The sequence below is a fragment of the Thalassophryne amazonica genome, chromosome 1, assembly GCF_902500255.1.
Source record: "Thalassophryne amazonica chromosome 1, fThaAma1.1, whole genome shotgun sequence".
NCBI lineage: Eukaryota > Metazoa > Chordata > Actinopteri > Batrachoidiformes > Batrachoididae > Thalassophryne > Thalassophryne amazonica.
Window position 1 is genome coordinate 151,339,545 of NC_047103.1, and position 288,358 is coordinate 151,627,902.

A 288,358-nucleotide genomic window follows, 5' to 3' on the forward strand; every position below is an offset into this window, starting at 1 on the left:
TGGTTATGACCTCGGTGTTAAATTGGCAATAAATCTTTGATATAGATGATTTGTGTAAGGTTGATTCCATGCATTGTCTTGAGCACCATTTCAATGAATTCAGTTTGTATACCTATGTGCAAGTTTACTGAACTTGCAATCATTCTAAGTGATGTGTGTGTGCATTGATACCACATTTTAGAGGAGCACGGGTGACTAAAACATATACCTTGGTATTTATAAAGCAATTTACTATATATTGTTCATTTCGCCGACATTTTGTGGTGCCCCTCCAACTTTTACCCCAGCTCCCCCTCAGCTCCCCCAACAAAAATTTTCTGGCGCCGCCACTACTGCACACAGATGCAGTATGTGTATGAGTATGATAGTCGTTTCAACATATAGGACTAGAGCTGATACCCAGACTGAAATAAGCCATCTAGGTGTACTGGTTAAAGCCATCCATTATTATTTTTTTAGACGATAGTGACGTCATTTCATGATGTTTCATTAATGTCATCATGATGTTGCTAATACCATGTAATGACAAATGATGACCTGATGGATATAATCATGGATATACATGTTTTCAATTTCGATTTATTTTCATTTATATAGTGTCAGTTCACAACAAAGCTGCCTCAAGGTGCTTCACACAAGTAAGGTCTAACCTTACCAACCTCCAGCGCAAGCACACAGGTGAGAGTTGTAAGGAAAAACTCCTTCTGATGATTTGAGGAAGAAACCTCAAGCAGACCAGACTCAAAGAGGTGATCCTCTGCTTGGGCCATACTACTGATACAATAGACAATCCAGGAAATTTGGGGAGATTTTGATCTGATTATAAGACTGTTGAGTCACCTCTTTATCCCTATTGGTTGTAGAAGTTTCCAGGAAATGTATTTTGTGATTATATTTTTGATGACCTTGACCTTAACCTTTGGCCAATCTGCTGTACTAGTCAATCATCTAGAGCCACTCAACCAAGGAATATTCCTATCAAGTTTGGTGAAAATCTGTTCACATATTTTCAAGTTATGGTGTACACAATTTCAGCTGATCAATTTCAACACCCTGCTACACTACTGGCATACAAGGTAACAAAAACGTCACATGCATGTTAAAAAAGCTGCCTGTGCAACAAAATGTACATATTTTGTCTGTGTTAACTGATTAAATTTACTCAACACATTGATGACTGTTGTAGCCTCTGCTCTCCTCTATGCTCTCGTCTGTTGGGCCCCGGGCAGCACAGAGCGGGAGAGAAAGAGACTGAATAAACTTGTCAGGAAGTCCAACTCTGTCCTGGGCTTTCCTCTGGACTCTCTGGAGGAGGTGGCTGAGAGGAGGGTGTTAGCCAAGTTCAAATCCATCATGGACAGCTCCTCTCACCCTCTGCACTGGACTGTAGTGGAGCTGAACAGCTTGTTCAGTGACAGACTGAGGCACCCTCAGTGCAAGAAGGAACGATACCGCAGGTCGTTCCTCCCTGCTGCTGTCAGATTGTACAATAACACTGTGAAATAACCATATGCAATATGTCCACAAATCATGTGCAATATTAATATGTCCACAAATCATGCGCAATATTAATATGTCCACAAATCATGTGCAATAACAACCTGTTTACAAATCCCTGCACTAATGTCACCTTATCACATCTAAATTCCACCTCACATATTGTAAATAAGATGCTCCTATCTCTTTTCAATCCCAATCATGTTTATACACTCAACAAAAATATAAACGCAACACTTTTGGTTTTGCTCCCATTTTGTATGAGATGAACTCAAAGATCTAAAACTTTTTCCACATACACAATATCACCATTTCCCTCAAATATTGTTCACAAACCAGTCTAAATCTGTGATAGTGAGCACTTCTCCTTTGCTGAGATAATCCATCCCACCTCACAGGTGTGCCATATCAAGATGCTGATTAGACACCATGATTAGTGCACAGGTGTGCCTTAGAGTGTCCACAATAAAAGGCCACTCTGAAAGGTGCAGTTTTATCACACAGCACAATGCCACAGATGTCGCAAGATTTGAGGGAGCGTGCAGTTGGCATGCTGACAGCAGGAATGTCAACCAGAGCTGTTGCTCGTGTATTGAATGTTCATTTCTCTACCATAAGCCGTCTCCAAAGGTGTTTCAGAGAATTTGGCAGTACATCCAACCAGCCTCACAACCGCAGACCACATGTAACCACACCAGCCCAGGACCTCCACATCCAGCATGTTCACCTCCAAGATCGTCTGAGACCAGCCACTCGGACAGCTGCTGAAACAATCGGTTTGCATAACCAAAGAATTTCTGCACAAACTGTCAGAAACGTCTCAGGGAAGCTCATCTGCATGCTCGTCATCCTCATCGGGGTCTCGACCTGACTCCAGTTCGTCGTCGTAACCGACTTGAGTGGGCAAATGCTCACATTTGCTGGCGTTTGGCACGTTGGAGAGGTGTTCCCTTCACGGATGAATCCCGGTTCACACTGTCCAGGGCAGATGGCAGACAGCGTGTGTGGCGTCGTGTGGGTGAGCGGTTTTCTGATGTCAATGTTGTGGATCGAGTGGCCCATGGTGGCGGTGGGGTTATGGTATGGGCAGCCGTCTGTTATGGACGAAGAACACAGGTGCATTTTATTGATGGCATTTTGAATTCACAGAGATACCGTGACGAGATCCTGAGGCCCATTGTTGTGTCATACATCCAAGAACATCACCTCATGTTGCAGCAGGATAATGCACGGCCCCATGTTGCAAGGATCTGTACACAATTCTTGGAAGCTGAAAATGTCCCAGTTCTTGCATGGCCGGCATACTCACTGGACATGTCACCCATTGAGCATGTTTGGGATGCTCTGGACCGGCGTATATGACAACGTGTACCAGTTCCTGCCAATATCCAGCAACTTCGCACAGCCATTGAAGAGGAGTGGACCAACATTCCACAGGCCACAATTGACAACCTGATCAACTCTATGCGAAGGAGATGTGTTGCACTGCATGAGGCAAATGGTGGTCACACCAGATACTGACTGGTATCCCCCCCCAATAAAACAAAACTGCACCTTTCAGAGTGGCCTTTTATTGTGGGCAGTCTAAGGCACACCTGTGCACTAATCATGGTGTCTAATCCGCATCTTGGTATGGCACACCTGTGAGGTGGGATGGATTATCTCAGCAAAGGAGAAGTGCTCACTATCACAGATTTCGACTGGTTTGTGAACAATATTTGAGGGAAATGGTGATATTGTGTATGTGGAAAAAGTTTTAGATCTTTGAGTTCATCTCATACAAAATGGGAGCAAAACCAAAAGTGTTGTGTTTATATTTTTGTTGAGTGTATATATACATATGTACATATATATATATATATATATATATATATATATATATATATATATATATATATATATATATATATATATACATATTCTATTTCTACCTCATTTTCTTATTTTATTGTACTGTTACAAGTATTACTATTATTGCTTATCCTTGCACACGCTGTTTGATGAACATTTTCCTCTACTTGCACCCATCTTGTGTGTTTTTAAGAGCTGACTAACATGTGAATTTCTCCTCTGTGAGATCAATAAAGTTTTATCTTATCTTATCTTATCCATTTTCACATTTGACCTTATTTGACCTCTAGAAATATATATTAACAAATTTAGCAGTTTAACAAATGCAAACTCCCTTTCAATTTGCCACTTAGATAAATGCATCAGTGTCTTACATCTAGCCTTTTTATGAGTTTCCATGGGTTACAATAAGTGCATGTGTATCCTGTGACCCTGCTAATGGATTGTAGCATTTATGACATCTGTTTATTAGTCTACAATTGCCTGCCTCAATGAATTAATGTGGTTTGAAGAGCATATCGACATGGATCCCCAAAGAATTGAAAATGTGAAGGGAAACATTGTTAGAGGTTATGGTATAATGCAATCTGGAACCTCACCACTAGATGACACTAAATCCAACATACTGTAGCTTTAAGATGCATGTATAAAAGTGGCTTTTCTTCCCATGAGTGGGCCACCAGTCCAGCGCAGGTTTAGTTGGACTGTTAGCTGTGTGGATTCGGATCGTGGTGATTACTGTGTCCTGTAATGAAACAGACCATAAAACATGGTAGAAGATCAACAAATACTTGGGAAAAAAGCTATTTAAGTGAAGTTAGACACATAATAAATGGTCTTAAAATCGATGTTAATGCACATTAAAAGCCTCTAAATTGCAACAACATGAGTGCTTTCACTGCGGCCCATTACCCGTTTCTTAATTGTGATCTCGCTCTTGTTCTTTCTCAGCTGATGGAATGTAAAATTTATGGCATAAGAAAGAATGGCAGAGGCGCCCAGTAATGCTTACATTCTCATGGCTATTTTTAGTTGTAACAACACACAGGTATACACACTTCTGTTCTTCTTGTAATGTTTGTCTTTCCTTTGTTCCGTTTACATCTCAGCCTGGTTTAAGTTGCTTTATGTTATTCCCCTGACACAGCAGAGGCCTCTTTGACCTCTCCTTTGATGACAAACACTGAAAACCTTTGGTTTTCTTCAAGTAAGATACCAGACACCAAGTGTTCAGAACACCATATGGACATACATTTACATACAGCTTGGTTAAAACCTTCCTAATTCCATTTTCCCTTATTTCATCAAACAGTATGTGTTAACGTCAGGTAGAATGTTGGCTTTTTTCCATATACATGTAAAGGTATTTAACAAGTAAGTAAGGTACGTGCTAGTGCCCTTACAGACCGCACAATGACTGTCGCCGAACTCCTTCATTTGTGTTTTCATGTTTCAACAGCAAATCAAATTGTTTCAAATCAGTTGGTGACATACCGAGGCTCCGTTCAGCACAGCTTGGGATGTCTTCTTTTTGATACGAACTTTGGAACATTGTTTGAAACAGATTTCTAAATATTGTGGAATATGTTTCAAGTTAACCATCACTAATTTGTACAGACAAACGGTTCTGGCACAATCTCCAACCATGCGTTCAGTACATTCTTTAATTCTGATATGACTTTCCCATTTGGTTGAATATTTTAACTCATATTTGCCCACATAGCGGGCATCATGTTTCTCCCAACGTTTGCTACAAACTCTAAAAACATGAACCACTGTCTCAATGAGAAAAAGTGATGTAATAATCTGCATAGATTTTTTTTAAAGTTATTTCAACTTAACTAAAGTTATTTCAGCTTAATTACAGAAGTCTTGCGGCATTAACTCAGTTGAAAGTTGAAATAACTAAGTTGAAATAACTTTTAAAAAAATCTATGTAAATTGTTACATAAATTTTTCTCATTGAAACAGCAGTTCCTTTTTTAGAGTGCAGGTGCTGTCATGTCTATGGGATTTTAAACTACCAAAACAAAGTTATTCTTTTGAGTAATCTGAGGCATCAAAGTTCATTGTGCCGCATTGTGATGAACCAATGAGGTTGTAAAATCTACACACAACCCTGCGGAAAGGATGTCGTATGAATTCATGACTTTATCAATTTGGTGTAACTACCACTGTGTCTGTGGTATTGCTAATTTGGCCAGGTCTCACTCGTAAGTGACATTTTACATTTCACTGTGATTTTAAACCTGGTTAAAAACAAAAGAAAGAAAAAAGTGAGGTGAATGTGGTCTCTGCACAGAAATGGACAAAATTAGAGCATTAGACCATTATTTTCTGATTAGTTTAGTGGTAACTTTCTAAAATTCACATGACAGGGTCACAAATATACACAACCCTGTGGCAAGGATTTTGTATTGTATGAATGTAGCTGAAGCAGGCGCAGGCGCTTCTTCCTCTTCTCTCTACAAGTCTCTCAATCTATCTACACGTTGTCCTTCAGATGTTGTTCCAGCTAAGGTGCTGGAGGAGGTTTTTAATACTGTTGGGGCGGGTCTCCTAACATTTATCAATGCTTGACTTAGATCAGGGTCTGTTCCAGCTACTTTTAAATATGCTGTGGTTCGACCTCTTCCTAAAAAAAAACCTCACCTGGACTCATCAGTTTTATCCCATTTTATACCTGTGTCTCATCTGCCATTTCTGTCTAAGGTTTTAGAAAAGGTTGTCTTTTTTACAGTTACAATCTTTAGAAGACAATCTCATTCTTGAAAAATTCCAATCTGGGTTTAGATTGCGACGCAGCACTGAGTCAGCACTTTTAAAAGTTCATAATGACATTACTTTGTCGGTGGATGCAGGGAATCCTGCTGTGCTGGTTCTGTTGGACCTCACAGCAGCCTTTGATACTGTGGATCACACAGTACTTGTTTCCCGGTTAGAACATTTTACTGGCATTCAGGGTACTGCACTTAAGTGGTTTAGATCATATTTGACTGAAAGGAGCTTCTCTGTCATGATTGGGGACCTCTCCTCATCAACTGCTCATCTGTCTTGTGGTGTGCCGCAGGGTTCTATCCTTGGGCCGATTCTATTTTCTTTGTACATTCTGCCATTGGGGTCAATTATAACCCAGCACAACCTGTCCTTTCATTGTTATGCAGATGATCTGTAAATCTATCTGCCTGTGAGGACTAATGGGAGTGATGCTTTGTCATCATTATTTAATTGTATTTACGATGTAAAGCAGTGGCTGTCCCAAAACATCCTTTACCTGAATGATGGTAAAACAGAGATCATGGTGTTTGAGCGCTCTGGCATGCCAAATGTGGTAACACCAAATTTTGGTGCTTTGGCTAACTATGTAAAACCAGCTGTCAAGAATTTGGGAGTGATATTTGATAACTGTTTGAGGTTTGAGCAACAGATAACTCTGTTGTCAAAGCTAGTTTTTTCCATCTTCGCCTTTTGGCTAAAATAAAGCACTTTCTCAGTAGTCGTGATCTTGAGACAGCCATTCATGCTTTCATCAGCTCCAGACTTGATTATTGTAATGCACTTTATTCGGGCATTAATCAGTCGTCTATTGCGCGTCTCCAATTGGTGCAGAATGCTGCTGCTCATCTTTTAACAAACACTTTTAGATGTGAGCATATTACGCCCGTCCTGTACTCACTCCACTGGCTTCCAGTTCGTTTTAGAATTGATTTAAAAATTTGAATGTTTGTTTTTAAAGCTATTTATGGCCTTGCACCTCCCTACTTGTCTGAAATTTTAACTTTGCGCACCTACAGTAGGACATTAAGGGCATCTGGCCAGCTTTACTTAGATGTTCCAAGGTTAGGATATAAGCGCTGGGGTGACCATGTGTAGCGGTTGCACTCTGCGTTGTGTTGTTATAACTCCGCCCATTCGCTCCCCTAGGGACGCGAACTCACGAGCTCCAGCATGGGAGTCGGACTGTCTAACCAGAAGGCTAAAACCCAGGGCTCTGGCCTTGTGACCAGAGAATCCTTTTGAGCTGTTGGGAGTGAGGTTTACTAACTACATCTGCACAGCGACACCTGCTGGCCTCCGTTACACATGCTTTCGCGGTAGCTGGCCCCAGACTGTGGAACAAACTACCTCTTGAGTTACGTACTATTCCTGACCTAGCACTTTTTAAATCTAAGTTAAAGACTTATTTAAACTGGCTTTTAACACTTAGTGAGGAGGTGACGTTCTGTTTTTTTATGTGCTGTTTTAAAATTTGACTCTATATGTGTTTTATTTTTGTGAATTTGTGTTTTTAATGTTAAGCACTTTGGACACCAGTCGGTACTGTAAAGCGCTTTATAAATAAATGTTGATTGATTGATTGATTGATTGATTGACTCTCTCTCTCTCTCTCTCTCTCTCTCTCTCTCTCTCTCTCTCTCTCTCTCTCTCTCTCTCTCTCTCTCTCTCTCTCTTTCGTTCAACATATGTATAGTTTTGAAGTTACATACAGCTTGAAATTAACTTGTTTGTTAGTTTCTTTCATTTGCAAAGCCAAGATCTGGTGGTCACCGAGGCCACCGCTGTGTGCCATCATGTCTTTTCCGCAAAATGTGACTCACAGCAAGACAATAATTATCTCTTTCCCACAAACAATGAACTTGTGGGCACACAAAAAAGGATTTGCCGTAATCTCCAGAATTCAGTAGTCCCAAGGTAGGAAGTAAAATAATTTAATATCAGATGTACACACACAATTTTTCTGGAGCCGCCACTGTTCCGACAGCCAGTAAAACCACTGATAACAATCTAGATTTTTGACATTTCTGATCGGCTATGTGCTGATGGTGACGTGGGATCACCTTATCTCAAGTAGTGCTCTTCACTGTCTGTCTGTCAGCCTTGATTAGGAGTAATTTAATTAGTGATTGCTCATAAACCTGGTCTGTTCTGCCAGTAAACAGCTTTAGTGATGACTAAGCATTTGTTACAGTACTGACAAGTGCTGAATTTATTGTTAAGGCCCCCGCAAAGCCCACAACACTCCCAGAAATACATTTACAATCTCATTGCTGACATCAAACCTTTCAGGCAAATAACATCATGTTTTGTGTTTGTGCTTCAGCCTAATGGTCCTTGTCTAAATCATTGATGAGTTTATTGATTCTGGTGAAAATCTGATGGCACATTTGGACCAAATGATGCTGTAATTACAAACTGGATTACTGAAAAACACTACACGGGAAAAGGAAACATGATCTGATTATAAAACTTTTGATGGCAATGCTCAAACTTTTCAGTTTTACAGCTTGTAAAATAGCATCCATTTCCTAGAAGTTGAATGCAATACTGCAAATGTAAACAGATTGCACTGGGAGTTTGGGAATTTAAACCTAAATTGGAATGCTAGGTGATAATGATTGAAATGTCACAAATTGTGCAGTCTGAGAAAGGAGAATTTGATCAGATATCTTTGCACATATCTACTGATAATTTGTTATCAATGCTAACCTGTAGGGCTGTGGAGTTAATTTACCTTTGCTGCCTCCTACAGGTTTTTCTTTGTAAGTGAAAACCCCAGCTGCAGCTGGACAAAACAGAAAATTTAGATACTGGAACGAAAAATTCATAATTCATTTTATTGTGTGTACAACCCCTGGCAAAAATTATGGAATCACCGTCCTCGGAGGATGTTCATTCAGTTGTTTAATTTTGTAGAAAAAAAGCAGATCACAGACATGACACAAAACTAAAGTCATTTCAAATGGCAACTTTCTGGCTTTAAGAAACACTATAAGAAATCAGGAAAAAAAATTGTGGCAGTCAGTAACGGTTACTTTTTAGACCAAGCAGAGGGAAAAAATATGGAATCACTCAATTCTGAGGAAAAAATTATGGAATCATGAAAAACAAAAGAACGCTCCAACACATCACTAGTATTTTGTTGCACCACCTCTGGCTTTTATAACAGCTTGCAGTCTCTGAGGCATGGACTTAATGAGTGACAAACAGTACTCTTCATCAATCAGGCTCCAACTTTCTCTGATTGCTGTTGCTAGATCAGCTTTGCAGGTTGGAGCCTTGTCATGGACCATTTTCTTCAACTTCCACCAAAGATTTTCAATTGGATTAAGATCCGGACTATTTGCAGGCCATGACATTGACCCTATGTGTCTTTTTGCAAGGAATGTTTTCACAGTTTTTGCTCTATGGCAAGATGCATTATCATCTTGAAAAATGATTTCATCATCCCCAAACATCCTTTCAGTTGATGGGATAAGAAAAGTGTCCAAAATATCAACGTAAACTTGTGCATTTATTGATGATGTAATGACAGCCATCTCCCCAGTGCCTTTACCTGACATGCAGCCCCATATCATCAATGACTGTGGAAATTTACATGTTCTCTTCAGGCAGTCATCTTTATAAATCTCATTGGAACGGCACCAAACAAAAGTTCCAGCATCATCACCTTGCCCAATGCAGATTCAAGATTCATCACTGAATATGACTTTCATCCAGTCATCCACAGTCCACGATTGCTTTTCTTTAGCCCATTGTAACCTTGTTTTTTTCTGTTTAGGTGTGAATGATGGCTTTCATTTAGCTTTTCTGTATGTAAATCCCATTTCCTTTAGGCGGTTTCTTACAGTTCGGTCACAGACATTGATTCCAGTTTCCTCCCATTCGTTCCTCATTTGTTTTGTTGTGCATTTTTGATTTTTGAGACATATTGCTTTAAGTTTTCTGTCTTGACGCTTTGATGTCTTCCTTGGTCTACCAGTATGTTTGCCTTTAACAACCTTCCCATGTTGTTTGTATTTGGTCCAGAGTTTAGACACAGCTGACTGTGAACAACCAACATCTTTTGCAACATTGCGTGATGATTTAAGAGTTTGATAATACTCTCCTTTGTTTCAATTGACATCTCTCGTGTTGGAGCCATGATTCATGTCAGTCCACTTGGTGCAACAGCTCTCCAAGGTGTGATCACTCCTTTTTAGATGCAGACTAATGAGCAGATCTGATTTGATGCAGGTGTTAGTTTTGGGGATGAAAATTTACAGGGTGATTCCATAATTTATTCCTCAGAACTGAGTGAGTCCATATTTTTTTCCCTCTGCTTGGTCTAAAAAAGTAACCGTTACTGACTGCCACAATTTTTTTTCTTGATTTCTTATAGTGTTTCTTAAAGCCAGAAAGTTGCCATTTGAAATGACTTTAGTTTTGTGTCATGTCTGTGATCTGCTTTTTTTCTACAAAATTAAACAACTGAATGAACATCCTCCGAGGACGGTGATTCCATAATTTTTGCCAGGGGTTGTATAAATAGGTATATACAAAGTATAATAAAAGCACACATCAGTACATTAAACTGATACAAAATTTAACACTTATAACAACATTAGATTAAAATCACATCAGTGACATTATTATGATTAAGAGATTAAATAGAAGCACACATCGAGCCTCAGTTAATCTTAGAATTGAAATAACATTCAAATCACATTTAAATTGAGGTGGTATAATACCTGTCATAATTGTTTTTGAAGGACTTTACATCAGGTGAGTGTACTGTGTGCTCAGGGAGGCTGTTCCACAAACATACAACTCTATTACTAAAACTAAAGTTCCTAATATTAAGACGTGATCTTTTCACCTCAACATTGAGTTCATGACCTCTAAAGTCATTGTACCTTCGTCTAGTAAATAAAGTATTGGGGTCGACTGCCTCAAAACCATGTAAAATTTTGTACATTTCTATTAGATCACACAGAACTCTTTTGTTCTCAAGAGTTGTTGAACCCAATTCCCTTAATCTCTCCTCATAACTCAAATTTTGCAAACCAGGTACTAATTTGGTTGCACGTCTTTGCACCTTTTCTAGGTATAAAATACTATGACTAGAATACTACTCCCAAACTCAAGGAAACTTACATTAGTTCCCCTTTTGGGATATTACACAAGCAAAACAAAGTTGTTCTTTGGAGTGATCTCGACCAAGTGATTAGTGAGAAGGTGACACATTTGTGTTGCATTGATCTTGTATGTGATCATATTGGATTTATAAAGAAACAGTGACATTGATATTAAATGATCAGTTCGGCTTTGATTTGAAGGCTTTATTGTGACAATGACTTGCAAAAACTGTCAGAACTCAAAGCTGCAGTGTGTATCATGTAGCGGCATCTAGTGATGAGACTGCCCCAGTCACCAAATTCTTGTTCCTTCACATTTTCGCTTCCTTGGCAACGGTGAGTCATTCTACCTTGCTTTCTCTTGTAATAAACAATATATACAATCCTCCATTTTTGAAAGGCAGGTTGGTCAAAAATGGTTGGACACAATTGCGAGGCTCAAACAAACAGCTCTGATTAATAAAAGGCTTTATTGGTGTGGATAACAGAGAAGTACACGAGAAGGCAGGCCAAAAAAACACAGCAGTACAAAAATCATCAGGCTAAGGTGTGGTTGTTAAAACAGGCAGGAGGTCAGATACACAACGAGGCAGGCAGGAGGACTATGGAACATGAAAAACACAGATGGAGAGAAGGCACAAGGCGCATCAATCTGGCGAGGAACTACTGCACCCAGTGAACCTTATATAACTCAGGTGATGAACAGCAAATCAAGAACAGGTGTGTGTGGAAAGCACCAGAACAAGGGCGTGGCCAGAGAGAGAGCGAGAGAGAGAGAGAGAGAGAGAGAGAGAGAGAGAGAGAGAGAGAGAGAGAGAGAGAGAGAGAGAGAGAGAGAGAGAGAGAGACGCCCACCACCAAGAACCTAGGGACAGGCAAGAGAGATAGAGACAGACAGACCCAAGCAGAAAAACCAAGCAAGAGAATGAACACACAGAAAAGCAATGAACCAAAAAGAAAGAACAAAACAGACCAAAAAAATTAAACAGAAAATCAGACAAAATTTCACACACTGTTTTACATACATGAGCCTCTTCAGACTTGTTAGCCTGCGCTAGCAACCTTTAGACAGTGCTTCAGGGAATAACCACTGATTCCTCTGCTTTTCTCTTCAGTCTTCCAGCCACGCTGCAAAATGTAAAATGGTTCGTAAATATGTCTCTTTTGGGCTCAACATGGCACTGCAACATGGTGGCCTGCATGAGTGGGGCCTCCTCCCATCTGGATATGAAGGGTCATTCTATGTTTATGACAACACATCATATTTTTGTTGCAGGTCCACTAATGCACAGATGGTAATGAATGTTATATTCTATTCATGTATGTCCTTTAAAGCAACAGGCAGCAAAACAGGTCAGTTTTAGAGACCCAGAAAAGTGTAAAAGGAAAATCAACTTCAGTGCATTAAAGGTATTTCTTGCTAAAATGTTGAAATATCTGATTTTAAGACATATAACGGCTTATATAACATTGATATGTGCATAATGTGCCCCCTTTACTTGACAAAGGGTGTTAAACTAGAGATAGACTCAAGTAACTGTATTTGATGCTGAACTGCAAATCTTTTGGAGGCAACAACTTAGTGAAAACTTCTTTCTTCTCCCTAAATCCAGTGTGCTGTATAGCTCTACAATATATGCTGTAATTTGTTGCTGCGCACACTAGGTGGCGCTGAAGGCCCAACCTTTGCAATCTGGTTTCAAGAGAAACATTAAAAACAGATGATGATCTAACATTAATATCTTCCTGATGTTCAAACTTAAAGTAAGATTAGACTTCTTATTTTTGCTATTTAGTCGTCACTTAACTGCAAACAGAGATAAAAGTCTTTATAAGTCTACATTATGTTACTTCACACAGCCTAAAGATTCCCTGTAGATACATTCATGAAGCTTTAAAGATTAATTGTTTGAGAATTATTTACATAAACACCACAAACAAAGGCCACAGGTCAGGCTGGAGCCCACAACCTTGTAGATATGCAGTGACTAACCTATTGTAGTGTCGCCAGCAAAACGTCCTTATGAAACCTTTTAACCATTTCTCACTCAACTGATAGTTTGGATTTCCTGCAATTTTTAGGTCAAGCATAGAATTAATGGAGTCAGTCAGTGAGTGGGTCTGTGCAATTTCCATAAATAACTTTGTGAAATCTACTGCATCAGCTCTGCAATTTTGGGTGCTGATAGACACAGGTGAGGACAAGTGAGTGAGCCATGTTGGCATCTTTTAAGATGTACAATTACCATAACATAAAAGAAAGACAGACAGACTCAGTTTGTGAAGCCTTGTTGCTAATTGAAGGGTGCTGGTGTTCACTGCTGTTTGTGATCACTCCTGAGAAACAGCTCTAAAACTGCAAGGTTAAAACATCGACCTGGTTAGAATAACACTTTAAGAGTTGAAATCGACTCATAGCAGCATGTTGGCCAAAGCAATATTTAAATTATGTTCATGGCAAAAAAGGAGGTCAAAATCCTAATATTTACAAACAAAAGATATTACAGTTTTTCCAGCATTTCATGTATATTCGTTTTGTGAATTGTTCTGTAATTTGTGTCTGTAGCATGGTCCGAGCAGAGGGTCACCCCTTTGAGTCTGGTCTGCTTGAGGTTTCTTCCTCAGACGGAGTTTTTCCTTACCACTGCTGCTCAGTTTTTGGCTTTTCATTTTTCTTTTTTTTTTTTAACTTATGTTGTTTTATTGTTGTAAAATGGTAAATGGACTGTATTTATATAGTGCTTTTCCATATGCATCAGATGCTCAAAGCACTTTTCAGATAATGCCTCACATTCACCCCGATGTCAGGGTGCTGCCACACAAGGCGCTCACGACACACTGGGAGCAACTCGGGGATTAAGGACCTTACCCAAGGGCTCTTAGTGATTTCCTGGTCAGGCTGGGATTTGAACCAAGGAGCCTCTGGTCTCAAGCCCAACGTGTAACCACTAGACCATCAACTCCCCTAACATTTAAAAGGGTCGTATTGTGCAGGTATCATTTTTATGTACCTTTTACAGTTGTATATGCCTGGGGTTTCATATTAATCAACCCCAAAGTATCAATCAATCAATTTTTTATTTATTTATATAGCGCCAAATCACAACAAACAGTTGCCCCAAGGCGCTTTATATTGTAAGGCAAGGTCATACAATAATTACGTAAAAACCCCAACAGTCAAAACGACCCCCCTGTGAGCAAGCACTTGGCGACAGCGGGAAGGAAAAACTCCCTTTTAACAGGAAGAAACCTCCAGCAGAACCAGGCTCAGGGAGGGGCAGTCTTCTGCTGGGACTGGTTGGGGCTGAGGGAGAGAACCAGGAAAAAGACATGCTGTGGAGGGGAGCAGAGATCAATCACTAATGATTAAATGCAGAGTGGTGCATACAGAGCAAAAAGAGAAAGAAACACTCAGTGCATCATGGGAACCCCCCAGCAGTCTAAGTCTATAGCAGCATAACTAAGGGATGGTTCAGGGTCACCTGATCCAGCCCTAACTATAAGCTTTAGCAAAAAGGAAAGTTTTAAGCCTAATCTTAAAAGTAGAGAGGGTGTCTGTCTCCCTGATCTGAATTGGGAGCTGGTTCCACACGAGAACAGCCTGAAAGCTGAAGGCTCTGCCTCCCATTCTACTCTTACAAACCCTAGGAACTACAAGTAAGCCTGCAGTCTGAGAGCGAAGAGCTCTATTGGGGTGATATGGTACTATGAGGTCCCTAAGATAAGATGGGACCTGATTATTCAAAACCTTATAAGTAAGAAGAAGAATTTTAAATTCTATTCTAGAATTAACAGGAAGCCAATGAAGAGAGGCCAATATGGGTGAGATAAGTATCACAATTCTATATCAGTACATCATCTCAGGGTCTATGTTTTTTTTCTGCAAACTTTAATAGCTGTTTTTAAGGCACCTGGTTACTTATGTTAGCTCACTGAAATGGTGGACAGTATGACCCCTTTAACTGGACAGGACCTGCTGCTTGAAATGCCCCCTGTGCGTTCAGAGAGCAATTGTCCTGCCATGTCTCTCCTGCAAAAAAGCTGGGCTTGACTGACATCAGTGTGCATCAGCTCTGTCAGCACATCCCACAGCACAAACAGGAGTTCACATATGGACTTCTGTGACATAGTGACATAGTCACAGAAGTTTAAAATGAGCCATTTGAAGCCAAAAAAATTGCTTAGAGCAGGATAGATGCATGGTAGATTCTACATGCTCAGGCAAGGAATGATGAAACTTTGAAAACCTACAACTGTGTAATATGTTGGTTACATAATGCAAAGATAATTTTGCTCATCCTTCTTCTTCTTCTGCCGTTCCGTCAATCCTCAGATGACAGTGGCTTTGACATGAGATTTTTCCACGTCGTCCTGTCCTGAGTTAGTTATACAGCTTCTTCCATGCTTATACCATGTATCTTATGGTCTTCCTGTATATTATTCATCCATGTCTTTGCCTGCTGAAAGACATGACAAATTTTGCTCAGTATGACCCCTTTAATTTAGACTCTTAATGCATTGAGATCCCAAACCATCTCGACCCTGTTTCTGACTTTCTAATAACCAAGGCAAATGCACAATTCACAACATCCTGACCATTTTCAGATTCATATAGTTTCTAAAAGTGCAGTTATATTCATGATAGTATAATTGTGTGCATGTCGGAGGAGGACTGTATGTGTAAAAAATAAAATAAAATACAAAAGCACAGAATGTCATTTTTGATTGTTGTAAAACACACTGAGTTACATTCAGATTTAAAAAAGAGCTGTATTTGTGTTTAATGTGAGCCAGATGTTACCTCCAGCTCCGGCCTTCTGTCACTCAAATCACCTCTGACCAATCAGACCAGGAATGACCTCCCCTTAACTCCTCCCGAACCTCCCTCCCTGGGTTCACAGAGGAGGAGTGCTGTGGATTTCCTTCTGCATCTGTACCTCTCTCCTTCTGGACTGTGTCACAGTGCAGAGCTGCTGCTTCTCCTCGGCTCCACGATGGACAGAGGGGACTTCTTGCTGACTGTGTGCCTGCTGTGCTGCTGCAGCTGCAGTCTGGTTAGAGCCATCAGCAGAGCTGAGATGTTTCCTTATGGCACAATAAGTGGAGATTTCATCCTGGCAGAGGGAGATGATGAAACATCCAGAGTGCTGTTCCTGCCTAAACCCTTCTACTTCTACAGCTCCCTCTTCCCTCAGCTATATGTAAGTTAAAAAAAATCAGCTGTTTGTGATCCTTTTGAGTGATGCTGAAGACTTTGTGTGATTGCCTGTTATAAGCAGTGGATGGTGTGATTGCATGCAGAGTGGTGTTTTACTAAACGGATCACCCAGGAGTGTGAAAGCATGACCTGAAGGATTTACAAGCTGCTTTTATTGGTGAACTGTGCAGCTGGGGCACAAGCTCCCCTGTGCACGGTGTCAAATGGAGCGATTTATTAACATGTTTTACAGGAGAAAATCAAATCAGGACACAGGCCGGACCGTGCGATCAGTTTGTTCTTGCATTTTTCTTTGTGAGGCCTAAATGTTGAATTTGTTCCTAATAAAATTGCCATTTTATTGGTAAAATCCAAGTGAAGTCAAACGTACACAGAAGCTGGCAGTGCAAAATAAAGCTTATATGTATTTTTATGCAAATGCACCAACTTAATGTAATACAACTGCATATACACTTGGGTCCATAGGTATTTGGACAGTGACATAATTTCTGTTGTTTTTCTTGTTTGCATCATCACAATTGAGTTCAAATAAAACAAGATGTGATTGTGGTGTAGAGGTCACAAGTAATAGGGCAAAAGGAATATAATTTTTACAGCCAGCTTTCTTTCGATAAAAGGTTGTAGGTATGTGAACATTTCCAAGTCACTATTTGGGCCAATCACCAAATAATACAAACAGTTTGATGTTGTATGGTAAATCTGACTGCCCGGAGTATGCAGTGCTCAAAAAACTCCAGTTCCTATGCACAAAGAAGAGTAGTGAGGGGAGCCACAAGACACACATGACAATTCTGAAGGAGTTATAGAGTTCTGTGGCTATAATTGGAGAATCTTTGCAAATTACAATTCTTGTCTGTTGCACCACCAGTCACAACTTCATAGTACAGTAAAAACAGAGGGAGTTTCTTAAAAAGAAGATGAAATTTCCACTACAGCTTGCCAGAAGGCGTAAACAAGACTTAAGTTGAAATTTGGTGTGTTGTGTGACTTTCTTTTACATCAGTCAATAAGAAGTACAAACAGTATAGTACTGTATGGTAAATGTGTCTGGAGAAAGTAATTCTGAAAAAAAATGATGGTTCTGTGCACAAAGAAGACAAGTGAGGGAAGCCACCAACACACCAACAACAACTCAGAAGGAGTTGTAGGCTTCTGTGGGTGCAACTGTGGAAACTTTGCACAGTGTAACTCTTGTCTGTTGGACCACCAGGTGCTACATGGTTGAGTGGAAGAGATAAGGATTTTCATCCAAGATAACAGATCAAATAGGCTTGAGCCTCCTGTGTGTCTTCTGACAAACTGCAGCTGAAATTAAATTCTCTTTTTAAGAAAACCTTTCTTGATGCTACAGTGCACATTTACTCCAAATACAGCTACAGAAGCCTACTTCAGAGCAGTCACTGGTGTCTTGGTGGCTCCCCTCACTGTTCTCCTTCTTGCACAATCAGTTTTAGAGAACTGCTTACTCCAGTCAAACTTATAGGGTGCCATGCTGTTTTACTTATACCCACTTACTCCCAATAAGGGTCTCGGGGTGGCTGGAGCCTATCCCAGCAGTCATGGGGCGTGAGGCGGGGTACACCCTGGACAGGATACCAGTCTATCGCAGGACCCGATTTTCTTAATAATTTATACAAACAAACTACAAATATATTTAAATCTGTGGTAGTGTGGAACCATAACAAGGGCTCCTAGAAGGAGTTCTAGATGTTCCACTAATTTATGTGGGACTTCCTGGAGGGGATATGCATTCTTGATGTTTCTTAGAGAATTTCGCAACAGAGTGGTTTTTTAAAAGTGTTTATTAAGGTGGATGACGTGTCTGGAGGGACAACAATAAACCTCTGTTACATTCATTGAATTCATAAATAATTGGTAACTGATTGACTGAAATATCACTTATCTTCCCTCTTCCCAACTTTAGGTGGCCACCAACGGTATTATATCAGCTCACGACTTGCCAATGGAAAAACAATACGTAGATGACGGCTTCCCTACAGATTTCCCCGTGGTCGCTCCCTTCCTGGCGGACATTGACACGAGCGGAGGGCGAGGACAGATTTACTACAGAGTGACCGAAACACCAAGCATTCTCAACAGAATAGCCAAGGTCTGTCTGTCTAAAATCATATTTGAAAATGGAAAAATAACCCCAAGTGGGCTTGTGATCAGATATCAATTTGCAATGAAATTATATGCTAAGATTCACTGGATTCTTCTTTTTTCACATCTTCATCCATTAGTTGATCCCATTCAACATTCTTTTTTTATTTTCTCTTGTCACTCATTGATTTATTTTGTCATTCATTCATTCACTCATCTACTCATCCAGGAAGTACATCAGGGATTCTCTGGTGCAACATTTACACCCACACATGCCGTAGTGGTGACCTGGGAGAATGTAGGTGCCTATGAAGAAAAATCTCGCACCAGTGGACCTGCAAACAAGGTAAGATAGATTGAACCATACGTAGCTATGATAGAGTCTATAAATGATGATATGTTGGATAAATGTTGTCAGATTTTGAAGTGGGTGAAAAAATATGTTTCTGTTATTGTCTTGTTATTTTTATCCCTTGCAAGCAGTAAGGTCAGAAGGGGACTATAGAAATGCACTCTGTTTGTGTATCCATCACACTTTCTTGTGCCTATTACAACCTGGTAAAAACATTTACTGGAATTGCAGCAAATCTGAGCTGGTTGCCAAATTGATTAATAAATATGAATTATTATCATTGTTATTATTATTATCATCATTATCATTATGATTATTAATGTATGTATCTCAGATGACTCAGAATTTCAGCATTATCAGATTTCACCAAGACCCTTGAAGGCCCACCCACTTTACTGAAGAGAGTATTGAATCTTGTGCCCATCATAACTTGGAAAATATTTATCATATTTTCATGAAATTTCAATCAGGCCCCCCAAATGAGTGTATCTTAGATGAGTTCAAATTTGAGAGTGACCAGGTTTCTCTAAGATCCCATAAGTACTGCGCACGTGACTAAATAGAGTATTGATTGTTGTGCACACGATAACTTGAAGAAAAATGATCAGATAGCCACCAAATTTGAACTAAACATCCTAAACAAGTGTATCTGAGACAAGCTGAAATTTGAGCATGATCATGTTTGTTTCAGTAAGATCCTCTAAGGACTGCTTATTTTACTGAACACAGTATTGACTCTTGTGTCTCTGCTGACTTTAAATAAAACTCATCAGATTTTCACCAGATTTGAACTGGACATCTGAAATGAGTGAATCTCAGATGAGTTTAAAGGAGATGTTGCACAGAATTCATAACAACTCAGATTTCAACTATTAGAGGTCATGATATAACTGCATTAATTTGTGCGCTTATATGAACAGTCTGTAAGCATATATGCCAGTCAAAACAAAGCTACAGAGACTGCCGAAAACAAAGTACTCATTAGTATTATTTTTTCCAAGTGTTTCCAGCAGTCACTCTGAGCAAATGTTCCAGCGTGCTGTTGAAAGGAATGTAGACAATTAGAAGCGTTTTGGGTGAAGTGTGTTATCTCCTCTGAACAGAGCATTGAATCGGGTGGCATGCGCAACGCTCGTGCACATCTGCCAGGTGGTAGAAGGTCCATTATCTGCTGAAAATAACATTTTTTCAATGTAAGAAATGTTGTTTCATTTTCAGGCAGCCTGTAAAAACAGTGTAATGGAGAACCTTCAGACACACATACACACAGCCGGGTTAAAGGAACGTTTTGGAGAGTTTTACAGTGACAGTTATAACGGGATTAAAACAGTGTTCTGCTGTGGTACAAAGCATAGACTGAAGCATACATCAGGATCCAAAATCAGACAGACTGTCTCAAAATTAAAAGAGTTGAGTGAATGTCTGTCTACTCTCTGTACGTAGCACTGAACTGGGCAGAGCGCATGGCGTTTGTGCACATCCGCGGGCTCGTACAAAGTCCTGAAGCTCCTGAAAATTGTATTCCTGACTTTTTCCACTGACACAGGTCCACTGATCTGATTGAATGCTGAGCCATCACTTTTGTGTGAATGGTCAGTAGTTTCATGATCTGATGTTGCAACATTTGTTTCACTCTGTCGATTCGCCATCGTGCTGTTTCTGCGTTTGCTTCGACTGACATCACCCATTGAGAAATGCAGAGTAAAACATTTTCTGGAAATGCACTTGGTGACTCGATGAGCAAGAGATTTAATTTGCAAAAAAGTATATAAGCAACTACTAATCATGACCATGTGCATGGATAAACTTACAGTCATGTATACTTTGATGTTGTGTTGTTGAACGGCACGCTAAATAACATGCAACATGTCCTTTATTTTCAGCATCATCAGGATTCTCAGCGTTCCTCTAAGCAATCTCCACCTTACTGAACAGAGTATTTATTATTATCATTTATTATCCCCATGTAGCTGCAGGCTTTTAAATTTTATTTATTATTTATTAATTTGGTCAGCATCACGTGGCTTATTTTCACATTCCTACCTTAACAAATAAGTCACAAAAAACCAAATCAATATTTGTAAAAAACAAAAAATGTATATATTAAAAGCCATGTGGCATCTGCGTTTGTGTGTGCGTGAATGTGTGTGTATAATTTCGATCACGGAGAAGCTGGGGAGAGCTGACATTTGCCATTTGGTATGCTTATATACTTTTCGTCACGGATAAACGTCGCCAAAACGAAACATTGGTCAGACTAATATTTTTGGAGAAACTAGGGATATTAGGTCAAAACAGTGAACAATGGCCATTGATCATTACATTCTGGAGTCACACGCCATTCAAGCAGGGGGCAGTAAATCATCTACATATATTAAAAGTGAAGTGGCCTCTGTGTACATGGATGCGTGCATGCATGTGTGCGTGTGTGTACCTTTGATCACGGAGAAACTGGGGAGAGCTGACATTTGTCGTTTGGTATGCTTATATATTTTGGGTCAAGGATGAATTACGGATATTACGTAACAACACTGAACAATGGACGTTGATAATTACATTGTGGATTCACACACCATTCCAAATCATTATAGAAACATGGCATATTTTATTACTACCCTTGAAAAATATCAGCTACCTATTTTATAAACATGACCCAATCTAGAGCCCATGGATCCCCACGGACCATGCGCTACTTAGTTTTCCATTTCACCCAAATCCCAATGTGGTAGCTTGGTTAGGTCAGCAGCATGTCCAAAAACAGCACGAGAACACAAAAGATATGCTTCAGTGAGTGTCCCCTTAAGTGATCAAGACAAGATGAACTCATTTGATTGCCAGCGGGCGATGCTCGGTCTGGATCCTTGTTTTGTATTTCTTTAAAAATCAGTAAAATTTAGCATGTTCTTATAACCTCATATAAAAGAACTCACATATCCTTAAATTTCCTTCTTTTTTTAGACACACCATCCCAAATTCCTGCAGGTTGTGCATCAGTTGTAATGTGCCTGGGGCAGGGAGGCTATTTGTAATCCCCCCCCCCCCCGCCTGCCTAATTTGCCTCTCAACCTTCTCATTGGGTCAGAAGTCATCTTTAGGGGTCATCAAAGTGTCCCCTGTCCCAGCTCGTTATCTCCGCCTCCCTTTCACACAGAAATAAGTCCTGTCCATTCATGCTGTCACGCTCTGTTGGACCTCACTTCCTCTGCTGGAGTCCATCACCAGTTTCTAACTGGGTTTACTAAAATGTCCACCAGCAGCAGCAGCAGCAGCACGGAGCAAATTGAGTTTGTGCACTGATGAGGATGCCCTGATGAAATTCATTTTGTGAAGATGTCTTTTTTTTTTTAATTTAAGGTCACATGACATGGCAGCATGGAGGATCTCGCTGTCCTCTGCACTTTAGGAGGCAGTTAAAATAAAAAACCTGCTGTGTATTTTGGTGCGACTGCAGCCGCAGATGCTGTTTGTTTAAGAAGAAAATTCCAAGTTGGATTTATTGATCAAACAGTGTTTTGTTGTTTTGAACTTGTAGTGGGTTTGGACGGAAGGATGGAGAGATGAAGGGAGGGCTATATTTAAAGAAACACTCGAGGGGACCTTCCTGTCTCTGTCCCTCAGTTATGTCCTTTTGTTTTTTTCTTGTCACCTGACTCCTTTGTTCCTTTGCTTTGCTTATTTACTTTCATTATTCCTTCTTGCTTTTCCATTTTTCTTCATTCTTTCTCTTGTCTTCCACCACTCTGTTTCATCTCGCCTTCCTACATTTTTTGGTTTATTGCATCCTTGTGTTCGTCCTTTTTGTTCTTTACTTTCTATATTGTTTCTTTCTTTTCTTTCTATCGTCCATTCACCTTTCTGGACTATCTGACATCATTCCTTTCTCCACATACTTTCTTTCTTTATTTGTGCTCTTCCTTCATTTCTTTCTTCCTTAAGTCTTTCATTTATTCTCTGTTTTTTATTCCAACAAGATTTCCTCTGTTTCTTTATTTTTAGCTCTCTTTACATTTCTCTTTCTCCTTTCTTTGTATCTTTTCTTCATCTTTCCATTCCATTATTCTTACATACCTTCCTTTTTCTTTCCCCTCGTTAATTCCACCCACTTCTTATCATTCCGATTTCATTCATTCTTACTGTTTTCCTTCTTTGCGTCTTTTTGTGTTCCTTTTTCTGCTGTTTTCTTCTGCTTTTTTCATTCCTCAGTCTTTCTTCAATCACTTTATTCTTTCCTTCCTCCCTTCCTTCCTTCCTTTCCTTCCTTCTTTCATTTCTTTCCATCTTCCTTTCATCCCTCCCTTCCTCCTTTCCTTTATTAATTCACTTCCTTCCTTCCTTCATTTCTTTCCATCTTCCCTTCCTTCTTTCCTTTATTCATTAATTTCCTTCCTTCCTTCCTTCCTTCCTTCCTTCCTTCCTTCCTTCCTTCCTTCCTTCCTTCCTTCCTTCCTTCATTCACTTCCTTCCTTCATTTCTTTCCATCTTCCCTTCATCCTTCCCTTCCTCCTTTCCTTTATTCATTCATTTCCTTCCTTCCTTCCTTTCTATCTTCCCTTCCTCCTTTCCTTTATTCATTCATTTCCTTCCTGCCTTCCTTCCTTCATTTCTTTCCATCTTCCCTTCATCCTTCCCTTACTCCTTTCCTTTGTTTATTAATTTCCTTCCTTCCTTCCTTCCTTCCTTCCTTCCTTCCTTCCTTCCTTCCTTCCTTTCTTTCCATCTTCTCTTCCTCCTTTCTTTTATTCATGCATTTCCTTCCTTCCTTCCTTCCTTTGCTTCTTTCCTTCCTTCCTCTGAGACTCATAAATGTGTATAACTATAGCATTTGAAATTCTAAATACAATATACTTTTTAATGCCTAATCAGTAATCAGTTTTATTAATTTGGTTAAATTTGACCACTTTTGGTCAAATGCACGACCTTTGATCCCATTTCCATTCCTTAATATTTGACCCATGTTAACGAAATGCTCTTCAGTGGTGGGTCCAGGCCTCGGGGTCATCTTCCATGTGCTAAATCGGCCCTGTTTTGTCATTTAAAGGCTGCGCTTGTCAGATCGGAGCTGTTGGTGTCTCGGCTGGGATTCGCTCCACTGGCTCTCTGATAGCATCTCCCTTTGAAGTGATTAGCCAGAGGAGCTGGGTGGGGCCGTGTGGGGGTGGAGCAAGATATGTGTGTGTGTGTGTGTGTGTGTGTGTGTGTGTGTGTGTGTGTGTGTGTGTGTGTGTGTGTGTGTGTGTGTGTGTGTGCGTGCGTGTGTGTGTGTGTGTGTGTGTGGGTGTGCATGCCTGTGTTGGTTGTTTATTAGGGATGAAGCTGGTGTCTGGGGGTCGGGGGGAGGCTGTGAGGTGTTTACAGTCGGATGTGGAGATAAAAAGACGACTTGAAGGAATAAATAAACAGGAAAATGAAGAAGAGTAAATTCGAGCAAATGAGTGAAGGTCAACATTCCAAATACCTTTTGACCAGTTGAAGCAGCTGTTGCCATAACTGGTAAGAAACCAGATCACTTCAAACCTACAAGAAACTCTCTGCCGTAATGACCGCGTGGAGTTGGCGTTAGGGACGTTCAGGCCAAATTACAGAGAATTTTTACTTCTGTGCAGCAACAAAGAGAAAACAAAAACAAAAGGAATTACTTAATTTGGTAACATTAAAATTAATTTTGTCTAAATTATATCAACAAGTTGGGATAAATATTCATTCATTCATTCATCTTCTACCGCTTAGTCCAATTAAGGGTCGCGGGGGGGCTGGAGCCTATCCCAGCAGTCATAGAGCGCGAGGCGGGGTACACCCAGGACAGGACACTAGTCTGTCGCAGGGGATAAATATTACTTAAATTAATTTTGGATTAACATTTTTGTGTTACCAAATGAAGCACTTGAGGGGGGATAATAAATTACAATAATCGGTGGTTTTTCCGAAGGTCTTGTTGAAACCCAGTCTTGCACAAATTCAAGCAGGTCTCAGACACACTCATGCAGGGTGTGCAGTTCATGTTTGGTGAAAATCTGATACATTGTTGAATTTACAATGGGCTCAAGGAAGCATGGATGCACACAGTAATGAAGCACATTTTTACATACTGTGTAACAAACTATATAATAGACACGATAGCCCTGTTTCCACCAAGCAGTATAGTCGAGTTGGGGTCAGGTTTGGGTATGCAAGTGTTTGTGTATCCATGATAAGAAGTTGTGACGCGTAACAAAACAAGCGTACCGACCTGTACTGGTTTTGGCATCCTTCTGTTGGTGTACCAAGTGCGTGGTACGGTATAGTAATTATGGAGCCACACCCACTGCCATCCGTTGATTGGTTGATAGAGAGCCGTCATCTCCACGTGCAGTCTTTCCTCTAAAGCCTGCCACATTCCAAGTAGGAAAAACACAACAAACTCCTCCATTGTCATTTATTGTGTCGTCTTCTTCTTGTGAATATCTTCCTGTGATGCTGTTTTCACGCTCTTAAATGATGGCTTGCAACAAACCTAGCTGACGCAGCAATCGCCACCCCGCCTATCAAGTATCAGCACCTTTAACAGTGGGTACACAGGACAAAAACTGTGCGTAACAAACCGTTACGTTCCAAACTGAACAGTACTGTACTGATGGGTGGAAACGGACTATATGTCTTAAGTGATCCTCAAAGGTCACTTATTTTTTTTTAAAGGAACTGTGGCTCAACAATTTGAAATCGATTTGCCTTGCATATAATCCTTACATGTGATTTTACATTTGAAGAAATGTAAGTTGTATTTTTTTATGTTCCAGTGGTTTCTCTTTGCTTGATGTCTTCAAAGCTCCAATCGAGCTTTATGAAGAGAAAGTGTTGTAATCTGAGCAGCGTATTCGAAGTCTGCTGTGATTTATTTTGCATGATCAGATGAGGCTGAATGGACGACGAAATGGGCCGCTGGGTTTGGCCCTCGCGTTTCATCTTGCTCTCTAGCCCTCTCCAGTTGTCTCCTCTAATCTGTTGTGCAATAGGATCTGTTGTTTCTCTTGGTGTTATTTATTGTTTCTGAAGGCGCCCCTTGCAATGAAACAGGGGGCATCTCTTGAAATATCTTATGTGAAAGCAGATCACTTGATTTCTTCTTTCATAATTACGTCATTATGTCATGTGGGAGATTATGTGTAACGCTGATGTAACATCAGTACTGCAAACAGAACCTCATGGATGTATGACTCAATAACAATAACCGCTTGTTAGAATTAGGGATGGCCAGTTGATTCCATTATTCAGTGCTGCTGGATGAGTGACATACACGATGTGCTCTCCCCCCATCCTGCCACACACACAGTGATTCCATTGTCCCTACTACAACATCAAAAATATTTGTTCGCTCCGGATATTTCCATGGAGATGAAGTTGAGCATTGATGAATATATATTTAACGAGTGTCAGCCAGACAATTCAAGAATTTAGGATAGGGCCAAGTCTTGATTTGGGCAAGGTACCCCTTGCCCAAATAGTACCCCTAGGCATGAAGACAGTAAAGTTCATGGTAATCTGATATTTCACCCCAGTGACCTTGATCTTGACCCATATTATTCACCTCTGGTTGACTTTGCTAGGGCAGCTCTGGAATTCATGCATTGGTGTACCACATTTGGCTCAAATTGGATTGAAAATCAAATTTCTTGGCCCTCATGTAATTCTTTAAGGGCAGTTTTGGGGTTAACCTTCACTGACCTGCCAGATTTGGTAGAAATAAACAAAAGGACTTGAGCAAACAAACGGACAGGCAGATCTGAACTTGACCCCAATGATTGACCTTTAGAAAATTTGACCTTGCTTGGTAATTCCAGAATTCACCTACAAATATGCCAGATTTATTATAAATCTGATTGAAAAACGTATTTGACCTTTGTCCCCAATTACCTTGAACCCAATGATTGACCTTTGGTATCTTTGAGCTTGTGCCTGCAGTTCCAGAGCCCACCTATATATGTATGCCAAGTTTGGTGGATATTGAAGTGAAAAAATTAAATTTTGTCTCTTAACCTCAAAGTTGTTGACCCCAGTGGTTGACCTTTATTAAATTTGGTCTCACCTGGGCAATTCCACAGCCCATCTACATGTGTACTATAAGAAATTGGAGTGAAAATCAATTATTTTGACATTTGACCTCAGTGAGCTTGACTTTTGCCAACATATCCACATACCAACTTTGATTGAAATCAGGCCAAACACCTGAGAGGAGTAGGTGAAAAGACAGACAGACAGACAGACGGACGTTTCCCAAGTTATAATATGATGTGAAACAGCTGAGATGCACCAGGGAGTCGCAGGTCAAGTGTGAGCTTAGGCCAAGGTGGTGAGTCCGAGCAAGCTCTGGTGGAGCGTCCACAGGGGAGGTACTATGCTGATTGTCAAAATCCAGTTTTCAGTCTCAGAACTAAAAAAGCTAATCCGAGCCATCAGGAAGAGTTTGTCAACTGGGACTTACGTGCACATGTGTTGTGGGTTACTGTGGGTGCATCAGGTGGTTGTGGGTTGGACTAAGACAGGGAGTCCAAGCAAGCTCCGATCCAGAAAAAGCTGTTTTTCAGACTTTTGCCGAATAGTGTGCCTGGTTGGGAAAGTCAGCTGAGGTGCATTGTTATGTAAATTAGTAAAACAATAAATTATTATTTAATTTATGACTAGACTTTTTAAAGACTAAAATAAAGTATGTGCAAAGTACAACAACCAATTTCATTGTCCATTGTGACATTATACTGTAGACATCGTGATATGCCACTTGAGTCAACATTGCCCAATGTTGCTTGTAACAGCCCAGTCTCATGCTTTTTCATGATGCTGTCACAAAATGCATCATATTTTTGTGACACAGTCAAGTTTAGTTCACTATTTTTAATCCTAGCCCATAACCCCTATGCCACCAACCCCCACTGCCCACTCACCCCAATTTTGTCATACCATCACAAAATAACTTTGTGATGCATATTTCTTTGATGGTATCACAAAGTAATAGATTAAATCACTTTTGGTAACGCCATCACGGACTGGTGTGAGATCGGGTTGCTTATGAAGATACTTCAGCTGTGGCAGAGATGTCCATGTTTCCAAACCTTTCAGATTCTAAGAAAAGCATCTATCTTGCAACACACGTGGTATTGATTTACAGCAGTCGCTTTTGATCACTCCATATGTACTCTACACAAATACAATGGAAAAACACAAGGACTGATGCACACATCTTCTGATGCTCACAGAACAATACTCAACAGCCTGTTGCTGGCCACAGATCTAATCCCTGCATGTGCACGTACCAGTTCCCACGCTGTATGCAGTTCCATTTGTAGCACAATGACAGTGAAGCTGGCAACTGGACTGCAGCTGCTGTTGGCCGACATGCTGAAAGACTGGCAACCAACAAGGCCGCACAGACTGAGAGCCAACTCCAGATAATTACAACATGATTCAGAACATTTGTTACATCAATGTTGACTCACTTATTTAAACCAAGAAGAGACAAGAAGTTTACTCAATGATCCTCTACAGCAGACTAAACTAGACTAAACCAAAATGAAGTGGATGAAATACAGATTAAACCAGACTAAATTATCATAAAATACATCAATACTACACTTTTTTAAAACAAACACATAATATAATGAACTGTTTAGAAATAAACTACTTATATAATCTTAAAATAATGTGAAAATATGGTACTTTAGGTTTCTGCTCTATATTTGGGATTGCTTGGATTTAAAGACATAACAGCTGAGTGGATCCTTGTTGATTGGTGCTTTGTATGTCACATGACATGGATTATTCATCCCATTTGTGTTGCATTGCATTTAGAGTGCAGTTTGGTTCCAATAAACTGCAAATTTGGTTCCATACTTTTGGCACTGTTGCACTCTGCACACACACACACAAACACCTACGCGCACGCCTGCACGCACACATACACGTACCCACACACATGCACATGCGCCCACACACATGCGCACACACACACACACACACACACAAAACGCGCGTGTGCACGCACACACAAAACAAATCCACTGCGCTGTCTGGAGGCTGTTAGCAGGGAGTTAGAATGAAAAGCTGGACTAATTTCTGGCGTGAGACAACGCAAAGTGAGACAAAGATTTGATTCAGCTAACTGACGGTGCTAATTCTTGTAACACACGCACACACACACACACACACACACAAAATCCACTCTGCTGTAAGCCGTCTGGATGCATGAAGAGCTGTTCAGATGAAAAGCTGAAAGCTGATGAACTGAGGAACTGCACATTCTTCTATGATTTAATTTACCTCATGAAGTATTCACACAATTGAACTCATCTACCGCGTGCTGGGTAATCGGGAGAGTCGGGAGTTTTCCCGGTGGGCTGGTCCAACCTGGGGCCATTGTGAGGGGGTGTTATATGACCACCACTAACTGTTAGGCTACACAACAAGACATTTGGGTTGTTGTATCTTAAAGAGAAGACATTAAGTGTTCTAAATGTTTTACAATCACGAAAATTCACAAGAAAATAACTTAAGACTACTTCTTTTGCAACGCTGTTATCTTTTCCAAAGCCTAAAGCAGGGACATACCATTACACATTTAACACCACTATGCATTCATTACAGTTAGTTCAGTCCAATCAAGCCCTGTGCACTCAGATGGGACTTGCACTACCTGTGAGTGAAAAGATGGACAGAAAAAAGCCAGGTGGAGCTGAAAAAGCTAGATTAAGAAAAAGAAAAGCTTTGGAGGAAGATGCTGCCAAGTGTGCAAAGCTCACAGTTATTTTTTCGAGAAGACAGAGTGAAGAGGGAAATGGTAAATAGGGCCGGGCATAAAAGGCTACATGCCTGTTGATGCCCGGATGTCAGCCGTATCAACATTTGGCGGTCCCTCGTTCATTGCAGGAGTTACGTTCTAAAAATAACCCGCGATAAGCGAAATCTGCGAAGTAGTCAGCGCTATTTTTTGCAATTATTATAGATGTTTTAAGGCTGTAAAACCCCTTACTACACACTTTATACACTTTTCTCAAACAGGCATTGACATTTTCTCACTTTTCTCTCCTGTGTAAACACTGTCTTTTTTTCTTCTGGGAGAGAAGATTATAATCGCTCACTGCCTCCGGGGAAACGGATGCGGGACCCGCAAAGAATCCAAGTCCTCTCTCGGTGGCCATGGAGCTCTGCGGCTGCGGTCAACATCCGCATCAAAACAGCAAGCGTAGTCTCTGGACCTGTTGCCAGATTTTGGCCGCAACTCTGCACAGCAAACAGGAGGGCGGTGTGAGTGGCCTGCTGCAGCGTTTACCGAGCCCGCAGACTCAGTAAGCGAATCAGATATTAGCTATCATATTTTGGCCATACGGTGCATTTTTCTGGGCATGATTGAGCACACAGGTGTTGAGGACCTTAGCAAGTGGAGAAGGCCAAAGGGGAACCCATGTTTCACCTGGCTGTGGCAGATAGATGGTTACTTTCAAGAGTTGAGGATGGACCTGATGGACCCGATGGACCTATACCTCCTTTTGATTGGAACTCAGAATTAATATCAACTGAGTTTTTTTGCTTCACAAAGACATCGTCCAGGATAACAGCAAACAGTTTCTGACAAAAGAACTTAAATTACCAACAGGAAAAAGATCATGTTTCAACATGTTCACCAGATTGTAGCCACAAAAATCACTGAATACTCATCCATCACCTGTTGTTGAAAAATTAGAACATTGTAAGGAGAAAGTGTTGGTCCAATGCTAGGCCAGAAAACCAACCAGCTTGGGACTGAATGACCAGTTTTCATGTGAGATACTGGACAGACACAGGAAGCTTTTCCTTATTGGGAAGTAGGATACTATCTCTTATGTCTCTTCTTCTAAAATGTGTAATTGACTTGAAATACACGTTAAAATATTCATAACTTTAAGGTATGTGTATCTGATGTTTGTGGATCCATCAAACCGTCACAGTACTGAGTCAAGACGAAACCAAAGACCAGCATTTGGTGCTGATGGAGTCACAGACATAATGCTGCCAATAATTTGTGTGTGTGTGTGTCTGCTCAGTGTGTGAGCACACTATAAAAAAGGTGCGACAAAACGCCTGCGGTGAGGTCGAGAGTTGACGAGGGTGTTAGAGTCCACACATACACACAGCTGACACACGGAATGAATCCTTTGATGTGTGTTGGCTGCAGCTTCCAGCTGTGTACCGTTGAAGCAATCCAGGAAAACACACACACACACACACACACACACACACACACACACACACACACACACACACACACACACACACACACACACACACACACACACACACACACACACACACACACACACACAGCAAAATGACCACACAGACAGGGAAGGAAAGCATCACTAATCCAGATGAATTCATACAAGGGTTCATCAAGTGAAAAGTCTCGTGTGCACACTGAACTGACGGTTTGCATCACGTGAACAAAACTTTTCCAAAACAGTCTCATGACATACAGTATCTCTTGTTTTTAGTTTTTATGTACTTAAAAAAAATGACTAAATTGATTTGGTTGCATTTTTTAATTGATCTTATCAGTTAAGTAACATCCCATTTCATCTACTCTGTCATTTGCTAAGTTACTGAAACAATGTCAAAGGGATTAGGATTAGCATTAGGTTTCCTGAATTAAAATTTAATCATCTGTTATTTGGCACTTAGAGTTTTATAATTTTCCTGCCATTGAGCCGGTCCACATGGGTGCACTATCCTTAAGTCTTATCTAAGTACTTGTTTACTCCTGATCTTGCAAAACTATTCAAAGCCTTCAGGGTGTGGCAGAAACGGCAAATCTCCTGGAAAACAGACAGCCCTTATTATTTTATGAGCTATCACTGACAAATAAATCTAAGCGTGCAGGCAGGTCGAGACATTCGGCCAGGATTCGACATGCTCGAACAATTCAAACAGCCCCTCAGACGCTCTCTGATTGGTGTACGAATATTATGACTGCAGTCAGATTCCAGTACGACTGCACCTTGACCGTCGTTCATTTGTTTTCCAACATGAACGCAACACAAGTATAGAGTGCACATGCTCTGGCCGCACGAATGTGCCAGAGTGTGGCTCAAATCCTCATTCGTACGGCATTCAGGCTCATTCGTGCTCCAGTGTGTCGGGGGTATAAACAGTCCTGTGTGACTGCTGATTGTGGGAGAGAAGGAGTTTGAATCCAGGTGTCCTGTCCTGGGGGGTGAACTCAGCCACTGAGGCACACACATAGTACATATGATTTCTACTGATTTCCCAGACATGGTAAATCCTCATCCAGGTCAGCAGGTCTGTGCAAAAGTAATCATATTAATTGAATTGTTAAAACCCTAATGTTGAAAATGAAAGAGAAAGGACATACTGTATGACTTGAACTTCTAGTGGATTTGAAAGTCTAAGATGAACGTTACACTAATATTTATCAGCATGCTCAGTATTAATGCTGGGCTAAAACATGTTAGACCAGGATGTTCTTGACATGGGGAAGGTTCTCGATGTGGCGAAGGATCTTGAAATGGTGAAGATGTGATTGAAGCCCCTTTCACACCGGGCCAATGTAGAGCTGTGTAATGCGGCGTATCTACGCTGATCTTATGCGGCCCAACATGGCAATACGCCAAGGGAGGCAAAGGGGTCCACAAAATCAATGCAAAAAATTAAATATGTTAAACATGTTTTGCAGACATTCGGTGTACGCAAGTCTATGTAGCACTCCGCTACTGTATGCAAGTCTACGTAACTTTGTGCTACTGTACACCAAGCCTCCACAATTGCTCGCTATCCTACGAGAGTCCAGCAAAAAATCCTTTTAGGTTTTACATACCTGCGTTGCTCAATTTTATTCATGCCGCTGGACTCTGCTGAACTTTGCTGGCAGTGAATCTTAAAAACCACAGAAGAAGAAGAAGACGTGGGCCTAAGCCACACCCTGACATCGGTGTGTATGTCTATGTGAATGGATGAATGTGAGGCATCATTGTAAAGCACTTTGAGCTTCTGATATAGATGGAAAAGCGCAATATCAATGTATGTGCGCAACATACACAGCCATTCCTGTGTAATAGATACGCAGCACAATGCAACTCTCTGCAGGCCCGGTGTGAAAGGGGCTTTAGGAGATGTTGCACTTTCATGTCTCATGGGCAGGTGGACAGCAGGAGAAGGACAGGCGTTGTGATTCCTATAACCCCAACCACCCAAATATTTGCCTGTGGGAGTACAACTGGCTAGGGCCTTTCTCACCAGTCCACAAATTTTGTTCATATCTCTCTCTCTCTCTTTCCTTATCATTTCTCCCAATGAGACAAAGAAAAAAAAATGACAATACAAGAGTAAAATACAGAAATATGTTCAGGGTTAATCAGCAAAGAAAAACCAGATTCTGTCTCGTAGCTCATACTTCATCTCTTTTTTCCCTCCAGACAGAAAGAGAAAAGAAAGAAAAGAGAAAAAAGACAGACCCCCTCCTCAGTAATTACACCAAGACCGTTGGCTATAAAGTGCTCCACGCCCACAAACAAGATAGTTTAAAGATGTTGATGTAAACATTCAGAAACACACACATGTACAGTTGGCGAGTTGCAATGAGCAAAGGTGAACGAACGCCTGTGCACGTACGTGTGTGCATGTTTGTTTTATTTTATAATCATATCTTGGTTCCTTGTTGTAACATCATCATGAAAAATGTCCAGAGACGTAGTCAAACAGGAAGACAGCTGTGATGGTCAACATCTGGTTTGGGGGTTCAGACCGAGGACTGTGCAGATAATCGGATTGTGTCTCAAAGGAAAACAACATGGAATCACTCAAAGTCTTCACTTCGTTCACCAAATCAATGTTTTTTCAACTGTGGTTTGCACGTAGGGGAATGGATTCCCCTACGGAACTGTCTCAAATCACTTTAGATCCACTCCAACAAAATAAAAAAGGAAAAAAAAGAAAAAGAGGAAATTCAGATTAAAAGAAATGTCTCCTGCTGATGGTCACTTCAAAAGATTACACTCAGGTCCATAGGTATTTGGAGAGTGATATAATTTTTTTCAGTTTTGATCTGTATGCCACCACAGTGGCATCAAGATGTGCTTGTAGTGTTGACTTTCAGCTAAATATCATATTAACCACTGAGGAATTACAACCAATTTTATACATCTGTAATGTGCTGTTGGAATTCCATTACTGTAGAATTGCCCGTAGTCCCTCTAAATTATCTTTTTTTTTTTTTTTGGTTATCTTTAGACAAGCCAGTGGATGGATGAATGAATATTTCCAAGTCTCTAAATATGTAAATGGCCTGCATTGATACAGCGCTTTTCCATCTGCAATAGATGCTCAAAGCGCTTTACAATAATGCCTCACATTCACCCCCATGTCAGGGTGCTGCCACACAAGGCGCTCACTAGACACCAGGAGCAACTGCACCGGGTAGGAGGATAAATAAAAAAGAAAAGAAAAGAAATATGTCTTGGATTTGTTTTGCATCAGTCACTTATATATACAAACAGTATAGTACTGTATGACACTGCAAGAAGGAGACTAGTGAGGGAAGCCATCGAGAAACACAAACAGCTCTGAAGCATTTGAAGGATTCTGTGACTGAAAATTGCAAATTTTAAAAATTGTGTCACTGTCCAGGGATTTATGGCTGTAGATCGTTTGTCTGCTGTTATTAATTCATGAAAATTATAAAAGCTTTTTATTTACTGTAATAATTGGTATCACCCATGAATATGTTTAGTAAATGTAGGAGGGAGCTGTTGCAAAGGAGGGAATGACAAAGGAAGGAGAAGAGAGAGGGATTAGAAAGGAGGTGTGAGGAGAGGTGTGAAGTTTAAATTTGATTTGTGTGACTTAAAATAACCTATTCACAGGTGGTGACTTTTATCTTGTTAAGTAACAGAGCTAAAAATGTTTATTTATCTCCAGGGAAGGGGAAAAAATGACATTTTACTTGAGAAGCCATCGTTTTAGTTTGTAAACTGACTTTACAATGTTCATTTTCTTTGAATTGAAATCATCATTTAAAAACTGAACATGTGGACCTTTGAGGACAAATATATCTTTATCCGTTACACACACTGAGCATTTGCAAAAAAAAAAACCATCAACTCATGTAAATGGCAGAGATTTGATATTCACACTTACATTTTTGCTTTGTAGAGGTTTTGTATCACTCTCTTCACACATATTATGGATTCGGGGCGTGATTTACTGAGATCCTATAAGAAGTGTTAAATTGTGTGGGCATTCTAAGGGCCCCTTCACACATAGTACGAATGTGGTCAAATTGTGCATGATTTGCACATAACCAGGAATCGTATGCAATATGTGTAAAATCGTAGCTGTCTCTAACACCTTGTGCACCTGTTGCTACAACTATTTGCTCACACCAGTGGCTGAAAGACAGATTGTGCACTGTGAGAGCCCATTTGATCCCTCTCGCGGCAGGTGTCGGCCAAATTCCAGGTGACACACACGAACATCTAACACCGCTTGCTTGGCACTTAGAAAATGTGTGGCCATTTGTGCTATTAGCACAAAAACAGTCAGCAGATGATCACTTTCGAGCTGGATGTGAAATTTGTCTAAGTGCCCCCACGAGTGTGGAGTTGCCGAGTACACGTGGCGTGCCAGAGTGTCGGCTCATCCACAACATGTGTGCATGTGTTTTGCGCGCTCTCCCCCCCTCCAACACGTGCGTGCATGTGGTTCACACGCTCCCCCGCAGGTGAGGCGCCTCTCATCTGATCACAGAGTGACACCTTGGTCTGTATGCTGAATGGACAGGGGGGGTGGCTGGCTGTTGACAACTGTGGTCCTGGATGTCACAGCTGCATATTACGTATCATGTTTTGATGGACACGTGCGTGTGTGTGTTTGTTGTCCTCACGTGAAATACATAAAAACATATATTGCTTTTGCGACGGGCTGGGGAGAGCGCACATTGACAGACTGTCCCAACTGAAATGGACCATCAGTTCATGTGGACACGCAGCAGGTGATCTGAATGTCACATCTGTCCTGCGAGCAGCGCGCTGCAGGACTATATGACAAGCCAACAGTGCGACAAATATGTCACTTTCAGTCACGTATCAGCAGAAATACTCCGTAACAAATGCCGTTTGGTCAGTTATCACTGCGTTTTTTTCTCTCTGTTTTAAAAATACGTTCATGTCCTTGTTGATTTCAGGCATTTTTCCGCACCTTTTACAAGACAACGATGGTAGCACAGTGGTAAAGTGTCTGGCTGCCAGTCAGAGCTTTTGTAAATTGCAGTTTTGAATCCCGTGGGTGGCATGTATTTTTTTTTTTTTCACAGCAGCTGCGTGATGTGGTTATACATGCTCCAGCTGCTCAATCTCAGTCTCAATTTATTTAATTTATATAGCACCAAATCACAACAAAGTTGCCTCAAGGCACTTCACACAATTAAGGTCTAACCTTACCAACCCCTCACACTGTGTTCCTGCTGCGACGGTGTTGTGCACGCTCGTGCGGTTCCCTCATATGAGCTGTTCCGCCGTGATTCGCCCTGATTTGTACTTATTCGTACTATGTGTGAAGGGGCCCTAAAAATTTGTGCACTGGATTGGTGAACATTTTGTGAGTAATTTACTTGTGATTTACATGTGGTAACATGACATGGACAGCAGTATTTAAATGAGGATTTCTGTGTTAATGACCACAAGCTCAAAATGAAATTCTATCAGCAAAAACCTTGATCAAAAAAAGGTGAAATACAACCCCAATTCCAATTAAGTTGGGACGTTGTGTGAAATGTAAATAAAAACAGAATGATTTGCAAATCCTCTTCAACCTATTTAATATATTCATATTTAATGTTCAAACTGATAGACTTTTTTGTTTTTGTGCAAATATTTGCTCATTTTGAAATGGGTGCCTGCAACACATTTCAAAAAACCTGGGACAGGGGCAACAAAAGACTGGGAAAGTTGATGAATGCTCAAAGAACACCTGTTTGGAACATTCCACAGGTGAACAGGTTCATTGGAAACAGGTGAGTTTCATGATTGGGTATAAAAGGAGCATCCCTAAAAGGCACAGCCGTTCACAAGCAAAGATGGGGTGAGGATCATCACTTTGTGAACAACTGCATGAAAAAAATAGTTCAACAGTTTAAGAACAATGTTTCTCAACATTCAGTTGCAATGAATTTAGGGATTCCATCATCTACAGTCCATAATATAATCAGAAGATTCAGAGAATCTGGCAAACTTTCTACACGTAAGCGGCAAGGCTGAAAACCATCATTGAATGCCCGTGACCTTCGATACTTCAGGTGGCACTGCATTAAAAACTGACATCATTGTGTAAAAGATCTTACCACGTGAGCTCAGGAACACTTCAGAAAACCATTGTCAGTTAAGACAGTTCATCGCTACATCTACAATTGCGAGTTAAAACTCTACCATGCAAAGCAAAAGCTATACATCAACAACATCCAGAAACACCACCGCCTTCTCTGGACCAGAGCTCATTTGAAATGGACAGACGCAAAGTAGAAAAGTGCTGTGGTCCGATGAGTCCACATTTCAAATTTTTTTTGGAAATCATGGACGTCGTGTCCTCCGGACAAAAGAGGAAAAAGACCATCCAGATTGTTACCAGCGCAAAGTTCAAAAGCCAGCATCTGTGATGGTATGGGGGGGGGGTGTTAGTGCCCATGGCATGGGCAACTTACACATCTGTGATGGCACCATCAATGCTGACAGGTCCATCCAGGTTTTGGAGCAACACATGCTGCCATCCAAGCAACGTCTTTTTCAGGGATGTCCCTGCTTATTTCAGCAAGACAATGCCAAGCCACATTCTGCAAGTGTTACAACAGCATGGCTTCGTAGTAAAAGAGTGCGGGTATTGGACAGGCCTGCCTGCAGTCCAGACCTGTCACCCATTGAAAATGTGTGGCGCATTATGAAGTTATTACGACAACGGAGACCCCGGACTGTTGAACAACTGAAGTCGTACATCAAGCAAGAATTGGAAAGAATTCCACCTACAAAGCCTCAACAATTAGTGTCCTCAGTTCCCAAATGCTTATTGAGTGTTGTTAGAAGGAAAGGTGATGTAACACAGTGGTAAACATACCACTGTCCCAACTTTTTTGAAACGTGTTGCAGGCATCCATTTCAAAATGAACAAATATTTGCGCAAAACAATAAAGTTTATCAGTTTGAACATTAAATATCTTGTCTTTGTGGTGTATTCAATTTAATATAGGTTGAAGAGGATTTGCAAATCATTGTATTCTGTTTTTATTTACATTTTACACAACGTCCCAACTTCATTGGAATTGGGGTTGTTGAAAGACATGATAAATGTCACATTTCATGTTCTGTAGGCTGTGAATGTGTATTTTTATTTTATTATAAATAGGCTCCTGTAAATAGAACATTATTGAATGGAAATAAAGAAATGCACACCCCAAACAGCTGACAAGAAATGACTTTGAATCAGATTTATGCATGTCTGCATGAGTCACAGTTAGCATTCTGCTTTCAAGTGTGCAATATACCTGGTCAATAAAAGGTCAATACATGTCCTATTTGAAAGATGCAGTCCTTAATGGCCACTGTTAATAGGTCAGGTTGCTCTTTTTTTTTTTTAGTAATATGAAGTTTGTACATCCTTTAATATGTGAAAACCTTGAGCAAATCAGGCCTGGCCCATTAGTGTCTACAAGCAGTAGTAGTCTAGGTGGCCACAAAGTGAAAAATAAGATCATTTCAAGCTACATGTAACTTCAACCACACCTAGTCTTAATGTGAGCCATGCATGTGATTGTGAGTATTCTCTGCAAAAGCCCAGCCGTGTCCAGCAGATTGTAGTGCTGAGCAGGTTGGAGACAGTGGCACACAGCAATCACGTAAAAATTTTATGAATCTCTCAAAAACAAGATACTTGTTTAAAACAGTGTTGCTTTTTTGTGAAATTATTCCATTCCGGTGTTTGCAATCAAAACACTTGCCTCTACTTCCACCTCTGCAGGAGCAATGTGTTGAGAACATGCTAGCTAGCAGTACCATTAGCAAATGTTTGGGCTGAGATGCCAAACTTGACAATATTGTCAGGTTTAACAGGAATTGAGAACCCAGAAGTGATGCGTGGCATTGACATGCAGCATCAGCTCATGTCCTGAGACCTAACCTAATCCTCTTTTGTATACTGGCTCCTTTCTATTTCCAACTTATTGATGACCCCCCCCCCCCCCCCCATTTTTCTTAAGCGCGCTAAGCACCTTGCAAATTACTGTAGTGAAGCCATGTTCAAGAGGGTTTTTAATTGTAGATTGACACACTCTCATTAATCTTTCTTTAGGTCAATACGTTCCAAGCAGTAATCGGTTATGATGAGACCGATTCGTACGTTCTGTTTTTATACCCTGAAGATGGCTTGAACTTTTTTGGGACACGACCAAAGGTAAAGACACATGGCCGTAAGTCAGTCTCAGACACTGTCAATCCAGACAGGAATAAATTCAGATTTACTGTCTTTACACTGGTTCTTCTAGGAGTCCTATAACGTTGAAATCGAGCTTCCTGCTAGAGTTGGTTTCAGCAGAGGAGAAATCACACATCTGAACTTTCTCCGAACCGAAGGACCTCACTACAGTGTTACCAGCAATGAACAGAGTGTTAAAAATCTCTATCAGTAAGTACAAAGGCTTGAATGTTGCACCTAAAATGTCTGGCAAAGTCCAGACCCGGCTGTGTGCAAAGAGCACTTGGCAAATATTAATAACTTGGCCAAAAAAAAAAAGGCAACACAACAGCATGTTGTAGTGATAATGGAAATCAATGTTCAAAGGGTGTACATTTGTTTCCAGTTTAAATTGGTCTCCCCCCCCCCCCCCCACACCCTTTTTTTTTCTGTCAAAGCCGTTATTTATTTCTCTTTAAAACACTACAGTGTTGGTTCAGGACAAAATGTTCACAAGCCGAACCTTGACTATGCTGAATGAAGGACACACACTATGTACATGTAATGATCTCCAGTCTGTGCATACGACTTGCAGCAAGGGGAAAGTTGAGGTTTTGTTTTTTAAACCTAGGCTTTATTTTTAGATGTTTTGGCATTAATCTTTTCACTGGGAGCAAAATTTAATTTAATCGGTGCAGTACTGATTTAGAATGCAAACATTCTCACGGCCTTCTTCTTCTTTTTCTTTTACCATGTCCTCTGTATCTTCCTCTGTCACACCAACCACCTGCATGTCCTCCCTCAGCACATCCATAAACCTCCTCTTTGGCTTCCCCTTCTCCTCCTGTCTGGTGACTCCATCCTCAGCATCCTTCTCCCTATTTAGCCTGGGTCCCTCCTCTGCACATGTCCAAACCATGTCAGTCTCACCTGTCTGACTTTGTCTCGAAACCATCCCTCCTGAGCTGTGCCTCTGATATGTTCATTCCTAATCCTGTCCATTCTCGTCACTCCCAAAGAGAATCGCAACATCTGCCCCCGTCTTCTTGTTAGTGCCACCGTCTCTAAGCCGTAGAACATAGCTCATCTCACTACTGTCTTATAAACCTTTCCCTTCATTCTTGCTGATATTCTTCAGTCACAAATCACTCCTGCCACCTTTCTCCACCACCATAAGTATTCAAACTCATCTACTTTCACTACTTCAACTCCTTGTAACTGCACTATTCCACTGGGCTCCCCATCATTCACACGTACTCATTCTTGCCCCTACTGACTTTCATTCCCCTTCTCTCCAGAGCATATCTCCTGGGTAGATTCAGCCTGCTCTCTACTCTCGCTACAGATCACAGTGTCTTCTGCAAACATCATAGTCCATGGAGACTCCTGTCTGATCTCATCTGTCAACCTGCCTACCACCATTGTGAACAAGAAAGGGCTCAGAGCTGATCCTTGGTGTAATCCCACCTCCACCTTGAATTAGTCTGTCTTTCCTACAGCGCATCTCACCGGTGTCACACTGTTCTTGTACATATCCTGTACTACCCTAACATTTCTGCCACTCCAGACTTCCTCATACAATGCCACAACTTTTCTCTTGGCACCCTGTCATAAGCGTTCTCTAAATCCACAAACACATAATGTAACTCCTTCTGGCCTTCTCTGTACTTCTCCATCAGCACTCTCAGAGCAAACATTGTATCTGTTGTGCTCTTTCTTGGCATGAAACCATATTGCTGCTCACAGAGCTTCACCTGTTGTCTAAGCCTAGCTTCTACTACTCTTTCCCATAACTTCATGCTGTGGCTGATCAACTTTATGCCTCTGTAGTTACTGCAGCAATGCACTCTCACAGGTTAACTGGCTAATTAATATTAATGTACAGTGAAATCTAAAAGCAAGTAAACTACTTCTTTTCATCACTGAACAGGTGAAAGTGTCATTAGAAGTGTCTGGTAGCCTGGAGAGGATCACCACAGAGGTAAAGGAGTGCATGTTTGCCTCAGTAAATGGAAAGAAACTTTCTAAAATAAGTGATTATACCATTAGCTACATACTTAGCCCCTCAACGGCAAGATGGCAGTGCCACCAGATGACTGTGAGGCTAAGGCAAGCTGCTATGTATATAATCGATCATTCTAAAAACTTTAAGTGAGTTAAACATGTGCACGTTTGCCTCCATGGAGATTCTCTCCAGCTACCAGACACTTCAGATGACATTTTTACCTGTTCAGTAGAATCAAGAAGAGATTTACTCTGAGTACTATTATGTAGTTTGCCACATCCAATAATACTAATTTTGCACTTAACCCATGATGCTGTTTGTGTTCTAAAATCAATACTGTACTGATTTTTTTTTTTTTTTTTTGGGAGGGGGGGGGGGCTGGCGGGGTTTCATAATGAAAACATCTCTATATTTGTTTCATATTAAAATTATTACTGTTGAGTTTATGACAAAGATTAGAATTCAGATTAACAGGGTGAAACTATTTACTAGCCCTTCTATAAACCATTTGGGTTTTATTTGGTTTTATTTTATGTGGATTTATTTCATATTAAAGCTGTCAAACACAATGTTGTGTTATTTTACACATCTCATAAACATACTTTATAAGACAGCACTTTATTACCCCATAAACCTTTTTATGATACTAAAACTGTACTTCCAATGTCTGGTTGCCATTTTCTATCCACAAGCGGAAGAGACAGAAAGTTTATGTCTATAAATACATGTAAATTACATAATAGTACTCATAAGCATGAAGACAATATGGGCTACAGCAATATGATATTTGACTCCAATGACCTTGATCTTCCCCAAATGACTGACCACTGTCGAACCTTGATCCGGTGCATCTGGAAAGTATTAACAGTGCCTCATTTTGTCCACATTTTGTTAAGTTGCAGCCTTATTCCAAAATGGATTAAATTCATTTTCCCCTCAAAAATTCGACTCACAAGATTAATTTTTTTTTTTAAATTTTTCAATCAATCAATCAACTTTTTTTTTATATAGCGCCAAATCACAACAAACAGTTGCCCCAAGGCGCTTTATATTGTAAGGCAAGGCCATACAATAATTATGAAAAACCCCAACGGTCAAAACGACCCCCTATGAGCAAGCACTTGGCTACAGTGGGAAGGAAAAACTCCCTTTTAACAGGAAGAAACCTCCAGCAGAACCAGGCTCAGGGAGGGGCAGTCTTCTGCTGAGACTGGTTGGGGCTGAGGGAGAGAACCAGGAAAAAGACATGCTTGTGGAGGGGGGCAGAGATCGATCACTAATGATTAAATGCAGAGTGATGCATACGGAGCAAAAAGAGAAAGAAACAGTGCATCATGGGAACCCCCCCACAGTCTACGTCTAAAGCAGCATAACCAAGGGATGGTCCAGGGTCACCTGATCCAGCCCTAACTATAAGCCTTAGCGAAAAGGAAAGTTTTAAGCCTAATCTTAAAAGTAGAGAGGGTATCTGTCTCCCTGATCTGAATTGGGAGCTGGTTCCACAGGAGAGGAGCCTGAAAGCTGAAGGCTCTGCCTCCCATTCTACTCTTACAAACCCTAGGAGCTACAAGTAAGCCTGCAGTCTGAGAGTGAAGCGCTCTAATGGGGTAATATGGTACTACGAGGTCCCTAAGATAAGATGGGACCTGATTATTCAAAACCTTATAAGTAAGAAGAAGAATTTTAAATTCTATTCTAGAATTAACAGGAAGCCAATGAAGAGAGGCCAACACGGGTGAGATATGCTCTCTCCTGCTAGTCCCCGTCAGTACTCTAGCTGCAGCATTCTGAACCAACTGAAGGCTTTTTAGGGAACTTTTAGGACAACCTGATAATAATGAATTACAATAGTCCAGCCTAGAGGAAATAAATGCATGAATTAGTTTTTCAGCATCACTCTGAGACAAGACCTTTCTGATTTTAGAGATATTGCGTAAATGCAAAAAGGCAGTCCTACATATTTGTTTAATATGCGCTTTGAATGACATATCCTGATCAAAAATGACTCCAAGATTTCTCACAGTATTACTAGAGGTCAGGGAAATGCCATCCAGAGTAAAGATCTGGTTAGACACCATGCTTCTAAGATTTGTGGGGCCAAGTACAATAACTTCAGTTTTATCTGAGTTTAAAAGCAGGAAATTAGAGGTCATCCATGTCTTTATGTCTGTAAGACAATCCTGCAGTTTAGCTAATTGGTGTGTATCCTCTGGCTTCATGGATAGATAAAGCTGGGTATCATCTGCGTAACAATGAAAATTTAAGCAATACCGTCTAATAATACTGCCTAAGGGAAGCATGTATAAAGTGAATAAAATTGGTCCTAGCACAGAACCTTGTGGAACTCCATAATTAACTTTAGTCTGTGAAGAAGATTCCCCATTTACATGAACAAACTGTAATCTATTAGACAAATATGATTCAAACCACCGCAGCGCAGTGCCTTTAATACCTATGACATGCTCTAATCTCTGTAATAAAATTTTATGGTCAACAGTATCAAAAGCAGCACTGAGGTCCAACAGAACAAGCACAGAGATAAGTCCACTGTCCGAAGCCATAAGAAGATCATTTGTAACCTTCACTAATGCTGTTTCTGTACTATGATGAATTCTAAAACCTGACTGAAACTCTTCAAATAGACCATTCCTCTGCAGGTGATCAGTTAGCTGTTTTACAACTACCCTCTCAAGAATCTTTGAGAGAAAAGGAAGGTTGGAGATTGGCCTATAATTAGCTAAGATAGCTGGGTCAAGTGATGGCTTTTTAAGTAATGGTTTAATTACTGCCACCTTAAAAGCCTGTGGTACATAGCCAACTAACAAAGATAGATTGATCATATTTAAGATTGAAGCATTAAATAATGGTAGGACTTCCTTGAGCAGCCTGGCAGGAATGGGGTCTAATAAACATGTTGATGGTTTGGATGAAGTAACTAATGAAAATAACTCAGACAGAACAATCGGAGAGAAAGAGTCTAACCAAATACCGGCATCACTGAAAGCAGCCAAAGATAACGATACATCTTTGGGATGGTTATGAGTAATTTTTTCTCTAATAGTCAAAATTTTGTTAGCAAAGAAAGTCATGAAGTCATTACTAGTTAAAGTTAATGGAATACTCAGCTCAATAGAGCTCTGACTCTTTGTCAGCCTGGCTACAGTGCTGAAAAGAAACCTGGGGTTGTTCTTATTTTCTTCAATTAGTGATGAGTAGAAAGATGTCCTAGCTTTACGGAGGGCTTTTTTATAGAGCAACAAACTCTTTTTCCAGGCTAAGTGAAGATCTTCTAAATTAGTGAGACGCCATTTCCTCTCCAACGTACGGGTTATCTGCTTTAAGCTACGAGTTTGTGAGTTATACCACGGAGTCAGACACTTCTGATTTAAAGCTCTCTTTTTCAGAGGAGCTACAGCATCCAAAGTTGTCTTCAATGAGGATGTAAAACTATTGATGAGATACTCTAACTCCCTTACAGAGTTTAGGTAGCTACTCTGCTCTGTGTTGGTATATGACATTAGAGAACATAAAGAAGGAATCATATCCTTAAACCTAGTTACAGCGCTTTCTGAAAGACTTCTAGTGTAATGAAACTTATTCCCCACTGCAGGGTAGTCCATCAGGGTAAATGTAAATGTTATTAAAAATGATCAGACAGAAGGGAGTTTTCAGGGAATACTGTTAAGTCTTCTATTTCCATACCATAAGTCAGAACAAGATCTAAGATATGATTAAAGTGGTGGGTGGACTCATTTACTTTTTGAGCAAAGCCAATAGAGTCTAATAATAGATTAAATGCAGTGTTGAGGCTGTCATTCTCAGCATCTGTGTGGATGTTAAAATCGCCCACTATAATTATCTTATCTGAGCTAAGCACTAAGTCAGACAAAAGGTCTGAAAATTCACAGAGAAACTCACAGTAACGACCAGGTGGACGATAGATAATAACAAATAAAACTGGTTTTTGGGACTTCCAATTTGGATGGACAAGACTAAGAGACAAGCTTTCAAATGAATTAAAGCTCTGTCTAGGTTTTTGATTAATTAATAAGCTGGAATGGAAGATTGCTGCTAATCCTCCGCCCCGGCCCGTGCTACGAGCATTCTGACAGTTAGTGTGACTCGGGGGTGTTGACTCATTTAAACTAACATATTCATCCTGCTGTAACCAGGTTTCTGTTAGGCAGAATAAATCAATACGTTGATCAATTATTATATCATTTACTAACAGGGACTTAGAAGAGAGAGACCTAATGTTTAATAGACCACATTTAACTGTTTTAGTCTGTGGTGCAGTTGAAGGTGCTATATTATTTTTTCTTTTTGAATTTTTATGCTTAAATAGATTTTTGCTGGTTATTGGTGGTCTGGGAGCAGGCACCGTCTCTACGGGGATGGGGTAATGAGGGGATGGCAGGGGGAGAGAAGCTGCAGAGAGGTGTATAAGACCACAGCTCTGCCTCCTGGTCCCAACGCTGGACAGTCACAGTTTGGAGGATCCAAGAAAATTGGCCAGATTTCTAGAAATGAGAGCTGCTCCATCCAAAGTGGGATGGATGCCGTCTCTCCTAACAAGACCAGGTTTTCCCCCGAAGCTTTGCCAATTATCTATGAAGCCCACCTCATTTTTTGGACACCACTCAGACAGCCAGCAATTCAAGGAGAACATGTGGCTAAACATGTCACTCCCGGTCTGATTGGGGAGGGGCCCAGAGAAAACAACAGAGTCCAACATTGTTTTTGCAAAGTTACACACCGATTTAATGTTAATTTTAGTGACCTCCGATTGGCGTAACCGAGTGTCATTACTGCCGACGTGAATTACAATCTTACCAAATTTACGCTTAGCCTTAGCCAGCAATTTCAAATGCCCTTCGATGTCGCCTGCTCTGGCCCCCGGAAGACAATTGACAATGGTTGCTGGTGTCGCTAACTTCACATTTCTCAAAACAGAGTCGCCAATAACCAGAGTTTGATCCTCGGCGAGTGTATCGTCGAGTGGGGAAAAACGGTTAGAGATGTGAATGGGTTGGCGGTGTACACGGGGCTTCTGTTTAGGGCTACGCTTCCTCCTCACAGTCACCCAGTCAGCCTGCTTTCCCGACTGCCCGGGATCTGCCAGGGGGGAACTAACGGCGGCTAAGCTACCTTGGTCCGCACCGACTACAGGGGCCTGGCTAGCTGTAGAATTTTCCACGGTGCGGAGCCGAGTCTCCAATTCGCCCAGCCTGGCCTCCAAAGCTACGAATAAGCTGCACTTATTACAAGTACCGTTACTGCTAAAGGAGGCCGAGGAATAACTAAACATTTCACACCCAGAGCAGAAAAGTACGGGAGAGACAGGAGAAGCCGCCATGCTAAATCGGCTAAGAGCTAGTAGCTACGCAACCTAGCGGATTCCTAAAAACACACAAAGTGAATAATGTGTAAATAATTTAGAGGTGATTCAGCAGAAGGAGTGCCTTAATTAAGGCACCAGACAGGCCATGAAGCAGCACAGGTAACGCACGACAACAGCGAATGCACGACAACGGCGCCAAAATAAAATAAAAATCGACTAAACACGCTGTGGAGCAGCACAGGCAACGCACGACAACAGTGCTAAAAAAAATAAAAGCGAAAGCGTTAGCAAGCTAGTTAGCTTGCCAACGCTGATGAAAGTTAGCTGATAAAAGTGCTCCGTCGCGATGTTTCGACCGTTAGAGGTCTTCCTTAGGCGTTGGAGCACAGTGAAAAAGTAAAAAAAAGTAATAAAGTAAAAAAGTAAAAAAGTCTTGAAAAAGACTGTTAGTTCAAAGTACAAAGCAGCAGGTAGCAGTCTCTGTGTAAACAGTCCCAACAGAGAGCCAAAATTCTGATGCAACGTCTTCCTCCTTCCTCCGCCTAGAACTCCTTCCTCCTTTTTTAATTTTTGCCAATTAAAAAACTAAAAAAAAGAAAAACAAATCACATGTACATACGTATTCACACCATTTGATTACTACTTTGTTGATGCACCTTTGGCAGCAATTGCAGCCTCAAGTCTTCTTGGATATGATGCCACAAGCTTGGTGCATTAATCTTTGGATAGGTTTTGCCCATTCCTCTTTGCAGAAAATCTCAAGCTTCATCAGGTTGGATGGGGAGCATCGATGCACAGCCATTTTCAGATCGCTGTGGCTGGGCCACTCAAGGACATTCATTTAGTTTTTAAATGGGCGGCCAGCTCGAGGAAGAGTCCTGGTGGATCCCAACTTCTTCCATTTATGGATAATGGAGGCCACTGTGCTCATTGGGACCTTCAAAGCAGCAGAAATGTTTCTGTACCCTTCCCCAGATTTGTGCCTTGAGACAATCCTGTCTCAGGGGTCTGCAGACAATTCCTTTGACTTCATACTTGGTTTGTGCTCTAACATGCACTGAACCATGTATGTACACAGGTGTGTCTTTCCTAATTGTGTCCAATCAACTGAATTAAACCCAGGTGGACTCCAATTAAGCTGTAGAAACATCTCAAGGATGGTCAGTGGAAACAGGATGCACCTGAGCTCAATTTTGAGCTTCTTGGCAAAGGCTGTGAATACTTATGTACATATGATTTCTTAGTTGGTGTTTTTTTAAAACAACCTTTCTTCACATTGACAGTATGGTGTTTTGTGTGTAGAATTTGGAGAAAACAATGAATTGCATCCATTTTGGAATAAAGCTGTAACATTAAAGCAATGTCTGAAAAGTGTAGCACTGTGAATACTTTCTGGGTGCATTGTTGGACTAATTTAAAATCCAACTAAGTGTGGGTCACCTTTGGTCTCAATAGTGTTGAAATTCAGATTTAAACTTCACCAAAATTAATTATTTCAGGGCAATCTCTGTGTCAACCTTTACTGATATTCCAGTTCGGTACAAATCACCAAATGATCTGGTAGGAGTGGGACAACAGACAGGCAGTTATGACCTTGACCCCAATATTAACCTTTGGCAAATTTGACTTTGCTGGAAGTTTGGTGAAAATCAGACTGAAATTTTTAACTTTTGACCTTCAATGACAGCCCTTTGGTAAATTTTACTTTCTGTGGACAATTCCAAGACCCTACATATCTGTGCCATGTCTTTTTCATACTACAAATCAACATTTTGAGTTTTGACTTGAATGACCTTGACCTTTGAGAAAGCTATCCCTTTAAGGGAACGTCTGGGGTTGACTGTAATCTATCAAGTTTCCATCAAGTTTGAAGGGAACTGACCAAAGGAAACAGGAGCAGATGGGAACAAACAAACGTTGCTCAAATTATAGTATGAGTTCAAAATATTCATTTTTAGCATGAATTGTTCCTTTCGACATTCACATTTATATCTCAGGTGCACTAATTTGGTTTAGAAAACTGAGGTCTGAAATTGTAGCAGTGATGCTCCTACATCAGGAACAAAGATGAAACTATACTATAATAAATATGCAATAACAGGACACAAACTGGGCAGCACAGTGGCTTGTTGGTTAGCACTGTTGCCTCACCGCAAGAAGGTCATGGGATTGATTCCCACCTGTGGCCTTTCTGTGTGGAGTTTGGGTGTTCTCCCTGTGTTTGTGTGGGTTCCATCCGGGTGCTCTGGCTTCCTCCCACATCTAAAGACATGCAGATTAAGTGGATTGGGAACTTTAAATTGTCCATATGTGTGTGTGTGGGTGTGAATGCGCTTGTTTGTCTGTCTGTGGCCCTGCAACAGATGAGTGTCCTGTCCAGGGTGTACCCCACCTCACACTCCATGACTGCTGGGATAGATGTAAGGTGAGTGAGTGAGTGAGTGAGTGAGTGAGTGAGTGAGTGAGTGAGTGAGTGAGTGAGTGAGTGAGTGAGTGAGTGAGTGAGTGAGTGAGTGAGTGAGTGAGTGAGTGAGTGAGTGAGTGAGTGAGTGAGTGAGTGAGTGAGGATGCAAGCTGACGATAAACACAACACTAACGCAGGACCTCTGATCTTGGGCATGCCACACATACATATATTTAAAGTTTAAATTCCTGGCTGTAACTAGGTTGTCATTCTCTAGGGTTGGTAATACAGGAGTTCCAGGCATTTGGCTTTTCCACACTGGGAATCATTACAGTTTTGATAACATTGTTCCTGCTTCCATTGGTGCCGTCCTGGCTACTGTGACCCCTGGAGAACTGGACATCCCCCTGGTAACTTTATTTTCCTCAAATTCAGCATTTATTTACAGGTTGAAGTAGTTGATGGCCATAAGATCACATTGTATTATCCTGCCTCTAGGATACAACCACTCCGGAGTACTCTGAGTTTGAGGAGTATTCTGATAATATCTTCAATGCCGAAAACAAAGAGGAAGATGATTACCCTCTTACAGGTGGCCACCCTGAGTTCTATCCACCTCCTGTTAACGAGGAACTCCCAGTGTCCCTTCAGCCAGGAAGCCCTGAACATTCCTCCTCTCATGTAGTGGATTCTGGTCATCCTGCAACATATGATAATGAAGATGTACCATTGACCTTGGAACCCAGATATAGTCTGGAGCCAGCAGAGAGACAGTCCCCTCCATTTAATCCTACAGAGACACTGAATCTACCAGTGGAAGGATCTCAGCAACCAGAGGTAACACTTACGTTGTACTTGTCTTATTGGTGAACTGGGATTTGTGTTGGGTGTGCATTTCAGTTTGATTATACGTGGCAGCTTCTATCAAATCTTGTGTTTCATTTGTTTTTAAACTTATTAGATGACTTAAATGTTGTCCTTGTTGACTGTTCCTTTAAACACCAGTTATGTCAATACTTTTGAGAACAGCTAACAATAGTGTAGCAACTCATTTTTTGGCTGTTTGAGTGAGCACATTAGCATTGCTAATGTTTTTCATAATTACACAAACACACATCTAATAACGTTTCTCAGAAAATACTGCAAATCATTTAAAAACAAAAGTAACAGGTGATATATATATATATATATATATATATATATATATATATATATATATATATATATATATATATACGAGGTCTGTTAGAAAAGTATCCAACCTTATTATTTCTTTTAAAAACCATATGGATTTGAATCACGTGTGATTGCGTCAGACAAGCGTGAACCCTCGTGCGCATGCGTGAGTTTTTTCATGCCTGTCGGTTGCGTCATTCGCCTGTGAGCAGGCTTTGACTGAGGTGTGGTCCACCCCTCTCGTCTATTTTTTATTGCAAATAAATGTCTGAATGATTTGGAGCTTTGCTGCATCAATTTTTTTCCAGAAACTGTGAGAGACCTCCAGGTGGACACCGTTCGAAAAATTAATATGGCTTTCAGGGACGATTTTATGGGGATTAAACAGATTACGGAGTGTTTCTGCCGCTTTAAGGACTGCCCACAACTGCTGAGAGCGCGGCACGCTCCCAGCCCCCATCGACAGGCTGACACCCCGCTGGAACAACCAGATCATTTCCAACGTGAAGGCTTTGTTGATCCGGGACCTCGTCTGACTTTCACAAAAAGGCAGAAGAAGTGGACATCAACACTTTTTCAGGCACATTCCACCGTTACAGAAGTGTTTTTCATGGAAAGAAAAGCAGAGGGACGCATCACGGCTCCGTTCATTACGCGGGACAAAACCACCTCAGTGTTGATCTCTCAGGACAGCTTTCAGGTGGATTTCAGACGGATTACAGTTGCTTTCCAGTTGTGTGAATATCCGATTGTGATTGTGCATGAGCTGGACATGCCAGAACATGTCCCGTGAGGCTTCATCACGGCGTTGCTTTGCGCCGAGCGGCTGCACCGCGACACGCAGTGGAGCAGCTTCTCTTTCCATGACAAAAACTCCTGTAACAGTGAAATGTGCCGTTCATTTTTAAACTGGATGCTGTCTTGATCCGGTATGTCATCTGACTAGCACAGGAATTGTGAAAAGACGTGGACATCAGCACTTTTCCCGCACATTAAGACAGACACGCGAAACTCCTCCGCACGTCTGTCTTAATGTGCTGATGAAGCCTCACGGGACATGTTCTGGCATGTCCAGCTCATGCACAATCACAATGGGATATTCACACGACTGGAAAGAAACCGGAATCCGTCTGAAAGCCACCTGAAAGCTGTCCTGAGAGACCAACACCGAGGTGGTTTTGTCCCGTGTAATGAATGGCTCCGTGGTGCGTCCCTCCGCTTTTCTTTCCATGAAAAAAACTCCTGTAATGGTGGAATGTGCCGGAAAAAGTGCTGATGTCCACATCTTCTGCCTTTTTGTGAAAGTCAGACGAGGTCCCGGATCAACAAAGCTTTCACGTTGGAAATGATCTGGTTGTTCCAGCGGGGTGTCAACCTGTCGATGGGGGCTGGGAGTGCGCCGCGCTCTCAGCAGTTGTGGGCCGTCCTTAAAGGGGCAGTAACACCCCGTAATCTGTTTAATCCCCATAAAATCGTCCCTGAAAGCCATATTAATTTTTCAAACGGTGTCCACCTGGAGGTCTCTCACAGTTTCTGGAAAAAAATTGATGCAGCAAAGCTCCAAATCATTCAGACATTTATTCGCAATAAAAAACAGACGAGAGGAGTGGACCACACCTCACTCAAAGCCTGCTCACAGGCGAATGACGCAACCGACAGGCATGAAAAAACTCACGCATGCGCATGAGGGTTCAAGCTTGTCTGACACAATCACACGTGATTCAAATCCATATGGTTTTTTAAAAGGTCGGATACTTTTCTAACAGACCTTGTATATATATATATATATATATATATATATATATATATATATATATATATATATATGTGTGTGTGTGTGTGTGTGTGTGTGTGTGTATGTATGTATGTATTAATTGCTGACTTAACTAACAGTTGTATTGAAAGTGGCATCACAGAATTTTACATTCGCAATTTCAAATTCAGGAAAATTACCGTCCTCTGGAAACTGCTGAATGTTTCAAGCAATCATTTTCACAAAGGGCATGTTTCCACAATGTAGTTTAATTTTTATATTATTACATTAACAATGCTTTTTTGGAGTCGTATAGTTTTACTAACACAATGTCGTAAAACAGTGGTATAGTATATGCAAATCAATGATCTGTGTTTTATAGCATCCAGAATCAAAGAGACATTAGACAGATCAATGTAAAAATAAGCACAAGTTCATATTAAATATAGACCATTTTTACATATTTTCCTGTAGGTTCCTCTGCAAATTGCTGATGTTTATCCCCCTCAGGAACATGAACAACCTCTTTCTCCGGGAGGTCATGTAGTCAGCGTGGATGAAGAAGAGGTTGATTTTGACACAGGAGGTAAATGACACACAAATCTGTACTTGTAGTTGGTCATCAAAGTTTGAAAAAGGACGGGTACCATGAAGAAGGAGTGTTACACTATAGAATGTGCAAAACTTCACCCAGTGCAGCAGAGCTGCTGAGCATCTGGCAGTACAATACTACCGTTGTACTATGCAGCTCACAGATGTATGTGTGTAGCACTCCTTCCCCTGGAAGTGCTCCCTTTGGCTTTTACTGTAAATAAGAATGTGTTCTCACTCAACGTTTCTGGTAACATAAGTGTCAAAAAGCATCTGCATACCCACGATACTAAATGTTAACCTTAAGGAAATGGTAAAATGTGAAAAGGTTACATGTAAAACATTGTTGCTGTTGTTGTGCTTCTCCTTTTTCTTCTTCTGTGTCATTGTCATTTTGTGTAATAAATAATTTCATTTTAGGATTATGATTGGGATTAGGATGATCAACCATCATTTGCACCTCCATTCGCCCTTTTATACAACCAGTATCCAGCAGCTAGCATATTCTAATCCAGTGTTGGCACAGTTACTTTGAAAAGTTACTTTATTACAACCCCAATTCCAATGAAGTTGGGACATTGGGTAAGATATAAATAAAAACAGAATACAATGATTTGCAAATCCTCTTCAACCTATATTCAATTGAATACACTACAAAGACAAGATGTTTAATGTTCAAACTGATAAACTTTATTGTTTTTGTGCAAATATTTGCTCATTTTGAAATGGATACCTGCAACACATTTCAAAAAAGTTGGGACAGTGGTATGTTTACCTCTGTGTTACATCACCTTTCCTTCTAACAACACTCAATAAGCATTTGGGAACTGAGGACACTAATTGTTGAAGCTTTGTAGGTGGAATTCTTTCCCATTCTTGCTTGATGTACAACTTCAGTTGTTCAACAGTCCGGGGTCTCCGTTGTCATATTTTGTGCTTCATAATGCACCACACATTTTCAATGGGTGACAGGTCTGGACTGCAGGCAGGCCAGTCTAGTACCCGCACTCTTTTACTACGAAGCCACGCTGTTGTAACACGTGCAGAATGTGGCTTGGCATTGTCTTGCTGAAATAAGCAGGGACGTCCCTGAAAAAGACGTTGCTTGGATGGCAGCATGTGTTGCTCCAAAACCTGGATGTACTTTTCAGCATTGATGGTGCCATCACAGATGTGTAAGTTGCCCATGCCATGGGCACTATCACACCCCCATACCATCACAGATACTGACTTTTGAACTTTGCACTGGTAACAATCTGGATGGTCTTTTTCCTCTTTTGTCCGGAAGACACGACGTCCATGATTTCCAAAAACAATTTGAAATGCGGACTCATCAGAGCACAGCACACTTTTCCACTTTGCGTCTGTCCATTTCAAATGAGCTCAGGCCCAGAGAAGTCAGCGGTGTTTCTGGATGTTGATGTATGGCTTTTGCTTTGCATGGTAGAGTTTTAACTTGCACTTGTAGATGTAGCGACGAACTGTGTTAACTGACAAAGGTTTTCTGAGGTGTTCCTAAGCCCACACGGTAAGATCCTTTACACAATGATGTCGGTTTTTAATGCATTGCCACCTGAGGGATTGAAGGTCACGGGCATTCAGTGATGGCTTTCGGCCTTGCCGCTTACATGTAAAAAGTTCTCCAGATTCTCTGAATTTTCTGATTATATTATGGACTGTAGATGATGGAATCCCTAATTTCTTTGCAATTGAACATTGAGAAACATTGTTCTTAAACTGTTGGACTATTTTTTCATGCAGTTGTTCACAAAGTGGTGATCCTTGCCCCATCTTTGCTTGTGAACGGCTGAGACTTTTGGGGATGCTCCTTTTATACCCAATCACGAGTGTCCTCAGTTCCCAAACACTTATTGAGTGTTGTTAGAAGGAAAGGTGATGTAACACAGTGGTAAACATACCACTGTCCCAGCTTTTTTTGAAACGTGTTGCAGAAAATCAGACCCCAGGGCTGTCAGTTCTCTCATATTTGTTTATGAAGCTTAGTATGGACATAAAACCTTCCTGTGATGCTGGTATATGGTTCTCTCCCTGCAGCAATAGCACATGTGCACTTGTGCTTATGTGAGTGTTTGTTGGTGCATACAAGTGCATAAATTTGTCTCCTGTGCATGTTCAGTGGCCCAGTAGAATCACACATTGCTGCACCTTAATTCCAAAGCAGCTGAAACAAAACAACAACAACAACAACAACAAGAAACAGTATAAGAAATCAGGAAAAAAAAAATTGTAGCAGTCAGTAACAGTTACTTTTTTAGACCAAGCAGAGGAAAAAAATATGGAATCACTCAATTCTGAGGAAAAAATTATGGAATTATGAAAAACAAAAGAACGCTCCAACACATCACTAGTATTTTGTTGCACCACCTCTGGCTTTTATAACAGCTTGCAGTCTCTGAGGCATGGACTTAATGAGTGACAAACAGTACTCTTCATCAATCAGGCTCCAACTTTCTCTGATTGCTGTTGCCAGATCAGCTTTGCAGGTTGGAGCCTTGTCATGGACCATTTTCTTCAACTTCCACCAAAGATTTTCAATTGGATTAAGATCCGGACTATTTGCAGGCCATGACATTGACCCTATGTGTCTTTTTGCAAGGACTTTTTCAGTTTTTGCTCTATGGCAAGATGCATTATCATCTTGAAAAATGATTTTATCATCCCCAAACATCCTTTCAATTGATGGGATAAGAAAAGTGTCCAAAATATCAACGTAAACTTGTGCATTTATTGATGATGTAATGACAGCCATCTCCCCAGTGCCTTTACCTGACATGCAGCCCCATATCATCAATGACTGTGGAAATGTTCTCTTCAGGCAGTCATCTTTATAAATCTCATTGGAACGGCACCAAACAAAAGTTCCAGCATCATCACCTTGCCCAATGCAGATTCGAGATTCATCACTGAATATGACTTTCATCCAGTCATCCACAGTCCACGATTGCTTTTCCTTAGCCCATTGTAACCTTGTTTTTTTCTGTTTAGGTGTTAATGATGGCTTTCGTTTAGCTTTTCTGTATGTAAATCCCATTTCCTTTAGACGGTTTCTTACAGTTTGGTCACAGACGTTGACTCCAGTTTCCTCCCATTCGTTCCTCATTTGTTTTGTTGTGCATTTTCGATTTTTGAGACATATTGCTTTAAGTTTTCTGTCTTGACGCTTTGATGTCTTCCTTGGTCTACCAGTATGTTTGCCTTTAACAACCTTCCCATGTTGTTTGTATTTGGTCCAGAGTTTAGACACAGCTGACTGTGAACAACCAACATCTTTTGCAACATTGCGTGATGATTTACCCTCTTTTAAGAGTTTGATAATCCTCTCCTTTGTTTCAATTGACATCTCTCGTGTTGGAGCCATGATTCATGTCAGTCCACTTGGTGCAACAGCTCTCCAAGGTGTGATCACTCCTTTTTAGATGCAGACTAACGAGCAGATCTGATTTGATGCAGGTGTTAGTTTTGGGGATGAAAATTTACACGGTGATTCCATAATTTTTTCCTCAGAATTGAGTGATTCCATATTTTTTTCCTCTGCTTGGTCTAAAAAAGTAACCGTTACTGACTGCCACAATCTTTTTTTCTTGATTTCTTATAGTGTTTCTTAAAGCCAGAAAGTTGCCATTTGAAATGACTTTAGTTTTGTGTCATGTCTGTGATCTGCTTTTTTTCTACAAAATTAAACAACTGAATGAACATCACTGGCCATCATTTTTGCCAGGGGTTGTGTATATATATATATATATATATATATATATATATATATATATATATATATATATATATATATATATTTTTTTTTTTTTTTTTTTTTCTCATTCTTCTTGTGTTCATTAGTGAATCTCTTTGTGAATTTTTCTGATTGTCCCAAACAAATCAGAAACAACACTCCTGTGACAAAGCAGTATTGTGGTTTTCTCCACCCACTTGGAAAATTTTTATTGTACGATGAAGATGCGAAACTTTTATTTGAAAATTAGTTCATTGTGAGCTCTGTTTTGCAATCTGGACCTCAGTATTGTGTCGAGTGTTGAAATATTTTTTCAAACCCGTGGGAGCTCATGAAGCTGCAGCCAATGTGTGTTTGTGTGGGAAGCAGCAGAGCAACAGCTGGTTTTTCTCCAAATGTCCTGACAAGCATCTTTAAGTGTGTGTGTGTGCGCGCGTGCGTGTGTGTGTCTGTGTGTGTGTGCGCGCGTGTGTGTGTGTGTGTGTGTATGTGTGTGTGTGTGTGCGCATGTGTGTGTGTGTTTACACCTTGATCTTTTCCACCTTTGTGTTATTTCTGTGTGTTCATCCTTTTATGGAAACTATCTCGATGCTCAGTCTACAATTATATTTATAGCTTTGTTTTATTGCTGGAAATAATGGAAAATAAAAAAAATTACATATTGGAAAAAATTTTAGAGTATATTGATATATACTCGTAATTTATTTAAAGTATTTTATTTAAATTTTTATTATTTTTAAATTAATTAATTCATTCATTCATTCATTTTTAAATTATTATTATTTTTAAAGTATTTTATTTAAATTTTATTTAAAGTATACTCATCTATTTAGCGACAGATTTATATGTGCAATCCAAATTACAAAATAGAGGATAATCCTGTGATATGAACATTGAAAATGATGCCATGAATGTGGATTATTCTTCCATTTATAATTTCATGATTAAATCTCTTGTTTCCCTCTGTTTCTCCCAGTGATTCAGTACACTACAGAGAACAAGGAGACATGTGCAAGGTATGTACTGACGAAACATAGTGAGGTGTGAACTGCATTTTTATCATGCTTTTCCATCTGAATCAGAAGCTCAAAACACTTTACATTTATGCTTAGTGGTTAAACGCTGGTGTCAAGCCCAATGCTTAACCACACTAGACCATCACCTCCCCAGGTACAGTTAGGGCCATATGTATTTGGACATTGACAAATCTTTGTTTGATATACCTAAACACACATACATACACACACACAACGGGTAAAACATGTATTGAACACGTCACCATTTTTCTCAGTAGATGTATTTCTAAAGGTGCGATTGATGTGAAATTTTTACCAGATTATCAATAATAACCCAAGTTATTATAATAACCCAATGGGGGCGCCGCCTGCTGCTGACCCTGCGCTCACTGTTTGTTTCACTGTTTGTCTGTTAGCGTTATTAAATTTGTTTTAACTTATTTTTTTTAAGCAGTTCATTGGTTTAATGTGGATGTGACCTGTCAGAACTTCACTGCACTTTGCACTTTGGACCTTATCGTCGCAATGAAAATCGCACTGCTGTGGATCATTTTCTGCCTATCAGCGTTTGCGCACGGGAGCTGCCTCACAAGCCAGCAAAGCTTCCTTACTTACACCAGAGAGCATCTTTTGTCACTTCGCTCACCTGGTGGGGTTCCTTCAGTTTGTCTACCTGCGGACTGTCAGTAAATCCGACGGCCTCTTAAATGTCTGGGGAAGAGGAAAAAGCGTGGCTCCAGGGGAGGCGTGAGGCACCGACTCTGGAGACGCCGCAGCAGATTCCCGCTGCCTGTCATCACTCTGTCTAACGTCCGCTCGGTAAGCAATAAACTCGATGAAGTTGTGCTGAGAGCTGAGCATGACAGTGAATTTAGACAGAGTAATCTTGTGTGTTTGACGGAAACATGGCTTAAAGATCATCACGATACACCGAGCCTGTCAGGCTACACCGCTGTCAGAGCGGACAGGGACGCGCGCACTGTGCACAAATCCATCGGAGGGGGTCTGTGTTTGTTTGTGGATAACAGCTGGGCCACTCAATACAGCATACGAGAGCAAGTATGCACACCTGACTATGAGATACTGACTGTATCTTTTAGACCCTTTTATCTTCCGCGGGAGTTCGGACAGATCAATGTCATTCTCGTATACGTGCCCGGTCCAGATGAGGACGCAGCAGGAGAGAGAATAGCAGAGAGCTATAATAATGCACTCACCCGCTCTGCTGACCAGCCCGTTTTCATTCTGGGTGACTTTAACTCCTGCAGTCTGTCTGACCACCTGCCCACTCTACAGCAATATGTAGACTGTCCTACACGTCTGCATCGGACGCTTGACCGTTGCTATGGCAACATCCCAGAGGCTTATAAAGCGGTATGCAGACCGCCTCTTGGAAAATCTGACCACAGTGTGATTCATCTTTTGCCTAAATACAAAGCTGTGGTCAAAAGAATTAAAACAGTTAATAAGCAGGTACAGGTGTGGTCCGAGGAAAGCAAAGAGCAACTCAGAGACTGTTTTGATGAAACAAACTGGGACATTTTCTTTGAATCCTTTCTGGATGGAGATGAACTCACTGACACCATCACATCTTATATTAAGTTCTGTGAGGATAACGTGTCAGAGACTAAAACTGTGAAAATATTCCCAAATAACAAACCCTGGGTGTCCAAACGACTGAAAATCTGTCTTAATGAAAAGAAGGCAGCCTTCTGCTCTGGTAATGTGCAATTAATGCAGGAAAAAAGGAGACAGCTGAGAGGGAACATATTTAAGGCAAAAATTGAGCACAAGAATAAAGTAGAAAGTAAATTTTTCAGTGGCAATATAAAACAAGCCTGGGAAGGTCTAAATACACTGATAGGCAAATCCAGTAAGAAATGTGATGCTCTTACAACCATTAATCAATGTTTTGTTGATGAGTTAAACCGTTTCTTCTGTAGATTTGATAAAGTGAATGATAAACAGGAATGTGATGAGATCTGTAAAAATCTTCCAGCAGGAGCTCCCACAGCCATCACTGAGGATGACGTGGCTAAAAGTCTTTCTAAACTGAAGCCAAAGAAGGCCACTGGCCCAGATGGCCTGAAAGCCCGTCTACTCAAAGACTGTGCTCCTCAATTAAAAGGAGTCTTTTCCAGATTGTTTAATTCCCTTCTTGTCACAGGAGTGCCCAAATGTTGGAAATTCTCCATAATAAGGCCTATACCAAAAAAGCCAGGGGCAAGCAAACCTGAAGATTTTCAGCCCATTGCCATAACCTCCATATTATGTAAAACTATGGAGAGAGTTTTAGTTGACGTCCTGACCACCACAGTGGTCAGTGAACTAGACCCTCTGCAGTTTGCCTATAAGAGGGACAGAGGTACTGATGATGCCGGATTGATCTTGCTGGACATGATCTCAAAGCAGCTTTCACTTGCTAAAGCATATGCTCGGGTTCTGTTTGTAGACTTCAGTGCAGCTTTTAATTCTATGAAATTACATATTCTTCTGAAAAGGCTGGCTGATTTAAATGTTGAAAAGGGCCTGATGCTCTGGATCAGAGACTTTCTGTCTTGTCGCCCTCAAAGAGTTTGTGCTAACAACATTCTGTCAGGAGAGCTCATCATAAGCACTGGCTGCCCACAGGGTAGCGTTCTTTCACCTCTTCTCTTCTCTCTTTTTACAAACGAATTTGCAGTTAATGACACAAACTTTAAACTGATTAAATACGCGGATGACATGGCCCTAGTCAGCCTGCTACAGAAGTGTGACTCCTCTGGCGAAGCCTCCTATCTCGCTCACATTAAGGCTCTTGAAGCTTGGTGTCTCGACAGCCAGCTGGAAATCAATGTGTCTAAGACAAAGGAGCTTGTTTTTCACACAAAGCAAGAACTGACCGTGCAGCCAGTTTCACTCGATGGCCAGCTTGTTGAAATGGTTGAAACTTTTAAATATCTTGGTACAGTTCTTGATAGTCACTTGAGCTTCTTTGAAAACACTGATTTTATCTTTAAGAAATGTTCACAGCGACTCAGTCTTCTCAGAAGATTGAGTTGTCTTGGTGTTAATCCGCAGATTTTAGAGCTTGTGTATTCTGCACATATTGAGAGTATTTTAACATTTCATCTTTGTGTTTGGTTTGGTCACTTGAGTTGTAAATGTAAGGACAAACTAAATAGAATTGTAAAAATGGCGGGGAAAATTGTGGGAAAACCCCAGAAGCCTCTGGCCCACATTTACACTGACAGGATGAGGAGGAAAGCTGAGAGAGTCCTGGCAGACAGCTCTCATCCTCTGCCCTGTCAGTTTGAGCTCTTGAAGTCTGGGAGGCACTACAGAGCTCCTCTGGCCAAAGGTTCTTTTAAAAAATCTTTTATACCAAATGCCGTCACCATAATGAACTCAAAAAAGTGACCACTCCACAAATTAAACCTGAACTGCTTTACTTCTGTTTTATTTGATTTTATTAGATCTTACTGTACGTTTTATTTATCTTACTAGGTCTTATTCTATTTCTTCTTTTACTTCCATGTATTTTATGTATCTTATTTTTGTTTTATTCATGTGTTTGTATGAATGTTTTATGACTGTTTTTTGTCTTTTTTGTGCTGGTGAGCCAAAGACAATTTTCCACATCAGTGGACAATAAAGAATTATTCTATTCTATTCTATAACAAGTACAGAATTTTATTTTCCCTTTCGTATGGCTAGCATACTGGCATGGTATGTTTCTACGCTTTTTACTCTTTTAATTCATTTCATTAGTAAATGGAGTGTGCCGCGGCCTCAGCTTTATCTATATTCTGGGTCTTTTAGTGAAGCTTAGGGCTAGTGGCCGGCGATCACCTTAGTATTTCGTTTGTTTTTCTTGTTGCTTAATGCTGACAAATTACACTGTATTTGTTGTCTTTCTGATGCTTGATTCTGCTATTTTCTTTTCTCTCTGTTTGAGGTGCGGCTCCATCCAGAGATGGGTGTGGTAGCTGTTCAGGAAACCATCCTGTGCACCGGCAACATTTCTTGTATATTCGTTTTGTGAATTGTTTTGTAATTTGTGTCTGTAGCATGGCCCAAGCAGAGGGTCACCCCTTTGAGTCTAGTCTGCTTGAGGTTTCTTCCTCAGAGGGAGTTTTTCCTTACCGCTGCTGCTGTGGGGGTTGGTAAGGTTAGACCGTACTTGAGTGAAGTGCCTTGAGGCAACCTTGTTGTGATTTGGTGCTATATCAATGAAAATAAAATTGAAAATTACAGAAATTAAGATATGTGTAACAAAACGGAATGCCACAGGGAAAAATTGTTAAACACACTGACTGAAATGTATTTAATACTTTGTACAAAGTCTTTGTTGGTAACGACAGCTTCAAGACACCTCCTGTATGGAGAAACTAGTCACATGTGTTGCTCTGGTGTGATTTTGGTCCATTCTTCCACACAAACTTTCTTGAAATCTTGAAGGTCCTGTGGATCTCCTCTCTGAACTCTGATCTTTAGTTCTTTCCATAGATTTTCTATTGGAGTCATCAGGTGATTGGGTGGGCCATTCTAGCAGCTCTATTTTCATATTTTCGTTCTCTGAAACCAATTGAGAGTTTCCTTGGCTGTGTGTTTGGGATCACCGTCTTGCTGAAATGTTCACCCTCGTTTCATCTTCATCATCCTGGTAGATGGCAGCAGATTTTTATCAAGAATGTCTCAGTACAGTTTTCCAGTCATCCTTCCTTCAGTTAATATGAAGTTTGCCAATGCTGGATGCTGAAAAACAGCCCCAAACAAGGATGTTCCCACCACCAAACTTCACTGTTGGTACGGTGGTTTTGGCGTGATGTGCAATGCCATTTGACCTCCAACTATGTTGTGTATTATGGCATCCGAAGAGTTCAGTTTTGGTCTCATCTGATCAAACTATATTCTCCCTGTATTTCACAGGCTTGTCTAAACGTTGTGCAGCAAATTTTAAATGCGCTTCAACATGCTTTTTCTTCAGCAATGGAGTCTTGTGTGGTGAGTGTGTATACAGGCCGTAGTGGTTGAGTGCATTACTTACTGTTTTCTTCAAAACAGTTGTATCTGCTAATTCCAGGGGCCTCATAGGCTGCATACATGGTGAACGTCCATCTCCACGCTAATGTTCAGATATATCAAAAGTGAAATCATCATGGAAATGTGCTTTGCACCACAGCAAATTCATGGCTAGCGTACGTACATTTCTACAGCTATTGGTCCACTGGCGACATGTAGCGGTGATGCTGGGAATCTATTAATAGTGTGAAAACAAGACGTCATCAGAGTGATGTGCACATCAGAGATACACCCATGAGCAATTAACACACTCATTTGTTATGTTTCGGACGTGGTCGGAGCACCGACCCAGCGTTTGAAAGGACCCAGCATAAAATAAGCAGAGCACGGTTCAAAAGATAACAGAATTTAATAAACATAACAGTGTAGTGATAAACAACCAAAAATGTCCGCGGTCTGGTGAGGTGAAAACACGGCGCGCTCTCAACAGCGCAAACGGTCCGGAGCCACAGCAGTTCGGACCCAGGGACCCCGCCGACACCCCCCAGGTGGCCGCGACAAACCGAGTCTGTGAAGAAAGAAAACATGAGGTGAGTCCAACTTCACACAGAGAGACACAACTCAAAGGTGCACGCAATCAGCAAACACTTCCTGGCTTAAATCTATACATCAGCTTCTTACCCTGCAGGCACGGAACAACTCAGTTCAAATCTCCACTGCAGCAGAAGCTGATTAGACAATTAGCATAACGAGACAGCTCACTAACACAAGGTGTGAGGGACACCAAATCCACTGTCATTACTTCACAAAAGTCACCAAAAAACGAATTACCTCAGGAAGTGTGCTGAAGAGCGTGAGACCTCACCCAATCCTCCTTCACAGACTGTGGCGTCAAACCTGGAGCGGTCTCTGCGTCCGTGATGGTGAGATTGTTCTCCTGACGTCGATCTCACACGTTTGCTCACAAGGTCGAGTCTCTGGCAATCACACACTGTGCATTCAAGGTTTAAATGCAGCAATCTCTGATTAAGACAAAATACACCACAGCTGTGAGTCCTGATGACCTGCATGTGAAAACAAGCCTCAGGTGTTCAGGGTGAGGTCCTAATGCTCAGCCACTCAGTCCTGAATGCATACCACCTGGTAGGAGAAACAGAAAACAAAAACCAAGCCAGCCAAACACCCCAGCCCACAACAGTACCCCACCCTCACGGGAAGCCTCCCGGCGACCACACGGACCTGGGCCAGAAAAAACAAAGCCCCCCTCCAGGGACCATGGCTGGAATGTTGGCCGGGAACAAAAAACACCTCCTGCAGCTTCAGTTTCGGCTCCTTGTGCTGACGATCCAGCTGGGAAAGGCCCGTCTCCAGGAGCTGTGCGTTACTGTGCTCTGACGACAGCTCCATCATCAGCTGCTCCACCTGCAATGTTAATTTCTTCATGCAGTCATTGATCATCTCAATGTTGAGCCTCTCCAGCTCTTCCCTCAGCTGGATAACGCACGCTTCCAGCCGCCTCTTCTCTGTCAACAGGGAACTCCGTGCCGAGACCATCACTCTCATCCTGGAGCTCATCCTTTCCCACCCTGAGCCTGTCTGCAGCAGACTGCTCCGCAGCTGACACTCCAGTGCAGAGATGTCCTTTGTTGACTTTAATGGTCTTGCCCTCTGTTTCATTTAGCAAACCTGTTAGAGTCTCCACCTCTGACTGCATCTTTGCGTTCATTCCTGTTGACTCTTACTTTAGTTGTTCACTTTGCATAATTTTGGCCAGGAGTTCTTGAACCTGTGCACTCAGCCTTCTTCCGACTGGGTGTTAAAGTGTGCTTAGTCATAAAACAAAAAAAAGACAAACACAAACAACCATACCAACCCCCCCTCCCCAGAGGACCGTCCCATCAAACCCCGGGAAGAGGAGAAAAGAAAAAACACAACCCAAACTCAAGCTTGCAAACAAAAAAAAACGCTAACACCCCCCCCCGGACGACATGTAGGGACCAACACCCCCCAGAGGACATCCCGCCAGCTCCAGGAGTAATAACCACAGCCGAGGTCCCTCTGGGATCCAAAGTCACCCACGGGGACTCCCAGCGCCTCCCAGAGGACCGTTCCATCAAACCCCAGGAGACGCCCCGCCTCATGACTAACAGACCCAGCCCCGGCCATCTACGGCTAGATGGACCCACCGCCCTTTCCCCCCCAGAGGACACCACAGTCACACCCTGAGGGCGGAAACTGGGGGAAAAAAAAAACATACAAACAAAACAACCCCAACCCCAAAGGATGGAAAACACGTTTTTCCATTCTTTGCACTTGACGACTATACCCCAAAAGTCAACCGGGAGGAGTGGAACAGCGGTAATGGCGTACGGCACAAGACGGCGCCACCCCTCCGACTTTTGAACCAGCCACCAGCTGCATACCACCTGGTGGGAGAAACAGAAAACAAAAATCAAGCCAGCCAAAGACCCCAGCCCACAACACATTTGTTGCAGTTATATGGGTAGATATAAAAGCATGCGCAAAGTGATGAGGAAAATGGCATTAACAATCACTGCTTTAGCATTGTTGGAGGACCTTGCAAATGATGCAATCCAGCGTGAATGTGTATTTAGGGAACATGAGGATTTACTTGCAAATGATGATAACTGGCTCAAAAGCATATTCCAATTACCACGGCCACTGTTACTGGGGTTGTACAGCCCAGTCTCATGTTTATTTTTTCGTCCTCTCATCACGAAATGAGTCAAATTTTCATGACAGGGTTTTTTTAAAAGTAACCTAATCCTACTTCTTCCCCCTTACCCTAACCATAACCAACCAACCATCACGACTTGCCATGAGACCAGGTTGGGTTGTGCACAGAACTGCGGCCAGCCCAGAGCACAATACAGCGAGGAGTCAGGGAGTTGTCTGTGTCCACACATGTGCTGACCATGCTGGGGTTCCTGGCAACAGGGACATTCCAGCAGGAGCTGGCTGATCGGTCAGGAGTGTGCCAGCCAACCTTGAGCCGAGCCATTCCAGCTGTGTGGAATGCAGTCATCCAAATGCCATCCACGTACATCACATTCCAACATTAAAGAGCAATTTGCAGCAAGAGCCAGTTTCGACGAATGTAATCTGAGTTATTGACTGCAAACATATTGCCATAAAGGCGCCATCACATGATGAATTTCTTTTTGTTAATAGGAAACATTTCCATTCCATCAATGGAAAAGCCATCATCAAAAAAACTATCCCTGCATGTCTCCACATCATTTATATCATCTGTAGCTCACACTCGGTATAATTTCTTTTCTCTGTTCATGTTGTCTGCTCCGACGGAGTGGGGAATCCCAGCTCCCAGGGCCTATTGACATGAAAATACATATTTAAATAGGTTTGTGGAAAGGGAGGAGTTTGGTATGTCTCCATGTGTGCTCAATTCCATGTTGATTGTGATGTACAAATGGAACATGCTTGGATCCATGCGTACGCACACTTTGATACATCTGGATAATTTTGTGTGTACGCCAGTTTCTGGGGTTTAGCGTATGCCTTGTTTCAATAGGAAATCTACTCAAGTCTTTGTACATGAGACCTCAGGTCTTTCTGAAGCTCTACACAAGTGGTCTTTGGCTCTTGGATAACTCTTCTGATGATTGTTTTCACTCCTCTGTCAGAAATCTTGTGAGGACCACCTGGTTGTGGATGGTTTATGGTGAAATGATCTTCTTTCCACTTCTGGATTATGGCCTCAACAGTGGGCACCGTAACATTCAGAAGTTTAGAAATCCTTCTGTAATCAATGCCATCAGTATGTTTGGCAACTAAAAAGTTGCAAAGATCTTGAGAAAGCTCTTTGCTTTTACCCATCATGAGATGTTTCTTGTGTGACTCCATTGTAATGAGACACTTTTTTATAGGCCATCATTTGGGACTGAACCAGCTGATATTAATTTGCACTGACAAGGGGCAGGACCATACTGCTAGAGCTAATTATATTTTTCAGTGCTGGCATCTGTATTAGTATTTACTTTTAATGGTTGTTTTCTTTCTCAATATTTCAGGTTCCAGCAGCAGTGCTCCCAGAATGCATTCTGCTCTGACTATGCCACAGGCTTCTGCTGCCACTGTCACTCTGGCTTCTATGGAAATGGCCGCCACTGCCTGCCAGAGGGTTTGTCCATGAGCTGACCCAATGGGGTCACTTAAAAAAGAGAAACGAGCATTGCTGACATTTTTGGACGCTGTAAAGAATTATGTTTGCGTGCAATGTTTCTCCAGGTGTTCCTCAGCGTATTAGTGGCAAGGTGAACGGCATGGTGACTGTGGGTTTAACCCCTGTGGTGCTGAACAACATTGATCTACACGCCTACATTGTGGTGGGAGATGGGAGGGCATACACCGCCATCAGTGAGGTAGGACACAACAAAAATTACAATACAGACACATTTCCTTTATCTTGTTTTTGATTTCTCTGATTTGCATATGTAATCTCGTTGGTGATTGGTCAGGTACCTGAGCCAGTGGGCTGGGCTTTGATGCCAGTTGCACCAATAGGAGAGCTGTTTGGATGGCTGTTTGCTCTGGAGCTGCCCAATAGCCAAGTGGGATTTAAAATAACTGGTGAGCTGTGTGTGTGTGTGTGTGTGTGTGTGTGTGTGTGTGTGTGTGTGTGTGTGTGTGTGTGTGTGTGTGTGTGTGTGTGTGTGTACACGCAGGCACTTGTGTTGCGTTGTACGTGTTGACTCTTGTGCAACACATCTGTGGAGCGATGAGGGAACTCCTCTGCAGTGAGGACATGTTTGTGCGTGATTGTCGTCCCTCAGCCAGCTGTATTGTCTCCGGGGATGTGATACGGTATCAGGCTTCCAACTCCTCCTCTAATAGGAAACAGCTGTGTGTGCCTATGTGTCAGTGCACATAGATATATCCACTGTAGATGTGCCACTTCTTACCTCTGATAAGGAGGTAATGTTCCTCCTCCATCTGTACATTGATTTGGGTGTGAACAGGACACCTCAAAAACTAATATTGACACATTTGTGAAACATCTGGAGTGACCTGGTGTGGAAACTGTCATTTTGTATTAGATGCACATTAAAATATGGGTGCAGGAATTTCTAAATTATTTTGGTCACACATATGGTAAATGGTAAATGGACTGCATTTATATAGCGCTTTTCCATCTGCATCGGACGCTCAAAGCGCTTTACGATTATGCCTCACATTCACCCCGATGTCAGGGTGCTGCCATACAAGGCGCTCACTACACACCAGGAGCAATAGGGGATTAAACGCCTTGCCCAAGGGCCCTTAGTGATTTTCCAGTCAGGCGGGGATTTGAACCCATGATCTTCTGGACTCAAGCCCAACACCTTAACCACTAGACCATCACCTCCCCTACATATGCTATGTACTGTTTTGAAGCTTGTATGAATTCAACAGTCCTTGAATGTGCTTCATTGTAAAAGCACTTCTTTGGTCCTTGTGGAGAGCAGGGTGAGCACTGGATAATGGAGTCAGTCAGTGAGTCAGTGAGATGTGGGTCCACAAAATTTATTTGTAAGAACTACTGCATGTTCAGCTTTGAAATACTAGGTTGTTATGTTATATGTCTGGGGGCAAATTTAACAATATCCTCTCTAAAAAGTTCTGAAAATATTTTTGCTGCATTTTTTCTTTACATTTTGTTACATTACACCAACTTAATATATGCATATGTGTCCATTCTGGTATTCACGTATTTAATGAGATAATTCACATTTTTGTGACATCCCTGTACCTGATGTCCGTAGAATCGTAAAACAACCAACCAACCAACAACAACAACAACATCAAAATCTGTGTTTTTGAGTCTAAAAATCCATTTATGACATCTTCATTTGTCTCTGAAGAAAATTACTATGTGTTTTTTTAAATACTAGACAATAGAAAATGTTTGCTTCACATGTAAATTTAATCTCAAAATTTGGCTCTTAATTTAATTAATATTACATGTTCTCTCACATTTTATTGCCAAATATAAAATGCCAACACTACCTCAACTATCTAGGTCAAATACATTTATATCTCATACGTAGTTCATCAATACAACATGCCATTAATCCACTCAACTTTACTTGAAAAATGCACAAAAGTCTGATTTACTTATATCAGTTCTATAATGTGGATGTAACCTTAAAAAGGTATTGTAACAACGTCATCAGAAAAAATATTTATCTAACCTGCATCACTTAATCATATGATAGTGATTGTATTTATGTGTGTATGTACATATATGTGTACCATAATTTCTGGACTATAGAGCACACCTGAATATTAGCCGCACCCACCAATTTTAAGAAGAAAAAAGACATTGTACATAAATAAGCCATACTTGTATATAAGCTGTGGATCTCCACGTTGTAACATGAGATATTTACACAGAAAGATGTTAGACAGGAAGATTTTTTAACTTTTAATTAAATATGTACCGTAAATCCTTTTTTTCCCTTAAGTGTTACACATAAATATTGACACGGACATCATTCAGCTTGCGCGTGCACGGTGTCTCTGCTCCACATGGAGAACTGAGTATTTTTAACTTTATCTTTTTCTAATTTTCATCGCGTGGAGCCAGGATCGGATGGAAACTGTGGTAAATGAGACATTAATGAGGCGCTGTGACTTTATCGACTTGTTGCGCCAAGACAAAGAACCGGTTTGAAAGGGTGGGGGGAGAAGGTGCCGCTCCGCTAACTGATCTAATGGCGTGACTCTGGCACAAAGTGCCAGAGAGGTAAGACCTTATATTTACACTGTGTGTGAATTTACACCGCATGAGGAGCGCAGCTTTCAGGAAATCAGTTGACAGCATCAACTGACGTATTTCGACTTATGAAAAAGCCTGTAAAGATCAATAAATTAGTCGCATCATTGTAAAACCGCAGTGTTCAAAGCGTGTGAAAAAAGTTGCGGCTTATAGTCGAGAAATTACGGTATGTATGTGGCATGTTTGTATTTATTGTTTGACTAATTGGATGACCAATTCTATTTCCCAGGTGCTGAGTTTACCCGGAATGCCGAGGTGATCTTTTACCCTGGCAACCAGCGTCTCTCCATCATCCAGACTGGCCACGGTCTGGATGACCACAACCACCTCACCATTGACACTACGCTCAGCGGCAGCGTACCGTTCCTTCCCCCCGGAGCCACGGTTACAATGGATCCCTTCAAGGAGACCTACCAGTACTACCCTTCTGGTAAGCATAACAACCACATGAATGTAATGTGCATATCTACCAAACAATGGCTTCCGTTGGCCTAAAAACTTTATCTCTTCCTCTAGTTGTCACCTCTACGTCCGTGCGGGAGTTTTCAATAGTTTCAGTAGACCGAGGCTCAGAGTCCTTCTCCTTCCAGCTGAAGCAGAACATCACCTACCGTCACTGCCGACATGACCACCATGTCATGCCGGAGACGCTGCAAATCACCGTGGAGAGGGTGCTTGTGATGTATGTCACAGAAGAGCGCATCCTGAGATACGCCATCACCAATAAGATCAGCCCAGTGGGAGGTGAGTCAAGTACACTTCAGATGCAATGGAAAAATTACTGAAGAACTACTTTGTAGTCTGCATATTTATTAATATAGTCCTGGTTATTCAGCCTATTTATAAAACTACACACCTAATTCCCCCATCAATAGTATTATTATTTGTAAATCCTCTGAAATATATTGTGTTTTGAAAGTGGTTTTTTTTCCCCTCTGAAGAGAGTAAATACAGTAGTGTTCAGAATAACAGTAGTGCTATGTGACTTAAAAGATTAATCCAGGTTTTGAGTATATTTCTTATTGTTACATGGGAAACAAGGTACCAGTAGATTCAGTAGATTCTCACAAATCCAACAAGACCAAGCATTCATGATATACACACTCTTAAGGCTATGAAATTGGGCTATTAGTAAAAAAAAGTAGAAAAGGGGGTGTTCACAATAATAGTAGCATCTGCTGTTGACGCTACAAACTCAAAACTATTATGTTCAAACTGCTTTTTTAGCAATCCTGTGAATCACTAAAGTAGTATTTAGTTGTATAACCACAGTTTTTCATGATTTCTTCACATCTGCAAGGCATTAATTTTGTTGGTGTAGAACGAAGATTTTGCATGTTTACTAGTGTGCTTGGGGTCATTGTCTTGTTGAAACACCCATTTCAAGGGCATGTCCTCTTCAGCATAAGGCAACATGACCTCTTCAAGTATTTTGACATATCCAAACTGATCCATGATACCTGGTATGTGATATATAGGCCCAACACCATAGTAGGAGAAACATGCCCATATCATGATGCTTGCACCACCATGCTTCACTGTATTCACTGTGAACTGTGGCTTGAATTCAGAGTTTGGGAGTCGTCTCACAAACTGTCTGCGGCCCTTGGACCCAAAAAGAACAATTTTAGTCTCATCAGTCCACAAAATATTCCTCCATTTCTCTTTCAGCCAGTTGATATGTTCTTTGGCAAATTGTAACCTCTTCTGCACATGTCTTTTATTTAACAGAGGGACTTTGCGGGGGATTCTTGCAAATAAATTAGCTTCACACAGGCGTTTTCTAACTGTCACAGCACTTACAGGTAACTCCAGACTGTCTTTGATCATCCTGGAGCTGATCATTGGGTGAGCCTTTGCCATTCTGGTTATTCTTCTATCCATTTTTATGGTTGCTTTCCATTTTCTTCCATGCGTCTCTGTTTTTTTTTGTGGCCATTTTAAAGCATTGGAGATCATTGTAGATGAACAGCCTATAATTTTTTAATTTTTAAAAGCATGTGCAACAGGTGCTGGCTTCATCCTTAAATAGGGGACACCTGATTCACACCTGTTTGTTCCACAAAATTGACGAACTCACTGACTGAATGCCACACTACTATTATTGTGAACACCCCCTTTTGTACTTTTTTTACTAATAGCCCAATTTCATAGCCTTAAGAGTGTGCATATCATGAATGCTTGGTCTTGCTGGATTTGTGAGAATCTACTGAATCTACTGGTACCTTGTTTTCCATGTAACAATAAGAAATATACTCAAAACCTGGATTAATCTTTTTAGTCACATAGCACTACTATTATTCTGAACACTACTGTATGTGAGGAAAGAAAGCGCAACAAACTTAATTGACTTTCAGACTAAATAAAAATTAGAGCCTGACTGATATAGTGGTTGGCTGATAATATCGGCCTGTATGAGCCTGTCACAAGTATATCTGGATCTGTTTTATTTTTGCAGATATGAAAACATTTATTTTACCCAATAAACAATGCAGAAAAACACCTTGATTGTTGGAAATGGAATCGTTTCATGGTGCAAGGCTGGGACGCCCATCAGTCCTTCGTCACATTAGCTACAGGAAACAGAGGCAAAGCGACGAGCTGCCATACATTTTCATTCAGACTGGGTATTTTATAACAACAGGAGAGGTGGTCGCTAGGTGGGGCCAAAATAGACAAGAAGTCTACTTTATGCAAATACTGAGCTATATGACTTCCAAGCCAAGTGAAGGCACTGTGATAGCAATGTGACCAAGATCGGTTGGTTGGTAGATATTTATAATAAAGTAAATTTAACCTGTAAAATATCAAGCCTCAGTTACATTTCTTTGTCATGTTATTGATAACAAAATGTTTAAAATCATTGCCATTTTTATGTGAGTATCTGCAGATATACTGGTATTGTAATTTTTTTTTACCCACTAATATCAGTGTTGTATTGGCCCTGAAAATATCCATATTGGTCAAGCTCTAATAAAAATATGTGGGTTTCAACTGCTAGAATGTAGAATTGTTTTAATTACTGTATGTTGTATAACACATGAAAACCACTTTGGAAAATACCGAAACATTGAACATTTCTCAAGTCAGCTATGTTCAAATAAAAAGTAAAAAACCCTAAACGTAACTGAGGAGCACTCAGCTTTTGCCAAGGCCCAGCAAACCGAGCAGAAGTGCAGCCAAGGGGGGCAGTATTTCATCACAGTGGAAAAAAGATGGAAATCAGAGGAAGATTTTAAAATTTAGATTTTGTTGTTGTTGTTTGGCTGATTCAGTTTTTGGTTGGGATTGTCACCACAAATCTGGTAAGCACTGCATGTTGATTTGGCAGCTTTACACTGGGTGCTCCTCTTGATGCAACATCAGATGTAAGCTAAGATACAGTAAGATAAGATAATCCTTTAATAGTCCCACGGTGGGGAAATTTATGTGTTTTGTACATAGAGAGTGGACATTAGGGACATTGAAGCACATATTGGAAACACACAATGTCTAGAAATGCCACCTGCCAGCCCCCTTGGCACCGCACCTCCACTCTCTGAGTCGTGGGATTCTGGGAAATAGCAAGCCCACCATCACCACCAAGACAGCACCCTATCCAGAGCCAAGGTTGGGTAGGATTACTTTCAAACAATACATGTGGAACATTTTGGATTGCTTGTAATATGAATACTTTTGAATTACATTTCAAAGTACTCCTACACAACTTTGTCAAGAGCAGATGCCCACACAGCAAGCCACAGCCCAGCAGTACTGGGGCACCCAAACACCATGCCCAGAGACCATCAAACATAAACCCATGGATCCTTGGTTAGTACCCCAATTACCTTGCCATAAGCAGAGCTGAGGCCCCCAACCTGCAAACGCAACCAGACACCACCCGTCATTCTACACTTGTGGTGTTAAATGTAGTTATGCTGAGTATTTTTGACTGTGGAAGCAGTGGAGCACCACTGGAGGAACAAGGAGCAGACCAGGCTTCAGCGAGCACACTTCCCCGCCCAAAGAGGTGGTGGGACTGCAATGTATGCCAAGGGTGGAAATGTTAAGTGTGACACCGTAGGGGCACAGACACCCCAATATAGGGAGGCAGAAGGCCAGGCAATTCTATCATCCTCTACTCTTCCACACATCTCAGCTCCACCTGCATCCGTAGCCTTTTGTGTTTAACAGACAAATAAAATGTAAGACAGCTGCAAGAGAGCAAGAGGGCATGGATGCCCCCAGGAAGCCCAGCCTACAAAATTCATACACCAGCCCTCTTACATGGTTGTGGAGAGGAGCTATAACTGGAGACTGTGGCTATATAATGTCAAGAACATTGTTATTTATTTTTATTCCTTCATTTATTCATCTCAGCCCTCCAAATAACCCTAGTGGTGTATACAAGCCACCAGATGCCCCTGCAAGGACTCAACCAACAGTGGCACCTTTGAGTGCCAGGTGATCCCACAGACAACAACCCAGCACTGCAGCTGAGGTCCCAAGAGACATGTTGGTCAATGGAACAACCACCACACATCACACATCACTCAGGGAGCAGGGGGATCTCAGCCAGGGATCCGAATGGAGAGGCAGCAAGACACGGCAGCCAGAAGCATCATCCAGCCATCCCACCCCCACACACTACACAGATCAGAAACCATCTCAGGCCCAAAACAGCAGTTAGCAACCCACACCTCATCTCCCAGGCCAGAGTCCCCCCCACAATACAGGGCCACCACAGATCCCCTCCACTACACACACACACACACACACACACACACACACACACACACACACACACACACACACACACACACACACACACACACACACACACACACACACACACACACCACTATAAGACCCATCCTCCAGCGTGTCATTTTCCACAGGGCCACCCACACTGACTCACCCCGCAGGTCCACAGACCGTGTCATGATTCCACAGCTCTGTGTTAGTTTATGACACAATTTGCAACTGTAATAAATTCACCACACGGTGTTTACTTTACCTAACATGACAACAAAGCAACAAATAAATAAAGAAGAATGATAATAATAACCACTGAACAGTGACCAAAGGCAAAGACAATGACAAGATTAAGAGTAAAGCAATACAATAAGTGGTGACCATATTATTTTTGTTTGTTTTTGTTGATGTTGTTTTTGTTTGTTTGTTTGTTTGTTTGTTTTGAGGCAGCAGATAAACTTTTCTAAGGATTTGTCATCAGCAAGGTATTTTTTTTCTAATGTGCATGAGGGTAGATGTCTTGGTGATACAGTAGAAGGAGGTTTCAGTTGTCTTGGTTTGGAGTGAGTGCAGATGCTGTATATCACACTACACAGAGCACGAGGACAGTGGGATTTGGCAACACAAGACATCAGAAAGACTTCCAATGATTTTTTTTCCAAAAAGAGTTTGATTAGATTACAGTTCCAGACACCTGGACACCTTGCAGTGTGAACAAATGCCAGTTTGTGACAGTCAAGCTGCAACCTCCGGTGCGGCAAAATGAAGCCAACATGGAAATACCATGCCACGCAGTACCTTAAATGACCACTTGAGACTGGCTCCCACACTGTTTACTCTGTCTGGACTCCCATGTTAAAATCTCCAACTTTACAGCAGAAATAAACAGGTTTACACCCTGGTACAATAATGTTTTTTTGTATTTATAGCTAGTTTCCCCATTCATGGCATTCATTTTTAACTCACTCATCAGTTTAAGCAATTTTATGCCATAAAGTTAAGAAAATTTAAGGACACTGTCACTTTGAGCGACAGCTGCATGCTAGCAAATTGAAATAAGGGCCCCTCTAACAGAGGGCAATGCTAGCGGTGGTGGCTAGCTGCTGTGGACTTGACCATTTGTGTTCTCTGAGCATTTTATGCTAAATATCTGACATAAAATGATTTGCTGTGCAGTTAATTGTATGAACAGACCATCTATGAAGTCTGTGCTCCAGTATTTCTGTTGAGTGAAATTTCAGTATTATTTAACCCTCTGGGGTCCGAGGGCATTTTTTGGACAGTTTGCTCGCCTGGCATAAATGTTTTATTATTGCTGTTAACAGCTCTCCCTGCATCCCACAATCAAGTTTTATGTGTCTTTTTTTTCAGGACAACCTGTGCATTCAGAATATATATGTTTTTGTTGTGTTTTATAAGTGCAATAAAGGTTTACAATCAAAATAGGCAAGGAAAACCTAAAGCGAAAAATAATTTTCCACACACATTTATTCAAAACACACAGCAAACTATAATAAACAACTGTTTTGACACTTTATAAAGGTAATTTGAGGTCTTGTGTGGAAGACTGTAAAACAAAAAGGTTCAAACAATAAACACAAATGCACATTTTCAACAGTATATACAAAATGGTCTATGCGTTTTGTTGTCCATTGATATGGTAAACAGTGCTTTACGCAGAGAAAGCAACAGAGTTATCCAGTAACATTCACATGCAAACTAGTGGAGCAATCCTGATAGTTACACACTCTTTGTTTGAGCACGTGAGATTGTCATCAGAGGCTCTCCATCTGCTTTCATTGATCACTGTGCGTAATGGCGCAGGGCACACTGGATGTACTCATTGGAGCACCCAGGGGGCTATTCAAACGGGCCAACTAGTAATATATCACTCCTGAGAACGATCTTTGGCTTTTCATGTGAGGTAAATCTGTGCTACGATTGGATTTTGAAAAACCATGTGATGGTGAACCAATTTTGATTGGACACTCACATTGCGCACGTCATCACACAGCTTCTATGAGGAGTACAAAGATGGCCGATGGCTGGCTCGGAAGTCCGTGGAGTTAACTTTTCAGCAAAAAAAAGTACGTTTTGATCTCATATCATTCAAAAGTTTTTTATAATTTAGTAAAGCTTGGTCTTAGCCGTTGTATACGACGGCGTCGGCCCCAGAGGATTAATTTGTATATTGGCACTGTTAGCATAAATTAGCAGGGATTGACAGCTTTGTGAAGTTATCTATATTGTTACTCCATGGTTACTGAGCAGTGATGCCGGTAACGCGTTACTCTAATGTGACCACTTTTTTTAGTAACGAGTAATCTAACGCGTTAATCTTTCCAAATCAGTAATCAGATTAAAGTTACTTCTCCATGTCACTGTGCGTTTCTATTATTTTTCATTGTGGGTCGACAGCAGCATTAAACTTGGTCTGTGGGCAGGAGGTCGGGGTTCGACTGAACTGCCCACTTTAAGTGAGCTGTGAGCTTTTCATCCACGGTTTTTTGCAGCTGCTCGACTCGTCCTCTCCTCTTAAAGTGCGGTGATCAGCACACCTGCACTGAGCTTTACAAAGACATTTTTATACTTTTTCCCCTCCTTTATTTAGAATTCTGAGCTGAGCCGCTCCGTATCGTCTTGTTAAAAACAGCTGATACTCCGCGATGCGTCAACAACTAACACTATTTTCCACTCAAATGCACCTAAACTCTCTTTCTGAGGACCACATGATGTGAAAACGCAATAAAACTTTCTTACCTGTAAATCTGGTCCTGTTTTCTGCATAAATAAATGTTATCCATTCTTTGTGCTCAAACGCCAAAGCAGGGGCGAATCCAGATGGAATGGGGGCATGGGGCAAGGATGTGCCCCCCTCACAACACCCCTAGATTAAAGGTCCAGTTCTGAAGGTTTTTTACTACAACTACTAATATTGCTTAAAATAATAATAATTTCAACAAGTAAAAGGTTTAGAGAGTTAGAATTTAATAGTTACATTTCTAAACAATGTAGGTTTGAAATTGCAAGTTTTACTGTTACAGTGCTGTCAACAGTTAAATATGAGGTCAAGAAAGAGGTCTTTATTTTACTTTTATAAAACAAGTATTTATTTTCATTGAAGTCAAGAAAGGGTGACTATAAAGTGAGTTGTTGTCGGCAGCTGTGGAAAGTAACTAAAAAAGTAACTAGTAATCTAACTTAGTTACTTTTACAATTGAGTAATCAGTAAAGTAACTAAGTTACTTTTTCAAGGAGTAATCAGTAATCAGTAATTGGATTACTTTTTCAAAGTAACTGTGGCAACACTGTTACTGAGGCAATATGCTGGACAACATTTTTATTACCAGTACCCCGAGATCCCAATCATTGACAAATTTTAATGGGGTCCTCCTCATGATTAGCTTTATCATTCCACCAGGCTTTACTGATGATGGCTGAAAATCTTTTGAACGGTTCTTCTGACAGACAATCACTGCTGAAATGTAACTAGTGGGAGGAATATCTGCCATGTGATCAATACTGGGTGATATCTGTGCATTTAAAAAAACATTAATACTAGGATAGAATAGTGCCAGCATAAATTCAATCCAGACCATCGGGGAATTATGACAATTTAAGTGGTCAAACACTCCAGATGTGTTGAAACCATGACAGTTTCTGTTCCAGAGGCCCCGCGAGCAACCAGACCACTTAATGACTGTTGCAATGATGCCACTGAAACTGAAGCCAAACCACAGTTCAGAGTTGGACAGAGCTCAGCTCCAAACACCCAGTCTACATTCTGAAGGCTAATTATGTGTTGAAATGGTAGAAAACTGTTTAATTTGCATAAAGCCATTTTTTGTTTAGCTTCATGTTCAGATTAAGAATGCAGAAACATACTATACCACTATAATGATTACTGAAGCCATGATTTACATCAAAAAGAACTTTGTGTACTTGGTGTATTTGGAGAAATCTGTGTGGGTTTGTTTGTTCGTGCAGATGAAGTATTTTTTAACCTTTGAGTGAGGTCAGTAAGTAAGTACAGGCTGATTATATTTCATTAGATTTTTATTTACTTGTGTGATCCTGTTGAGGACATTATGCTTGCTTTCAATCGAGAAGGTCCCCGGGTTGATGCTACCCATGTCTGTTCTCACTGTACACATTGAACTGCGCCAGGAAGAACATCTTGCATGAAACTTCTGCTAAATCATTGTACCAGTTTGACCCTATTCTGTTCAAACAAGCACTTCACAATTTCAAACTACAATCATTTAGTCCTTTAACAGCCTATAAGTGCCAGAATAGACACAAACCCTTGGGAAATACTGCTGTAGAAATGTTCTTGTGACCCACTCTAAGCTTAAACTTATGTTATTTTTAAGGAAATGCCAAATATCAGTACTAAAAAAGAAGTCAACAAATAAAAATAATAAGCACAATATGACTTGCCAACAAAACAAGCAATTTGGCAAAAATTTCTTGAATTCAGTCACATACACTAAATATGAGTAAGAACAAATACCTTAAATAAACTGATATGATATGATAAATGAATTGAATGACTATCATAAACTGAGCTTATCCTTGTGTTTATTTAAGATGGTTCATGCTACTGTGATTTAAGCTTGTTGCCATTGTCACAGTATTGTTTGTACATATGCTTTGAGGTATTTATATCTGTATCTGTCTATCTTTAGTTGTTGTTTGGCTGCTCTCAGTTGTTCAGGGTCACCCCAGTGAATCCAGTACAGATCTGCATTTGGATTGCACACATTTTGCACCGGATGCCCTTCCTGATGCAACTCCAGTAGCATATGGAGAAAGTCAAACAGCCCCTAGTGCTCTCCGAGCTGCAGTAGTATTCAAGACCAATTCTGCTTCACTTCTGAGATCTGAGACAGGATCAGGTGCACACAGAGCAAACTGGCTGTTACTACCACTTTAGTCCACCTTGTAACTGTAGAATTGAATATGTTGTCCAACATCAGCTGGATAAAGAGGCTTTGCCATTTTGTTAAAGACTTGAAAATTTAATATTATTTGATGTATCCTGTTTATTTTCTGACTTCCATCATTGTTCACTTGTCCTACTTTTTCTTTGTCAACTTTTAACTTCTACACGACAACGAAATTCAGAAAAGTTTTACAAATATGGAGATATGTGCAGAAATACATGATGATTGCATGTAAATTTTTGTTGTATAAACAAATGATTGTAAACAGACAATGATCGTGATGAAAACCAGATTTAATGAAAAAGGGGATATACTACACACACACACACACACACATATACACAAACATATATGTATTCTGAACCACCATGACATGGGCTACAACCTGGTACTATTTTCAAACAAAAACATTAAGACAACAATATTAACAATAATCTGATACATACAGTTGAACCCCCAAGTTAGATATTCTGAACCACCATAACATGGGCTACAACCTGGTACTATTTTCAAACAAAAACATTAAGACAACAATATTAACAATAATCTGATACATACAGTTGAACCCCCAAGTTAGATATTCTGAACCACCATGACATGGGCTACAACCTGGTACTATTTTCAAACAACAACAACAAAAAATAATATTAAGACAACAATATTAACAGTAATCTGATACATACAGTTGAACCATATGTACATCAGTGGCAGTTGTTAATAGCTGGCTGCTGGCCCTATGCATATATGCAGGAGCTCAGTAGCCTGCCTACTGCTATAAACAGAGCCCAGACTCCTGGGCTGTCTGTTGCTGGCTGGTGGCTAGCACACATAGCATGGGTGTGCATGCCAGCTTGGTTGTATAACCAAGCAGATTCAAATATCCCCCTTGATATGAATGCATCCTTTCTCTGCACATGCTGCACGTGGGTGCTACAAACCTGTTTGACTCTCCTTGAAAAGATTTGAACAACTCTACAAACTTTAGTGTTTTCAGACCTGTTTATAGCAAAAACAAATGTGAGTATTCTGTCATTTACTGACTAATCATATACTGAACATTTTGATTGTAAGAATATAAATACACAATTCAATACAAAGTAACTTTCTTCCATGTGCTTTGTTGTCCCCATACTCCCCTCTACCGATATTACACCCATGATATTTGACACCATGTGTGAATGAGTAGATATGCCATCCTACTTAAAAATAGTCCTTAAATCTGGTTTAATCATTATGGCAATATGCACCCTCATGAAAACATTATCTTTGATAATTATCTGTTATCGGATTATTGGAAGTGTGCCCGCCACTGTATATATATATATATATATATATATATATATATATATATATATATATATATATATATATATATATATATACACACACACACACACAGACTGGATTTTTCCAGGTTTTGAATTCAGACCAAGTTCCTGTCAGTTAAATGTCAACACATTGATTAAAAAGGTTATGATGACACGTTGAGCACGTGCACATGCACACACATTGGTGCACACAGCTGGAAGAGCTTTTAGGGATCATCGAGTTTTGTAAACATGGGTTAAATGGTGTGTGTGTGTGTGTGTGGGCGGGGTGGGGGGTGAGAGAGAGAGAGAGAGAAAATTGAGTGTGTGTCTGATTAAGAGTAGTATACTTTGTGGGAAATAATATCCTGGCCAATGACAGATTTTGTCACAGGGGGGTTGCTGGGCAGAATGGCTGCCCAATGATGTCATGAGAATCAAGAGAATGAGCATGATTGCAGAAGCAGATAATGAACTGATGTAGAGAAAAAGAGAGAGTGAAGGTTGGGCACCGATGAACAGGTGTCACGTCAGAGTGTTTATCAGTAATATAACTTTGAATGAATGAATGAATGATTTTTATTCAGCACGCATGCACAGACCAAATCTCTCATTTACAAAACAGTGAGGCTGAAATGGTGTGGGCAGAAGCAAAATCTTATAAACGCCCACCCCGTACATCAATTTCTGTGTACAAACAAAAAGTAAACACAAAAAACAATTACCAGTCAGCAATGTAACGCAGTGAAACATACAAAGTAATACAAGAGACAAACAAAAAAATAGCCACACAGTCAATTTACTTAACTACGCAAACTGCGAGGGCTGTCCATAAAGTATAGGTCCTTTTTATTTTTTTCAAAAACTATATGGATTTCATTCATATGTTTTTACGTCAGACATGCATGAACCCTCGTGCGCATGCGTGAGTTTTTCCACGCCTGTCGGTGACGTCATTCGCCTGTGAGCACTCCTTGTGGGAGGAGTCGTCCAGCCCCTCGTCGGAATTCCTTTGTCTGAGAAGTTGCTGAGAGACTGGTGCTTTGTTTGATCAAAATTTTTTCTAAACCTGTGAGACACGTCGAAGTGGACATGGTTCGAAAAATTAAGCTGGTTTTATTTTATCCGGATATTCCACTGTTAAAGGAGATTTTTTTAATGAAAGATGTGCGGACGGGTCCGCGCGTCGGGACGCAGCCGGCGCGGAGCGGCAGCACAGGAAAAACACCTCCGTGTTGATAACCATTTGTAAAATCCAGGCGGCTTTTGATGGCTTTCAGTGGAGTGAGTGTATGAGAAATTGTTTAACAGCTGGACATGTTCCAACTTGTCCTTAAGGCTTCCAACAGAGGTGTTTTTCCTGTGGCGGAGCGTCGCGGCGTCTGCGAGCCGACGCGCGGACCCGTCCGCACGTCTTTCATTAAAAAAATCTCCTTTAACAGTGGAATATCCGGATAAAATGCTGAAACTGACTTCTTCTGAAACTTCTCTGTTCTCTCACGACGTCCTGGATCAATAGAGCCTGAAATGTGGAGGTTTTCAGCTTGAAACAGGCTGATGACGCCGCCTGAGAGCGCTGAGCGACGTCTCGCACTGTGGGAAGTCCTTAAAGCGACAGAATCACCTCAAAATCTCTCATCAGCCGTTAAAATTTTCACTGAAAACCAGCTTAATTTTTCGAACCGTGTCCACTTCGATGTGTCTCACAGGTTTAGAAAAAAGTTTGATCAAACAAAGCGCCAGTCTCTCAGCAACTTCTCAGACAAAGGAATTCCGACGAGGGGCTGGACGACTCCTCCCTCAAGGAGTGCTCACAGGCGAATGACGTCACCGACAGGCGTGGAAAAACTCACGCATGCGCACGAGGGTTCAAGCATGTCTGACGTAAAAACATATGAATAAAATCCATATAGTTTTTGAAAAAAATAAAAAGGACCTATACTTTATGGACAGACCTCGTATAACAAGTTAATATATTATTTTTTATACATTCTTTTAAAACAAGCCAATATACTGGATACTTTAATACAATCCAAACAATCATTCCACACTCTAACACCCTTTACGGAAATGCAATGACTTTTAGCAGTAGTTCGAATCTTTCTTCTATCAAACACCAAAGTTCCACGCAAATTATAACTGGACTCTCTCATTTTAAACAGCTCCTGGACATGATGAGGCAAGAGTCCATTTTTAACTTTATACATTATCTGTATTGTAAAATAATCAACCAAGTCATAAAATTTCAAAAACTGAAGACGAACAAACAGTGAATTTGTTGGTTCACGATATGGTTTTTTACTTATCACTCTTATAGCTTTTTTTTGGTAACAGAAATATTGGATTAGTATTTGTTTTATATGTATTTCCCCAAACTTCAATGCAGTAAGTCATATAAGGGACAAGTAATGAGTGATACAATGAAACCAACAGATGTTGGGGGAGAAAGTATTGTACTTTTGTCTTGGGGGGAAAAATTGTGTAATGTGTCTTGGGACTGTTTGAGCTGTGAAGGGTGAACCTGTTGTATCCTTCATTTTTAGGGGAAGGAAAGCTGCATTTGCCTTTGAAATGAAGCAGCCCAGCCATGCCACTATGACATGCAGCTGACAAATACAGCCTTCGAAGGATGCAGCCCCTGAACTGAGACAAGCCTATATATTTTGTGCAAGTAAATTTTTCATGTTTGTGATGCCAGATGCTGCGATAACAGAAATCAAATTACTATTTCAATCATTTGTGCTTGCATGGTCAAGTGATTATTTGGAAAAAAAATTTGAATATCTCAAAAACTTGAAAGTTTATTTTAGAGCAGATATTTTGACTTTTAGTGACGTAAAGATTGTTGTGGCAAACTACTGTATGACATTCAAACCATGAGTTTGTTTTTCCTGGAACATTTAATTGAAACAAGCTACTAGCCACACTCATTTTTGCCAAACGATAACTTCTGGTGCTTGTTCCCACAGATGCCCATGTAAAAATCTCCAAATTTACAGCAGAACTAAGCATGTAAAACCTGGTTTGAAAGCATTGTTTTGGTCTCTATAGCTAGTTTTCCCATTCATTCCACCTGTACAAGGGTGACTTTTTATACAACTCGTTAGTTTAAGCTATTTTAAGACACTAAGTTATGAATAATAAGATCAGTCAGAGATTTCTGACATCCGCCAATCCGGATCCAGATCACCTCTATAATTCAGTGGAGTCTTCCATGCCCTAACATCTATCTGTGGTGCAGATTTGGTGAGAATCCGTGAAGAAGTTTTGAAGTAATCCTTCAAAGTCTATATAAAGGAGCAGCACGGTGGCTTAGTGGTTAGCACTGCTGCCTCACAGTGGGTTCAATTCCCACCTGTGGCCTTTCTGTGTGGAGTTTGCATGTTCTCCCCATGTTTGCCTGGGTTTCCTCCGGGTGCTCCGGCTTCCTCCCACATTTAAAGACATGCAGGTTAGGTGAATTGTAAACTTTCTAACTGTCCATGTCTCCCTTGCAAAAGAGGTCGAGATCACAATGGGACTAACCTGGTTAAGTAAAGGTTAAATTAAAATTAAAGGGAAATTTTTGATCCATAATCCAGATCCGGATTACCTCCAAAATTCAGTGAAGTCTTCCATGCCCTAATATCTATCTGCGGTGCAAATTTGGAGAGGATCCTTGAAGTAGTTTTGTGTAGGGGTGGTGGCCAAGCGGTTAATGCGCTTGGTTTCAGTTCAGAAGGTTCCAGGTTCAAATCCCACCCCTGCCACATTTCTCCATGTAATGTGGAGTTGCGTCAGGAAGGGCATCTGGCGTAAAACCTGTGCCAATACAACATGCAGATCCACCTTGGATTTGCTGTGGTGACCCCGAGTGCAAACAAGGGAGCAGCCGAAGGGACTTAATTACTATCCTTGAAGTAGTTTATTCGTAATCCTTCAAAGCCTATATAAAGTGAAATCTTGATACAGAATCTGGATTCAGATCCGGTGTCGCAGATCCCCCTAAAAATCAGTCCCCCTAAATATCGGTTCCCACTGATGACGCGGTTCATGGATTAACACCTCGTTTTTGCTTCAAACTGCACACCAGTCATCATCTATCTCAGCGACAGATATCTGAAGCTTTTGTGCAACAATCATTTCCACATAAATTCAGCATTATTTTATCATAAAAGGCGGCGGAAGCGGTCAGAGCGCCGCGGCTAAACGAGTTGCTAGCTGATGCGTTCACTGTGCATCGGACATTTCAAAGCGTCACGGAATTTACCTCGTTTCTGCTTAAAACGGCCTTGTTTCTGCTTAAAAGTGACTTTAGAATGATTTAAGAGGTTTTACCTTTAATCATCTGATGGTTAATAATCCCATTAATCCATTTGACTGCTTTGGGTGAAGAGACTCTGTCTCAAACATACTGCTGTGGTCCGAAATGACGCATGCGCATATGCAAAAGGTGGACTGATTTTTAGGGCGGACCGTTCGGTCTGCGACACTGGATCACCTCCAAAATTTAATGGAGTCTTTCATTGCCTAAAATGTATCCGTGGTGAAAATTTGGTGAGAATCCGTCAAGTAGTTTTAACGTAATCTGTCAAAGCCTATATAAAGTGTATTATATAGTGCCTATATGAAGAATATTGATCCAGAATCCAAATTCGGATCCGGATCCAGATCACTGCCAAAATTTAATGGGTTCTTCCATGGCCTAAAATGTATCTGTGGTGAAAATGTTGTCAAAATCTGTGCAGTAGTTTTGACGCAATCCTGTTAACAGACAGACAGACAGACAGACTGTCTGTTAAATAAATGCCAGTGACTTTATTTCGTCCTTCGTGGACGTAATTTTGAGTGTAGTTGCTTTGAGGAACAGCTAGTGTGCTAGGTTCAGCCGCTAGCAGAGGCAGCTAGCTGCTGTGGATCGAACTGTGTTTGTCTTTTCTGAACATTTTATTGTATATAATAATAGTATCTATGATAATGAAGATCCTCTATAGAGACCCACTACCAACAACATCCATTCACCAGCTTGGCTCACTGATTAACATCCGAGTCTCACAACTATACAGTGACACAGGGAGCACCAGTACCCATAACATTTGGACCTTCCTTCTTCTGCAAAGGTATTAGCATCCCCAAAAACATCTGTCCAGCAACCTCACTACATCCTAAGCTCTTGCCAGGCATCTCTTTTTCAAAGGCCAAGGACCCACAGACATGAATGTCACAAGCTGTAATTAACGAATCTCTCGACAGCTTTGCACTTTCGCTGCGTACAGATACACACGTCTGATGGCCGAGTCCAGGAAGTCATTGAAGCTTGGATCCTAATCTTGTTCCGGGACAATCACAAAGCCAGACGCCCTGACTCTTCGCTCAGCTTCTCAAGTGCAGCAGTTGTAATGATGATTGCACGTGATTCAGGTGTGGCATCAACTAACCAGTTTTGTTCACCATTGTGTGGAACCGAGCCATCAGACACAGGCTTTTTTTGTCCAAGTGAATAAATTACTTACCCGACCGTGTACCTGCGCTTTGGGAAGAATACGTTGGAAGATAAAATCCAGGAAAAAGGATTTCATTTTGCTTAAGATAGGAAAATGGGTGTGCTAAGATCCAGTTATGCACTGGTTAACTTCAGCTGTGGTCTTTCTTGAGAATGTTTACCCTGTTTTTCTTCAAAATACCTGCTGCTTTGATGAAAGCTTTTGCTATCTTTGTGTCTGCTGCTGTTTGTGGTGTACTCGTGTAGCCTAGGATTTGGTGACTGTTTTACAGTTGTGACTCACAAGGTTGGGTAGGATTACTTTGAAAGAATACATGTGGATTAGATGTATGTATGTACATACATTTGGATTACTTGTAATCTAATTACTTTTGGATTACATTTCAAAGTAATCCTACCCAAGCCTGGTGACTCAGTGGGCTATTTTTGTAGTTTTTAGCCAGTTATCTATAGCTGAAGGTATTTTATTATTATTGTAGTGCTTTGAGCGTCTGATGCAGATGGAAAAGCTCTATATATAAATGCAGTCCATTTATTTAATTTAAACTTGTCTGTCTGAGTGATACCTGTGCATTTTAATTATAACAAATATAAAAACAAGGGAATGCTAAAATACCCTCAGCCATATGAGCATTGTCTTCTTTATAGGTGATTATACATTTATTGTTATTTACATTAATTATTAAGATCCTATTGTCTTACATACAATTTGTACATGTTCACTAAAGCCCCTCTATCAATCAATCATAAACAATATTTTATTTACCTTTTAACGGTGTATGCAGGAGGGTGTGCGTGTGCGCATACATTGGCTTTTGACAAGCGCGGAAGTTAGCTTTGAGTTAGTGGAAGTGAGTGTACATGCTGACATCCGCGAAATGTCTTGTAAATCACTCCAGAGGTGTTATCAGGTTACAAAAACAGTGTTTCCAGTTTTAGAAGTGTTTATGTCTTGCTAGCCTTTACATAATATATGGCAAAGAGGTTATATTTACACACAAATGAAACAGAGTTTGCAGCTAGCTAGACCAGCCTGTGACATCACCAAGCTAACATCCACAAAATGTCTTGTAAATCACTTCAGAGGTGTTATAAGGTTCCAAAAACAGCATTTTCCATTTTAGAAGTGTTTATTTCTTGCTAGCTTTAACATTATATATATATATATATATATATATATATATATATATATATATATATATATATATATATATCAAATATATAAAGAGGTTATATTTACACACAAACAAAACAGAGTTTGGAGCTAGCTGGACCAGCCACTGACATCACAGTGCTGCTCTACTCTGATTGGCTGTCACCCCACCTGTTAAAAAAGGAACAATGAAACAGAATGTGACTTTTTACCCTCTTAACATATCTCTTAAAATAGATCAAGGTTGGCCATCTTTGAACTTGTCCAAGGTCTCTGTCCCAAGAATTCGAAGACCCTGCCAGTAATAGGACTGGACTTATGCTGAGCACAGACAGACAGATGGACGGACAAATGAAATTGGAGACTGGATCCTTGATTGGACATAAATAAAAATAAATAAAATCTATACATGGTCCTTGATCTCTAGACATAAATAAAAATAAATCAAATCTGTACATGGTCACTGGATCCTTGATCTCTGGACATAAATAAAAATAAATAAAATCGATACATGGTGACGAGATCCTTGATCTCTGGACATAAATAAAAATAAATCAAATATATATGTGATCACTGGATCCTTGATCTTTGGACATAAATAAAAATAAATAAAATCTATACATGGTCACTGGATCCTTGATCTTTGGACATAAATAAAAATAAATCAAATCTATACGTGGTCACTGGATCCTTGATCTTTGGACATAAATAAAAATAAATCAAATCTGTACATGGTCACTGAATCCTTGATCTCTGGATGTAAATAAAAATAAATCAAATCTGTACATGGTTACTGGACCCTTGATCTTTGGACATAAATAAAAATAAATTAAATCTGTACATGGTCACTGGATCCTTGATCTTTGGACATAAATAAAAATAAGTCAAATCTGTACATGGTCACTGGATCCTTGATCTTTGGACATAAATAAAAATAAATAAAATCTATATGTGATCACTGGATCCTTGATCTTTGGACATAAATAAAAATAAATAAAATCTATACATGGTCACTGGATCCTTGATCTTTGGACATAAATAAAAATAAATCAAATCTATACGTGGTCACTGGATCCTTGATCTTTGGACATAAATAAAAATAAATCAAATCTGTACATGGCCACTGGATCTTTGATCTTTGGACATAAATAAAAATAAATCAAATCTGTACATGGTCACTGAATCCTTGATCTCTGGATGTAAATAAAAATAAATCAAATCTGTACATGGTTACTGGATCCTTGATCTTTGGACATAAATAAAAATAAATTAAATCTGTACATGGTCACTGGATCCTTGATCTTTGGACATAAATAAAAATAAGTCAAATCTGTACATGGTCACTGGATCCTTGATCTTTGGACATAAATAAAAATAAATAAAATCTATACGTGGTCACTGGATCCTTGATCTTTGGACATAAATAAAAATAAATTAAATCTGTACATGGTCACTGGATCTTTGATCTTTGGACATAAATAAAAATAAATAAAATCTATACGTGGTCACTGGATCCTTGATCTTTGGACATAAATAAAAATAAATAAAATCTATACGTGGTCACTGGATCCTTGATCTTTGGACATAAATAAAAATAAATCAAATCTGTACATGGCCACTGGATCTTTGATCTTTGGACATAAATAAAAATAAATCAAATCTGTACATGGTCACTGAATCCTTGATCTCTGGATGTAAATAAAAATAAATCAAATCTGTTCATGGTCACTGGATCCTTGATCTTTGGACATAAATAAAAATAAATTAAATCTGTACATGGTCACTGGATCCTTGATCTTTGGACATAAATAAAAATAAGTCAAATCTGTACATGGTCACTGGATCCTTGATCTTTGGACATAAATAAAAATAAATTAAATCTGTACATGGTCACTGGATCCTTGATCTTTGGACATAAATAAAAATAAATTAAATCTGTACATGGTCACTGGATCCTTGATCTTTGGACATAAATAAAAATAAATCAAATCTGTACATGGTCACTGGATCCTTGATCTTTGGACATAAATAAAAATAAATTAAATCTGTACATGGTCACTGGATCCTTGATCTTTGGACATAAATAAAAATAAATTAAATCTGTACATGGTCACTGGATCCTTGATCTTTGGACATAAATAAAAATAAATTAAATCTGTACATGGTCACTGGATCCTTGATCTTTGGACATAAATAAAAATAAATCAAATCTGTACATGGTCACTGGATCCTTGATCTTTGGACATAAATAAAAATAAATTAAATCTGTACATGGTCACTGGATCCTTGATCTTTGGACATAAATACAAATAAATTAAATCTGTACATGGTCACTGGATCCTTGATCTTTGGACATAAATACAAATAAATTAAATCTGTACATGGTCACTGGATCCTTGATCTTTGGACATAAATAAAAATAAATTAAATCTGTACATGGTCACTGGATCCTTGATCTTTGGACATAAATAAAAATAAATTAAATCTGTACATGGTCACTGGATCCTTGATCTTTGGACATAAATAAAAATAAATTAAATCTGTACATGGTCACTGGATCCTTGATCTCTGGATGTAAATAGAAATAAACAAAATCTGTATTTTTTGTCAAAAGCATTTCCTTTCATATATAAATGAGACAAATTTAACTCCATTGTCCGTGAGCTGTGGTCTTGCAGCTGGCTGTGCTGCAAGTCAAGATCAATGTAATTCATAAAGAATGGAGGGTGTCTCATTTTGGGGTAAAAAAAAATGGTTTTGGTCTGTTGTAGTTAGTAAAGTTAGTACTGTTAACTCACACAGCTGTGTGAGTGGTGTCTTACCTGTCCAGCACATATCCAGCAAAACATTTCTCTTTTTTCCCCAAGGTGTTATCTCACATTTTTCCCACCATTTTCTCTGGAGACCAATGTGTATTAGCTTTGGCTGTCGTCTTTCTGTTTACATTCTACAGGATTATTTATTTTTATTTTTTTACACCGTCAGTCACAATTGAAAGTCAGCTGCGTTTCTTCATCTCCATGGTGCTTAAACTGGCATATCAGTGCTTGAAAAGTATGCTCTGATGACTTTTCACTGGATTTGAACCCATATGGGTCAAAATCCTATGTTTTTTTTCCAAGAAAATGTGAATTTTGAGCATTTTGGTGATATAAAATTAAAAGTAATTTTTTTTTTTAATACAAAGGACCAACATTATGGTCGCACAAAAGAAATCTTTTTAAGACTTAAAGGGTAAACAAAATGGGATTACACCTTTAAAAAATACAGCATTGGTTTTCTTTGGCATTTTCACAAAAGGATTTGTACTACACAATCATTTTGAATTGCACCTGTAATCTAGTGATGCATCAAGTTTCAGGAGTAGCCAGTGAGTGCACAGTGACCACCTTTATTTCATTACAGCACAGCTCATGCATGCACATGCTGTGTGTATGCTGGAGTGTGAAGAGATTTTGTCCAAAAAACAACAGGTGGGAAACTGTCATTGCTTTGATGGTGTGTAATGTGTGTGTTCTCCACCCCTCTGTTACTGCTCTCTCTCTCTTGCTCTCTCTCTCACTGTAATTATGCCTCGGTCTTTCGCCCATTACTGTATCTTGGCCTCCCATCAGGCCTTCTTCTCTGGCACGTTCAGTAATTTAAAGAGCCTCTCTACAGTGCATCCGGAAAGTATTCACAGCACTTCACGTTTTCCACATTTTGTTATGTTACAGCCTTGTTCCAAAATGGATGAAATTCATTTTTTTCCCTCAAAATTCTACACACAGTACCTCATAAGGACAGTGTGAAAAAGTGTTTTTTGTTTGTTTGTTTGTTTTTTTAGATTTTTGCAAATTCTGTATGTCCTATATGTTTTCATTTTTGGCTTGTTTTGTAAATGAGAGATTTTGTTCATGCGTGCTGAATAAACCATTCATTCATTCATTCATTCAGATTTATTAAAATTAAAATAAACTAAGAGATCACATGTATATAAGAATTCACAGCCTTTGCCATGAAACTCAAAATTGAGCTCAGGTGCATCCTGTTTCCACTGATCATCCTTGAGATGTTTCTACAGCTTAATTGGAGTCCACCTGCGGTAAATTCAGTTGATTGGAGGTGATTTGGAAAGACACACACCTGTCTACATATAAGGTCCCACAGTTGACAGTGCATGTCAGAGCAGAAATCAAACATGAAGTCAAAGGAATTGTCTGTAGACCTCTGAGACAGGATTGTCTTGAGACACAAATCTGGGGAAGGGTACAGAAACATTTCTGCTGCTTTGAAGGTCCCAATGAGCACAGTGGCCTCCATCATCCGTAAATGGAAGAAGTTCAGATCCACTGGGACTCTTCCTAGAGCTGGCCGCCCGATTAAAACTGAGCGGTCATGGGAGAAGGGCCTTAGTCAGGGAGGTGACCAAGAACCTGATGGTCACTCTGTCGGAGCCTCAGCATTCCTCTGTGGAGAGACAAGAACCTTCCAGAAGAATAACCATCTCTGCAGCAATCTACCCATCAGTAGAGTGGCCAGATGGAAGCCTCTCCTTAGTAAAAGGCACATGGCAGCCCGTCTGTAGTTTGCTCAAAGGCACCCGAAGGACTCTCAGACCATGAGAAACAAAATTCTCTGGTCTGATGAGACAAAGATTGACCTCTTTGGTGGGAATGCCAGGCATCATGTTTGGAATAAAGCAGGCTCCATCCCTACAGTGAAGCATGGTGGTTGTTGCTCCAGAGCACTCTTGACCTCAGGCTGGGGTGACACTTTCCACAGGACAATGACTCAAAGAGACAGACAAGATATCAAAGGAGTAGCTTCAGGACAACTCTGTGAATGTCCTCGAGTGGCCCAGCCAGAGCCCAGACAAGAATCTGATTGAACATCTCTGGAGACATCTGAAAATGGCTGTGCATCAACACTCCCCATCCAACCTGATAGAGCTTGAGAGGTGCAGCAAAGAGGAATGAGCAAAACTGCCCAAATATACGTAGGTGCACCAAGCTTGTGGCATCATACAAGTTCATTGTTTTCGAGAAGACTTGAGGCTGTAATGCTGCCAAAGATACAGCAACAACGTATTGAGTAGAGGGTGTGAATACTTACGTATCATTGATTTCTTAGTTTTTTTTATTTTTAATAAATTTGCAAAAATTTCAGTAAAATATTTTCCATGTTATCATTATGGGGTGTTGTAAGTAGAACTTTGAGGGAAAACATGAATTTACTCCATTTTGAAATGACTCCATTTTACTCCATTTTGGCATAACATAGCAAAATGTGGAAAAAGTGAAGCGCTGTGAATACTTTCCGGATGCACGGTATCTTTTTCTCTCTCTCTCTAACCTGATAATAAACCAAAATTGCTCTCTGGCGTCAGGAGACAGAATCAAGCTGTCAAACGGGTACATTTCCCTGTTTTACTGCCTACGAATATCAGATGTGTTGATTAGATTTTTATGCCTCAAAGTTAGCGTTCCTGTGACCAGTCTTGCAAGCGTTTGAACTGTTATGTGAATTTGAAGATGCAGAACTAGCAGTGTAATCATCTTTATTCATCCAATATGTCTGTCTGCACAGCCATATATTTTCGTAGGTACCATTATTCCCATTTTATCCATGCCCATTTCACTCTGCGTAATGTAGTTCAGTGGTTTTTAATTTTCCAATTGATTTTCATTTATGTAGCGCCAAATCACAACAGAGTTGCCTCAAGGCACTTCACACAAGTAAGGTCTAACCTTACCAACCCCCAGAGCAGCAGTGGTAAGGAAAAACTCCCTCTGAGGAAGAACCCTCAAGCAGACCAGACTCAAACGGGTGACCCTCTGCTTGGGTCATGCTACAGACACAAATTACAGAACAATTCACAAAACGAATATCCAAGAAATGCTGTTGGTGCACAGGACAGGAGGGTCTCCTTCACGAATACAACTCCTATCTCTGGATGGAGCTGCATCTTAAACAGAGAGGGAAAAAAAACAGAATCAGGCATCAGAAAGACAAGAAATACAGTATAATTTGCCAACATTAAACAACAAGAAAAACAGGATACTGAGGTGATCACCGGCCACTAGCCCTAAGCTTCACTAAAAGACCCAGAATTTAGGTAAAGTTGAGGCCACGGCCTGCTCCGTTTCCTAATAAAATGAATTAAAGAGTAAAAAGCATAGAAACATACTATGCCAGTATGCTAGCCATACGAAAGGGAAAATAAGTGTGTCTTAAGTCTTGACTTGAAAGTCTCCACAGAATCTGACTGTTTTATTGACACAGCGAGATCATTCCATAGAACAGGGGCACGATAAGAGAAAGCTCTGTGACCCGCAGACTTCTTATTCAGCCTAGGGACACAAAGTAGTCCTGCACCCTGAGAACGCAAAGCCCGGGCCGGCACGTAAGGTTTAATTAGGTCAGCTATGTAGGGAGGTGCCAGTCTGTGAACAATTTTATAGACTAGTAGCAGAACCTTAAAATCTGATCTCACTGGGACAGGAAGCCAGTGAAGGGATGCCAAAATGGGTGTAATGTGGTTGAAATTTCTGCTTTATGTCAAAAGTTTGGCAGCAGCATTTTGAACCAACTAGAGAGCCCTAATGCTGGACTGCGGTAAACCAGAAAATAGAACTTTGCAGTAGTCCAATCTAGAAGAGATAAACACATGAATCAGGGTCTCAGCATCAGCCATAGACAGGATGGGACGAATCTTCTCTATATTTCGCAGGTGGAAGAAAGCAGTCCTCGTAATATTTCTAATGTGGAGGTCAAAGGACAATGTAGGATCAAAAATTACCCCAAGGTTCCTCACTTTGTCTGTGTGATGTATGACACATGAGCCTAGGCTAAGCGTTAACTGTTCAAATTGATGTCTCACTGGACCAAGAACCACCATTTCAGTCTTATCAGAGTTTAAAAGTAGGAAGTTTCTAGACATCCAACTTCTCACTGATGCAAGGCAATCTTCTAAGGATTTTATGTGAATGAGATTACCAGCAGTCATCAGAATGGCAGTGAAAGGTAACCCCAAAGCGCAGCAATATGTGCCCAAGGGGTGCTATATAAAGAGAGAAAAGCAGGGGGCCTAAGACGGACCCCTGTGGAACCCAAAATTTCATGTTACTAAGGTTAGAGGTAGTGTTACTGTACAAAACACAGTGAGAACGACTGGTCAAGTATGATGTCAACTATGCAAGGGTATTCCCAGTAATCCCAAAATGATTTTCCATCTTATCAAGCCATAGATTTATGGTGAGCCATATGATCTAACCATACATTGTCATAGGTAATCTATGGTTAGATGGGATTCTAACCATACGCTTGAAAATAACTTGTTGATTACCTGTTGATGGGCTATAATCTAACAATAGGCTTGATTTAGCCTATTGATAACCTGTTGATGGACCTATAACCATAGTTTACCATAGGTAGACTACCATAGGTTACCGAGTGGGTATCAATGACATCAGTCTCATTTGTAACATTAAAATCAAAACACTAACCGGTTTACAATGTGATGAGATTGGTTTAGAGGTCTGTGTATTGATGTTGTTGAAGCTTTTAACTGACTGGACTTACTAAACATGTATCCTCTGATGCTTTGAATAAAATGATGCCTTATTCTGTAAACTGTGAACTAAAATAAGTTAAAGTTAACATTTTGAAGTCAAACAGCATTGTGACTTCTATTTTTTCATATTATTCATGTTTTACATCATTCACATTTTGTGTAAAGTTTCGCTTAAATGTTTCTCATTTCTGGTCTTGGGTCTGGGCTCAGGTTTTGTTTTTTTCTTTTCCTTTTTGAGTGTGTGCTGAAGGAAACCCCGAGCAGACATCCGCTCACTCACCCCCCCCCCCGTCTGTGTGTCATCCTCTTTCTCTCGCTCATGTGTACGTGTGTTTAACTTCATCCATATGGTGAATATTACAAACATGATGTGAGTCATTTCCTCAGAAAAACACCATCCTCAGGGGAAGTTGTCTGGATTAATTTAACATGTGTGTTAAATTAAGTTACACTCTAATCATTGCTCTAATCATCATATGAATAATCCTAATCTCAATTTATCTCACATAAAAGTAGACTGGGGGTCTGATTTTTTTTTTTATTTTTTTTTTTTTATTTTTTGTCAGATTTTTAAGCAGTGCTCCTTTATGGTGTTTTATATGTTAGTTCATTTTTCTTGTCAGTGAGTGCGAACAAATAACAAATTTTTGTGTTAGAAAAATAACTTCTGCACTGCGATACAAATAAACTTTGGAAATCATATAGTATTATATACACTATTAACATAGTAACAACTTGTAGAATGCATACAGTACATGATCACCCCAAACACACACACACACACACACACACACACACACACACACACACACATAAAGTACTATAGGTACAACAAATAATCTATATCAGTACAGTTAAATATGAATCAAACTGCAAATCAGTTATGTTAGTGTACTATTACCCAATCAATAGTTCATTTTTAATGTTATAAAAGGTCATGGGATTGCTTCCCACCTGGACGTTACATTACGTTAATGTTGTTTCATTACTACTTCCACACATTGATCTAAATAAAGTGATTCTGTGTCTTCAAACTCTTTTAGAGGTTCAGTTGTTGTTGCGAGGCTCTTGCGAAACCGATCATGGGAATGTTAACTTTGCAAAGTAAAACAAAACCTTACATTTGGTTCACAATTTGTTAATGCTGTCATGCCGGTTCAGACTGGGAAAGTTATGCCAACAACGCCTAGCTTCTTCTTCTGGGCTTCTTCCATGCTGCACTTTCTGCTCCTGTATGCAGCGCTTCCCCCAGTGCTGAAACAAAAGGTGAGCAGAGGCAACAAAAATGTGCTACACACGCATTAGTAAAAACCTGAATATGGTCTCTGGTTTTTCAAAAAATATGTATTTGAAGGGAAGCAATGCCAATTTTTACTTCCTTTAATTTGAATGTCTACTTTAAACAAAGAATTGTATCTGATTGCTTCAAATTGCACAGAGTCAAATCATTTCATAATAACAAGTGTTATTCGTGAATCAGCCCATGGATCTGAATATGTATCGTGTTGTTTTATTGCGTGCCTTGCATGGCAGCACCCTGATATCGGTATGTGCATAGGTAAATGTGGGGCATTTCAATTTCAATTTATTTTAATTTATTTTCATTTATATAGCGCCAAATCACAACGGAGTTGCCTCAAAATGCTTCACACAGGTAAGGTCTAACCTTACCAACCCCCAGAGCAACAGTGGTAAGGAAAAACTCCCTCTGAGGAAGAAACCTCAAGCAGACCAGACTCAAAGGGGTGACCCTCTGCTTGGGCCATGTTACAGACACAAATTATAGAACAATTCACAGAACAATTTACAGACGAATATACAAGAAATGCTGTTGGCGCACAGGACAGGAGGGTCGCCAACACAAATACTGCTCCCATCTCTGAATGGAGCTGCACCTTAAACAGAAAGAAAAAACAGAATCAGGCATCAGAAAGACAAAAAATACTGTATAATTTGCCAGCATTAAACAACAAGAAAAACAGAGAAATACTAAGTTGATCAACCGGTCACTAGCCCTAAACTTCACTAAAAGACCCAGAATTCATGTAAAGTTGAGGCCGCGGCCTGCTCCAATTACTAATAAATGAATTAAAAGAGTAAAAAGCGTAAAACAAAACTGTACCAGTATGCTAGCCATATGAAAGGGCGTCTTAAATCTGGACTTGAAAATCTCCACAGAATCTGACTGTTTTATTGACGCAGGGAGATCATTCCACAGAACAGGGGCACGATAAGAGAAAGCTCTGTGACCCACAGACTTCTTATTTACCTTAGGGACACAAAGTAGTCCTGCACCCTGAGAACGTAAAGCCCGAGCCGGTACGTAAGGTTTAATTAGGTCAGCTAGGTCGGGAGGTGCCAGTCCATGAAATTTTATAGGTTAGTAGCAGAAACTTAAAATCTGATCTCACTGGGACAGGAAGCCAGTGAGGGATGCCAAAATGGGTGTAATGTGGTTGTACTTTCTGCAACCACAGAAAGTACATCTATGTACATCTATGTAAAGCCCTTTAACCATAAAAGTGCTTTATAACTGTAGGCCATGTAACTGCAAATATTGCTTTTGTGAGATGGAGTTGCTCTTCTGATGAAAATATTTTCTTCCATCCAGAGCTGGTGAACCCCTGTTATGTTGGGATCCATGACTGTGATACCACAGCCCAGTGTATCCCACTGGAGGGCCAAGCTTTCCGGTGTCAGTGTGCTGCTGGTTACAGAGGGGATGGACACAACTGCTATGGTACCTATCTGACTGATCTTTGTGAATCATATGTGATAAAGTGTGAATATTGTGTAATTCTCAATTTACACTTCAAGCTCTGCATAGGAAATTTAGAGTGTCAAAAGCTTATACTAGATGGGTGCTGTGCCTTCTGACTACTAGTAAAAGCTCACTAGACTCATCAATCGAGGAGGAACTTGGAGCATCTGGAAGTTGATCCAGCTCATTTCACTGATTGTTTCCCAACCTATGATGAACATCAGGTCCATTTATATTTGTCAGCGACAACCAAACACTGCAGTGGAAACACGCACATTGAGTTACTCCAAAGAAGGCTAAGATTGCCCTCATGGACTACCATCCAATGGACCAAACCATAAACCGAGAAGACTATGCCAATTTGCTGAGGCAGTTATGCAAGTCTATCAAAATCAAACACTGACGAAAGTCAAAGGATGTCTTCGTTCATCAGGACAATGCCCCAGCTCATGAGTCAGTGGTTGCCATGAATGTCTTGAGTGACTGTGTCTCCCATCTGGTTGACCACACAACATACCATCCTTATTTGACACCATGTGGCTTCCATCTGGTTCCTAAGATGAAAATAACATTTGGCCATTAAAACTTGTTATTGGAATGATGGTATAATATCTGTCTTTGAAGGATTTTTCTGGTTGGAAGTTTCTATGCCAAAGGCATCTAGTAAATGCCACAGCACCATTGGAAGGAGAAGACCTTAAAGAAGACTATGTTGAAAAATAACCCAAATCTTGTCTCATCCTACAAGGGCAGGGTAGTTCATGAACTTTTCATCTGACCTTTGTGTGTGGGAATACACACATAATGTTATGGTCGTGACCCACAAGCTGGATTGGACTCCAAAGCAGGAGGCTGAATGAAACCAAATTTATTGTACAGAAATGAGTACAAGGTGAAATGCTGCAGAATTGTGAATGATGATAAGGAGGTCTGGAGAGAGGAGACCCAACCCGCGCTGTGGTGGAAACAGGAAGCCGCAGTCCGATGAGACCAGGTGTACAGATGGAGAACCAGGCCAGTGGCAGAGATGAGGTGGTGGTTGTCCAGCTGGCTCCCTGTGGAGCTGACGGAGAGAGGTGTCACTGCAGAGGAGGAGAGACAGTTTGAGTGCAGGTGTAGGAACACCTGGGCCACCACAGGTCACAGTTCGCTCAGTAACCAGTCAGAGAAATAGCCTGGTAGTTGCAAGGCTCAGAACCTTGTTTAAACTCTAATGCAGTGTTCTTTTGCTATTTGTATGATACAATATGATATGCTTTATATAGGTGCGTTCTTGATGCATGTACAGTCTAGACAACAAAAATTGAAAATGAAATAAAAGCAAACACTAATCGAAAAGCACTTCACCTTGGGGAGCTTTGGTGGCTGTTACAGTAAAAGATCTGCTTGTACACTTTGCTGTATTGTTTCGCAAACCTGTTTTCTTGTAAATAGCAATATGCCAGGGTCCACCACAACGTAAAACGTAATGACACATAACAGGCTAACTGGTTTAAACATCGTGGGGGAGCCCATGCAAACACGGGGAGAACATACAAACTCCACACAGAAAGGTCCAGGTGGGAAGCAATCCCATGACCTTCTTGCTGTGAGGCAACAGTGCTAACCACTAAGCAGTGCCACCCCTGTTTTGTCCCCTGGAGGTGGTATGTGAGCCACTATTGTTCATGTGCCTAATCACATGCGCCAAGGTGTGAAAGAAGGCGGGGGTCACCACCATCAGAGGCTTCAGGTGAAATCACTGTGGGGGCTTTGTCCCTTTGTAACAAAACAAAACCCCCACTGGGGTTTATATACCTGGGACTGTCCACCTTTTGGTTTTTAGAAGTGAAGAAGCCTTTTCGATGAGATGTAAAATATCTTGAAGAAACTTAAAGAAGACGAGGCGTCCTTTTTCAAGCTCCAGAGACAACTATGACCTGGATGACTGAGAACCTACAAACATACCCATGGTTAATTAACAGACAAAACACAACCCCTTATGCATGGTGTAAATAACAAAACAGAGTTGTAAACACTCTAAACACGTGTTATACTGTTTAAACCATCCGCTGTTTAGATATAACAAGTCAAGTCAACTCTGGGAGGCATCACGTGATCCACTACACCACAGTACAATTGCCCTAGGTCCTAGATGGAAACTACCGATCAATTCCCACCTCTCAAAAATGTCCATGTATCTACCTCAGCCAGGTGAAGTGTGGGCATTCCCTCGGCCTTCTCTAGTCACTGGGTCCTCAACAGTGAGGCACCAGCACACTGGATCATGTCCAGAGAAACCCGCCACATGTCCAAAATGTTGTTGTTGACACTCATGCACAAGTAACCACACGACTGACACAAAGTTATTCCAGCAGGACCCAAGGAACCCCCAAATAGGCCTAGTGTTGACATCCAGTCTTTGTTTTAAGTCACTGGTTAGATTCCAAATCTCACAACCATACCATACCCAGGAACGTAAAGACTTGGATCTTTGTTTTCCTCAAAAAGTGTCAGCATCGTTAACAACTCTGTCCAACAACTTCTTGACTCTATAACTTCTTTCCAGGCCTCTCTTTATTTTAGAGGCTGAGGACCCAGAGTCATGATGAATGTCCTCTACATAAAGATACACTTCTCATGGCGGAGTCCAGGATAGTCACTGAAAGCCTGGATCCATAAAGGGGGATGTAAGGAAAGGTTTTCCTTCTTGTGAAACAATATACAGGACTAATTTGGACTTCAGGGAGCTACAGGCCATCAGAGAACAAGTCATTTTGCAAGGGGCTATACTATTATAAACAGTGTTGTCGACCATTCAGAGTAGCCTGTCTGCGTTTCATCAACACATGTCCATCCAGTGTCGAGAACTAATCTTTACCCCATTTGTGTCATCCTGTTTAATTTCAAGTTCTTCTAGTTTGGAATCTGCTCTCTTCCCTCTAGATTTACTCGAAATATTACAACAGATCCTGTCTCTAATTTTCTCGCCTTTCCATTCTTATTCTCAGTCTTTCTCCTCTGGGTTAATTCTGGAGTTAACAGGGATGTTCAGGGTTTTTAGAAGGTACACGGCCTGTCATTAGCCCAGCAGCAGGTCTTTCTCTCCTGCTGACAGCACTCACAGGGCCCCAGGCTTGAATTAAGTTCTCATGAATTTGCCTCAATGAGGCTTCGTGGTCACATAATCGGTGTGTGGCTTTGTCCAGTATATTATACAGCACATGTATGTGTGCAATCAAGAATCCAGGTGTGGAAATGTAGACACTAACAAGCTGGCATGCACTCAACAACAGGCTGTTGTGTCAACGTATGTAGACTAAAGCCCCAGTAATGACTCTTGATTATAGCTTTTACGCTCATATACTGACACATGCAGCAGGCAAAAGGCTGTTAGAGAAGGGACTTTATTAGTTTATACAAAAACTGTCTCACTTCTCTCCCTCTCTGAACTCTCACGCAGATATCGATGAGTGCGCTGAGGGATTGGCGTCATGTGGAGATCACGCCCACTGTGTGAACATGCCCGGGAGTCATCAGTGCCACTGCCAGACGGGCTTTGAATTTGGTTACGATGGGCATATCTGTGTTGGTTAGTCCCCTGTAATCCATGAAACTGTTTAAAGACAATGAAGATGCAAATGTAATGAGTTTGACGTTGGAGAGCAATTCATTCATCTATAACCAAGAAAATGTTTAACAAGAAAGTATAACCATATTTATGGGTAAAAGTTAGATATAAAACAGATTTACACAGTATTACCCTTTTAAGTATTCCCTCTCAGACCATACTGTAAATGCTACACAGGAATTTACATTACAAAACATTAACTTTGATGACTAGATAATAGTTACTTTTCAACTGTAAGAATCAGGGAAAGCAGAATTCAGTGAGAAGCCATTTGCAGGAGTTTAAAGATTGATTTTCGGTTTACAAAGTCATGACTTGATATGAACTAAAACCAAGTGTGACTACAGAAAAAAACATTATATAAAACCTAGTTTTGATATAAAAAGGAGCAACCCCCTGTGACGGCACCCACAGGTTTTCTGAACTGCAGGTTTGAAGTTCAAATAGGTTAGAATTCAATGTCACTGAACTCTCACCCAAAATGAATGAATAATGACCCATAAATGTGCAAGACATAATGACTTCAGTATCTTGATGTTAACAGGCTAGGTCACCTGGGTTCAGATGATTGGTTAAAGGTATTTTTTGCAGGCTAGGTGGCTTGTGTTCAGATATTAAAAACTATTATCAGCATATAGCCTCAATGAATGTGGCGATATCAGTGTAGCTACCATTACCTAGTGATCAATACCTGCTAATTGGTGTTTGTAGTGCTACCATATTCAATTTGTATTCAATTTATTTGTACAGTGACAAATAACATAAGTCATCTCAATGCACCTCACAACTGAGCAAACACATTGTCAACAACTGTAATATAAGAAATTTTTGATTTTTCCTGCATTTTTTGAATGCAGGAATAAACTTCAAGCAGACCAGACTCAGTGGGGTGACCATCTGTTTTGGCCATACTCCAGATAACAAAGTAACAAAGCACAGCAAGGAACAAGAACAGGCAAGGACAGAAATGTTGCACCAAGGCAATGCATCCATTACATATAGTGCACCAGATAACTACACAGTAAATTTTACTGAGTAAAGTTTACTCTGCCAGGATAACATTTGGTCCCAGTCTAAGCAGAGTAAAATACACTTCATTATAGAGTGAACTCAGCTCTACCATTTTGTCATATCAAGTGTTTCTACTCCAGTAAAAATTGATTTTACACTGTGATAGACTTGATTTAGCACTGTGATAGAGTATATTTAACTCTATTTGGACTGGGACCAAATGTTATCCCCGCAAAGTAAATTTTACACTGCAAAATTTACTGTGTAACAATCCTTTAAATGTTGATGCAAGCACAAAATTTGACACAAATACTCCTTAGACATTACTCATTTCAAAACCTGACTGGCCACTTGAATTTTCAATAGGCTGCCGGGTAGGGGTCATATCTTTTTGGAATCTTTATGTTCAGACAAATAATGTGGTATAGTTTTCAATATGACTGTAGCATTTTTAAATTTGACCTCTGTATTATTCTTCAATTGACCCCTACCTGGCTGCCCTTTGAAAATTTAAGTGGACAGTCCATTTTTTTCAAAAGAGTAATGTCTAAGGAGTATTTGTGCCAAATTTTTTGCTTGCATCACCATTTGAAGGATTCCTCTGTAAATATTCTGTTATCTGCTGCACTCATATAGAGTCCAAAGGTTGTATCAACCTGATGGCTCAAAAAACATCCAAATGACAAAGAGCCATCACCAAACACAGGGGCTACAAATGGCAAGGCAATGTTCTATTCTGTTTCTCACGAAGTTTTAGTCTGACTTTCTCCAGTAAATATCTCGCTGACACATCCAAGCATCATCAACACACTCCAGTTTTCCAAGAGGCTTCTGAACTTCACATTGTCACTCAAGTTCCTCATGACTCAGCCCAGGAAGGACCCCATAATACTTGACATTTGTTCAACTAATGAGCTGAAGAATCCACAATGCCCATGAAGCCCTACTCTCCCAGCAGTCCAACTCCATCTTCACCTCCGCCTTAGACAGAGATAAGCAGAAATTAATTAGCTAAAACGAACCACTTACAGCAACAGCAGCTCTCAACAACAGACATAAATAACAGACAAAATGCGTGTTTGCCGGCAGCATGTTCTTCAGTTTCACTAACATTCACCAAAATTTATTCCCCATACAATTTAAATAATAGCAAACTTTCATTCAACATAAAGACTGAAGCACAGATTTCTTAGATGGTTTGTTAGTACAATTAACCACACAGCTGTGTTATTTTAGGTATTTGTAATAAAATGCTCAGAAAGGATGACATTGTCAGTTGCACAGTGAGGTCATGAGCAGTGGCTGCCTGGGCTCAGCACACACTAGCTGTCACTAAAAACGAACATGCCCCTAAATATTCAGAACTGTATGGCTTGAAATACCTTAAACTGATTAGTTATGTAGAAATATACCCCCTCATATTTGTCATGAACGAGGAAACTAGCTGCTGTTTTTTGTTGTTTTTTTAAACTAGGCTTTTAATATGTTTATTTCTACTGGAAATGTCTGACATTTTAGCATGGGGTTCTATGAGGCTTGAATTGCATTTAGAGCCAACCTCAAGTGGTCATTCATGGAACTGCAGATTTTGGAGGCTCTGCATTGGCTTCATTTTGCAGCGCTGGAGGTTCCTGCTTGGTTCATGCACACACACACACACACACACACACACACACACACACACACACACACACACACACACACACACACACACACACACAGAGAGAGAAAGAGAGAGAGAAAGAGAGAGAGAAAGAGAGAGAGAAAGAGAGAACAAGAGAGAGAGAGTATTCCAGCATGTCAGTTACAAAACAATGAAATAACTCGTCATGGAGTTTGTTTGGCACGTGATACTGCTCATAGTTTGCATTGTTTGGTTGGAACTGTATTTGCACATGTTAATGCATCTTGAGCTGCATTTTCCAAAATAACTTGAATCCTTGGAAGAGATCGGCATATTTTGTTGAACACAGGCACATTTATTTTTCACAGCTATAAAGCACAGCTGCAAGGGCTAGAAAACAGCGAGCGGGGAGGATGGCTAACAAATGTGAGAACAACAAGCAGAAAGAGAGAACTACGTGAGAACCAGAGGGTGAGATTAGACAGGGAGAGGGGCTGAAAGTGAAACATAAATGGAGGAATGGCACAGTGTGTGTTGTTTAGGAATGTGAGAGGGAGAGATGTCCTCCCTTTTCTCATCAGTGTGAACTTTTGATGAACCCACCCTATACCTCCCTCTTTGACAGCTATCGTATTTTAGCTGAGGCCTTGAGCTCATCCAAAGACACAAATCGGGTGGTAATATCACTAAAACCTTTCTTGTCAATAGCTGCCCAAAAGTGTTGAAGGAAAGACTTAACAAGTACCTCCTTACTACTAGACAGTGACTGATAAGATGAAGACATCTAAATTGCAGTTCCTGTACTGTGTACTGGCACTAACCTCCAGTCAGAGGAAGAAAACTGTGGCTTTCAGTGAGTAAAGGTTAATCATTGAAATCACCTGTTTTTGGTGCAAAGGTAGAAGTAGAATACATGGTCGGGCTCGGTGAAGAAAGAAGCCAATGTGGAAGTGTCAAATCTTGGAGTTCCTTGAATGGCCACTTGAGGTTCACTTCAGAACCGAGTCACTCCCTATAGAAGCCCATCTTAAAATCTCCAACTTTACAGCAAAAGTAAATATGTTTACAGCCTGGTCCAAAAGAAATTAACTAACAAATTAATAATAATAATAATAATAATAATAAAAGGTTTTGTATTTATAGGTAGTTTTTCATTCATTACAACTGTACATAACTCTTCACTTTAAGCTATTTTAAGTCATAAACATATGAATAATTAGTGGCATGGCTGCTTTCAGTTGCTGCTCGTATGTGCCAGCGGATCCAGGTAGGCACCAGCGAGATAGTAGCAGTGGCTGCTAGTTGCTCTGGATTCAGTTGTGTTTGTCCTTTCTGAGCATTTTATTCCAAATATCTGCGATAATATGGCTAACTGTGGGGTAAACTACATTAACACACCATCTAAAAAAAAAATCTGTGCTCCAGTACTTATGAGCAAAATTTTACTCTTAACACTGATTATAGGTATCGAGACCTTGCTGACATTAGTTCCACTGTTGTTTCATGGTTACTGAGACAAAATCCATCCATTTTCTATACCCGCTTACTCCAGTTAAGGGTCATTGGGGGGGGGACTGGAGCCTATCCCAGCAGTCATGGGACGTGAGGCAGTGTACAACCCTGGACAGGATGCCAGTCTATCACAGTGCTACTGCGTCAAAATGGCAGTCGTAATTGTTTGTATGCACACCCAAGCCACCCGTTATGAAAACCACCACGCAGCCCACAAAAATATCATATCACATATCACATTAATAATTCTGAGCAGGGGGTGTTCAGGTTTTGGTTATCCTGCCCTGGTCACAATGGTCTTGCCCACGTTAAACCTTTTTACACATTTATGGTTTTGCTGGGAGTTAGGTGGAGTCAGGCGCTGCCAAGATTGTCTCATTTCAAACCACCCAATTTCAGATTCAAACTGGGTTTTCAGAAAAACTATGAGAGACAAAGTGTTTGTCCATATATAGTACTGAGTAGATTTGGATGGTTGAAACAATTACGTTTGTAAAACCAGAAAATCCTCCTATATGTGTCCCAAAAAATATACAACATTTTATCAGCAAAGAAAATGGTCAAAGCATATGTCTAGGAAATAAATTTATGGCTGGATAGAAAGCTGAATTGTGAAGTTTTTCATACCAATGTCAATATTGGCCCTGCATTTTGTCAGTCTCTTAGACAACATGTTCAATGTAGGCCCCGCGTTGGCCAATTACGGCCTGCAAACGCTTTGAGGAAAGTGTCCTGAGGAATGTTTCGGATTTCTCAGCAGATGTTTTCCTTCATTGCATCGATGCTTGGCATCAACATAAACTTCAGGGTCTCTGCAAGTAAAAAAGAAACATAAGTGATTAAGTTTGTAGCATTTAAGGGTCAAACCGAGTGTTTTAAATGTTGTATAGTTTTTTGGGACACCCTATATATAGTAGTATACAGAATAATAGTAGTGCTATGTGACTAAAAAGATTAATCCAGGTTTTGAGTATATTTCTTATTGTTACATGAGAAACAAGGTACCAGTAGATTCAGTAGATTCTCACAAATCCAACAAGACCAAGCATTCATGATACACTCATGCACACTCTTAAGGCTATGAAATTGGGTTATTAGTAAAAAAAAAAGTAGAAAAGGGGGTGTTCACAATAATAGTAGTGTGGCATTCAGTCAGTGAGCTCGTCAATTTTGTGGAACAAACAGGTGTGAATCAGGTGTCCCCTATTTAAGGATGAAGCCAGCACCTGTTGAACATGCTTTTCTCTTTGAAAGCTGGAGGAAAATGGGATGTCCAGGAAGTTCAGAAGAACAGCGTAGTTTGATTAAAAAGTTGATTGGAGAGGAGAAAACTTATACGCAGGTGCAAAAAATTATAGGCTGTTCATCTACAATGATCTCCAATGCTTAAAATGGACAAAAAAAACAAACAAACAAAAAAAAAAAACAGACGCGTGGAAGAAAACGGAAAACAACCATCAAAATGGATAGAAGAATAACCAGCCTGGCAAAGGCTCACCCATTGATCAGCTCCAGGATGATCAAAGACAGTCTGGAGTTACCTGTAAGTGCTGTGACAGTTAGAAGACGCCTGTGTGAAGCTAATTTATTTGCAAGAATCCCCCACAAAGTCCCTCTGTTAAATAAAAGACATGTGCAGAAGAGGTTACAATTTGCCAAAGATCACATCAACTGGCCTAAAGAGAAATGGAGGACTATTTTGTGGACTAATGAGAGTAAAATTGTTCTTTTTGGGTCCAAGGGCCGCAGACAGTTTGTGAGACGACCCCCAAACTCTGAATTCAAGCCACAGTTCACAGTGAAGACAGTGAAGCATGGTGGTGCAAACATCATGATATGGGCATGTTTCTCCTACTATGGTGTTGGGCTTATATATCACATACCAGGTATCATGGATCAGTTTGGATATGTCAAAATACTTGAAGAGGTCATGTTGCCTTATGCTGAAGAGGACATGCCCTTGAAATGGGTGTTTCAACAAGACAATGACCCCAAGCACACAAGTAAACAAGCAAAATCTTGGTTCCAAACCAACAAAATTAATGCCTTGCAGATGCGAAGAAATCATGAAAAACTGTGGTTATACAACTAAATACTACTTTAGTGATTCACAGGATTGCTAAAAAAGCAGTTTGAACATAATAGTTTTGAGTTTGTAGCGTCAACAGCAGATGCTACTATTATTGTGAACACCCCCTTTTCTACTTTTTTTTTTTTTACTAATAGCCCAATTTCATAGCCTTAAGAGTGTACATGTCATGAATGCTTGGTCTTGTTGGATTTGTGAGAATCTACTGAATCTACTGGTACCTTGTTTCCCATGTAACAATAAGAAATATACTCAAAACCTGGATTAATCTTTTTAGTCACATAGCACTACTATTATTCTGAACACTACTGTATATATATATATATATATATATATAGAGAGAGAGAGAGAGAGAGAGAGAGAGAGAGAGAGAGAGAGAGAGAAAATATATACACACACACACAAGTATATATGCTGACTTTAATTTGAGGATTCCTATATGTATTTCTTTGTCTTTATGTAGATATAGATGAGTGCATCTCCTCTCCATGTTCCATCAATGGGAGATGTATTAATGACCTTGGTTCCTACCGGTGTCAGTGCCACCCTGGGTTTTATGGTGATGGTTACTACTGTTCCCAACAGGAAGGTGAGTGACAAACGTATCAAATCAATTTTATTTATATAGCGCCAAATCACAACAACAGTTGCCCCAAGGTGCTTTATATTGTAAGGAAAAGCCATACAATAATTACGGAAAAACCCCAATGGTCAAAACGACCCCCTGTGAGCAAGCACTTGGCGACAGTGGGAAGGAAAAACTCCCTTTTAACAGGAAGAAACCTCCAGCAGAACCAGGCTCAGGGAGGGGCAGTCTTCTGCTGGGACTGGTTGGGGCTCAGGGAGAGAACCAGGAAAAAGACATGCTGTGGAGGGGAGCAGAGATCAATCACTAATCATTAAATGCAGAGTGGTGCATACAGAGCAAAAAGAGAAAGAAACACTCAGTGCATCATGGGAACCCCCCAGCAGTCTAAGTCTATAGCAGCATAACTAAGGGATGGTTCAGGGTCACCTGATCCAGCCCTAACTATAAGCTTTAGCAAAAAGGAAAGTTTTAAGCCTAATCTTAAAAGTAGAGAGGGTGTCTGTCTCCCTGATCCGAATTGGGAGCTGGTTCCAGAGGAGAGGAGCCTGAAAGCTGAAGGCTCTGCCTCCCATTCTACTCTTACAAACCCTAGGAACTACAAGTAAGCCTGCAGTCTGAGAGCGAAGAGCTCTATTGGGGTGATATGGTACTATGAGGTCCCTAAGATAAGATGGGACCTGATTATTCAAAACCTTATTAGTAAGAAGAAGAATTTTCAATTCTGTTCTAGAATTAACAGGAAGCCAATGAAGAGAGGCCAATATGGGTGAGATATGCTCTCTCCTTCTAGTCCCTGTCAGTACTCTAGCTGCAGCATTTTGAATTAACTGAAGGCTTTTCAGGGAACTTTTAGGACAACCTGATAATAATGAATTACAGTAGTCCAGCTTAGAGGAAATAAATGCATGAATTAGTTTTTCAGCATCACTCTGAGACAAGACCTTTCTAATTTTAGAGATATTGCGCAAATGCAAAAAAGCAGTCCTACATATTTGTTTAATATGCGCATTGAATGACATATCCTGATCAAAAATGACTCCAAGATTTCTCACAGTATTACTAGAGGTCAGGGTAATGCCATCCAGAGTAAGGATCTGCTTAGACACCATGTTTCTAAGATTTGTGGGGCCAAGTACAATAACTTCAGTTTTATCTGAGTTTAAAAGCAGGAAATTAGAGGTCATCCCTGTCTTTATGTCTGTAAGACAATCCTGCAGTTTAGCTAATTGGTGTGTGTCCTCTGGCTTCATGGATAGATAAAGCTGGGTATCATCTGCGTAACAATGAAAATGTAAGCAATGCTGTCTAATAATACTGCCTAAGGGAAGCATGTATAAAGTGAATAAAATTGGTCCTAGCACAGAACCTTGTGGAACTCCATAATTAACCTTAGTCTGTGAAGAAGATTCCCCATTTACATGAACAAATTGTAATCTATTAGATAAATATGATTCAAACCACCGCAGCGCAGTGCCTTTAATACCTATGGCATGCTCTAATCTCTGTAATAAAATTTTATGGTCAACAGTATCAAAAGCAGCACTGAGGTCTAACAGAACAAGCACAGAGATGAGTCCACTGTCTGAGGCCATAAGAAGATCATTTGTAACCTTCAATAATGCTGTTTCTGTACTATGATGAATTCTAAAACCTGACTGAAACTCCTCAAATAGACCATTCCTCTGCAGATGATCAGTTAGCTGTTTTACAACTACCCTTTCAAGAATTTTTGAGAGTAAAGGAAGGTTGGAGATTGGCCTATAATTAGCTAAGATAGCTGGGTCAAGTGATGGCTTTTTAAGTAATGGTTTAATTACTGCCACCTTAAAAGCCTGTGGTACATAACCAACTAATAAAGATAGATTGATCATATTTAAGATCGAAGCATTAATTAATGGTAGGGCTTCCTTGAGCAGCCTGGTAGGAATGGGGTCTAATAGACATGTTAATGGTTTGGAGGAAGTAACTAATGAAAATAACTCAGACAGAACAATCGGAGAGAAAGAGTCTAACCAAATACCGGCATCACTGAACGCAGCCAAAGAGAACGATATGTCTTTGGGATGGTTATGAGTAATTTTTTCTCTAATAGTTAAAATTTTATTAACAAAGAAAGTCATGAAGTCATTACTAGTTAAAGTTAAAGGAATACTCAGCTCAATAGAGCTCTGACTCTTTGTCAGCCTGGCTACAGTGCTGAAAAGAAACCTGGGGTTGTTCTTATTTTCTTCAATTAGTGATGAGTAGTAAGATGTCCTAGCTTTACGGAGGGCTTTTTTATAGAGCAACAGACTGTTTTTCCAGGCTAAGTGAAGATCTTCTAAATTAGTGAGACACCATTTCCTCTCCAACTTACGTGTTATCTGCTTTAAGCTGCGAGTTTGTGAGTTATACCATGGAGTCAGGCACTTCTGATTTAAGGCTCTCTTTTTCAGAGGAGCTACAGCATCCAAAGTTGTCCTCAATGAGGATATAAAACTACTGACGAGATAATCTATCTCACTCACAGAGTTTAGGTAGCTACTCTGCCCTGTGTTGGTATATGGCATTGGAGAACATAAAGAGGGAATCATATCCTTAAACCTAGTTACAGCGCTTTCTGAAATACTTCTACTGTAATGAAACTTATTCCCCACTGCTGGGTAGTCCATCAGAGTAAATGTAAAGTGTAAAGTCAGAACAAGATCTAAGGTATTATTAAAGTGGTGGGTGGACTCCTTTACTGTTGGGAAAGTGTAGGAACACGGACCCACAACAGGGGGCGCAAATGAACGGACAATGGAGTAAGTCAAATAACAACGCTTTACTGTTGTGAATGTGCACAACGAATACAACCAATCACAGAAATGGACAACAGTCAATTCACAAAAGTGTTGTGTGGGCAGGCTCGAAGATAGGAGACGCCTCTCCAAGGTAAGACCGGTACCACACGGCTTCCTCCGCCACAGGACCCCGGGAATACTGGAGCCGCCAAGTCCCGAACTCCCAGGTGGCCACTGCCTCCGCGTGTCGGACCTGGTACTGCTGGCGAGGAAACAAAGTACAGTCAGATGGGGGCGCGTTTGCACCCAGGACTCCGAACAGCAGGAAAGTTACCTCCACCTCTCGTTGGAACAGTAATCCAAATAACTAGCTCAATCCAAAAGAATACACTCTGTTAGCGTCAATACGTTACCTCTCCGGTAAAAACGATATCTCGGCAATGAGGTGGAGATGCCGTCCTGCTGATATACCCCACTGATGATTGCCGTCAGCTGTCTCAGGTGATGGGTGACAGCTGTCACCGAGGCTGCTCCCGTGAGGCGGCGGCGCCCTCTGGTGCCTGGAGCCCGCACTTCAGGCAGGGCGCCCTCTGGTGGTGGTGGGCCAGCAGTACCTCCTCTTCAGCGGCCCACACAACAGGACCCCCCCCTCAACGGGCGCCTCCTGGCGCCCGACCGGGCTTGTCCGGGTGGCGACGGTAGAAGTCGGCCAGGAGGGCCGGGTCCAGGATGAAGCTCCTCTTCACCCAGGAGCGTTCTTCAGGGCCGTACCCCTCCCAGTCCACCAGATATTGAAAGCCCCGGCCCATCCGTCGGACGTCCAACAGCCGGCGCACTGTCCAAGCCGGCTCGCCATCGATGATCCGGGCAGGAGGTGGCGCCGGACCGGGTGTACAGAGGGGCGAGGTGTGATGGGGCTTGATTTTTGACACATGGAATACTGGATGGATCCGCAGTGAGGCTGGAAGCCGAAGCCTCACTGCGGCGGGATTGATGACCTTGAGAATCTTAAACGGACCTATGTACCTGTCTTGCAGTTTTGGGGAGGCCACTTGCAGTGGAATGTCCTTGGTGGACAACCACACTTCCTGCCCGGGGCGATACGTAGGGGCCGGGGGCCGCCGCCGGTCTGCATGGGTCTTTGCCCTCATCCGGGCCCTCAACAAAGCAGAACGGGTGGCACGCCACACCCGACGGCACTTCCGCAGGTGGGCCTGGACCGAGGGCACACCGACCTCTCCCTCAACCACCGGGAATAATGGGGGCTGATACCCCAAACACACCTCAAAGGGGGAGAGGCCGGTGGCTGATGACACTTGACTGTTGTGGGCGTACTCGATCCAGGCCAGATGAGTACTCCAGGCCGCCGGGTGCGCGGCTGTCACACAACGTAGCGTTTGCTCCATTTCTTGATTGGCCCGCTCTGCTTGCCCGTTGGTCTGGGGGTGATACCCGGATGAGAGACTGACCGTGGCCCCCAGTTCCCGGCAAAAGCTCCTCCAGACATGCGAGGAGAACTGGGGACCGCGATCGGAGACGATGTCTGATGGTATTCCATGCAGGCGGACAACGTGGTGGACCAGGAGGTCCGCTGTCTCCTGGGCCGTTGGGAGCTTCGGGAGGGCCACGAAGTGGGCCGCCTTGGAGAATCGGTCCACTATCGTGAGGATGACGGTGTTTCCCTGGGACGGCGGGAGGCCCGTGACAAAATCCAGGCCGATGTGGGACCAGGGGCGATGAGGCACGGGCAGTGGCTGTAGCAGTCCCGGAGCCTTGCGATGGTCGGCCTTGCCCCTGGCGCAGGTGGTACAGGCCTGGATATAGTCCCGGATGTCGGCCTCCAGGGACGCCCACCAGAAGCGCTGCCGGACAACTGCCACGGTTCTTCGCACCCCTGGATGACAGGAGAGCTTAGAGCCGTGACAGAAGTCCAGGACTGCAGCCCTTGCCTCTGGTGGGACGTAAAGTCTGTTCTTTGGTCCAGTCCCGGGGTCCGGGCTTCGTGCCAGGGCCTACCGGACGGTTCTCTCTACGTCCCAGGTGAGGGTGGCCACGATAGTGGACTCCGGGATGATGGGTTCCGGTGGATCCAACAACTCCGTTTTGACCTCGTCTTCGTGTACCCGGGACAAGGCATCCGATTTCTGGTTCTTGGTCCCGGGCCGGTAGGTGATGCGGAAGTCAAAACGGCCGAAGAACAGTGACCAGCGGGCTTGCCTGGGATTCAGCCGCTTGGCGGTCCTGATATATTCCAGGTTCCGGTGGTCAGTGAAAACCGTGAATGGCACAGACGTTCCCTCCAACAGATGTCTCCACTCTTCAAGAGCCTCTTTCACCGCAAGGAGTTCTCGATTGCCGACGTCATAGTTCCGTTCAGCCGGGGTCAACCTGCGGGAAAAATAGGCACACGGGTGAAGGACCTTATCGGTCTTCCCACTCTGGGACAGCACAGCTCCTATCCCTGAGTCCGAGGCGTCCACTTCAACCACTAACTGGCGACTAGGATCGGGCTGCACCAGAACGGGTGCAGACGAGAAGCGCCGTTTCAACTCCTTGAACGCGGCACCGCAACGATCCGACCAGGTGAAGGGGACTTTTGGTGAGGTCAGGGCTGTCAGGGGGCTAACAACCTGACTGTAGCCCTTAATGAACCTCCTGTAGAAATTCGCAAAGCCGAGGAACTGTTGCAGCTTCCTACGGCTTGTGGGTTGGGGCCAGTCTCTCACCGCTGCAACCTTGGTCAGATCAGGAGCGACGGAGTTGGGGGAGATGATGAACCCCAGGAAGGACAAAGAGGTGCGGTGGAACTCACACTTCTCGCCCTTAACAAACAGCCGGTTCTCCAATAACCGCTGCAGGACCTGACGTACATGTCGGACATGGGTCTCAGGATCCGGAGAAAAGATGAGTATGTCGTCTAAATACACGAAGACGAATCGGTGCAGGAAGTCCCGCAAGACATCATTAACCAACGCTTGGAACGTCGCGGGAGCATTTGTAAGACCGAACGGCATGACCAGGTACTCAAAATGACCTAACGGGGTGTTAAATGCCGTCTTCCACTCGTCTCCCTTCCGGATCCGAACCAGGTGATACGCATTCCTAAGATCAAGCTTGGTGAATATCTTGACTCCATGCAGGGGCGTGAACACCGAATCCAACAAGGGTAAGGGGTATCGGTTACGAACCGTGATTTCGTTCAGCCCCCTGTAATCGATGCATGGACGTAATCCGCCATCCTTTTTCCCCACAAAAAAGAAACCCGCACCCATCGGGGAGGTGGAATTCCGGATCAACCCGGCAGCCAAAGAGTCCCGGATGTAGGTCTCCATTGATTCGCGTTCAGGTCGTGAGAGGTTGTACAGCCTACTGGACGGGAACTCAACGCCTGGAACCAAATCAATGGCACAATCATACGGGCGGTGCGGGGGAAGGGTGAGTGCCAGATCCTTGCTGAACACCTCCGCAAGGTCATGGTACTGCACCGGCACCGTCCCTAGATTGGGCGGGGCTCTGACCTCCTCCCTGGCCTGGGAACCGGGAGGAACCGAGGAACCTAAACATACCCGATGGCAGGTCTCGCTCCACTGAACCACTACCCCGGACGGCCAATCGATCCGGGGATTGTGTTTCAACATCCAGGGAAAACCTAAAATCACACGGGAGGTGGCCGGAGTCACGAAAAACTCGATTTCCTCCCGGTGATTCCCCGACACCACCAGAGTTACTGGTGGTGTCTTGTGAGTGATTGGAGGGAGTAGGGAGCCATCTAGCGCCCGTACCTGCACAGGCGAGGTAAGCGCCACCAGAGGGAGCCCTATCTCCCTAGCCCATTTGCTATCTAGCAAATTCCCTTCTGAGCCCGTGTCCACCAGTGCTGGGGCCTTCAGGGTTAAATCCTCATAAAGGATTGTAACTGGGAGTCGTGTGGCGATGTGGGTGTGTCCCACGTGAACGTCTCGGCCCACCCCTAGCCCAGTTTCTAGGGGCGGGCGTTGGTGTTTAACCGCTCGGGGCAGTCCCTTACTTGATGCTCAATCGAGCCACAAACAAAACATGCCCCGCAGGCCAGCCTCCTTTGTGTGACCGGTGCCCTAAATGTTGCCCTACTCGTGTCCATAGCTTCGTCAGCAGGGGGGGCTGCAACCGCACGGAGCGCAGGGGCCATGGAGCGTGGGGAGGGCGGAACGCGGTCAGAACCGGAAGGGAGAGGGACGACGCGTGCCTGGCCACGCCCTTCGTCTTGTTCCCGACGGCGCTCATTTAACCGATTGTCTAAACGTATAACAAGATCGATAAGCCCATCTAAATCCCGCGGTTCGTCCTTAGCCACCAGGTGCTCCTTGAGGACCAATGACAGTCCGTTTATGAAGGCGGCGCGGAGGGCAGCGCTATTCCAGCCGGACCTCGCAGCCGCGATGCGGAAGTCGACTGCATAGGCAGCTGCGCTCCGGCGCCCCTGTCTCATTGACAGCAGCACGGCTGAAGCGGTCTCTCCTCTATTAGGGTGATCGAACACCGTTCTGAGCTCCCTCACAAACCCATCATATGTCAGAAGGAGCCATGAACTTTGCTCCCAGAGCGCTGTAGCCCAAGCGCGTGCCTCACCACGAAGCAGATTTATCACATAAGCTACTTTGCTAGCGTCAGTCGCGTACATGACGGGATGCTGTGCGAAGACGAGCGAACACTGCATAAGAAAATCCGCGCACGTCTCCACACAGCCTCCGTACGGCTCTGGGGGGCTTATGTATGCTTCAGGGGAAGGTGGGAGGGGTCGTTGGACAACCAGTGGAACGTCGTTGTTACGCACAGGTTCTACGGGAGGGAGAGCCGCAGCGGCGCCCGGAGGGCGTGCTTCCACCTGCGCGGCGAGAGCCTCCACCCTGCGGTTCAGGAGGATGTTCTGCTCGGTCATCAAATCTAACCGAGTCGTGAAAGCGGTGAGGATCCGCTGCAACTCACCGATTACCCCTCCTGCGGACGCCTGTGCGCCTTGTTCTTCCATTGGCCGTTCAACAGCCGGTTGACGCCCCTCGGGATCCATGACGCTGGCCGAGATATCCTGTTGGGAAAGTGTAGGAACACGGACCCACAACAGGGGGCGCAAATGAACGGACAATGGAGTAAGTCAAATAACAACGCTTTACTGTTGTGAATGTGCACAACGAATACAACCAATCACAGAAATGGACAACAGTCAATTCACAAAAGTGTCGTGTGGGCAGGCTCGAAGATAGGAGACGCCTCTCCAAGGTAAGACCGGTACCACACGGCTTCCTCCGCCACAGGACCCCGGGAATACTGGAGCCGCCAAGTCCCGAACTCCCAGGTGGCCACTGCCTCCGCGTGTCGGACCTGGTACTGCTGGCGAGGAAACAAAGTACAGTCAGATGGGGGCGCGTTTGCACCCAGGACTCCGAACAGCAGGAAAGTTACCTCCACCTCTCGTTGGAACAGTAATCCAAATAACTAGCTCAATCCAAAAGAATACACTCTGTTAGCGTCAATACGTTACCTCTCCGGTAAAAACGATATCTCGGCAATGAGGTGGAGATGCCGTCGTGCTGATATACCCCACTGATGATTGCCGTCAGCTGTCTCAGGTGATGGGTGACAGCTGTCACCGAGGCTGCTCCCGTGAGGCGGCGGCGCCCTCTGGTGCCTGGAGCCCGCACTCCAGGCAGGGCGCCCTCTGGTGGTGGTGAGCCAGCAGTACCTCCTCTTCAGCGGCCCACACAACACTTTACATTTTGAGCAAAGCCAATCGAGTCTAACAATAGATTAAATGCAGTGTTGAGGCTGTCATTCTCAGCATCTGTGTGGATGTTAAAATCGCCCACTATAATTATCTTATCTGAGCTAAGCACTAAGTCAGACAAAAGGTCTGAAAATTCACAGAGAAACTCACAGTAACGACCAGGTGGACGATAGATAACAACAAATAAAACTGGTTTTTGGGACTTCCAATTTGGATGGACAAGACTAAGAGTCAAGCTTTCAAATGAATTAAAGCTCTGTCTGAGTTTTTGATTAATTAATAAGCTGGAGTGGAAGATTGCTGCTAATCCTCCGCCTCGGCCCGTGCTACGAGTGTTCTGGCAGTTACTGTGACTCGGGGGTGTTGACTCATTTAAACTAACATATTCATCCTGCTGTAACCAGGTTTCTGTAAGGCAGAATAAATCAATATGTTGATCAATTATTATATCATTTACTAACAGGGACTTAGAAGAGAGAGATCTAATGTTTAATAGACCACATTTAACTGTTTTAGTCTGTGGTGCAGTTGAAGGTGCTATATTATTTTTTCTTTTTGAATTTTTATGCTTAAATAGATTTTTGCTGGTTATTGGTGGTCTGGGAGCAGGCACCGTCTCTACAGGGATGGGGTAATGAGGGGATGGCAGGGGGAGAGAAGCTGCAGAGAGGTGTGTAAGTCTACAACTCTGCTTCCTGGTCCCAACCCTGGATAGTCACGGTTTGGAGGATTTAAGAAAATTGGCCAGATTTCTAGAAATGAGAGCTGCTCCATCCAAAGTGGGATGATGCCGTCTCTCCTAACAATACCAGGTTTTCCCCAGAAGCTTTGCCAATTATCTATGAAGCCCACCTCATTTTTTGGACACCACTCAGACAGCCAGCAATTCAGGGAGAACATGCGGCTAAACATGTCACTCCCGGTCCAATTGGGGAGGGACCCAGAGAAAACTACAGAGTCCGACATTGTTTTTGCAAAGTTACACACCGATTCAATATTAATTTTAGTGACCTCCGATTGGCGTAACCGGGTGTCATTACTGCCGACGTGAATTACAATCTTACCAAATTTACGCTTAGCCTTAGCCAGCAGTTTCAAATTTCCTTCAGTGTCACCTGCTCTGGCCCCCGGAAGACAATTGACTATGGTTGCTGGTGTCGCTAACTTCACATTTCTCAAAACAGAGTCACCAATAACCAGAGTTTGTTCCTCGGCGGGTGTGTCGCCGAGTGGGGAAAAACGGTTAGAAATGTGAATGGGTTGGCGGTGTACATGGGGCTTCTGTTTAGGACTATGCTTCCTCCTCACAGTCACCCAGTCGGCCTGCTTTCCCAGCTGCTCAGGATCTGCTGGAGGGGAACTAACGGCAGCTAAGGTACCTTGGTCCGCACTGACTACAGGGGCCTGGCTAGCTGTAGGATTTTCCAAGGTGCAGAGCCGAGTCTCCAATTCGCCCAGCCTGGCCTCCAAAGCTACAAATAAGCTACACTTATTACAAGTACCATTACTGCTAAAGGAGGCTGAGGAATAACTATAACAAACAAGATGACATTAATATTCAGCCATATTCAAAGCTGTGTGAGGCTGGAAATTGAACCAATGCTGTTCATTACAAGATGAATCACACATTCTCACTCCCCTCCCTTTATCTCAGACAAAAGCGACATTATGTACTGTAACATACACAAAAAATGTGAATTCAAAACAACCAGTAAACCAAATAAAAGTAAGCACAAAAATAGGCAAAAAGCAAAAAGACCAACTTCATTTTACTGCTTCACTGCTTCACCTCAGGAAGCTTTGGAGTCCGCTGTCAACTGATCACTCTGACAAGTTGGCGCTGATCTATTATCTCAACAGAAATCCCATCACTTGCGTTTGCTTTTCAGATAGCACATATAGTACCTGTGCACTTGGTGCACAGTGGTTTAATGACAGGTCCCACTCTGATTGGTTGAAATTATGTTTGCACTTCACCACGCCCATGTTTATGAACACACTAAATCCAACACCTTTTCACGTAGTACTTGGCTTTGCGCTGATATTTCCCACTGCTTAAACAGCAATGTGCATGCGCAGACACACCCCAAATGGATTTGTGCCTTCTACCCCACGATTTTGTGCAAGCCATTAAGACAGAGCACCAAATTTGTTGAGCTTTGACTATGCAATAGTTAGTCCTTTTGTTAAATTATTAGTTATAGCTTATGGTAAACTGCCTACAGAGCAAACGAGCCGTCCAAAAACCCAATGTGAGCAGCAAAAAGAGAGTCTGCAGCGTGCAGTGGAGCATGGAGAGGAACCAAGCCTCGGACTCTTCATCCCCGAGTGCGACCCTGACGGACGCTACCGTCCTCTGCAGGTGAGCATGGACACTGCAGAGAAGTGCTGACTGAAGACTTTCTTTGTTTAAACACTGATTAACAAAATTAAAATCTGTAGTGCCACAGCTCTTCTGGACACTGCTGGTGTGTGGACAGCAGCGGGAAAGAAAGACCAAGGACTCAGACGCCACCTGGTTCACCACCTGTAGACTGTGACAGCCCAGGTGAGGAAAGCACCCACTGCCAAAAAATGCTATAAAGTTCATTCTTAACTATGAATGACATTCAGCAATATGATAGAAGGGTTTATATTTGGTTCATGTTTGCCTCCCATAACCCAGAGCGTCCAAAGACTCAGTGTGAGCATCACAGGGACAGTTTGCAGACGAGCAGTGCAGAGGGAGATTCAGTATCTGGAGCCTTTGTACCTCAGTGTGATGCTTATGGACAGTACAGACCTTTGCAGGTAAATGTTACATCATTAATTATTCCCTCTCACCAACTGCTCAACCTTGAGAAGCATCAACCCCAGATGAATATGGGAAAATATGTAGCGAAAGAAGGAGTTTGTGTTTCAAAACTTGACTTGGAAGGTGATAATGTGCATCTCTCCTGATCCTGTTCCTGATCCTGAGGCAGCAGAAGTCCGGTGCACTTTGTCATCCTTCTACCCAGACACAGTAGAAAAGTGTATGGATCCTACCTTCAAGAAGATGGTGGCACATCCTCTTCCTGTTTCACTACCAAGGTATCACCACTGGATCCTGCCTCATCAACATCTCAGTGGCATCCTCCAGATGGCCATCACCTGCTTCTGTCTTGGAGGTATCCTCCAGATGGCTAGTGTCTGTTCCTGTGTCTGGATACCTCAGCCCATTTTCAGCAGCCTTGCTAATCTCCAGATGCCTCAGCCCCACTTCAACTGCCCAGTGTTCTTGACATCTTTGCTTGTCCTACATTCCAGGCACGTACTCCAGGAGTACTTAAGGATCCTCTAAAGTGACCTTGTATCAAAGACTTCTTGTCATCATCTTACTGGTTTGTGTTCAAGACTCACTACCATACAGTAAGACAGAAAGCATCAGGACCCAAAAGACTCGGATTGTCATTCTCTTCAAAAGGTCTCAGCATCACCAAACACCTCTGTCCAGCAACCTTATGACTCCATAAGCTCCTCCCAGGCATCTCTCTTTCTCAAAAGCCAAGGTCTCACAGAGCCAGAAGATGTCAGCACAGAGATAAAGTAATGTCTCTACAAGTTTAACTCGTAGCATACAGATACCGTTATGTGGCCAAGTCCAGGAAGTGGTTGAAAAACTCATCTTAGTCTAGATCCAAGGCTATCGCAAATAGTGACACTCAGATTTCTCACTACCCACTGTTTCCACAAAATTCACAGTATTGTTTGTTCAGTCAAGGACAGTACCTTTCCTCTCCAAGAAGAGCACCTAAACTGAGAGTCCTCCGCCAACCAACCGTAGCCATATGGAACTGTAAAAAGACATAATTCTTTATTTGGCAAAATGTAGTTCAAAGTTAACACAATCCAGGTCCTTTTTTGTGTCATAGGGAAGGGGGCTGAGTATGATTGCTGTTTTATTTGATTTTATTTACTTATTGCCTTTATGAGGGTCTTCTTTAAGTCATCAGGGGTGGCATTTGGTTTAAGAGTTGGTATTGTTTGTGTTTGTAATCCTTTAAGTAATCCTCAGTGATTTTAAGGAACTATAGCTATAATGTAAAAATAATAAGTAACAGAAGCCAATATACATTTTTATTACTTTAGTGTAATGGCTCCACTGGACATTGTTGGTGTGTGGATAGTAGGGGGCAGGAGAGACCTGGAACAAGAACACCACCTGGAGCACTGCCCACAGACTGTGACCAGCCAGGTAATGAAAAATAAGTTATTCTGTTTCTCAGGATGTAACATTAATTTGGCTTTTGAAATTCAGTTTATTCTTTCAAGATTTTATTTCAAAGACAGTTACGGTCCAGTTCTATTAATTATGATTCAGCAAATAGCCCATTCCGGCTTCACTGGTTTTCTGGCACAAGCTGGTTTCACTTGCACAAACAACCAAGATACGTATAGTAAAAGCACTGAAAAAAAATTAAATATGTAATAATAATAATAATAAAGATTTCTTTTTTCAGCCCTAAAGCTAATATAAATTGTTGAATCACATACATTTAGGATCCATTTATATAATGTGTAGAAAAAAACATCTTTAAAACCCTGGCTTTGTTTTTTAATATTTTCTCAAGAGTACTAAGTATTTCATAACAGGAAAAATGTTCAAGCTGTTCTCAGACTGCCTAGGACTCCATTTTCTTTGGGAATATACTGTACATTATACTGTATACGAGGGCTGTCCATAAAGTATAGGTCCTTTTTATTTTTTTCAAAAACTATATGGATTTCATTCATATGTTTTTACGTCAGTCATGCTTGAACCCTCGTGCGCATGCGTGAGTTTTTCCACGCCTGTCGGTGACGTCATTCGCCTGTGAGCACTCCTTGTGGGAGGAGTCGTCCAGCCCCTCATCGGAATTCCTTTGTCTGAGAAGTTGCTGAGAGACTGGCGCTTTGTTTGATCAAATTTTTTTCTAAACCTGTGAGACACATCGAAGTGGACATGGTTCGAAAAATTAAGCTGGTTTTCAGTGAAAATTTTAACGGCTGATGAGAGATTTTGAGGTGATACTGTCGCTTTAAGGACTTCCCACGGTGCGAGACGTCGTGCAGCGCTCTCAGGCGCCGTCATCAGCCTGTTTCAAGCTGAAAACCTCCACATTTCAGGCTCTATTGATCCAGGACGTCGTGAGAGAACAGAGAAGTTTCAGAAGAAGTCGGTTTCAGCATTTTATCCGGATATTCCACTGTTAAAGGAGATTTTTTTAATGAAAGACGTGCGGACGGGTCCGCGCGTCGGGACGCAGCCGACGCGGTGCGGCGGCACAGGAAAAACACCTCCGTGTTGATAACCATTTGTAAAATCCAGGCGGCTTTGATGGCTTTCAGTGGAGTGAGTATATGAGAAATTGTTTAACAGCTGGAGATGTTCCAACTTGTCCTCAAGGCTTCCAACAGAGGTGTTTTTCCTGTGGCGGAGCGTCGCGGCGGCTGCGAGCCGACGCGCGGACCCGTCCGCACGGCTTTCATTAAAAAAATCTCCTTTAACAGTGGAATATCCGGATAAAATGCTGAAGCCGACTTCTTCTGAAACTTCTCTGTTCTCCCACGACGTCCTGGATCAATAGAGCCTGAAATGTGGAGGTTTTCAGCTTGAAACAGGCTGATGACGCCGCCTGAGAGCGCTGCACGACGTCTCGCACCGTGGGAAGTCCTTAAAGCGACAGTATCACCTCAAAATCTCTCATCAGCCGTTAAAATTTTCACTGAAAACCAGCTTAATTTTTCGAACCATGTCCACTTCGATGTGTCTCACAGGTTTAGAAAAAATTTTGATCAAACAAAGCGCCAGTCTCTCAGCAACTTCTCAGACAAAGGAATTCCGACGAGGGGCTGGACGACTCCTCCCACAAGGAGTGCTCACAGGCGAATGACGTCACCGACAGGCGTGGAAAAACTCACGCATGCGCACAAGGGTTCAAGCATATCTGACGTAAAAACATATGAATGAAATCCATATAGTTTTTGAAAAAAATAAAAAGGACCTATACTTTATGGACAGACCTCGTATGTTCCATTATATTACTCCTACACCAACAGTATACCAGATCTCTAAAGAAACCAGGACTATTGTGTGCATTACTTCACATCCTCCTTCAACAGATGAACCAGAGCGTCCAAAAAGTCAGTGTGAGCACCACAGAGACAGTGTACAGACCGGTCCAGATGGATATCCTCTTCCTGGAGCCTACACACCTCAGTGTGATGCCGATGGCCAGTACAGACCATTACAGGTCAGGATTGGTCAAATATGTATTCACTAATTATTTTCATACCTGACATCAATCTTTAATTTTAAATCCAGAAACCACAAAAGTTTGTTATTGTTACTACTCTTTCTATTTCAGTGCCACAGCGCTACTGGATATTGTTGGTGTGTGGATATTAGGGGGCAGGAGAGAGCAGGGACCAGAACATCACCTGGTACAACACCTACAGATTGTGACAAACCAGGTAAGAAATCTTTAATTGTGTGCTGAAGATTGGAATAAACTGTCTGTGTAGTTTAGTATTACTTGTAGATCATTTGTTTTTGGTTGCAGGTTCACAATTTACATTACAAATGTAAATATACTTGTACAGACCCAAATCAGAAAAAGTTGGACTGTATGGAAAATGCAAACTTTAAAAAAAAAATGCAGTGATCTAGTTCATTTCATTTACTGAAAACATCCATTCCTGTATTTAAGGTCTGTAACAAGTTGGGACACGAAAGCATTTACCAGTTTGTAATGTTGCCATTTCTTCACACAACATTGAAAAGATGTTTTGGCATTGAAGACACCAAGCAATAAAGCATGTCAGGTGTTATTTTGTCCCATTATTCCTGCAAACACCTCTTCATGTGTGCAATAGTACATGGTCATTGTTGCATTTTTGTTTGTTTGTTTATTTTAAAATTTGCCACACATTCTCTACTGCAGACAGGTCAGGACTGCAGATGGGCCATTCCAGTACCCATAACCTCTTCTTCTGCAGCAATGCCTTTGTAATGTGTGCAGAGTCTTTGTCTTGCAAAAGAAAAGATGTCTTTAACGCATCATATGTTGGTCTAAAATCTCAAGATACTTTTCTGTATTAATGCTGCCACCACAGAAACCCTTGACAGACTCTGGCTTTAGGTCTTATTGCTGAAAGCAGTCTGGATGACACCGGTCTGGAAACTTGCAACATAACGTCACTTGAAGAAAACCTCACACAGCGTCTGCATTGGAGCACTTTGATTTTAACTGTGGAAACCACTGGGCCAAGTCTCGAACACATTCTGTACACCATATCTTGAATAAGACTTCATGTATCAAGGTGAAACTTTGTACACAATACTGTGGCACTAAGGCCTCCAACAAGTTCTACATTGGGCACATTTTTATCTTAAGGTGCGTTTACACATAAGCAAGACGCCTTACGAATGTCATTTTTCTGTCATTCGTGACACATTCCTGACATTCTTAATGTGACTTAACCCATCTGAATAGGTTTCTTAATAGTGCGTGTTGATGCGTGATATTCTTGATATTAGTGGAGCATGTTTTTGCCTGTCAAAAAATCTTCCACGAACGTCACACACCACGCTCATTTCGTCTCACGTCGTGGAGGTCGCAACTGAGCGTATTGATCCGTCTTGATGAGTATTGATCCTTAACAGAACGTGACAATGTTCGTAGTGGTTCCTGTGATGGTTCTTGGAGCCCAAACTGTCACGCGTTATTACAAAGTGACATGGAAACTGTCAAGTTTTGACACGACTTGTAACGCGGCGTCACATTTCACTGCGCGCCATGACGAATCAGTTTTCTGTCACGTGCGCACAATTATACTCGGCTCCAAATGTTGGTCCACAGTTCCTGCTGAAGCTCCTCAGGACGCTCCTGCAGGTGTTCCACCTGCTGTTGTAACCGATGAGCGGGAGAACGAGTCTGAGCAAGAGGAACCAGAGGAGCGAGAGGAGACTCACGTGCAGCCAGACATCTCTGCACCTCCTCCAGTCCGGCGGAGAAAGAAGCGCGCGCACAATTAAACCCTGCTGCACCGCATTCAGTTTGATTGCTGACACCAAGTTGGCTAAAAGTCTAATTTCAGTGCTCTTCAACGCGCTCCTCCAGGTGTTCCACCTGCTACATGCGCCTGATGTTTGGGAAAATGCACGAGACGAGCCGCATGAAGCCACACATCTGGCTCTGTCCTCCTCCTCCTCTCTGCGCCACTCCATGGCACAGAGCCCAACTACGCATGCAGTCACAAAGTTCTTCTGAAAAACTGGAGCGATCTGAATTTGGTTGGATGAATATGGGTGTGTGTGTGTGGAGACAATTCACCTCGTTCACAACGTGACAGAACTTAACAATGCGCTGTTACGTGCAATAGCGCGCAACAACACGGTGCGTAATGGTTCCTGATAATTCTCCAGCAACAGGTGCCATTAATCGTAATGTGTGGTAACAGGTTGCAGCAGTTCCTGAGGACACCTGATGCCTCTGCCCCGAATCATCACATTCGTGATCAGCGGCCAAGAATGTGTACTTCGTGGCATTCGTGACTTGTCGTCGTTATGTGTAAACGCACTGTGGGCACCACAGGTCCAAGTCTTTGAAAGTTAGTGTATGTAATCGTGCCACAAAGACTTCATGATTGTGATGAATCTTGCTACTATAAATCATACATCTTGCTAAGATCTTTCACAAGTTTGAGGTTGCTCTCATTGATGCAGGTTAGGGGAAGTAGTGAAGGCAGATTTCAGAGCAATCTTCAACTCGTTTTGATTTTATTTAAATTCTTGTTCCTGGAAGCATATGGTGAATTGTACATTTAAAAAAAGAAAGAAAAAAGTAAATCAACAAGCCCTAATTGGATTGAACCAAAATAGACATTTTATATATATATATATATATATATATATATATATATATATATATATATATATATATATACACACTTTCTTTTGGCCCTATTGACCTATTACAAATGCATGTGGAAAATAATGTAAATTTTTCTATTCAGATGAACCTGAACACCCTAAAACTCAGTGTGAGCACCACAGAGACAGTGTACCTACGACCACTCCAGAAGGACATCCCATAGCTGGAGTTTATGTGCCTCATTGTGATGCTGACGGACAGTACAGCCCACTCCAGGTTAGTATCTGAGGATTGACTCGTGGTCAGAGGGATTTAGGTTTGCACTTGCAACAGTGAGTTTAGTAATCATTTAATAACCTCAATAGATACAAATTTGAACAAGAGTACATCACATAACTACATCACTTAGAGTTAAATTCATTCATTAATTTTCTATACCCGCTTACTCCAATTAAGGGTCACCCAGGGAGGGCTGGAGTCTATCTAGAGACTATTGTCTCTTTCTGTAAAATGGCAAACTTTACTATTAATTGGTGGGTCTTGTGGAAAATTTTTCTTACATTCCAATCTGGTAATTATGGCTCTTAGCTACATAAAGTGTAGTTGTTCTTTCTTTGTGTATGTTTGTTTATATTTTCGCACTCTATGACTGCTAGGATAGGCCCCAGCCCCCCGTGACCCTTGACTGGACTGAGTGTGTGTGAGTGTGTGTGTGTTTATATTTTTGAAAACAAATTTCTCAAACTTGACATTTTAATTTTACATGCAGTGCCATGGCTCCACTGGGCATTGTTGGTGTGTGGACAGTAGGGGGCAGGAGAGAGCAGGAACCAGGACTCCACCTGGTACACCACCCACAGTCTGCGATAAACCAGGTGAGAAACTAAAATGTACAACTAAATTAATTGTCACATCTCGCCGCCTATTTATCTTTGCTTCATCATACCAGTTGAGTTTTGTGGGAACAGCTGGGAGGCTTTCCAAAAGTTTCTTGCTGAACCCTGAGGTGTGATCTCTGCCATTCAGTTCATTGACAGGTCAAACACCACACGTATGCAAGCGTGTGTTTAATCATCTAAATGGTGCTTTATTGAGGTCTGTGGATCATTCCACTCGAAAAGCAGGCGGCATCATCATCACTCTGACAGGATGTTTGCAAGCATGCGTAATCCTGTGAGATGTACAAGCTGCAGTATTACAGACACAATGTTGCTGTTTAAACAACTGCATTTATGGTTTCATTTCAAAAATCTTTCAGTTCATTATTTGATTAATCAAATTATATTTCTTATCTAGTAGGTAATAGTTGTCAAATCAACATGTTTACATAAAATGTTCTGCAGTTATGTTATTGTTGCAGAATGGTGTAGTTTATACGTTTTCTCAGTCGATTTCTGTGATTTTGACCCAAACAAGTGCTAACGCTGCCTGTGCATGTTTTTACCTACAGTTATATTATATTCATCCAGATGTGATGCAGATGCAAATGTTTGCCAGAAATGTTTTTGCCAGTTTCATATTATAAAATGGCACAGCTTGTTTTTTTAAACTATGGATGCAAAAAAATAAATAAATAAAGTGTTTCACAGCAGGACAAACTGACAAAAGAGTAACAGAAAACCATTTACTGAAAACAGCATGGCGTGACAGTCTCACGCTCACAGACACAGAAGGAGAGACTGACAGAGAGTTAATCAAAAACCAAAATGGCTCTCTAAAAACAAAGAGCCAAAAAGAGCAGGTGGAACAATGGAAAGCAAGAAAGAATCAACAGAAATAAAAATGGAATAACATTAACACAGTCAATGACATGAGGGAAAGGGAATACAATATCATTATTGTATCCAGGAGGGGGAAATAAAAAAATTATTTTAACCCAATTACATTTGTTCCGCAAATCTGATTGGTTAATCATGTGAAATTTCAGACCATAAAATATCGCCTTGACGGTGGCAAAATATTCAACCATTTTACATTTGATGTATTACTCTGGACCCTGACCGCGTTGCTATGCAGGTGTCAATAATGGTGCTGTCAGCTGAGAGCGAGAGAAACTGGGGGAGCGACAGCGATGCTGAAATGCATGGATTTAACTGGATTGATTGATGGATTTACTATGGATTTAAGTCAGTGCAGCTGACGAGATGGAGAAATCTGTGGCTCTGCTCACAGAATTTCCAGTTTGGCATGAAGACGCTGTTGCTATGGTAAGCTTCGCCGACCCAATTACTTACAGAAAAATAAACCATGAAAACGCTGGAACTGGATTAGAATGTCCCATTCTAATCCAGCCCGCTTGTGTGTTATGATTTGCGGATGTTAATGCTGGATTACTAACTTGTCACCGTGGAGAGATTATATCTCCACACTGGCCTGGGAACGCCTCGGGATCCCCCAGTTAGAGGTGGTCAATGTGGCATGGGAAAGGGAAGTCTGGGGTTCCCTGCTGGAGCTGTTGCCCCTGCGACCAGAACCCGGAAAAGTGGTTGAAGAAGAGTGTTGAGTGAAATCCAGCATTAATGTCCGCAAATCATCAGACACAAGGGTTATTCCCTAATTTTGTCATCATTTTTGTTAAATTAATTGAGACTGTTTGGAATTCAAAAATTCTGACTTTAAAGAAGTAAAATAAAGGTGCATGTCATCAGCAAAGCAATGGTATGTTCTCTATGTGACATTTTAGAAGATGAAAGTATTTCAGAAAAGAATGAATTTTGCAAAAAATGATGGGCAGTACAGGTAGCTCAGTGGGAAAGTTTTATCGCACTACCTGTTTTGGAGAAGACATTTCATCTGCAATGTCCCCCTCATCTGAGTATTTCCAGCTGTAAATGGGTACCAGCCTTGGCTGGGGAAATAACCTGCAATGGAATGGTGTCCCCACCACAGGGGACTTATAGATTTCCTCTTCCAATTCACACTACAGAATCCAGAGATAAGCACTGGCACCACTGGGCCTCAGGGCATGTGCAGTTACTGAGTCCATATAAATGTATTGCTCTTTTACCCAGATAAACCGGAGCGTCCAAAAACTCACTGTGAGCACCACAGAGACAGCATACAAACTGCTGGTCCAGAGGGACATCCTCTACCTGGGGCATATATACCCCAGTGTGATGCAAATGGACAGTATCTGGCACTGCAGGTTAGCATTGTGAAGTCCTTTTTTTACTCATTTACTATCATACCTCTTTAATAGGTCTTAAAATCATCAGACTTCATACTTACTTTAGATTGTGAAACATTATCGTGCAGTGCCACGGCTCAACTGGACATTGCTGGTGTGTGGACAGTAGTGGGCAGGAGAGAGCAGGAACAAGAACACCACCCGGTACACCACATAAAGACTGCGATAAACCTGGTAAGAATTATAAATTAGCTTGTTTTCTACATATTTTCTTTGGAAGAATGTAATATCAGAATTTATGGAGTTATAGTGACATGGATGGATGAAGTTCCATTAAATCTTGACTTGACAATTGAGAATGAATTCTGATGACCTCAGGATGAAAATATGCACTGCAATTCAATTTCACATTGCACCATGACTGAAAATTTACATGTACAGTATATGCAATTGATGATTATATCACTACTTTTGACAATACACGATACATACTTACAAATATACAGCAGGTAAAATAAGTATTGAGCATGTCCCCATTTTTCTCAGTAAATGTATTTCTAAAGGTGCTATTGATGTGAAATTCCCACCAGATGTTGGTAATGACCCAAGTAATCTGTACATACAAAGAAACCAAAACAAATAAGTACAGAAATTAAGTTGTAACAGAAGTGTAATCATTAGTCATGTGTTATCATAGCTGACACTCACCATCTGAGTCTATTTAGGTTACCATTAGTGGTACCCAAAATATCCAAAGACATCTAGTTGCTGAATTAGGTCACTGCTTAGTGCCCAAGTATTGCAACCAGACAGGAAGCACCAGGAACCTAAAGGCTTTGTTTGTCTTCAAGCTTTGTTCTTCTGTAAAGATACTGGCATCACCAAACTCCTTTGTCCAGCAACCCAGGCATCTCCCAACCTCAAAGGCTGATGACCAAGTGACATGGAAGTATTGGTTTAATTTTAGGTGACATGCAGAAACATGTCTTCAGATAAATTCAGGATACATGTGGCATCATTCACCCTAACCTTGTTCAAAGACTATGTTTTCCTTTACAAGGGGCATTACATAAGGACTTGTTTGCATTCTGTAATATAAAGCAATGTAATAGTGTTATTTTGAAGAGTTAAAACATATTTTTTCATCTTCAGATAAACCAGTGCATCCTAAAACACATTGTGAGCAACACAGAGACAGTGTACAAACTACCAGTCCAGATGGATATCCTATACGAGAAGTGTTTGTACCTCAGTGTGATGCAGATGGACAGTACACACCTCAACAGGTATCTTTCTGCTTTAAATACTAATTTCATATTATTATGGCTATTATGACATATACTAACATGTATTTCAGTGCCACGGCTCCACTGGTTATTGCTGGTGTGTGGACAATTTGGGACAGGAGAGAGCAGGAACCAGGACACCACCTGGAACACCGTCTAAAGACTGTGATAAACCAGGTAAAACTGTTGCTTTTACTGTTGAAGACAGATTAATTGCACTTCATAGTACATTGTGCATCTGGCTGTTTCATCTCCAACCAAACACAGGAAGCTAGAGTATAGGCACTTCATAATAACATGATATCATGATAGTTTTGTGTGTTCTTATTCATCTTTCGTGGTTTAAAGAAACAGAACGGAATGCTTTAGGAGCCCAGCCAGCAGGGATTTGTTGCAGTTTATACAGGATATGAGCATAGTTTGAAGTAGCCACTGGGGAGGATCAGATGTTGGAGAGAAGCGACATACAGAAGGGGATCACGTTTTTGATATTTGACAGATGGCAGATTCCAGTCGGTGCAGGAGTCACTACATGCCATCAAATATGATGTTAAAATCCTTAAAACCAAGAAAGAAAGGCATCTGAGTTTTGAAGAGACCAAACATTTCCAGAAGAAAAAAAAAAGAAACATTAAAATCATGTGCATAGAAATACACAATGCCATAAAATGGAGTATTAAGGTCTGGAATTGCCAAGAAAGATGTCCATCAAGTGTTTTGTCAAGTAGTGATGAGAAAAAACCCTAAATAACTAAAGAAAATTGTCATTATTGTCTGCAAAGAAAAGCACAACACTATCAAATGTGGCATTAGGTACTGTAAGAGGCAGATTGTCAAGGGATGATGAAGAGAGCAAAAATTACAAAAGAAGGAAAACAAACATTAATATCTGTACAGATACACAATGGCATACAAATGCAGTTTTAAGATCTGTAAGAGACTGGGATTGCAAAGAAAGATGTACATCAGTTCTGGCAAGGGGTAATAAGACAAAAACATCTAAAGAATGAAAATAAATTATAATATTGTCTGTAAAGAAAAGCACAACACCAACAAATGTGATATTAAGGTCTGTTCTGAGCAGAGATTGCATCTGAGTTTTATTAAGAGGTGATAAAAAGAAGAAAAAACATCAGTATCATCTGCATATATAGACAATGCCGTAAAATACAATTTAAATACTTTAAGACACCAGGATTCAAAAGATGGGAAAAATATTGACTTTTTGTCTAGAAGTGATGATACCAATGGGGGAAAGGCGAAAGACCCATAAAAAAAAGAGTTTTTGCACAAGATGAAGAGTAGATCAAAGATTCGAAATGAAGGAAAATAAAAGTCAGTGTATTCCACATGGGAATGTACAATGCCAACAAATATGCTGTTTAAGGACTGGGAGAGCTTCAGATTACCAAGAAAGAAGAGCATTTGTGTTTTGTCAAGACTTTGTGGTGATGAAAAGACCAATTTTCCAAAATAAGAACAAACCATATAGAAATGCAAACAATATAGTGCTGGGAAGGTATGCAGTCTTAACTTGGTTCCTCTTGGGTCAATGTGATTGTCTTTTAAAGTTATTGACAGGTATAATCAATAAAGTATATTGATTTATGTATTCTTATTTGACAGAAACACTTGCTTCAAGTGGTTCCTTAATAGTGTACTGTGCAACTTTTTCAGATGAACCAGAGCATCCAAAAACTGACTGTGAGCAGCACAGAGACAGAGCACAGACTACCATTCGAGAGGGATATCCTTTGACCGGTGTCTTCGTACCCCAATGTGATTCAAATGGCCAATACCTACCTCAACAGGTTAGCATCTGGTGACATCTCTTTTTAGTAATCTTATTGTTAGAATATCATGGAGGAAATAGTAAATATATTTTAATTGATTTTTTTACTGCTCCAGTGCCAAGGGTCTACCGGATATTGTTGGTGCGTGGACAGTAGGGGCCAAGAGCGAGAAGGAACCAGAACACCACCTGGTACACCACCTACAAAATGTGATAAACCAGGTGAAGAGAAATTTTAATATATGTTCTTGTACTGTGCTGACAACATTTAGCATAGCTGTTATGATGTTTTTAAGAACATGTTTTGGATGTATTGGTCATTATGTCCAATAACAACATATACAAATTTACTTCAAGACGTCTCATCCAACATCAATGATCTGACATATTTGAGTTCTGCGATATGCAGCCATACCAGAGTACAGACTAGCAGGTTGCTCAGTAGAATGCACGCCTCTACCCAGGTGAAACAGGTCCTTCAACAGTATTAACTCCAGCCAACATACCAAGCATTTGACAATAATTAGGATTTATGTTTGCTGACATTCATCATTCAATTGGCTTTGTGGGTGTTCTTCCACAAATACAAATTGAAAATTGTTGAGGATTGTATTGGAGTCGCCATGACCTTGCATTGCAAGGGAACATCACCTTCAACATTTTCGCTTGTTTAGGTGGTGGCTATCCAGATCCCAACGTAGTTTCGTTAAATCATGGATGCAACTAAGGATGGCACCACTATGCAGGGGTTTGGTACGCAGGATTTTGGTGGAAAACCACCAAAACCCTGGCCCTGGTGGTTTTCCACCATGTTTTATATGTTGTATTACCTTCTGAGTAACACTGATAATCATCGGACCAACAGAGTCTGATTCCAGCAACAGTTTAATGGTCATATACAGTAGTGCACTGGAATAAAATCCCTTAATCATGGTGACAGGCTGTTTATGGAAAACAGGGACATGTATGATGTATGATTGTGCATTATTTGGCGTGGATGTTATTGTTTTGGTCATTGTTGTTTTTTGCCATTTTAATTTCAGTGTTGATGCTTACCAAGAACATCTATGATAAAAGATCCTAAATCAAACTTCCTCACCTCTTCCACTCCAGCACAAACACTGATAAAATATGAGCCAACGAAAATATAAACTGTTTTGCCCAAAAATAAATGTACAGCAGATAGCTCAGTGAGTTTGGCTACCAGTGTGTTGACGTGTGTTTAATTCCCCGCCATACTACCTGTATATGTCCTTGGACAAGGCATTACCTTGTCCCGGTCCACCCTTCTGTAAATGGGCACGACCTTGATTGGGAAAGTAACCTGCATCAAACTGATATTCCATCCAGGGGGACTTTGTTTATTAATTTCATGTTATGGAATCCAGAAACAAGCACTCGCTCCAACAGCCCTCGGAGCGGATATAGGACTTACTTCTAAAAATAAAACAGAACAGGATGAAAAAAAGGGAGGGTTGGGGATGGGAATGAATTCAATATGGAATTATGGGAATAGAAAGAGAGGACACACACATTTGACCCAGCCGTCATTTTTTTTAAACAAACTTGGAGGACTAGAGCAAACAAGGGGGACAAAAACAATGTTTGAATCAGAAGTCTAAACATTGAAGTATTATGGTTGATTTCCTTTTGGTGTTAATGCTCTGTAGTGAAAGTGTATTTGGTCATATTTCATTTTGTCATCTTAAACCAATTCACAAATCCTCAGATGAGCCAACACATCCTAAGACACATTGTGAGCTGCACAGAGACAGCATACAGACTACCAGTCCAGAGGGCTATCCCATACTAGGAGTTTTTGTACCTCAATGTGATGCAGACGGGCATTACACACCTCAACAGGTACCGCTCTGTGTTATCAAGTATGATATATGGTCTGTTCAGTATTTCAGCATTATCATAGTTATTATTTGGTACTGTCTGTTTCAGTGCCATGGTTCCACAGGACAGTGTTGGTGTGTGGACAGTAGTGGGCAGGAGAGGCCAGGAACCAGGACACTACCTGGTACTCCACCTGAAGACTGTGATAAACCAGGTGAGACTTCGGAATTCGGATATACATTGTGCTCAAATGCCATTTAACATACAGCCTTCAGACCTGCCCTTCCACGTGTTTAATGCACTCTTTTTAACACACAGCCTTCAATCCTATTGATTCATGTGTTCAGTGCATTCCTTTAACATACAACCTTCAAATCTACCCACCTACATGTTCAATGCACTCTTTATAACATTCAACCTTCAATCCTACCAATCCATGTGTTAAATACTCTTTTAAATGTGTTTTACTATAATAATTGGATTCACGCACAACAGCAGGAGCCAATTATCTCCTTGCACCAACCCCCCCAACCTCCTGATAATGCAATGTAAGATAAGGTTTGGAGAGTTGACTGTTTCAGTAACAGAGCTGCCAACCATTACGATTTCTTAATAGTCATTACAAATTCAATACACTGTAAAACTTTACGATATCTTGTGCAGTTGTTATGATACAACCATTTATTTAATATTTATTCGTGTTCACTGCCGCACAGATCAGTAGTGGTTACGAGGTTGGTAAAATTTCCCAAAGACAAAAGACATCAAAAGTTATATTAGCTTTAGAAGTGGTCATGCCCAAAGGGGAAACATACAGGTGGAATTCTGGATAATGGACTGCCAGAAAAAGCAACATGCAACGGTAACTTTTTTCGGCCTTTATGTAGCATCTCTGCACAAAAAACCCCAAAAACAAAGCCAAAACTAACATTAGAATGATTTTTAAGACAAAGTGCAGCTTTAAAATGATGAATTATCAATGATAATACAAGCAAAGCGCCGCCAGCAGCGAATGGAATTGAACACAGATGATTGACATGATTGAAGCTCAATAACCTTTTAATTTTGCTGTCTGAAAATACACATGCCACCGAGTGTTTCTCAGCTGTACTCAAAAGTATTGGAACACTTTGGCATTTCACACATTTTAATTTGTTTATCCCAGTTCCTTAAACTCAAACTCAAAGATATAAATTAATTAAAAAAATATAAAATCCAGCTTCCTGATGGAGTGGTGTAGAGGAGTATTTTCTTAAAAAAAAAAAGAAAGACAGGAACATTCAGCTACAATTTGCCAGAAGGTACTTTGAGATGAAAGCCGAGATTTGATGTTTTGGTGAAAGAAACGTTTGTATTTCTTCATAATTGATGTTAATAAAGTCCAAGATATATTCAGTGATTTGGAAATGTTCATGTTTCCATTCCCTAACTTGTCTGAAGAAAACTGGCAATAAAACAGATTATTATTTACAGATTTATCAAGTTTTAGAGATTTGCTTTCAGTTTGAGTTTGAGGAACAACATTTTAGAAATTTTTATAAGCTTATATTTTTTGTATTTCTTGTATTTGAAATGGCATAAACAAATACAAATGTGTGAAATACCAAGTGTTCCAATGCTTTTGGAGGGCACAGTATCCTAACCTTATGCTGAGTGCAAAATGAGTGTGGTATTATTACTGTTTTGTATAAGAATGTTTAATTTTCACTGTTGCTGCACTTTGTGTGAAATCATAGTCATATCTTCTATCATATTGATATGACAATATTGCGAGATGATCATTTGGTCATATTGTACAGCCCTACTGTCAACTAGCTGAAACTTTGAGTATTAATTTACATCTACATTAAAAAAAATGCTTAAAGTGGGAGGGGGTTAAGAGGGGCGTCTGTGGCATGGAGCTCCCCCAGAGTTTTAAAGGCAAAAAAATGCTTTAAAGGGTCTGGGGGGGAGGAGCCCCCACATTAGCTGAAAGGCAAAAAAAGAAAAATGTTTAAAAAGGCGGGGGGTATGGGGGGCAGAAGCTGAAAGGTTTTAGCCATGGCCATGCTCCCAAGAACTATTTTACTGAAAAAGTCTGAAGGACATAAATGACATGGTTAGATGGTGAGGAGCTTCCAGATATGTGAGAGGCAAATAAAGAAAAAATGCTTAAAAAGGTGGTGGATCTGAGGGGGGCAAAGCTCCCACAGAAGCTGCCAGGTTTTAGCCATGCTAATGCTCCCCTGAAGCATTTATTTAAAAAAAAAAGAAGTCTGAAGGACCTAAATGACATGGTGAGATGCTGAAGAGCTTCACTTGTTCATGCCCGTGACATATACATATGAATTTATTGAACACCCGTGGTTTCTGAGTGTTCAGAGTCAGACTGAGGTTTCTGACATGCTTCATCCAAACCCTAAGAAGATGGACTCTGCTCAGGTCTTGATCAGCATGTTTTAGAGTATGGATAGTACTTCCTGGACAATGCTGCTAAATCTTTATAAGGAGCCACTTTTAATTGACATCATGTCCAGTATGGATGGAAAGCTCTTCAACCTGAGTGGACCGAAATCCAAAAAGAAAATCACCACCACTTTACTTAAGAAAATTCTTGAAGCCTGTATTGAAGCCTACACTGAGCATGGTCTTCACATCAACCTGAAGAAGAAACAGATCCTATATCAGCATCCTCCTCCTACTGTGAGACTGCACGGACAGGTCCTGGAGAACGTGACCCACTTTCCATACCTGGGCAGCCATGTGTCTTCAAACATCAACACTGATGATGAGTTCCCAAACTGGCTCAAGTATGCAGGAACTGCCTTCAAACAGCTTCTCAGCTATGAGGAAAACCATTATCTACAAAGCCATTGTCATACCAAACCTGCTGTATAGATCTGAAGAGGGCGGAAGAAATGCTGCAAGGACCTTCTGAAGCCCAGCCTCAAGAACTCCTCCTGGAAGATCTGGGAAATATATGTGAGGGACAGAGCCAGGTGGCAAGATGAGCCACACTGGAGTAGAAAAATGTGTATGAACAACTCCGAGGAGAAGAGGGGAAAGAAATAGAAAAGAGAGTAAGATCCTGACCGGCAGAAGCTTCCCACAGCAATGTGTAATGTGTATCATATGTCAGACAGTGCGCATAAAGACTGGGCCTGTTCAGTCATCTATGGATCCACTGTACTTGTCCAGGTATCGACTAAGGGACCATCTCCTTCACCACAGAGGAATTGCCACAACTGCACTTGATACCTTTAAAGATAATTGAGGGATGTGGATGGATGATCAAAACAAAAACAGGCATCTTTAGGAAATGTGGACATGTTGACATGCAGACTCTTGCCTCAACCTGTAAATAAGTCAAAAAGTTGAATATCATCAGCATAGAGTTGGTAGCGCAATAAAAGGACTGACAGCAATGACAACAGTCTTTGTTGTAAACCATCAAGACATTCAAGATTGGACATGAATCACAATGACCAGTATATTAATTAACTATATATATTCACATAAATTGATGTGCCAGAAATATTTATTTCTTAACAAATCTTGTTAATCTCTTTTTAATGATCCAGACCGTCCTAAAACTCAATGTGAGCACCACAGAGATAGTGTGCAGACTACAAGCCCTGAAGGATACCCTATATTTGGTGCCTTTGTACCTGAATGTGATTCAGATGGACAGTACCTACCTCAACAGGTGATTTCTCTCCTTACAATTCATCTTCTTGCTCTACTGGACAAAAAACAGATTTATATGTATATTCACACACTCATTCTTTTTGTAATAATAATTTGGTGTTGCTTTAGTGCCACGGCTCTACTGGATATTGTTGGTGTGTGGACAGTAGGGGCCAAGAAAGAGCAGGAACCAAAACACCACCTGGTACACCACCCAAAGACTGTGATAAGCCAGGTGAGACTAGTATATTGGTGCTAAAAACGTCTTCGGCTAATTTTCATGAAATAGCACACTATTGTGACAGACGGTATTATTGAAAACTCAAACTGCAGGCAATGCTAACTGCAGAGGACACTAACCATAGTTGATGCTAAATGAAGATTATGTTAATTGTTATATTGAGGGTAATTCTGTTGACAGAACACCAATCAGAGTAAAATCTAACCATATTTTATCACACTTTTTTTTAGTCTGTGACTGTAAAATTGTCGTTGACCACAATTAGCATTTTCATTAATATAGCCTGTCATTAGCCAAACACACCATGTCAAAATAGCAGGACCTAATGGACATAGCACATTCCATACCCAGAAACCCAATGATTTGTACAAAAAAACTTTACCAAAGATAAAATGAAAGTGCAGGATGGTTACAGAACATTTCTGGTAATTTAATTGACATTCAGCAGCATTTAATAAAATATTGTACACTTGTGATCCTGTATTGCATCAAATATTGTTGTCAAAAATGATACCTAAACACCAGCTAAGATTATAGTAAGGGTAGGTTGTCCAAGAAAAACAGACAAGCATTATTTTGTCATGATAGCATTTTAGCTGAACACACTCCTGCCTTAACCTTTGTGCATGAATAACAAAAATATAGCTAAATATCATCAGCATAGAGTCGGGGTATAGTTTGATATCAAACGTATTTGCAGTCTATGTTTTGAATGAGAATAGTGTGTTGTCTCACAAAAGCATAATGACACATTAAAACAGTTGTATGCAAAAGTTTGGGCACCCCTGATAATTTTCATGATTTTCCTTTCTAAATCATTGGTTGTCTGGATCAGAAATTTCAGTTAAATATATCATATTACAGATGAACACACTGATATTTGAGCAGTGAAATGGAGTTTCTAGTATTTACAGAAAGTGTGCAATAATTATTTAAACAAAACTGGGCATGTGCATAAATGTAGGCACCCTTGTCATTGTATTGATTTCAATATATTTAGCACTAATTATTGGAACACAAAATTGGTTGGGTAAGCTCATTGACCCTTGACCTCCTTACACAGGTAAATCCAATCATGAGAAAGGGTATTTAAGGTGGCCATTTGCAAATGTTTCCCCTCTTTGCATCTCTCCTAATGAGTGGCAACATGGGAGCCTCTAAACAACTCTCAAATGACCTGAAAACAAAGATTGTTCAACATCATGGTTTAGGGGAAGGATACAAAAAGGTATCGCAGAGATTTTAGCTGTCAGTTTCCACTGTGAGGAAATGGAAGACCACAGGCACAGTACTAGTTAAGGCCTGAAGTGGCAGGCCAAGAAAAACCTGAGATAAGCTGAAGGAAAGGATAGTGAGAATAGTCATAGTCAACCCTCAGACTTGTTCCAAAGACCTACAACATGATCTTGCTGCAAATAGTGTCTCTGTGCATCGTTCAATTATACAGTGCACGTTGCACAAAGAGATGCTGTATGATGCTGTACTGCAGAGGAAGCCTTTTTTTGCGTACACGCCACAAACAGAGTCACTTGAGGTATAAAGCACATTTGGACAAGCCAGCTTCATTTTGGAATAAGGTGCTGTGGACTGATGAAAATAAAATTGAATTATTTGGACATAACAAGGGGCGGTATGCATGGCTGAAAAAGAACACAGCATTCCAATAAAAACACTTGCTACCTACAGTAAAATTTGGAGGTGATTCCATCATGCTATGGGGCTGTGTGGCCAGTGCAGGTACTGGGAATCTTGTTAAAGTTGAGGGTCACATGGTTTCCAGTCAATATCAGCAGATTCTTGAGAACAATGTTCAAGAATCAGTGACAAAGTTTAAGTTGTGCTCGGGCTGGATCTTTCAACAAGATAACGACCCTAAACACTGCTCAGAATCTACTAAGGCATTCATGCAGAGATACAAGTACAACATTCTGGAATGGCCATCTCAGTCCCCAGACCTGAATATTATTGAAAATCTGTGGTGTGATTTTAAGCGGGCTGTCCATGCTCGGAAACCAACAAACCTGACTGACCTGGAGATGTTTTGTAAAGAAGAATGGTCCAAAATACCTTCAGCCAGAATCCAGGCTCTCATTGGAAACTATAGGAAGCATTTAGAGGCTGTTATTTCTGCAATTTCTGTTGGGGTGCCCAAATTTATGCACCTGCCTAATTTTGTTTAAAGAATTATTGCACACTTTCTGTAAATCCTATAAACTTCATTTCACTTCTCAAATATCACTGTTTGTCTGCTATATGATATATATAACTGAAATTGCTGATCCAAACAACCAATGATTTAGAAAGGAAAATAATGGAAATCATCAGGGGTGCCCAAACATTTACATACAACTGTATGCTCATGCCAGAATTGACTGTACAAATGAATTTTTTTTCTAGATGAACCAGAGCGCCCCAAAACTCACTGTGAGCAGCACAGAGACAGAGCACAAGCGACTATTTCAGAAGGATATCCTGTTGTTGGGGCCTTTGTACCCCAGTGTGATTCAGATGGACAATACCTACCTCGACAGGTTAAACCTATTTTCTGGTTATTACTCTTTGTCATGGCAGTTACTTTAATTATTACTTGAACTAACTTTGAACATGATGAAATAACTACATCTGTAATTTGTTGCTGTTTCAGTGTCATGACTCTACTGGACATTGTTGGTGTGTGGACACTAGGGGCCAAGAAAGAACAGGAACCAGGACACCACCTGGTACACCACCAATAGATTGTGATAAACCAGGTGAGACTTTTTGTCACTGCTTGAGGTACATATACAAACTGATTCACCTGACTGATGGGGATTGGCAGTATTTCTTTGCAAGCTATCCCCCCAAAAGTGTTTGATTCATTTACAACCCCAATTCCAATGAAGTTGGGATGTTGTGTGAAATGTAAATAAAAACAGAATGCAATGATTTGCAAATCCTCTTCAACCTATATTCAATTGAATACACCACAAAGACAAGATACTTAATGTTCAAACTGATAGACTTTTTGTTTTAGTGCAAATATTTGCTCATTTAGAAATGGATGCCTACAAAACATCAGGTGAGTGTCATGATTGGGTATAAAAGGAGCATCCCCAAAAGGCTCAGCCATTACTTAAAAAGCCATCACTTGACCCAGCTATCTTAGCTAATTATAGGCCAATCTCCAACCTTCCTTTTCTCTCAAAAATTCTTGAAAGGGTAGTTGTAAAACAGCTAACTGATCATCTGCAGAGGAATGGCCTATTTGAAGAGTTTCAGTCAGGTTTTAGAATTCATCATAGTACAGAAACAGCATTAGTGAAGGTTACAAATGATCTTCTTATGGCCTCAGACAGTGGACTCATCTCTGTGCTTGTTCTGTTAGACCTCAGTGCTGCTTTTGATACTGTTGACCATAAAATTTTATTACAGAGATTAGAGCATGCCATAGGTATTAAAGGCACTGCGCTGCGGTGGTTTGAATCATATTTATCTAATAGATTACAATTTGTTCATGTAAATGGGGAATCTTCTTCACAGACTAAGGTTAATTATGGAGTTCCACAAGGTTCTGTGCTAGGACCAATTTTATTCACTTTATACATGCTTCCCTTAGGCAGTATTATTAGACGGCATTGCTTAAATTTTCATTGTTACGCAGATGATACCCAGCTTTATCTATCCATGAAGCCAGAGGACACACACCAATTAGCTAAACTGCGGGATTGTCTTACAGACATAAAGACTGGATGACCTCTAATTTCCTGCTTTTAAACTCAGATAAAACTGAAGTTATTGTACTTGGCCCCACAAATCTTAGAAACATGGTGTCTAACCAGATCCTTACTCTGGATGGCATTACCCTGACCTCTAGTAATACTGTGAGAAATCTTGGAGTCATTTTTGATCAGGATATGTCATTCAAAGCGCATATTAAACAAATATGTAGGACTGCTTTTTTGCATTTACGCAATATCTCTAAAATTAGAAAGGTCTTGTCTCAGAGTGATGCTGAAAAACTAATTCATGCATTTATTTCCTCTAGGCTGGACTATTGTAATTCATTATTATCAGGTTGTCCTAAAAGTTCCCTGAAAAGCCTTCAGTTAATTCAAAAAGCTGCAGCTAGAGTACTAACGGGGACTAGAAGGAGAGAGCATATCTCACCCATATTGGCCTCTCTTCATTGGCTTCCTGTTAATTCTAGAATAGAATTTAAAATTCTTCTTCTTACTTATAAGGTTTTGAATAATCAGGTCCCATCTTATCTTAGGGACCTCATACTACCATATCACCCCAATAGAGGGCTTTGCTCTCAGACTGCAGGCTTACTTGTAGTTCCTAGGGTTTGTAAGCGTAGAATGGGAGGCAGAGCCTTCAGCTTTCAGGCTCCTCTCCTGTGGAACCAGCTCCCAATTCAGATCAGAGAGACAGACACCCTCTCTACTTTTAAGATTAGGCTTAAAACTTTCCTTTTTGCTAAAGCTTATAGTTAGGGCTGGATCAGGTGACCCTGAACCATCCCTTAGTTATGCTGCTATAGACTTAGACTGCTGGGGGGTTCCCATGATGCACTGAGTGTTTCTTTCTCTTTTTGCTCTGTATGCACCACTCTGCATTTAATCATTAGTGATTGATCTCTGCTCCCCTCCACAGCATGTCTTTTTCCTGGTTCTCTCCCTCAGCCCCAACCAGTCCCAGCAGAAGACTGCCCCTCCCTGAGCCTGGTTCTGCTGGAGGTTTCTTTCCTGTTAAAAGGGAGTTTTTCCTTCCCACTGTCGCCAAGTGCTTGCTCACAGGGGGTCGTTTTGACCGTTGGGGTTTTTACGTAATTATTGTATGGCCTTGCCTTACAATATAAAGCGCCTTGGGGCAACTGTTTGTTGTGATTTGGCGCTATATAAATAAAATTGATTGATTGATTGATTGATTCACAAGCAAAGATGGGGCGAGGATCACCACTTTGTGAACAACTGCGTGAAAAAAATAGTCCAACAGTTTAAGAACAATGTTTCTCAACATTCAGTTGCAATGAATTTAGGGATTCCATCATCTACAGTCCATAATATAATCAGAAGATTCAGAGAATCTGCAGAACTTTCTACACATAAGCGGCAAGGCTGAAAACCAACACTGAATGCCCGTGACCTTCGATCCCTCAGGCGGCACTGCATTAAAAACCAACATCATTGTGTAAAGGATCTTACCGCGTGGGCTCAGGAACACTTCAGAAAACCATTGTCAGTTAACACAGTTCGTCGCTACATCTACAAGTGCAAGTTAAAACTCTACCATGCAAAGCGAAAGCCAAACATCAACAACATCCAGAAATGCCGCCGCCTTCTCTGGGCACAAGCTCATTTGAAATGGACAGACACAAAGTAGAAAAGTGCGCTGTGGTCTGATGACTCCACATTTCAAATTGTTTTTGGAAATCATGGACGTCATGTCCTCTGGACAAAAGAGGAAAAGACCATCCAGATTGTTACCAGCACAAAGTTCAAAAGCCTGTGATGGTATGGGGGTGTGTTAGTGCCCACGGCATGGGCAACTTACACATCAGTGATGGCACCATCAATGCTGAAAGGTACATCCAGGTTTTAGAACAACACATGCTGCCATCCAAGCAACATCTTTTTCAGGGACGTCCCTGCTTATTTCAGCAAGACAATGCCAAGCCACATTCTGCACGTGTTACAACAGCGTGGCTTCGTAGTAAAAGAGTGCGGGTACTAGACTGGCCTGCCTGCAGTCCAGACCTGTCGCCCATTGAAAATGTGTGGCGCATTATGAAGCGCAAAATACAACAACAGACATCCCGGACTGTTGAATAACTGAAGTTGTACATCAAGCAAGAATGGGAAAGAATTCCACCTACAAAGCTTCAACAATTAGTGTCCTCAGTTCCCAAATGCTTGAGTGTTGTTAGAATGAAAGGTGATATAAAGGCCCCCTGACACGAGTGTGTCTTTGATTCACACACAACCCCGACCTGTGTCGTGCTGGAGAGTAAACTCGTGTTTAAGTGGTGCAGACTGAACATGAGAGGGGCGTCAGTGCCGGTGCGTGCTATTGCGCACAGAGAATTTTGAAATGTTCAAAAATCTTTCACGCACAAATGTCGCACAGTCTACTCACCAACACGACAACCAACAGTTCGTCTGAACGATTAAAACAAGAAGTTAAATCTGTTATAAACATACTTTAACAGCTGCACACAAGACGTTAAGAACACACAACTGTTTTACCAAGCCATGACCAGTGATGCCGGTAACGCGTTACTAAGTAACGCGTTACTCTAATCTGACCTTTTTTTTTTTTAGTAACGAGTAATCTAACGCGTTAATCTTTCCAAATCAGTAATCAGATTAAAGTTACTTCTTCATGTCACTGTGCGTTACTACTATTTTTCATTGTGGGTCGATAGCAGCATTAAACTTGGTCTGTGGGCAGGGGGTCGGGGTTCGACTGAACTGCCCACTTTAAGTGAGCTGTGAGCTTTTCATCAGCGTTTTTTTGCAGCTGCTCGACTCGTCGTCACCTCTTAAAGCACGGTAATCAGCACACCTGCACTGAGCTTTACAAAGACATTTTTATACTTTTTTTCCTCCTTTATTTAGAATTCTGATCTGAGCCGCTCCGTATCTGCTGCTAAAAACAGCTGATCCTCCGCGACGCGTCAACAACTAACACTGTTTTCCACTCAAATACACCTAAACTGTCTTTCTGAGGACCACATGATGTGAAAACGCAATAAAACTTCTTACCTGTAAATCTGGTCCTGTTTTCTGCATAAATAAATGTTATCCATTCTTTGTGCTCAAACGCCAAAGCAGGGGCGAATCCAGATGGAATGGGTGCGTGGGGCAAGGATGTGCCCCCCCTCACAACACCCCTAGATTAAAGGTCCAGTTTTGTAGCCGTTTTTTACTACAACTACTAATACTGCTTAAAATAATAATTTCGACAAGTAAAATGTTGAGAGAATTTAAATGTTAGAAAATGTTAGAATTTAATAGTTACATTTATAAACAATGTAGGTTCGAAATTGCAAGTTTTACTGTTACAGTGCTGTCAACAGTTAAATATGAGGTCAAGAGAGAGGTCTTTATTTTACTTTTTATAAAACAAGTATTTATTTTCATTGAAATCAAGAAAGAGTGACTATAAAGTGAGTTTTGGCAAAACAGGTATCATTGTCATGTTGAGGTGGCAGAGGGTTGTTGTCGGCAGCTGGGAAAAGTAACTAAAAAAGTAACTAGTAATCTAACTTAGTTACTTTTACAATTGACTAATCAGTAAAGTAACTAAGTTACTTTTTCAAGGAGTAATCAGTAATCAGTAATTGGATACTTTTTCAAAGTAACTGTGGCAACACTGACCATGACAATGTAAACATGATAGATAATTACCTTTTTAGATGGCTCAAAATGCTTTATCCAGCTTGTTAGGCGCGTGTGCGTGTGAATGGCACCAGCTGAAGCCTCCTCTGTGATTACAGCCATTTTCACTGGCCAATTTGCAGAGAAAATGATTAATCTACCACAAAATACTTATTTTATATACACAGTGTCCAGCGCAGAGCACGTGGCAGGCGGGAGAACAAAGAACGGCATCCAGCTGTGAACACAGCGGGTGGGATCGTCACAGCGAAGGGCATGCTAGAGCGTGAATCAGAGTCATGCTCGTGTCACTGCACCTTAACACAGTGGTAAACATACCGCTCCCCCCAGCTTTTTTGAAATGTGTTTCTGGCATCCATTTCAAATGAGCAAATATTTTCACAAAAACAATATTTGTCAGTTTGAACATTAAATGTCTTGTTTTTGTGGTGTATTCAATTGAATATAGGTTGAAGAGGATTTGCAAATCATTGTATTCTGCTTTTATTTACATTTTACACAACGTCCCAACTTCATTGGAATTGGGGTTGTAATTGAGCTGCTCTCTGGGACATCCTGACATTGACAGGATCCCCAAGTTGCTGGATATCATCGGTGGCCAATACAGAGATACTGTGGGTGCAGTGAGGAGTGTGTGGGGGGGCAGCTCAACTTGCAAACAGGAGACAGTCTCAGTGTCGCAGACGTCAGCCAATCACTCTGACAGGTGACAGAGCTTCAGAGGGGAACAACAACGTGCACAGGTCAATAACACAGTTCAGTCCTACCACGCAAACTAATCCAATCCAGCAGAAAAACTCCAAGGTCACAAGTAGTAGTGAGGTCACACACAGAGAGAACACGAGAGATGAAGAGAACGTGAGAAAGCTGGGTGGAACTTAAATCAATCTGGTGAAGCGCATGACAACAAAACACTGTAGAGATATGGGGAGCGCATGGAGAGAGAGCAGAAGAGGTGTCTGGGCAAAGAGAGGAGTGGAAAATGAAATGTAAACAAAAGAACTTGGAAAGAGACACAGAGAAGAATAAACAGACAAGAGAGGAAAGAAACAAATGAGAGAAAAACTCAAACACACAGACGCGCACTGTGACAGACAGAAGCTGTGCTGGCAGCATGTCACTCCAACTTTATACTCAACTTAAAAAATATGCAATGAATGAGCCACTGAAAAACAAACTGATGTACAGTATATTAAAAATAGCATTCATACTCAAATCATTGAAAAAAATGTTATTTAAAATGCTGTCACATGAATCACACACAGACACACAGGAATCTCATCTGAGACAACTGTGGTTGCACCCCTGTTGACATCTAGTGTAGACTTTAGAGTGAAAAATATCACATTTTCAGTCTCCATATCCAACTCAGCACATTTAACATTACACACGTTTGGATGTTAGTTCGGTGGTTGCACAGGTTTTATATTTTTGTGGCCACAAACAGGCACATTGAGTCCTAGTTTATGAAACGGGAGTGAGGTTGCTAAGGAACGTTATTTTTGCTGAATCCAGCCTCACTGATACATCTTGCAAACATGGATTTATGTGTCGAGTACACAACTCTGCCATCACTGTAAATCAGCCTGAAGACTGAAGGGGGTTTCTGGAGACAGGCCCACAAATCTCTAAGTTTAATTAGTCATGTGATTGGAGAGTAACCAGACGTAAAACTAAGTGAGTCATGGGACAGGATGCAAGACGGTTCCAGTTCCCACTCCAGTAAATGTGGGTGGAAAAACATTTATGGGATGTGCTCAGTTCCAGTTCATCTTTGTTTCTCTCCTAAATCATCTCCTTGTCTATATTCCAAACTAAAACATCAGATTTTCTGCTTGTCTGTCCTAATTTGATAGTAAAAATAAGATGGAAAAAAAAAGAAAAAAAGATGCATTGGCAGCAAAAATAGGAGAGTGAGAAAGGAGGAGAGGGAGCAAGAACTGGAAAGAGTTCAGCATAAATATTTGGAAGCCCAAAGTGCTTTTGCATTTAGTTTTTATGCTCTGTTATAAAGAAAGTATTAAGGGGATTCTACAAGATAAACAGTTATGGCATGAGAGAGAGAGAGAGAGAAAGAGAGAGAGAGAGAGATGCAATATGCTGGAATTTCACAATCCTGTAGCGTGATATAAGAATTACAATGATAATAACTTAATTTATATCCATTTTTCAAAGCTGATTTGTAAAGTGTTTTGAATTCTGAGGACACAAAAGTACAAAATGAGAAAAAATATGTCGGGTATAATAGCCGGCAATCCACATCTGGAAATCCGATAATCCCTGGAAATCTTTTGTGTTTGCAAGGAAAGGCAAGATTTTGCTCCCTTCATCTCTTGCAGAGCAGGTAGCTTAGTGGGATCAGGAGGTGGAATACTAATATGTAGGCCTGGATTTGATTCTTGGTCACACGACCTGTGTCCTTGGGCAAAACACTTCATCTTCATTGTCCCAGTCCTATGATGGACGGGTGTCCTGTCCAGGGAAAGTTGTAGACTGATTTGTATATAACATGTAACTAGGTCTGTCATTTGATTGGTGGATTGTATGTCATGTGGCATTGATTATTGCCCCATTGTATAGACAAATAATCAATTTAATGATTTACATAGTTTTTCGTGCAATTTGGTTCCATTTCCTGTTAATTTTATTTCCATATGTTTTGCTCTATTGAACAACTCCCACTACCTTTTTGTAAAAATGTGTGTATGATAGGAGGAAAGCATGTGGACTTTGCCTTTACTATTTAGGTGTCATGTAAAACAAATAATGAATGTTTTACATTTGTGTAATGGAAAATATATTTTTAAAGATAGAACATTTCATCTTTCAGCTCATGAAAATATTCCTACATTGCAGTCATAAACATTCATGTTTTGTATACCATTTAATGCTGAGCATCAGGGCCTGTACTTGAAAGCTTGGGACTCCGACGAGGGCAGTCGCATCTCCTCCATTCTCCCTTATCTGTTCTCTGCGTTTAACCTTCAAGTCCCTACTTCACCAGACTGTGAATTCCTCAAATTATATTGGATTCTGGATCTATTGGACTACTATTGGATTAACCATGGAATTGATCAGCTGGTCTCTGAACGCTATTGACACCATTTTTTCTACAAGAAGGTCAGGACCGGGGGATCCTACCTGCCCAGATGGAACGTACCCTGCGGGCTATGTCCTCGACTCCTGGGGGTCTTGGCATGTTGCATGCTTGGCGCCTTTCTCCATTGAGAACGTCGCGGATTTATTCCTTTTTGGTCTCATGGTAGCAGGGCTAGTACTTTTTGGCTTATGTCCTGACCTACCGGAAAATTGGCAAGACGGCGGCATCAAGAACCACGGCCCCTCGCTTGTCCGTCATGATTAACGAGGTTGGTAAGGCAGTGCATTCTCAGACTGCGTTGACTCTTGAAATCAGACGCAAATTGGATGACATCTTGGAGCTGATGCGTACCTTGCAGTTGAAGCTGAAGGTTTCGGAGGCCGGTGAATATTCTTAATATCATAATTGGAATATTCTTAACTCATGGGATTTGGTTGTTCAAGTGGAACTGTTAAAAGTGTTTTTCACTGCTCAACCACAACACTCCAGGCTTATCTAGCCTCAAGGACAATTGCCCAATGTTTTCCTGCAGAGGAATGTCTTCAGGCTCTGGTAAGATTATTCGGCTCCTTCTTATCTCAACCCACAAAGACAATAATTGACAGACTTACACATGGACAGACTGAAGCATGCTCCATTTTTTCCCTTTACCTCTCTCTTGCTCCCCCCCATCACTTACCCCATCCCGGCCACCGCTCACGCCACCCTTTCCCCGTCCAGGGGCTGCGTGGTTTTTAAGCTGCGGCAGGTCCCCGTTCCCCCTAAGCTAGCAGCGGCGCGACTCCAGTTGCAGCGGCCTTCACCCACTTTACCTCAATTCGCATGACGACTGCTTCAAGTTTAGTACACATAAACAATGTCAAATGTATATTGTTGTCTTTAATTTGGATGTGTGCCATTATTACGGTAAACAAGTAATAATTGTGGATTAATTGCTGTATCTTGTCTGAGGTAATTGGAGTGTAAACGTAATTGCCCTTTTTTGGGATCAATAAAGTTGTCTGAAGTCTGTACTGGACACTCTCTCTCTCTCTCATATATATATATATATATATAATATATATATATAGATATATATATATATCTATATATAACTGACCTACCACCGGATCCCAATCCCACATGAAGCTTAAAAGTAGTCAGAAAGCTGCTGGATCAGTCCAGGCTACAGTTGTCTAAACGAACTTTTGGATTTAGGCCTAAGTACAGACAATTTGAAAGTATGGGTTACAATTTCAAGATTTATGCCTGACAGAAATGGACTAATTTTGGTCACTCATTTGGTGACGGTCAAGGTCATTGGAGCCAAATATGAGCTTGCCATAGCCAGGCTTCATTCCCACATTACTTTGTTATTTGAGTCATTTTCAGGATAAAATGCCAAATTGTGATTGGCTTTGAGTCACATACTGCAAACATCTGTACACATGCAGTAATCCACTCCACCTGTGTTATAAGGCTGTGTTTTTTTTTCTGCATCCTCATCAGTTCCTGTGTCACCAACTGAGCGCCCTGAGAGTGTATGTGAGCGATGGAGAGCCAGTCTGATTGAACACTATGGGGGAAAGCCAGAGCCACAGCACTACGTGCCTCAGTGTGAACCAGATGGACAGTTCAGGTACAGTCCCCTGGGTAAAGTACTTTTGTTTTTCCACAATAAAGCACCAAGTGAAATGCTGTTCAGGCTTCTTCCTCTGACTCTGTCATTGCCTCTCAGTGCAGTCCAGTGCTACGGGGAGAGCAGTTACTGTTGGTGTGTGGACCAGGATGGGCGGGAGGTTCCTGGGACTCGATCCTATGATGTTGTCAAACCTGCATGTATGCATCTGTCTGTAACTTGTTTATGTGGTTAGAATTACATTTTTTTTAGTAAATGTTAGAACTGGTTGGTTTTTATCTTTCAAATCCAGGTCTCCCTACTGTGGCTCCACCCACTGTCCATCCAATGCCCCGCCCAGATGTAACACCCCCACCCTCTGGCATCACATTGCTTTACGCGCAAGGACAGAAAATAGGCGCGCTACCTCTTAACGGGACACGACTCGATGCAGAACAATCCAAAACACTACTGGCGCTACATGTAAGATCAATATTTTATTGTTATTTTTAGATAATCACTTCTCATGAACAGTTTTAAATCATAATTTTCATGATTGGTCATGTCTTCATAATTTTTAGCTGTAAAACAGCACCCCCATGTGGTATTTTGGTTTTAGACACAAACAAGCATATATCATTTGAGGGTGGTGTTTTGCAAGTGAAATATTACAGTCCTTTACGTATTTATTATGAATCTTTGTTTGGAAAGATGTTTAAAGGATAAGATCACCTTTTTTTTTACAACCTTAGTCACATTGAAACATTGTTAGTGATGAAGCTGCTGAGTGGACTACTCATCTTTGGCAGTTACTACTTCTATGAGAGAAATCACGTTTTCAACAAACTGCAGAAATTGCATTTCATGACTACTTGCAACCAAGGCTTAGTAGATCTAGTATCAGTAAAACTCATGTAAATTATTAATCCTAATTCAAGTTATCCTTGGCCTATTAACAAAATGTAAAAAGTGGTGTGCAGGTTGAATTCCACACATTCAACATGCATTCAAAGAGACACTCAGAGTGGAGCGGACTGTGTGCTACATCTGCTTAATTAGGTTATGTGACTTTTGACGCAGAGGCATGTCAGTGAACTCCAGAGGGTTAAAGGATAAGAATACTTTTTTTTTACAACTTTAGTCACATTGAAGCATTGTTAGTAATCAAACTGATGAGTGGTCTACTCATCTGTGACAGTTACTACTTCTATGAGAGAAATCACTTTTTCAACAAACTGCAGAAATTGCATTTCATCACTACTTGAAACCAAGGCTTTGAACCAATCAAAACCAGCAACAATTAGCATGACACTCAGAACAAAAATGAAACCAAAAGCTTGATATTTGTTAATGTTCCAGAACAGAAACATTCATTTTAGATAATGGTAACGGCTAATAATGGAATGGTTGTGTGCCTGGTTGCCATCTAGGACCCGGGATGGTTCCGTGGTGTGGTGAATGAAGTGATGCGTGGGACTAGTGCGTGCTCCCAGACTTCATTTGATTTGTTGATAATGTTTGTTGTCTCTTATTACATACTAAAATGTTTTCTGTTTGCAAAAACCTGTTGGCGAGTTCATTTCCTTTTTTCCTCCAAATGTCCTGCGTCTGCAGTGAATCGCGGATATTTACCAGCAGCAGACGATTAAAGTAAATTGTGGTTTGTTCTTCCCATTTCACGCCAGTGGAGGCAAATATTGTGCTATGTACTTAACAATGTTTGATGGACACACAAATTTGTAAAGAGAAACACAGTTGGATATAGTTAGCTATGTGCAGTAAGGCTAAACGGTATGTCTGGCATAGCTTAGCTTAACTGCAGCATTAGCAATAGACTACAGAGTAAAATATACGTAGCCTATATCAGAAGACATTTTTATAACATCCTCAAAATTCACATTGTTATGTCACTGACCCTTGCAGAGAATTTTTAATAACCCACATTTCTTTTGGTTCTAACTGGCTGAGGAACAATATTTTCAAGGTGGAACCCAAAACCAGAAATATATTTGAGGATGTTCTTAAATTTAATTTTTATAGGGACTTTTTACCCACTAGTGGTACTTGCACTGCAAATCTCCACTGAGGATTCAACGCCTTTGTTGTTATTGTTCAACAAAGTTTGTTAGCTGAATCTGCTAAGAGTATATAAGTGTCACTTTCATTTTGGTGAACTTACGAGGCCAGACACGTATTTTATGTTTTATCTGTTTGACTAAAAAATTTACCTGAGCAGATTGTATTTCCTTAGACGCATTGCTAAAGTACCAATGATTACAACTTGGGCTGCTTGTGTTATTTTGTTGCTACACTCCGCAAATGGTGGACTTTTTAATTCCTGTAATGGCTGCTTCCTTTATTCATACATTCATTTCCAAACTAATATTGAAAAAATGATTTCTTGCAAATAAATTGTCCACGGTGAGTAAAAACAGTCATAGGCTTGTGGAATCAACAGTTTTAGTTAGCAGGAAAGTAATAGATATTGCCCTGATAACTGTGTGTGTGTCTGTGTGCAGGGCTCCATTGTTGTTGGCATAGCCTACGACTGCAAAGAAAATCAAGTGTACTGGACAGATTTGTCTGCACGGACGATCAGTAGAGCGTCCATATTGCCTGGAGCCGAGCCCGAGTTACTCATCAACACAAGTAATGCCCTCTCTGTGGTTCTTCATTACTATAATGAATGCTCTTTCTTCAGCTCGAGTGATTATACATTTTCTGTTTAACTCCATTGACACTGAAATTTTAATCCATTGGAGTGGCTCAACGGTTCCAGATATGTCCGTTTTCAAAATCTGCCATCAGTTTTGACCTTGAGTAAACATGGAGGTCAAAATCAAAGTCCAAATTTTGTCAATGTTCAAAGGCTTGGAACTTTGGAATCAGAGCTGTTCGACCCTTAGTTCCTATGTGACATGAATGCGAATTCACATGTTGGCTTTCAAAATATACCATTAGATGGGTCGACAGTGAACTTGAAGGTCAAAATCAAGTCACTCAATTTTTGATTGAACTTTTAGACCAATGCAAATAGACTGGTGAAAATTAAAAAAATTGAGCGGGGAAATTTTTTTAAAGGCTGTAACACAAGAAACAGAAGCAGTAGACCCGTGGTTACAGTTACAGACATGAATGCAAAGTCTAACGTCGCCTATCAAAATATACCATCACATTTCACCTTCAGTGACCTTGAACTTTCATCCCTTATGGCGGCTATATGGTACCAAGTACACCCAGTGACTACTACACATAAATATGAAGTCATATAATATAATATTCAAAATATGTCATTGCATTTGACCTTAAAGGCCACAATCAAGGTGTGCAAGCTTTGATCATTTCTAGTAACTAAATGTTGCCAGATAGGCCCATGGTTATTAGACACAGATGAAGCAGATTATACTTTTGTCACTGGTACAGTATCCCTATGGCAGTGGGCACTTGCTGCTGTTCTGTAATTGCTTTGTGTTTTCTCTGCTTTGTAGACCTGATAAGCCCGGAAGGTTTGGCGGTGGATGTCAAACGAAGGTTGATGTTCTGGGTCGACTCCGCCCCTGACGTCATCGAAGGCGCCAACCTGGATGGCAGTGGGAGGCGAACGCTCTTCGACACAGACTTGGTTAACCCTCGTGCCATCATAGTGGTACCATCCACTGGGTAAAACCCTTGCAACAATTAAGCCCATAAGTATTTGGGCAATGAATATGTCTCGGATTTCATTTACGAGGTTTATTAGAAAACTAACCGGCAGTTTTCTAAAAAAAAACTATATGGATTTGAATCACGTGTGATTACACCAGACATGCTTGAACCCTCGTGCGCATGTGTGAGTTTTTTCACGCGTGTCGGTGACGTCATCCGCCTGTGGGCAAGCTTTGAGTGAGCACTGGTCCAGCCCTCTCGGCTGAAATCCTTTGAGACGCTGCTGGAGACGGCGCGCATTGCTTTATCAAAATTTTTTCAGGGCCTGTGAGGGATATCCGAGTGGACATTATTCGAGAAATTCTGCTGGTTTTCGGTGAAAAGTTTAACGGCTGATGAGAGGTTGTGGAGTTTCTTTCGCTTTAAGGACAGCTCACAAAGCGGATCGGCGCGGCATGGTCGGAGGTGGTGTCCGTCTGGCTGTTTCGAGCTGAAAACGTCCTAATTTAAGGCTCTGTTCACCCAGGTCGTCGTCAGAGAACAGAGAAGTTTCAGAAGAAGTCGGCATGAGGAGTTTATGCGGACATTCCACTGTTAAAGGAGATTTTGTAATGAAAGAACGTGCAGGCAAATTCGCCGAGTTGGTTCCGTGACGATGCCGCAAATCCGTCTGCGCCGCGACATGAAAAACACCTCCGTGTTGAAAACCATTTGTAAAATTCAGGCGGCTTTTCATGGCTTTCAACAAGTGAGTAACTGAGAAATTGTTTAACAGCTGGGCATGTTCCAACTTGTCCGTTAAGGTTTCCAACGGAGGTGTTTTTCCTGTCGCGACCCCCGCGGTCGGGTCCGGCCTGAATCTGCCCGCACGTTCTTTCATTACAAAATCTCCTTTAACAGTGGAATGTCCGCATAAACTCCTCATGCCGACTTCTTCTGAAACTTCTCTGTTCTCTGACGACGACCTGGGTGAACAGAGCCTGAAATGTGGACGTTTTCAGCTTGAAACAGCGAGACGATGCCGCCTCGGAGCGCAGATCGCCGTCAGGCGCCGTGGGCCGTCCTTAAAGCGACACTTACACACCAAAATCTCTCATCAGCCGTTAAAATTTTTACCAAAAACCAGCTGAATTTATCGAATGGTGTCCACTCAGTTGTGCCTTACAGTTTTGAAAAAATTTTGATCAAACAAAGCAGCAGTCTCTGAGCCATTCCTAAACAATGAAAAAAATCGACGAGGGTGGGCCACTCCTCACTCAAAGACTGCCCACAGGCGAATGACGTAACCGACAGGCGTGAAAAAACTCTCGCATGCCCACGAGGGTTCAAGCATGTCTGATGTAATCACATGTGATTCAAATCCATATGGTTTTTGAAAAAAATAATAAGGTCTGATACTTTTCTAATAGACCTCGTACATCAATCATTAAAAGGAAACCCGACTATAAATACATGTTTATTCTATATGACTTGTTGTGACATTAGTAACATAACTATGGGACAAAATTTGCAAAAATAATGTCAAGTTTTATGATATTTTAAGAAACTTTATTTCTACGTAGGTCGCCATTGTTGTTTGTAACGCAATGCATTCTGGGTAGTGACGTCAAACAGGGGGCAGAGCTTCCCGTGTTTACATTACAACTAGAGGCGATTAGCAACGATGAGCTCCTCTGTTCACCCTTTTCAGTTCGAACCAGAGCGTGATCTGCAGTGTGAGGAAGAGAACTTCGAAAATACTGTCAGAAATGAAGATCAGCGCTCTGATCAAGCAAGAGTTGGCCATTGTAGGTGGTGTCTGTGTGGGGGCTGCTTGCCGATGCCGACAGAGAAAGAGAGCGTCTGCTGCTCTTTCGTGTGTTTTAGTCCTATTTTCACTAGTTACTCGTGGACGATTTTTCTTCTTGTGGGGAAATATGACGGGCACTGCATCTGGTTTAACACGTTTGTATCCAGAAACACCAACAAGCTCCCTCATTAGCTGAGGTCGATGAAAAGCCTCAAATGCATCCGCGTTGAAGTGACGTGAGCACAGCTGCGGGTCTTTCGGCAACTGCACTCTTCCACAAGCATCCTCCCACTTTTTCCTTAACTTTGTTTCTTTTGGAAAGCAATGAAGGCTTACCTCCCTTTCTTTGTTGCCCTTAGACTGAAAATTGCATCCAAAAGCCGAGCAATGTGGCATTTTATCTCGGTAGAAGAACTAGCTTTAATACTGTTTTCGCTTGCATGAAAGACTTCAGAAACCTTTCCACGTCATCACCCCAGAATGCATTGCACAGGCAAAAACATGGCGGGCGCGTTGTATTTAAATACGTGATAAATAAACGCTATTTTATATCATTCAAGACTTGTTTATGCACTTCTAACTATATATTATAATAGCAGACGTCAGTGTTTCAAATTTTTGACAAATTTGATGTTATAGTCGGGGTTCCTTTTAAGACAAACAGTTTTCTATAACTGCCTACTTAAGAAGATTTACCATATAGTACTATACTGAGTGACCAGGCATGAAGGAGACTAGTGAGGGAAGCCACCAAGACACCCAGCTGTGACTGGAGAAACTGTGCAGAGTACAATTATTGTCTGTTGCATCAACAGTTATACAAACAGTGTGGTACTTTATGGTAAATCTGTTTGAAGTAGGCAGTGATCAAAAATTGACTGGCCATGTCTGATGAAGATGAGTGAGGGAAACCAACAAGACACCCATAACAACTCTGAAAGAGTTATAGGCTTCTATCACTGTGTTTGAACTAATTGTGCACACTGCACAGTGCTACTTTTGTTTGATGCATCACCAGTGATTCAGGTTTATGAGGGAGTGGAAGAGAAGTATTTTCTTAAAAGAAGATGTGAAATTTCAGCTACAGTTTGCCAGAAGGCACATGTGAGACTGGAGCCTAGATTTGATCTTTTTCTTGTGTTAAAATCACTCTCTGTGTCTGGCACATGACTAAAGTATTTTAATGTTTTAGCTCAGCAAGGTTTTGAATAAAGAAAGTAATAATGAAACTTTACATGGAGGAAACCTTCTCCTTGGAAAAACCCCTTTATTTTGCATATTCTGGACTGGATCTGAATTCAGTCTGACTGAGGTTTTACAGATCAGGTCAGTGCAGATGTTTATTCAGTCCAATTCGGGTCAGACATTCAGGAAAATGAGCAGAATTTGAGTGGACACAAACCCTCTCCCTGTGGGTTTTTAAGAAAACTAAAGCGAGAAAACTGCTCTGGATTTACTGATGTTATTAACCTCGGCTGGTCACACACGCAGGCGCACACTCACCATGTGAGGTGCTCATTGGTCAGCGTTCCAGCAGCAACATCTGTTTTTCATCGCTGCGGCTGATCATGTAATCAGCAGGCACTGTGCATGTTTGTGTTGACGCAGCAGCGATAACGCAAATCATAAAAAGCGTGTTTCACGTGATCGGTTTGACACTTTGTGTGTCCTGACACAGAGCCAAGTCCTAAAGGTAATTACTGCTTCACACGTGTATGAATGCACCTTCTGTGATGTCTGGGCCTGCACACTGCACTGTGCACATGTGCCTGGCCATGTGTTAATCAGACTGACGAGCTGAGACACACACGGGCGCGTGTGAGAGTTGACTGCTCACATGTTGTTTATTAGCAGTCGTACTCGGCGGGCTGTCCACACGCTCGCTGTCATCTACAGGTGAACATCAGCGCAGCCTCAAAATCGGCCCACATATGGTCCACCGACAGCCGTGTTGATGGTGCTGCGGGAAATGGCGGCGGTACCTTTGCTGGCAGTGTTTCCATCAGTGCCACCACCTGGTAACTTATGGCCCGGTCAGACGGCCATGATTCTATTGACTGTGTCCCACAAAACTCTTGAGGCTTCAATCCTTCAAATGCAGTGAAAGCCAGAACAAACCATTCTGAAATGAGATGGTCTAACTTGGACTGAATTCCATGTTCCAACAGGACATTGAGCATGAAGTGAGAATATCACTAAAACAGAGAATAAGTTCTACACAGGCCCCAAGGCCCAACAGGAGAGTGCTTACTCCCCTAGATAAAAAGCTGTGACAAAGATATAATCACATACATTATTAGTACGAATTAGAGGGTTCCAAATTGTGTTCTTGATTGGCTGAACACACCTGCCTGAGTTAATTAGCTGTGGGTTGAGCAAGGACAGTTAGAAAACACGCAGAACAGGAGCGTCCAGGAGCAGTAGGGAAGTTCTGGCATAAATCATTCCAAAAGCCATAACCAAATAATGCTTAAAACAGGCTTTATATTAATGCACCCTGTAAAATGCAGTAATTGAAAGAGTAGATAGGGAGATAAATGAATTCCAGATTGTTAACATGAAAACTCTAAAACAATGAATGCCATCATCTTATTCATCTCCAAATTAAAAGAGCTTATAATGAAGATACACAGATTAAAATTTGGTGAAAGTATACTGTTGTCGAACTAAATTATTCCTATTTTATTACTTTAAAAAAAAACTTATGGATTAAAATAAGATTTGATTTAAGCCTTTACTATTTAAGTTTTTCCTTTATTGTAGCTCAAACCAGGCAGCTCAGTGTTGCCTCATTTGTAAAAATGACTTTTGAGTCGAATAATTTCACTTGCTGTTGTCTTACTCTGTCCCTTCCACGCAGCACTCTGTATTGGACGGATTGGAACCGAGAGGCTCCTAAGATTGAGAGTTCAACCATAGAAGGTCAGGACCGCAGAGTGGTGGTGTCTGACGGGATTGGATTACCAAACGCTCTAACGTACGACTCTTCTTCTGGACAGGTCTGCTGGGCTGATGCAGGTAAACGCAACTTGTTATACAATTAGTACTACTACTACTGCAATACAGTATGTTGCACAGTAACGTTAAAGCTGCTTTTGCTCCTAACGGAGAGAATTTGTGAGCCTTTGAGTGCAAGTGCAGTCAGTCAGCCAATATATCCAAACCACCCTTGTCAAGGGATCATGAACAGCTAATGAATGTTCTTCCTGGTTAGTGTGTTGCATTGCAAACATCACCTGCAAACGTCTCTGCACTCATGACAGGCCCGATCCAGACACAGCTTTGGTTTTCATGTCAACCTGTAGTCCGTAAATTATACGGATTTTTCCGAGTTTCAGAGTCATACGGACATACAAATAAAGTCGGATATTCAGGGTTTGGTCTGCAGCGGCTCTGTAATCAACCGTTTCTGCAGCGCGACTCCACTTTGAAGCCGTGAACCATCGAAGCAATGCTTCGATTCAATGGCTCGTGGCTCTTTGATTCGCTGCTCTTCAGAAGTGGTAAGTCCACTTCTTAACCCCTCTCAAAGCCATTAAAATATCATGAGTCACTTTTGTGTGTATTAAAGTCACCGACTGGGACTCTTGTTGTAGTCAAGAAACGAGAATCGTCTTTCATTCTGTTCACACAGCTCAAAATGATGCCGAGACAGAGTCCGGTCGGAATTAATAGCTTCAAAACAAATTGCCGCTTTAAATAAAATGACACATCTTACAAACGTTGTAATACAGACAAGAACCTACAATCGACTAAAACATTTTTTCCTTCCAAAATGAAACGTGCTGTATTTCTTTACAAATTACATCCTGAAGTGAAGCCAGGGATTTGTTGCAGTTTATACAGGATATGAGCATAGTTTGAAGTAGCCACTGGGGAGGATCAGATGTTGGAGAGAAGCGACATACAGAAGGGGATCACGTTTTTGATATTTGACAGATGGCAGATTCCAGTCGGTGCAGGAGTCACTACATGCCATCAAATATGATGTTAAAATCCTTAAAACCAAGAAAGAAAGGCATCTAAGTTTTGAAGAGACCAAACATTTCCAGAAGAAAAAAAAAGAAACATTAAAATCATGTGCATAGAAATACACAATGCCATAAAATGGAGTATTAAGGTCTGGAATTGCCAAGAAAGATGTCCATCAAGTGTTTGTCAAGTAGTGATGAGAAAAAACCCTAAATAACTAAAGAAAATTGTCATTATTGTCTGCAAAGAAAAGCACAACACTATCAAATGTGGCATTAGGTACTGTAAGAGGCAGATTGTCAAGGGATGATGAAGAGAGCAAAAATTACAAAAGAAGGAAAACAAACATTAATATCTGTACAGATACACAATGGCATACAAATGCAGTTTTAAGATCTGTAAGAGACTGGGATTGCAAAGAAAGATGTACATCAGTTCTGGCAAGGGGTAATAAGACAAAACATCTAAAGAATGAAATAAATTATAATATTGTCTGTAAAGAAAAGCACAACACCAACAAATGTGATATTAAGGTCTGTTCTGAGCAGAGATTGCATCTGAGTTTTATTAAGAGGTGATAAAAAGAAGAAAAAACATCAGTATCATCTGCATATATAGACAATGCCGTAAAATACAATTTAAATACTTTAAGACACCAGGATTCAAAAGATGGGAAAAATATTGACTTTTTGTCTAGAAGTGATGATACCAATGGGGGAAAGGCGAAAGACCCATAAAAAAAAGTTTTTGCACAAGATGAAGAGTAGATCAAAGATTCGAAATGAAGGAAAATAAAAGTCAGTGTATTCCACATGGGAATGTACAATGCCAACAAATATGCTGTTTAAGGACTGGGAGAGCTTCAGATTACCAAGAAAGAGCATTTGTGTTTGTCAAGACTTTGTGGATGAAAAGACCAATTTTCCAAAATAAGAACAAACCATATAGAAATGCAAACAATATAGTGCTGGGAAGGTATGCAGTCTTAACTTGGTTCCTCTTGGGTCAATGTGATTGTCTTTTAAGTTATTGACAGGTATAATCAATAAAGTATATTGATTTATGTATTCTTATTTACAGAAACACTTGCTTCAAGTGGTTCCTTAATATGTACTGTGCAACTTTTTCAGATGAACCAGAGCATCCAAAAACTGACTGTGAGCAGCACAGAGACAGAGCACAGACTACCATTCGAGAGGGATATCCTTTGACCGGTGTCTTCGTACCCAATGTGATTCAAATGGCCAATACCTACCTCAACAGGTTAGCATCTGGTGACATCTCTTTTTAGTAATCTTATTGTTAGAATATCATGGAGGAAATAGTAAATATTTTAATTGATTTTTTTCTGCTCCAGTGCCAAGGGTCTACCGATATTGTTGGTGCGTGGACAGTAGGGGCCAAGAGCGAGAAGGAACCAGAACACCACTGGTACACCACCTACAAAATGTGATAAACAGGTGAAGAGAAATTTTAATATATGTTCTTGTACCTGTGCTGGACAACATTTAGCATAGCTGTTATGATGTTTTAAGAACATGTTTTGGATGTATTGGTCATTATGTCCAATAACAACATATACAAATTTACTTCAAGACGTCTCATCCAACATCAATGATCTGACATATTTGAGTTCTGCGATATGCAGGCCATACCAGAGTTACAGACTAGCAGGTTGCTCAGTAGAATGCACGCCTCTACCCAGGTGAAACAGGTCCTTCAACAGTATTAACTCCAGCCAACATACCAGCATTTGACATAATTAGGATTTATGTTGCTGACATTCATCATTCAATTGGCTTTGTGGGTGTTCTTCACAAATACAAATTGAAAATTGTTGAGGATTGTATTGGAGTCGCCATGACCTTGCATTGCAAGGGAACATCACCTTCAACATTTTCGCTTGTTTATGTGGTGGCTATCCAGATCCCAACGTAGTTTCGTTAAATCATGGATGCAACTAAGGATGGCACCACTATGCAGGGGTTTGGTACGCAGGATTTTGGTGGAAAACCACCAAAACCCTGGCCCTGGTGGTTTTCCACCATGTTTTATATGTTGTATTACCTTCTGAGTAACACTGATATCATCGGACCAACAGAGTCTGATTCCAGCAACAGTTTTAATGGTCATATACAGTAGTGCACTGGAAATAAAATCCCTTAATCATGGTGACAGGCTGTTTATGGAAAACAGGGACATGTAGGATGTATGATTGTGCATTATTTGGCGTGGATGTTATTGTTTTGGTCATTGTTGTTTTTTGCCATTTTAATTTCAGTGTTGATGCTTACCAAGAACATCTATGATAAAAGATCCTAAATCAAACTTCCTCACCTCTTCCACTCCAGCACAAACACTGATAAAATATGAGCCAACGAAAATATAAACTGTTTTGCCCAAAAATAAATGTACAGCAGATAGCTCAGTGAGTTTGGCTACCAGTGTGTTGACGTGTGTTTAATTCCCCGCCATACTACCTGTATATGTCCTTGGACAAGGCATTACCTTGTCCCGGTCCACCCTTCTGTAAATGGGCACGACCTTGATTGGGAAAGTAACCTGCATCAAACTGATATTCCATCCAGGGGGACTTGTTTATTAATTTCATGTTATGGAATCCAGAAACAAGCACTCGCTCCAACAGCCCTCGGAGCGGATATAGGACTTACTTCTAAAAATAAAACAGAACAGGATGAAAAAAAGGGAGGGTTGGGGATGGGAATGAATTCAATATGGAATTATGGGAATAGAAAGAGAGGACACACACATTTGACCCAGCCGTCATTTTTTTAAACAAACTTGGAGGACTAGAGCAAACAAGGGGGACAAAAACAATGTTTGAATCAGAAGTCTAAACATTGAAGTATTATGGTTGATTCCTTTTGGTGTTAATGCTCTGTAGTGAAAGTGTATTTGGTCATATTTCATTTTGTCATCTTAAACCAATTCACAAATCCTCAGATGAGCCAACACATCCTAAGACACATTGTGAGCTGCACAGAGACAGCATACAGACTACCAGTCCAGAGGGCTATCCCATACTAGGAGTTTTTGTACCTCAATGTGATGCAGACGGGCATTACACACCTCAACAGGTACCGCTCTGTGTTATCAAGTATGATATATGGTCTGTTCAGTATTTCAGCATTATCATAGTTATTATTTGGTACTGTCTGTTTCAGTGCATGGTTCCACAGGACAGTGTTGGTGTGTGGACAGTAGTGGGCAGGAGAGGCCAGGAACCAGGACACTACCTGGTACTCCACCTGAAGACTGTGATAAACCAGGTGAGACTTCGGAATTCGGATATACATTGTGCTCAAATGCCATTTAACATACAGCCTTCAGACCTGCCCTTCCACGTGTTTAATGCACTCTTTTTAACACACAGCCTTCAATCCTATTGATTCATGTGTTCAGTGCATTCCTTTAACATACAACCTTCAAATCTACCCACCTACATGTTCAATGCACTCTTTATAACATTCAACCTTCAATCCTACCAATCCATGTGTTAAATACTCTTTTAAATGTGTTTTACTATAATAATTGGATTCACGCACAACAGCAGGAGCCAATTATCTCCTTGCACCAACCCCCCCAACCTCCTGATAATGCAATGTAAGATAAGGTTTGGAGAGTTGACTGTTTCAGTAACAGAGCTGCCAACCATTACGATTTCTTAATAGTCATTACAAATTCAATACACTGTAAAACTTTACGATATCTTGTGCAGTTGTTATGATACAACCATTTATTTAATATTTATTCGTGTTCACTGCCGCACAGATCAGTAGTGGTTACGAGGTTGGTAAAATTTCCCAAAGACAAAAGACATCAAAAGTTATATTAGCTTTAGAAGTGGTCATGCCCAAAGGGGAAACATACAGGTGGAATTCTGGATAATGGACTGCCAGAAAAAGCAACATGCAACGGTAACTTTTTTCGGCCTTTATGTAGCATCTCTGCACAAAAAACCCCAAAAACAAAGCCAAAACTAACATTAGAATGATTTTTAAGACAAAGTGCAGCTTTAAAATGATGAATTATCAATGATAATACAAGCAAAGCGCCGCCAGCAGCGAATGGAATTGAACACAGATGATTGACATGATTGAAGCTCAATAACCTTTTAATTTTGCTGTCTGAAAATACACATGCCACCGAGTGTTTCTCAGCTGTACTCAAAGTATTGGAACACTTTGGCATTTCACACATTTAATTTGTTTATCCCAGTTCCTTAAACTCAAACTCAAAGATATAAATTAATTAAAAAAATATAAAATCCAGCTTCCTGATGGAGTGGTGTAGAGGAGTATTTTCTTAAAAAAAAAAAGAAGACAGGAACATTCAGCTACAATTTGCCAGAAGGTACTTTGAGATGAAAGCCGAGATTTGATGTTTTGGTGAAAGAAACGTTGTATTTCTTCATAATTGATGTTAATAAAGTCCAAGATATATTCAGTGATTTGGAAATGTTCATGTTTCCATTCCCTAACTTGTCTGAAGAAAACTGGCAATAAAACAGATTATTATTTACAGATTTATCAAGTTTTAGAGATTTGCTTTCAGTTTGAGTTTGAGGAACAACATTTTAGAAATTTTTATAAGCTTATATTTTTTGTATTTCTTGTATTTGAAATGGCATAAACAAATACAAATGTGTGAAATACCAAGTGTTCCAATGCTTTTGGAGGGCACAGTATCCTAACCTTATGCTGAGTGCAAAATGAGTGTGGTATTATTACTGTTTTGTATAAGAATGTTTAATTTTCACTGTTGCTGCACTTTGTGTGAAATCATAGTCATATCTTCTATCATATTGATATGACAATATTGCGAGATGATCATTTGGTCATATTGTACAGCCCTACTGTCAACTAGCTGAAACTTTGAGTATTAATTTACATCTACATTAAAAAAAATGCTTAAAGTGGGAGGGGGTTAAGAGGGGCGTCTGTGGCATGGAGCTCCCCCAGAGTTTTAAAGGCAAAAAAATGCTTTAAAGGGTCTGGGGGGGAGGAGCCCCCACATTAGCTGAAAGGCAAAAAAAGAAAAATGTTTAAAAAGGCGGGGGGGTATGGGGGGCAGAAGCTGAAAGGTTTTAGCCATGGCCATGCTCCCAAGAACTATTTTACTGAAAAAGTCTGAAGGACATAAATGACATGGTTAGATGGTGAGGAGCTTCCAGATATGTGAGAGGCAAATAAAGAAAAAATGCTTAAAAAGGTGGTGGATCTGAGGGGGGCAAAGCTCCCACAGAAGCTGCCAGGTTTTAGCCATGCTAATGCTCCCCTGAAGCATTTATTTAAAAAAAAAAAGAAGTCTGAAGGACCTAAATGACATGGTGAGATGCTGAAGAGCTTCACTTGTTCATGCCCGTGACATATACATATGAATTTATTGAACACCCGTGGTTTCTGAGTGTTCAGAGTCAGACTGAGGTTTCTGACATGCTTCATCCAAACCCTAAGAAGATGGACTCTGCTCAGGTCTTGATCAGCATGTTTTAGAGTATGGATAGTACTTCCTGGACAATGCTGCTAAATCTTTATAAGGAGCCACTTTTAATTGACATCATGTCCAGTATGGATGGAAAGCTCTTCAACCTGAGTGGACCGAAATCCAAAAAGAAAATCACCACCACTTTACTTAAGAAAATTCTTGAAGCCTGTATTGAAGCCTACACTGAGCATGGTCTTCACATCAACCTGAAGAAGAAACAGATCCTATATCAGCATCCTCCTCCTACTGTGAGACTGCACGGACAGGTCCTGGAGAACGTGACCCACTTTCCATACCTGGGCAGCCATGTGTCTTCAAACATCAACACTGATGATGAGTTCCCAAACTGGCTCAAGTATGCAGGAACTGCCTTCAAACAGCTTCTCAGCTATGAGGAAAACCATTATCTACAAAGCCATTGTCATACCAAACCTGCTGTATAGATCTGAAGAGGGCGGAAGAAATGCTGCAAGGACCTTCTGAAGCCCAGCCTCAAGAACTCCTCCTGGAAGATCTGGGAAATATATGTGAGGGACAGAGCCAGGTGGCAAGATGAGCCACACTGGAGTAGAAAAATGTGTATGAACAACTCCGAGGAGAAGAGGGGAAAGAAATAGAAAAGAGAGTAAGATCCTGACCGGCAGAAGCTTCCCACAGCAATGTGTAATGTGTATCATATGTCAGACAGTGCGCATAAAGACTGGGCCTGTTCAGTCATCTATGGATCCACTGTACTTGTCCAGGTATCGACTAAGGGACCATCTCCTTCACCACAGAGGAATTGCCACAACTGCACTTGATACCTTTAAAGATAATTGAGGGATGTGGATGGATGATCAAAACAAAAACAGGCATCTTTAGGAAATGTGGACATGTTGACATGCAGACTCTTGCCTCAACCTGTAAATAAGTCAAAAAGTTGAATATCATCAGCATAGAGTTGGTAGCGCAATAAAAGGACTGACAGCAATGACAACAGTCTTTGTTGTAAACCATCAAGACATTCAAGATTGGACATGAATCACAATGACCAGTATATTAATTAACTATATATATTCACATAAATTGATGTGCCAGAAATATTTATTTCTTAACAAATCTTGTTAATCTCTTTTAATGATCCAGACCGTCCTAAAACTCAATGTGAGCACCACAGAGATAGTGTGCAGACTACAAGCCCTGAAGGATACCCTATATTTGGTGCCTTTGTACCTGAATGTGATTCAGATGGACAGTACCTACCTCAACAGGTGATTTCTCTCCTTACAATTCATCTTCTTGCTCTACTGGACAAAAAACAGATTTATATGTATATTCACACACTCATTCTTTTTGTAATAATAATTTGGTGTTGCTTTAGTGCCACGGCTCTACTGGATATTGTTGGTGTGTGGACAGTAGGGGCCAAGAAAGAGCAGGAACCAAAACACCACCTGGTACACCACCCAAAGACTGTGATAAGCCAGGTGAGACTAGTATATTGGTGCTAAAAACGTCTTCGGCTAATTTTCATGAAATAGCACACTATTGTGACAGACGGTATTATTGAAAACTCAAACTGCAGGCAATGCTAACTGCAGAGGACACTAACCATAGTTGATGCTAAATGAAGATTATGTTAATTGTTATATTGAGGGTAATTCTGTTGACAGAACACCAATCAGAGTAAAATCTAACCATATTTTATCACACTTTTTTTTAGTCTGTGACTGTAAAATTGTCGTTGACCACAATTAGCATTTTCATTAATATAGCCTGTCATTAGCCAAACACACCATGTCAAAATAGCAGGACCTAATGGACATAGCACATTCCATACCCAGAAACCCAATGATTTGTACAAAAAAACTTTACCAAAGATAAAATGAAAGTGCAGGATGGTTACAGAACATTTCTGGTAATTTAATTGACATTCAGCAGCATTTAATAAAATATTGTACACTTGTGATCCTGTATTGCATCAAATATTGTTGTCAAAAATGATACCTAAACACCAGCTAAGATTATAGTAAGGGTAGGTTGTCCAAGAAAAACAGACAAGCATTATTTTTGTCATGATAGCATTTTAGCTGAACACACTCCTGCCTTAACCTTTGTGCATGAATAACAAAAATATAGCTAAATATCATCAGCATAGAGTCGGGGTATAGTTTGATATCAAACGTATTTGCAGTCTATGTTTTGAATGAGAATAGTGTGTTGTCTCACAAAAGCATAATGACACATTAAAACAGTTGTATGCAAAAGTTTGGGCACCCCTGATAATTTTCATGATTTTCCTTTCTAAATCATTGGTTGTCTGGATCAGAAATTTCAGTTAAATATATCATATTACAGATGAACACACTGATATTTGAGCAGTGAAATGGAGTTTCTAGTATTTACAGAAAGTGTGCAATAATTATTTAAACAAAACTGGGCATGTGCATAAATGTAGGCACCCTTGTCATTGTATTGATTTCAATATATTTAGCACTAATTATTGGAACACAAAATTGGTTGGGTAAGCTCATTGACCCTTGACCTCCTTGACACAGGTAATCAATCATGAGAAAGGGTATTTAAGGTGGCCATTTGCAAATGTTTCCCCTCTTTGCATCTCTCCTAATGAGTGGCAACATGGGAGCCTCTAAACAACTCTCAAATGACCTGAAACAAAGATTGTTCAACATCATGGTTTAGGGGAAGGATACAAAACAGTATCGCAGAGATTTAGCTGTCAGTTTTCCACTGTGAGGAAATGGAAGACCCACAGGCACAGTACTAGTTAAGGCCTGAAGTGGCAGGCCAAGAAAAACCTGAGATAAGCTGAAGGGACAAGGATAGTGAGAATAGTCATAGTCAACCCTCAGACTTGTTCAAAGACCTACAACATGATCTTGCTGCAAATAGTGTCTCTGTGATCGTTCAATTATACAGTGCACGTTGCACAAGAGAGTGCTGTATGATGCGTACTGCAGAGGAAGCCTTTTTTTGCGTACACGCCACAAACAGAGTCACTGAGGTATAAAGCACATTTGGGACAAGCCAGCTTCATTTTGGAATAAGGTGCTGTGGACTGATGAAAATAAAATTGAATTATTTGGACATAAACAAGGGGGCGGTATGCATGGCTGAAAAAAGAACACAGCATTCCAATAAAAACACTGCTACCTACAGTAAAATTTGGAGGTGATTCCATATGCTATGGGCTGTGTGGCCAGTGCAGGTACTGGGAATCTTGTTAAAGTTGAGGGTCACATTGGTTTCCAGGCAATATCAGCAGATTCTTGAGAACAATGTTTCAAGAATCAGTGACAAAGTTTAAGTTGTGCTCGGGCTGGATCTTTCAACAAGATAACGACCTAAACACTGCTCAGAATTACTAAGGCATTCATGCAAGATACAAGTCCAACATTCTGGAATGGCCACTCAGTCCCCAGACTGAATATGATTGAAAATCTGTGGTGTGATTTAAGCGGGCTGTCCATGCTCGGAACCACAAACCTGGACTGACCTGGAGATTTTTGTAAAGAAGAATGGGTCCAAAATACCTTCAGCCAGAATCCAGGCTCTCATTGGAACTATAGGAAGCATTTAGAGGCTGTTATTTCTGCAATTTCTGTTGGGGTGCCCAAATTTATGCACCTGCCTAATTTTGTTTAAAGAATTATTGCACACTTTCTGTAAATCCTATAAACTTCATTTCACTTCTCAAATATCACTGTTTGTCTGCTATATGATATATATAACTGAAATTGCTGATCCAAACAACCAATGATTTAGAAAGGAAAATAATGGAAATCATCAGGGGTGGCCCAAACATTTACATACAAACTGTATGCTCATGCCAGAATGACTGTACAAATGAATTTTTTTTTCTAGATGAAACCAGAGCGCCCCAAAACTCACTGTGAGCAGCACAGAGACAGAGGCACAAGCGACTATTTCAGAAGGATATCCTGTTGTTGGGGCCTTTGTACCCCAGTGTGATTCAGATGGACAATACCTACCTCGACAGGTTAAACCTATTTTCTGGTTATTACTCTTTGTCATGGCAGTTACTTTAATTATTACTTGAACTAACTTTGAACATGATGAAATAACTACATCTGTAATTTGTTGCTGTTTCAGTGTCATGACTCTACTGGACATTGTTGGTGTGTGGACACTAGGGGCCAAGAAAGAACAGGAACCAGGACACCACCTGGTACACCACCAATAGATTGTGATAAACCAGGTGAGACTTTTTGTCACTGCTTGAGGTACATATACAAACTGATTCACCTGACTGATGGGGATTGGCAGTATTTCTTTGCAAGCTATCCCCCCAAAAGTGTTTGATTCATTTACAACCCCAATTCCAATGAAGTTGGGATGTTGTGTGAAATGTAAATAAAAACAGAATGCAATGATTTGCAAATCCTCTTCAACCTATATTCAATTGAATACACCACAAAGACAAGATACTTAATGTTCAAACTGATAGACTTTTTGTTTTAGTGCAAATATTTGCTCATTTAGAAATGGATGCCTACAAAACATCAGGTGAGTGTCATGATTGGGTATAAAAGGAGCATCCCCAAAAGGCTCAGCCATTACTTAAAAGCCATCACTTGACCCAGCTATCTTAGCTAATTATAGGGCCAATCTCCAACCTTCCTTTTCTCGTCAAAAATTCTTGAAAGGGTAGTTGTAAAACAGCTAACTGATCATCTGCAGAGGAATGGCCTATTTGAAGAGTTTCAGTCAGGTCTTTAGAATTCATCATAGTACAGAAACAGCATTAGTGAAGGTTACAAATGATCTTCTTATGGCCCTCAGACAGTGGACTCATCTCTGTGCTTGTTCTGTTAGACTCAGTGCTGCTTTTGATACTGTTGACCATAAAATTTTATTTACAGAGATTAGAGCATGCCATAGGTATTAAAGGCACTGCGCTGCGGTGGTTTGAATCATATTTATCTAATAGATTACAATTTGTTCATGTAAATGGGGAATCTTCTTCACAGACTAAGGTTAATTATGGAGTTCCACAAGGTTCTGTGCTAGGACCAATTTTATTCACTTTATACATGCTTCCCTTAGGCAGTATTATTTAGACGGCATGCTTAAATTTTCATTGTTACGCAGATGATACCCAGCTTTATCTATCCATGAAGCCAGAGGGACACACACCAATTAGCTAAACTGCGGGATTGTCTTACAGACATAAAGACATGGATGACCTCTAATTTCCTGCTTTTAAACTCAGATAAAACTGAAGTTATTGTACTTGGCCCCCAAATCTTAGAAACATGGTGTCTAACCAGATCCTTACTCTGGATGGCATTACCCTGACCTCTAGTAATACTGTGAGAAATCTTGGAGTCATTTTTGATCAGGATATGTCATTCAAAGCGCATATTAAACAAATATGTAGGACTGCTTTTTTGCATTTACGCAATATCTCTAAAATTAGAAAGGTCTTGTCTCAGAGTGATGCTGAAAAACTAATTCATGCATTTATTTCCTCTAGGCTGGACTATTGTAATTCATTATTATCAGGTTGTCCTAAAAGTTCCCTGAAAAGCCTTCAGTTAATTCAAAAAGCTGCAGCTAGAGTACTAACGGGGACTAGAAGGAGAGAGCATATCTCACCCATATTGGCCTCTCTTCATTGGCTTCCTGTTAATTCTAGAATAGAATTTAAAATTCTTCTTCTTACTTATAAGGTTTTGAATAATCAGGTCCCATCTTATCTTAGGGACCTCATACTACCATATCACCCCAATAGAGGGCTTTGCTCTCAGACTGCAGGCTTACTTGTAGTTCCTAGGGTTTGTAAGCGTAGAATGGGAGGCAGAGCCTTCAGCTTTCAGGCTCCTCTCCTGTGGAACCAGCTCCCAATTCAGATCAGAGAGACAGACACCCTCTCTACTTTTAAGATTAGGCTTAAAACTTTCCTTTTTGCTAAAGCTTATAGTTAGGGCTGGATCAGGTGACCCTGAACCATCCCTTAGTTATGCTGCTATAGACTTAGACTGCTGGGGGGTTCCCATGATGCACTGAGTGTTTCTTTCTCTTTTTGCTCTGTATGCACCACTCTGCATTTAATCATTAGTGATTGATCTCTGCTCCCCTCCACAGCATGTCTTTTTCCTGGTTCTCTCCCTCAGCCCCAACCAGTCCCAGCAGAAGACTGCCCCTCCCTGAGCCTGGTTCTGCTGGAGGTTTCTTCCTGTTAAAAGGGAGTTTTTCCTTCCCACTGTCGCCAAGTGCTTGCTCACAGGGGGTCGTTTTGACCGTTGGGGTTTTTACGTAATTATTGTATGGCCTTGCCTTACAATATAAAGCGCCTTGGGGCAACTGTTTGTTGTGATTTGGCGCTATATAAATAAAATTGATTGATTGATTGATTGATTCACAAGCAAAGATGGGGCGAGGATCACCACTTTGTGAACAACTGCGTGAAAAAAATAGTCCAACAGTTTAAGAACAATGTTTCTCAACATTCAGTTGCAATGAATTTAGGGATTCCATCATCTACAGTCCATAATATAATCAGAAGATTCAGAGAATCTGCAGAACTTTCTACACATAAGCGGCAAGGCTGAAAACCAACACTGAATGCCCGTGACCTTCGATCCCTCAGGCGGCACTGCATTAAAAACCAACATCATTGTGTAAAGGATCTTACCGCGTGGGCTCAGGAACACTTCAGAAAACCATTGTCAGTTAACACAGTTCGTCGCTACATCTACAAGTGCAAGTTAAAACTCTACCATGCAAAGCGAAAGCCAAACATCAACAACATCCAGAAATGCCGCCGCCTTCTCTGGGCACAAGCTCATTTGAAATGGACAGACACAAAGTAGAAAAGTGCGCTGTGGTCTGATGACTCCACATTTCAAATTGTTTTTGGAAATCATGGACGTCATGTCCTCTGGACAAAAGAGGAAAAAGACCATCCAGATTGTTACCAGCACAAAGTTCAAAAGCCTGTGATGGTATGGGGGTGTGTTAGTGCCCACGGCATGGGCAACTTACACATCAGTGATGGCACCATCAATGCTGAAAGGTACATCCAGGTTTTAGAACAACACATGCTGCCATCCAAGCAACATCTTTTTCAGGGACGTCCCTGCTTATTTCAGCAAGACAATGCCAAGCCACATTCTGCACGTGTTACAACAGCGTGGCTTCGTAGTAAAAGAGTGCGGGTACTAGACTGGCCTGCCTGCAGTCCAGACCTGTCGCCCATTGAAAATGTGTGGCGCATTATGAAGCGCAAAATACAACAACAGACATCCCGGACTGTTGAATAACTGAAGTTGTACATCAAGCAAGAATGGGAAAGAATTCCACCTACAAAGCTTCAACAATTAGTGTCCTCAGTTCCCAATGCTTGAGTGTTGTTAGAATGAAAGGTGATATAAAGGCCCCCTGACACGAGTGTGTCTTTGATTCACACACAACCCCGACCTGTGTCGTGCTGGAGAGTAAACTCGTGTTTAAGTGGTGCAGACTGAACATGAGAGGGGCGTCAGTGCCGGTGCGTGCTATTGCGCACAGAGAATTTTGAAATGTTCAAAAAATCTTTCACGCACAAATGTCGCACAGTCTACTCACCAACACGACAACCAACAGTTCGTCTGAACGATTAAAACAAGAAGTTAAATCTGTTATAAACATACTTTAACAGCTGCACACAAGACGTTAAGAACACACAACTGTTTTACCAAGCCATGACCAGTGATGCCGGTAACGCGTTACTTAGTAACGCGTTACTCTAATCTGACCTTTTTTTTTTTTTAGTAACGAGTAATCTAACGCGTTAATCTTTCCAAATCAGTAATCAGATTAAAGTTACTTCTTCATGTCACTGTGCGTTACTACTATTTTTCATTGTGGGTCGATAGCAGCATTAAACTTGGTCTGTGGGCAGGGGGTCGGGGTTCGACTGAACTGCCCACTTTAAGTGAGCTGTGAGCTTTTCATCAGCGTTTTTTTGCAGCTGCTCGACTCGTCGTCACCTCTTAAAGCACGGTAATCAGCACACCTGCACTGAGCTTTACAAAGACATTTTTATACTTTTTTTCCTCCTTTATTTAGAATTCTGATCTGAGCCGCTCCGTATCTGCTGCTAAAAACAGCTGATCCTCCGCGACGCGTCAACAACTAACACTGTTTTCCACTCAAATACACCTAAACTGTCTTTCTGAGGACCACATGATGTGAAAACGCAATAAAACTTTCTTACCTGTAAATCTGGTCCTGTTTTCTGCATAAATAAATGTTATCCATTCTTTGTGCTCAAACGCCAAAGCAGGGGCGAATCCAGATGGAATGGGTGCGTGGGGCAAGGATGTGCCCCCCCTCACAACACCCCTAGATTAAAGGTCCAGTTTTGTAGCCGTTTTTTACTACAACTACTAATACTGCTTAAAATAATAATTTCGACAAGTAAAATGTTGAGAGAATTTAAATGTTAGAAAAATGTTAGAATTTAATAGTTACATTTATAAACAATGTAGGTTCGAAATTGCAAGTTTTACTGTTACAGTGCTGTCAACAGTTAAATATGAGGTCAAGAGAGAGGTCTTTATTTTACTTTTTATAAAACAAGTATTTATTTTCATTGAAATCAAGAAAGAGTGACTATAAAGTGAGTTTTGGCAAAACAGGTATCATTGTCATGTTGAGGTGGCAGAGGGTTGTTGTCGGCAGCTGGGAAAAGTAACTAAAAAAGTAACTAGTAATCTAACTTAGTTACTTTTACAATTGACTAATCAGTAAAGTAACTAAGTTACTTTTTCAAGGAGTAATCAGTAATCAGTAATTGGATTACTTTTTCAAAGTAACTGTGGCAACACTGACCATGACAATGTAAACATGATAGATAATTACCTTTTTAGATGGCTCAAAATGCTTTATCCAGCTTGTTAGGCGCGTGTGCGTGTGAATGGCACCAGCTGAAGCCTCCTCTGTGATTACAGCCATTTTCACTGGCCAATTTGCAGAGAAAATGATTAATCTACCACAAAATACTTATTTTATATACACAGTGTCCAGCGCAGAGCACGTGGCAGGCGGGAGAACAAAGAACGGCATCCAGCTGTGAACACAGCGGGTGGGATCGTCACAGCGAAGGGCATGCTAGAGCGTGAATCAGAGTCATGCTCGTGTCACTGCACCTTAACACAGTGGTAAACATACCGCTCCCCCAGCTTTTTTGAAATGTGTTTCTGGCATCCATTTCAAAATGAGCAAATATTTTCACAAAAACAATATTTGTCAGTTTGAACATTAAATGTCTTGTTTTTGTGGTGTATTCAATTGAATATAGGTTGAAGAGGATTTGCAAATCATTGTATTCTGCTTTTATTTACATTTTACACAACGTCCCAACTTCATTGGAATTGGGGTTGTAATTGAGCTGCTCTCTGGGACATCCTGACATTTGACAGGATCCCCAAGTTGCTGGATATCATCGGTGGCCAATACAGAGATACTGTGGGTGCAGTGAGGAGTGTGTGGGGGGGCAGCTCAACTTGCAAACAGGAGACAGTCTCAGTGTCGCAGACGTCAGCCAATCACTCTGACAGGTGACAGAGCTTCAGAGGGGAACAACAACGTGCACAGGTCAATAACACAGTTCAGTCCTACCACGCAAACTAATCCAATCCAGCAGAAAAACTCCAAGGTCACAAGTAGTAGTGAGGTCACACACAGAGAGAACACGAGAGATGAAGAGAACGTGAGAAAGCTGGGTGGAACTTAAATCAATCTGGTGAAGAGCATGACAACAAACACTGTAGAGATATGGGGAGCGCATGGAGAGAGAGCAGAAGAGGTGTCTGGGCAAAGAGAGGAGTGGAAAATGAAATGTAAACAAAAGAACTTGGAAAGAGACACAGAGAAGAATAAACAGACAAGAGAGGAAAGAAACAAATGAGAGAAAAACTCAAACACACAGACGCGCACTGTGACAGACAGAAGCTGTGCTGGCAGCATGTCACTCCAACTTTATACTCAACTTAAAAAAATATGCAATGAATGAGCCACTGAAAAACAAACTGATGTACAGTATATTAAAAATAGCATTCATACTCAAATCATTGAAAAAAATGTTATTTAAAATGCTGTCACATGAATCACACACAGACACACAGGAATCTCATCTGAGACAACTGTGGTTGCACCCCTGTTGAACATCTAGTGTAAGACTTTAGAGTGAAAAATATCACATTTTCAGTCTCCATATCCAACTCAGCACATTTAACATTTACACACGTTTGGATGTTAGTTCGGTGGTTGCACAGGTTTTATATTTTTGTGGCCACAAACAGGCACATTGAGTCCTAGTTTATGAAACGGGAGTGAGGTTGCTAAGGAACGTTATTTTTGCTGAATCCAGCCTCACTGATACATCTTGCAAACATGGATTTATGTGTCGAGTACACAACTCTGCCATCACTGTAAATCAGCCTGAAGACTGAAGGGGGTTTCTGGAGACAGGCCCACAAATCTCTAAGTTTAATTAGTCATGTGATTGGAGAGTAAACAGACGTAAAACTAAGTGAGTCATGGGACAGGATGCAAGACGGTTTCCCAGTTCCCACTCCAGTAAATGTGGGTGGAAAAACATTTATGGGATGTGCTCAGTTCCAGTTCATCTTTGTTTCTCTCCTCAAATCATCTCCTTGTCTATATTCCAAACTAAAAACATCAGATTTTCTGCTTGTCTGTCCTAATTTGATAGTAAAAATAAGATGGAAAAAAAAGAAAAAAAGATGCATTGGCAGCAAAAATAGGAGAGTGAGAAAGGAGGAGAGGGAGCAAGAACTGGAAAGAGTTCAGCATAAATATTTGGAAGCCCAAAGTGCTTTTGCATTTAGTTTTTATGCTCTGTTATAAAGAAAGTTATTAAGGGGATTCTACAAGATAAACAGTTATGGCATGAGAGAGAGAGAGAGAGAAAGAGAGAGAGAGAGAGATGCAATATGCTGGAATTTCACAATCCTGTAGCGTGATATAAGAATTACAATGATAATAACTTAATTTATATCCATTTTTCAAAGCTGATTTGTAAAGTGTTTTGAATTCTGAGGACACAAAAGTACAAAATGAGAAAAAATATGTCGGGTATAATAGCCGGTGCAATCCACATCTGGAAATCCGATAATCCCTGGAAATCTTTTGTGTTTGCAAGGAAAGGCAAGATTTTGCTCCCTTCATCTCTTGCAGAGCAGGTAGCTTAGTGGGATCAGGAGGTGGAATACTAATATGTAGGCCTGGATTTGATTCTTGGTCACACGACCTGTGTCCTTGGGCAAAACACTTCATCTTCATTGTCCCAGTCCTATGATGGACGGGTGTCCTGTCCAGGGAAAGTTGTAGACTGATTTGTATATAACATGTAACTAGGTCTGTCATTTGATTGGTGGATTGTATGTCATGTGGCATTGATTATTTGCCCCATTGTATAGACAAATAATCAATTTAATGATTTACATAGTTTTTCGTGCAATTTGGTTCCATTTCCTGTTAATTTTATTTCCATATGTTTTGCTCTATTGAACAACTCCCACTACCTTTTTGTAAAAATGTGTGTATGATAGGAGGAAAGCATGTGGACTTTGCCTTTACTATTTAGGTGTCATGTAAAACAAATAATGAATGTTTTACATTTGTGTAATGGAAAATATATTTTTAAAGATAGAACATTTCATCTTTCAGCTCATGAAAATATTCCTACATTGCAGTCATAAACATTCATGTTTTGTATACCATTTAATGCTGAGCATCAGGGCCTGTACTTGAAAGCTTGGGACTCCGACGAGGGCAGTCGCATCTCCTCCATTCTCCCTTATCTGTTCTCTGCGTTTAACCTTCAAGTCCCTACTTCACCAGACTGTGAATTCCTCAAATTATATTGGATTCTGGATCTATTGGACTACTATTGGATTAACCATGGAATTGATCAGCTGGTCTCTGAACGCTATTGACACCATTTTTTCTACAAGAAGGTCAGGACCGGGGGATCCTACCTGCCCAGATGGAACGTACCCTGCGGGCTATGTCCTCGACTCCTGGGGGTCTTGGCATGTTGCATGCTTGGCGCCTTTCTCCATTGAGAACGTCGCGGATTTATTCCTTTTTGGTCTCATGGTAGCAGGGCTAGTACTTTTTGGCTTATGTCCTGACCTACCGGAAAATTGGCAAGACGGCGGCATCAAGAACCACGGCCCCTCGCTTGTCCGTCATGATTAACGAGGTTGGTAAGGCAGTGCATTCTCAGACTGCGTTGACTCTTGAAATCAGACGCAAATTGGATGACATCTTGGAGCTGATGCGTACCTTGCAGTTGAAGCTGAAGGTTTCGGAGGCCGGTGAATATTCTTAATTCATAATTGGGAATATTCTTAACTCATAATTGGGATTTGGTTGTTCAAGTGGAACTGTTAAAAGTGTTTTTCACTGCTCAACCACAACACTCCAGGCTTATCTAGCCTCAAGGACAATTGCCCAATGTTTTCCTGCAGAGGAATGTCTTCAGGCTCTGGTAAGATTATTCGGCTCCTTCTTATCTCAACCCACAAAGACAATAAATTGACAGACTTACACATGGACAAGACTGAAGCATGCTCCATTTTTCCCTTTACCTCTCTTCTTGCTCCCCCCATCACTTACCCCATCCCGGCCACCGCTCACGCCACCCTTTCCCCGTCCAGGGGCTGCGTGGTTTTTAAGCTGCGGCAGGTCCCCGTTCCCCCTAAGCTAGCAGCGGCGCGACTCCAGTTGCAGCGGCCTTCACCCACTTTACCTCAATTCGCATGACGGACTGCTTCAAGTTTAGTACACATAAACAATGTCAAATGTATATGTGTTGTCTTTAATTTGGATGTGTGCCATTATTACGGTAAACAAGTAATAATTGTGGATTAATTGCTGTATCTTGTCTGAGGTAATTGGAGTGTAAACGTAATTGCCCTTTTTTGGGATCAATAAAGTTGTCTGAAGTCTGTACTGGACACTCTCTCTCTCTCATATATATATATATATATATATATATATATATATATATATATATATATATATATATATATATATACTGACCTACCACCGGATCCCAAATCCCACATGAAGCTTAAAAGTAGTCAGAAAGCTGCTGGATCAGTCAGGCTACAGTTGTCTAAACGAACTTTTGGATTTAGGCCTAAGTACAGACAATTTGAAAGTATGGGTTACAATTTCAAGATTTATGCCTGACAGAAATGGACTAATTTTGGTCACTCATTTGGTGACGGTCAAGGTCATTGGAGCCAAATATGAGCTTGCCATAGCCAGGCTTCATTCCCACATTACTTTGTTATTTGAGTCATTTTCAGGATAAAATGCCAAATTGTGATTGGCTTTGAGTCACATACTGCAAACATCTGTACACATGCAGTAATCCACTCCACCTGTGTTATAAGGCTGTGTTTTTTTTTTCTGCATCCTCATCAGTTCCTGTGTCACCAACTGAGCGCCCTGAGAGTGTATGTGAGCGATGGAGAGCCAGTCTGATTGAACACTATGGGGGAAAGCCAGAGCCACAGCACTACGTGCCTCAGTGTGAACCAGATGGACAGTTCAGGTACAGTCCCCTGGGTAAAGTACTTTTGTTTTTCCACAATAAAGCACCAAGTGAAATGCTGTTCAGGCTTCTTCCTCTGACTCTGTCATTGCCTCTCAGTGCAGTCCAGTGCTACGGGGAGAGCAGTTACTGTTGGTGTGTGGACCAGGATGGGCGGGAGGTTCCTGGGACTCGATCCTATGATGTTGTCAAACCTGCATGTATGCATCTGTCTGTAACTTGTTTATGTGGTTAGAATTACATTTTTTTTAGTAAATGTTAGAACTGGTTGGTTTTTATCTTTCAAATCCAGGTCTCCCTACTGTGGCTCCACCCACTGTCCATCCAATGCCCCGCCCAGATGTAACACCCCCACCCTCTGGCATCACATTGCTTTACGCGCAAGGACAGAAAATAGGCGCGCTACCTCTTAACGGGACACGACTCGATGCAGAACAATCCAAAACACTACTGGCGCTACATGTAAGATCAATATATTTATTGTTATTTTTAGATAATCACTTCTCATGAACAGTTTTAAATCATAATTTTCATGATTGGTCATGTCTTCATAATTTTTAGCTGTAAAACAGCACCCCCATGTGGTATTTTGGTTTTAGACACAAACAAGCATATATCATTTGAGGGTGGTGTTTTGCAAGTGAAATATTACAGTCCTTTACGTATTTATTATGAATCTTTGTTTGGAAAGATGTTTAAAGGATAAGATCACCTTTTTTTTTTACAACCTTAGTCACATTGAAACATTGTTAGTGATGAAGCTGCTGAGTGGACTACTCATCTTTGGCAGTTACTACTTCTATGAGAGAAATCACGTTTTCAACAAACTGCAGAAATTGCATTTCATGACTACTTGCAACCAAGGCTTAGTAGATCTAATAGTATCAGTAAAACTCATGTAAATTATTAATCCTAATTCAAGTTATCCTTGGCCTATTAACAAAATGTAAAAAGTGGTGTGCAGGTTGAATTCCACACATTCAACATGCATTCAAAGAGACACTCAGAGTGGAGCGGACTGTGTGCTACATCTGCTTAATTAGGTTATGTGACTTTTGACGCAGAGGCATGTCAGTGAACTCCAGAGGGTTAAAGGATAAGAATACTTTTTTTTTACAACTTTAGTCACATTGAAGCATTGTTAGTAATCAAACTGATGAGTGGTCTACTCATCTGTGACAGTTACTACTTCTATGAGAGAAATCACTTTTTCAACAAACTGCAGAAATTGCATTTCATCACTACTTGAAACCAAGGCTTTGAACCAATCAAAACCAGCAACAATTAGCATGACACTCAGAACAAAAATGAAACCAAAAGCTTGATATTTGTTAATGTTCCAGAACAGAAACATTCATTTTAGATAATGGTAACGGCTAATAATGGAATGGTTGTGTGCCTGGTTGCCATCTAGGACCCGGGATGGTTCCGTGGTGTGGTGAATGAAGTGATGCGTGGGACTAGTGCGTGCTCCCAGACTTCATTTGATTTGTTGATAATGTTTGTTGTTCTCTTATTACATACTAAAATGTTTTCTGTTTGCAAAAACCTGTTGGCGAGTTCATTTCCTTTTTTCCTCCAAATGTCCTGCGTCTGCAGTGAATCGCGGATATTTACCAGCAGCAGACGATTAAAGTAAATTGTGGTTTGTTCTTCCCATTTCACGCCAGTGGAGGCAAATATTGTGCTATGTACTTAACAAATGTTTGATGGACACACAAATTTGTAAAGAGAAACACAGTTGGATATAGTTAGCTATGTGCAGTAAGGCTAAACGGTATGTCTGGCATAGCTTAGCTTAACTGCAGCATTAGCAATAGACTACAGAGTAAAATATACGTAGCCTATATCAGAAGACATTTTTATAACATCCTCAAAATTCACATTGTTATGTCACTGACCCTTGCAGAGAATTTTTAATAACCCACATTTCTTTTGGTTCTAACTGGCTGAGGAACAATATTTTCAAGGTGGAACCCAAAACCAGAAATATATTTGAGGATGTTCTTAAATTTAATTTTTATAGGGACTTTTTACCCACTAGTGGTACTTGCACTGCAAATCTCCACTGAGGATTCAACGCCTTTGTTGTTATTGTTCAACAAAGTTTGTTAGCTGAATCTGCTAAGAGTATATAAGTGTCACTTTCATTTTGGTGAACTTACGAGGCCAGACACGTATTTTATGTTTTATCTGTTTGACTAAAAAATTTACCTGAGCAGATTGTATTTCCTTAGACGCATTGCTAAAGTACCAATGATTACAACTTGGGCTGCTTGTGTTATTTTGTTGCTACACTCCGCAAATGGTGGACTTTTTAATTCCTGTAATGGCTGCTTCCTTTATTCATACATTCATTTCCAAACTAATATTGAAAAAATGATTTCTTGCAAATAAATTGTCCACGGTGAGTAAAAACAGTCATAGGCTTGTGGAATCAACAGTTTTAGTTAGCAGGAAAGTAATAGATATTGCCCTGATAACTGTGTGTGTGTCTGTGTGCAGGGCTCCATTGTTGTTGGCATAGCCTACGACTGCAAAGAAAATCAAGTGTACTGGACAGATTTGTCTGCACGGACGATCAGTAGAGCGTCCATATTGCCTGGAGCCGAGCCCGAGTTACTCATCAACACAAGTAATGCCCTCTCTGTGGTTCTTCATTACTATAATGAATGCTCTTTCTTCAGCTCGAGTGATTATACATTTTCTGTTTAACTCCATTGACACTGAAATTTTAATCCATTGGAGTGGCTCAACGGTTCCAGATATGTCCGTTTTCAAAATCTGCCATCAGTTTTGACCTTGAGTAAACATGGAGGTCAAAATCAAAGTCCAAATTTTGTCAATGTTCAAAGGCTTGGAACTTTGGAATCAGAGCTGTTCGACCCTTAGTTCCTATGTGACATGAATGCGAATTCACATGTTGGCTTTCAAAATATACCATTAGATGGGTCGACAGTGAACTTGAAGGTCAAAATCAAGTCACTCAATTTTTGATTGAACTTTTAGACCAATGCAAATAGACTGGGTGAAAATTAAAAAAATTGAGCGGGGAAATTTTTTTAAAGGCTGTAACACAAGAAACAGAAGCAGTAGACCCGTGGTTACAGTTACAGACATGAATGCAAAGTCTAACGTCGCCTATCAAAATATACCATCACATTTCACCTTCAGTGACCTTGAACTTTCATCCCTTATGGCGGCTATATGGTACCAAGTACACCCAGTGACTACTACACATAAATATGAAGTCATATAATATAAATATTCAAAATATGTCATTGCATTTGACCTTAAAGGCCACAATCAAGGTGTGCAAGCTTTGATCATTTCTAGTAACTAAATGTTGCCAGATAGGCCCATGGTTATTAGACACAGATGAAGCAGATTATACTTTTGTCACTGGTACAGTATCCCTATGGCAGTGGGCACTTGCTGCTGTTCTGTAATTGCTTTGTGTTTTCTCTGCTTTGTAGACCTGATAAGCCCGGAAGGTTTGGCGGTGGATGTCAAACGAAGGTTGATGTTCTGGGTCGACTCCGCCCCTGACGTCATCGAAGGCGCCAACCTGGATGGCAGTGGGAGGCGAACGCTCTTCGACACAGACTTGGTTAACCCTCGTGCCATCATAGTGGTACCATCCACTGGGTAAAACCCTTGCAACAATTAAGCCCATAAGTATTTGGGCAATGAATATGTCTCGGATTTCATTTACGAGGTTTATTAGAAAACTAACCGGCAGTTTTCTAAAAAAAAACTATATGGATTTGAATCACGTGTGATTACACCAGACATGCTTGAACCCTCGTGCGCATGTGTGAGTTTTTTCACGCGTGTCGGTGACGTCATCCGCCTGTGGGCAAGCTTTGAGTGAGCACTGGTCCAGCCCTCTCGGCTGAAATCCTTTGAGACGCTGCTGGAGACGGCGCGCATTGCTTTATCAAAATTTTTTCAGGGCCTGTGAGGGATATCCGAGTGGACATTATTCGAGAAATTCTGCTGGTTTTCGGTGAAAAGTTTAACGGCTGATGAGAGGTTGTGGAGTTTCTTTCGCTTTAAGGACAGCTCACAAAGCGGATCGGCGCGGCATGGTCGGAGGTGGTGTCCGTCTGGCTGTTTCGAGCTGAAAACGTCCTAATTTAAGGCTCTGTTCACCCAGGTCGTCGTCAGAGAACAGAGAAGTTTCAGAAGAAGTCGGCATGAGGAGTTTATGCGGACATTCCACTGTTAAAGGAGATTTTGTAATGAAAGAACGTGCAGGCAAATTCGCCGAGTTGGTTCCGTGACGATGCCGCAAATCCGTCTGCGCCGCGACATGAAAAACACCTCCGTGTTGAAAACCATTTGTAAAATTCAGGCGGCTTTTGATGGCTTTCAACAAGTGAGTAACTGAGAAATTGTTTAACAGCTGGGCATGTTCCAACTTGTCCGTTAAGGTTTCCAACGGAGGTGTTTTTCCTGTCGCGACCCCCGCGGTCGGGTCCGGCCTGAATCTGCCCGCACGTTCTTTCATTACAAAATCTCCTTTAACAGTGGAATGTCCGCATAAACTCCTCATGCCGACTTCTTCTGAAACTTCTCTGTTCTCTGACGACGACCTGGGTGAACAGAGCCTGAAATGTGGACGTTTTCAGCTTGAAACAGCGAGACGATGCCGCCTCGGAGCGCAGATCGCCGTCAGGCGCCGTGGGCCGTCCTTAAAGCGACACTTACACACCAAAATCTCTCATCAGCCGTTAAAATTTTTACCAAAAACCAGCTGAATTTATCGAATGGTGTCCACTCAGTTGTGCCTTACAGTTTTGAAAAAATTTTGATCAAACAAAGCAGCAGTCTCTGAGCCATTCCTAAACAATGAAAAAAATCGACGAGGGTGGGCCACTCCTCACTCAAAGACTGCCCACAGGCGAATGACGTAACCGACAGGCGTGAAAAAACTCTCGCATGCCCACGAGGGTTCAAGCATGTCTGATGTAATCACATGTGATTCAAATCCATATGGTTTTTGAAAAAAATAATAAGGTCTGATACTTTTCTAATAGACCTCGTACATCAATCATTAAAAGGAAACCCGACTATAAATACATGTTTATTCTATATGACTTGTTGTGACATTAGTAACATAACTATGGGACAAAATTTGCAAAAATAATGTCAAGTTTTATGATATTTTAAGAAACTTTATTTCTACGTAGGTCGCCATTGTTGTTTGTAACGCAATGCATTCTGGGTAGTGACGTCAAACAGGGGGCAGAGCTTCCCGTGTTTACATTACAACTAGAGGCGATTAGCAACGATGAGCTCCTCTGTTCACCCTTTTCAGTTCGAACCAGAGCGTGATCTGCAGTGTGAGGAAGAGAACTTCGAAAATACTGTCAGAAATGAAGATCAGCGCTCTGATCAAGCAAGAGTTGGCCATTGTAGGTGGTGTCTGTGTGGGGGCTGCTTGCCGATGCCGACAGAGAAAGAGAGCGTCTGCTGCTCTTTCGTGTGTTTTAGTCCTATTTTCACTAGTTACTCGTGGACGATTTTTCTTCTTGTGGGGAAATATGACGGGCACTGCATCTGGTTTAACACGTTTGTATCCAGAAACACCAACAAGCTCCCTCATTAGCTGAGGTCGATGAAAAGCCTCAAATGCATCCGCGTTGAAGTGACGTGAGCACAGCTGCGGGTCTTTCGGCAACTGCACTCTTCCACAAGCATCCTCCCACTTTTTCCTTAACTTTGTTTCTTTTGGAAAGCAATGAAGGCTTACCTCCCTTTCTTTGTTGCCCTTAGACTGAAAATTGCATCCAAAAGCCGAGCAATGTGGCATTTTATCTCGGTAGAAGAACTAGCTTTAATACTGTTTTCGCTTGCATGAAAGACTTCAGAAACCTTTCCACGTCATCACCCCAGAATGCATTGCACAGGCAAAAACATGGCGGGCGCGTTGTATTTAAATACGTGATAAATAAACGCTATTTTATATCATTCAAGACTTGTTTATGCACTTCTAACTATATATTATAATAGCAGACGTCAGTGTTTCAAATTTTTGACAAATTTGATGTTATAGTCGGGGTTCCTTTTAAGACAAACAGTTTTCTATAACTGCCTACTTAAGAAGATTTACCATATAGTACTATACTGAGTGACCAGGCATGAAGGAGACTAGTGAGGGAAGCCACCAAGACACCCAGCTGTGACTGGAGAAACTGTGCAGAGTACAATTATTGTCTGTTGCATCAACAGTTATACAAACAGTGTGGTACTTTATGGTAAATCTGTTTGAAGTAGGCAGTGATCAAAAATTGACTGGCCATGTCTGATGAAGATGAGTGAGGGAAACCAACAAGACACCCATAACAACTCTGAAAGAGTTATAGGCTTCTATCACTGTGTTTGAACTAATTGTGCACACTGCACAGTGCTACTTTTGTTTGATGCATCACCAGTGATTCAGGTTTATGAGGGAGTGGAAGAGAAGTATTTTCTTAAAAAGAAGATGTGAAATTTCAGCTACAGTTTGCCAGAAGGCACATGTGAGACTGGAGCCTAGATTTGATCTTTTTTCTTGTGTTAAAATCACTCTCTGTGTCTGGCACATGACTAAAGTATTTTAATGTTTTAGCTCAGCAAGGTTTTGAATAAAGAAAGTAATAATGAAACTTTACATGGAGGAAACCTTCTCCTTGGAAAAACCCCTTTATTTTGCATATTCTGGACTGGATCTGAATTCAGTCTGACTGAGGTTTTACAGATCAGGTCAGTGCAGATGTTTATTCAGTCCAATTCGGGTCAGACATTCAGGAAAATGAGCAGAATTTGAGTGGACACAAACCCTCTCCCTGTGGGTTTTTAAGAAAACTAAAGCGAGAAAACTGCTCTGGATTTACTGATGTTATTAACCTCGGCTGGTCACACACGCAGGCGCACACTCACCATGTGAGGTGCTCATTGGTCAGCGTTCCAGCAGCAACATCTGTTTTTCATCGCTGCGGCTGATCATGTAATCAGCAGGCACTGTGCATGTTTGTGTTGACGCAGCAGCGATAACGCAAATCATAAAAAGCGTGTTTCACGTGATCGGTTTGACACTTTGTGTGTCCTGACACAGAGCCAAGTCCTAAAGGTAATTACTGCTTCACACGTGTATGAATGCACCTTCTGTGATGTCTGGGCCTGCACACGCTGCACTGTGCACATGTGCCTGGCCATGTGTTAATCAGACTGACGAGCTGAGACACACACGGGCGCGTGTGAGAGTTGACTGCTCACATGTTGTTTATTAGCAGTCGTACTCGGCGGGCTGTCCACACGCTCGCTGTCATCTACAGGTGAACATCAGCGCAGCCTCAAAATCGGCCCACATATGGTCCACCGACAGCCGTGTTGATGGTGCTGCGGGAAATGGCGGCGGTACCTTTGCTGGCAGTGTTTCCATCAGTGCCACCACCTGGTAACTTATGGCCCGGTCAGACGGCCATGATTCTATTGACTGTGTCCCACAAAACTCTTGAGGCTTCAATCCTTCAAATGCAGTGAAAGCCAGAACAAACCATTCTGAAATGAGATGGTCTAACTTGGACTGAATTCCATGTTCCAACAGGACATTGAGCATGAAGTGAGAATATCACTAAAACAGAGAATAAGTTCTACACAGGCCCCAAGGCCCAACAGGAGAGTGCTTACTCCCCTAGATAAAAAGCTGTGACAAAGATATAATCACATACATTATTAGTACGAATTAGAGGGTTCCAAATTGTGTTCTTGATTGGCTGAACACACCTGCCTGAGTTAATTAGCTGTGGGTTGAGCAAGGACAGTTAGAAAACACGCAGAACAGGAGCGTCCAGGAGCAGTAGGGAAGTTCTGGCATAAATCATTCCAAAAGCCATAACCAAATAATGCTTAAAACAGGCTTTATATTAATGCACCCTGTAAAATGCAGTAATTGAAAGAGTAGATAGGGAGATAAATGAATTCCAGATTGTTAACATGAAAACTCTAAAACAATGAATGCCATCATCTTATTCATCTCCAAATTAAAAGAGCTTATAATGAAGATACACAGATTAAAATTTGGTGAAAGTATACTGTTGTCGAACTAAATTATTCCTATTTTATTACTTTAAAAAAAAACTTATGGATTAAAATAAGATTTGATTTAAGCCTTTACTATTTAAGTTTTTCCTTTATTGTAGCTCAAACCAGGCAGCTCAGTGTTGCCTCATTTGTAAAAATGACTTTTGAGTCGAATAATTTCACTTGCTGTTGTCTTACTCTGTCCCTTCCACGCAGCACTCTGTATTGGACGGATTGGAACCGAGAGGCTCCTAAGATTGAGAGTTCAACCATAGAAGGTCAGGACCGCAGAGTGGTGGTGTCTGACGGGATTGGATTACCAAACGCTCTAACGTACGACTCTTCTTCTGGACAGGTCTGCTGGGCTGATGCAGGTAAACGCAACTTGTTATACAATTAGTACTACTACTACTGCAATACAGTATGTTGCACAGTAACGTTAAAGCTGCTTTTGCTCCTAACGGAGAGAATTTGTGAGCCTTTGAGTGCAAGTGCAGTCAGTCAGCCAATATATCCAAACCACCCTTGTCAAGGGATCATGAACAGCTAATGAATGTTCTTCCTGGTTAGTGTGTTGCATTGCAAACATCACCTGCAAACGTCTCTGCACTCATGACAGGCCCCGATCCAGACACAGCTTTGGTTTTCATGTCAACCTGTAGTCCGTAAATTATACGGATTTTTCCGAGTTTCAGAGTCATACGGACATACAAATAAAGTCGGATATTCAGGGTTTGGTCTGCAGCGGCTCTGTAATCAACCGTTTCTGCAGCGCGACTCCACTTTGAAGCCGTGAACCATCGAAGCAATGCTTCGATTCAATGGCTCGTGGCTCTTTGATTCGCTGCTCTTCAGAAGTGGTAAGTCCACTTCTTAACCCCTCTCAAAGCCATTAAAATATCATGAGTCACTTTTGTGTGTATTAAAGTCACCGACTGGGACTCTTGTTGTAGTCAAGAAACGAGAATCGTCTTTCATTCTGTTCACACAGCTCAAAATGATGCCGAGACAGAGTCCGGTCGGAATTAATAGCTTCAAAACAAATTGCCGCTTTAAATAAAATGACACATCTTACAAACGTTGTAATACAGACAAGAACCTACAATCGACTAAAACATTTTTTCCTTCCAAAATGAAACGTGCTGTATTTCTTTACAAATTACATCCTGAAGTGAAGCACAGCTGTAAGAGCTCAGCTCAGATATATGGAAAGACATTCATGCCAATAATGTCTGAACGGAAATGTGTTTGAGAAAAACTACAGATTTTGTTTATTCCTATTTATGTCTAGAGATCAAGGATCCACCATGTAGAGTTTATTATGTCCAAAGTTTAAGGATCCAGTGACCAATTTCATATTTATTTACTTTAAGACTCAATAAAATAAATTTAAATTAAATTTCAATTTAATCAGCTTATAAAGTGCCAATTCACAACAAAATCTAAATATACTAAAACAAGTACATCACAATTATACACATATCACAGTTGTGATACAGTATGTGTACAGTTGTACACATATCACAGTTGTGATATGTGTACAATTGTGATGTATTTGTTTTAGTACATATATTTAGTCATGGACATGATGAATATTGTTACCTGCTGGACTGTTTCCAATTTTCATTGGTATCAATGGAAAATGTCTTCTGTGAACTGTCTGTATCTCAGTATATTATTATTATTAAGAATATATGCAGTCATATTTTTATCGATTTTATCAATTGAAAAAAAATCATATATCAAATCAAATCAATTTTATTTATATAGCGCCAAATTACAACAACAGTTGCCCCAAGGCGCTTTATATTGAAAGGCAAAAGCCATACCCCAATGGTCAAAATGACCCCCTATGAGCAAGCACTTGGTGACAGTGGGAAGGAAAAACTCCCTTTTAACAGGAAGAAACCTCCAGCAGAACCAGGCTCAGGGAGGGGCAGTCTTCTGCTGGGACTGGTTGGGGCTGAGGGGAGAGAATCAGGAAAAAGACATGCTGTGGAAGAGAGCAGAGATCAATCACTAATGATTAAATGCAGAGTGGTGCATACAGTGCAAAAAGAGAAAGAAACACTCAGTGCATCATGGGAACCCCCCAGCAGTCTAAGTCTATAGCAGCATAATTAAGGGATAGCTCAGGGTCACCTGAGCCAGCCCTAACTATAAGCTTTAGCAAAAAGGAACGTTTTAAGCCTAATCTTAAAAGTAGAGAGGGTGTCTGTCTCCCTGATCCGAATTGGGAGCTGGTTCCAGAGGAGAGGAGCCTGAAAGCTGAAGGCTCTGCCTCTCATTCTACTCTTACAAACCCTAGGAACTACAAGTAAGCCTGCAGTCTGAGAGCGAAGCGCTCTATTGAGGTGATATGGTACTAAGAGGTCCCTAAGATAAGATGGGACCTGATTATTCAAAACCTTATAAGTAAGAAGAAGAATTTTAAATTCTATTCTAGAATTAACAGGAAGCCAATGAAGAGAGGCCAATATGGGTGAGATATGCTCTCTCCTTCTAGTCCCCGTCAGTACTCTAGCTGCAGCATTTTGAATTAACTGAAGGCTTTTCAGGGAACTTTTAGGACAACCTGATAATGAATTACAATAGTCCAGCCTAGAGGAAATAAATGCATGAATTAGTTTTTCAGCATCACTCTGAGACAAGACCTTTCTAATTTTAGAGATATTGCGCAAATGTAAAAAGGCAGTCCTACACATTTGCTTAATATGCGCATTGAAGGACATATCCTGATCAAAAATGACTCCAAGATTTCTCACAGTATTACCAGAGGTCAGGGTAATGCCATCCAGAGTAAGGATCTGGTTAGACACCATGTTTCTAAGATTTGTGGGGCCAAGTACAATAACTTCAGTTTTATCTTAATTTAAAAGCAGGAAATTAGAGGTCATCCATGTCTTTATGTCTGTAAGACATTCCTGCAGTTTAACTAATTGGTGTGTGTCCTCTGGCTTCATGGATAGATAAAGCTGGGTATCATCTGCATAAAAATGAAAATTTAAGCAATGCTTTCTAATAATACTGCCTAAGGGAAGCATGTATAAAGTGAATAAAATTGGTCCTAGCACAGAACCTTGTGGAACTCCATAATTAACCTTAGTCTGTGAAGAAGACTCTATTAGATAAATATGATTCAAACCACCGCAGCGCAGTGCCTTTAATACCTATGGCATGCTCTAATCTCTGTAATAAAACTTTATGGTCAACAGTATCAAAAGCAGCACTGAGGTCTAACAGGACGAGCACAGAGATGAGTCCACTGTCTGAGGCCATAAGAAGATGATTTGTAACCTTCACTAATGCTGTTTCTGTACTATGATGAATTCTGAAACCTGACTGAAACTCTTCAAATAGACCATTCCTCTGCAGATGATCAGTTAGCTGTTTTACAACTACCGTTTCAAGAATTTTTGAGAGAAAAGGAAGGTTTGAGATTGGCCTATAATTAGCTAAGATAGCTGGGTCAAGTGATGGCTTTTTAAGTAATGGTTTAATTACTGCCACCTTAAAAGCCTGTGGTACATAGCCAACTAATAAAGATAGATTGATCATATTTAAGATCGAAGCATTAATTAATGGTAGGGCTTCCTTGAGCAGCCTGGTAGGAATGGGGTCTAATAGACATGTTGATGGTTTGGAGGAAGTGACTAATGAAAATAACTCAGACAGAACAATCAGAGAGAAAGAGTCTAACCAAATACCAGCATTACTGAAAGCAGCCAAAGATAACGATATGTCTTTGTGATGGTTATGAGTAATTTTTCTCTAATAGTTAAAATTTTATTAGCAAAGAAAGTCATGAAGTCATTACTAGTTAAAGTTAAAGGAATACTCGGCTCAATAGAGCTCTGACTCTTTGTCAGCCTGGCTACAGTGCTGAAAAGAAACCTTGGGTTGTTCTTATTTTCTTCAATTAGTGATGAGTAATAAGATGTCCTAGCTTTACGGAGGGCTTTTTTATTTTATTTTCTTTTTCCAGTCTAAGTGAAGATCTTCTAAATTAGTGAGACGCCATTTCCTCTCCAACTTACGGGTTATCTGCTTTAAGCTGCGAGTTTGTGAGTTATACCATAGAGTCAGGCACTTCTGATTTAAGGCTCTTTTTCAGAGGAGCTACAGCATCCAAAGTTGTGCTCAGTGAGGATGTAAAACTATTGACAAGATAATCTATCTCACTCACAGAGTTTAGGTAGCTACTCTGCACTGTGTTGGTATATGGCATTGGAGAACATAAAGAAGGAATCATATCCTTAAACCTAGTTACAGCGCTTTCCGAAAGACTTCTACTGTAATGAAACTTATTCCCCACTGCTGGGTAGTCCATTAAAGTAAACGTAAATGTTATTAAGAAATGATCAGACAGAAGGGGGTTTTCAGGGAATACTGTTAAGTCTTCAATTTCCATACCATAAGTCAAAACAAGATCTAAAGTATGATTAAAGTGGTGGGTGGACTCATTTACATTTTGACCAAAGCCAATTGAGTCTAATAATAGATTAAATGCAGTGTTGAGGCTGTCATTCTCAGCATCTATGTGGATGATAAATCGCCCACTATAATTACCTTATCTGAGCTAAGCACTAAGTCAAACAAAAGGTCTGAAAATTCACAGAGAAACTCACAGTAACGACCAGGTGGACGATAGATAACAACAAATAAAACTGTTTTTTGGGACTTCCAATGTGGATGGACCAGACTAAGAGTCAAGCTTTCAAATGAATTAAAGCTCTGTCTAGGTTTTTGATTAATTAATAAGCTGGAGTGGAAGATTGCTGCTAATCCTCCCCCTCGGCCCGTGCTACGAGCATTCTGACAGTTAGTGTGACTCGGGGGTGTTGACTCATTTAAACTAACATATTCATCCTGCTGTAACCAGGCTTCTGTAAGGCAGAATAAATCAACATGTTGATCAATTATTATATCATTTACTAACAGGGACTTAGAAGAGAGAGACCTAATGTTTAATAGACCACATTTAACTGTTTTAGTCTGTGGTGCAGTTGAAGGTGTTATATTATTTTTTCTTTTTGAAATTTTAAGCTTAAATAGATTTTTACTGGTTGTTGGTGGTTTGGGAGCAGGAACCGTCTCTATGGGGATGGGGTATTGGGGTGATGGCAGGGGGAGAGAAGCTGCAGAGAGGTGTGTAAGACTACAACTCTGCTTCCTGGTCCCAACCCTGGATAGTCACGATTTGGAGGGTTTAATAAAATTGGCCAGATTTCTAGAAATGAGAGCTGCTCCATCCAAAGTGGGATGGATGCCGTCTCTTCTAACAAGACCAGGTTTTCCCCAGAAGCTTTGCCAATTATCTATGAAGCCCACCTCATTTTTTGGACACCACTCAGACAGCCAGCAATTCAAGGAGAACATGCGGCTAAACATGTCACTCCCGGTCTGATTGGGGAGGGGCCCAAAGAAAACTACAGAGTCCGACATTGTTTTTGCAAAGTTACGCACCGATTCAATGTTAATTTTAGTGACCTCCGATTGGCGTAACCGGGTGTCATTACTGCCGACGTGAATTACAATCTTACCGAATTTACGCTTAGCCAGCAGTTTCAAGTTTCCTTCAATGTCGCCTGCTCTGGCCCCCGGAAGACAACTGACTATGGTTGCTGGTGTCACTAACTTCACATTTCTCAAAACAGAGTCGCCAATAACCAGAGTTTATTCCTCGGCGGGTGTGTCGCCGAGTGGGGAAAAACGGTTAGAGATGTGAATGGGTTGGTGGTGTACAGGGGGCTTGTGTTTAGGACTATGCTTCCTCCTCACAGTCAGCCAGCCGGCCTGCTTTCCCGGCTGCTCGGGATCTGCTGGGGTACAGCTAACGGCGGCTAAGCTACCTTGGTCCGCACCTACTACAGGGGCCTGGTGAGCTGTAGGATTTTCCAAGGTGCCGAGCCGAGTCTCCCATTTGCCCAGCCTGGCCTCCAAAGCTATGAATAAGCTACATTTATTACAAGTACCATTACTGCTAAAAGAGGCCGAGGAATAACATTTCACACCCAGAGCAGAGAAGTGCGGGAGAGACAGGAGAAGCTGCTATGCTAAACCGGCTAAGAGCTAGTAGCTGCACTAAGCTAGTGGATTCCTAAAAACACACAAAGTGAATAATGTGTAAATAATTTAGAGGTGATTCAGCAGAGGGAGTGCTTTAGTTAAGGCACGTGAAGATTACACTGTGACACAAATCATTATCTAGATCAATCTAACTATGCAGATTAAACAACTAACAGATACAGCAAAACACTGCTGTGCTCCGGAACAGGAAGTGATACAATACCACAGTGAGAGCCAACCACCAGTAGAGTTATTGAATATATAAAATCATATATACATTCAGGTATAATTGAAAGATTTTGGCAATAAATTTGATCCTGTTTACAGTCAATTTTTTGTTAAAGTGTTTTTTAGGACATCATATTTATACAAATAAGAAGTGTTCACTATGGTCCATGAAGTATAATAAATAAATTAAAAGAAGTGTGACAGCGTATGTTGCACACAAATAAAAGAATGAAGATTATTGAACAACAAGAAGCGTACGATTTTTATTTTATCATTGGGCAAAAATACATGTCAGATTTTCACTCTGGATCCAGCCCTGCATGATGTTGTTTTTTCCTGTTATCTGCCCCACCTCCACCCCACCCTCGTCGCTCCCTGCAGTATTCAAGTTGTAGAACTCAAGAATGGGGCATGCTGGGGTGTCAGAGCCATCATCTCCTACTCTTACATAAATAACCAGGAAAACAAAAAGTCCGATAGTGCACAACGTGATATTCCATAAAGTTTCCCCAAGCAGGGTTTTAGATTACTGTAAAGTGAAAAACAGATATTCAAAAGAGATTCTTTGCATTCTGATTGTTTGGCATGTTTATGCAGCTGTGCACTGTAATGGGTGCTGTGCCAGTTGTATTGCAGTTTGATCAGATTAATAAAGTTTTGCTGTTTTTTGTTGTTTCTTTTATCAGGTACAAAGCGATTAGAATGTATATTTCCAAATGGTTCTGGCCGCAGAATGATCCACGGCAACCTCAACTACCCGTTCAGCATGGTCTACTACAACAACCACTTCTACTACACGGACTGGAGGAGGTGTGTGTTCATCACAGATCACCGATCACTAATCAATCAGCTGATCAGCGTGTAGTCACGTCTCCTCTCTGTTGTCTCCTTTATAGGGATGGTGTGATTGCAGTGAGTAAAGACAGTAACCAGCTGACTGATGAATACCTACCTGACCAACGCTCTCATTTGTATGGTATCACCATAGCAACCACGCACTGTCTATGAGGTAAGAACGCATACGGCGGCAATAACGTCAGACGTCTAAAAGACACTGAACATTGTCCGCCTCTCAATGCAGACTTCAAATATTGCACATTGTGATGTCATTGGTTTGTGTGCAGTGGTGCTCATTCTGGCCACGCCCCCAACTGTAGATTCAGCCCAGGAGGAGTAAAAACTAAATATATTAGGTTAGATTTTAACAGAACTACTAAAACCAGTGAACTGATTATAAATATAATTTTTTAATATTATTTGTTTTATCTCCTTAACTTTTAGGATGCATTCACATAAAGAAGCAGTGTCAGATTTTATTTATTTATTATTCACACTTTTTTTTTTTTTTTTTTTTGCTAAACAGTATATTTTAATATATTCCTATTTTAATTTATTTTTAACCTTTATTTAACCAGGTTAGTCCCATTGAGATCTCTTTTGCAAGGGAGACCTGGACAGTTATAAAGTTTCCAATCCACCTAACCTGCATGTCTTTGAATGTGGGAGGAAGCCGGAGCACCCGGAGGAAACCCACAGAAACACGGGGAGAACACACAAACTCTACACAGAAAGGCCACAGGTGGGAATCAATCCCATGACTAACCACTAAGCCACCGTGCTTCTTGGTTCTAACGTGGATCAGAGTCCATAAGTGTTTGGTGCAGGGGCGGATTAATGCACAGCCTTTGCTGGGCTGAAGGTCGGGGCCCCAACACATATAACAACACTAACACATAGAAAACACACATAACCACTACTACAAGCAACTTACAACAGACACAAACAATTGCTAACAGAACACTGTCCCATTACAGGATATGATGGGAAGTGACACACCTCAGGAACGTTACAGTATTTACCTAAGATCAAATATTTTAAATCACTGTCAATGTTTTGGGACCCTGTAAAGAAAGTATTTCTTTAAAATGGATATTGTCACATCTTTGTGTATTTTTAAGTACTTATAATGGTATTAAGTGCTGTGTTTACTTAATCTAAAGGCTCGTACAGGTACTATAAGCGTGGAGTGAAAACAGTCTGTTAGCCTAGCCTAGCTTGTTATTTCTTCCTGGAGGATCCTACATTATAAAAAATAGCAATCACCTGGGTAAAATTAATCTGCATTGCTCAGCAGTTGATGACAAAATTGACCATGCTACATTATTCCAAGCAGTAAGCTTTGATGGCCTCAGATGAAGCCCACCCAGAAGAAGAAAAAGTTGCAGTTCCTTGACTGACAGCTTGAGGCTGGCTCCAAAACCGAGCAGGTTCCCATTCAAATCCATGTTAAAATGCCCAATGTTCAGGTGCGGGACTAATGAATGAATGCAGATTTTTTGCAGACTGGGTGGTGGTTTCATAATGGTTGGCTTGGATGTGGATAATAAAAACCACGACCAACATATTGCCTCAATAACTTTGGCACCATCAATGTAGCTAATGTCACCGAGCCATCAATAGCTGCTAATTACTGTAATGACACTAACACACATAATAAATAATATTAATGTTTCAGTTAGTCAATGGAAATACTGGAGCACAGACTTCTTACACATACTAAGCCATACTATCTCAGATATTTGCAGTAAAATACCAAGAAAGAACTTGAGTCCACTTGAGCTGGCAGCCTCTACTAGTGAACAACACATTAGATATCATTCAAAGAGACCACACCCCTAATCATTCATAACTTTGTGGCTTAAAATAGGTTAACTGGATGAGTTATATTACAACCCCAATTCCAATGAAGTTGGGACGTTGTGTAAAATGTAAATTAAAACAGAATACAATGATTTGCAAATCCTCTTCAACCTATATTCAATTGAATACACCACAACATATTTAATGATATTTAATGTTCAAACTGATACATTTTATTGTTTTTGTGCAAATATTTGCTCATTTTGAAATGGATGCCTGCAACACGTTTCAAAAAAGCTGGGACAGTGGTATGTTTACCACTGTGTTACATCACCTTTCCTTCTAACAACACTCAATAAGGTTTTGGGAACGAGGACACCAATTGTTGAAGCTTTGTAGTAGGAATTCTTTTACATTCTTGCTTGATGTATGACTTCAGTTGTTCAACAGTCCAGGGTCTCCGTTGTCGTATTTTGCGCTTCATAATGCGCCACACATTTTCAGTGAGCGACAGGTCTGGACTGCAGGCAGGCCAGTCTAGAACCTGCACTCTTGTACTATGAAGCCACGCTGTTGTAACATGTGCAGAATGTGGCTTGGCATTGTCTTGCTGAAATAAGCAGGGACGTCCCTGAAAAAGACGTTGCTTGGATGGCAGCATGTGTTGCTCCAAAACCTGGATGTAACTTTCAGCATTAATGGTGCCATCACAGATGTGTAAGTTGCCATGCCATGGGCACTAACACAACCCCGTATCATCACAGATGCTGGCTTGTGAACTTTGTGCTGGTAACAATCTGGATGTGTTTTTTTCTCTTTTTCCGGAGGACGCGATGTCCATGATTTCCAAAAACAATTTCAAATGTGGACTCATCAGACCACAGCACACTTTTCCACTTTGCGTCTGTCCATTTCAAATGAGCTCGGGCCCAGAGAAGGCGGCGGCGTTTCTGGATGTTGTTGATGGTTGGCTTTCACTTTGCATGGTAGAGTTTTAACTTGCACTTGTAGATGTATTGATGAACTGTGTTAACTGACAATGGTTTTCTGAAGTGTTCCTGAGCCCACACGGTAAGATCCTTTACACAGTGATGTCGGTTTTTAATGCAGTGCCGCCTGAGGGATTGAAGGTCACGAGTATTCATTGTTGGTTTTCGGCCTTGCTGCTTACGTGTAGAAAGATCTCCAGATTCTCTGAATCTTCTGATATTAATATTATGGACTGTAGATGATGGAATCCCTAAATTCCTTGCAACTGAATGTTGAGAAACATTGTTCTTAAACAGTTGAACTATTTTTTCACACAGTTGTTCACAAAGTGGTGATCTTCGCCGCATCTTTGCTTGTGAACAGCTGAGCCTTTTGGGGATGCTCCTTTTATACCCAATGATGACACTCACCTGTTTCCAATTAACCTGTTTACCTGTGGAATGTTCCAAACAGGTGTTCTTTGAGCATTCATCAGCTTTCCCGTCTTTTGTTGCCCCTGTCCCAGCTTTTTTGAAATGTGTTGCAGGCATCCATTTCAAAATGAGCACATACTTGCACAAAAACAAAGTTTATATCTTGTCTTTGTGGTGTATTTAATTGAATATAGGTTAAAGAGGATTTGTAAATCATTGTATTCTGTTCTTATTTAAATTTCACACAACGTCCCAACTTCAAAAAACCAAGTCGGACATGAACGTACTCCATAAATAAATAGCATCAAAGAAAACACACAGATTAAAATATAACCAACTACCGACTGGACCATCTGTTAGCAAGTTCATCATGGAGGTGAAGAAAGGAACTAAGTTAGATTACTAGTTACTTTTTTAGTTACTTTCAGCAGCTGCCAACGACACCCCCTGCCACCTCAACATGATAATGATGACTTGTTTTGAAAATAACCAGTTTTGCCAATGCTCACTTTATAGTCACCCTTTCTTGACTTCAATGAACATAAATACTAAAATAACGGCATCTTTCTTGACCTCATATTTAACTGTTGACAGCACTATAACAGTAAAACTTGCAACTTGCTGTCATCACTGTGCTTTGAGAGATGAGGACTATTTTTTAATCTCATAGTTGCTGCAGAAAACCGCGGATGAAAAGCTCGCAGCTCGCTGAAAGTGGGCAAAATGGCCAGTTCAGCCAAACCCGACCCCCCTGCCCACAGGCCACGTTTTATACTGCGATTGAGCCACAATACAAAAATGATAGTGCACAGTGACTTGGAGAAGTAACTTTAATCTGATTACTGATTTGGAAAGATTAACATGTTAGATTACTCGTTACTGAAAAAAGAGGTTAGATTAGAGTAACGGCACCGCTGCTGCTGAAACAGGCTTCAAAGATTCAAAGGCTAAAAAGATTAATCCAGGTTTTGAGTATATTTCTTATTGTTACATGGGAAACAAGGTACCAGTAGATTCAGTAGATTCTCACAGATCCAACAAGACCAAGCATTCATGATATGCACACTCTTAAGGCTATGAAATTGGGCTATTAGTAAAAAAAAAAGTAGAAAAGGGGGTGTTCACAATAAGAGTAGCATCTGCTGTTGACGCTACAAAAACTAACTATTATGTTCAAACTGCTTTTTTAGCAATCCTGTGAATCACTAAACTAGTATTTAGTTGTATAACCACAGTTTTTCATGATTTCGTCACATCTACGAGGCATTAATTTTGTTGGTTTGGAACCAAGATTTTGCTCATTTACTAGGGTGCTTGGGGTCATTGTCTTGTTGAAACACCCATTTCAAGGGCATGTCCTCTTCAGCATAAGGCAACATGACCTCTTCAAGTATTTTGACATATCCAAACTGATCCATGATACCTGGTATGTGATATATAGGCCCAACACCATAGTAGGAGAAACATGTGCATATCATGATACTTGCACCACCATGCTTCACTGTGAACTGTGGCTTGAATTCAGAGTTTGGGGGTCGTCTCACAAACTGTCTGCAGCCCTTGGACCCAAAAAGAACAATTTTACTCTCATCAGTCCACAAAATATTCCTCCATTTCTCTTTAGGCCAGTTGATGTGTTCTTTGGCAAATTGTAACCTCTTCTGCACAGGTCTTTTATTTAACAGAGGGACTTTGCAGGGGATTCTTGCAAATAAATTAGCTTCACACAAGCGTCTTCTAACTGTCACAGCACTTACAGGTAACTCCAGACTGTCTTTGATCATCCTGGAGCTGATCAATGAGTGAGCCTTTGCCATTCTGGTTATTCTTCTATCCATTTTGATGGTTGTTTTCCGTTTTCTTCCATGCGTCTCTGGTTTGTTTTTGTCCATTTTAAAGCAAAAGTTTTCCCCTCTCCAATCAACTTTTTAATTAAACTACGCTGTTCTTTTGAACAATGTCTTGAACGTCCCATTTTCCTCAGGCTTTCAAAGAGAAAAGCCTGTTCAACAGGTGCTGGCTTCATCCTTAAATAGGGGACACCTGATTCACACCTGTTTGTTCCACAAAATTGACAAACTCACTGACTGAATGCCACACTACTGTTATTGTGAACACCCCCTTTTCTACTTTTTTTTACTAAAGCCCAATTTCATAACCTAAAGAGTGTGCATATCATGAATGCTTGGTCTTGTTGGATTTGTGAGAATCTACTGGTAGCTTGTTTTCCATGTAACAATAAGAAATATACTCAAAACCTGGATTAATCTTTTTAGTCACATAGCACTACTATCATTCTGAACACTACTGTACGTGTTGTTTCAAACACCTTCACAACAAACACCTTATCTCAGACATCGCACAGAAAAAGCAAATCAATCTGATCAGATATCAAACCGTTATCACGTCCTGTTAACATTAACTGGCTTTTGTGATCTGGATGATGTCACATGACTGCTTTAAAATCAAAGTTTTTGCAGTTGATCCTAACAGGGTCTTTGTTGTTTGCAGAAACTCAACTTTGAGTTTCATCACCTAGAAAGCACTCATCACACAGCTGGACAGGACTCTTCCTGCACACCGCTTACCTGTGAGTGGTCGCACGGAGCCGTGATTACACAGCTGTCTGTGACCCTCTATTTGTGCCTTCGCGGGCGCACATGACACCAAAGAGCAGTGATTACACAGCTGTGGATGACCCTCGACTTGTGTTTTTGTGAGCGTGCGTCAAGGTTGATGTGTTGATGTCTACTGATGCAAAGCCCGGAATAAAATGACTTCAAAGTACAAAGTGGGAACTAAACACACAATAATCCCTAAAGTAGCACCTTGGAAGATGTCAAAGCTGCATCCTCAGTGAGGCTCAATCTGCTCTGAACATTACGAGTTTGGACAGTCGCCTGACAGTCCATTTTATAACTCTTGGTCTAAATGTTGGGTAAACGTCACAGCTGTGTGACCTCGTACCGCCTCAGACTAAATAGCCACCTGCTTGAAAGACATCAGCGTGCGCAGTGTAATTCAGCCCGTGATGACAGATCTAAATCGCTCTCCGTACAGGATCTGAGTGTCGTGACAGCTGTTATTGTGGAATGATTCTCTGCAGCCATGTGCTGTTAAGTGCAGCTTTGTTCAGGATGCAGCATGTGTTCTTTCATCAGGCTCGTCTCCAACACGGCAGCCATCAAGCTTTCATCCTGTCATCGAGTGTTCACATGGGAAGAGAACTTGACCTGCTTCTTTGAAACAAACCTGCTTACAGATTTCACTTTATTCAGAGAGCTACAAGGAGATTAAATGTGTTAAAACTGATAAATATCAGCTAGTTTCTCTGCTCATATAATGAGTTAAGGATTGCTATCCGTGAAAAGCTCCAAAGTCTCTGGAACATCTTGAGAATTTTTGGGATCCCCAAGCATTCAATTCATTTATGGGTGATTCTTTAACTACGGGCACTATTGGCCTTGTAAATGTAATTTCCACCACACCATTGCCTTACAATATAAAGCACCTTGGGGCAACTGTTTGTTGTGATTTGGTGCTATATACATGTGCTCTGATGTCACTGTTCATCTCCACAGAAACTACCCAAACAATCTTTCATACAAACTGTTTAAAGGGACATTACAGTGTTTTGCTGTAATTTCCACCACTAGTGTGGGACAACTACATTTTGTTTAAAAAAAAAAATCACAACAGTTGTATGACATTGAATACCCCAATTATGTTTTGATTATTTTACTGATATTTTAAAACATTAGAAAAAATGTTTACCATTCATTTTTATCATTGAAGATCAAAAGTCTGGGTGTGGGACAAGCACAAAACGGCAATATTTGCATATAAAGATGCTGAAAAAAGGTGAAAAAGTCATCATAGACTACTAGAACAAATTTCTTAACACTTTCATTGTAAAGATAACTATTAAAGTGTGAAATTTCCCCTTTTTTCTGTTTTTCATACAATATGATCAAAGGACATAAGTGCCGTAGTCTTAAGAATCACCCTTATATGGCACAGTGGTGAAGAATAACGCCTTGGGCATTTGTTTTAATTGTAACAAGAAACCTCAAGCAGACCACACACAGTGGGGACCATCTGCTTTGGCCATACAACCAATAACAAAAAGTTTAAAGAAATAAACCAACATCAGATAAACATTATATTAATATAGTAAGTCCCTTCGGCTGCTCCCTTGTTTGCACTTGGGGTCGCCACAGCAAATCCAAGGTGGATCTGCATGTTGAATTGGCACAAGTTTTACGCCGGATGCCCTTCCTGACAACTCCACATTACATGGAGAAATGTGGCAGGGGTGGGATTTGAACCCGGAACCTTTTGAACTGAATCCAAGCGCATTAACCACTTGGCCACCACCCCTGCATAAACATATTAATATATAACGTCAAAACACAGTTCTTCCAGAGTTTACATTTGTCACATTTCCAAAGCCACCAAACTGGCACGATCCCTTTTTTACTTCACTGATGCCATCATGTGACGTCACTCATGTCAGAGGTCTGTCAAAACTGTTAACCCAGAAGCGCATAAGTCAGTGCAGAAAATCATTTCAATATCTCATGTAATTCCTTAGTGTCATTTATGCATTTTCAACAATGGCCTCTGCTTTGACCTTGACATGGCCTATGTTGCCTGAGGTTGGCCCACTGACTTTAGCCACCAATTTAAATTGGATTTGTTCTTTGCATTTTGAAGATATCACCACAAGTAGACATGGTTAAGAAAGATACCTTTTTGTAAAAACAGCATTCAAATGTAAATAAAACTTTTTTGCCCATTTCAGGGACCTGCTGATGACAGACGGACAACTGCGGTGTCCACTGGTGCTAAAGTTCTAGGGTGAGTTCTGGACGGTGGGAAGAAGTGTGTAATCAAGTGTCCTCTCGGTACGCGTCAGGACACTCAGGAAACAAGATGGCCTCCCGTTGCCAGTAACAACCGCCCAAACTAATTTACAATCCCTCCAAACCCCCCACATCAATGTTTTGTAAATTTGTCTTATACCTCAGTTTGTTTTCTACTGTATTTTTGTACTTTTTTTCTATCAATTAAAACTATAGAATAATGAAATCTGATTCTAAAAATGTTTAAAGTGTGAGTTTGGTTTTTCGGAAGAAGAATGACATCAAGAGCTTTAAAACTTCAAACCAAAGGCTCATTGTAAACAGGATCACTCGCTTTTTGGTCAGCTGACCACAGATTCCAGATAACGGCTAATCCAACTCAAAAGTTAGCAGTTTGTCTGGTCTTCAGAAGCCGCATTATTTCTGATTACTAATTAGTTATCACATGATTACAAACTCAATTAACTTGTATTTAAAACACACAAACCTGTTTTTTTTTTTTTTATAAACTCTGTAAAATGTGTGGTCATGTGAAGTTGTTGCACCGCACGTCCTACAGCCATATTTCTGCGCACTACTAATCTCTTCTTCACACACAATGAAATGACTATGTTGCCAAATATTTTTTGCTACTACTTTTCAAATCTTTATCTTTTTATAAAATTTGATATTTATAACAATAAAATGTGATTTGGAAGTTAATTTTGGTGGATTAGTGTCTTTTCATCTGGAAGGTCAAAGCTACTGGGGCTCAAAGGTGAAAAATGTGATTCCCCCCCAAACCACACACACCCCACTTACTCACACTAGACTTGGTTTACATATGTAGATGGTTTTTCAAATTTTACAAAGGGTAACCATTGGGGTCAAGCTCATGTCTGCCTCTTTATTCCACTTTTTACCGGGTCCTGTGGCCAGCGTCAACCAGCATTGTTCATAGATTAAGTTTGAGCCATGTGTTTTGATAGGTTCCAGAATTGCCTTGTTGTGATCAAATTTGCCAAGGTTATTCATTGTGGTCAAGGTCATGTCTGCCTTTCCTTCCTGTTCACCGACTCACCCCAGGTCCTTTGATGGATTTCTATCAAACTTGTATGTGGCAGATTGACAATTATTGCACCTTAAAGGGTTAATATTGGCAAAAGTAAAGATGGTAAATGGAGTGTATTTATACAGCGCTTTTCCATTTGCATTAGAAGCTCAAACTTCTTTACAATTATGCCTCACATTCACACCAATGTTAGGGTGCTGCCATACAAGATGCTCACGCCAATCTGGGAGCACCTAGGGGATTAAGGACCTTGCCCAAGGACCCTCAGTGATTTTCCGGTCTGGAGCTTCTGGTCTGAAGTCCAGCGCTTAACCACTAGACCATCACCTCCCAAGATCATCGAGATTGAGTCAACAGAATTGGTTTTTGTACCAGATTTAGACCAAAACTGGCACACTTGCATGGATTTATTAAAGGACCCAAAGGTCAATAATTCATACCATGGTCAGATTGCCACCAGGCAAAGAATTGGGTTGTTTACCTGAAAATTAAATCTTAAACAAGGTGAGTACATCCTTATTGATGCTGTCCTTTCTCAACATATCTGCCGTGGCCATTAATGTCTTTATGTAGTAATACCTAGCAGGTAAGAAATCACTGAAACAGTCATATTCAGGAAGTGTGTATTCACATATTTTCTCACAGCAAAACTTTAACCCCTTCATACCGAGCTTTTCTTCAAATGGTAGAAAAGGTTCTCATGAACTCAAATGTCAGTAATAAGACCGTCAGTTCTCAAATTCCAGAAGCATCTATCATTTCTACAGAGAACATACGTAATGCATGCAGGAGTAGATGGGAGGGTCGAGGACATCGGCATTATTGAAATACAGCTTCAATGCTTCCACCTGGGATATTTTCATCTTCATCCTCAAATCGAAGAACTTAAGATCTTCAAGGGAACATTTTAATGACTAACAACCTGACATACTGCACAGTGAAAGACAATTACCCAATCCTTGGTTCAGATCTGCACAAAACGTCCAGTATGTCCACAACCTGATCTCATGAAAAATGAAGGAAAGAAAAATAAACAAACAAAATGCTTTCATGTCCATATCTGTGGTTCGATACCTCCCTCTTCATCCTCACTCTCATCTGCCGACCTTGCCCAGCCTGTGGTCTGTCTTCGGGTCGGCTATGATGGCCTGGACAGCTACGATGGCCTCGTTGATCTTGGTCTGCAACTCTCTGAGCTCCTCGACGTGCAGCAGTCGCAGGATCTGCGCCGCTTCATTCAGAGTCGCATCTGAGGTCAGACGAGAGCGGACAAGGAGGAAGATGAAATCTGGTTCATTTTACCCACAGACTGGATTCAATTTAGTGTATTTACACAAGTCAAGGCCCATCTGGAGGATCTCAATCGAAACACTCGACCTTACATGCACTTTTTTCTCTTTATATTGTGCAGGAACAGGGGTTTGGGGGGGGGGGGGGGGGTCAGTTCTTACCTCCAGTGTCGAAACCCAAGATGTGCTTGTCCAAAGCTACTGGAACACCCTGGAATGCAGAGACAGATGTTCACAGTGTCGGGATTCATGCATGTTTGGAGAGATGCTGCAACAACAAATACACTGAAGATTTCATTCCCTTTTTAAACAGCATGAAAAATTCCAGGAAAAGACAGAATTATTGCAAACTCTGAGCAATTAACTGGCAGAACTCAGGACTAATAAGGGAACCTTTCAGTGCATTTACAGTTCTAACCCCAGAACCAGTGGTTTACAGTGTATAATGGGGGGGGCACTTAAGCATTAAGCCAATGCTTCTGGAGCACAGTTTTGGATCTTCACAACACAAGTTGCTCAGAAGCCATCTCATAAAGATTTATGGCACCACAAGCACCTGTTATATACAAACATAAGCTTGGGACCACACAGACCTCAGACCATGAAGAAAGCAAGAAATTTATGAATTATCAATCTTAACTCAGGATCACAACTAAGAAACCGATTAAGGAGCTGGAAGCATCGCATAGAACTGTGACATCGTCTAGCTTTTAGAGAGCCTTCCATCACCTGAAAGGCTGTCAACCAAGGAGGCCATCAATCCAAAAACGGACATTACAAAGGTGATCAACTGTGAACATTTTAAGTTTTTTTTTTTATGTCACTTTTATGGACCTGGTACTTCCTGCCTTCATGTGGTTGTGAGACACTAAGCAGTGACCAAAGGTGATTAGTAGGTGTATTTGGTAGCAGATGTCTTTGGAGGATCCTTAAGTACTGCTGGAATGACTTTGTCAAATAAGTGATTATTCAGGGAGACGAACTAGGTGTACTACTGAGGTTAGCGCAGACATTTGGGCAATGTCACACAGTTCTCTGGGTATAATCCAGCATACAGATGCCTCACTGTTGAGGACCGCCAACAACTGGGGAAGACCAAAGGGACGCCCACGCTTCACCTGGTGAAATGGTTGCTTTCTGGAGATGAAGATGGTCCAACTGTCCTCCAATCAGGACCCAGAGTGGTTCTGCAATATTGTAGCTGTTGTGTCGCAGTATAAGTACATTCTCCCAGACCTGATCTTCCGAGACTCAAGCCATCCCTCACCATCAAAGCTGAGTGAAATTCACTCACGTCCCTTGGAGATATCCAGGTATCAGGTCTATAACAATAACAAGAAGCTGGACACAGAGTACATTAATCTGAATTTTACCTCTCTCTTCTGGCTGGCTTTACTGATGGCCTCTGGAGAAAGTCTCTCCTGGATCAGAATACGAATGGCCTGCAGTCACACAATCAGGCGGAACCCACAGTCAGTTTACTGCTTTGTACTTTGACCCACAACCCATGTAAAATATATTATTAGTGCACATTCTACTGGAATCAAAGTATAAAACTCACTTTGAGCATGATGAGATAATCATCATGTCGTTGTATCTTCAGGATGTTTGCCAGAGCTGTAACTCCTGCTTTGAAATCTGGGGAATTAGCTGGAAAGAAGGAAACAAAAAATAATTTTTTTGTTATTTTGGGGATTCTGTAAACTCCTGCATGTTACAGATTATTATTATTAGATTTATTGTTTATATATTTTGACAGAGTCACTAAAGCATAAAGCTAATTATCTGACAGGCACCAGTAGAATGGGGGTCAAACAAGGCACATGTGGACTTGGTGCTCTCCTCACATGATGCTGATTAGCAGCACGAGCTGATGAGAGAAAACACACGGCGCAGCGGTTCTGCTTCTACTTACTGTCGAGGTTGACAAGGGGATCAGCGCGTTTGTCTGCGTCACCCGCGGCTGCAAGCGGCTGACAGTTCTTGTACTTGTCAACTAGTGATACACGAACAAAACACACCCACAACAAAAGTTACACAATCATCAACTTAAGCAGTCACATTTCAAGATAAGTGGTGCAACAGCGCCCCCTAGCAAATGTGTGTGTGTGTGTGTGTGTGTGTGTGTGTGACTGTGATGCAAATCAAATATATGGAGAAACTGCTCCAACAAGAGAGGTGGTAACGTCATTTATAATGTCGCCATCTGCTGGAGGTGGTCAGTACTGCAGGCAGTGGTAGAAAATATAAATCCAGAAGTATTTGGACAGCGTTGGATTTGTGTGTTTTTGCTTCTAATCAACACAATGGAGTTGAAATTAAACAATCAAGATGCCAATGTAGTGCAGATGTTCAGATTTACACAAGGTTTAACAAAAATATTGCATTAACCATGTTTAGGGGATTATCCTTTCACATTAAGCCAAGATATCGCAATCAACGCTGAGATTAACTGTGACAGATAGAATTTACCATTGTCTCCATATTCGTATCGCACAGCCAGGCCCAGTAACCAGTCCCACAGCCTCCTGCCGCTCCTGATCTCCAAATGGACAGTTCAAATCTTGCAGATACTGTGGGCACAAAAATGAAGCTCAAACAACGTGTGTGACCGTGCTGACAGACTGATTTATGACAGCGTGCTGGTTTCACCTTCTGGTAGGCTTTCGGCCACTCGGAGCTGGGGATGTTCCTGAGGTTACCCCTGTCCTCGATCTTATAATGTCGAATCTTCTGGTCCTCCAGCCACACGATGCAGTTCCTGAACTGTGTCTCATCTGAGTGGAGAAGAACCATACACACATTTACAAGCCAACAATGTCACACCACCTGCCTGCATCAGGCGGCTCAACCCAACAAGCTTCCACACAGCTGAGAAAATCACAGCTTTACAGCCTGAAAACGAGCAACTAAGTGATTTTCCATCAGGGTTCCTGAAGCTGAATGGAACAGACTTAAGAAAGATGTCTTTAATGTTTTAAGATCAACATTACAATAACAAAAAATGAAGGGGGGGGGGGGCCGAGTTTCTGCTACAAAATCTTCTGTGAAGTACCATTTTTTATTAAATGTGCACATCCACAATCACACAAGTTACAGATGAGGACAAAATGATTAGCTCCATAGACAAACCGATGGATTGCCTCCTCCGGGTAGGGAATGAGGTCTTGCCCCAAGTGAAGGAGTTAAAGTACCTCGAGGTCTTGCTCATGAGTGAGAGGACAGCGAGGTGTGAGACTGCCCGGAGAATCGACGCAGCAGGGACGGCGTTGCATTCATGTTACCATACTGTTGTGACGAAAAGGGAGCCGAGCCAAAAGGCAAAACTCTCGATCTACCAGCCAATCTTCGTTCCGACTCTCACCTATGGTCATGAGGGTTGGGTCATGACCGAAAGAACTAGACTGCATGTATAAACGTTTGAAATATGCTTCCTCTGGAAGGTGGCTGGTGTCTCCCTTAGAGATTAGGTGAGAAGCTTGGTCATTTGTGAGGAGCTGAGTAGAGTCACCATTTCTTTGCATTGAAAAGAGCCAGCTGAGGTAGTTCGTCATCTGGGCGCCTCCCTATGGAGGTGTTCCAGGCACGTCCAACCGGGAGGAGACCCCGGGGACAACCCAGGAAAAGGTGGAGAGATTATATCTCCACACTGGCCTGGGAACGCCTCGGGATCCCACAGTCAGAGGTGGTTAATGTGGCCCGGGAAAGGAAGTTTGGGGTTGCCTGCTGGAGGTGTTGCCCCGCAACCCAGTTCCGGTTAAGTGGTTGAAGATGAGTGAGTGTTTTTTTTTTTTTTTCCCCTCAACAAAGCAAGAAATTTTCAATGCTTAAATTATTTTACTTTGTAATCAGAAAGACAATTATTTCACAAAAAACAAAAACTACCAGGGACTAAATTATTCACCCCAAGATGCTAAAACTGTTTATCTCTCAAGCTCCTCCAGATGGTCTTCTGGCATGGACCTTCATCTTCAGTTATACACCTCTCCACTCTTTCTCCAAACATAAGCAACGTCTCTATGGCCAAAGACCTCTGGTTTCATCTCATTGGACATGCTTTCCACTATGCATCATCTCTCTCCTGATTGTCCTCAGCATACTTCAGTCTGGGTTGAAGGTGTCTCTTCTGCAGAAGTGGAGTTTTTCCTGGTCTGCAACCTTGTATTCTTTAATTTTTGACTTGGCTAAGTCATTCACTTGTGTCTTGCAAGTTGTTCTGGGTTCTTTAGACACACCTCTCAGTACTTTTTCTTTCCAGAGTCTTTGAAATCTTTGGCTTCCTATCTCTGTCGGGCTTGTTCTGTCCTGTGTGGCTCTCTTTGAATTTATTGATGATATGCCTCACTCCAGTCCTTGACACTTAGAAACACTCCGATAACCGTTTACAACACTCCGATAACCGTTTACAACCTTCTCCTCCTTTGTGAGCATCAATAATTATTTTTCTCAAGTCTGATTTCTTTTGATGCTTTTGCAAGTGACAGATCAAACCCTTATTGAAGTTTTTATACTGTATGTACATTGGAAGAAAACCCTCAGTTTTAACTTGATTTTACAAGCTTTGAGCCTGAAGAAAAGTAATGCGTGGTTTTTATTTTCCTTAATTATTTGCCTTTGTATTTTTTTTAACTTGTTTATGACATTTATACTTATTAATTGTGAAAACAATTGGCAGATTCATCATTAATGACAGGCTTCCCACAGATCCTTAAAAACTCTTAAAATACATTAATCTAAAAATAAGGCCTTAATTAGTATTAAAATTTCTTAAAACAAGCCTTTCAAAAGTCTTAAAAATGCTCAGACATGGGAAGTGGGATTGTAGTCATGTTTTTATATTCATACAAAAATACAGAAATAAATTACAGTATCTATTTTTACTAAATTTTATGTTATATATACACAATTCATTTACAGTCTCTTGTCAAACTACCCGAAGGGTTATAGCAGAAATCCTGTTTGTTGCTCGAATGCTCAGAGCAGAGACACTTTCAACAAGCTGACATACAGGTGAGAACAAATTTATTAGCCCCACTATGAAATTTAACATTTTCTTTAAAATTTCCCCAAGTGCTTTGTTTAAGAGACACATCCTAGCTTTATTTTGGACACTTACATTATTGTACTTTGTGCACAGAAACAAAATTATTTCACAAAAAAACAAAAACTTCCAGGGTTAAAATAGCACAAACCACTGCTGTGCAAAAAGTCTTAATACTTAAACAGTTTAAATGGAACTTTAAAAAAAAAACACGTCATTCAGCAAATCTTGTCTCAAAGCACTTCCACAGCTTTAATCATGTCCAATTTTTACCCAAGCTGTTTAAAGGAGTCACATTTGTGCCAATTTTTAAAATCTACTCTGCAATTAAATATTGTCAGGTTTTATGATTTAAAAAATAAAACCCCATACCTCTGACAATGACAATAGGAACTACCTCCACACTACACAAAACCTAACCCTGAAAAGGCTTATGTTACATTTCAGTAACATGTCACAGAAATCATTATCTCTGCTCTGGTTCTCTGCCCACTAGATCTCCTGCCTGTGCAAAAAAATGGTGTTTTGTTCCCTTTTGAGCAGGCACAACATGTTTAAAGGGGTACTTTTCACATTTTTTATGCTATACAACCACATAATTATACATCTTATAGAACGTCAACATGAAAGGCAGAACATAATCAACTGTAAATGGGAAAATACGTACATACACACACACGTGTGTATGTACGTATGAATGAATGATCCTTGTAAACGGTCTAAACCAGGGGCTCTCAATCTGGTCCTCAAGGACCCCTGCACATTTTCCATCTCTCCCTGCTCTGCCACAAGCTGATTTGCTAATTCCGGAGCACCGCCAATAAGCTACAGACAGACACTGAATTGGAAATGTGCAGGTTCAGGGGTCCTTGAGGAATGGATTGAGAACCCCTGGTCTAGACTACAACAGCGCCATCACGTTCTAATTTTCAGCCCTATAACCACTTGTTTCGGTTTTCAAACGGTCAACCTGCAATTTTGAAGTTGACCAAAAACGGTGAGTGGAAGGATTTGTTGCTGACGGGTTAGCTTCACAATCTAGCCCGCACTGCGAATCTTCGTGTATAAAGCTATTATTTTAACGTGTCAAAGCTGGCAGGAGGAAAGAATCCTGGCGAGGCAATTAAAGGTCAAAGTTAAAATGAGCTCAAAGAATGGCTGCTTGGTTCACGCCGATTTGAAGTTTGATTTAGTATGGCAAAAATAAAACACTCAGCATCTTGTTTTGGCCCCAAAAATTGACGATACTCTTTTACAGCGGAGTTTCACATTTCGCTCCGACAGCACGTAGCGCTCATGTACGTCGACGAAAAGCTCCTTTTCTTACCTGTGCAATCGAAAGCATTTGGATTGTGGTAATCCAGAGCTGCCAGTTTTCGACGAAACATTTCTACGTTTATTTTTGTCGCGTAAAGCTGTGACTTATTTGTAATTATGAGTGGCAGGGTCTACGATTCACTCTCGCCACGTGGCACTACGCATGCGCAAAGCATGTCAGAACTTCCTGTTGCCGCTTTCAAAATAAAACTCCTTTATGTAACCTGTGTGGCGACTCAATTGGGGAGGGGGGGGGGGTGACATATACGTAATTACCTCAGTATACATACATGGAATTTTGTGTTTTGTTTTTTTAAATTGCATCATGCTTCATATTCCAAAAACCTTGCTGATCAACACCAAAAGCACAAGTGGCGCTTTCTGTTACAACCAATCACGCAGCCATCACCAAATCATCCAGCTTCATGTTCTCATTCAGCCACTTCACTCACTCATTTTCAACAGCTTACTCCAGTTAAGGATCACGGGGGGCTGGAGTCTATCCCAGCAGCCATAAGGCCTGAGGCAGGGTGCACCCTGGACAGGACGCCAGTCTGTCACATGGCCACATATAGACAAACACATTCACACCTGAATGCACACCTACAGACAATTTAAAGTTTCCAGTTCACCTAACCTGTATGTCTTTGGATGTGGGAGGAAGCCAGTGCGCCTGGAGGGAAACCACGTAAACAGGGGGAGAACACGCAAACTCCACACAGAGAGGCCACAGGTGGGAATTGATCTCATGACCTTGCTGTGAGGCAACAGTGCTAACTCCTAATCCACCGTGCTGCCATTAGTTTCTTCACATCAACTTTAACTTTTGAAGTTAGAATAACATGTATTTCTCAACGTTAGCCATATTTAATGCCATACTTCCAAATGTGAAAATGCTGGGCCCACATTGAAATCTGAAAATCCTCTGGGTCCACCCAAACCTTTTAGTTACAATTTTGACAGAAGATTTTGAGATGGCTTTAGGACGTTTTTAGGTCATTTTAAACTTCAAGACAAAAATTGAAAATCAAAGACATTTTGATATTTCTCTACCAATATGAGCAACAGGCTGGTCATTTTTTGATGGTGTCGCACTGCAACCTTCACTCAAGGTTCTTGAAATGGAGCAATGTTTCTGTCTGGCGACATTTGCCATTCATGCAGATACAAGAGTTTCACAGAGAGCTCGTTTTTAATCAATCCGTGGCCCAATTGCAAAACCTTCATAGTCCACCAGAGGGCAGTAACCCACACTGAGAAAAACGGATTTTCTTCTAGAACAACAGCTTACATCAAGCGTAAATGCAGCTATAATGCGACCACTGTACCTGCAGCCACACAGCTCCAGACTAGAAGCTTAAGCCTCATGAGCAGACACTCACCAGAAATTCTCTTCTATTTTTTTTTTTATATTATTAATGTGTCTATGACATTCTTGCAGGTATCTATATTATAATAGCCAAGTGGCCTCTGTGTGCGTATGGCTTCAATCACACAGAAACCCGGGAGAGCTGATATTTTCTGTTTGGCATGCTTTTATATTTTGGGTCAAGGATGAATGCTGCAAAACAGAAAGTTGAAAGGACAAATTAGCAATTTTAGCTAACCAGTAAACAATGAAAACTTTGCTGCAACGCACCATTGGAGTTCAGGGTTTTGGAGTTTTAAATGTTATTGTGGTTCATGTTAAACAGTGTTGTCAGCGTTACTGATTTATTGGGGTTTTTGTAATTCAATTGGTTTAGTCAGTTTAGTTCAGTGTCATGTTGTCATTTCCATGACTGTAAAGGGCTTTTGATGCTTCCCACCATCATCTCTGTTTGTGCTTGTGTAAAAATTAAAAGCAACTGCTTGCAGCAGAATACAGAAAAAACAAAGCTGTGTACGTGCAACTGGGGACAGCTGACATTTGCCATTTGGTATGCCTATATATTTTTTGAGTCAAGGATGAACGGCACCAAAACGTTACATTGATAGGACTAATATTTTTAAAGAAACTGATATTAGCTAACATTGCTAATTACATTCTGGACCAACACGCCATTCCAGCAGAGGGTGGTAAAAATCATCTTGGTATTAAAAGTGTTTGTGCATATGATTTTATTTAGTAAGTTCAGTGTTAGGCATAATAACACAGATGACACAAGAAAGTGAAAACACTTGTTTCCATTGTGGTCCATTTAAAAATCAAATGATAAAACAGAATAACAAAAATATAAAAATAATTGTGTGTATAGGGTGTCCCAAAAAAATATACATTTAAAACACTCAGTTTGACCCTTTAATGCTACAAACTTAATCACTTCTTTACTTGTAGAGACCCTGAAGTTTATGTTGATGCAAAGCAAGACTCAGGAAAATGCCAAGATTAGCCATACTACAGCGAACAAAAATTGAGTTTTGGCACCAGACCAAGAGTGTCAAACAGGTCCAGCGACTTTATGCTAGACTGACAACGCAGGGCCAATTTTCGGCTTTCTATCCAGCCATAAATTTATTTCCTAGACATATGCTTTGACCATTTTCTTTGCTGATAAAATACAACCTAACAACCTAAACATTTTATAAATACACTACAGCCATAAATTAACATAAAAAAAATTATATAATTAACAGGAAATAAAAGGGTTGAGTTCCTCTTCTAAAAATCGAGGTCCGAGGTTCTAAAACTTTCTGGACTCACACACTATTCCAACTCATTATAGAAACTTTGAATAATTTATTACCACCTACCTAATCTAGCGCCCGTGGATCCCCACAGGTAACATGCTACTCTATTTAGATAGGGTGACTTTGCAACTCTTTTGAAAGGGGGGTGGGGCTTAGTATCTAACTGATGAAGCACAATTCATTTTGAAAAACCTAAGTTACTTGCCCATACTCCTTAGTCACTCTGAGCCCCCCCCCCCCAAAAAAAGAACAAAAACTGCTGATAGTTCAATAGTTATGAAAAATTGACACCAGGCTCAGAATTTTGCTATGGAGTCCAACCACATACCATTATATCAAACTGGATCAAGCAGACCTCAAAATGAGAGGACAGTCATCACAAGGCGATGGGCTATGTTGCGCCAACTTCTGAGATTTATAATAATAATAAAAACACAGCCCCACACAATGTCAGAGCTCCTTCACATTTATTGGTGTTTTGCTTAAAAATGTACATTTTCTGTGTTGTATCCAGCACTGAACACACTGAGCCTTTGTTTTATTGCATTACTAACTTTGACCCATGACATCCCCCAAACCCCCCACCCCCCGAAAAAAAAGGTTTACAATACAAAATCTGTTTAATGTCCAGATAATGAACCAATTAAGATTAACAAAACATATCTATCACAGTAATCTGAGCTGTCTTCACAGAGGAGAGAAACACCGGAGGAAAAATAATGTTTTATTACAGCACATTTTATATGTGACAGTTGTTAAAAAAAAAAAAAAAAAAAAGACATGTTTGTATTTAGAAGGGCCTCATGCGTGTACTTAGGGGTGGGCCTCTGTTGGGCGGCGTGATAGCTATGTCCAGATAGTCTCCGATCTGAAAGCGCTGAGACTGCAGCGTCATGGAGTCATCCACCCCCTTCCTGCCAGACATCGTGCTGCCGATGTCTTTCAGCCTGAGGAGGGGGACAGAGGACATGTGCGGCTTCAATCCCTAGCAACAACACACTCCAGTAACGTGGCCATGATGGTGACACTGACCTGTACACTTTGGCCCTGTTGTCGGGAAAGACTATGGCGAAGCTGAAGTGAGTGCCCTTTTTCCTGGCTTCAGGATACACTTCCTTCACCAGACTGGTCAGCTCCTTCAGAGTGGCATCCATCCTGTCACACACAGTTCTACAGTCGCTCAGGAGGAAGATATGCTGGTTGGAATAATGAGCTCTCATAAGATAAAAGGGGCAACTGAGAAGTTTTGAGCCTGACCCAGAACAAGTAGAGTGTGGCTCTAAAGCATTTGCATTCTGAAAAATCAACATTTTTTAACATCACACCCAGTGTGTCAAAATTTCACACATTCTTGATATGCTGGATGCAAAAGATGGAGAACCATGCCCTACTTTTTCCGAGTCAGGCTCAAAACTTCTCAATCGCCCCTCATATTAGAAAAGCAGTCAGAACACAAACTTCCCAGCCTTAACAATCCTTACATTGTATATTAAGATCTGTATAACAGCTGAGTGGATCCTTGTCATTTGATTGATGCTTTGTATGTCACGTGACGTGGATTATTCATCCCATTTGTGTTGCGTTGCATTTAGTGTGCAAATGCTTCCATTTACCATGCAAATTTGGTTCCATACATTTAGTACCATTGCACGCTGTGAACCCCGCCCACACAAGTGGGGGCGTTGTTTAGCTAAACATGGCAGAATTTGTTTTGCTGACAGACGACTTGAACGAGGTAATTGATCATGCCAATTCTTCTAAAACACACACACACAAAAACAAATCCATCACACCATAAGCCATCTGGAGGCATAAAGAGCTGTTAGGATGAAAACCTGATTTTTCGATGAACTGAGTACACAAAGTCTTTTTTGGGGGGAAATATCACAGACTGTTTTTCCAAGTTGACTGAACACAATTTTGGACTGCTATTTAATGTTTGTGTTAGACTGTTGATGTCAAAGAACCAGTGATGAACACCAAAATGTAAGTCACTTTTCTGTTGTGTATAAACTGATAGAATATCAAATGACGAGGATCTATTTTAGCTGTTATGTAAGACAAAGAATGAATGTCATTTTTTTTCAATGGAACGAATATTTAATTTGGTGAAAGATGGAATGTTCGTTCCATCTTTCACCTCATGAAATATTCATACCATTGAACTCAAACATTCATTATTTGTATATTAATGAATGAATGAATGAATTCATTAGCAGCAGAGTGGCTTAGTGGTTAGCACTGTTGCCTCACAGCGAGAAGATCATGGATTCGATTCCCGCCAGTGGTCTTTCTGTGTGGACGACGATGCGTTTGTGTGGGTTTTCTCCGGGTGCTCCAGCTTCCTCCCACATCAAAAGACAAGCAGGTTAGATGGATTGGATACTTTATATTTTCCGTAGGTGTGCGTGCGGGTGTGAATGTTTGTTTGTCTATATGTGGCCCTGCGGCAGACTGGCGTCCTGTCCAGGATGTACCCCGCCTCACGGTCTATGACTCCTGGGATAAGCTCCAGCACCCCGCGACCCTTAACTGGAAAAAGCGGTTGAAGATGAGTGAGTGAGTGTGAATGAATTCATTGATTAATTAAAAAACAAAGCCTGCAGTCTGTGCTAGAGTGGTGACATTCAATGTCCCAGGGGGTCATTATTCCACTAAGACTCACTATTCCACTAAATGTCATCTGTATGTCAGCTGTAAAACTTCCGCAATTCTGTCAATATCAGTCAAACACAACTAAAAACATGCAGAGGTCAATATCATAATAGTAGAACCAAAATATTGTTGTATTCGTGAGACTGACTGTGTCATTGAAGCACAAAACAAACAGTTTGTTAGAAAATTGTAATAAATACTTCCATGGCCTACCCATGTTGATAACTTGAGAGTAATGCATCGATATACGGTTATTTTGAAGCTACAATCACGACTTTCATTGACTGACCTGTTCACTGACCAACAGAACAGGAGAGTAAAAGTTGAGCAGTCTCACCATGTGTAGATCTGCAGTTCACTGGAGGGAACATTGCCTCGGGAGAACTCCTCAACTCTGTGGTGCCGGCCGGTGTTGGTGGTGAAGACTCGCAGCAGCAGGGGGCAGGTCTGTAGCAGAAAGCAGCATTGAACACTGGTAAAGCCTGATATCTGACAGGTTGTTACCAATTAAAATTTGCATTTTTTTTTAACTGAAAGGTAATTACCAAATAGTCGGTTACATTAGATAAATCAGTTCCACTAAAGCTATTTAGTTTGCCAAACCATCAGTATTCTGAAATTGGACAAACACTAGATCATTTCACTTCCCTGGTTCCTACCTGCTCTAAATATGAGGAATATTATTTATTAAATTTCCAGTCAGCTTTGTGAACATTAAACACACTATTTTCTTTATTTGACAACATGGTGGCCAATGTTATGCACTGTGGTCAGGTGTGAGCAAATGTCATGTCCCTGGTTAAAGACTAGGGATTTCCCGATCTGATCACGTGGTTTCAGACTTGATCAAAATCGGACGTTGCATGCCGATCAGGAATCTGACACAGACTTTATCCTCATTATTTTGATCAGCGCTATTTCATGCTCATTATTGCAGATTAATGGGCCTTTCAGGCTTCAGAAGTGTCAGAGGTGTGAAACGCGTTGCTTTCAGAAGCATCGCTTTAGCTCGGCATTTGACGTGACGCTTCTGACGGGAGCGAGCATTGCTGCTTGTCGGCAGGCCGACTCGGTCAAAGTTCAACCCAATCTCTTTTTTTTTAATTGAACAAAAAACAAAAAACAAAACATAAGTTCGACCGGACATTCTCGCACACGCGTGCGGCTGAAACCGATTCCAGAGGAGAAAAGGGAACAAGAGTTGTGCAGTGAATTTGGGAAGAAGAGATGGAACTGTAACCCGGACAGAGGTGGGGGGAGTTAAGCGCGCAGTTTCTTTCGCAGAACTGCTGTTGGTGTGTTTACACGCTCAGCCTGATGCCTCGATGAAATGACAAGAGGATGATGGACACTTTCCCACCGAAACTCTGCTCAGTCATCCTTCCGTGCACAGCAGGACCCGGTGCTGACCAAGTCCTCAGGACAATGATTTAAAAAAAAAAAAAAAAAAAAAAAATTGTGCTGTGATCATTTGTCTGCAAAACGGAGCGAGAGATGGTGTGTGCACGTGAATGTGAATAAAGACGGAAGCTCTCATCACATTTAGGAGAGAGCTTCCGTCTTTATTCACATTCACTGCGCTGCTCTGAACTTGTTGAACACTGATAAAGCATCAGAGTTACACAGGAATATTAATTTCTTGAGATCAAAACAAGATCAGTAAGATAATAGGGTGAACTAGGACTGCAAGCAGTCATATACGGGCCCTCGTTCCGCGCAACCGCCTACCCAGGCCACTGGGTGCCCTTGTGACCACATGTGGGCATGTGCATGCAGGGGCAACCACTCATCACACAGTTAAAATTTTAAAAAAGTCACACAATGCATCAAGGAGTTATGACATGTTGATTGTTCATCCACTAGGGGGAGCTCAGTGTACAAACAGAGGGGCTGGGTGTGTTCAGGGGCCAACCGTCATCATACATGTGAAGTCAATCAGGCAAAGCATGAAGGAGTTATCATGATTTGATGTTCCATGGCAAAGGGTCAAAATGGCGGCACCATAGCGGCCACACCCTTCAACATAGAGAAAAGCTTTCGATAACTTTTGGTCAGTATCATCTTTGGATGCTGTCAAAGAAATTTGAAGTGCATTGGACAAAATCCGTAGGAGGGTTTGTTCAAATACAACGTGGAAATCACGCCAAAATGAGAAGGAAATTCAAAATGGCCGAGTCCCTGTTTGGAGTAGACCCATGGTGCAAGAGACTTTTTTGTACGTCTATGCAAGTCACACATGTGTACCAATTGTCATCTCCCTACTCCCAAAAAACCCCTATGTGGAGGGGTTTTTGAGAGTTTCAAGGGGGCGCTATTGAGGCATTTTGCCCCGCCCATGGGCGACGCCCCTATGAATTGTAAGAGGTTGTCGTGCTCGACCTGTGTGTCAATTTTCATGATGATGTGACAAAATTAAAGCCGTCAAAGGGAGGAACGTAATTTCATGGTGATTGGGCAATATTCGGCACGCCGCCACACGGACGCCGTTACTCGTAACTTCACGGCGTTCATCGCCTACGTTCACCAATTTGTTCTGCATGTTTTAGAAGTGGAATGAAGTTGATTGGGTTAAGTATGTGACATCAGGACCTCTTAAAGTAAAAATAGGACATTTCCCACCACTGCCGGGGGGTGCTATGGCGCAGGTGGGAAACTTAAGATATGCAGACGTTCAGGGCGGAGCCCTCATCATGTCCAGCAAGTTTGAAGGATCTATGATGAAGTATATGGGCGTGACAGCCGTTCGAAGTGAAATGGCGTGCTCCGAAAAGCTCGCCAAAGTTTGACGAGCCCTAGCAGCCACGCCTTTTGACTTAATTAGAATCTTTTGATAACTTTTGATCACCATTGTGTTGTGATGATTTTGACCAAATTTGAAGACGATCGGATAAAATCCCTAGGACGAGTTCGTTCAAATGTAAGTAGTGGAAATGGCCAAAAATGGCAAAAATTTGCTCAAAACCGAAACTTAAAATCAAAATGGCCGACTTCCTGTCGATATTTCACCATGACAGTAAGAGACTTTTTCGTGCGTCCTGGCATGGTAAATATGTGTACCGAATTTCGTAAGGCTACGACGAAAAAAGCCCAAAGCGGAGGGGTTTTTGAAAATTTCTAGGGGGCGCTATTTCGCGATTTTTCTGCGACCATGTGCGACGCCCCCAAAATATCGAATTTCGGATCCGGCCGGATGACTTTGGAAAGTTTGGTGAGTTTTTGAGCATGGGAAGAGGCCGAAATTTCGATTTCAAGAGTGATAATAATAATAAATAATAATAATAATAAACAGCGCAATTACAATAGGGTCCTCGTAGGACGTTGCCTACTCGGGCCCTAATAATAATAAACAGCGCAATTACAATAGGGTCCTCGTAGGATGTTGCCTACTCGGGCCCTAATAATAATAAATAATAATAATAATAATAATAATAAACAGCGCAATTACAATAGGGTCCTCGTAGGACTTTGCCTACTCTGGCCCTAATAAATTGATCACTACATGTGAGATCACTCCAGAGGGAAAGAGATTTTCCCTCTTTCTCTGCAGTTCAGCAGATACATTTCATCTGGAGGTTGAACATGAGAGCCTCGCAGTCAGTATTTTATTATTATTATTTTATTGAAGTTACAGTGTTTGTGAAGCGTTGTGTGTTGCCCAAAAAAAGCAAAAAGCGAAACACTCAGAGTCTGAGCAAAACACAGAAGAAAGAGTAGACTTTGCTGAGAGGATTTTTCAGAAACTGTCTGTCAGTGTGGCTGGGGACGGAGCTGTGACTCACCCGGTGTGAGCAGAGTGCTGAGAGGCCATCGGGGGCAAGTCACTCCCCATGTAGAGCAGACCGTGTGTTTTTTAATAATAGATAAACACACTGCTTCACTTTAAATGCAAAGTCAGTCTATTTCAGATGATCAGCGTGGACCCTCTTTCTCTTAAAAGGCGTTATTTTACTCTGTCGCGTTGGAAAGCGGCAGCTTTTGGATTAGCCTTTACATGGTTTATGGGCATGCTCTAGTCTTCTGTTTTTTTTCTGGGGACGTTACAGCACCACACGCAAGCCCACCATATGTATTACAACTTTAAATGACGCTTTGAGGCACAGAATTTGCCTCAAACATTTTTTTGTAATTAAATTATTCGAGTTACTCGACTAATCATTTCAGCCCTACCCTGGACTATTGATGATGTTTAAAAACGCAAAAGTACTTTTTTATCCAATTACTTGATTAATCGCCAGAATATTTGATAGAATACTACTAACTACTAAAGGGCCATCTACTAATATACTAAAATACGAGTAGTACTAATATTACTAAAATAATCAATAGCTGCAGCCCTAGTCTCTACCGAAAACCAATGGATGACGTCACACAGGCAGTATATACACAGCCTATGTTCTGCACATGTAAAGCCATATTCCTGACACCTGTTTCTACACCCATAAATCTATTAGGGCTGCAGCTATAGATTATTTTAGTAATCGAGTATTCTATCGATTCTATCAAAACAATTCTATCGATTGTTTCAGCCCTAAAATCTATACAAACTTGGTGAAGTAACTTTGTGGAACTGGAAGGAATGTCTTAAAGTGTATTTCTTGTTGTGTCTTCTGATCTAAAACAAACATTCACGTACAGCCGCTAAAGTTCTGACACCTGCAGTGTACCGCGCACCGAGCGCTGGGGGGGAAGTTCTCTTACAGCCGTTAAAATTCTCCTCGCATCAAGCCGCGTGCGCAGAATAGAATCAAATGACACCTCTTTCCACACATAACACAGACAACAGACTAAAACATTTTTTTCCTCCCAAAATGAGATGTTCTGCGTTCTTTATGAAAGACATTGATGTTGACTTTCAGCACAGCTGGCTGCAAGAGCTCGGCCCCGAGGTATGGAGTGACATTCAGGTCTAAAAGGAAATGTTTTTGACAAAAACTACAGATGTTTATTTTTATTTATGTCCAGAGATCAAGGATCCAGTGACCAATTTCATATTTATTTACTTTAAGACTCAATAAAATGTTACTGACACAGAAAACTGTAAAGCCTACTTTTAGTACACAAAAAATTCAAAGGAGGTATTGATAAGGAATCGATAAGGAATCGGATTGATAATGGCATTGATATTGATCAAATCTTAACACTCATCCCTTATTATTTATGTTAAAATGTGTAAGTTATGCCAAAGATGTTTAAAAACAGAGATGTTTAAATGTTTTAAGAAAACCAATGTAATATGACAAAAGATAAAAACAGAATACAAAAGTTCTTTAAAAACATGTTTAAAATGTTTACAAAGGCTGTAAAATGTGTAAATGCATAGACAGTTCCTTAAAAACGCACAAATACTTTTAAGATGTGTTTAAGATGTGTAAAAGAATAAAAAGAAACACACGAAGATGTTGAAATTGTGTGTATGTGTGTCGTGGGGGGGGGGGGGGGGCAGCTATACATTTGTTCACTAAGGGGGGTTACTCTCCCACAATTTGATAACCCCTGCTCTACTGTAAGGCTGTCTCTAATGATAGCAAGTGAAGTTACCCCACTGCAAACTTACCCCAGATGAAGCCACCCCACTTTTTCTGTAAGATCACCCTACTCCAGCTAGTAAATCCCTTCGGCTGCTCCCTTGTTTGCACTCGGGGTCGCCACAACAAATCAAAGGTGGATCTGCGGATGCCCTTCCTGACGCAACTCCACATTACATGGAGAAATGTGGCAGGGGTGGGATTTGAACCCGGAACCTTCTAAACTGAAACCAAGCGCATTAACCACTTGGCCACCACTCCACTCCAACTATCCATGCTTAAAAGTTAGGGACCTGCCAGTGTGATGTATAGAACGTACTAGAGGGATTTCATCTGGAATGGGTTGACTTCACTATGAACCATCTCTAACATATAAGAACTCAGAAAGTTTATTGCCAATGCCATATAAATATAACACCACCTCTAAAACCTTTAAAACCAGGAATATGTCCCTTGCTGACAGCGCAGACGCCGTAGTTTGTAAAAAAAAAAAAAAAAAAAAAAAAAACTTTACGGGATATGGGCTCTAAAACTGTAAACAGTATGGAGTACTATCGATTGGTGCTACGGTAGCAATTTTCGACAAAACACAAATCCTCACAATACAGGCTCCAGATTAAAAATGATTGCACTGAAAGTTATCAATTCTGGACTAGATTATCCCAGAGAGGATAATGATCACTTGGAACTATTTTTTTTCGGATTTGTGAAAGCTTTATTCACTTTGTGGTTCTCACACCGTTTAGCCAGCATGGTAGCGTTAAAACATCCTCTTTACCAGCGTTTTATCAAGCTATTAACTACGTGTCGCACGGTTTACGACATTAAAGCATGGATGCTAAAGCACATACTGTGTAAATCCCGTTTTCGAACAAGAAAAATATAAAAAATATCTAAACAACATTAGCATTTATTTAGCACCAGTGCATTGGGCTAACGCTGAGCTACAACCTACCTTTTCTCTATCGATCGGCTTCTCTGGCTCTTTTTTGATTTCCTCCTGTGTGACGCGTGATTCCAAAGCCATTTCTGTTTCAAATGATGCAGCAAAAAGACTGTTTTAACTGACCAAAACTGTCGTTTTCTTCGGTACCTACAGCAACGACAAGACGACGCGAGTGTGTAGTTTTCTTCTTCGTTTATGGCGGCTTTCTTCTTTTTCTGTTGGATTTGTTAGCAGATTGTAAACCTGTTGGTGCTCTACTGCCACCATTTGGACGGGGAGGATTCATTCATTCTTTTATTAGTGTGAAATATTTGTACACACACACACACACACATATATATATATATATATATATATATATATATATATATATATATATATATATATATATATATATATATATATATATATATATATTGTGGGTGCTAATACAATGGAATCAGGTGCACTGTTCCAGAGGCAGACAATCATATTACTGGAAAAAAAAAAAAAACTTTCTGAGGTTATAGTGGCATCTTTTAATTTTTAACATGCAACTATGGCCCCTGATATTTATACTCAACAAAAACATAAACGCAACACTTTTGGTTTTGCTCCCATTTTGTATGAGATGAACTCAAAGATCTAAACTTTTTCCACATACACAATATCACCATTTCCCTCAAATATTGTTCACAAACCAGTCTAAATCTGTGATAGTGAGCACTTCTCCTTTGCTGAGATAATCCATCCCACCTCACAGGTGTGCCATATCAAGATGCTGATTAGACACCATGATTAGTGCACAGGTGTGCCTTAGACTGCCCATAATAAAAGGCCACTCTGAAAGGTGCAGTTTTATCACACAGCACAATGCCACAGATGTCGCAAGATTTGAGGGAGCATGCAATTGGCATGCTGACAGCAGGAATGTCAACCAGAGCTGTTGCTCGTGTATTGAATGTTCATTTCTCTACCATAAGCCGTCTCCAAAGGCGTTTCAGAGAATTTGGCAGTACATCCAACCAGCATCACAACCGCAGACCACGTGTAACCACACCAGCCCAGGACCTCCACATCCAGCATGTTCACCTCCAAGATCGTCTGAGACCAGCCACTCGGACAGCTGCTGAAACAATCGGTTTGCATAACCAAAGAATTTCTGCACAAACTGTCAGAAACTGTCTCAGGGAAGCTCATCTGCATGCTCGTCATCCTCATCAGGGTCTCGACCTGACTCCAGTTCGTCGTCGTAACCGACTTGAGTGGGCAAATGCTCACATTCGCTGGCATTTGGCACGTTGGAGAGGTGTTCTCTTCACGGATGAATCCCGGTTCACACTGTTCAGGGCAGATGGCAGACAGCGTGTGTGGCGTCGTGTGGGTGAGCGGTTTTCTGATGTCAATGTTGTGGATCGAGTGGCCCATGGTGGCGGTGGAGTTATGGTATGGGCAGGCGTCTGTTATGGACGAAGAACACAGGTGCATTTTATTGATGGCATTTTGAATGCACAGAGATACTGTGACGAGATCCTGAGGCCCATTGTTGTGTCATACATCCAAGAACATCACCTCACGTTGCAGCAGGATAATGCACGGCCCCATGTTGCAAGGATCTGTACACAATTCTTGGAAACTGAAAATGTCCCAGTTCTTGCATGGCCGGCATACTCACTGGACATGTCACCCATTGAGCATGTTTGGGATGCTCTGGACCGGCGTATACGACAGCATGTACCAGTTCCTGCCAATATCCAGCAACTTTGCACAGCCATTGAAGACGAGTGGACCAACATTCCACGGGCCACAATTGACAACCTGATCAACTCTATGCGAAGGAGATGTGTTGCACTGCATGAGGCAAATGGTGGTCACAGGGGCGTAGGTTTGCATATGGACCATAGGGACAAGTCACAACCAATATTTTGGGATGGCAAAATAGTCCCTACCAATATTTAGAATTTTTTTTATATAACAAAATCATTCACTATTTTTTTGCGAACTCGATACTATAATTTTAGTCGTCACGTTTTGTGTTTTCGACGTGCCAGAATGACAGGGTTACCCATGTTGCAATTTCATTGGCTCACGTTCTTCTCACATGGTTGTAAACAAAGCGCATCTCGTGGCAGGCAGTGCTTAATTTGTAAAGTGGGAGGTCCCAGAGCGCAGAGGATGGGTGGCTCCGGTGCAGTGTTGCCAGATGTACGATAATTATCGTATTTGTACGATAGTTTTTCCCTCTGTACGATGTACGATCGATAAATGTACGATCAGTAAATGTACGATCGATAAATGTACGATCAATAATGGGAAAAAAATCCAATATGTACGATAATTTCAGTTGGTTGCCCAAACACGCATCTCTCTCTGACACCCAAGAATCATTTTGCAGGTGTTGCACTCAGGCGGCATCAAATGCTGGCTTTGGGCGACCGGGACAGTCATTTGAAAGCCCGCCCCCTCTCTATACAAAGTAATGAGTTCCCATCCAATCTTTACTGTGACAAGAAGATTCCCCAACCAACATCTTTTTTTTTTCGAAACTTTATTTCAACAAATGCAATAACAAACGAACAAAACACAAGAGCAAAGAGATATACAAGAAGAATAAAAAAAAGTTCAAGTTCCTTATGGAGGTGTCAACATTTTTTTCTGTGTTCAACAAAATCTGCACAAGTGGCATCGGATGACGACAGCGACCTCGAGGTTGAATTCGACTCTTTCTAGTCTGGTAATTAACACGTTTGTGTCCCTTCACAGAAAAATAAATCTTTCTAGTCTGGTAGTGCATTTGCTTGTGCATTTGCGTTCTATTTGTGCCATAGTGTCCCCATTACTATAATTACTGTTTAAAAATGTGACATAAAATTCTTTGTAAATTAAAAAAAAAAAACGCTAAAAATAGCTACGTTGTATGCGTTTTGTTTGTGTACGATAATTTCTCCCAAAATACGATAATTTTGAGGTTTTGGTACGATAGTTTCATATTTCATATCTGGCAACACTGCTCCGGTGCAGAAAAAAAAGAAGGGCGGGGGCTTGCGAACAATGCTGTGCGCCACACTTAAAATAAACTGCACACCCACACAAACACGCACGCACACCTTCACAAATGACACTAACACCCTGCCTTTTCCTCAAAAATTACTACATTTATGTTTGCTGTCTGTCTCTGTACTTTTCTGTCACTTTTGCGCTCTTTTTCATACTTTTCCCTCGTTTCAAAAGTCACCGAACGCACTTTACCGTAATATATGCAACATATAGCATACTGTTGGAAAGCACGGGTTCTTGGCTTGCTGTCAGTGTTGAAATTTTTCAGCGTGAGGGCTTACATGAGAACTTACGGTAATGAGAATCAGCGGCGCACTAGTGTGAAACTTCCGTGTTTTTCCTCTGCGTTATGACATCACAGGCTTACGTTTACCGTAATACACCATATATATCATTGGAAAGCCCTTTTTTTTTGGCAAATTAGGTTGCCAGATACCTACAACTGCATTATTGATGAAGAGAATAGATTATACATCTTGGTTGCAAAAACTTTTTTTTTTGTTAGCTCCACAAGTATTTTTGTTGTTGTCTTGTTCTCTCAGGTGTAGGCCTATAGAATAGATTTGTGATTTTGGGTTTGTTATTTAAGCTATTTGTTTGTCTGCCTACACACTTAATAATGTAAATAAAGTGTTAAATTATTCAGCATTATGTCGTCATATGTTATGTATTATGCTGTACTTGTGCGTCTAATGGTATGAGTGGGTTAGGGGGTGGTGGTGGTGGTGGGCAGGGGGGCGGGGGGGTGGTATTGTCGCTACCAAAGCTGAGACCAAACCTACGCCCTTGGGTGGTCACACCAGATACTGACTGGTATCCCCCCCCCAATAAAACAAAACTGCACCTTTCAGAGTGGCCTTTTATTGTGGGCAGTCTAAGGCACACCTGTGCACTAATCATGGTGTCTAATCAGCATCTTGATATGGCACACCTGTGAGGTGGGATGGATTATCTCAGCAAAGGAGAAGTGCTCACTATCACAGATTTAGACTGGTTTGTGAACAATATTTGAGGGAAATGGTGATATTGTGTATGTGGAAAAAGTTTAGATCTTTGAGTTCATCTCATACAGAATGGGAGCAAAACCAAAAGTGTTGCGTTTATATTTTTGTTGAGTGTATATTATTCCAGCTATCCATCCATTTTCAATACCTGCTGACTGCTAGACCCTATCTCAGCAGTCATAGGGCATGTAGCGGCATACACCCAGGACAGGATGCCAGTCTGTCGCAGGGCCATTTATATTATTCAATTTGATTAAACAACAACAACAATAATAATAAATCCAGCATCATCTGCTTCTTTTCCATTTACCATTTTATACACCTCTAATCAGTAGCATGTTATTCTACAGTTTTCCGGTGATGTCAATTTTAATTCATTCAATCTTCCTTTAGAAGTCAAATCATCTAATTCTGGTATGTTCTCACTCTTCTTTGGACATTTGTCCAACCCACCCATGTATATGCACCACACCAAAAAAATTCTCACCAGCTCTTCTTTAAGTAGTTTTATTTTTAAGAATGTTGTTTATAATACATTTGACTACAGAGGCATAGAGCTGATCAGCCACAACATGAAGTGATGGGAAAGAATACTGGAAGTTAGACTGAGAAAAGCAAGAAGTTGACATCAATTCATCCTTGACAGCTCTGAAGGAGTTACAGGGTCTTGTGGTTGTGGTTAAATAAGCTGTGCAAAGTGAAACTTTTGACTGTTGCATCACCAGTAATACAGAAGAAGATGGGCCTTTATTGCAATTGCACACACATGGATACAAATTTGCATCGAAATTTGTTCTCTGCATTTAACCCATCTGAGTAACAGTTAGATGCAATCTAACCACTAGGAGGCAGCCACAGTCTGGGGCCTCTGGACCATCTCCAGATGTGGAGACCCTGCCTTGGTCGGGGCAGAGAAAAGTCCCCAGATACCTACATCCAGCCATCGCCTGCTAACTAGTCTCCTGTCTGTCACTGCTCTGATGCTCTCTCTACTACTTCTGCCTGCCTTCGATTGTTCTTTCCTCTGCCTTTTTTTGTGGAACATTTGGGGTAATTTCTTGTGGGCTGGATACTGGGGTTACTGCCATGTCCCCACTTGTGCTGCTGTTATTTGTTGTTGGTTTGCCTGTTCCTCTGCCCCTCGTGCTTCCTTGTCTACTTGACTCAGTGCTGCAGCAGATAATGTTAAAGGTGATGATCTGCAGATGGACTGTGGAGGTCAAATCTACACCACAGGAAGCACTGGTGTAGTATGTGTTTGTCAGGAGTAAGTAAGCACAGATCCCTTCTCTCTGACTCAACCTTTGACCACTTGAGTCCACAAATACCATGGTGTGATGGGGATGTGAGTCCACAACTCCCCTGGATGGGTCACCAGGCCATCACAAGTTACGTCCCCATCCAAGGCCAGTACCCATGAACAGTTGGGTGGACTGGGACCATGCAGATGAAGCATCTTGTCCAAGGTCATAGCGAAGTAGCATGAAGCACTTAGCTCTGAAAATACAGCACAACCATACTAACTAGGCGGTATGATGTCGGCTTCGACGCCCCTATTGACACTCTACCTGTTCTTTTTGACCTATATGACTGTGCACAATGAATAGTGTTCACTCCGTAAAATCGCACTTGCACCCCAAGAGGAAGTGAAGACTAAGGAACACAAGTAGAAGGGGCTTTTCATATGTAGCCCCTTTAAAACACCAGAATACATCCGAATCTGTCACGGAACATTTCCAGTGTCACGAAAAACAAACAAACAAACAAACAATTGGGCAACTTAAGAAATGTTCACGACATGTCACAGCAGACTTACAATGTTCTCAATGTGGCTGATTTGGGATCAGTAAGCCAAGTCCACCTACAGACCTGAGACATGATTGGTGGTCACATGCCGCTCTCTCCCTGCTACATACAGTACAGTACGTGTTTGTGTAATTTTGGAGATAATGTGCGTACTGTACAGTGCATGTTGACACTGGTTTCCTCTGTGCTGCTTCATCAGAAGCTACAATCAGCCCTCTTTGACCTCTGGTGTGACCTCGGACCACCACCTCCGATCAGAATGGATGGCTCCAACCCACTTGAAACACCCGGCCAATTATTTGCTCAGTTTGTGTTTTCACCCCCACTACAAGACACAACAGAAAGTCTTTGAATCCGCCCTGACACTTATATCCATTCATCAAAATACATCAAGAAAAAGTGTCAATGTTATTCCCCAAGTGACTCCATTAGGATCTCTGACGCCTCTCTGTATCTTGCTTATCTTGAATTTTTTTCTACCCTCTGCAAGCATTTCACAAGAATGTGTGCTGTTTTGCAGATTTTTTAAGGAGAGTAAATTCTCATCCGTCATGATCAGGTCAGGTCAGGTCTGGACAACCACCCAGGTAGATAACTGGTTCATCCCCAGTTCTTGAAAGTAACCACATTATCTGCCACAGCAAGATGAAACGTGGATGTGTCCTTGACTTTTTCCAACCACTCGGGTCCTCGACACTGAGGCACCTGCGATTATATTTCCCAAATGGCTTGGGAACTTCTCAGATCCCCAGAAAGAGTTAGAGGACTTATCCAAGGATAAGGAAATGTAGGATGAGCTGGTTGGTCTGCTGCCACAGTGACCTGGACCCAGATACAGTGACAGAAAATGAATGAATGAATTAATGAATGAGTCACTTCCTCCGTCTGTTAATGGTACAGCCTATGGAGGTTTCTTGATCTTCCATCCTCCTCTGCCTGTTCCTTATTACCATCGGTCTTCAGCTGTCTGAGGAATTCTTGTAGCACCAGATCTCAGGAGGATCTTCCTGATGTATTCATGGATGCTCCTCATCTCATTCTGGATGGTGGCTCTGACACTCACCAATCACTCATAGAGGCTCATGGTGCTGACCTTTGACCTCCGTGCGTTGTGAAGAGTTTTCGTGTCTAGTTATCAGTGGGGTTTATCTCCTCCTTCAGCCAGCTTATTATTCCAGCTTGGTATCTGATGACCGGTAGTGCGTATGTGTTGAAGGATCAAATATTATTTCTACCACTGAGCTGGCTTCTCACCACCTGTCTTACCCTCAGAAGGTCTTTGGCTGTGGCTGCCCTTCTTGAATCTTCATCACAGTTCGGTTCCCCTTCCTGTCTGTGGAATTCCCACGTACTTGTAGCTGTCCTGTACGCTCACTATCCTGGCTTATGGCAACTCCATATCTTCATTACAGATCACCTTCCCTTTCAGCCACACTTATCCAGTCCAAATGACATCCAGATATTTTCATTGTAGATCCCGGTGAGGTGGAACAGTAACTCAATGCCTCACTCGCTCCTAGTGTACAGCATGATGTCAGTGTCATCCATGTGCAGGAGGAGGCTGATGGGGTGTTGTCCCTGTGTTTGCATGGGTTCCCTCCGGGTGTTCCAGCTTCCTTCCATTTCTAAAGAAATGCCAGTTAGATGATGCGATGACTCTAAATTGACTGTAGGTGTGAGTGAGTTTATCTGTCTGCAGTTAAGTCCACATGTACACGGATGTTTTTGAAAACTGGAATTTTTCAGGCTTTGGTATAAAAAGAAATCCTGTCCACACAAGCACTGTTTTAAAAAATATCTCTGTCCACATGAACGTGCAAAATACATTGAAAAGTGCTGTCAAGAGCATGCCAAAGCAACAGGTGGCGATATAACCCCAACTGTATAGCCACGTTGGCCAATCAGAATGTTGGAAAAGGCGCGTAAACACTGAAATGGAGTTTTTGAAAATCTTCACCTTGGAAAGAGTTTTGCAAAAGCTCCATTTTGAGTCTTAAAACGCAGTTTGTGTGTGAGCGAAAGGCCTAAATGTGTAGAAGAAACTGTATTTTTTGCTAAATAACCATGTATACATGTGGAGAAGGGTTTTTACGTCTCAGCCCTCACTAGATTGGCGGCCTGTCCAGGCTTGGCTCAACCTCTCGCCCCAATGACCGTTGGCATAAGCTCCACAGGAGAAATGCAATTTTTGAGGAAGTGAAATTTTTCTCCCATCTTTCTTCAAACTGTGAAAAGTTCACAACAGTCACAATAACAGTTTTTGTCAGAGCCACAGTCAAGTCACAGAGCCCCACTGTCCTTCTGTCTGACTGTTGCCAAGCGACGTTTCAGCTCTGAAAAGTCACTTTGAATCCACCTGAGTCCAGTTACACTGGAACACAGATCACTGAATCAATTCAACATTGTTCTTTCAACGTGCCACACAGCCGGGAGTAGTGCGCTCTGGGAGTTGGAACAGGGAGCACTGGACAGGTTTTTTGATATACAGATCATGGGAGAGTCTGTTTCATGTCACTGCACTGCTCAAGGAGTCCTTTACTTAGTGATCCACAGTGATTACACTGAAATAAATTATGAAATGAATAAATAAATTAAGACCCCAAAGAGCTTAAAATTATTAATTAAAATTCATGTTAGTGAGAAATTCACCTTTACCAAGTCAAGTAAATTGCCCATAAGGGCAAGGGACACAACTGTAAGATGATTTTTTTTTTTTTTTTTTTTTTTGGCAGTCAGCCCATCTTATATTCACTAAAATTTTAACTTCTCAAATGAAAAAAAAACAATCAAGACCTTTCCACACATTTGAACAGCTTTTGTCGCCATCTAGCGGCTGATGTAAGCATTTCAGGGCTTCTACAATGGTATACATTTCCTACTTGAAATACAAAATTCAGTAAAAATGGCATTTAAAAATGCCAGAAATGCATGATTTTTTTTGGCAGGCAGAGCTTTGACCCCCCCACTGTTAACGTATACAAAATTCAGTTATGAATGCAGTAATGTACAGAGACATCCTGGATGAAAACCTCCTCCAGAGCGCTCTTGACCTCAGACTGGGGAGACAGTTTATCTTTCAGCAGGACAATGACCCTAAGCACACAAATGAGATATCAAAGGAATGGCTTCAGGATAACTGTGAATGTCCTTGAGTGGTCCAGACCTGAATCCAATTGAACATTTCTGGAGCGATCTGAAAATGGCTGTGCACCGACGCTCCCCATCCAACCTGATGGAGCTTGAGAGGTTCTGCAAAGAGGCATGGAGAAAAACTGTCCAAAAAAGGTGGGCCACACTTGTGGCATCATATTCCAGAAATCTTGATGCTGCAATTGCTGCCAAAGGTGCATCAACAACATGATGAGCAAATGGTGTGAATACTTATATACATGTGATTTCTTAGTTTATTTTTAATAAAATTTGCCAAAAAAAATTTCATGTGTCATTATGGGGTGTTGTGAGTAGAAGTTTGACAGGAAAAAAATGAATTTACTCCATTTTGGAAAAAGGCTGTAACATAACATATAACAAAATGTGGAAAAAGTGACGCGCTGTGAATACTTTCAGGGTGCACTGTAGAAAACGTAGCAGTTATCAGTCACTTCAGCTCAGTGTGGTAGCAGTTTATTATTTTAGTGTTAACACAGCTAACTTTTCACTTAGCAGATTAGCAGTTATCAAAGCTAACGTTTAGCTTAGCTGTGCCAATCACTGGCCTTGGCTGGTAAAGTAACCTGCTATGGACTGGCACCCCTTCGGACACGCTCACATGCTTCATGCTATGTAATCCTAGGGAACTCACACATGGCCCCTGAGGCACCTCACAGCGGAAGAACCAACAGCAACACTTCCCACAGCATTGGTACTTTTTCTTTCTTTCAAAATTCACTTGCAAAATTCTAGTCACCTGGAAAGTAATTACAGCTTTCCACATGATCAGATTTGTTGGAACTTTCCTCTTGATGTAGTGGTTTTCCTCATAAGAAGAGCAGAGCGCTCGCAAGGCTATTGTGAATGTATTAATTTTACCCTTAGCAACCATCTGTGTAGAACCAGCTGAGCAGTTGGCAACGGACTGTGACGTCATTACTTGGGTACAGTTGCATCTGCCGCTGCGGGATTTTATTTTGAAACTACTCAGAGGAACTCGTATTTTGTTCCAGCTGTCTTGGTGGTGTTTGAGTTGATGCAAAAGAAGCAGCAGCTCCAGGTTTCTGTTGTGCTGAGATCCAGACTCCATCCATCATGGCAGGAATGTGACAGAATCTCTTTGATTCATCAAAAGGTGAGAAGGGAACGTTGGCTTTTTAAGTGACTTTAATTATGCCATAGTTTTTGTCAAGACATGAAGAAAAAAATCATTTTAATTGTCATCATTTTGAACTTTCAGTGTTGGATTCTCTGAAATAATTCTAAATCTGAGCAAAATATTTTTAGGATTCCATATTGTATATTCTGTATCGACACCAAATTATCCAGTCAAAAAAAAAAAAGAATAAATCAATATTCAGTGATCATTATTGATCATTATGAATGGTGAGGGTCTGCAGTCGTCTATTTTTGCTCAGTTCTTTGCAGCCCACAGTGGGTAGAAAAGGTTCATCAGTTCACATGAATGTTGGCTCCGAGCTTTTGTCCTCCTCTGCTCCATCACATTCCTTTTCTTCCTTTCACTCTTTCAAATTTCTCTTTCATCTGGCCTTTCATCTTTTGCAGCTGTATATGTCCATTTTCAGATCACTTTTCCTTATATCCAAATTGTTTGCAATCAAAAGGACACTTCTGTGTTTAAATTATTGGACAAACTGTGAGATGTATCACTTGTTATGGACATGCATTCTTCTGCATTACACTTGATACAGTTTATTGCTAATCCAGAGCTTCTTAAAACAAGTGCTGCAGTCCAGAGCAATGATTGGTTAATGGACTGCTTTTCTGTCAGACTTTTCAACCTCACATTCATGCACTGATGTCAGGGTGCTGCCATGCAAGACATCAGCTGCAAATCAATTTGGAGATTAAGGCCTTTGCTCATGGGCACCTTAGTGATTGTCCTGTTGCATCAGGAAATTGAGCCGATGATCCTCTGCTTACAATTCCACTTCTTTTACCCACCAGTTCTATGTCTGGTGGGTGTATATACACTGCTGGAACCTTCTGATCTGTTCCATGCACCATGCACAGAGTAGGTGGCCCTATGGGATAGGAGTTTGGCCACTAAAATGTAGACAGAGGTTCGATTCCTGTCTGTCCTGTTGGACAGTTGACATACTTCGTCTGCATTGCCCCAGCACACCCAGCTCAAAACGAGTCCTGGCCTTAGGTGGGGAAATTACCTGCAATGGACTGGCTTACAGTCTAAGTGGAGTCATGAACGTCTGCTTCATGTTACAGTACCTGAGGATAAGGATAAGCACTTCTGTTCCTCTTGGTGGGAACGTGTGTAGCAGCTTGCTCTGCGTTGTGTTTGTTATTGACTCCTCCCACCCACTCGCCCCAGGATGCAAACTCATGATTTCCAGCGTGGGAGGCAGATGCTCTGACCAGCCAGCTAAAACCCGGACTCTGGCCGGAGTGTCCTTTGGCTGTCAGGGGACTGGGGTCTATTTACTACCACATGCACAGTCTCCTCCTAGCCTCCATCATATGTGCTGTATTGTTGTGCTAAGCGGTTTGATGATCCAGCAGCAGGTGAATGGTACAACAACATTATCATATCTTATTTAAGCTGTCTTTGATTAAATTCAATTGTGTTACACTATCAAATTCAATTTATTTAGTTTATATAGCACCAAATCACAACAAAGCTGTCTCAAGGCACTTTACACAAATAAGGTCTAACCTTAACAACCCCTAGAGCAAGCACACAGGTGACAGCAGTAAAGAAAAACTCCCTTTGATGATGTTGAGGAAGAAACCTCAAGCAGACCAGACTCGAAGGGGTGACCCACTGCTTAGGCCATTCTACCAAAAAGGTTTACAATACAAAACACAACACAACAATTGATAAGAGTCCATGCAGGCGTCCAGTCCACCAATGGGTGGGGGGTGTGGGGTCATCGAGCCACTCATTGGATCTGTTCCTACAGGAGAGTCTGTCCTGCATCCACCACAGAAATCACCCAATCCAGCACGTGGATCCAGCCACATCTCAGACAGAGAGAAAAAGAAAACAGAATCAGCCAGAAAAAAATACACTTAAGGTATAATTCGTCAGCACTAAGCAACAGGAAAGCAGAAAACATACTAAGGTGATTGCCGGCCACTAGCCCTAAGCTTCACTAACAGACCCAGACTTTAGATCAAATTGAGGCAGCGACCTGCTCTGTTTACTAACAAAATTAATTTAAAAGTGTTGGAAGCACAGTAACATACTATGCCAGTATGCAAGTCATATGAAAGTGAGAATAAATGTGTCTTACTGTCCGTAGTGAAAACCTGCTTAAATCAAATGCAATCACTGTGGGAACATCTGTTTCAGTGTCTGGAGCAATCAAGAACCCATTGGAATTAGACCCCATTAACGATTTCATAACAAGCAGCGGTTGTGAATTTTTATTAATTATTGTTATTTTAATTAAAACTGTAAAATGCAGTGAGAAAACAAACAGATAAATGAACAAGTGCATTCCCTTGAGTTTGTTAACTCAAAATCAATAAACATTATCATCTGGTAAGTCTCCAAATCAAAAGGGCATATAATGATAAACTGATTTAAATCTGTTGATCTGTGATGCGCAAGATCAATTGATAAAGCAACTTTATTTCGCTTATACACAGTAATTTCCCATAGACTTGACTGGAACTACCTTAACACTGCCACTTGCTGTATGGTTTGTAGGTTGTCTTTTGTTTGTTTGTTTTGCATGCTTGCATGGATGATGGAAATTAGGAGCAGTTGTGGTTATCAGTGACAGAGACCATTTCTGCACAGAAATTTACTAAATTAGAGAAGTAAACTGTTTTTGATTGTTTGGCAATGGTTACATTGTAAAATTCAAATAACACAGTCACAGCTCCACACAACCACATGGAAAGCATTCTGTCTAAATTTATCCATGAAGGTAAAAGCAAAGGAGTTGGTTGAGTGAGTCATACAAGGAATGAGTCAGTGAGAGGGAGAGAAAGAGAGAGAATTTCTGTACAAATCATAGAAATGAACTATTTTTCTGATTGATTCACAGGGGTTACTGTTGTGTGCTGGGGTGTTTGGCTGGCTTTGTTTTTGTTTTCTGTTTCTCCCACCAGGTGGTATGCATTCAGGACTGAGTGGCTGAGCATTAGGACCTCACCCTGATCACCTGAGGCTTGTTTTCACGTGCAGGTCATCAGGACTCACAGCTGTGGTGTATTCTGTCTTGATCAGAGATTGCTGCATTTAAACCTTGAATGCACAGTGTGTGATTGCCAGAGACTCGACCTTGTGAGCAGACGTGTGAGATCGACGTCAGGAGAACAATCTCACCATTACGGATGCAGAGACCGCTCCAGGTTTGACGCCACAGTCTGTGAAGGAGGATTGGGTGAGGTCTCATGCTCTTCAGGACACTTCCTGAGGTAATTTGGTTTTGGTGACTTTTATGAAGTAATGACAGTGGATTTGGTGTCTCTCACACCTTGTGTTATTGAGCTGTCATGTTATGCTAATTGTCTAATCAGCTTCTGCTGCAGTGGAGATTTGAACTGAGTTGTTCCGTGCCTGCAGGGTGAGAAGCTGATATATATTTAAGCCAGGAAGTGTTTGCTGATTGTGTGCACCTTTTGAGCTGTGTCTCTCTGGGTGGAGAGTGTTGGACTCACCTCATGTTTTCTTTCTTCACAGACTCGGTTTGTCGCGGCCACCTGGGGGGTGTCGGCGGGGTCCCTGGGTCCGAACTGCTGTGGCTCCGGACAGTTTGCACTGCTGAGAGCGCGCCGTGTTTTCACCTCACCAGACCGCGGACATTTTTGGTTGTTTATCACTGCACTCATTCTGATTATTAAATTCTGTTATCTTTTGAACCGTGCTCTGCTTATTTCATGCTGGGTCCTGTCAAACGCTGGGTCAGTGCTCCGACCGCGTCCGACACATAACAGTTACTTTCAAAATTTAAATTAAATGATCAGAAATCCACACAACCCTGTGGAAAGGATTTTGTATTAGTTTAGAGACACTTTTTCCTTCTCTGTCTGTCTCTCTCAACATGTGTTTGAATTTACATATGTTATAATATATGTTTTTTCAGTTTCTTTTATTTCCAAAGCCTAGATCTGGCAGCCACCAAGGCCACTGCTGTTTATAATGAAAAGTGTTTTAAAAATATAGTATAAATGAAGATCCCTTACAAGAGCTGAATAGGATGAAATACGCAACAGAATAGCAAATCAAAACCATAATTAAAGAATAGGTACAAATGTTTGGCCGGGGATTATAACAAAACTTTTTGTCTGTAGTGCAAATTAGTGATGGCAAACCAGAAACACTGTTCAAAATATTTCAGAACCCCAGTTTTTCAAAATATTGTTCCACAGGACACATCAAAAGGATGACATCATGTGTTGCATTAAATGTTTTGAAGTGTTCCAGTTGACTTGCGCCCTCTGTTATTGAAAAATAATACACCATGAGTGAATAATTTCGGGTAGCATTGCTTTGATGCACAAAAATACTTCAGTAACAATGAAAAGATAAGTAAAAGTTGCTTTATTTACCAAGAGGCTACAGTCAGGGCCGGGCGATGTACATGCACTAGCACATTTGGTCTTTTATCATGAGCCATAACGCAACGTATCGCTATGCAACAGTTAATGCATGAAAAATCATTGTGAGAGTTCTGGTTAGGCACTGTTCTCTATACTCCAAGTTATTTGAGTTCTTTGCTTGAGTATTCAAACAGAAATCCACTGAACTAAAATTAGTGAAAGTTGCAATTTGTCGTGCTGACAGTCCCCGAAGCTTTGTCGATCTTAGGATAGCCATATTCCTGCAAGATCCAAAATATTAGTGTCGGAAATGTGAATCCGCATCCAGAGAAACACCAACCGGAACTTTCCCAATGATTTGCTGTGTAGCGATGCGTTGAATTATGTATGATGACTAAACACTACGTAGCTCGTGCTGTTTTTAAGTGCTTCCATAAAATCACGGATTACTTTTTTTAAAAAATACTCCAAAATTCAAGTGGTTGAACATTGTTGCTTTTCCATTCTGTTGTCTTCTTTGCATGTTTCCTCAGGATGTCTTGGCCTGCTCTGTACGCTCAGTTATTAGGAGCAAATCACCACTCCACCAGTCTCGGGAAGGTCTGGCTCTCAGTCTTGTTTATTTTCCGGGTCATGGTTCTGGTTGTTGCTGCTGAGAGAGTGTGGGGCGATGAGCAGTCGGACTTCACATGTAACACTCTCCAGGTAAATCACTCAGTCTGTCAAAACCTTCGGTTCCCTTGTCAAATGTGCGATCCCGATGCTCGGTCACTGTGGGACATGTTTCAGAGAACGTGCACGTATTTTGATGTGTGTCTGTCTCATTATTGTTTTCCAGCCAGGCTGTGAGAATGTCTGCTATGATCACTACTTCCCTCTCTCTCACATCCGTCTCTGGTGTCTTCAGCTCGTGTTTGTCTCTACACCAACCTTTCTGGTTGCCATGTATGTGGCCTATCAGAACCATAGAGATAAGAAAAGGCTCCTGCAGGTATGTGCACGGCTTCAACGTACACACACACACACACACACACACACACACACACACACACACACACACACACACACACACACACATACATCTTACTGCATCAAATACTGTCCTACTGTGTGACAGGGCTCTGCCAGAGCTGGATTCCACAGCACCAAGGCCCAGGAGGCAGAACTGGGGAGTTTGAAAAGACGGAGACTCCCGCTTGCTGGCGCCCTCTGGTGGACGTATGCCTGCAGCCTGGTGTTGAAGCTGGTGTTTGAAGGAGGCTTCATGTGAGCTCTTCTTGCTTTATCCACTGTATCTTCTTGTTGAAGCACTCTTTTCACGTTGTGTCTCTGCACGTCCCTCTTAACCCCCAGGTATGCCCTCTACGTGGTGTACGATGGCTTCAGGATGCCGCGGGTGGTGCAATGTGACCAGTGGCCATGTCCTAACTTGGTGGATTGCTTTATCTCACGCCCCACAGAGAAAACCATCTTTACTGTCTTCATGGCAATAACCTCTTCCATCTGCATGGTCCTCAACATGGCTGAACTTGCTTACCTTATTGCCAAGAATGTCACGAGGTAGAGATTCTAGGTAGACTGATTGAAAGAATAAGGCAATAATACGAGGGCTGTCAATAAAGTAACGGTCCTTTTTATTTTTTTCAAAAACTATATGGATTTCATTCATATGTTTTTACGTCAGACATGCTTGAACCCTCGTGCGCATGCGTGAGTTTTTCCACGCCTGTCGGTGACGTCATTCGCCTGTGAGCACTCCTTGTGGGAGGAGTCGTCCAGCCCCTCGTCAGAATTTCTTTGTCTGAGAAGTTGCTGAGAGACTGGCGCTTTGTTTGATCAAAATTTTTTCTAACCCTGTGAGACACATCGAAGTGGACACGGTTCGAAAAATTAAGCTGGTTTTCAGTGAAAATTTTAACGGCTGATGAGAGATTTTGAGGTGATTCTGTCGCTTTAAGGACTTCCCACGGTGCGAGACGTCGTGCAGCGCTCTCAGGCGGCGTCATCAGCCTGTTCAAGCTGAAAACCTCCACATTTCAGGCTCTATTGATCCAGGACGTCGTGAGAGAACAGAGAAGTTTCAGAAGAAGTCGGTTTCAGCATTTTATCCGGATATTCCACTGTTAAAGGAGATTTTTTTAATGAAAGACGTACGGACGGATCCGCGCGTCGGGACGCAGCCGACGCGGTGCGGCGGCACAGGAAAAACACCTCCGTGTTGATAACCATTTGTAAAATCCAGGCGGCTTTTAATGGCTTTCAGTGGAGTGAGTATATGAGAAATTGTTTAACAGGCAGGACATGTTCCAACTTGTCCTTAAGGCTTTCAACAGAGGTGTTTTTCCTGTGGCGGAGCGTCGCAGCGGCTGCGTCCCGACGCGCGGACCCGTCCGCACGTCTTTCATTAAAAAAATCTCCTTTAACAGTGGAATATCCGGATAAAATGCTGAAACCGACTTCTTCTGAAACATCTCTGTTCTCTCACGACGTCCTGGATCAATAGAGCCTGAAATGTGGAGGTTTTCAGCTTGAACAGGCTGACGACGCCGCCTGAGAGCGCTGCGCAACGTCTCGCACCGTGAAAAGTCCTTAAAGCGACAGAATCACCTCAAAATCTCTCATCAGCCGTTAAAATTTTCATTGAAAACCAGCTTAATTTTTCGAACCGTGTCCACTTCGATGTGTCTCACAGGTTTAGAAAAAATTTTGATCAAACAACGCGCCAGTCTCTCAGCAACTTCTCAGACAAAGGAATTCCGACGAGGGGCTGGACGACTCCTCCCACAAGGAGTGCTCACAGGCGAATGACGTCACCGACAGGCGTGGAAAAACTCACACATGCGCACGAGGGTTCAAGCATGTCTGACGTAAAAACATATGAATGAAATCCATATAGTTTTTGAAAAAAATAAAAAGGACCGTAACTTTATTGACAGCCCTCGTATAGCCAACATTTCTGCCATGGGACAGTTTCCTTAAAAGTTAGGAATCAAAGTCACAAACTTCATTTGAGATCTGGGAATGACTGAGAAACCTGGCAGGTTTCATGTAATTCTGTAGCTTGCAATAAACAATCCAAATGTACTGGTAGACAGACGTGCAACTGGAACTCAGTCCAATATCCCCTGTTCCCTCTTTTAAGTGGGATGCCACATAGTTTTACTGTAATTGTGGAGAAATTTATGTGCACAACGTTTCAGTCCAAGACAAATTTCTCACTGGGGACAATAAGGTACATTGTATTATATCATCCTGTAAGCCAAAGCCAGCCTGTGAGTACTTGGCCGGGCAGAGGCACAATCCCTGATTTTTGTTTTTCACAGGGAATTCTTCATGGATGTGTTCAGATTCCGACAATGTTTGCATGGACGAGGTGTCGGGTTGTGGAGAGTCAAAGCCTGGATGCTTTCGTTAGAGAGGAACGGTTTCCTGACCTTGACTTCACGTATGATGCTGTGGTCTTTGCAGAATCAGTGGATACCCTGACTGCAGCATTTGAGATGCTGAGTGAGGATTTGGAGTGTCTGGGTTTGAAATTGACCTGGATCCAGAGTAAGATCCAGGCTTTCACTGATATCCTGCGTTTGTCCATCAGAAGTGTTTCTGTGTGCGGTGAAAGTGTTGAACTTGTAGAGACATTCACTGATCTCGGCATGTATCTGAGTCCTGAGGTACAGAGGTGTTTGTTGATGCAGGAGAATGAAGGTCCAAGTCTTTAGTGTCCTGATGCTTCCTGTATGGTTGTGAGACTTTGACTCTAACCAGTGATCTCAGGCAATGATTGAATGTGTTTGGTACTCAATCTCTCTGAATGATCCTTGTGTGCCGCTGTGCTGCCTTTCTGTCAAACAGATGGTTGCTTAGCGAGATTCAGGTGAGGTGTGTCACTTGCATTGTGAAACAACATCAGCTGGATAGGGTTGTTTTTTTCTCTGAATGTAAACCTCACAAATTGGATTTAAGGCAGAGTTGAGCAGAATTTGAGCGAGATCCACTGAGGTCTGAATATAAATGTGGCTAGAATCCAGCCAGCTCAGGGATCAAGACGACAAACTTTCCTCACTATGTCCGTGCACCTACAGAATCCTCGCCACTGTGGAGACAAGAATCCAGAAGGTGTCGACATCCATATCCGCACACACACCTGCACTCTGATATCCATATCCACACACGCACACACCCGTGCACTAACTGTCCAGATACACACGCACACCTCTGCACTCTGACATCCAGATCTACAGATACACACACACACAGCTTGAATTTGACTTGAGTTTGGACATGTGTTCAGGATGAAGATTATGAAACAGGTACAAATGCAATTCATCTAGAAAACAATCTGGACGGAATCTGTCTCAAGACAGATTGAGAACTCCAGTCTGAATGGGGTCTTTGATGATGTGGCACAGTTCTCTCACCATAATCCAGCATCCAAGGCTACGCCCATGTGTCACCTGGCTACTGGCCGCTTTTGAAAGGTGGAGATGGACCAGTTAGTTATTGACAGTGTTTTCATATGTTTTAGGGCCTTTTCTTAATAGACAGGCCAAAGTCAATCAGTCCGTGTGTCAACAATGTCCATGAGGGCTAAGTACAGACAGTGTCCAGAGACAGACAAAAAGAGAGCTCACAGGTCAGGCACTCAGTCCAGGCAAACCAAATCTGGAGGAAGAAAGCAAGAAGGACCAGGTCAAACAGGAAAGAACAGTGGTCAGCAACAAGGAATCACTGAGACTATAATAATGCTGGTAGTCACAGTGGAAGGTCCAACATTATATGAGAGGTCGGTTTAAATACATCCGGCAAACAATCACTACAATAACAAGCAGGTGTGCTCTAACAGGAAGTGAAGCAGACAAAAAGACAAGGGAAGGTGATGTCAAGATAAAACACAAAACAAAATTAAGTCAAACAGAACATGATACTACACCCTGTTTTTAGGCCAGTACATCCATGTGCACAACAGAGTGTGGCATTTTGAGATTCTCATATAAAACGTGGAGAAAACATCAAATCAAAATGAGAATGAAGAGATGAAGTGTTAAAGATTAATGGATTAAGTGCATTGCCTGAAATTTTATAATCCATGTACATAATGCATAACCATGCATTTTTCATTTTTTTTATTTTGGAGGAAAACCTGCAGCAAATCGAGCAGAGAACATAATGCTGAATAAGACGGACCAGAAGCTGCTCGTCTCCACCTGATGGTGATCAGAAGAATGGACGGGTTGAAGAACAACAATCAAATCTTTAAAGCATTTCATGCAAACCCAGTAAATTTCTAAAAACAACTTTAAAATTTGAAATTTTATGTAACATCTGATTTATTTAAATGTAACATTTAAGAGGCCAATATTAATTTCAGCAGATCACTGTTTGATTGTAATTTTATGTTGCTTCAGATTATATTGCTATGCAAATGCCTCATGCACCCGTTTATTTCTGTGTAAGTTTTAGTGGGTTTCCTTTATTATGTTAGGAAAAATTAAATTTTATAAAATTATGTTTATTTTATCAAAGAAAGTAAGACTGTAGCAGACCTTAAAACTTAATTCCTGTGTAGGCTTACAGTCAGGTGTGTGATTCCACAAATCAGCAGGTGCTAATAATCAGTGAATTTGTCGTTTAAAAAAAAAAGTTATCATTGAGTTATAACACATTTTTTAAATTAGTCTTTAACACACTGCCTTATTTATTGAAAATGATGTGACTGTTAGAAACTGTGCTCTAATAGAGCATCTTTGCTTTGCAAAAAAAAAAAAAGTTATTTTTTTAATCATTGTTGGAATCTTTGTAAAACTATTTTTAACATATTGATAGCATGTTTATACAAGTTCATATGTGATGCCGAATAAAAAACATATCCTAAAATTTTGTTCATAAATCAATTTAATTTAAATCCCCTCACCCTTTTTGTTTCCTCAGATAAAGTTGAATTTATTTATTTATTTTATCTATCTATTTCCATCACACACACACAGACAGACAGACACACACACACATATATATATATATATATATATATATATATATATATATATATATATATATATATGTATATATATATATGTATATATATATATATATATACACGAGGGTAGGCTGAAAAGTTCTAAGGCTCCCCATGAAGGAGTAATGCATTAACTGCATTATAGTGAGCCTTAGAACTTTTCAGCCTACCCTCATATATACATACATACATATACACACACACACACACACACATATATATATATATATACGAGGTCTGTTAGAAAACTATCCGACCTTTTTATTTTAAAAAAAAACTATATGGATTTGAATCATATGCGCTTGCATCAGCCAAGCTTGAACCTTCGTGTGCATGCGTGAGTTTTTTCACGCCTGTAGGTTGCGTCATTCGCCTGTGGGCAGGCTTTGAATGAGCACTGGTCTACTCCCCTCGTCGGATTTTCATGGTCAGGAAAATGGCTGAGCGATTGGAGCAGCGCTGAATCAAATTTTTCCAGAAACTGTGAGAGACAGCCAGATGGAAACCATTCGGAAGATTCAGACGGCTTTCGGTGAAGATACTCTGGGTGTCACACAGATTAAGGATCATTACAATCGGATTAAAGACGGCTCACAGCGGCACAGGTCGCGCCGCGCTCCGAGCGGCCATCAACAGGCTAAAACGACCAGATCATTTCCAAAGTGAAGGCTGTGTTGATCCGGGACATCGTCTGACTACCAGAGAAATTGTGGAAGAAGTGTACATCCGCACTTTTGCGGCACATTCCACTGTTACAGGAGATTTTGTAATGAAAGACGTGTGGAGGAATTCGCGTGTCGGGACGGAGCTGCTCATGGCGCACAACAAAAAGCACGTCCGTGTTGGAAGTCTCACAGGACAAGTTGTGACATGCCCAGCTGTTGCACAATTTCTCGGATACTCACTCGACTGAAAAGCCACCGAAAGCCGTCTGAATCTTCCGAATGATTTCCAATTTGATTCAGCGCTGCTCCAATCGCTCAGCCATTTCCCTGACAATGAAAATCCGACGAGGGAGGTAGACCAGTGCTCACTCAAAGCCTGCCCACAGGCGAATGACGCAACCGACAGGCGTGAAAAAACTCACGTATGTGCATGAAGGTTCAAGCTTGGCTGATGCAAGCGCATATGATTCAAATCCATATAGTTTTTTAAAATAATAAAAAGGTCGGATAGTTTTCTAACAGACCTCGTATATATAAAAACAAAAATATAAATGCAACAGTTTTATTTTTGCTTCCATTTTTTATGAGCTGAACTCAAAGATCTGAAACATTTTCTATCTACACAAAAGACCTATTTCTCTCAAATATTGTTCACAAATATGTCTAAATCTGTGTTAGTGAGCACTTCTCCTTTGCTGAGATAATCCATCCCACCTCACAGGTGTGGCATATCAAGATGCTGATTAGACAGCATGGTTATTGCACAGGTGTGCCATAGGCTGGCCACAATAAATGGCCACTCTGAAATGTTCAGTTTTATCACACAGCACAATGCCACAGATGTTGCAAGTTTTGCAATTGGCATGCTGACTGCAGGAATGTCCACCAGAGATGTTTCCCGTGAATTGAATGTTCATTTCTCCACCATATAGTCCATGGGCCGAGCAGATTTTCGGTACCACTTAAGGTGATGAAACGACACTTAGAATCCAGCCTCAGTTGGCCTACACAAAAGTGTAGTGCAGCCATCCAAGGGCAGCAGCTGTAGCCAGGTAGGGGCCAATGAAGAATTACACAGAGGTAAAAATGTGAAAATGCTCCAATCATGTTGAAAATATATACCACATTATTTGTCTGATCATAATGATTCCAATAAGGTATAGTTTGGACTATCTATGACTGAATTCTATGGAGTTATGGGGTAAAAAGCTCCCTTTTCATCACAACAGTATGGTAGATCGAAAGCAATATACCGCTCCCGCTGCGCCAATTCTCCGGCTAATGTCACGCTACTTGAACTCCTTCACTTGGGGCAAGATCGCATTTCCTAATTGGAGTAGGCAATCCATCGGTTTCCTGCTGAGAACCATGGCCTCAGGTTTAGAGGTGCTGATCCCCATCCCAGCCACTTCACACTTGGCTGCAAACCGATCCAGTTAGTGTTGGAGGTGACAGGCTGATGAAGCCATCAGGACCACATCATCTGCAAAAAGCAGTGATGAGACCCTGCGCCCACCAAACTGGAAACCCTCCTCCCCCCGACTATGCCTCGATATCCTGTCCACGAATATCACAAAAAGTATTTGTGACAAAGCGCAGCCCTGGTGGAGGCCAACCCCCACTGGAAACGAGTCCGACTTACTGTCAAGCACCCAAACACAGCTCTTGCTTTGTGAGTACAGAGACTTGATGGCCCTGAGAAGGGACCCCCTCACTCCATAATCACGTAGCACCTCCCACAGTATCTCCTGGGGTACCCGATCATACCCCTTCTCCAAGGCCACAAAACACATGTAGACTGGGTGGGCATACTCCCAGGCACCCTCCAGGATCCCTGTGAGAGTAAAGAGCTGGTCAGTTGTTCCATGACCAGGACGGAACCTGCATTGTTCCTCTTCAATCAGAGGTTTGACTATCAGCCAAACCCTCCTTTCCAGCACCCTGGAGTAGACTTTACCAGGGAGGCTGAGTAGTGTGATGCCCCTGTAATTTGCACACACTATCTGGTCCCCTTTTTTAAATATGGGGGACCACCACCCTGGTTTGCCACTCCTTAGGCACTGTCCCAGATCTCAACGCAATGTTGAAGAGATGTCTTTCAGCATTTCTGGACAGATCTCATCAACCCTCGGAGCCTTCCCACTGTGGAGTTGTTTGACTACCTCAGTGACTTCCACCAGGGAAATTGATGATAATCCTCCAGCAGCTTCCAGCTCTGCCCCTACTATAGAGGGCACACCGGTCTGATGCAGGAGTTCCTCAAAGTGTTCCTTCCAGCGACGGATTACATCCTCATTTGAGGTCAGCAGAGTCCCATCCTTACTGTAGACAGCTTGGATGGTTCCCCGTTTTCACCTCCTGAGGTGATTCACTGTCTGCCAGAAGCACCTTGGTGCCCACCGAAAGTCTTTCTCCATGGTTGCTCTGAACTCTTCTCACACCCTCTGCTTTGCCTCCCCCACAGCAGAGACTGCCGCCCTTCAGGCCTGTTGGTATCTTGCACCTGCCTCTGGAGTTCTCCGAGATAACATATCCCAGAAGGACTCCTTCTTCAGTCGGATGGCTTCCCTGACCAACAGTGTCCACCACGGTGCTCGAAGGTTGCCGCCTCTTGAGGCACCTAAGACCGTCAGGCCACAGCTCCCTGCTGCAGCTTCAGCAATGGAAGCTTTGAACATTGCCCATTCTGGTTCAATGCCCCAACCTCGTCAGGGATGGTAGAAAAGCTCCACCGGAGGTGTGAGTTGAAGATCTGTTGGCAGTGGGCTCATCCAGACATTCCCAGTTCACCCACACTATCCGTTTGGGCCTACCAGTTCTGTCCAAAGCCTCCCACCCCACCCTCTGATCCAACTCACCGCCAGATGGTGATCAGTTGACAGCTCTGCCCCTCTCTTCACCCGAGTGTCCAAAACATGCGGCCTCAGATCAAATGATACAATCACAAATTCAATCATCATTCTTCAGCCTAGGGTGCTCTGGTAACATGTACACTTATGAGCATCCTTATGTTTGAACATGGTGTTTGTTATGGACAGTCCATGACTAGCAGAGAAGTCCAATAAAAAAACAAGTGTTTAGATCGGAGAGGCCGTCCCTCCCAATCACGCCTCTCCACGTCTCTCTGTCATTGCCCACGTGTGCATTGAAGTCCCCCAGCAGAACAATGGAGCCCCCCCAATACAGGACTCCATGAATGCTGAATACTCCAAACTGCTGTTCAGTGCATACGCACAAACAACAGTTAGAGTTTTCCCCCCACCACCTGAAGGCGCAGGGAGGCGACCCTCTCATCTACCGGGGTTAACTCCAACGTAGCGGCACTCAGCCAGGGACTCGTGAATATCCCCACAACTGCCCGGCGCCTCACCCCCTGGGCAACTCCAGAGAAGACTAAGGTGCAACCCCAATCAAAGAGAGTGGTTCTGGATCCAAGGCTATGCATGGAGGCGAGGCCTACCGGATGTAATTGGTATCGCTCCACCTCCCGCACAAGCTCTGGCTCCTTCCCCCACAGCAAGGTGACGTTCCACATCCCCAGAGCCAGCCCCTGCCACCTGGGTCTGGTCCGCCGAAGATCTCGACTTTCACTGCCACCCATGGGACAGTACACCCAACACCAGCGGTTCCCCCTAGAGGTAGTGAGACCACAGGGTGGAGATGGAAGGTCCACATTGCCTTTTTGGGCTGTGTCCGACAAGGCTCCATAACAAGCCCAGCCACCACGCTCGCTGACGGGCCCTACATCCAGGCCTGCCTCCAGATGGGGGCGCCGGGCTTCCTCTGGGCCGGGTCAACATTTCCTATGCCTCATTCTGTCATGGTGTCATGTGAACCATTCTTAGTGTGGCCCCTTGCTTGAGACCAATTTGCCATGGGAGACCCTACAAGGAGCACAAAGGCTCCAGACAACACAGCTCTCAGGTTCATAGGGGCACACAAACCTCTCCACCATGATAAGGTGATGGTTCCCAGAGAGGAGTTTCAGTTAGTACAGGGGTCAAAAGTTAAAGTTGCTCAAATTTCAGTTAAAAAAAAAAAAAGCAAATTATTGTTTAATAGGGTTTTTAAAAAAGGAATAGTTTGCATCATCTGTCATGCTTAGTTATGTTACAGGGTAACATATGTCACATGTCATAGAATCCAGTGGACGTCGACCTTGCTTGGTCTCTACTTTGGAGGTCAAACATTCAACACAGTCAAAACTATTCTATTTATTAATCCAATTAATTCAACCAATAAGGCTGGATTCTAAGTGTTGTTTCATCACTAAACTCACTCACTAAACTCACTAGAACTCCCAAGGACCTGCCAAATGGCAGTTATACCTTTAAATCCCAAGGCGCTGCCAAATGGCAGCTGCACTCCCTGGATTTACATCTCAACGACCCCCTTTTCATGAGCTAACACACAGTAGCACCTTATTCAGCTTGTGCATTTGTCCTCTTTGTGTCAGCAAAATAAAAAATAGTTTCAGTTGCATTTGTAAGAAGTAACTCTAAAGACAGAACCCAAGTACATATGAAAAAACAGATGTTTAGTTATAAAGAATAAAATAAACTTTTCAACTTTATCAGATTCTTTGACCATAAAGACATACCTATAGCTTTAGGAATGATATTTGTACCACTATTACTTCAATAGTTATTATGCTAATGTTTTGTTATTTCTATATTCTTATTATTTCTATTGTTACCAGGTGACATTTGACCTAGTTTGTCTGAACGCACCTGGCACTGCCACATCTCCTTTCTGTGAACGTGTTACAAAAAACACAACACTTAGTAGAAGAAATTTAGATTCAAGATTCAAAGCTTTATTGTCATATGCACAGTACTTTGCTGCCCACACTGGATGTCCAAAATATCTTATATGCTCTGTGCTATAAAGCTTAGCCATCTCTGCGTCTCTCAGTCAACAGAGTGAGTATGTGTTGTGAGCTGGCTTTCCAGCACTTGCACATTCTGATCTAATGGCCCCCATGTACATAACAAAATGTGGCCTAATGAGATGTAAAGTACCCCAGTGCTGCCATTTGGCAGCGCTTGGTAGATAGAGGAGTAGTGTAAAAATGCTGGTAATCCCAGTGTTAAATGGTACCGATTAGGTCAAAATTGATTACTGGCTCATGGACTAATAAGCTGTCTCCAAAGGCGTTTCATATATACGTATATGCAGTGAGGAAAATAAGTATTTGGACACGCTGCAGTTTTTCAAGTTCTCCCACTTAGAAATCGTGGAGGGGTCTGACATTTTCATCTTAGGTACATGTCCACTGTGAGAGACATAATCTAAAAAAAAAAAAGAAAATCCGGAAATCACTATGTATGAGGTCTGTCCAAAAAGTATCGGACCTTTTTATTTGTTGCAAAAACCACATGGATTTGAATCACGTGTGATTGCATCAGCCAGGCTTGACCCTTCGTGCGCATGCGCGAGTTTTTTCACGCCTGTCGGTTGCGTCGTTCGCCTGTGAGCAGGCTTTGTGTGAGCAGTGGTCCACCCCTCTCGTCGGACTTTTATTGCGAATAAATGTCTGAACGATTTGGAGCTTTGCTGCATCAATTTTTTACAGAAACTGTGAGAGACCTCCAGCTGGACACCATTCGGAAAATTTAGATGGCTTTCAGCGACGATTTTATAGGGATTACACAGATTAAGGAGTGCTCCAGCCGGTTTAAAGACCACCCACAGTGTCTGAGAGCGTGGCACGCTCCGAGCGCCGATCGACAAGCTCAAACCCCGCTCAAACAACCAGATCATTTCCAACGTGAAGGCTTTGTTGATCCGGGACGTCATCTAACTTTCACAAAAAAGGCAGAAGGCATGGACATCAGCACATTCTACTGTTACAGGAGTTTTTTTCATGGAAAGAGAAGCGGAGGATTGCGCCACCATGCCGCTCATGGCGCGGGACAAAACCACCTCCGTGTTGGTCTCACAGGATGGCTTTCAGGTGGCTTTCAGACGGCTTCCAGTTGCTTTTCAGTCGTGTGAGTATCCGAGAAATTGTGCATGAGCTGGACATGCCCCAACATGTCCTGTGAGGCTTCATCACGGCGGTGGTTTGCACCATGCGGCTCCAAAAAATGTGCCGAAAAAGTGCTGATGTCCACGTCTTCCGCAATTCCTGTGCTAGTCAGACAACATACCGGATCAAGACAGCGTCCAGTTTAGAAATGAACGGCACATTCCACTGTTACAGGAGTTTTTGTCATGGAAAGAGGAGCGGAGGAACTCCGTGCGTCGCGGCGGAGCCACATGGCGCAAAGCAACGCCGTGATGAAGCCTCACAGGACATGTTGGGGCATGTCCAGCTCATGCACAATTTCTCGGATACTCACACGACTGAAAAGCAACCAGAAGCTGTCTGAGCCACCTGAAAGCCGTCCTGTGAGACCAACACGGAGGTGGTTTTGTCCCGCGCCATGAGCGGCATGGTGGCGCAATCCTCCGCTTCTCTTTCCATGAAAAAAACTCCTGTAACAGTAGAATGTGCCGAAAAAGTGCTGATGTCCACGCCTTCTGCCTATTTTTGTGAAAGTTAGACGACGTCCCGGATCAACAAAGCCTTCACGTTGGAAATGATCTGGTTGTTTGAGTGGGGATTGAGTCTGTCGATCGATGCTCGGAGCACGCCGCGCTCTCAGACGCTGTGGGCGGTCTTTAAACCGGCTGGAGCACTCCTTAATCTGTGTAATCCCCATAAAATTGTTGCTGAAAGCCATCTAAATTTTCCGAATGGTTACCACCTGGAGGTCTCTCACAGTTTCTGGAAAAATTTGATGCAGCAAAGCTCCAAATCGTTCAGACATTTAGTCGCAATAAAAATCCGACGAGAGGGGTGGACCACTGCTCACACAAAGCCTGTTCACGGGCAAATGACGCAACCGACAGGCGTGAAAAAACTCACGCATGCGCACGAAGGTTCAAGCTTGGCTGATAAAATCACATGTGATTCAAATCCATATGGTTTTTGCAAAAAATAAAAAAGGTACGATACTTTTTGGACAGGCCTCGTATGTTTTTAAAAATAATTTATTTGTATGTTACTGCTGCAAATAAGTATTTGAACACCTACCAACCAGCAAGAATTCTGGCTCTCACAGACCTGTTAATTTTTCTTTAACAAGCCCTCTTATTACCTGTATTAACTGCACCTGTTTGAACTTGTTACCTGTATAAAAGACACCTGTTCACACACTCAATCAATCACACTCCAACCTGTCCACCATAGCCAAGACCGAAGAGCTGTCTAAGGACACCAGGGACAAAACTGTAGACTTGCACAAGGCAGGGATGGACTACAGGACAACAGGCAAGCAGCTTGGTAGAAGACAACAACTGTTATGATTATTTATTAGAAAGTGGAAGAAACACAAGATGACTGTCAATCTCCCTTGGTCTGGGATTCCATGCAAGATCTCACTTTGTGGGGTAAGGATGATTCTGAGAAAGCTCAGAACTACACAGGAGGACCTGGTCAATGACCTGAAGAGACCTGGGACCACAGTCACAAATATTACATTAGTAACACATGATGCTGTCATGGTTTAAAATCCTGCAGGGCAGCAAGGTCCCCCCGCTCAAGCCAGCACATGTCCAGGCCCATTTAAAGTTCACCAGTAACCATCTGGATGATCCAGAGGAGGCATGGGAGAAGGTCATGTGGTCAGATGAGACCAGAATAGAGCTTTTTGGAATCAACTCCACTTACCATGTTTTGAGGATGAGAACAACCCCAAGAAAACCATCCCAACCGTGAAGCATGAGGGTGGAAACATCATACTCTGGGGGTGCTCTTCTGCAAAGGGGACAGGACGACTGCACCGTATTGAAGGGAGGAAGGATGGGGTCATGTATTGCGAGACTTTGGCAAACAACCTCCTCCCCTCAGTAAGAGTATTGAAGATGGGTCATGGCTGGGTCTTCCAGCATGACAATGACCCCAAACATACAGCCAGCACAACTAAGGAGGGGCTCCGTGAGAAGCTTTTCAAGGTCCTGGAGTGGCCTGGCCAGTCTCCAGACCTGAACTCAATAGAAAATCTTTGGAGGGAGCTGAAACTCCAAACCTGAAAGATTTGGAGAAGAGCTGTATGGAGGAGTGGACCAAAATCCCTGCTGCAGTGTGTGCAAACCTGGTGAAAAACTACAGGAAACGTTTGACCTCTGTAATTACAAACAAAGGCTCCTGTACAAAATATTAATATTGATTTTCACAGGTGTTCAAATACTTATTTGCAGCAGTAACATACAAATAAATTATTTAAAAAATCATACATTGGGATTTCCGGGATTTTTTTTTTTTTTTTTTAGATTATGTCTCTCACAGTGGAAATGCACCTCAAATGAAAATTTCAGACCCCTCCATGATTTCTAAGTGAGAGACCTTGCAAAATCGCAGGGTGTTCAAATACTTATTTTCCTCACCATATATATATATATATATATATATATATATATATATATATATATATATATATATATATATATATAATCAGTTATTCTATGTGTTGTTCTTGAGATGGTAATATGAATCTGCACCTTATGTTGATTTATATGTGGATTATTTTACTTTTTTGTATTCCAGCTATTGCAAAGCACCCAATGCACACACATGAATTGGTTTATTCTCTATATGTACATATTAGAAGATGAAATGGACAACAACTGTATTTTTTATGGACAAGGTGTCCCCAAAAAAGTGCCACAAAATCATTTGTCTCTAATTTTGCAACATTTCATCTGAATTGTGTGTGTTTTTTTATTTTAGACATCAAGATATAAGTGAGGAATTTCTTCTGATGTAGTGTGAGACTGATCCAACGAGGATGCTGCTTACAATCGAGCAAAAAGGAAAACTGGTGGAATTCTACTTTGAGACCAAATCAATTGTACAAATTTTGCAGTGAGGAAAGCTCCAGACAGAAAGACAATGTGGAGGATTGGTAAGAAGTTTCAAACTGATAGAACTGTTCACAAAGTTAACAAAGGGAGATTTGACCAAATCAGAGGAGCGGTGCACATATTGAACACATCGTGTGAATGCTAAAACTCTTACAAACTGAGGTGAAATTAGAAATGAATACTAGAGATAAAATTCTCTTGAGATATGCTTCAAGATGACATATGACAGATATCGGTATCCAACAATGTATAGATTTTCTACAGCTTTAGTTTGGTGGCATTTTTGGGGGCGGACTCCCTGTATTATGGATGCATGAGGCAATCTACGAGCTTCTGATGACCTCTGCTGGCAGTAAAGCATTGTCTGTCTACACTGTTGGATTTCAGCCACATTTACATTTTGAGATACGTACCTGTTAGGTGCAAAACAAATGTCAAAGGTTATGTGAGTGAATGCAACAAAAACAAAAACTTCAAACACTCAAAACAATCAACATTTATGATCAAAGGTCCAATTCAGGATCAAAGATAAGTGATTAGAATAAAAATTCAGTAATCAAGATCTAAGTAACGCTTTCAGGATCAAGCTTCTTGATTAGGATCAAGGATCATGATCAAAGATGAATGACCACAATCAAAGCTAAACATCAACATTCAGCAGTCAGGACCAATGATGATTAATCCTCTTTAGTGATCAGGATCAAAGGTCATCTTTCAGGTCAAAGATGAGTGATCTGAATTAAATAGCAAAGGTTAACAACCAGGCTCAATGATGAGTAATAAAGGTAAAATCAGGATCCAAACTTGTTGATCAGGATTCAAGGACAACACTCATAATCAAAGATCAGTGAACCAGGATTCCAGTTCAGGATCAAAGACAAATGATCATGATCAAAGTTCAGTCATCAATATCTAAGTAAAGCAATCAGGACCAAAGTTGTGCTCTCACACTCAACCATCATGAATCAGGATCAAAGCTTCATGGATCATCATTCAGGAAATATCATCAGAGTTCAAATGGACTGCATTTATATAGTACTTTTCCATCTGTTTAAAATAATGCCTCACATTCACCCCGATGTCAGGGTGCTGCCATACAAGGTGCTCACTAAAACACCGGGAACAATGGGGGATTAAAGACTTTGCCCAAGGGCCTTTAATGATTTTCCAGTCAGGCTGGGATTTGAACTGAGGATCTTCTGGTCTCAAGGCCAACGCCTTAACCACTAGACCATCACCTCCCCCAAATTAGTTCAGCAATCAAAATCTACATTCAACTTTAAAGAAGAAAGGACATCAACATCGAAGCTGTCATTATCAAGGAAGAGTGATCTGGATCAAAGGTCATTTGTTCGGGATTCAAGATGAGTGATCAGAATTAAAGATTAACATCAAAGCTCAGCAATCACCATTAGGGATGAGTAATCAGGATCGAAGATCAGGATTAAGATTATAGGACAACAGTCAGAAAAAAAGGTAAGCAATAACGTGAGTACTTGGGATCTATACCTATGTCCATCTGTAGATGAGCTTTGGTCCAGATAGTGATCTGATCTGGTGGACAAAATGTATTTTTGGATAGGAATTTGGAATTTGGGCCCCTAGTTATATTTTTGATGTGATGATGTGGAGGTTCTGCCCTCTGGCTCTTCACATACTTACACACAAACGTATGCAGCCACACAAACACATTCCACTCCTCCCACCACGCCCCGTGCACACCTCATGCACGAGGGCACCGATGTGTGAGAGTGACGGGCGGCCTTGCTCAGGCGGGACAGGACAAATTCACCACGCATCCCATGTAGTCTGTATTTTATTTTGTTTTTTTGTTTTTTAGTCTAGGCTAGCCTTCTTTGTGCTTTTCATGTTATTCCTTCTGTGTCACCTCACTTGTTCACCTCAACCTCTTACTGGTGGAAGTGAGAGGAAGGAGGAAGGAGGCGAAGGAGGTGGAGGAGGAGGTAAGAAGTGAGAGAAAGAGGGGAGAGGATTAAACAGGTGGGTGATGTGAGGTGAAGTGGGAGGGCAGAGGAGGGATTATCATCCATCCACCTGCTGGATTATCCAACACCTCTGGTGCTGCGTTCACACTCTGTGGGAAAGATGGAACAGGTCACCTTCTGTGACCTGGTGGGATGACTGATACAAAACCTTGGGTTCTGTCGACATTTGGCTGGTGTTTTCCCCATTTTTCCCCTCTGTGTGAGAAAAAGACCAGGAGGAAATGTAAACCTTTTGGTGTGCAAAGTAGAGAAAATGAGATTTCACGTTTAAAATGTTATCTCTTTTAAGTATGTCCTGCAATGTCAGATAATCTACCTGAAAATGCTTTAAATAATAGGTTGTTAATGTTGTTGTACATTCATTCTATCCCGCTACACATCAGCCGGTGGGGCAACATTTTGGTGCCAAAAAAAGGTCCCAGTTTATTGACGTGCCATTATACAATTTACCAATGTGGGAACCCTATCAGTTTAAATTTCAGGTGTTATTGATTGACAGGTTGGAAACACAATTAATTAAATTAAATATAAATAAAACAATCAATTTTGCAGAATTCTGCAGGGAACACATATGGTTCCATCCCAAAGAGTGTGAAATCAAATGTATCATAGTGTTAAATCAGGTTGATCAATAGAGCTCATTTATACTACGATGGAGTTGATTTAACACTATATCGAGTGGGACCATATGCAATAACTACAGAGTTAATTTTGCTCTGCAAAACTTTGCTACAATACAGTACATCAGTTATTTCTATAAACATAAACATTGCAGCATTAATGTAATCAGAAAACACAGCAGATTCAAATATAATAGAAAATATCAACATATTTGCATAGTAATAGGAATTAAGTGATTTTGTTGTTGTTATTCTTGTTGTGAACATGATAAGACAGTAACAATACATGTCAGACATGTCATACTGTTAAGAAACATGCAGTGCATCCGGAAAGTATTCAGAGTGCTTCAGTTTTTCCACATTTTATGTTACAGCCTTATTCCAAAATGGATGAAATTATTTTTTCCCCTCAAAATTCTACTCAGAACACCCCATAATTTTTTTAATTTTTGCAAATTTATTTAAAAAAGAAATCACGTATGCATAAGTATTCACACCCTTTTCTCAATACTTTGTTGATGCACCTTTGGCATCAATTGCAGCCTCAAGTCTTCTTGAATACGAGGTCTATTAAAAAAGTATCCTACCTTATTATTTTTTTCAAAAACCATATGGATTTGATTCATACTCGTATGTTTTTACGTCAGACAAGCTTGAACCTTTGTGCGCATGCGTGAGTTTTTCCACGCCTGTCGGTTGCGTCATTCGCCTGTGAGCACGCCTTGTGGGAGGAGTGGTCCAGCCCCCTCGTCGGATTTTCATTGTCAGGAAATGGCGGAATGATTTGGGCTTTTTTTCCATCAGAATTTTTTCAGAAACTGTTAGAGACAAGCAGCTGGAAACCATTTGAAAAATTTATCTGGCGTTCGTTAAAATTTTGCGGGCTTCACAGAGAATAAGGACTGTTACTACAGTTTTAAGGATGCCCCACAATGGCGCACGGCGCGCCGCGCTCCGAGCCGCCATCGAGAGGCAGAAAACACCACATCATTTCTAAACGGATGGCTGTGTGGAGCCGGGACTGTCGTGAGCAATTTCTCTGGTTATCACAAGAGCTGGACATCAGCCATTTTCTGACAGATTTCACTTTTAACAAGAGATTTTGTCATGGAAAGCCGCGCGGAGGCTTCGCGCGTCAGGACCGATTCTTTGATCGAGCGAGACAAAAGCTGCTTGTCTCTAACAGTTTCTGAAAAAATTCTGATGGAAAAAAAGCCCAAATCATTCCGCCATTTCCTGACAATGAAAATCCAATGAGGGGGCTGGACCACTCCTCCCACAAGGCGTGCTCACAGACGAATGACGCAACTGACAGGCGTGGAAAAACTCACGCATGCGCACAAAGGTTCAAGCTTGGCTGACGTAAAAACATATAAATCAAATCCATATGGTTTTTGAAAAAAATACTAAGGTCAGATACTTTTCTAATAGACCTCGTATGATGGCACAAGCTTGGTGCACCTACGTATCTTTGGGCAGTTTTTTCCCATTCCCTCTCAAGTTCCATCTGGTTGGATGGGGATCGTCAGTGCACAGCTATTTTCAGATCTCTCCAGAGATGTTCAGTCAGATTCAGGTCTGGACTCTGGCTGGGCCACTCAAGGACATTCACAGAGTTGTCCTGAAGTCACTCCTTTGATATCTTGGCTGTGTGTTTAGGGTCATTGTCCTGCTGAAAGATGAACCGTCGTCTCAGTCTGAGGTCCAGAGCACTCTGAAGCAGGTTTTCATCTTGGATGTCTCTTTACATTTTTGCATTTATCTTTCCCTCAATCCTGACTAGTCTCCCAGTTCCTGCTGCTGAAAAACATCCCCACAGCATGATGCTGCCACCACCATGCTTCACTGTAGGTGGCTGGTTTCCTCCAAACAGCATTCACACCAAAGACTTCAATCTTTGTCTCATCAGAACAGAGAATTTTGTTTCTCATGGTCTGAGAGTCCTTCAGGTGCCTTTTGACAAACTCCAGGTGGGTTGCCATGTGCTTTTTACTAATGAGTTGCTTCTGTCCGGCCACTCTACCATACAGGCCTGATTGGTGGATTGCTGTAGAGATGATTGTCCTTCTAGAAGGTTCTCCTCTCTCCACAGAGAAATCCTGGAGCTCTGACAGAGTGACCATCAGGTTCTTGGTCACTGACTAAGGCCCTTCTGCCCTGATTGCTCAGTTTAGATGGGTGGCCACCTCGAGGAAAAGTCCTGGTGGATCTGAACTTCTTCCATTTAAGGATGATGGAGGCTACTGTACTCACTGGGACTGTCAAAGCAGCAGAAATGTTTCTGTACCCTTCCCCAGATTTGTGCCTCGAGACAATCCTGTCTCAGAGGTCTACAGACAATTCCTTTGACTTCATGCTTGGTTTGTGCTCTGACATGCACTGTCAACTGTGGGACCTTATATGTAAACAGGTGTGTATCTTTCCAAATCATGTCCAATCAGCTGATTTTACCCCAGGTGGACTCCAATTAAGCTGTAGAAACATCTCAAAGATAATCAGTGGAAACAGGATGCATCTGAGCTCAAGTTTCAGCTTCATGGCAAAGTCTGTGAATACATATGTACATGTGATTTCTTAGTTTTTGCTTTTAATAAATTTTTAAAAATCTAAAAAAAAAAAAAACTTTTTTCACATTGTCATTGTGGGGTATTGTGTGCAGAATTTTAGGGAAAAAAAAGAATTTACTCCATTTTGGAATAAGGCTGTAACATAAAATGTGGAAAACGTGAAGCGCTGTGAATACTTTCCAGATGCACGGTAGTTGCTGGTGAGTAGATGGGGTGTTTACATTTTAGGGTAAATTGGTGTGTACATATTTTTATTTTAATGAGAATGCAGTGGGCTTTTTTGTTACCGTTGTTGTGAACATAGTATTTCTCTATTTGACACGGCAACTTTCCCCATGCTGTACTGATAGAGGAGCATTTTATAAGATAAGATATTCCTCTACTATCCATGGCAGACACTTTATGTTTTTAATAAAAAGTACGCCCTAGGGAGTAGATGTGCTCATTAAATGTTTGGCTAATTCTGGGTCCATGTTTGCATTTTAATGACTTTTCTTGGAACCATGACAACTCATCAATACATTGTAGATTCTTACAATATAACGACTCCCTTGGAGCAGGTGACCTGGTTGCATTTTAGGGTTGCTCAATGAAGGAATTTGCATATTTATGAAGATTAAGTCATAAAAAACTCAGAAAACAGGGACAGTGGCAGGCTAACAGTTAACTGTTTGGGCTGTTTTAGCACAAAGACCTCTGATCCATGAAAAGCACATACCAGCCAGAACAATGTTCATCTGGCAGCTTCTCTATTGTCCGTCATGACATATGGTATTTCATCAGGTCAACACTTCATGTACGTCTACACATGCCAATGCAAGATTGGTCTGTCAGTAAAAAGTCAAATGTTGCCTTCATTTATGAACCCAACAATACTTTAGTGAAATGGTAGATTTTTTTAAATTGATAAATGCATCATTTTTGTTTGTGCATGAAAGCTTTGCTTCATCGTGCAGATTTGCAGTGTACTAACAGGGCAATAGAAAAACATATTTTTTTAATCAAACTATATTCTCAACCTGGGAAATTAAAGCCACATACGTTCTTCATGATCTATGGTGCAAAGGTACAAAACATATCCTGCAGGTGCATTTATGGTATTTCTAACTCCTTTTTGCTATTTCCAGGGCATGTAACTGGAGGGCAGAATAGGGTGCCAGTTAAAAAAGGGTTGTATTTAATCAGTTAATTATTGTGTGTTTTGGACAAAATATGAAATAAACCAATTACACTGTCATCAAATCAAATCAAAATCAATTTTATTTATATAGCGCAAAATCACAACAAACAGTTGCCCCAAGGCGCTTTATATTGTAAGGCAAAGCCATACAATAATTACGGAAAAACCCCAACGGTCAAAACGACCCCCTGTGAGCAAGCACTTGGTGACAGTGGGAAGGAAAAACTCCCTTTTAACAGGAAGAAACCTCCAGCAGAACCAGGCTCAGGGAGGGGCAGTCTTCTGCTGGGACTTGTTGGGGCTGAGGGGAGAGAATCAGGAAAAAGACATGCTGTGGAAGACAGCAGAGATCAATCACTAATGATTAAATGCAGAGTGGTGCATACAGAGCAAAAAGAGAAAGAAACACTCAGTGCATCATGGGAACCCCCCAGCAGTCTAAGTCTATATCAGCAGAACTAAGGGATGGTTCAGGGTCACCTGATCCAGCCCTAACTATAAGCTTTAGCAAAAAGGAAAGTTTTAAGCCTAATCTTAAAAGTAGAGAGGGTGTCTGTCTCCCTGATCCGAATTGGGAGCTGGTTCCAGAGGAGAGGAGCCTGAAAGCTGAAGGCTCTGCCTCCCATTCTACTCTTACAAACCCTAGGAACTACAAGTAAGCCTGCAGTCTGACAGCGAAGCGCTCTATTGGGGTGATATGGTACAATGATGTCCCTAAGATAAGATGGGACCTGATTATTCAAAACCTTATAAGTAAGAAGAAGAATTTTAAATTCTATTCTAGAATTAACAGGAAGCCAATGAAGAGAGGCCAATATGGGTGAAATATGCTCTCTCCTTCGTCAGTACTCTAGCTGCAGCATTTTGAATTAACTGAAGGCTTTTCAGGGAACTTTTAGGACATCCTGATAATAATGAATTACAATAGTCCAGCCTAGAGGAAATAAATGCATGAATTAGTTTTTCAGCATCACTCTGAGACAAGACCTTTCTAATTTTAGAGATATTGCGCAAATGCAAAAAAGCAGTCCTACATATTTGTTTAATATCCGCATTGAATGACATATCCTGATCAAAAATGACTCCAAGATTTCTCACAGTATTACTAGAGGTCAGGGTAATGCCATCCAGAGTAAGGATCTGGTTAGACACCATGTTTCTAAGATTTGTGGGGCCAAGTACAATAACTTCAGTTTTATCTGAGTTTAAAAGCAGGAAATTAGAGGTCATCCATGTCTTTATGTCTGTAAGACAATCCTGCAGTTTAGCTGATTGGTGTGTGTCCTCTGGCTTCATGGATAGATAAAGCTGGGTATCATCTGCATAACAATGAAAATTTAAGCAATGCTGTCTAATAATACTGCCTAAGGGAAGCATGTATAAAGTGAATAAAATTGGTCCTAGCACAGAACCTTGTGGAACTCCATAATTAACCTTAGTCTGTGAAGAAGATTCCCCATTTACATGAACAAATTGTAATCTATTAGATAAATATGATTCAAACCACCTTTAATACCTATGGCATGCTCTAATGTCTGTAATAAAATTTTATGGTTTAACAGTATCAAAAGCAGCACTGAGGTCTAACAGAACAAGCACAGAGATGAGTCCACTGTCTGAGGCCATAAGAAGATCATTTGTAACCTTCACTAATGCTGTTTCTGTACTATGATGAATTCTAAACCCTGACTGAAACTCTTCAAATAGACCATTCCTCTGCAGATGATCAGTTAGCTGTTTTACAACTACCCTTTCAAGAATTTTTGAGAGAAAAGGAAGGTTGGAGATTGGCCTGTAATTAGCTAAGATAGCTGGGTCAAGTGATGGCTTTTTAAGTAATGGTTTAATTACTGCCACCTTAAAAGCCTGTGGTACATAGCCAACTAATAAAGATAGATTGATCATATTTAAGATCGAAGCATTAATTAATGGTAGGGCTTCCTTGAGCAGCCTGGTAGGAATGGGGTCTAATAGACATGTTGATGGTTTGGAGGAAGTAACTAATGAAAATAACTCAGACAGAACAATCGGAGAGAAAGAGTCTAACCAAATACCGAACGCAGCCAAAGAGAACGATATGTCTTTGGGATGGTTATGAGTAATTTTTCGTCTAATAGTTAAAATTTTATTAGCAAAGAAAGTCATGAAGTCATTACTAGTTAAAGTTAAAGGAATACTCGGCTCAATAGAGCTCTGACTCTTTGTCAGCCTGGCTACAGTGCTGAAAAGAAACCTGGGGTTGTTCTTATTTTCTTCAATTAGTGATGAGTAGTAAGATGTCCTAGCTTTACAGAGGGCTTTTTTATAGAGCAACAGACTCTTTTTCCAGGCTAAGTGAAGATCTTCTAAATTAGTGAGACGCCATTACCTCTCCATCTTATGGGTTATCTGCTTTAAGCTGCAAGTTTGTGAGTTATACCACGGAGTCAGGCACTTCTGATTTAAGGCTCTCTTTTTCAGAGGAGCTACAGCATCCAAAGTTGTCCTCAATGAGGATATAAAACTATTGACGAGATAATCTATCTCAGTCACAGAGTTTAGATAGCTACTCTGCCCTGTGTTGGTATATGGCATTGGAGAACATAAAGAAGGAATCATATCCTTAAACCTAGTTACAGCACTTTCTGAAAGACTTCTACTGTAATGAAACTTATTCCCCACTGCTGGGTAGTCCATCAGAGTAAATGTAAATGTTATTAAGAAATGATCAGACAGAAGGGAGTTTTCAGGGAATACTATTAAGTCTTCAATTTCCATACCATAAGTCAGAACAAGATCTAAGGTATGATTAAAGTGGTGGGTGGACTCATTTACATTTTGAGCAAAGCCAATTGAGTCTAATAATAGATTAAATGCAGTGTTGAGGCTGTCATTCTCAGCATCTGTGTGGATGTTAAAATCGCCCACTATAATTCTCTTATCTGAGCTAAGCACTAAGTCAGACAAAAGGTCCGAAAATTCACAGAGAAACTCACAGTAACGACCAGGTGGACGATAGATAACAACAAATAAAACTGGTTTTTGGGACTTCCAATTTGGATGGACCAGACTAAGAGTCAAGCTTTCAAATGAATTAAAGCTCTGTCTGGGTTTTTGATTAATTAATAAGCTGGAGTGTAAGACTGCTGCTAATCCTCCGCCTCGGCCCGTGCTACGAGTGTTCTGGCAGTTAGTGTGACTCGGGGGTGTTGACTCATTTAAACTAACATATTCATCCTGCTGTAACCAGGTTTCTGTAAGGCAGAATAAATCAATATGTTGATCAATTATTATATCATTTACTAACAGGGACTTAGAAGAGAGAGAGATCTAATGTTTAATAGACCACATTTAACTGTTTTAGTCTGTGGTGCAGTTGAAGGTACTATATTATTTTTTCTTTTTGAATTTTTATGCTTAAATAGATTTTTGCTGGTTATTGGTGGTCTGGGAGCAGGCACCGTCTCTACGGGGATGGGGTAATGAGGGGATGGCAGGGGGAGAGAAGCTGCAGAGAGGTGTGTAAGACTACAACTCTGCTTCCTGGTCCCAACCCTAGATAGTCACGGTTTGGAGGATTTAAGAAAATTGGCCAGATTTCTAGAAATGAGAGCTGCTCCATCCAAAGTTGGATGGACGCCGTCTCTCCTAACAAGACCAGGTTTTCCCCAGAAGCTTTGCCAATTATCTATGAAGCCCACCTCATTTTTTGGACACCACTCAGACAGCCAGCAATTCAAGGAGAACATGCGGCTAAACATGTCACTCCCGGTCCAATTTGGGAGGGGCCCAGAGAAAACTACAGAGCCCGACATTGTTTTTGCAAAGTTACACACCGATTCAGTGTTAATTTTAGTGACCTCCGATTGGCGTAACCGGGCGTCATTACTGCCGACGTGAATTACAATCTTACCAAATTTACGCTTAGCCTTAGCCAGCAGTTTCAAATTTCCTTTAAATTCATCCCCTTTAATGGCCAGGGTATGCTGAAGTCTGCAGCACTATGAAGTAGACTGTGGACTTTGTGGATTTGCTTGTGATGCATTAAAATGACCAAACAGACTTCATGGCTCCCTGAGGTGAAACAGTACCTGCTAGCAGACTTAGACTTGTTTTTGTCATTCAGTAAAAAAACATCACAGATGCTGTCACAGAACTAAATATCGATTCACTGCTTGAATAGATTAAAAACACAGAATAAAGCACAGAATAAAAGTCCAAGTTGTGTGAAAGTGAAAAATAGCCTTTTAAAAACCTATTAACAGGTGACTCTGTATCTGTGTATACACAAGATCCAGATAAATAAATAAATAAATAAATAAAGGACATGGGATATTGCACATATGAAGATGCTACAAAGATAAACTTGCTACCAGATGCTACAGTGTATTCTATATCCTACATTCTATATTGCACGGTTCTTTCTATAGATTTGTATTTAACTGTCTTATAGGGGTTGGGTAAAAGCTGTCCCTGAATCTGCGTGTTTTGCAACTTAGGCTACGTACTGTCTACCTGAGGGCAGGAGGGAAAACAGTTTGTTAAAGGGATGTGAAGTGCTCTGATTATCCTTCTTGCCCTGGACAAGCAGTGCTGTTCTGCCATTTTACCAGTGGTTGGCAGCCTGGCCCTAATAATCTTCTCTGCTCCCCTCGTGACCCTCCCCAGTGCCTTCCTGTCTACATGACTGCTACTTTCATGCCACAGAGATAATACTGGTTAGTACACTCTCTATTGTTCATCTATAAAAAGTGAGGTGAGGACAGCCGGGCTCAGATGAGCACTCTTTAACCTGCAGAGAAAGCGCAGACACTGGTTGGCCTTTTTACCAGAGAGGATATGTGCATAGTCCAGGTCAGGTTGTCAGAGACATGAACCCCCAGGAATTTTGATTGCTGCACAATCGCCACACCAGAGTCCTTGATGTAAATGGGTGAATGGAGGAGAGTGCATCTTCTCTAGAAGTTGATCACCAACTCCTTGGTTTTCTCCACATTCAGGATCAGATTGTTGTTGTTGCACCAATCAGTGAAGAGTCTCACCTCCTCCCTGCAGTGTGTGTCATCCTTGTTCTGGATGAGCCCCACTACTGTTGTTGTGTCATCAGCATATTTGATGATGTGATTTTTGGTGAACTTTGCATGGCAGTCATGGGGCATGAGGGTGAAGAGGAGGGAACTCAGCACACACCCTTCTAGAGAGACTGTGCTTAAGGTGATGGTATTCAACCTGCTGCTGTTGCCTCCACATACAAATTGAGGCCTGTTTGTTAAAAAGTCCAGTATCCAATTCGGCGGGGGGGGGGGGGGGGGGGGTGTTCATTCCCAATGGGACCAGTTTGTCAATCGGATGCTGTGGGATTATGGTGCTAAACGCAGAACTAAAATCAACCAGCAGCATCTGGACCCATATGCATTTTTACTCTCCAGGTGTTCCATGGACAGGTGGAGAGTAGTGGATAAGGCGTCCTCAGCAGAGCGGTTTGGTTGGGAGGCTCGAATGTGAGAGGTAAAATGTAAGGTGATGTGCTCTTCTTTTAGTCTTTCAAAGCACTTAATGATTATGGAAGTGAGGGCTACAGGGCAGTAATCATTAAGAGTGGTAATGGAGGGTCTTTTGGGCACTGGGATGATGGCTGACATTTTGAAGCATAAAGGCACAACTGCTTGACCCAGGGAGATGTTAAAAATGTCTGTCAGGACCTGTACCAATTCTTCTGCACACCTCTTTAGCCTGCAGCCATGTATGTATGTAGTGTGTCTAACTGCAAGCAGGCCTGTAGTTTTACATTAGTATTTGCTGGGGGGGGGGGGTGCTCATCACAGAACTCATGGTTCAGATGGATTCAGGGTTTTTAGTTGTGGATTGGATAATGTTTCTCGATTGACTAAAAAAATAAATAAATAAAACGGGAGCCTAATATAACTTGGCTTTCTGAGTGGCACATCACTTGGCAAATATCTGTTATGACCCTGGATTCTGTGAGTAAAAGTTGTTTGTTCCATCCACCCACTAAACCAGCTAAATCTAATTAGTTCAATGCTTCAGACAGTTAGATGGGTTAGTCAGTGAAATCACCTGTTATAGGTGCACAGGTATAAACATTACACAGTAAGTCCCTTTGGCTGCTGCCTTGTTTGCACTCTGGGTCACCACAGCAGGTCCAAGCAACTCAGTTTAAATTTAATTATTGTGCCAAATATTAAGATAAGCAGCCAGAAGGCGCTATGCACAATAAAGTCTAAAACTTACACACACCCTTAGCAAACACACTGGTGACAGTGGTAAGGAATAACTCCCTCTGGTGTTTCTATTATGATTACATCAAGGATGTAATAAAATCATCTGTGTTTATTTACTTGTCTGTCTGTTAGCAGGATTAGTTCAAAACTACTGCATGGATTTTGATGAAATTTTCACCACCAATAGATATTAGGGCATGGAAGATGTCAGTATTCATGGTGTAGAACGGACAGAATGCTGGACACAATATGCACTCACAGATTTAGGTGGTGAGGTAATAAAGAAAACTTTATCTTGAATTAATAGGCAAAGATATGGTACACAGGTAATCAGACAGCATAGCAAAGGTAACCAACAGACATGAGGCTGAGATGTGGCCAAAAAACAAGCAGGGTTCAAAAACACAGTGAGTCCAAATTCAAAGGCTGTGGCAAAAAGCAAGGTTAAAAACAAAGCAAGGTCATACATGGTAGATTGGATGATTATGGACAAAACAAGAGCAAAACAAGGCTGGAACACAGACAATAAGGTCAAACAAACTAGCAAAGAACAGAGAAACATGCAAGGCTTATATAACAGGATGTGATTAAGAAAAGTGAATACAGGTGTGTGAGAAAGTTCAGGTATGAGACAAAGATGGGGCAAGCAGGAGCAAGAGAGTGGAGTAAAATAAACACTAAGCAGACAGAAATAGAGGTGTGGAAGAAAGAGACAAAGATGAAGCAAACGGATGCAAGAGAGTGCAGTAAAGTAAACACTAAGCAGACAGAACTAAACTGGAAGGTGAGTCACAAACATAATGCAAAAAAATTTACACATAGGAGCAACAAAACCAGGAAAACAAAGGTGAGAACTGAAAAGATTCAAGAGAATTAAAGACTGGGGCTGAAACTAGAACACAACTAACATGTGACAAAAGTATAACAAACAGAACTTACAAGTAATGACGATAGTGGTAAAAACCAGTGTCCGAAGTAATCCTAAACTGAAAATCAAAGATAGGGGATCGAAGATAGGGGACATGGACACAGTTTGGAAGTGATCTGGATTCTCGGTCAAGATTTCACTTTATATAGGCTTTGAAATATTACGTCAAAACTACTTCATGGATTCTCACCAAATTTGCACCACAGATACATATTATGGCATGGAAGACTCCCTTACATTTTGGAGGTGATCTGGACCCAGATCCTGGATCAAGATTTCACTTTATATAGGCTTTGAAGCATTACTGTTGGGAAGGTGTCGTAGCACGGACCCACAACAGGGGGCGCAAATGAACGGACAATGAATAAGCCAAAAAGGTAACAATTTAATGTTGTGATAATACACAACGTACTGTAATCTGCACAGTCAATTTAACACCAGGTGACGTGTGGGCAGGCTCGAAGATAGAAGACCCCCGACGAGAGAGAAGCCGCGTCCCACACGGCTTCCACCACCAACGGTCTGAAGAACATCGGAGCCGCCAAGTCCCGAGTCCCCAGGTGGCCTCTGTCTTCGGCTGTCGACCCTGGTACTGCTGGCAGAAAGCAGAAATATGATGAGTGAGTGTGAGTCCGCACACTCAATAAATCCACAGTCAGAGAGGGAGGAAGCACCTCCACCTCCAATCACACACTCGTGCAGCTCCTGTTTGAGCACTTATCTGGGTGGGAGGTGTTGCGAAGCCGTCGCTGAACACCTCAAACGCCACCTCCACAGACGAGTCTCACCGACAGGAAAACGGCTGCAAAGAAGAGTTTAGTCAGATACACAGTCTTAAGTTCACAGAGAAATTACCTTGGTAATGGTAGTCGATTTCTCGGCGGGGAGGTGGAGTTGCAGTCCGGCTTTTATGGTGGTGATGATGAACGAGTGACAGCTGGTGCAGAGGATGAGTGACAGCTGTCACTTCTTCTGGGTCTGGCGCCCTCTCGTGCTTGGAGCCCGCACTCCAAGCAGGGCGCCCTCTGGTGGTGGTGGGCCAGCAGTACCTCCTCTTCAGCAGCCCACACAACAATTACGTCAAATTTCACCAAATTTGCACCACAGATAGATGTATAGGGCATGGAAGACTCCAGTGAATTTTGGAGATGATTCGGTGTTGCCGACCAGAGTCCCCTCTAAAAACTGGTCTGCCCTGCCTTCACTGCACATGTCTCTGAGACTGACTCTGAGTCTGACTCTCTACACCCAAAGTGATAAAAGGGAATAATGTGATTATTAGCCATCAGATAACAAAGTAAAACCTTCTAAAGTAAATCATTCTAAAGTCCATTTTAAGCAGGAACAAGGTTGTTTTAAGCATAAATGAGGCAATAATCGGTGAATCACTACTGACGCTCTGAAATGATGTAGGCGCAGCAGCAGTACGTCCAACTCAGACGTAGTACTGTGGCACTCTGATTAGTTCCCCATCTTTTATTATGAAGTAATACTGAATTTATGTGGAAATGATTGATGACTGGAGTGCAGTTTTAAGCAGAAACGAGGATATCATCGGTGAATCACCGCTGATGCTCTGAAATGACGCATGCACATTGAAGGCAAGTTGGATTGATTTTTAGGGGGGACCATTCGGTTGGCGACACCGGATCTGGATCTGGCTCAGGATTTCACTTTATATTTACCTTTTTTCTGAATTGCAGACTACTTCTGACTGTGAAGGTAAATCATTCGGCTTTTCTACTTTTACATTTCATAGGCAAATCACGTACAAGTAACGTATGTTGCTGTGGATTCCAGTGTGTGTTTGGGTTGTGGTGTGTCCATAACAGTCCATCCCAAACATTCGCTCTCCTCAGCATTCTTGGGTTGTGATGAGCCCAGCATTCAACAGGGACAACCTGTTATCCACTCATTCATTTCCCACAGATGGCATGTCATTGTCCTGCAGCACATGCGTACTGTGGATGCACATATAGACATGGTTGATAGGGAAGTGTAGGATGAGCACTTCGATGTGCTTGAGCTTCTGATGCAGATGAAAAGCGCTATATAAATGCAGTCCAATTACCATTTATCATTTATGAGCTGCTTAGTCTACTGCCACGGTGATTTGGACCTGGATAAACATCAGAAAATGAAAGATACAGCTATAGATACTTTATTGTCATTGTAACAAGTACAACAAAAAGTAAGGTGCAAGCATTTCAGTGCAAATATAAACCTGATTAAACCACATGCAGACTTAAAACTTAAAAGTCTGGGGAAGTCGGACTCATTTCTGGTAGGGGTTGGGCTTCCACCAGGGCTGTGCCTTGTCACCGATCCTGTTTGTGATATTCATGGACAGGATATTGAGGTGTAGTCAGGGGAGGAGGGTTTCCAGTTTCGTGGTTTCAGGGTCTCATCACTGCTTTTTGCAGATGATGTGGTCCTGTTGGCTTCTTTGGCCTGTGACCTCCAACACTCACAGGAGCGGTTCGCAGCTGAGTGCGAAGCGGCTCTGATGAGGACCAGCACCTCTAAATCTGAGGCCATGGTTCTCAGCAAGAAGTGAAGGAGCTCACGTACCTCGGGGTCTTGTTTACAAGTGAGGTGACAATGGAGCGTGAGAATGGCTGGAGAATTGCATTCACTCGACTGTACTGTTGTGACAAAAAGGAACTGAGCTAAAAGGCAGAGCTCTCAATCTACTGGTCAATCTTCCTTCCTACTCTCACCTATGGTCATGAGGGTCATGGCTGAAAGAACTAGATCGGGGGTACAAGCAGCTGAAATGGGCTTCCTCAGGATGGTGGCTGGTGTCTCCCTTAGAGATAGGGTGAGAAATTTGATCACTTGTGGGGAGCTCGGAGTAGCGCTGCTGCTCCTCAGATCTGTTTCCTTGCAAGAAAACCTCTCACTTCAAGATGGTACACATTTATACTCAGCAATGAAAATATAAATGCAACACTTTCATTTTTGCTCCCATTTTTCATGTAGCAGAAGGTCTAAGACATGGGTCCTCAACTCTATCTTAGACCTCTAACTCTCCCTGTTACACTGCCAGACAATTAACTTAGTCAGGTGTTCTCAGCCATCAAGAGCTGGAAACCACCAATTAAAAAAAAAAAAAAAACAGGTGTGAGGTGAGTAGGTAGATGTGAAAAACATGCAGGACAGGTGGACAGGAACAAGGTTGGTGACCCTTGGTGTAATACTTTCTCTACACACAGAAAAAGGTTTATTTTCCTCTAATTTTTTTCACAAATTTGTTGAAATCCATGTTTGAGAGCACTTCACCTTTGTCAAGATAATTCATTCACATCAAGATACAGATTACACACCATGATTACTGCACAGATGTGCCATGAACATGTCACACTAAAAGGCCTTACTAAAATTTGCAGTTGCTCTTGTAAAAAGATCTTTATTTGGTGAAGAATCTGCATATGGCAGTCATTGGCTTGCGTGGTTACACGTGTTCTGCAGTTTTGCGGTTTAGTTCATCCTGCAGTCAACATGCCAATGATACACTCCACCAAAACGTGACATCTATGGCATTGCAAAATGCAGTAAAATTGCATGTTTTAATGTGGCTTTTATTATGACAAGTCCAAAGCATATCTGCGCTACTTTTCAGTGTCATTGTACATATGAGTTGGCACCTCACCCCAGGGGACCCCACACTACAGTTTGAGAACCACCGCTCTCATCACGTTTTTAGTTTCTTGCTCTGTGACAAAGTCTTATTTGTTGTCATGTTAAAATTCTCAAAGCGCGTATCCACCAACCTTACAAAAATTTTCTATTTTGCCTCATTTTCAACACGGGGAAGGTTTTCAAAGAAAGGACGGCCAAATTTTCTTTTGGTTTGCTTGTGGCAAACGATCATGTGAATCCATCTGGTTCTCAAACAATGGCTGGCTTGTTTTCAAAGAGTTGAGAAGATGTCATTAATGCATTAATGCACAGTTGTAAAGAACATTAACTTTCTCCCCTTTTCCAGACATTGTTTTTCTTCTGAATGACATTCAATGGATTTATTGCTGATACTACCACAGTATTTTAGTAAGTCTCCAGTCATTTGATTGTTTCTTTGCTGAGATTGTACATGTTTATGGAGAAACACAATGAAAGCTTGTCTGACATTGTTCAGAAACAAACAGTACTTTCATGATCTGGATATTAATCATGTTTCTCTCCACAGGGTAAAAAACACTTTGAAGCATGGGTGACTGGAGCTTTCTAGGGCGACTTCTGGAGAATGCTCAAGAGCACTCCACTGTGATTGGAAAGGTGATTCATTGATTATGTTTTTTATGTTATTATTTCAACTGTGAATTTTGTTCATGTTCATTTTCATTCAATATCACATTTGCATATCTATCTATCTATCTGTGTGTGTGTGTGTGTGTGTGTATATATATATATATATCCATCCACTTGATCTATTCAGCCATCTGTTTGTCTATCTGTACATCATCCATCCATCTATCATTATACTTGGTAGTTTCAATTAACTGCTGTGGGATCAGAACAAACAGGACAGCCTCGATGTTGTACATCTCTTCCTTGGGGTGCCAGATGCGCATCACAGCATTGTGTGATATGTAGTCTTATAGCATTTCCTGTATAAAAAATAAGTTCCTTCAGCTGTTGCCTTGTTTGTACTCGGGGTGCCACAGAAGAGCCAAGCTGGATCTGCATGTTGAATTGGCACAAGTTTAACGCCGGATATCCTTCCTCACACAACTCCACATTACATAGAGAAACGTGGCAGGAGTGGGGTTTGAACCGGGGATCTTCTGCACTGAAAGTAAGCGCACGAACCACTTGGCCACCAACCCTGCTTTTCCTCTATGAATGGAGGCAAATTCAGAAGGCACTGAAGCTAACTTAGTTTTATGCTTCCATGGTCAGTTGTAAGACCTTTGATCTGAGGTTTTGATTTTCATTTTCATTTGCTTTTGAGGTTCTTAAAGTATCTGAGGTTCTTATCTCGCTGGTCTTTTTTTTTATCTCCTCAGGTTTGGCTCACCGTCCTTTTCATCTTCCGGATCTTGGTGCTGGGTGCAGCGGCCGAAGAGGTTTGGGGTGATGAACAGTCAGACTTTACCTGTAATACGCAACAGCCTGGTTGTGAGAATGTCTGCTACGATGAAGCCTTCCCCATCTCCCACATACGTTTCTGGGTGCTGCAGATCATCTTTGTCTCCACACCAACCCTCATCTACCTGGGTCACGTGCTGCACATTGTCCGCATGGAGGAAAAGAGGAGGGAGAGGGAGGAGGAGCTCATAAAAGCTGGAAAGCACCAGGAAGGCCATGACTTGCTCTACCACAATGGAGTCGGTGATGGAGGAGGCAGGAAGAAGGAAAAGCCACCTATCCGTGATGAGCATGGAAAGATCCGGATCCGTGGGGCATTACTGAGGACATACATCTTCAACATCATCTTCAAAACTCTGTTTGAGGTGGGCTTCATCCTAGGACAGTACTTCCTCTATGGCTTTCATCTGAAGCCACTGTATAAATGTCGCCGCTGGCCCTGCCCCAATACTGTGGACTGCTTCATCTCCAGGTAAGACTGTAGGAATTTTAATATGATTTTCTTTACTGTACTAGTTTTGAACCTTTGTGTATATATACAATGCAAAGCCACATGGTCACTCAACTTATCAGTTTAACGATACGATACGATACACTTTATTGTCCCTTCCGGGAAATTTGTCTTAGACTCCAAGAGCTGCACAAGTAAAAAGTAAAACTGCCATGACATAATTACATGACTCATACATATTACATAACTTAATACCAGGGCTTAATTTGAGGGGGAGCAAGCCGGAGCGCGCTCTGGAACCTCTGACATTGGCTCCGCCAGCTATTTATCCCTTTATCTACGGCGATGGCGCCCACGCCATATTTTCCATATGTATCAAAGTGCATTGTTAAGCTAACACCAAGGGCTTTCCAATGATATATGGTGTATTACGGTAAACGTAAGCCTGTGATGTCATAACGCAGAGGAAAAACACGAAAGTTTCACACTAGTGCGCCGCTGATTCTCATTACCGTAAGTTCTCATGTAAGCCCTCACTCTGAAAAATTTCAACACTAACAGCAAGCCAAGAACCCGTGCTTTCCAACAGTATGCTATATGTTGCATATATTACGGTAAAGTGCGTTCGGTGACTTTTGAAACGAGGAAAAAGTATGAAAAAGAGCGCAAAAGTGACAGAAAAGTACAGAGAACAGTACAGCAAACATAAATGTAGTAATTTTTGAGGAAAAGGCAGGGTGTTAGTGTCATTTGTGAAGGTGTGTGTGCGTGTTTGTGTGGGTGTGCAGTTTATTTTAAGTGTGGTGCACAGCATTGTTCGCAAGCCCCCGCCCTTCTTGTTTTTCTGCACCGGAGCCACCCATCCTCTGCGCTCCGTGACCTCCCACTTTACAAATTAAGCACTGCTTAATACACACATCAATCATACATATTGCACATCACTAATACACATATCCAAATTGCACATACCCGTATTACACAGCGGTCTCCCATAAATAATTCATGCATATTGCACATATCCCTAAAAACACATACCCCTATTGCACAGCCATCTCCCACATATCAATCAATCAATCAATCAATCAATTTTTTTTTATATAGCGCCAAATCACAACAAACAGTTGCCCCAAGGCGCCTTATATTGTAAGGCAAGGCCATACAATAATTATGTAAAACCCCAACGGTCAAAACGACCCCCTGTGAGCAAGCACTTGGCTACAGTGGGAAGGAAAAACTCCCTTTTAACAGGAAGAAACCTCCAGCAGAACCAGGCTCAGGGAGGGGCAGTCTTCTGCTGGGACTGGTTGGGGCTGAGGGAGAGAACCAGGAAAAAGACATGCTGTGGAGGGGAGCAGAGATCGATCACTAATGATTAAATGCAGAGTGGTGCATACAGAGCAAAAGGAGAAAGAAACAGTGCATCATGGGAACCCCCCAGCAGTCTACGTCTATAGCAGCATAACTAAGGGATGGTTCAGGGTACATATGGTTAAGGAAAATACTAACAGTGAATAAATAACACTAAAATTACAATGCCACCATGTCATTAACGCACAATCCTACTACCTATCCCAGGAACCATGTTTAAGACTCTAATTGATGTGGGCACAAATGAGTTTTTAAAGCGATTCAATTTGCACTGAGGGACTCTGTATCGCCTACCAGACGGTAGGAGTTCATACTCAGGATAGAGGATGTGGGAAGGATCTGACAAAGCTCGCTGCGCTTGTTTGAGAACAGACTGTTCATACATGGACTGCAGGGAAGAGTTTCCCGTCCTCCCTACAACTTTCATAGCAGTCTTCACCAGACGAGCAAGCCTAGATTTTAACTGGACAGAGAGATTACCGTACCAACATGACATCCCATACCGGATAATGCTTTCCAAAACAGCCTGATAAAACAAAAACAAGACTTAACATTAGTAAGCCTCTAAATAACATTACATATACTAGATTCCAGCCAGCTCAGGACTCAGACATTTCTGACCATCCAACTGACAAAGCAGCAGAGCAGATAGATAGTTCAGTGGATAGGAGTTGGGCTGCCAATATTGAGACCTGGGTTGGATTCCTGGTCATGCAACCTGACTGTGTCCTTGGACAAGACACTTTAACTGCACTTCCCCAGTCCACCCAGCTGGAAATGGGTACCAACCTTAGCTGGGAAAGTACCTTGTGGTGTCCCATCCAGGGGAAGTCATAGGCTTTCAACCACTTCACACTAAAAAATCTGAAGATAAGCACCGGCACCAATGGGCCTCAGGGCAAGTATAGGCGGAGGATAACTAGTGCTCTTGTAAATGATCCTCTTTGCATGCGGATCTGTTTCCTGTCCAGAAAACCTCTCACTTCTGGATTCACTGTGGAAATACCAAAGTGGAGTTGGATGCTCCCCAAATGCACTTATGCTATGTGTTAGAGTGTAATCAACCTTCTATTCAAAGAGCAAAAATAACTTTAACATGAATATAAAGCATTATCACAGTATGCTGTGTTAAAATTTAAACTGGCAAACAATGTTATTGTGCAAATTAAATCTGAATTTATTGATCTGCTTTCTCAGGCCCACAGAAAAGACAATCTTCATCATCTTCATGTTGGTAGTTGCTTGCATCTCTCTGGCCCTGAACCTGCTGGAGATCTACCACCTGGGATGGAAGAAAGTCAAACAAAGTGTTGCAAATGCATTTCTACCCGATAATGAGTCAATACGACTGGGTGCAGAAGAACCTGGAGATTCAGAGACCATTCCTGAGCAGACATCCCCAGCAGCACTTGACTGTCTGCCAGTGTATGCTACTGTTAGCATGATTGGGGGAGATACTGCAGAAGGAGGAACCTATAGCCCAACTGAAAACTCTCCCACAGCTACTCCTGCACCTACAGGACTGCAGATGGATGGCACAGTATTCCACAGAGATGACTTCCTGTTGGAGGCTCTGCACACTTCCTTTTACAGAAATGGCAAGGGCGATGGCCAGCTGACACAAATGGAACAAAACTGGAATAATATGGAGGTGGAGATTGAAAAAAACATCCCTTCTTCATATGCGCTTCCTCTTACCTCTACACCTATATCCCCTTCCTTCTCTCCCCAGGAGGAGACAATTCCAGCACCGCCACCAGAAGAATGGCACTCCACATCTCCTCCATGTTTTCCTATACCCTTTCATTCCCCTTTAACACCAGAAGAGGGGGCACTGGATGACAAAACCGCTGTCACCACAGCACCCAATGTTACCAGGGCGGAGATGCATCAGCCTCCGGCAGCTGCAGAAACAAACAGGTGGAAGCTCAGTCAAGCTAGCGAGAGCAGTCGTGTCCGAGCCCGCCCTGATGACCTGGCAGTGTAGCTGCTCACGTGCACACGCATGCTCAAATAAAAACATCACACAAGTGCTCATGCTGCCAAGCCAGATGTGCAAAATATTGTGACAAATGGACTCTTCTTTTAATCTGTGAAATATTTAGCAGATATGTTCATCTTTATAAAAATACAGAATGTATTTTTATAAAGATGAATATATCATCGCGGTAGCAGCGACTAAATGCTCATGATCTCACCTTAGAGATGTATTAAATTTTGTAGGGATTGATGGGTATTATGTACACGGACGCTAGCCAGTGACCTAAAGTGACAATCAGATGTCTTTGGTAGGATAGTAGGGTAGGGTGTCTTTGGGGGATCCTTGGATACCTCTTGGAATGATTTTGTGTCAAACAAACAGTTGCTTTAAGGAGACTCAGATGAGGAGTATCACTTGCATTGCAAAGGGACATCAGCATTTATATTTGGGCCATGTGGTACATTTTTCTGGGCATGATCCAGCATGCACGGGGCTCAGTGTTGAGGACCCCAGCAACTGGAAAAGACCAAGAGGACGCCTACATTTCACCTGGCTGCAGCAGACACATGGTTACTTTTGAAGGCGATATAGATGGACCAGGTGTCTACCTGGGTGGTTGCCTTCTAGGACCCAAGGTGGTTCCACAATGTGGTGGATGCAATAATGTATGGCATCAGTGTATGCGCTCAGATCTGACCTGTTATCACCTGCAATTGTTTCATCTTCCGCTGGGAAATAAATCCATGAGGAACTCAAATTTTCAGCACATGCTCCCAGATCTGACCCGATTGCTGGTTAGTCCACATACAAAGACAAGCACATGCATAACTAATAAGAAACATCAAGTGAAGATAGGGATGGTGATGGCTGGACTAAGTAAGAAATTTTGGAATTTGAAAGCAATGACATTCCATTTTCTCCCTTTCTTTTAACTGCAAGAAACCAGAGAGGAGGTTTGCACTTTTGTTTCTTCATTTTCATTATTTTCCTATGAGCTGACCAGTCAGTCTGGACTTCTGTGTGTTTTTTGAACCTGTCTTTGTGCACACTGTCACCTGGCCTGTCAATGAAGAGAGGGACGCACCAACACTGACCTTATGAGGACAACAAGATGGTGAAAGAAATCACTCATAGTCCCACCCTGAGATGTACAGTAGGCTTCACAGGCTGAGTTTATATTGGTTTGAGTGTTTTTAAAGTAATACATCTCTGCGGGTACATCAGGGTAAATCATATCAAATATAAATATGCACATATTGTCAGGGGGTGTGTTTGATCTGCTTTTATTTCTTGGTTGTAGTCTGTTTTTGTGTGTAGGCTGTGTTCTTTTTTGTTTATCTCCTTGTTGGATGCTTTTCTGTTTGGGTCTCTCTGTCTCTTTTAAAGGTGGGCGTGTCTGTCTCTCTCTCTCCCTGGTCACGCCCCCCTTTCCAGTGCTTTCCATGCTCACCTGTGTTCATTTTGCAGCTCGTCGCTGGGGTGCATATATACTGCTCAATCTGCTTTGTTTCTTTGCCAGATTGGTGCGCCCTGTGCCTTCTTTCCACCTCTCGTTCATGTTCCATAGTCCTGCCTGCCTCAAAGTGTTTTCGACCACCTGCCCGTTTGTTCTGACCACGATTAAACCTGATGTTAATGATACTGCTGCTGTGTTTTCTGGACTGTCTACCCATGTACCGACCACTGCTTGTCACACCACTAAAGTTTGTCAACCAGAGCTGTGTTTGTGAGTCTTGCATTTGTGTCCAAACCAAACCTTCTGTCACATATATTTTCACTGTTGAATAATTCCAGCAGGTTACGTGCTGGATTTACAGGTCACTTTATACACAATAAATTTTGCAGAGTAAAATGAATTACGCAGTGAGTACCCATGGCTCCACTCCAAACAGTGTTAAATTAACACGATCATGGTGTTAACTCAACTTTCTCATAGTGTTAATATCAGATTTGTCAGACAGAGAAGGCTGGAGAGAAATGTGGAACTCAACACAGAAGCTCTGGTTCAAAGAGGCGTTTACTGGAAAGATCAGTGAGGTCCGGTACACAGAGAGGCAGTCCAAGAAAAGAAAACAGATCAAAATCATCAGGCAAAGGCGTGGTCGGTGTAGACAGGCAAGTGGTCAAAACACAACGTGGCAGCAGGACATAGAGAACACAATGAACAGCGCTAGAAGCGATGGCACAGGGAACAACGATCAGGCGAAAAACCAGTGCAACCAGTGGTGTTTAAATACATCTGATGAGCTGCAGATTGGAAACACAGATGGAAAGATCCAGAACAGGGTGTGGCCCAAACAGTGTAACGCCCCCCACCAAGCTCCAAGAAAGACAGCCAAGAGGAATGGGGACAAGAAAACCCAAGCAGGAAATACCCAGCCAGAGAAAAAACAAACACAATCCAAAATCTAAACAATAAAAAACAAAACCCAAACAGCACAAAATCAGAACAATATGAAACGAAGACCTAAACTAAAATGTCAGATAATAGGACCAAACACCATAAATGACAGTTAAATCAAGTTGATCAACTCTAATAAAGCTCATTTTCATTTATATTTACATATATTGGAGTGGCACCTGGTCAAGTTGATCAATTTGGAGAGAGTTCATTTATACTTGATTTATTTAACAGTATGATGTAGTTACTTTAATAATATTTGGAGTGGACCTATCGGTGCCCCGTGCAGTTATTACATGTGGTCAAGTTGATCAAGTCTAATAAAGTTCATTACTGACAGAGTTGATTTACACATTTACACTGTGATAAAGTTACATTAACACTATTTGCAGCAGGACCACTGCTGCCCACTGCAAAGTGAATATGGTCAAATTGCTGAATTTGAATAGAGTTCATTCATGCTATGACAGAGTTGATTTAACACTATGAAAGGGGTGAAGTAATAAAGTAAAATCTATGATAAATAAATAATTTAACACTATTTAAAGTGGGTCCATCGATGCGCACCGCAGAGTAAATATATATGGTCAAGTTGATCAACTCTAATAAAGTTCATTTATGCCATGACAGATCAAAAATATGATATAATAAACACCCAAACCAAGGTTAGTGTTGTGAAAGTGTCGTGACACGGACCCACAACAGGGGGTGGTAATGAACGGACAATGGATAAGCCAAAAAGTAACAATTTAATGTTGTGAATCGCACAACGAAGTACAGACAATAACAATATGGTGGAATGTCAATTATACACAAGGTGACGTGTGGGCAGGCTCGAAGATAGAAGACGTCTGACGAGAGAAGAGCCGGATCCCACACAGCTTCCACCACCAACGGATCTGAAGAACACCGGAGCCACCAAGCCCTGCGCCCCAGGTGGCCACTGTCTTCAGCAGTCAGACCCGGTACTGCTGGCAGAGAACAGAAACAGTATTGATGAGTGCGAGTTTGCACACTCAGTAATCCCACAGTCTGTGTTTAGTTAGGAGGGAGCACCTCCACCTCCAATCACACACTCGTGCAGCTCCTGTCTAACCACTTATCTGGTTGGGGTGTGAAGCGAAGCCGTCGCTGATCACACCAAACACCAATCCCACAGATAAGGCAAACACCACAGGAAAACGGCTGCAAAAGAGTTCAGACTATTATTCAGTTTTAAGTCAGCAGAGAAGTTACCTGAATGGTAGCTGATTTCTCGGCGGGGAGGTGGAGTTGCAGGCCGGCCTTTATGGTGGTGGTGATGTGAATGAGTGACAGCTGGTGCTGATAACGAGTGATAGCTGTCACTCCCGGTTGCTATGATGCCCTCTCATGCTTGAAGCCCGCACTTCAAGCAGGGCGCCATCTGGTGGTGTTGGGCCAGCAGTACCTCCTCTTCAGCGGCCCACACATCAGGACCCCCCCCTCAACGGGCGCCTCCTGGCACCCAACCAGGCTTGTCCAGGTGCCGGGCGTAGAAATCGGCCAGGAGGGCCGGGTCCAGGATGAAGCTCCTCTTCACCCAGGAGCGTTCTTTGGGTCCATATCCTTCCCAGTCCACCAAATACTGGAATCCCCGGCCCTTTCGACGAACGTCCAGGAGTCGGCGCACAGTCCAAGCCGGCTCCCCATCGATGATCCAGGCAGGCGGCGGCGCTGGTCCAGGGGCACAGAGGGGAGAGGTGTGGCAGGGTTTGAGTCTGGAGATGTGGAATACTGGATGGATCCGCAGTGAAGCTGGCAGCTTCAGCTTCACTGCGACTGGACTGAGGACCTTCACGATGGTGAAGGGTCCTATAAATCTGTCCTTAAGCTTCCGGGATTCCGTTTGTAGAGGTATGTCCTTTGTGGATAATCAGACCGCCTGCCCGGGCTGGTATGCAGGGGCCGGGGAACGCCGGCGGTCTGCATGGGCCTTAGCCCTCGTCCGGGCTCTGAGCAGGGAAGAGCGGGCGGTACGCCACACCCGACGGCACTTCCTCAGATGGGCCTGGACCGAGGGCACCCCGACCTCTCCCTCCACTAGCGGAAACAATGGGGGCTGGTACCCCAAACACACCTCAAATGGGGAGAGGCCGGTGGCAGATGAAACTTGGCTATTATGAGCGTACTCGATCCAGGCCAGATGGTCACTCCAGGCCGTCGGGTGCGCGGAGGTCACGCAGCGGAGGGCCTGCTCCAGTTCCTGGTTCGTCCGCTCTGCCTGCCCGTTCGTCTGGGGGTGGTACCCAGACGAGAGACTGACGGTGGCCCCCAGTTCCCTGCAGAAACTCCTCCAGACCTGGGAGGAGAACTGAGGACCACGATCCGAGACAATGTCCGATGGAATCCCATGCAGACACACGACATGGTGGACCAGGAGGTCTGCAGTCTCCTGGGCCGTCGGGAGCTTCAGGAGGGCCACGAAGTGGGCCGCCTTGGAGAACCGGTCCACTATCGTGAGGATGGTAGTCATGCCCTGGGACGGCGGGAGGCCCGTGACAAAGTCCAGGCTGATGTGAGACCAGGGGCGATCAGGCACGGGCAGAGGCTGGAGGAGGCCTTGGGCCTTGTGGTGGTCGGCTTTGCCCCTGGTACAGGTGGTGCAGGCCTGGACATACTCCCGGACGTCGGCTTCCATAGACGCCCACCAGAAGTGCTGCTGGACCACTGCCACGGTCCTTCGCACCCCTGGATGACAGGAGAGCTTGGAACCGTGACAGAAGTCAAGGACCGCAGCCCTGGCCTCTGGTGGGACGTACAATTTGTCCTTCGGACCTGTCCCCGGGTCCGGGCTCCGTGTCAGGGCCTCCCGGACGGTCTTCTCCACGTCCCAGGTAAGGGTGGCCACGACAGTGGACTCGGGGATGATGGTTTCAGGGGGGTCTGACAGCTCGGTCTTGACCTCCTCTTCATGCACCCGGGACAGGGCGTCAGATCGTTGGTTTTTTGTCCCGGGGCGGTAGGTGATCCGGAAGTCAAAACGCCCGAAGAACAGCGACCAGCGGGCTTGCCTGGGGTTCAGACGCCTGGCGGTTCGAATGTACTCCAGGTTCCGATGGTCCGTGAAAACCGTAAATGGTACCGATGCTCCCTCCAACAGGTGTCTCCACTCCTCAAGAGCCTCCTTCACCGCAAGAAGTTCCCGATTGCCGACGTCATAGTTCCTTTCAGCCGGGGTCAACCTGCGGGAAAAGTAGGCACATGGATGGAGAACCTTGTCGGACTCCCCGCTCTGGGATAGCACGGCTCCTATCCCTGAGTCAGAGGCATCCACTTCAACTACGAACTGGCGATTAGGATCGGGCTGCACCAGAACCGGTGCAGTCGAGAACCGGCGTTTCAACTCCCTAAATGCGGCTTCGCACCGATCCGACCAGGTGAAGGGGATTTTTGTGGAGGTCAGGGCTGTCAGGGGGCTAACTACCTGACTGTAGCCCTTGATGAACCTCCGGTAGAAATTTGCAAAACCGAGGAACTGTTGTAGTTTCCTACGGTTTGTTGGTTGGGGCCAATCTCTCACCGCCGCAACCTTGGCCGGATCAGGGGCGACGGAGTTGGAGGAGATTATAAACCCCAGGAAGGACAAAGAAGTGCGGTGGAACTCGCACTTCTCGCCCTTCACAAACAGCCGGTTCTCCAACAACCGCTGTAGGACCTGACGTACATGCTTGACATGGGTCTCAGGATCCGGAGAAAAGATGAGAATATTGTCTAGATATACGAAGACAAACCGATGCAGGAAGTCCCGCAAGACGTCATTAACCAACGCTTGGAACGTCGCGGGCGCATTGGTGAGGCCGAACGGCATGACCAGGTACTCAAAGTGACCTAACGGGGTGTTAAATGCCGTCTTCCACTCGTCTTCCTCCCGGATCCGAACCAGGTGATAAGCATTCCTAAGATCCAATTTCATGAATATTTGGGCTCCATGCAGGGGCGTGAACACTGAATCCAACCGGGGTAACGGGTATCGGTTGCGAAACGTGATCTCGTTCAGCCCTCTGTAATCAATGCATGGACGGAGTCCGCCGTCCTTCTTGCCCACAAAAAAGAAACCAGCACCCATCGGGGAGGTGGAGTTCCAGATCAACCCGGCAGCTAACGAGTCCCGGATGTAGGTCTCCATTGATTCGCGTTCCGGACGTGAGAGGTTGTACAGCCTGCTGGACGGGTACTCAGCGCCCGGTATCAAATCAATGGCACAATCGTACGGACGGTGTGGGGGCAGCGTGAGTGCCAGATCCTTGCTGAAGACGTCAGCAAGGTCATGGTACTCGGCTGGCACCGCCGCCAGATTGGGGGGGACTAAAACCTCCTCCTTAGCTGTCACACCGGGTGGAACAGAGGATCCTAAACACTCCCGGTGGCAGGTTTCGCTCCACTGAACCACAACCCCAGACGGCCAATCAATCCGGGGATTGTGTTTCAACACCCATGGAAAACCCAAAATCACTCGGGAGGTAGAAGGTGTTACATAAAACACAATCTCCTCCCTGTGATTCCCAGACACCACCAATGTCACTGGCTGTGTCTGGTGTGTGATTAGTGGAAGAAGGGTGCCATCTAGTGCCCGCACCGACAATGGTGACGGTAAGGCCACTAGAGGGAGCCCAACCTCCTTTGCCCATCTGCTATCCAGCAGATTCCCCTCCGACCCCGTGTCCACCAGTGCTGGGGCGTGAAGGGTTAGATCTCTGCTCAGGATCGTGACTGGGATTCGTGCAGATCTTCGGGGTTTCCCCGCGTGGGTGTTGTGACCCACCCTTAGCCCAGTCTCTAAGGACGAGTGCTGCTGTTTTGACCGTTTGGGGCATTCTCTCTGTGTGTGCTCGGTTGAGCTGCAGAGAAAACACTCTCCACGGATCAGCCTCCTTTGTCTCTGATCTGATCGCTTTTTGGCCCTGCTCGTTTCCATAGCAACGTTAGCAGGGGGAGCTGTCGTCACGTGGAGAGCCCTGGCTGTGGAGCGTGGGGAAGTCGGCTCCCTTTCGGACCCGGGAGGAAGAGGGACGGCTTGTGCCTGACCACGCCCCTCGTCTCGCTCCCGTCGGTGTTCTGTTAATCGGTTGTCTAACCGTATAACCAGGTTGACAAGCCCGTCTAAATCCCGCGGCTCGTCCTTCGCCACCAGGTGCTCCTTAAGGACCAGAGACAGTCCGTTTATAAAGGCGGCGCGGAGCGCAACAGCATTCCAGCCGGTCTCGCCTCTATGAGGGTGGTCGAACACCTGTCGGAACTCCCTCACAAACTCAGTATAAATTGTTAGGAGCCGTGAATTCTGCTCCCAGAGCGCCGTAGCCCAGGCGCGTGCCTCTCCTCGAAGCAGATTTATAACGTAAGCCACCCGGCTAGCATCTGACGCGTACATGACGTGACGCTGTGAAAAGACGAACGAGCACTGCATCAAGAAGTCCGCGCACATCTCCACACAGCCTCCGTACGGCTCCGGAGGGCTTATGTATGCTTCAGGGGAAGGTGGGGGGGTTCGTTGAACGACCAGTGGAATGTCTGTCTCTGGCATTCGGTCAGCAGGAGGAGGTGCTGCAGCCGCGCCCTGAGCATGCGCTTCCACCTGGGCGGTGAGAGCCTCCATCCTACGATTGAGAACAATGCTCTGCTCGGTGATTAAGTCCAACCGAGCAGTAAAAGCAGTTAAGATGTGCTGCAGCTCACCTAACACGCCTCCTGCTGGCGCCTGTGCACCTCGCTCTTCCATTGGCTGTTCAAGCGATGGTTGACGCCCCTCGGGATCCATGACGCTGGCCGAGAAATCCTGTTGTGAAAGTGTCGTGACACGGACCCACAACAGGGGGCGGTAATGAACGGACAATGGATAAGCCAAAAAGTAACAATTTAATGTTGTGAATCGCACAACGAAGTACAGACAATAACAATATGGTGGAATGTCAATTATACACAAGGTGACGTGTGGGCAGGCTCGAAGATAGAAGACGTCTGGCGAGAGAAGAGCCGGATCCCACACAGCTTCCACGACCAACGGATCTGAAGAACACCGGAGCCGCCAAGCCCTGCGCCCCAGGTGGCCACTGTCTTCAGCAGTCAGACCCGGTACTGCTGGCAGAGAACAGAAACAGTATTGATGAGTGCGAGTTCGCACACTCAGTAATCCCACAGTCTGTGTTTAGTTAGGAGGGAGCACCTCCACCTCCAATCACACACTCGTGCAGCTCCTGTCTAACCACTTATCTGGTTGGGGTGTGAAGCGAAGCCGTCGCTGATCACACCAAACGCCAATCCCACAGATAAGGCAAACACCACAGGAAAACGGCTGCAAAAGAGTTCAGACTATTGTTCAGTTTTAAGTCAGCAGAGAAGTTACCTGAATGGTAGCTGATTTCTCGGCGGGGAGGTGGAGTTGCAGGCCGGCCTTTATGGTGGTGGTGATGTGAATGAGTGACAGCTGGTGCTGATAACGAGTGACAGCTGTCACTCCCGGTTGCTATGACGCCCTCTCATGCTTGAAGCCCGCACTTCAAGCAGGGCGCCATCTGGTGGTGGTGGGCCAGTAGTACCTCCTCTTCAGCGGCCCACACAACAGTTAGCCTGTTAGCTGAGCTTGTTGGTAGCATAATAATGGCATTAGCATTTGTAGTAGTTATTGGTAGTTTGAAGATGTCAGATCGAGTTAATCCATGATTACTGAGGAAGTAAGTGGGTCCTAATTTTTAATGCCACACAAAGCAAAACGATTAGAAGAACTACCAGACAACCCCCAAAAATATAATTTAATGAAAAACAGAACCAAAGTTAGGCTGTTAGCTGAGCTTGCCGATAACATGATAATGGCATTAGCATTTGTAGTAGTTATTGGTAGTTTGAAGACATCAGATTGAGTTAATCCATGATTACTAAGGAAAAAAATGTGTCCTAATTTTTAATGGCCACACAAAGCAAAATGGTTAGAACTACCAAACAGCGTCCAAAAAAATCATTTAATGAAAAACAGAACCTTAAGTCAGCCTGTTAGCTGAGCTTGCTGGTAACATGATAATGGCATTAGCATTTGTAGTAGTTATTGGTAGTTTGAAGATGTCAGATCGAGTTAATCCATGATTACTAAGGAAAAAAGTGGGTCCTAATTTTTAATGGCCACACAAAGCAAAATGGTTAGAACTACCAAACAGCCCCCAGAAATATCATTTAATGAAAAACAGAACCAAAGTTAGCCTGTTAGCTGAGCTTGCTGGTAACATGATAATGGCATTAGCATTTGTAGTAGTAGTTATTGGTAGTTTGAAGATATCAGATTGAGTTAATCCATGATTACTAAGGAAAAAAAGTGGGTCTTAATTTTTAATGGCCACACAAAGCAAAATGGTTAGAACTACCAGACAGCCACCAAAAATATCATTTCATGAAAAAACGGAACCAAGATTAGCCTGTTAGCTGAGCTTGTCAGTGTTCAGGTTTCATTTGTTCTGTCCAGGTCATATGGTCTTACCTGTTTTCCACCTCTTTTACCATTTCTTTTGGTCTAGTGGTTAAGATTTGGGCTTGAGACCAGAGGATCCTCAGTTCAAACCCTAGCCTGACCGGAAAATCACTAAGGGTCCTTGGGCAAGGTCCTTAATCCCCAGTTGTTCCCTTTGTGTAGTGAGTGCCTTGCTTGGCAGCACGGTGTGTGAGTGTGTTTGTGTGAATGGGTGAATGTGAGGCATAACTGTAAAGTGCTTTGAACGTCTGATGCAGATGGAAAAGCGCTATATAAATGCGGTCCATTTACTATATACTGTATGGGCTGCGGACTCTATCTCTCTCTCTCTCTCTCTCTCTCTCACACACACACACACACACACACACACACACACCACACACACACACACACACACACACACACACACACACACACACACACACACACACACAAGGTCAGACTCACTGATGCTTTATATAGAGGATACAGTGACAGACTTGAATTACCATGAGAGTTATATTTTTATATGTACATACGTACATACAGTATGATCAACTATGGCAGAATTGATTTAAAACTATGATGAAGTTGATGGTGGAGGTTATTTAAGGCTACTGGGAATGGAACCATATGTACCATATTCACTGCAAAGTACATGTGGTCAAGATGACCAAACTAATAGTTCATTTATACCATGATGACAAATTTGCTTTACCACTGTTATAGAGTTGATTTAAAAGTATTTGAAATGGGACCATATGTTCTCACTGCAGCCTATTTTACCCTGCAGTATTTACTGTGTACTATATAAAAGCTATAGTTGAGGCAAATCCAAATAATAAAGCATCAACTGTTAAAATCTGATGTGTGAAGCAGTGTATTGTCAATGCTGCAGCTCGCACAGAGCCGAACAATCAGTATGGCGTTTTTTTCCGATGCTTGTGTTTGCAGTGTGTTACAGAATTGTCAAGTTCTCCCACAACAGTTCTTGACAGGAGGACTCAGTTAATTTATTGACTAGCTGACCATTTTCTTTTCTGACTATTTCTGCTGGTGGGCAGTTTTTAAATGACCTTGTTGTTTAGCGCTGTTCTTTAAAATGTAGATGAAGAGATGCACAGGTGCCATAGAATAGAAAATATAACTAGGGGTGTCCTATGAGGATGATATTAACACACTTTTTTTTATTATTATTACTTAATGAAAGATACTATAAGTTAAACTTGAAAAGGATTTTTCTTTTTCTGACTGTCTTTGTAGAGAAGTGCCTTTTGTCTGAAGTTTGTGTTAAAGAACATATTGATGTACAGTAAATGTTCATTTACTTCCAGTGTTTACAGAACTGTTAATAAACTTTTTGTAATATATCCATATTCTATTCTGATTAACAGTTTATATGTATATGTGTGGAATGTTTTTGTACATGGTGTCTGACATCTGATGCTGGTTGGTGTTTTCACTGTGTGTGCCAGTGCAGCATAAAAATTGGATTGTAATCATTCAGGAAATTGTAAAGCATCAAAATTTACAAATAATTTACAAATAAAAATAAATATGAAAGAAAACCACACTGACAGAAGACTGTTAAGTAATAATAATGACCACTAGAGGACCTACTATACAAAACCATGAATGAGACTGCACTGGGATAGAAACCTGACAATGTATAAAATACGAGTATAAAGTAAGAAAACATTTTGCACATTCATATTTATGGGATTAATATAATGCCTTTCACATTATATTTTTTCAGTTTCAAATTTAGCCATTATATTAACCCCATACGCATCACAGCCCTGTCTTGAAACCTTTTCCCAGATTTGCTGAGATGTCCTTGTTCTCAAATGGGATTCTTCAGTCCTTATGTGGCAAGGACCACAGAGTATCGCTTTTCAGATTAGAATCCAAGAATTGTTTTCTATGTGGTTTCAGATAAAACCTATCCGGCTCAAACCAGATTTTCCCTGTAGACAAGATGGGTTGCCAACCCTGGCCAATCAGGGTCATAGAAACACATGCTAAATGAGTCATTCAGTTTTATTTAGGCAGTGGATGGTTTGCCTAGTTAAAAATACGCCACCATAAGTTAATTTTTAATCATAGTGTTCTCTGTGTTAAAGAAGATTACTGAGTGAAAATAATGAAATGCATACCCAAACAGCTCAAGGGGAAAGAGTTAGAATCAAATTTATCTGTGGCTGCATTCATCGCACAACACTGGGTAGGTTAGCTTCAACTTTTGAAATGCATAAAATTGTAGATGCAATCTCAGCATCTCAAATTGGATGTTGCATGTACAAACCTCACCTACTTGCATGTTCAACACCCCAAATTTTTCACACTCTCAAGTAGACATACTCTAAATTGCACATTCATGATTCACCATATGCACTATTTTGTGCATTTGAAAGATGCAATCATCAGTGTGCACCAATAGTAAATCAGAATGTCCTTTTTTCATTTTTTTGTTTATTTCCTTTGCGGGAGCTATGGTGTTAGAGTACATTTTTACAAACACAAACATTTACTAAATCCAGCTCTTTGTGGTTGTGTGCCACACAAAATGATCAGTACAGCCTGTTGTGTGTGTTTCTTTGTGCACAAGTGTGTACTGGGCTATTAAGCTGTGCTGAGATCAGCGCTTCCTTTATGTCTGCTGTAAGTCCAGGGGATTTTGGTTGAACAAAAAGACTCCAGAGAGTGAAAAGGTCTTGACTGCCTGCTAATGCTGTCCTGACCACTGGACTTTTGCGACCTGTTATATCTGTGTCCTTATGAAACAATACATTTTGTATAATAATAACAATAATAACATAACAACAACAATAATAATAATAATAATAATAATGGTGAACATCTGTGTGTAGAGGGTGGCTACAGAGCCATTGACAATCCTTACTTTTCACACCAGGTTCTGTTTTTGTTATTTACATTACTTATCAAACAATATAAAACTTATTTAACCCATAAGAGTAACTTCTTACTGTAGTTTTTCCCAGTTTCCTATCATTTAATTACCATTTATGACTTGAGTCTAAAAATTTGTTTATTTTTGCTTCTACCATTTGCCCTCGGTTGCCCCAGTGGATCCGGTATGGATCCACATGTTCTTCTAGCAAGGGATTTACACTCGATGCTCAACGCAAGCTCCACCATGCTATATAAATTAACAAATGTATTAATCAAAGGCTGGATTTATGACTCAAGTCTACCTGTTGTTTATTTCATGTGTTTATTACTGCCACAATTCTAAATGAAAGATTTCACCCAGAGGGCACTCTGTGTAAATAACTTAAAATAACTTCTTATTTGAGTCATTTCAGCTGGACCTCAATATCCTCCAAAGAGACCAACTACCAAAATCGTCCAATCATCTCTTGAGGTTAGGATCCAACTCATAACAACCATACACTCAGACCGGAAGCACCACATAGTCTAAGACTTGGAACTTTGTTATCTTGCAAAGGTACTGGCATCGACAGACATCTCTGTCCAGTAACTTCATGACAACATGAGCTCTTCCCAGACATCTCTGGAGCTCAAAGACTGAGGTCCCAGAGACATGAATGTCACAAGTGACTTTTAACAAGCTTGATACGGTCACCACTGCTGATGACTGAGTATAACAAGTCACTGAAACCGTGGCTCTTAGTCTGATTCCTCGCTCAGCTTCTAATTTCCACAAACATCACAGCATCATCTGCAAAACCAAGGTCAGTGATCCTTTCCTTACCAACAAAGACACCAATGTTGCTGGACTCGACAACCTCAACTAACACTAAGTCCAGGCAGGCATTAAACAGAGTTGGACTCTGAACGCATCTCTGATGAATACCAGAATTCATAAAGATGAAACTGAAAAAAAAATTGTGAAAGACATGACAGTATATTAATCCAACAGATGTGAATGTGCAAGACACATTGTTACTTAATATTTTATACTTTCTGTCAGGTTCTGTCCCAGTGCAGTCTCATCCATTGTTTTGTATAGTAGGTCCTCTAGTGGCCATCGTCATTACTTAACAGTCCTTTTCCAGTTTTATCTGTAAATTTAAATCTTGAAACAATAATAATGTTCTTAGAATTGTAGTAGTAGTAGTAGTAGTAGCAGTAATAATAATAATAATAATAATAATAATAATCTCACAGCAATCACTGTAATTTAGATGACAATTTTAAATGGTATCCTTTTTGAGTCTGACTTGACATAACTTTTTAAAACCACACATGCACTGATAGCACACTTTTTGACTTTTGACACATTAAAGAGAATACCAACTATTTTATTTTGTGGTAACCCCTGAGCCTTTGCATTATAAGTAATTTTTAATCATCAATTGGGACTCTGACGAGGGCGGTCACATCTCCTCCGCTCTCCCTTATCTCTGCTCTCTGCTTTGACCTTCAAGTCCTTACTTCACCAGACTGTGAATTCCTCAAATTATATTGGATACTGGATCTATTGGACTTCTATTGGATTAACCATGGAATTGATCAGCTGGTTTCAGAATGCTATTGATCCTACCTGCCCAGATGGAACGTATCCTGTGGGCTATGTTCTCGACTCCTGGGAGTCATGGCGTGTTGCATGCTTTGCGCCTTTCTCTGCTGAGGACGTCGAGGATTTATTCATATTTGGTCTTATGGTAGCAGGGCTGGTACTTTCTGGCTTATGTGCTGCCCTGA

General features: G+C 41.6%; 5 protein-coding genes and 1 long non-coding RNA gene across 7 annotated transcripts; 3 read left to right on the top strand and 3 right to left on the bottom strand.

The window, feature by feature from the left end:
- Positions 1 to 16,141: 16,141 nt before the first annotated feature.
- Positions 16,142 to 201,489, top strand: nid2a (nidogen 2a (osteonidogen)). The gene is given in 51 exon segments (XM_034176255.1): positions 16,142 to 16,444; positions 18,386 to 18,571; positions 18,794 to 18,910; positions 39,260 to 39,361; positions 39,453 to 39,592; positions 49,389 to 49,521; positions 49,610 to 49,948; positions 52,515 to 52,626; positions 57,356 to 57,395; positions 66,452 to 66,561; positions 66,669 to 66,802; positions 66,899 to 67,010; positions 69,428 to 69,628; positions 69,715 to 69,942; positions 96,987 to 97,115; positions 100,579 to 100,707; positions 107,446 to 107,571; positions 118,320 to 118,456; positions 118,537 to 118,642; positions 118,760 to 118,884; positions 120,205 to 120,310; positions 122,218 to 122,348; positions 122,463 to 122,568; positions 125,113 to 125,246; positions 125,740 to 125,845; positions 127,982 to 128,115; positions 128,226 to 128,331; positions 129,250 to 129,383; positions 129,455 to 129,560; positions 131,061 to 131,194; positions 131,292 to 131,397; positions 132,905 to 133,038; positions 133,126 to 133,231; positions 136,578 to 136,702; positions 136,813 to 136,918; positions 139,322 to 139,455; positions 139,569 to 139,674; positions 165,043 to 165,167; positions 165,278 to 165,383; positions 167,792 to 167,841; positions 167,843 to 167,917; positions 168,031 to 168,136; positions 177,388 to 177,517; positions 177,617 to 177,717; positions 177,810 to 177,979; positions 180,023 to 180,152; positions 180,994 to 181,165; positions 185,804 to 185,961; positions 192,571 to 192,694; positions 192,781 to 192,893; positions 200,732 to 201,489. Coding segments are annotated over 50 exon segments (6,486 nt in total). The 5' UTR covers positions 16,142 to 16,237; the 3' UTR covers position 192,893; positions 200,732 to 201,489.
- Positions 149,719 to 170,563, bottom strand: LOC117515622. The gene is made up of 3 exons (XR_004562194.1): positions 170,554 to 170,563; positions 159,986 to 159,998; positions 149,719 to 149,795 (listed from the first exon to the last, which is right to left on the bottom strand). It is a non-coding gene; the product is annotated as an uncharacterized LOC117515622 (long non-coding RNA).
- Positions 201,490 to 202,917: 1,428 nt separating the features above from the next.
- On the bottom strand, positions 202,918 to 209,661 carry rtraf (RNA transcription, translation and transport factor). Its single transcript, XM_034176272.1, is given in 9 exon segments — positions 202,918 to 203,092; positions 203,295 to 203,343; positions 204,506 to 204,574; positions 204,694 to 204,782; positions 205,048 to 205,128; positions 205,605 to 205,650; positions 205,652 to 205,705; positions 205,785 to 205,909; positions 209,501 to 209,661. Coding segments are annotated over 9 exon segments (729 nt in total). The 5' UTR covers positions 209,562 to 209,661; the 3' UTR covers positions 202,918 to 202,937.
- Positions 209,662 to 212,874: 3,213 nt separating this feature from the next.
- Positions 212,875 to 221,487, bottom strand: sap18 (Sin3A-associated protein). The gene is made up of 4 exons (XM_034176286.1): positions 221,296 to 221,487; positions 215,153 to 215,262; positions 213,193 to 213,315; positions 212,875 to 213,107 (listed from the first exon to the last, which is right to left on the bottom strand). Exons 1-4 carry the CDS (start codon positions 221,365 to 221,367, stop codon positions 212,951 to 212,953), a joined length of 462 nt encoding a protein of 153 aa, XP_034032177.1. The 5' UTR covers positions 221,368 to 221,487; the 3' UTR covers positions 212,875 to 212,950.
- A 9,886-nt stretch (positions 221,488 to 231,373) lies between these two features.
- On the top strand, positions 231,374 to 237,406 carry LOC117520678 (gap junction beta-6 protein-like). Of its 2 annotated transcripts, none has more exons than XM_034181983.1 (5): positions 231,374 to 231,417; positions 236,348 to 236,519; positions 236,653 to 236,805; positions 236,932 to 237,080; positions 237,168 to 237,406. In XM_034181983.1, the coding sequence occupies exons 2-5, from the start codon at positions 236,349 to 236,351 to the stop codon at positions 237,376 to 237,378; spliced, it is 684 nt and encodes a 227-aa protein (XP_034037874.1). In that variant the 5' UTR covers positions 231,374 to 231,417; position 236,348; the 3' UTR covers positions 237,379 to 237,406. The 2 variants fall into 2 exon arrangements, with proteins under 2 accessions (XP_034037874.1, XP_034037878.1); XM_034181987.1 differs by having other exon boundaries at positions 236,722 to 236,805.
- Positions 237,407 to 269,118: 31,712 nt separating this feature from the next.
- Positions 269,119 to 273,821, top strand: LOC117520695 (gap junction alpha-3 protein-like). Its single transcript, XM_034181998.1, has 3 exons — positions 269,119 to 269,202; positions 269,934 to 270,487; positions 273,032 to 273,821. Exons 1-3 carry the CDS (start codon positions 269,134 to 269,136, stop codon positions 273,819 to 273,821), a joined length of 1,413 nt encoding a protein of 470 aa, XP_034037889.1. The 5' UTR covers positions 269,119 to 269,133.
- The last annotated feature ends 14,537 nt before the right edge of the window (positions 273,822 to 288,358 follow it).

Coding starts and splice junctions, on each gene's coding strand:
- LOC117520678 (XM_034181983.1), top strand. CDS start 236,349: ATGTCTTGGCCTGCTCTGTACGCTCAGTTATTAGGAGCAAATCACCAC. Junction 236,520..236,652: donor TCACATGTAACACTCTCCAG/GTAAATCACTCA, acceptor ATTGTTTTCCAG/CCAGGCTGTGAGAATGTCTG. Junction 236,806..236,931: donor ATAAGAAAAGGCTCCTGCAG/GTATGTGCACGG, acceptor ACTGTGTGACAG/GGCTCTGCCAGAGCTGGATT.
- LOC117520695 (XM_034181998.1), top strand. CDS start 269,134: ATGGGTGACTGGAGCTTTCTAGGGCGACTTCTGGAGAATGCTCAAGAG. Junction 269,203..269,933: donor ACTCCACTGTGATTGGAAAG/GTGATTCATTGA, acceptor TTATCTCCTCAG/GTTTGGCTCACCGTCCTTTT. Junction 270,488..273,031: donor GTGGACTGCTTCATCTCCAG/GTAAGACTGTAG, acceptor CTGCTTTCTCAG/GCCCACAGAAAAGACAATCT.
- sap18 (XM_034176286.1), bottom strand. CDS start 221,367: ATGGCTTTGGAATCACGCGTCACACAGGAGGAAATCAAAAAAGAGCCA. Junction 215,263..221,295: donor AGCCGATCGATAGAGAAAAG/GTAGGTTGTAGC, acceptor TTTCTGCTACAG/ACCTGCCCCCTGCTGCTGCG. Junction 213,316..215,152: donor GAACTGCAGATCTACACATG/GTGAGACTGCTC, acceptor TGTGTGTGACAG/GATGGATGCCACTCTGAAGG.